Here is a 254,817-nt window from a genome sequence, read left to right as displayed (position 1 = left end):
TATTAGTGTGCACGCTTCACACACAATAACACTGTGTACACTTCACACACAGTATTACTGTGCACACTTCACACACACATTATTACTGTGCACACTTCACTCACATAGTATTACAGTGCAACTTCACACACAGTATTACTGTGCACACTTCACATACAATATTGCTGTGCACACTTCACACACGTTATTACTTTGCACACTTCATACACAGTTTTACTTTGCATACTTCACACACTTCACATACAATATTACAGTACACACTTCACACACAGTATTACTGTGCACACTTCACACACACAGTATTACTGTGCAGACTGCACATACACAGATTTACTGTGCACACATCACACACTCTATTAGTGTGCACCCTTCACACACAATATTACTGTGCAAACATAACATACATGTTATTACTGTGCACTTAACACACAGTATTGCTGTGCACACTTCACACACACAATGTTACTGAGCACACTTCAAACACACTGTATAACTGTGCACACTTCACACACACAGTATTACTGTGCACACTTCACACAAACAGTATTACTGTGCACACTTCACACACACTGTATAACTGTGCACACTTCACACACACAGTATTACTGTGCACTCTTCACACACAGGCCTAGAAATTCGGTTGTGGGTTCGCCAGGGCTTTAGCGTCGGAAATTTAGCGCCGGCGCTAAGTCCCCCCTGCGCGCGCCAAAAATTCAGTAGCGCCGCGCCCAAACGGCTGCCGGCGCTACTAGAGGGTGTCAGCGCCTCGAAATGGGCGCTGAGTGCCGCATTGCGGCGCAATTCGGCGCTGCGGCACCCGATGCGGTGCGGCAGGCTGGGGAAGTGCAGGCCTCCTCCTTCAGTTAAGGAGGAGCTGCCTGCATCCGCCCGCTGGCCGTTCAAATGTTCAGAATAATGAGCCCGGCACCTCGGACAAGTGCCGGGCTTGCAGGCCAGACGCATTTGTTCGCGGGGGGGGGCGGTGGAGGAGTCCGGGGAGGGAGGTGCGGGCAGGCGGCCGGCGGGACAGCGGCCGGCCGCCGCACGACCTTAATGCGCCGGCGCTAACTCCTGCAAGACTCGGTTGCCAAAGTCTTAGTTGCGGCTGCCACGGGCGAGGCGGCCGCAACTCAATTTCGGTGCTGGGGCCCGTCACAACGGCAACCGGGACGCTGCGCACACCGATGACGTCATCGGTGCCGGCGCAGCGCAACCGGTGTAACGCTGACGGAAGGGCCCACTGAATTTGCCAACTGGCCATAACTCCGGCGCTAGGCCCTCCAGCGCCCCAAATGGGGCGCTAAGCCTACTGAATTTCTAGGCCACAGTGTATTACTGTGTACACTTCACACATACAGTATTAATGTGCACACTTCACACACACTGTTACTGTGCACAATTCACACACAGTATTACTGTGCACACGTCACACACACAGTATTACTGTGCACACTTCACATGCAGTATTACTGTGCACACTTCACACACAGTATTACTGTGCACACTTCACACACAGTATTACAGGAAACTTTCTGGTATCCGGCACGGATGGGACCGAGCTGGTGCCGGTCTATCAACAATGCCGGAGAATCGAGCGCTATAGTTAAAAGATACGGAGCTCAGCGCTCCGTCTAAAGCAACAATCCCTGTAGCTTAGCAACAGCTTTAAAACAATCAGCACAGCTTGCAAGCGTCTCTGTAGCATAGCAAGAGCTTCAGTTAGACGCTTGCACAGCCAGAAATGAGTAAAAAAAAGTAACTAAAAGTAAAAAAAATTATCTGAACCGACTCCTGAATTTTGCCGGTTAACCGACATTTCCGGTTATTTAGTGGCCGGTTAATCGAAAGTTTCCTGTACTGTGCACACTTCACATACACAGTATTACTGTGCACACTTCACACACAGTATTACTGTGCACACTTCACACACAATGACACGATGTACACTTCACACACGGTATTGCTGTGCACACTTCACACACACATTACTGTGCACACTTCAAACACACTGTATAGCTTTGCACACTTCACACACACACACCCAGTATTACTGTGCACACTTCACACAAACAGTATTATTGTGCACACTTCACACACACTGTATAACTGTGCACACTTCACACACACTGTATTACTGTGCACCCTTTACACAGAGTATTACTGCGTACACTTCACACACAGAATTACTGTGCACACTTCACACATACAGTATTAATGTGCACACTTCACACACAGTGTTACTGTGCACACTTCACACACACAGTATTACTGTGTTCACTTCACACATGCAGTATTACTGTGCACAAGTCACACACACAGTATTACTGTGCACCATTCACACACACAATATTACTGTGCGCACTTTACACCAACAGTATTACTGTGCACACTTCACACACAGTATTACTGTGCACACTTCACACGCACAGTATTACTGTGCACACTTCACACACACATTACTGTGCACACTTCACACACAGTATTACTGTGCACATTTCACACACAGTATTACTGTGCACACTTCACACAGTATTACCGGGCACACTTCATATACAATATTACTGTGCACACTTCATGCACACAGTTTTGCTGTGCACACTTCACACACACAGTATTACTGTGCACACTTCACACACACATTATTACTGTGCACACTTCACTCACATAGTATTACTGTGCACACTTCACACAGTATTACTGTGCACACTTCACATACAATATTATTGTGCACACTTCACACATGCAGTATTACAGTGCACACTTCACACACACATTATTACTGTGCACACTTCACGCACACATTATTACTGTGCACACTTCACACAGTTTTACTTTGCATACTTCACACACACATTATTACTTTGCACACTTCGCATACAATATTACAGTGCACACTTCGCACACAATAATACTGTGCACACTTCACACACACATTATTGCTGGGCACTCTTCACCCACACAGTATTACTGTGCACACGTCACACATACACACAGCATTACTGTGCACACTTCCCACACACACTATTACTGTGCAAACATCACACACATAGTATTACTGTGCACACTTCATACACAGTATTACTGTGCACATTTCACACATGCAGTATTACTGTGCACACTTCACATGCAGTATTGCTGTGCACACTTCACACACACAATATCACTGTGCACCCTTCGCATACACAGTATTACTGTGCACACTTCACACAGTATTACTGTGCACACTTCACACACAATAACACTGTGTACAGTTCACACACAATATTACTGAGCACACTTCACACACACAGTATTACTATGCACCCTTTACACATGCAGTATTACTGTGCACACTTCACACACACATTATTATTGTGCACCCTTCACACACGGTTTTACTGTGCACACTTCACACACACAGTATTACTGTGCTCACTTCACACATGCCATATTACTGTACACAAGTCACACACACAGTATTACTGAGCACACTTCACCCACACAGTATTACTGTGCACACTTCACGCATGCCGTATTACTGTACACAAGTCACACACACAGTATTACTGTGCACACATCACACACATAGTATTACTGTGCACACTTCACGCATACACACAGTATTACTGTGCACACTTCCCACATACAGTATTACTGTGCACACATCACACACATAGTATTACTGTGCACACTTCATACACAGTATTACTGTGCACATTTCACACATGCAGTATTACTGTGCACCCTTCACATACACAGTATTACTGTGCACACTTCACACACAGTAACACTGTGTACACTTCACACACAGTATTACTGAGCACACTTCACACACACAGTATTACTGTGCTCACTTCACACATGCCGTATTACTGTGCACAAGTCACACACACAGCATTACTGAGCACACTGCACACACACAGTATTGCTGTGCACACTTCACACACAGTGTTACTATGCACACTTCACACACACAGTATTATTGTGCTCACTTCACACACGCAGTATTACTGTGCACAAGTCACACACTCAGCATTACTGTGCACTGTTCACACACACAATATTACTGTGCACACTTCACACACAGTATTACTGTGCACACTTCACATGCACAGTATTACTGTGCACACTTCACACACACAATATTACTGTGCACACTTCACATGCACAGTATTACTGTGCACACTTCACACACACAATATTACTGTGCACACTTCACACACAGTATTACTGTGCACACTTCACACACTATGGCTCAGAAATTCGGGTCGGGGGCTTCCCTGACCTACACTTACCTAGGGCGCCAGCAGTTGAGCTCTGGGCCTGCGTGGAATTCCTCTCCGGGGCCTGGCCCAGAGGTCGGCGCACTGTGCTTGCGTGTCCCAGGGGCATAGTTAGTGTGATGCATCCCCTGGGATCACGTGAGCCATGGGCAGCCAATCAGAGGAGGGAAAAGCCCATTCATAAGATTGACAGAAAGACCTGTCAAAACGTATGAATGCTGAGGGCCCAAAGCAGTAGTTAACCTTCAAATAATTTTTTTTTTTAAATCACACTTTTTAAATAAACTATAAATTACATTAAACAACTATTTTAAACAATAATTTAAATTTTTGAAAAAAATAATTGTATAAAAAAAGGGGCTAAAAATAAACTTACCTTGCTTTAAAGTATTTAAAAATAATACACCTGTGGAAAAAATGTTTTAATTTTAATTATTTGACCACTTACCTTTTGAAATGCCTGGTTTTTACATTTCTAAAATCTAAAGACTTACCCTCACAGAAAAACCTGTAAAAAAAACGTAAGTTCAAAGCGTACGCGCAGACTCCCGCGGGCACGCGTTCGACCTCTGAACCCCTTCGTTCAGAGGATCGGAAGTGCCGGTTTCCCGCGCATGCGTAGTACATGCAAGAAACCGGCACTTCCATCGGGTCCACACGTGAGTACCCCGTGCGTACTCACGCGTTGGGACCCGAATTTCTGGGCCATTATTTCTGTTCACACTTCCCACACACAGTATTACTGTACACACATCACACACATAGTATTACCATGCACACTTCATACACAGTATTACTGTGCACATTTCACACATGCAGTATTACTGTGCACACTTCACACACAGTATTACTGTGCACACTTCACACACAATAACACTGTGTACACTTCACACACAATATTACTGAGCACACTTCACACACACAGTATTACTATGCACCCTTCACACATGCAGTATTACTGTGCACACTTCACATACACAGTATTACTGTGCTCACTTCACACATGCCGTATTACTGTACACAAGTCACACACACAGTATTACTGAGCACACTTCACCCACACAGTATTACTGTGCACACTTCCCACACACAGTATTACTGTGCACACATCACACACATAGTATTACTGTGCACACTTCATACACAGTATTACTGTGCACATTTCACACATGCAGTATTACTGTGCACCCTTCACATACACAGTATTACTGTGCACACTTCACACACAATAACACTGTGTACACTTCACACACAGTATTACTGAGCACACTTCACACACACAGTATTACTGTGCTCACTTCACACACGCAGTATTACTGAGCACACTGCACACACACAGTATTGCTGTGCTCACTTCACACACGCAGTATTACTGTGCACAAGTCACACACTCAGTATTACTGTGCACTGTTCACACACGCAATATTACTGTGCACACCACACACACAGTATTACTGTGCACACTTCACACACAGTATTACTGTGCACACTTCACATGCACAGTATTACTGTGCACACTTCACACACACAATATTACTGTGCACACTTCACACACAGTATTACTGTGCACACTTCACACACACAATATTACTGTGCACACTTCACACACAGTATTACTGTGCACACTTCACACACACAATATTACTGTGCACACTTCACACACAGTATTACTGTGCACACTTCACACACTATGGCCCAGAAATTCGGGTCGGGGGCTTCCCGCGCGTGCAAGCCCCCGATCTGCACTCACCCTGCGCGCCAGCATCTGAAGTCCAGGCCTGCTTGCATTTCCTGTCACAGGCCCGGTTCAGCTGTCGGCGCGATGTGCTTACCTGATCCAGCGGCGTAGTTAGTGCGATGTGCCGGCTGGGATCAGGTGAGCACTGTGCAGCCAATCAGGGGAGGGGAAACTCATTCATGAGTTTGACAGTAAGAGCTGTCAAACTCATGAAAAGTATGGGCTGCCAAAACACTACTTTAACTTTAAATAAAATTTTAAAAAACATCCCACTGATTATAATAACTATAAATAAGTTTTAAAAAATGTTTTAAACAATTAATCCATTTTTTGAAAAAAATAAATTTAAAAAAAATAGGGTCTAAAACTAAACTTACCATCCTGTAAATTCTTTAAAAATAACAAACCTGTGGAAAAAAAATTTCTACATTGTACTAAAAGCCCACTTACCTGAAAAACTAAATACTTACATCTTGTTTTTCCACGTGTAAAGACTGGAGGCCTTTACACGCGCGCAACTCTGAAAAAAAAAAGGAATTTTACTACGCACGCGCTGCCTGTGCAGTCGCGCGCGTTCTGCCTCTGAACCCCTTCGTTCAGAGGACAGGAAATGCCAGTTTTCCCCGCATGCGCTGTGCATGCTGAAAACCGGCATTTCCTCCGGCCAGACGCGTGAGTACCCCGACCGTACTCACGCGTTTGCAACGGAATTACTGGGCCAGTATTACTGAGCACACTTCACACACACAGTATTACTGTGCACCCTTCACACATGCAGTATTACTGTGCACACTTCACACACACATTATTATTGTGCACCCTTCACACACACAGTATTACGGTGCAAACTTAACGTACACATTATTACTGTGAACATTTCACACACACAGCATTACTGTGCACACTTCACACACACAGTATTACTGTGTTCACTTCACACATGCCGTATTACTGTGCAAAAGTCACACACACAGTATTACTGAGCACACTGCACACACACAGTATTACTGTGCACCCTTCATACATGCAGTATTACTGTGCACACTTCACACACACAGTATTACTGTGCTCACTTCACACACGCAGTATTACTGTGCACACTTCACACACATTATTTCTGTTCACACTTCACACACAGTATTACTCTGCACACTTCCCACGCACAGTATTACCATGCACACTTCACACAAAGTATTACTCTGCACACTTCACACGCACAGTATTACTGTGCACATTTCACACACAGTATTACTGTGCACACTTCACACACATAGTATTACTGTGCACACTTCACATGCAGTATTACTGTGCACACTTCACACACAGTATTACTGTGCGCACTTCACACACAGTATTACTGTGCACACTTCACATACACAGTATAACTGTGTACACTTCACACACAATGACACGGTGTACACTTCATACACAGTATTGCTGTGCACACTTCACACACACAATATTACTGTGCACACTTCAAACACACTGGCCTAGAAATTCAGTATCGCCACGTTTGGGGCGCTACAGCCGGGCGATCGCTAAATTTAGCGCCCGGTGCAACTTCGTGCCACCTTCGCCGAAATTGAGTTGCATCGCCCCAAGAGGTTGCTGCTGCGCTAAAGCAGGCGGTGCACGACTATCATAAGGTGCTAAGCGGGCGAGCCGAGGCGCTAACACCGAGGGCGGGCGCAGCGCAGGTGCGGCGAGTTGCTGATTGAAGGCAGACACGCTGGCACCAGTCAGCTCTTAAAGGGGGAGAGTCGATTTCTTTGGCTGGCACGCCCTGCACACTGCAGCTCTGAAGCAAGGCCTGACCATTGCTGGTTCATCAGTTCTACGTCCAGGACCATGGAGAAGGCCGCTATTCTTCCAAATCCCATTGCACGCTCTTGCTGCTTGTCCAGTGTCATGGGGAAGGAGATGTACTGACGTCTCCTTCTGAAAAGGGCATTGGTTACCTGGTGGATGCAGCAATGTACCGCGAACTGGGAGATGTTGGCAATGTCCCCAGTAGCGGATTGGAAGGAGCCGGTGGCATAGAAGTTGAGAGCCCCGTCACCTTCACTGCCACCGACAGAGACGTCCTGCTATTCAGCTGTGGCTGCAGATTTCTGTGAAGCAGGTGGCAGATCTCAGTGACCACCACCCTTCTGAATCGCAGCCTCCGAACACACTGCTCCTCAGATATGTTCAGATATGAGAACTGCTGGCGGTATACGCTGGGTGGGTAAGGCCTCCTGTGCCGACGCCTGTTGGCCCTTCTCCGTCTGGCCATGACTGGCACTCTCTCATGGCATCTCTGAGCCCTTTGAATGCAATGGAGAAGCCCAACGTTTCCACCCATTGCAACCCCCATTATATGTTGCGACTCAAGGCTATGGCACTGAAAGTTAAATCCAAGTGCAAAGTTCTGGCCTGAAGCCAGAAGTACCTGTGCGAGCGCTGAGTCAAAGCAGAAAGCTCTCTCCCTTTGTCTCTCTCCAAATATCCATCTCTCACACAGAAGGATTGGCACAAAATGGCTGCCACTTATAATGCAGGAGGAGTCCCCTTTAAATAGCGCCCCCCGCGCCCCGCAGCTACTGGGATCCGTTCCCCTCTACCAGTCGCTGGGGGCGCCAGGCGCACAGAAGGGCGGCGCCACTGAAGTTCCGGTTCGGGGCGCACCTAGTGTGTTGCACCATGAAATGACGTCAGCATCTGCGCGCGCAGTTGAGCGGGCGCTACGGTTTTGCGCCGCCGCTAAATCTTGAGTGAAGTTCGCGAGAGGCGCAGATTGCGCCGCGCCCGGGCGCTAGCCACTTAGCGCCCCACTTCTCCTCCTCCTAAGGCGCTAGCGGCTGGCGCCTGTTCCTGGGACTAGGGACAGGGTCACTGGCAAGGCTTGGAAGCTAAGCAGAGCCAGGCCTGGTTAGTACCTGGAGGGGTGACCATCAGGGAAGACCAGGTGCAGAAGGTCACGGAAGGAGCCCCGAGGAGGGGCGGTTGGTGAGAAGGTCACGGAAGGAGCCACGGGAGGAGCGGCTGGTGAGCAGGCCCGGGCGGTGGGCTGAAGATTGTCAGACAGGAGGAATGGTGGAAATGGAATGGCGGCGCGCACCGACGCAGCGGCTTTGCTTCTCCCAGTCATGGGAGCTTGCAAGATCACATTTCGTTGTTCATGTATTTGTGCAATGACAATAAAGTTGAATTATTAATTATTTATTATAACAACTGAATTTCTAGGCCACTGTATAACTTTGCCCACTTCACACACACACACCCAGTATTACTGTGCACACTTCACACAAACAGTATTACTGTGCACACTTCACACACACTCTATAACTGTGCACACTTCACACACAGAGTATTACTGTGTACACTTCACACACAGAATTACTGTGCACACTTCACACATACAGTATTAATGTGCACACTTCACACACAGTTTTACTGTGCACACTTCACACACACGGTATTACTGTGCACCATTCACACACACAGCATTACTTGCACACTTCACACACACATTATAACTGTGCACACTTCACAGACACAGTATTACTGTGCACACTCCACACACAGTATTGCTGTGCAAACATGACACACACAATAACACTGTGCACACTTCACACACACATTATTGCTGTGCACACTTCACCCACACAGTATTACTGTGCACACTTCACGCATACACACAGTATTACTGTGCACACTTCCCACACACATTATTACTGTGCACACATCACACACAGTGTTACTGTGCACACTTCATACACAGTATTACTGTGCACACTTCACACACACTGTATAACTGTGCACACTTCACACACATAGTATTACTGTGCACCCTTCACACACATTATTACTGTGCACACTTCACTCACATAGTATTACTGTACACACTTCACACACAGTATTACTGTGCACACTTCACATACAATATTATTGTGCACACTTCACACATGCAGTATTACCATGCACACTTCACACACACACACAATATTACTGTGCACACTTCACACACACAGTATTACTGTGCACGCTTCACACAGTATTACTGTGCACACTTCACACAGTTTTACTTTGCATACTTCACACATGCATTACTTTGCACACTTCACATACAATATTACAGTGCACACTTCACACACACAGTATTACTGTGCACATTCCACACACAGTATTGCTGTGTACACCTCACACACAGTATTACTGTGCAAACATGACACACACAATAATACTGTGCATGCTTCACACACACATTATTGCTGTGCACACTTCACCCACACAGTATTACTGTGCACACTTCACGCATACACACAGTATTACTGTGCACACTTCCCACACACAGTATTACTGTGCACACATCACACACATAGTATTACTGTGCACACTTCATACACAGTATTACTGTGCACACTTCACACACACTGTATAACTGTGCACACTTCACACACACAGTATTACTGTGCACCCTTCACACACAGAGTATTACTGTGTACACTTCACACACAGAATTACTGTGACGCTTCACACATACAGTATTAATGTGCACACTTCACACACAGTTTTACAGTGCACACTTCACACACACAGTATTACTGTGCACTGTTCACACATACAATATTACTGTGCACACTTCACAAACAGTATTACTGTGCACACTTCACCCACATTATTTCTGTTCACACTTCACACACACAGTATGACTGTGCACCTTTCACATACAATATTACTGTGCACACTTCACACACAGTTTTACTGTGCACACTTCACTCACATAGCATTACTGTGCACACTTCACACAGTATTACTGTGCACACATAATATACAATATTACTGTGCACACTTCACACACAGTATTACTGTGCACACTTCACACACAGTATTACTGTGCACACATCACACACATATTATTACTGTGCACACTACACACAGTTTTACTTTGCATACTTCACACACACATTACTTTGCACACTTCACATACAATATTACAGTGCACACTTCACACACACGGTATTACTGTGCACACTCCACACACAGTATTGCTGTGTACACCTCACACACAGTATTACTGTGAAAACATGACACACACAATAATACTGTGCACACTTCACCCACACAGTATTACTGTGCACACTCCACACACAATATTGCTGTGTACACCTCACACACAGTATTACTGTGCAAACATGACACACAATAATACTGTGCACACTTCACACACACATTATTGCTGTGCACACTTCACACACACAGTATTACTGTGCACACTTCAAACACAGTGCTACTGTGCACACTTCACACACACAGTATTACTGTGTTCACTTCACACACGCAGTATTGCTGTGCACAATTCACACATACAGTATTAATGTGCACACTTCGCACATAGTGTTACTGTGCACATTTCACACACACAGTAATACTGTGCTCACTTCACACACGCAGTATTACTGTGCACAATTCACACACACATTACTGTGCACATTTCAAACACAGTATTACTGTGCACACTTCACACAGTTTTACTGTGCACACTTCACTCACATAGTATTACTGTGCACACTTCACACAGTATTATTGTGCACACTTCACACACAGTATTGCTGTGCACACCTCACACACAGTATTACTGTGCACACTTCACACACACATTATTACTGTGCGCACTTCACTCACATATTATTACTGTGCACACTTCACACACAGTATTACTGTGCACACTTCACATACAATATTATTGTGCACACTTCACACATGCAGTATTACCATGCACACTTCACACACAGGCCTAGAAATTCAGTTGGCTGCGCCAGGCGCTAATGCCAAAAAAGGGCTATATTTCCGTCGATAAAGCCTTAGCGCCGAAATGCAGACCGATCTGCGCCGACGCCCAAATTCATTTGAGATTTAGCGCCGGCGCAAAGTGTTAGCGCCCGCTCGGGTGCGCGCGCAGCTTATGACGTCATATCCTCGCGCAACGCTGTTTTAGCGCCCCAACCCGGAAATTGAGTGGCGCCCGCCCAATGTGGGCGTGGCGCTATTAGGAATTGTAAAATGGAACGTTGCAGAGGCCCTGTGGGCCTCGGGGAGCGCAAATTAAAGGGCACCTCCACTGACCTATAAAGCCCAGCCATTTTGCTGCAATGACTTCACTGCTTTGGATTTCTACACAGAGACCAAGGGACAGATATTCCAGATTTGGGACAAGATAGGAGAGGTCTTTCTGGCTTCTGGCCAGTGCTTTGACATTTGACTCTTGCTGATTTCACTGTTGCGACCTTGATTATGGGGGCTGCATGGGGGGCCAACATTGAGTTGCAGCATTATGTGCGGAGGGCTCGCAGACGCTGTGAGAGACGGCCAGCCATGCGTAGACACAGAAGGGCCATCAGGCGTCGCCAACGTAGGCCTTACGCACCCAGGCAATACCGGCAGCAGGTGTCCTATGTCACCATGTCTGCGGCACTTTGTGTAAAGAGGCTGCGCTTCAGAAGGGAGGTGGTTGGAGAGATCTGCCAGCTGCTTCACGCAGATTTGCAGCCACAGCTCATGTCCAGGACGTCTCTCTCGGTGGAAGTGAAGGTCACGGTGGCTCTCAGCTTTTATGCAAGCGGCTCGTTCCAAGCCGCTGCTGGGGACATCGCGAACATCTCCCAGTTCGCCGTACATCGCTGCATCCGGCAGGTCACCGATGCACTGTTCGCGAGGAGACACCAGTTCATCTCCTTCCCCATGACCCAACAGAGGCAGCAGCAGCGTGCAGTGGGATTTGGCAGGATCGCGGGCTTCCCCATGGTGCAGGGCGCCATTGACTGCACGCATGTGGCTATGCGGGCACCTATAGACAATCCCGAGGTTTACCGCAACCGCAAGGGCTACCATTCCCTCAATGTGCAGCTGGTGTGTGACCACAGGCAGCGCATCCTAGCTGTAAATGCCCGCTTCCCAGGAAGCAGCCACGATGCTTTTATCCTGCGCCAGACTACTGTGGCTGACATGTTCCAGGCACAGCCTCCACCAAGGGGATGGCTTATCGGGGACAAGGGCTACCCTTTGTGCACATGGCTCATGACCCCGCTCCGCACGCCCAGGACCCCAGCGGAGGACTCATACAACGAAAGCCATCAAGCAACAAGGAACGTCATAGAGCAAACCATAGGCGTCCTCAAGCAACGCTTCCGCTGCCTGGATCGCTCCGGCGGCTCTCTACAGTATTCGCCGGATAGAGTGTCCCAGTTCGTCGTCGTGTGCTGCATGCTGCACAACCTGGCTATCCGCCGGACGCAGGCACTGCCACCTGACATTGCACCACCACCTGAGGAGGACGAGCAGGAGGACCATCAGGAGGAGGAGGGGGAGGAGGAGGAGGAGCAGGCCAGGAGGGGGCCAGAAGGCCCAAGGGCCGTACGCCGGGGGCTTATTGCTCGACACTTCTAGGCCCGCTGTGAGGGAATGGCCTGTGGGAATGAGCGCACCTGAAGGCAGCCGCTCCGGAAGCCGTCAGCCGGTTAACGCAGCAAACACTTGAAACATGACACCTGGACAAGCTGAATAAATAAAAACCTTTATTTAACAAACTGAGGCCCCTTCCCACATGAAACTCAAAAACACAGAACACACCCAAAAAACAGTCACAAACATATGTCACTCCCCCAACCTGGGGAGGACTAACAAAAGTTGGCCATCCACATGGCCTTCAACATTGGCTGTAACAAAAAAAGGGCCCCCCTCGCCAACAGAAAGACCCCCATAAAAACACAAAATGCCTTCAATTTCGGCCATCCACAAAAGTCAGGCCCCAAAACACAATCCCCCCCATATATACAATGCCGCAGAGACCACACTCTAGCGGCTGTGCCGAGAGGGCGAGTCCTTAGAGAGCCTTCCCCGGCCCCTGCCCGGCCTACTGCTCCGCCTCAACGTGGGCCCTGTGGCGGCCTCAAGGCTGGGGGAAGGCTCATGAGGGCCCCCATGCGTTGCGACAGATGGCCTTGGGGGTCGGCCAACACGACGCACGTCCCAGGAGGGGCCGGCTGCTGACTGCTTCGGCTGTGGCTGGCCAGCATCAGTGGCAGCAGCAGCTCCTCGCACCCTGGCTGGGGGAGTGGCAGTGTCGGATGCTCCAAGGGGGGCAAGCTGGCTGCTGCCAGGCGCGCGAGGCTCAGCAGACACAGTGGCAGTCGTCCGGCCTGGCAGTTCAGCTGGCGCAGCTATGTGCTGGAGGCCAGGCCGCTGTGTTGCAGCAGGGCGGCGGGTGCGGGTGCGACGTCTCTGCGTCAAAGCGAGTGTGGCAGAAGTCAGTGACCGCACTGCCCGGGTATGTGCCTCCAGCTGCTGTGAGTGTTTCGAGGGAACCACCTCTCTGGCGACTCTCCTCCTGCAGTGCCGCGAGTAGTTCAACCCCCCTGGCGTGCGCTGCGGCCAGTTGCTCCACCCCCCTGGCCTGTGATTGGCCGAATGCTGCCACACTCTGAGCCAGGGACTCAATGGCGTGCGGCATCTGCTGCACAACCCCCATGAACTCATGGTGGCGCCGGTCAGACGCCACCGAGATCTCTTGCAGGAGGCGCACCTCCTGGCCGAGGCCACTCTCCGGACTGGAGAGAGGACTCTGCAGCTGGGGAGAAGCCGGCCGAGCTGGCCGACCCCTGCCGCCTGCCTGGACCCCACTGCAAGCAGGATCTGCCCTCCCCTGCAACACCTCCCCCTGGCTCTCCTGCATGCCAGACGTCCCCCCTTCATTGCCATCCCCTGGCACGGCTGAGGGCTCGCCCGATGGCCCGGCTTCCTCCTCGTCCTGGACGTCCTCCTCCTCCAAGGGCCTGGCACCCGGCGCCTCAGGGACCACCTCCTCCTCAGCAGCTGAAAGCAGGAAGGCACAAGAGTAGCTTTAAAGTGAGGACAGGGCGTCAGCGAGGGACGCCTGAGCGGTGGCATTATGCGCATTTGTCCGTCAGTGGGAAAGGATTTAGATCGGAAGCACTAGGGCAACGAGAGAGCTGCAAGTGGTCATCTCCTTACCAGTGGCTTCCAGCACAGGGTCGGCATCCCCGATGGCTACAGGGCCAGTCACCCGGGGACGCAGGAGTCCAGCGACGCTCTCCTCCAGAGCACTTAGAGCCTGGTAGTGGGGCCGTCCACCACCGGTCTCCAGCCGGCTGCGCGCATTTCTTGCCAGCTTGGCCTGCAAGAGAAAGGACGGACTCTAAGTACAGTGTGGTGCCCTGTTGCTGTGTGTACTGCCTCCCATGGTGGAATAGCCTGGCCAGTGTGGTCAGTGCAGAAAGTGCTGCTGATGATCATGCCAGTGGCATTGCTGCGTGAAGAGGGCTGCCCATTATGCCTTTGAGGTCCCTTTGCCCATAGTGTGAGGCTCACATGCAAGGATGAGGAGGACAGTGGAAAGGGTACTCACCTTCACCAGCCGACAGAGGTCATTGAACTTTTTGCGGCACTGGTCCGCAGTCCTGGGCACATCTGAGTTTGAGGAGACCCTGCGTCCGATGCTCCTCCAGGCTTTCCTGAACTCTCTCCTGGGAGCCTTTCTGCCATTGTCCGGGCACAAGATGGGTCTTCTCTCCTGGACAGCATCAATCAGCACCCTCAGTGCATGGTCTGAGAAGCGCTGGGCTCTTTCACGGGCCATCTCCATCTGTTCTGGCGCTATTTTGTCCCACCAGCACTGTTGAGGCCTAGCAGCAGGGCTCCAGTGTGCAGGGCGTGGCAGCAGTCAAAGTTGACCCTTCCCCCTTTACGAGCAGGCCGGCGTCAGGGAGTCTGCTGTCAAGCAACACATGACCGCACCTGCGCTGCGCCCGGCATCGGCGTTATCAGGCCGCAGCGCCGGTTTAGCGCCGGAACCGAGCATTGCAACGCCGGTTTCAGCGCTCGCCAAAACTCTTGGCCAAAACCACTGAATTTCGGCGCGGTTGCCTGCAGTTTCCGGCGGGCGCTAAATTTACCGAACGCCCGACTTTAGCGCCCCAAAACTGTACAAACTGAATTTCTAGGCCACACAGTATTACTGTGCACACTTCACATACACAGTATTACTGTGCACACTTCACACACACACAGTATTACTGTGCGCACTTCACACACACACAGTATTACTGTGCACACTTCACACACACAGTATTACTGTGCACACTTCACACACATAGGCCTAGAAATTCAGTATAGCCACGTTTGGGGTGCTACAGCATGGCGTTCGCTAACTTTTGCGCCCGGCGCAACTTAGCGCCACCTTCACCGATATTCAGTTGCATCACCCCAAGAGGTTGCTGCTGCGCTAAAGCAGGCGATGCACGACTATCATTAGGCGCTAAGCCGGCGGTCCGGGGCGCAAACACCAAAGGCGGGCGCAGCGCAGGTGCGGCGAGTTGCTCATTGAGGGCAGTCAGGCGCCGGTCAGCACTTAAAGGGGGAGGGTGGAATTGCTTGGCTGCCACGCTCTGCACACTGCAGCCCTAAGGCAAGGCCTGAACACTGCTTCTGGAACAGCTCCATGCCCAGGAGAATGGAGAAGGCCAGGGAGAGAGCGCAGCGCTTCGGCGAGGGTGACCTGAGGCTGCTGGTTGGTGCAGTGGACTGCAGGCGCCATATCCTCTTCCCTGAGGGTGGCAGGAGGCCACTGCCTGCCGAATATCAGAAAGCATGGAGGGATGTGGCAAACAGGGTCACGTCCAACAACGTGGTTGGCAGGACACCAACCCAGTGCTGGAAAAAATTCAATGACCTCACTCGGGTTGTCAGGGTGAGTACCCTTTCCAGTATCCTCCTCATCCCTGCATGTGCACCTCACTTTATGGCCAAACGGGTCTGAAAGCCCTAATGGCCAGCCCTCATCCAGCAGCTATGGGACTGTCATGAAAAGCACTTGCGCATTCAGGACTTTAAACACTGTCTGGGCTATTCGACCATGGGAGGCAGTGCGGGCAAGATCAGGGCTTGACACTGTCAGGGCTAATCGACCATGGGAGGCAGTGCGGGCAAGATCAGGGCTTGACACTGTACTTAGAGGCTGTCCTTTCTCTTGCAGGCCAAGCTGGCGCATAACAAGACAGCAGCGACAGACCGGGGGAGGCCGTCCTGACCTGAAACAGCTGAGCGACCTCGAGCAGCGAGTGGAGCGGATCATGGCAGGCCGGCTGAGTGGCCCCGTCGCCATTGGAGATGCCGACCCTGTTCTGGGCACCAATGGTAAGGTCATCACCTTTTTGACCTCTCCCTTTCCACTTGCGCCTCACACCAGCATCCTTTGCCACTATCGAACCAATGCAGTGCACAGCAGCACTCATGCCTCCCTCGCTGCCACCCTGTCCTCACTCTAAAGCAACTCTTGTGCCTCCCTGCTTTCAGATGGTGACTCGCCAGGTGAGGAGGCGGCCCCTCAAGCTGGCACTGTGTCCGAGTCAGACATAGAGGAGGAGGAAGAGGAAGCCAGCCCATCAGGGACACCCTCAGCCGAGGCAGCCCATGGCCATGATGGTGACACGTCCTCCCTGGAGGGGAGCAGGGGGGAAGGGTCGGAAGATAGTGAAGCTCCGGGGACCAGCGGGCTGCAGCAACGCGGGAGGGGTGGGGAAGCTCGGCGGCCTTCTCCCCGGAGGGTGAGTGCGGCCTCCAGTCCTGCTATGGTGAGCGCAGAGGAGGGGCGGCTCCTAGCGGAAATGGGCGCCCAGGCTGAGCGCAGGCACACTGAGCTCATGGCTGCAGTGGCAAGGATGCCTGACTCCATAGAGTCACTGGCAAGGAGTGTGCAGGAATTCGGGGCAGCACAGGCCAGGAGTCTGCAGGACGTCGCGGCAGCAAAGGCCAGGAGTCTGCAACAATTCAGTGCAGCACAGGCCAGGAGTCTGCAACAATTCAGTGCAGCACAGGCCAGGTGTCTGCAGGACGTCGCTGCATTACAGGCTAGGAGTCAGCAGGACTTCGCTGCTTCACAGGTGGCTTCCAGCCAAGTGCTCAGTCGTGCCGTGCATTCACTGGCTGCTGTCATGCAGACACAGACCAGGGCCACACGGGCACTAACTGCTGCCACACTTGCTGGATCGGCCAGGCATCGCCGGGGCACTCGCCGTGCCGCAGCAGCCCAGCAGTCTGTGCCTCAGGAGATTGCTGCGCATGCTGCAGTGCTGGCCCGTGCGCGTGCCAATGTATCAGCTGTCAAGGGAGTGCCTGTGATCTGTCAGGTTGGCAGCATTCCTGCAGCCAACACTGTCACTCCTCCATTGCAGCTGCCACCAGCTGTTGGACAGACTGCTGCCGCCCAAGCAGAGTTGGAGCAGTCAGCAGCCGGCCCCTCCAGGCCCAGAGCTGGTCCAGGCTGACCCCCAAGGGCATCTGCCGTCTCACCATCTGACCCTCAGCAGCCTTCCCCCAGCCTTGCTGCAGCCACTGGGGTCCCATTGAGGAGGAGCTGCAGGGCGGGTAGGGGCCAGTCACGGAAGCGAAACGGATCACCCTCGCAGGGGAAAAAGTAGAAGGTGTGGCCAAATGTTTTGTTTTATATATAAAGGCCGAGGCTGCTGTATTTGTTTCATATTTAAAGGCCGAGACTGGTATATTTGTTTTACTTGTAAAGGCCGAGACTGGTGTATTTGTGTTTTTTGGGGGGGTTTCTCTCCATTAGTTTGTCATGTGGGAAGGGCACAGAGGTATCACAGTAAAAAAATTCTTAAATCGCACTGTCCATGCTTTCTTTTGGAAGTCCTGGTTGCCCTGCTCGGCTGAGGGCTTGTGGAGCGGCTACATTCATCTTCTGCCATTGGCACAAGCCATTCCCTGAGAGGGGGCCTAGAACCGACTTGCAATAAGCCACTGATGGGAGGCCCTTGCACTTTCTGCCTCCCTCCTGTGCTGGTCCTCCTCCTCCTCCTCCTCCTCCTCCTCCTCTGGTGGTCCTCCAATGTCTGCTGGCAGTGGCTGAGTCCTGCGGATAGCCAGGTTGTGCAGCATGCAGCACACAACAACAAAATAGGAGACTCGCTCAGGCGAGTACTGTAGGGCTCCCCCGGAACGATCCAGACAGCGGAACCGTTGCTTCAGCACGCCGATTGTTTGCTCAATGATGTTCCTGGTTGCTTGATGGCTGTCATTGTATCCCTCTTCAGCAGGGGTGCTGGGCGCACGGAGCGGGGTCATCAGCCAGGTGCACAAAGGATAGCCTTTGTCCCCGAGAAGCCATCCTCATGGGTGAGGCTGGGCCTCGAACATGTCTGCCACAGAAGTCTGGCGCAGGATGAAGGCATCGTGGATGCTGCCTGGAAAGCGGGCATTGACAGCTAAGATGAGCTGTCTGTGGTCACACACCAACTGCACGTTGAGCGAATGGTAGCCTTTCCGGTTGCGGTAATCCTCGGCATTCTCTAGAGGTGCCCGCAAAGCCACATGCGTGCAGTCAATGGCGCCCTGCACCATGGGGAAGCCCGCTAATGCTGCAAAGCCCATTGCACACTCTTGCTGCTTGTCAACGGTCATGAGGAAGGAGATGAACTGAAGTCTCCTTCTGAAAAGGGCATTGGTCACCTGGCGGATGCAGCAATGTACCGCAAACTGGGAGATGTTGGAAATGTCCCCAGTAGCGGATTGGAAGGAGCCGGTGGCATAGAAGTTGAGAGCCACCGTCACCTTCACTGCCACCGACAGAGACGTCCTGCTCCTCAGCTGTGGCTGCAGATCTCCGCGAAGCAGGTGGCAGATCTCAGTGATCACCGCCCTTCTGAATCGCAGCCACCGAACACACTGCTCCTCAGACATGTTCACATATGAGAACTGCTGGCGGTATACCCTGGGTGGGTAAGGCCTCCTTTGCCGACGCATGTCGGCCCTTCTCCGTCTGACCATGACTGGCACTCTCTCACGGCGTCTCTGAGCCCTTTGAATGCAATGGAGAAGCCCAACGTTTCCACCCATTGCAGCCCCCATTATATGTGTCCAATCAATGCTATGACACTGAAGTTAAAGACAAGTGCAAAGCTCTGGCCTGAAGCCACAAGTACCTGTGCGAGTGTTGAGCCAAACCAGAAAGCTCTCTACCTTTGTCTCTCTCCAAAGATCCGTCTCTCACAAAGAAGGAGTGGTGCAAAATGGCTGCCATTTATACAGCAGGAGGATTCCCCTTTAATTAGCGCCCCCCGCGCCCCGCAGCGACTGGGAACCGTTCCCCTCTACCAGTCGCTAGGGGCGCCAGGCGCACAATAGGCCGGCACCACTGAATTTCCGGTTCGGGGCGCGCAAAGGGCGTTGCACCATGAAATGACGTCAGGATCTGTGCACGCAGCTGAACGCGCAAAGGTTTTGTGCCGCCGCTAAATCTTAACTGAAGTTCGCGAGAGGCGCAGATCGCGCCGCGCCCGGGCGCTACCCGCTTAGCGCCCCACTTCTCCTCCTCCTAAGGCGCTAGCGGCTGGTGCAAACAACTGAATTTCTAGGCCATAGTATTACTGTGCACACTTCACTCACATATTATTACTGTGCACACTTCACACATGCAGTATTACCGTGCACACTTCACACACACAGTATTACTGTGCGCACTTCACACACACAGTATTACCGTACACACTTCACACACATTATTACTGTGCACACTTCACACACACATTATTACTGTGCACACTTCACACACAGTTTTACTTTGCATACTTCACACACACATTATTACTTTGCACACTTCACATACAATATTACACTGCACACTTCACACACACAGTATTACTGTGCACACTCCACACACAGTATTGCTGTGTACACCTCACACACAATATTACTGTGCAAACATGACACACACAATAATACTGTGCACACTTCACACACACAGTATTACTGTGCACTCTTCACACATACACACAGTATTACTGTGCACACATCCCACACAGAGTATTACCGTGCACACATCAGACACATAGTATTACTGTGCACACTTCATACACAGTATTACTGTGCACACTTCACACATGCATTATTACTGTGCACATTTCACATGCAGTATTACTGTGCACACTTCATACACACAATATCACTGTGCACCCTTCACATACACAGTATTACTGTGCACACTTCACACACAGTATTACTGTGCACACTTCACACACACAGTATTGCTGTGCACACTTCACACACACAATATTACTGTGCACACTTCAAACACACTGAATAACTGTGCAAACTTCACACACACACATAATTCTGTGCACACTTCAGACAAACAGTATTACTGTGCACACTTCACACACACTGTATAACTGTGCACAATTCACAGTGACACAGTATTACAGTGCACCCTTCACACACACAGTATTACTGTGCACACTTCACACACATATTATTACTGTGCACACTTCACACACGGTATTACTGTGCACACTTCACATACAATATTACAGCGTGCACACTTCACACATGCAGTATTACTGTGCACATTTCACACAGTATTGCTGTGCACACCTCACACACAGTATTACTGTGCACACTTCACACACAGTATTGCTGTGCACACTTCACACACACAGTGTTACTGTGCACACTTCACTCACATAGTATTACTGTGCACACCTCACACAGTATTACTGTGCACACTTTACATACAATATTACTGTGCACACTTCATACATGCAGTATTACCATGCACACTTCACATGCAAATTATTACTGTGCACGCTTCACACACACAGTATTACTGTGCACACTTCACACACAGTAATGCTGTGCACACCTCACACACAGTATTACCGTGCACACTTCAGACACACATTATTACTGTGCACACTTCACTCACATAGTATTACTGTGAACACTTCACACACAGTATTACTGTGCACACTTCACATACAATATTACTGTGCACACTTCACACATGCATTATTACCGTGCACACTTCACACACAGAGTATCACTGTGCACACTTCACACAGTATTACTGTGCACACTTCAGACACACATTATTACTGTGCACACTTCACTCACATAGCATTACTGTGCACACTTCACACACAGTATTACTGTGCACACTTCACATACAATATTACTGTGCACACTTCAGACACACATTATTACTGTGCACACTTCACTCACATAGTATTACTGTGCACACTTCACACACAATATTACTGTGCACATTTTACATACAATATTATTGTGCACACTTCATACATGCAGTATTACCATGCACACTTCACATGCACAGTATTACTTTGCACACTTCACACACAATAACACTGTGTACACTTCACACACAGTATTACTGCGTGCACTTCACAAACAGTACTACTGTGCGCACTTCACACATACAGTATTACTGTTCACCCTTCACACACACAGTATTACTGTGCACACTTCACACACACATTACTATTGTGCACACTTCACACACACAGTATTACTGGGCACACTTCACACACGCAGTATTACTGGGCACACTTCACACACGCAGTATTACTGTGCATACTTCACATGCAGTATCACTGTGCACACTTCATTGATTGGTAGGATTGATTGGGGAATGTCACTCAAAGGGTTGACTGTGGATAGGCAATGGCAAACATTCAAAGACCGCATGGATGAACTACAGAATTTGTTCATCCCAGTTTGGCATAAAAATAAAACAAAAAAGGTGACTCAACCGTGGCTAACAAGGGAAATTAGGGATAGCATAAGATCCAAGGAGAGGACATATAAATTGGCCAGAAAAAGCAGTAAAGCTGAGGATTGGGAGCAGTTTAGGATTCAACAAAGGAGGACAAAGGGATTAATTAAGAAGGGGAAAATAGAATATGAGAGTAAGCTTGCAGGGAACATAAAAATTGACTGTAAAAGCTTTTATAGATATGTGAAGAGAAAAAGATTGGTGAAGTCAAGCGTAGGTCCCTTGCAGTCAGAATCAGAGGAATTATAAAAGATGTAATAGCAGAGCACTTGGAAAACAGTGACAGGATCAGAGAAAGTCAACATGGATTTACAAAAGGTAAATCGTGCTTGACTAATCTACTGGAATTTTTTGAGGATGTAACTGGTAAAATAGATAAGGGAGAACCAGTGGATGTGGTGTATTTGGACATTCAAAAGGCTTTCGATAAGGTCCCGCATAAGAGATTAGCGTGTAAAGTTAAGGCACATGGGATTGGGGGCAAGGTATTGACTTGGATAGAGGACTGGTTTGCAGACAGAAAGCAAAGAGTTGGAATAAACGGGTCTTTATCCGAGTGGCAGGCAGTGACTAGTGGGGTACCGCAGGGATCGGTCCTTGGACCCCAGCCATTCACAATATATATTAATGATCTAGACGAGGGAACTAGATGTAATATCTCCAAGTTTGCAGATGACACAAAGCTGGGTGGGTGTGTGTGCTGTGAGGAGGATGCCGAGAAACTCCAGTATGCTTTGGACAGGTATGCGTGATTGGGCAGAAGCATGGCAGATGCAATATAACATGGATAAATGCGAGGTTATCCACTTTGGTGTCAAAAACAGGAAGGCAGATTATTATCTGAATGGCAATAGATTGGGAGAAGGGGAAGTGCAACGAGACCTGGGTGTCCATGTGCACACTTCACACACATATTATTACTGTGCACACTTCACACACGGTATTACTGTGCACACTTCACATACAATATTACAGCGTGCACACTTCACACATGCAGTATTACTGTGCACATTTCACACAGTATTGCTGTGCACACCTCACACACAGTATTACTGTGCACACTTCACACACAGTATTGCTGTGCACACTTCACACACACAGTGTTACTGTGCACACTTCACTCACATAGTATTACTGTGCACACCTCACACAGTATTACTGTGCACACTTTACATACAATATTACTGTGCACACTTCATACATGCAGTATTACCATGCACACTTCACATGCAAATTATTACTGTGCACGCTTCACACACACAGTATTACTGTGCACACTTCACACACAGTAATGCTGTGCACACCTCACACACAGTATTACCGTGCACACTTCAGACACACATTATTACTGTGCACACTTCACTCACATAGTATTACTGTGAACACTTCACACACAGTATTACTGTGCACACTTCACATACAATATTACTGTGCACACTTCACACATGCATTATTACCGTGCACACTTCACACACAGAGTATCACTGTGCACACTTCACACAGTATTACTGTGCACACTTCAGACACACATTATTACTGTGCACACTTCACTCACATAGCATTACTGTGCACACTTCACACACAGTATTACTGTGCACACTTCACATACAATATTACTGTGCACACTTCAGACACACATTATTACTGTGCACACTTCACTCACATAGTATTACTGTGCACACTTCACACACAATATTACTGTGCACATTTTACATACAATATTATTGTGCACACTTCATACATGCAGTATTACCATGCACACTTCACATGCACAGTATTACTTTGCACACTTCACACACAATAACACTGTGTACACTTCACACACAGTATTACTGCGTGCACTTCACAAACAGTACTACTGTGCGCACTTCACACATACAGTATTACTGTTCACCCTTCACACACACAGTATTACTGTGCACACTTCACACACACATTACTATTGTGCACACTTCACACACACAGTATTACTGGGCACACTTCACACACGCAGTATTACTGGGCACACTTCACACACGCAGTATTACTGTGCATACTTCACATGCAGTATCACTGTGCACACTTCATTGATTGGTAGGATTGATTGGGGAATGTCACTCAAAGGGTTGACTGTGGATAGGCAATGGCAAACATTCAAAGACCGCATGGATGAACTACAGAATTTGTTCATCCCAGTTTGGCATAAAAATAAAACAAAAAAGGTGACTCAACCGTGGCTAACAAGGGAAATTAGGGATAGCATAAGATCCAAGGAGAGGACATATAAATTGGCCAGAAAAAGCAGTAAAGCTGAGGATTGGGAGCAGTTTAGGATTCAACAAAGGAGGACAAAGGGATTAATTAAGAAGGGGAAAATAGAATATGAGAGTAAGCTTGCAGGGAACATAAAAATTGACTGTAAAAGCTTTTATAGATATGTGAAGAGAAAAAGATTGGTGAAGTCAAGCGTAGGTCCCTTGCAGTCAGAATCAGAGGAATTATAAAAGATGTAATAGCAGAGCACTTGGAAAACAGTGACAGGATCAGAGAAAGTCAACATGGATTTACAAAAGGTAAATCGTGCTTGACTAATCTACTGGAATTTTTTGAGGATGTAACTGGTAAAATAGATAAGGGAGAACCAGTGGATGTGGTGTATTTGGACATTCAAAAGGCTTTCGATAAGGTCCCGCATAAGAGATTAGCGTGTAAAGTTAAGGCACATGGGATTGGGGGCAAGGTATTGACTTGGATAGAGGACTGGTTTGCAGACAGAAAGCAAAGAGTTGGAATAAACGGGTCTTTATCCGAGTGGCAGGCAGTGACTAGTGGGGTACCGCAGGGATCGGTCCTTGGACCCCAGCCATTCACAATATATATTAATGATCTAGACGAGGGAACTAGATGTAATATCTCCAAGTTTGCAGATGACACAAAGCTGGGTGGGTGTGTGTGCTGTGAGGAGGATGCCGAGAAACTCCAGTATGCTTTGGACAGGTATGCGTGATTGGGCAGAAGCATGGCAGATGCAATATAACATGGATAAATGCGAGGTTATCCACTTTGGTGTCAAAAACAGGAAGGCAGATTATTATCTGAATGGCAATAGATTGGGAGAAGGGGAAGTGCAACGAGACCTGGGTGTCCATGTGCACCAGTCGCTGAAGGTAAGCATGTAGGTGCAGCAGGCGGTTAAGAAGGCAAATGGTATGTTGGCCTTCGTAGCGAGAGGGTTTGATTACAGGAACAAGGATGTTTTGCTGCAGTTGTACAGGGCCTTGGTGAGACCACATCTTGAGTATTGTGTGCAGTTTTGGTCGCCTTATCTGAGGAAGGATGTTCTTGCCATGGAAGGGGTGCAGCGAAGATTCACCACTCTGATACCTGGGATGGCAGGAATGACGTATGAGGAGAGATTGGGTCGATTGGGCTTATACTCGTTGGAGTTTAGAAGAATGAGAGGGGATCAGTGGCAGCAGCAGGGCTATAAAAGTCCCAGAGACCAGGTAAGGCCTCACAGCGTCGGCGGAAATTCAGCGGCAGCAGCGGGGCTATAAAAGTCCCAGAGACCAGGTAAGGCCTCACAGCGTCGGCGGGAATTCAGCGGCAGCAGCGGGGCTATAAAAGTCCCAGAGACCAGGTAAGGCGTACCAGTCTCGGAACTTGGAGGGAAGGAGAGAGGTAAAAAGTAATCCAAGTGTGACGTCACCAGAAAGCGGGTAAGTGATTGGTTGGTAAGTATTTCTTTCTCTTTTAAGCTTAAACTCTTTGGTTCATAGTTTCTAAGGTGCGATATTCATCATCTAGAATTGGGGCAGAGGGTATTTAAAAATAATATCAATAAATTTAATTAATTACATAGAATGGGAGATCAGGTGATGTGTTGCTGCTGCAATATGTGGGAGCTGGTGGACACCATTGATGCTCACGGTGATCACATTTGCAGTAAGTGTTGGCTGCTCGAGGAATTCCGGCTCCGTGTTGAAGAGCTGGAGTCCGAGCTTCAAACACTGAGACACATCAGGGAGGGGGAGAGTTACCTGGACTGTATGTATCACGAGGTAGTCACACCAATTAGATTAATTAATTCAGATGTAGTCCGTGGCCAGGGTCAGGATGGTGTGACTAGAAGTGAGGCAGGTACGGGGATCCAGGAGGTAGTGTTGGAGGAGCCGCAGCCCTTGCTCTTCTCCAACAGGTTTGAGGCTCTTACTCCCTGTGAGGATGGGAACAGGGACTGCGGGGAGGATGAGCAACCTGGCCACAGCACCGTGGAGCGGGGGGCCATTCAAGTGGGGGGAGTTAAAAGAAATGTTGTAGTGGTAGGGGATAGTATCGTTAGGGGGATAGATAGAGTTCTTTGCAGCCAAGAGCAAGAGTCCCGAAGGCTGTGTTGCCTGCCCGGTGCCAGGGTTAAGGAGATCTCCTCTGGGCTGGAGAGAAACTTGGAGTGGGAGGGGGAGGATCCAGTTTTCGTGGTCCATGTTGGTACCAACGACATAGATAGGACAAGGAAGGAGGTTCTGCTGAGGGAGTTTGAGCAGCTAGGGGCCAAATTAAAAAGCAGAACCACAAGGGTAATAATCTCTGGATTACTACCTGAGCCACGTGCAAATTTGGTTAGGGTAAATAAAATTAGAGAGTTAAATGCGTGGCTCAAAGACTGGTGTGGGAGAAATGGGTTTTGTTTCCTGGGACACTGGCATCAGTACTGGGACAGGAGAGAGCTGTTCCGTTCGGACGGACTTCACTTGGCTAGTGCTGGGACTAGAATCCTGGCGAATCGAATAACTAGGGCTGTAGAGAGAGCATTAAACTAATTAGTGGGGGGGAGGTTTTAAGAGAGTGAAAAATAAAAATGACAGCGGAGAAGGCAATAGAGCAAGGTAGCAGTGGGGGAATCAAAAACCAGGGCGTGTCAAGAAGGGACAGAATGTATAATGATAAAGGTAAAGTAGTAAAAGGGGTAAAAGCAGGAATAAATTGTCAGAAAACATATTTGAAAGTTCTTTATCTGAATGCACGCAGCATTCGTAACAAAATTGACGAGTTGACAGTGCAAATAACTACACATGGGTATGATCTGGTGGCCATTACGGAAACATGGCTGCAAGATAATCATGACTGGGAACTAAACATACAAGGGTATTTGACAATTAGGAAGGACAGACAGGAAGGAAAGGGAGGTGGGGTTGCTATGTTAATCAAGGATGGAATCACTGCAATAGTCAGAAATGATATTGGGTCAAAGGATCAGGATAGTGAAACAGTTTGGGTTGAGATAAGGAATAATAAGGGGAAAAAGTCACTAGTGGGCGTAGTCTATAGGCCTCCTAACAGTTGTAACTCTGTTGGTCGGAGTATAAATCAGGAAATAGTTGGGGCTTGTAATAAGGGAACAGCTATAATCATGGGGGATTTTAACTTTCATATTGACTGGACTAATCAAATTGGGCATGGCAGCATTGAGGAAGAGTTCATAGAGTGTATTAGGGACGGGTTCCTTGAGCAGTATGTAACTGAACCAACCAGGGGGCAGGCAATCTTAGATCTGGTCCTGTGTAATGAGACAGGATTAATAAAAAATGTCCTAGTAAAGGATCCCCTTGGAATGAGTGACCATAATATGGTTGAATTCCAAATTCAGTTTGAGGGTGAGAGAGTTGGATCTCAAACCAGCGTACTAAGCTTAAATAAAGGAGACTATGAAGGTATGAGAGTAGAATTGACTAAAGTGGACTGGGAAAACAGATTAAAGTGTAAGACGGTAAAAGAGCAGTGGTCTACATTCAAGGAGGTATTTCACATCTTTCAAGATAAATATATTCCACTGAGGAAAAAGGGGAGTAAAAGAAAAGACAGCCATCCGTGACTTAGTAAAGTAATAAAGGATAGTATTCGACTGAAAACAAGAGTATATAAATTAGCCAAATCTAGTGGGAGGATAGAAGATTGGGAAGCATTTAAAAGCCAGCAAACAATAACTAAAAGATTAATTAAGAAAGGGAAGATAGATTATGAAAGTAAACTAGCAAAAAATATAAAAACAGATAGCAAGAGTTTCTACAGCTATATAAAAAGAAAAAGGGTGATAAAGTGAACGTTGGTCCCTTAGAGGATGGGACCGGGAAACTAGTGGTGGGGAACATGGAGATGGCAAAGACGCTGAACAAATATTTTGTATCAGTCTTTACAGTAGAGGACACTAAAAATATCCCAACACTGGACAAACAGGGGGCAATTGGGGGGGAGGAGCTAAACATGATTAAAATCACTAAAGAGATGGTACTCAGTAAAATAATGGGACTTAAGGCGGATAAATCCCCCGGACCTGATGGCCTACATCCTAGGGTCTTGAGAGAAGTGGTGGTAGGGATTGTGGATGCATTGGTGATCATTTTCCAGAACTCCCTGGACTCAGGAAAGGTCCCGGCAGATTGGAAAACTGCTAATGTAACACCCTTATTTAAGAAGGGAAGTAGACAAAAAGCTGGAAACTATAGACCAGTTAGCCTAACATCTGTGGTTGGCAAAATGTTGGAGTCCATTACTAAGGAAACAGTATCAGAGCATTTGGATAAACATAATTTAATAGGACAGAGTCAGCATGGTTTTATGAAGGGGAAGTCATGTTTGACAAATTTGCTCGAATTCTTTGAGGATGTAACATACAGGGTGGATAAAGGGGAACCAGTGGATGTGGTGTATTTGGACTTCCAAAAGGCATTTGACAAGGTTCCACACAAAAGATTACTGATCAAGATAAAAAATCACGGGATTGGGGGTAATATACAGGCATGGGTGGAAGATTGGCTATCTAACAGAAAACAAAGAGTTGGGATAAATGGTTCATTCTCGGGCTATCAATCAGTAACTAGTGGTGTCCCACAGGGATCAGTGCTGGGACCCCAACTCTTTACAATCTATATTAACGATTTGGAGGAAGGGACCGAGTGCAACCTTTCCAAGTTTGCCGACGATACAAAGATGGGAGGGAAAGCAGTGAGTGAGGAGGACATAAAAAACGTGCAAAAGGACTTGGGGCTAGATTTTCAGTTTAGGCAGTTTTGGGGCGCTAGCTTTAGCGCCCGCCCGAAGTTAGCGCCCGCCCCAAAGTAGCGCCCCGTTGCCGGGAATTCAGTGGCTTCGCCCTAAGAGGTTGGTGGAGCGCTAAAAGAGGCGTTCCACTACTCTCTTTAGGCGCTAAGCCGGCGGTCCAGAGGGATAGCGCCCAGGCGGGGCGCAGCACGGGTGCGGTCATTTTTGCACTGACAGCAGACCCCGTGGTGCCGACCAGCTCTTAAAGGGGGAAGGGACGAATTGGTCTGCTGCCACGCCCTGCACACTGCAGCCTTGCAAAGAGGCCTCAACACTACTGCTCAGCCCCAGGGAGTCATGGCAACGCCAGAGAAGGCCCGTCAGCGTGCCCTGCGCTTCTCAGAGGGTGATCTGGACATCATGCTCACAGCTCTGGAGGTGAGGCGCAAGATCTTGTTTCCAGACAGTGGGAGGAATCCAACCCACCACGACTACACCAAAGCCTGGAAGCAGATCGCCCAGAGGGTGACGTTCACCGGCGAGGCCCCCAGGACCCACACACAATGCCGTAAGAAGTACAACGATCTGACCAGGATTGTGAGGGTGAGTAGCCTTTCCAGTCTCCTCCTCATTCTTGCATGTACACCTGACATGATGGGCAAAGGGACCTGAAAGTCCTTTTGGCCAGCCCTCAGCCAGCAGCATTGGGACAGTCATGAGCATCAAATGGCCATTCGGCACTCTACACTTTGGCCAAGCTATTCCACCATGGGAGGCAGTGCACACTACATCAGGGCTTCACTCTGTCCAAGCTATTCCACCATGGGAGGCAGTGCACACTACATCAGGGCTTCACTCTGTCCAAGCTATTCCACCATGGGAGGCAGTGCTCACTACATCAGGGCTTCACTCTGTCCAAGCTATTCCACCATGGGAGGCAGTGCTCACTACATCAGGGCTTCACTCTGTCCAAGCTATTCCACCATGGGAGGCAGTGCACACTACATCAGGGCTTCACTGCGCACTTACAGCCCGTCCTTTCTCTTGCAGGCTAAAGTAGCGTTTAATCGCCAGGCCCGTGCCAGGGGTGGCCGCGCCAAGCTGCAGAAGCTCACTCGGCTGGAGGAGCGCGTGTGTGTGCTCATGGGAGCACGTGTGATTGTCCCCACAGCGTGCGGTGTATCCGACCCTCCACTGCCCGGCAATGGTAAGGACCTCGCCTTTTGGCCCTCTCGCGTCGCACTGGCCCATCCGAGCTACCTCCTTTGCCACTGTCCCACCAATGCGCTGAATCCCACCAGTCCTAACTCCCTCGCTGACGCCGTCTCCTCACTCTGAAGCTACTCTTGTGCATTCCTGCTTTCAGCTGGTGACGACCAGGACCCTGAGGCTGCCAGTGACAGCACCTCCAACCAGGAGGAGGAGGAGGAGCAAGCCGGACCTTCGGGGGAACAGTCACGTCCCGCAGGAGAGGAGGAAATGCTCGACACCTCCTCACTGGACGAGTGCCTGGAGGAACTGTCGCAGGGCAATGCAGCTTCTGGGACCAGTGGCGTCCAGCCACCCAGCAGCCGTGCGCGTGGCCCGCGGCCTTCCCCCCAAAGGGGGGAAGGATCAGAGGGGAGTGCTGCTGCTCGGCACACTCGCCGTCACCAACGCGGCAAGGGTCCCCTAGTTCGGCCCCCTCCTCCCCAGCGGGAGAGTCGCGACTCCAGTCCGGACACCTTCACTTCGGAGGAGGTGCGGAAGCTCGATCAGATGGCCGACGACTCGGACCGGCGCCACACGGAGCTCATGAGCGTGGTGGGGCGCATGCCTGAGGCCATCGAGTCGCTGGCGACCAGTGTGCGCGAGTTCGGGGCAGCAACTGCCGCGACTGGCCGCATGCTAACTGATGCCGTCAAGACCCTGGCGGATGTGATGCGCGCGCACACCAGGACCACAGGGCCACTCACTGCTGCCACACGCGCTGTCTCAGGCAGGCATCGCCAGGGCAGGCGCCGCGCTGGACCATCCCAGCAAGCCGGCCGTCGGCTGATTGCTGCGGATCCTGCAGTGCGGGCCCGGCCGAGTGCCACCGCGCCACAGCACCAGCCAGCGCATCCCAGACGCCAGCTGGCCCACATTGCACCATCCGTCGCCGCCATTCCCCCTCTGGGGCGTCAAGGGCAAGCGGCTGCAGCTGATGGTGGCCAGGCTCAGGCGCGCCACTCAGGAGACGGCCCCTCGAGGCCCAAATGCCGTGTAGGCCGCCCCCCAGCGGCATCTGGCGGAAGGGCATCTGAGCCTCAGGCGCCTTCCCCCAGCCTCGCAGCAGCCACTGGGCAGAGCTTGCGAAGGAGCAGCAGGCAGGGCAGGGGAGGCAAAATGCTGGCCAAGGTCTCGCCCTCGCAGGCCACTCAGTAGAGGGTGTGGCCAGCTTTCCTTTAATATGGCGGTGGCCATCTTTATTTTGCCCATGGTTGTGCTTTTGGAGGGCTTTTTTTTTGCGTTAGGCCGACGTTGAGGCCCGGTTTCAATAAAGGTGGAGTGGCTCCTCCCCAGTTTGTGGGAGTGAGTCGTTTGTTGGGCTTTTTGTGGGGCCCGTTTATTGTTTTTGGGGATTCATGTGGGAAGGGCTTTTCATTTTTGTTTAATAAAAAATTATCTTTATTCATGCAGTCTCCATGGTTGTTCTTCTTAGTGTTTGTTGGCTTCGCCGGCTGAGGGCTTGCGGAGCGGCTGCATTCATCTTCCCTCATGGCCCCTGGCCATTCCCTGACAGGGGGCTTAGAAGTACCGTGTAATAAGGTGGCGTCGTGCGGCCCTTGGCCCTGGTCGCTCCCTCCTGGGAACGTACTCCTGCTCCTCCTCCTCCTCCTCCTCCTCCTCCTCATGCTCCTCCTGCTCCTCCTCCTGAGGTGCTGGTCCAACGTCAGGTGGCAGTGCCTGAGTCCTGCGGATAGCCAGGTTGTGTAGCATGCAGCAAACCACCACAAATTGGGAGACCCGGTCCGGCGAATACTGGAGAGCTCCTCCGGAGCGATCAAGGCAGCGGAACCGCTGCTTGAGGACCCCAATAGTTAGCTCGATGATGTTGCGGGTGGTTTGATGGCTCTCGTTGTAGGCCTCTTCAGCAGCGGTCCTGGGCGCGCGGAGCGGGGTCATGAGCCAGGTGCACAAAGGATAGCCTTTGTCCCCGAGTAGCCATCCTCTTGGGGGAGGCTGTGCCTGGAACATGTCATGCACAGTACTCTGCCGCAGGATAAAGGCATCGTGGCTGCTGCCTGGGAAGCTGGCATTGACTGCCATGATGCGCTGCTTGTGGTCACAGACCAGCTGCACATTCAGAGAATGGTAGCCCTTCCTGTTGCGATACTGCTCGCCATGCTCCAGAGGGGCCCGCAAAGCCACATGCGTACAGTCAATGGCGCCCTGCACCAAGGGGAATTCCCCGAGTCTGGAAAATCCCAATGCGCGCTGATGCTGGCTCTCCAGGGCCATGGGGAAGGAGATGAATTGGCTTCTCCTTCTGAACAGTGCTTCGGTCACCTGGCGGATGCAGCGATGCGCGCCGTACTGGGAGATGTTTGCTATGTCCCCAGCAGCGTATTGGAAGGAGCCGGTGGCATAGAAGTTCAATGCCACTGTCACCTTCACTTCCACCGACAGAGACGTCCTGCACCTGAGCTTTGGCCGCAGATCTCGGCGAAGCAGGTGGCAGATCTCTGCAATCACCCCCTTCCGGAATCGGAGCCTTTTAACACATCGCGCGGCACTCATGTTTAGGTAGGAGCGCTGCTGGCGGTATAGCCTGACTGGGTAAGGCCTACGTGGCCGACGCCTGTAGCCCCCTCTGCCTCTAGCCAGGGCTGCCCCTCTCACAATACGTCTGCGAGCCCTACGGACATGGAGCTGCAGCTCCGCGTTGGCACCCCATGCAACCCCCATCAAATCCTGGCAAACACTCTAATTTCCAAATGGCCACTTGCAGCGCTGTTGCCTGAGTCCAAAAATACCTGGCTCTTGCTGCTTGAAACCAGTTAGCTATCCTCCTTGTTGTGTCTCCAGAAATGCGTTGCACAAGACTGTTTTCTGAAATAATGGATGGCCTTTATACTGGAGAGGACGTTCCCTTTAATTAGCGCCCCCCGGGGCCCGCGCTGGTTGTGTTGCGTTCCTTTTTCCAAACGCTCCGGCCGCCCGCCGCACAATGGGGCGGTCCGACTGAAGTTTGCAATCGGGGCGGCCAAAGGGCGTTGCACGAGGATGTGACGTCATTTTCTGCGCGCGCATCCGGGCGGGCGCTAAACTTTGCGCCGGCGCTAACGGGCAACTTAATTTGGGGCGGGGCGCAAACTGCGCTGCGCCCGGGCGCTACACGCATAGCGCCCGGAAATCACTTCTCTTAAGGCGCTAACTGCTGGCGCAAGCTACTGAAAATCTAGCCCATGGACAGGCTAAGTGAGTGGGCAGAGATTTGGCAGATGCAATATAATGTTGGAAAGTGTGAGGTTATGCACTTTGGCAGAAAAAATCAAAGAGCAAGTTATTATCTAAATGGAGAGAAACTGCAAAGTGCTACAGTTCAAAGGGATCTGGGGGTCCTGGTACACGAAACACAAAAAGTTAGTATGCAGGTGCAGCAGGTGATAGAAACATAGAAACATAGAAGATAGGAGCAGGAGTAGGCCATTCGGCCCTTCAAGTCTGCTCCGCCATTCAATGAGATCATGGCTGATCATCCAAATTCAGTACCCTGTCCCTGCCTTCTCCCCATATCCCTTGATCCCTTTAGCCTTAAGAAATATATCCAACTCTTTTTTGAATATATTTAATGAACTGGCCTCCACCGCCCTCTGTGGCAGAGAATTCCACAGGTTCACCACTCTCTGGGTGAAGAAATTCCTCCTCATTTCAGTCCTAAATGGCTTACCCCTTATCCTTAGACTATGACCCCTGGTTCTGGACTCCCCAGCCATCATAAACATCCTTCCTGCATCTAGTCTGTCCAGGCCTGACAGAATTTTATAGGTTTCGATGAGATCCCCTCTCAATCTTCTAAACTCCAGTGAATATAATCCCAATCGACACAATCTCTCCTCATACGTCATTCCTGCCATCCCAGGTATCAGCCTGGTGAATCTTCGCTGCACTCCTTCCATGGCAAGAACGTCCTTCCTCAGGTAAGGCGACCAAAACTGCACACAATACTCAAGGTGCGGTCTCACCAAGGCCCTGTACAACTGTAGCAAGACATCCTTGTTCCTGTACTCGAACCCTCTTGCTACGAAAGCCAACATACCATTTGCCTTCTTAACCGCCTGCTGTACCTGCATGCTTACCTTCAGCGACTGGTGCACAAGAACACCCAGGTCTCTTTGCACTTCCCCTTCTCCCAATCTATTGCCATTCAAATAATAATCTGCCTTCCTGTTTTTGCCACCAAAGTGGATAACCTCACATTTATCCACATTATAGTGCATTTGCCATGTTTCTGCCCAATCACCCAATCTGTCCAAATCGTACAAAGCTTACTGTGTGTGTGAACGGTGCCCAGTAATACTGTGTGTGTGAATTGTGCACAGTAATACTGTGTGTGAAGTGTGCTCAATAATACAGCGTGTGTGAAGTGTGCACAGTAATACTTTGTGTATGAAATGTGCACACTAGGTAGTTTCTCGATGATGAGATTTATGACATTCTTCCTGCCTAAAAGATTTGGAAATCCGACGACTTCCTCTTAACGGATTAGGCGGACCACGAATAGCCGCAGTCTTTTTGATTTTTGTTTATGGCCAGAAGGCACGTCTCCCCGGACCGTGTCTTGGTCGCTGGGATGCTTGATCCGTGCCGGTGGATCGACAGGGCCTGTGTTGCTCTGATCAACCCAAGGGAGGCTGGAGAGATTGTGACTACGAGTGCGGGCCCCCACAGGCACAGAACTGGCTTCGTCCCGTTGGTTAGCCGGAGATTGACCGGCGTCCTGGCCCGGGGTGGCCATCCCACGGGGAGCACTCGGCTCCCCGAGCAGATCCGGCGGGGCAGCTGGCAGATCCCTCGATGTCCCAGGTAGGGCGTCATCCTCGGGGGGGGCGCAGAGAGTCGGCCTCATCCCCGTGGGTCCCTCCATCAGTCAGGTCCGTGGAACCGGCCGGACAGGGAGCCAGGTCCCGGAGCGAGACGGTGGACTCCCGGCCATCCGGGTACCGCACGTGGGCGTACGTGGGGTTGATATCTGTAAGTTCTACCTCGTCGACTAGAGGATCGGTTTTTGATGATCGGACGAATCTTCGGTGCAGCACGGGGCCAGGAGCTGCCAACCATGACGGTAGAGACGTCCCATGGGTGGAGCGACGCTGGAAGCTGAAGAATCGCTCGTGAGGTGTGACATTGGTAGAAGTAGAAAGGAGAGACCTGATGGAATGCAACGCATCAGGGAGCATAGTTTCCCACTGCTGGTCTGGTAGATTGCGGAACTCAGCGCAAGACGAACAGCGTTCCAAATGATAGCGTTGTATCTCTCAACCTGTCCGTTACCGATGGGATGGTACGGTGTTGTTTTACTTGTGGCAATTCCCCGTTGGGAGAGATAACTTTTGAGTTCACTTGACATGAAGGCGGGACCCCGATCAGAGTGGATGAAATTGGCCGTACCGCAAAGGGAAAAGACTTGATTGTGGAAGTAAGCATATTGGGACAGGGGAAAGCAAAGGGAAAGCATGAATATTCGTCCACCATAGTCAGTAAGTAGGTGTTCCGCGTTGAGGAAGGCAATGGCCCTTTAAAGTTAATGCTGAGTCACTGCATAGGCTGCATAGCGTGTATGAGCGAGCCATCCAATGGATGGAAGAATTCCGATTTTAACTCCGCACAAATTTTATAGGAGGAGCACGTATTTTTCACATCTTCCGTAGAAAATGGGAGATTTTTAGATCGCACAAAGTGCAACATACGGGTAACGCCAGGATGGCATAAGTCAGTATGAAGATCCGCCAGAGTCGAAGCTGACATAGAAGAGCAGAATGCCCGCGTGTGGGTATCCGGGGCCACATTCTCTTTGCCGGATCGATAATGTATGGTGTATCCAAAGGCAGCCAATTCCATCCTCCAGAGTTGTATTTTGTTGTTCTTGATCTTAGTGCATTTCCAGTTATCCAGCATAAAGGCCACGGAGCGCTGATCGGTTATAAGTGTGAAATGGCGATGAGCGAGAAAATGACTCCATTTACGTACCACTTCGATGATGGCCGCAGCCTCCTTCTCGACAGGAGGATAATGGAGATCGCTACCCTGCAAAATTCTGGACAGAAATGCAACGGGTCGACCATCTTGATTCAAGGTAGCAGAGATCACCACATCCGATGCATCGCACTCAACCACGAAAGGAAGATTTTTATCAATGGAACAAAGCATGGCTTTTTCCAGTTGACGCTTAAGGAGATTGAAATCTGAAATAGCCGTTGCCTCCAATGGAAATGACTTTGCGTGAAGCAGGGGCTGGATCTTGTCGGAGAAGTGGGGTATCCATTTCGCATAATAGGCGAACATGCCGAGAGCCCGACGAAGAGAGCTGAGATTCGTAGTGGGAGGGAGCTCCTCAAGCAGATGAAATCGTTCCGGATCTGGTTTGATGACTGTGTGCTGTGTGTGAAGTGTGCTGTGAACACTTCATATACAATATTACTGTGCAAACTTCACACACACACTGTGTACACTTCACACACACAGACCAAATGTAGACCAAACGCAGATTGGGTGACCGCTTTGCGGAACACCTCCGTTCAGTCCATAAGGGTGACCTGAGCTTCCGGTCGCCTGTCATTTTAATTCACCGCTCCATTCCTACTTAGACCTCACCGTCCTTGGCCTCTTGCATTGTTCCACGGAAACTCAACGTAAACTCGAGGAACAGCACCTCATCTTCCGATTAGGCACTTTGCAGACTCCCGGACTCAATATCGAGTTCAACAATTTCAGATCATAACCTCGACCCCTATTACATTTTTACTTATATTTTTTTTCCACCCCTTTGTTTTGGGTTTTCCCTCCCCCCCGCCTTTCCTTTTTTTTCTCTCTCCCACATGGCAGCTGTCTCTCTTTCTGCCAGTACACTTCACACCTAATCTGAGCCATCTTTTGTCTCCACTTGTCCTATTACCATCTCGTCTGGTTTTGAATACCTCTTAATGTCTCTTTACTTCTTTTGTTCTATCGCAGCCCTGCCTTCGATCTATTTCATTTCCTTTCCAGTTTTGAAAAAGGGTTCACCCGAAACGTCGACTCTAATTTCACACACACACAGTATTACTGTGCAAACTTCACATACAATATTACTGTGCACACTTCACACATACAGTATTACCGTGCACACTTCACACACACAGTATTACTGTGCACACATGATACACACAGTATTACTGTGCACACTTCACATACACAGTAATACTGTGCACACTTCATATACATTATTACTGTGCACACTTCAGACCGTATTACTGTGACCACTTCACACACACATTACTGTGCACACTTCACACACACAGTATTATTGTGCACACTTCACACACATGACTACTGTGCACACATCACATACACAGTATTACTGTGCACACTTCATATACAATATTACTGTGCACACTTCATATACAATATTACTGTGCACACTTCACACACACAGTATTACTGTGCACACTTCACACACAGTATTACTGTGCACACTTCATATACACAGTATTACTGTGCACACTTCACCCACAGTGTTACTGTGCACACTTCACACACATTATCACTGTGCACACTTCACCCGCAGTATTACTGTGCACATTTCATACACACAGTATTACTGTGCACACTTCACCCACAGTATTACTGTACACACTTCACACACAGTATTACTGTGCACACTTCATATACATAGTATTACTGTGCACCCTTCACCCACAGTATTACTGTTCACACTTCACACACAGTATTACTGTGCACACTTCACTCACAGTATCGCAGTGCACACTTCACACACAATATTACTTTGCACACTTCACACACACATTACTGTGCACACTTCACACACACAATATTACTGTGCACACTTCACACACGCTATTACTGTGCATACATCACACACAATATTACTGTGCACACTTCACACACAGTATTACTGTGCACATTTCACACACACAGTATGTCTGTGCACACTTCACACACACAGTATTACTGTGCACACATCACACACAGTATTACTGTGCACACTTCACACACACACATTATTACTGTGCACATTTCACACTAGGGTTGCAAAATTCTGGGAATTTTTAAAAGAGGAAACTTTCTATGGGAATTTTTGGGAATTTATGGGAATTTTGAGTTTTTTTGCACTCTGATGGTTTTTGTCTCTGACCCTTATATTATCTTTGTCGTCAAAATAGACATACTGTTCCATACAAATAAAAACAGGCTTTCAAAACTTTATTTAGGTTATAATTTTGAACTTTATTGAACCCCCACAAAAAAGACCCATCTAAAATAAAATAAAAAGAGCGTCAGCCTATTTAGCCTGTAATTTGTCCTTATTTTGTCCCTTTGAGTCTTCTACTCATGAGTCTTCTGAGTCTTCTACTCCTCATTGCTCCTCCTGATTCTCTGACTCTGGCTCTGACGTGTCCATTTCCTCCTCTGTGTCAGTGTCTAGCTGTGTGGTGGATACTTCTGTATCTGGCTCAATAAGTTGTAGGTTCGCCCGGATAGCCACCAGTTTCTCCACTCTCTTGTTAGTCAGCCTGTTGCGCACCTTTGTATGCGTATTCCCAAAAAGTGACCAGTTTCGTTCAGAGGCCGCTGATGAAGGTGGGATTTGGAGTATCACCGATGCAATAGGTGACAGGGCCTCAGGTGCACAAAGTCCCTTCCACCAGGTATGTGCACTGATATGCTTGCATGATTCCCATATCCCATCCCCATTCCAAAGACCTTGCTTGGTAGAGAACTTTGCCAGACTTCCCAGAACTTTGCCCACATCCAGATTGAGATGGTGTGAGGGGGTAGAAATCACACTGTAAGCGCTGTTGATCTGTTCTCCAGAAAGTATTGGTCTCCCAACATGCTTTGGGTCCAGCATGTATGCTGCAGCATGAATCGGCTTGACACAAAGTTCTTGACGCGTCTGTATGAATTGAACAATTGCCTTCTCCTCTGCTTTGAGCAGCAGGGATGTGGGTAGGGCAATGCTGATTTGTTCTTTTAAATCAGTAAAAAGCCTGAGAACATCTGACAAGACAGCGTCATCTCCTTCAATCTGAGCAATTGCAGATGCTACTGGTGAGAGTAGTTTAAGGCTGCTAACCACTCTCTCCCAAAACACATCATCCAGCAGTATTTTCTTGATGGTGGTTTCCATATCCCCAGACTGGGATATTGCCATTTCTTGCAGCGACTCCTTACCCTCCAGAAGGCTGTTGTACATTATGACAACACCACCCCATCTAGTGTTGTTGGGCAGCTTCAGTGTGGTGTTCTTGTTCTTTGTCATTTGCTTGGAGTTGTAGGTTGCTGCAACTACCTGTTTTCCCCTGACATACTTAACAACTTGCTTGGCTCTCTTGTACAGTGCTTCCATGGTTCTCTAACCCATGATGTCCTTGAGGAGCAGGTTAAGCCCATGAGCTGCGCACCCAATAGACGTAATATGAGGGTCGGCCTCCTCCACTTGAGCCCAAGCAGCCTTCATATTCGCAGCATTGTCAGTAACTACTGCAAAGACCTTTTGTGATCCAAGATCGTTGATGACCGCTTTCAGCTCATCAGCAATGTATGTGCCTGTGTGTCTGTTGTCCTTCGTGTCTGTGCTCTTGAAGAACACTGGGAGAGGAGTGGAGACGATGTAGTTTATGATGCCCTCCCCTCGTACATTTGACCACCCATCTGAGATAACTGCAACACAGTCTGCCATCGCTATCGTTTCTTTGAGCTTTCCTTGGACTCTGTTATACTCAGCCTCCAGCAAATAAGTAGACAAAGCATGTCTGGTGGGAGGACAGTATGCAGGGCGAATAACATTGAAAAATCTCTTCCAGTGCACATTGGCTGTGAGCATGAGGGGTGAGCCTGTTGCATATACAGCTCGAGCAAGGCACTCATCCGCATTCTTCTGGCTATGGTTATCCATTGTATCAAAGAACCTTCCAAGTGGGCCAGGAGTTGCTGATGATAAGGAGCCTGATGCTGAATGAGAACCATCATCTTCTTGAATGGAAGCAGAGGAACTCTGGGCTGACTGCTGTGAGCTTTGAGTGAAGTTGTTGCATTTGGATAAATGCTGCTGCATCTTTGTGGCATTCTTTACATATGGCTTTCTACAGTGTTTGCACATGTACACAGTCTTTCCATCTTTAATGCCTGGGGTAAAATGCTTCCACAAATCCGACAGTAAACGTGCCATTGTTCTATGCAGAGAAATAAAGGGCATTCCTCTCTGTGTCGAACTGCGGTCGATCAGCACGATTGCAACAGGGTGAGTACATTTTTGCTGATGCTCCATGTGATGGAAGCATGACCTGTACACACACGATGCTACATCACCAATAGTGTATTATTTTGTATATTTTAAATTGAAGGACAACAGAGTTCAACAAGTAACTGGTTTATTTGGTATAAAGTCTGGTTTACTTACTGCATCATCACAACATCAGCAGGAAACAAAATGACTTCCCTCAGGACCCCTAACCTGGATCTTAAAAAAACTATAGCAGTCTTACAGATGCCTGCAGGCCAATCACAATTCGATATGCAAATATTACAAATAGAGGGAGCTAATCGCGCATCCACTCATCCAACCAATCAGGACACATTTGTTCACAGTCACACACAAAACTTGTAATTATTAAAACAAGCCAAGTAAGAAGATAAACATATATTGATTAAGAAATTCCTTAATAATTAAGATTCCATCTCTGTTAGTAATTTTAAGAGAGGACCTGTGGAAAAAAAAGAAAGAAATACAAAAAAAACAATATTATGCTAGCATGTGCTTTTTTGGGCAAAATTCCCAAAATACCGTCGGCAATACAAAAGCAGGAGAGAGGCGAGGCCCGACCAGATTGGACCAGGAGAGCACCGAGACGGCAGTATAAAAGCAGGAGAGAGGCGAGGCCCAACCAGATCGGACCAGGAGAGCACCGAGGCGGCAGTATAAAAGCAGGAGAGAGGCGAGGCCCGACCAGATCGGACCAGGAGAGCACCGAGGCGGCAGTATAAAAGGAGCAGAGAGGCGAGGCGAGGCCCGACCAGATCGGACGAGGAGAGCACCGAGGCGGCAGTATAAAAGCAGGAGAGAGGCGAGGCTTACCAACTCAGCAGCGGGGAGAGAGGTAAAAAGTAATCAGAGTGTGACGTCACCAGGGAGCAGGTAAGTGATTGGTTGGTGAGTATTTCTCTTTTTTAAACTTTAACTCTGTAGTTTATAGTTACTAGGGTCTTTTCTGGTGTAGCAGGGACTGTTGGTAGACTATACAAGTGCCTTAGAGATATCTTTAATTGGTGATAGTGAATTAATTTAAATTAATTAAAGGGTAAGTCATGCCAGGAGAGCCCAGCCCCGTGTTATGCTCCTCTTGCTCTATGTGGGAATTCAGGGACACTGCCGGTGCCCCTGATGACCACGTGTGCCGGAAATGCATCCAGCTGCAGCTACTAGCAGACCGCATTGAGGCGCTGGAGCTGCGGGTGGATGGGTTGTGGAGCATTCACGATGTTGAGAGGGACGTGGATAACACGTTTAGTGAGTTGGTCACACCGCAGGTAAGGGCTGCACAGGAAGAAAGGAAATGGGTGACCACCAGGCGGAGCAATAGAAGCAGGCAGGTAGTGCAGGAGACCCCTGTGACCATTCCCCTCAAACAGGTATACCGATTTGGATACTGTTGAGGGGGATGACTCACCAGGGGAAGGCAGCAGCAGCCAACTTCCTGGCACTGGGGGTGCTCCTGCTGCCCAGGAAGGGAGGAAAAAGAGTGGGAGAGCAATAGTGGTAGGGGATTATATAGTAAGGGGAACAGATAGGCGTTTCTGTGGCCGTAGACATGAATCCAGGATGGTTTGTTGCCTCCCTGGTGCCAGGGTCAAGGATGTCACTGAGCGGCTGCAGGGCATTCTGGAGGGGGAGGGTGAACAGCCAGAGGTCGTGGTCCACATTGCTACCAACGACATAGGTAAAAAGAGGGATGAGGTCCTGCAGCAAGAATTTAGGGAGCTAGGTGGAAGATTAAACAGCAGGACCTCAAAGGTTGTAATCTCTGGATTACTCCCGGTGCCACGTGCTAGTGAGTATAGGAATAGGAAGATAGAACAGATGAATGCGTGGCTAAAGGGATGGTGCAGGAGGGAGGGCTTTAGTTTCCTGGATCACTGGGTCTGCTTCTGGGAAAGGTGGGACTTGTACAAGTCGGACGGTTTACACCTGAACCAGAGGGGGACCAATATCCTTGCGGGGAGGTTTGCTAGCACTGCTGGGGGGGGTTTAAACTAACTTGGCAGGGGGATGGGATACAGAGTGGAGCTATAGTAGGGGGTGATTTACAGCCAAATACGGAGGAAAAAACAAGTCAGCTGGGAAGGCAGAGCAAATATGTGAAGGCAAAAGGGAATATGGCAAGGCTGGAAGGCATTTATTTTAATGCAAGGAGTCTTGCAAACAAGGTGGATGAACTGAAGTTGTTGTTGAACACATGGGAGTACGATATTGTTGCTATCACGGAGACATGGTTGAGGGAGGGTCAGGACTGGCAGCTCAATATTCCGGGGTATAGAATCTTCAGGCGAGACAGAGGGGGGTGTAAAAGGGGAGGGGGTGTTGCAATATTAATTAAGGAGTCAATTACTGCTGTAAGGAGGGATGATATATTACCGGGTTCCTCTAATGAGGCCATATGGGTAGAACTTAAAAACAAAAAGGGGGCAAGCACTTTGCTGGGAGTGTACTATAGGCCCCCAAACAGTCAGGGGGAGATAGAGGAACAGGTATGTAGGCAAATCTCTGTGAAGTGCGAAAATAATAGGGTAATAATAGTGGGGGATTTCCACTTCCCCAATATTAATTGGGATAGTCAGAGTGTGAAAGGCTTAGAGGGTGCAGAATTCTTAAAGTGCATCCAGGAGAGCTTTTTGAGCCAACATGTAGAAAGTCCTACAAGAGAGGGGGCGGTACTGGACCTAATTCTCGGGAATGTAGCCGGGCAAGTGGTGGAAGTGTCAGTAGGAGAGCATTTTGGCGACAGTGACCATAATTCGGTGAGATTTAAGGTGGTCATGGAAAAAGACAAAGACGGCCCGGAAATAAGGGTTCTAAATTGGGGGAAGGCCGATTTTAATATGATAAGGCAGGATCTGGCCAAAGTGGACTGGGAGCAGCTACTTATAGGAAAATCCACATCAAAACAGTGGGAGACTTTCAGAAGGGAAATAGAGAGAGTACAACGCCAACATGTTCCTGTAAAGGTCAAGGGTGGGACCAACAAGCAAAGGGAACCTTGGATGACAAGGGATATACAAAAATGCATTAGGGAAAAAAGGGGGGCTTTTGGCAGTTACAAAAGACTAAAGACGGAGGAAGCCCTAGAGGAGTATAAAAAGTGCAGGGACATACTTAAAAAAGAAATTAGGAGGGCAAGGAGGGGCCATGAAATAACACTGGCGAGCAAAATAAAGGAAAATCCTAAGATGTTTTATAAGTATATTAAGGGCAAGAGGATAACCAGGGAAAGGGTAGGGCCCATTAGGGACCAAAGTGGCAATCTGTGTGTAGAGCCAGATGATGTAGGCGGGGTTTTAAATGAATTTTTTGCATCTGTGTTCACTATGGAGAAAGACGATGTAGACATAGAAATCGGGCAAGGGGACTGTGACATACTTGAACATATTAGCATCGAGAGGGAGGAGGTACTAGCGGTTTTAGCAGGCCAAAAAGTGGATAAATCCCCAGGCCCGGACGAGATGTATCCCAGGCTGTTGTATGAGGCAAAGGAGGAGATTGCAGGGGCTCTGACACAAATTTTCAGAACCTCGCTGGCCACAGGGGATGTACCAGAGGACTGGAGAACAGCTAACGTAGTACCATTATACAAGAAGGGTAGCAGGGATAAACCAGGGAATTACAGGCCAGTGAGCCTAACATCTGTGGTAGGGAAATTATTGGAAAAAATTCTGAGGAACAAAATTAGTCTCCACTTGGAGAGGCAAGGATTAATCGGGGATAGTCAGCATGGCTTTGTCAAGGGTAAATCATGTCTGACAAATCTGATTGAATTTTTTGAGGGGGTGACTAGGTGTGTGGATGAGGGAAATGCTGTGGATGTGGTTTACATGGACTTCAGCAAAGCTTTTGACAAAGTCCCGCATAGGAGACTGGTCAAGAAGGTAAGAGCCCATGGGATCCAGGGTGCCTTGGCGCGTTGGATCCTAAACTGGCTGAGTGGCAGGAGGCAGAGGGTGATGGTCGAAGGTTGCTTTTGTGACTGGAAGCCTGTGTCCAGTGGGGTACCTCAGGGATCGGTGCTGGGTCCCTTGCTGTTTGTGATCTACATAAATGATTTGGATGAGAATGTAAAAGGTATGATCAGTAAGTTCGCGGATGACACGAAAATTGGTGGGGTGGTAAATTGCGAGGAGGAAAGCCTCAGGCTACAGGACGATATAAACGGGTTGGTCAGATGGGCGGAAAAGTGGCAAATGGAATTTAACCCTGAAAAGTGCGAGGTGATGCATTTTGGACGGACAAATAAGGCAAGGGAATACACAATGAGTGGTAGGACCCTAGGAAGTACAGAGGGTCAGAGGGACCTTGGTGTACATGTACATAGATCCCTGAAGGCAGCGGAACAGGTAGATAAGGTGGTTAAAAAGGCATATGGGATACTTGCCTTCATTAGCCGAGGCATAGAATATAAGAGCAGGGAGGTTATGATGGAGCTGTACAAAACGCTGGTGAGGCCACAGCTGGAGTACTGTGTGCAGTTCTGGTTGCCTCACTATAGGAAGGATGTGATTGCTTTGGAGAGGGTGCAGAGAAGATTCACCAGGATGTTACCTGGGATGGAGCGCCTCAGCTATGAAGAAAGACTAAACAGGCTGGGGTTGTTTTCCTTGGAGCAAAGAAGGCTGAGGGGGGACCTGATTGAGGTGTACAAAATGATGAGGGGCATAGATAGGGTAGATAAAGAGGAACTTTTCCCCTTAGTAGGGGGGTCAATAACAAGGGGACATAGATTCAGGGTAAGGGGCAGGAGATTTAGAGGGGATTTGAGGAGGAACTTTTTCACCCAGAGGGTGGTTGGAATCTGGAACTCACTGCCTGAAAGGGTGGTAGAGGCAGGAACCCTCACAACATTCAAGAAGCATTTGGATGAGCACTTGAAATGCCACTGCATACAAGGCTATGGACCAAATGCTGGAAAATGGGATTAGACTGGACAGGGATTGATGGACGGCGCAGACACGATGGGCCGAAGGGCCTCTTTCTGTGCTGTATAACTCTATGGGCTAGAAATTCACTTTGGGCCCGCCAGCTGGCTTGCGCCCAAAAGTTACCGCTGCGCGCGGAGCCACATGCGCCCGCCGGAAATTCAGTTTCAGCGCCCCAAGTCGAAGCCGGCCGCAATTCAAGGGTGTGGCCGCCCCCGCTTGGGGCGCTGAAACTGAATTTCGGCGCGCAAGGTGCTGCAGCGCCACCTGCTGCGGAGCGGCAGGCTGCGGTACTGCAGGCCTTCCTCCTTCTCTTAAGGGGGAGGTGCCTGCAACTCTGAGATCGCCGCTCGCTAGTGCCGGCAAATGAGCCCGGCACCACGAAGAAGTGCCGGGCTCCTGGAAAGCAGCCGGCAATGCCGCGGGGGGGGGGGGGGTGGAGGAGGCCGGGGAAGGAGGTGCGGGCAGGCAGCCGCCGAAAAAGCGGCCGGCCGCACCTCCGCCTTAACTCGCCCCAATAAGGCTGCAGGACGGCCCCGGTTGCTGAACGTTGTTTGCGGCCGCTGCGGAAGAGGTGGCCGCAACTAAATATGGGGGTCGGGCCGGTAGCGGGGCAGAACCGGGGCACTGCGCACACCGATGACGTCATCGGTGTCGGCGCAGCGCTACCGGCTACCGCCGCCATTAACGCAGCACTGAATATCAGCGCAAGCTCCTCTGGTGGCGCAAAAGCCCTCTTTGAGTGAAAACTGGGCGCAAAGCCTACTGAATTTCTGGCCCTATGACTCTAAACTTCCCGTGGAAAATTTCCGGAAATTTACCGGAAACTTTCCACCCCTTTGCAACCCTATTTCACACACAGTATTACTGTGCACACTTCACACACAGTATTACTGTACATGCTTCACACATTATTACTGTGCACACTTCACACACACTTTACTGCAGTGCACACTTCACACACACACAGTATTACTTTGTACATTTCACACACAGTATTACTGTGCACACTTCACACACACAGTATTCCTTGGCACACTTCTCACACAGTATTACTGAGCACATTTCACACACACAATATTGCTGCACACACGACACACACAATAGTACTGCGCACACTTCACACACTGTATTACAGTGCACACTTCACATGCAATATTACTATGCACACTTCACGCAGTTTTACTGTGCACACTTCACTCACCTAGTATTACTGTGCACACTTCACACACAGTATTACTGTGCACACTTCATACAATATTACTGTGCACACTTCACACATACAGTATTACCATGCACATTTCACACGCACAGTATTACTGTGCACACTTCACACACAGTATTGCTGTGCACACCTCACAAACAGTATTACTGTGCACACATGATACACACATTATTACTGTGCATACTTCACGTACACAGTATTACTGTCCACACTTCATATACAATATTACTCTGCACACTTCACACACTATTACGGTGCACACTTCACATACACAATAACACTGTGTACACTTCACACACAGTATTACTGTGCAAATTTAACAAACACATTGGCCCAGAAATTCGGGTTTCCACGGCTGAGTACGCATGGGGCACTCACCCGTAGGCCCAATGGAAGCGCCGGTTTCCTGCATGCACCGCGCATGCGTGGGAAACCGGCACTTCCGTTCCCCTGAAAGAAGGTGTTCAGAGTTCGAACGTGTGCGCAGGAGAGGCTGTGCGTGCGCATCAAACTTCGTTTTTTTCCCCAGGTTTTCCCGGGAGGGTAAGTCTCCAGAAGTTACACATTTAAAAAGCAGGCGTAAGGCCTGCTTTTTACAAGGTAAGTGGTGAATTAATTAAAATTAAAACATTTTTTCCACAGGTTTATTATTTTTAATAAATACTATAAAGCACTGTAAGTTTATTTTTAGCCCCGTTAGAAAATAAAATAATTTTTTTCAAAAATTTAAATTATTGTTTAAAATATTTATTTCATGTAATTTATAGTTTATTTAAAAAATGTGATTGTTTTTAAAAAATGTATTTGAAGATTTAGTGCTGTTTTGGGGCCGTAGTGTTTATAAGCTTTGACAGCTCTTCTTGTCAAACTTATGAATGGAGCATTCCCTGCTCCGATTGGCTCCCCATGGCCCACGTGACCCCAGGGGACGCATCGAACTAACTGCGCCCCTGGGATACGCAAGCAGTGCGCACCGGCAGCTGGACCAGGCCCCGGATCGGAATTCCACAAGGGCCCACAGCTCAACGGCCGGCGCGCAAGGTAAGTGCAGGTCGGGGGCTTACACCCGCGGGAAGCCCCCGACCCGAATTTCTCGGCCATTATTGCTGTGCACACTTCACACACTCAGTTAGCTGTGCACACTTCACACACACAGTATTACTGTGCACACTTCACTCAAACAGTATTACTGTGCACACTTCACACACATTGTATAACTGTGCACACTTCACACACAGTATTACTGTGCACCCTTCACACACACAATATTACTGTGTACACTTCACACACAGTATTAATGTGCACACTTCACATACAGTATTACTGTTCACCCTTCACACACGCAGTATTACTGTGCACACTTCACACACACAGTATTACTGTGCAAACTTCACACATGCAGTATTACTGTGCACACTTCACACACAGTATTACTGTGCACATTTCAAACACACATTATTACTGTGCACACTTCACACACTGTATAACTGCACACTTCACACACAGTATTACTGAGCACACTTCACACACACAGTATTACTGTGCACCCTTCACACAAACAGTATTACTGTGTACACTTCACACACAGTATTAATGTGCACACTTCACACATACAGTGTTACTGTTCACCCTTCACACACGCAGTATTACTGTGCACACTTCACACACACATTATTACTGTGCACACTTCATACACATAGTATTACAGTGCACACTTCACACACAGTATTACTGTGCAAACTTCACACACGCAGTATTACTGTGCACACTTCACACACACCGTATTACTGTGCACACTTCACACACTGTATAACTGCACACTTCACACACACACAGTATTACTGAGCACACTTCACACACACAGTATTACTGTGCACCCTTCACACACACAGTATTACTGTGTACACTTCACACAGTATTAATGTGCACACTTCACACATACAGTATTACTGTTCACCCTTCACACACGCAGAATTACTGTGCAGACTTCACACACACATTATTACTGTGCACACTTCATAGACAGTATTACAGTGCACACTTCACACACGCTGTATTACTGTGCATACTTCACACGCAGTATTACTGTGCACACTTCACACATTATTTCTGTTCACACTTTACGCACACTTCACGCACACATTTTTACTGTGCACACTTCACTTACATATTATTACTGTGCACACTTCACACACAGTATTGCTGTGCACACCTCACACACAGTATTACTGTGCACACATGACACACAGTATTACTGTGCACACTTCACGTACACAGTATAGCTGTACACACTTCATATACAATATTACTGTGCACCCTTCACACACAGTATTAGTGTGCACTTCACAAACAATATTACTGTGCACACTTCACACACACAGTATTATTGTGCACACTTCACACACAGTATTACTGTGCACACATCACACACAGTATTACTGTGCACACTTCACACACACAGTATTACTGTGCACACTTCATACACAGTATTACTGTACACATTTCACACAATATCACTGTACAATTGACACAGTATTACTGTGCACCCTTCACACACACATTATTACTGTGCACACTTCACACAGTGTTACTGTGCACACTTCACACACACTGTATTACTGTGCACACTTCACACACACATTATTACTGTGCACACTTCACACACACAATATGACTGTGCACACATCACACACAGTATTACTGTGCACACTTCACACACATTATTACTGTGCACATTTCACACACACAGTATTACTGTGCACACTTCACCCACAGTATTACTGTGCACACTTTGTATACACAGTATTACTGTGCACACCTCACACACACAGTATTGCAGTGCACACTTCACCCACAGTATTACTTTGCACACTTCACACGCACTGTATTACTGTGCACACTTCACACACACTACTCCTGTGCACACTTCACACACACTATTACTGTGCACACCTCACACACAATATTACTGTGCACACTTCACACACACAGTATTACTGTACACATTTCACACACACAGTGGGCTTGATTTTCAGTGTGCCGTGAGGCGGGCTTTTAGGCGTGCGGGGGCTAAAATCCTGGATTTGGGGGTCCCGACACCATCCCGCCCAAAACCCGCCTCCATGTAAGTTTCAAAGGAGGCGGGTTCCCGCCCCGCACTGGGACCCGCCGACCCGAGGCGGGAAGGGATTAGTGCCAATTAACTGCCTGTTAACAGGTAGTTAACAGGCAGTTTTTAGCCTAATCCCTATTTTGAAGGTTGTCGTGTGGGATTCCCGACGGCTCCAAACCACGCCGGATGGAGGAGTCGGGCCGTCGGGTTGAAGGACTTGGAGGGGTCGAGATGTCGGTGTTCAGGTGAGTGATGGGTGCATGAGTGCAAAGGTAAGTGTGTTTGGTGTGTCTAAAGTGTGTAAAGAAGTTTAAATTACCTGCACTTACCTTTACAGCCTTCCTTCCTCTAGGCTTCGGGAGTCCATCACTCAGCTGGCACTGAAAGCAAAATGGCTGTGAGCTGTCAAAAGTGACAGCCTGCAGCTTTCATTGCCGGTGAGAGTTCTAACTGAGTCTGCGTAGAATAACTCAGGTTAGAAGTCAGACTGTCAGTGTTTGGCAGCTTCAAACAGCTGTGAAACACTGATATTTCATCTGTCAAGACGTCTTGACAGATGTAACTTCAGTCTATGACGTCACCTGTTGCCGGGTGGCCCTTAATTGGCCTGCTGAGCCCGCTGGGCGGGCTCAACAAGGTCAATCAAGGGAAAATCGCATGGATTGGCCGGACGTCGATGTAGGCGGGACTAAAACCTGAAAGTTCTAGTCCCGCCTCCTTCCCGACTGCTGAATGAAAATGCAGCCCAGTATGTCTGTGCACACTTCACACACAGTATTACTGTGCACACTTCACACACACACATTGGCCCAGAAATTTGGGTCGGGGGCTTCCCGCGGGTGCAAGCCCCCGATCTGCACTTACCTTGCGCGCCAGCCATTGAGCTGTGGGACCCCGAGGAGTACCGATCCAGGGCCTGGTCCAGCTGCCGGCGCGCAGTGCTTGCGTATCCCAGAGGCGCAGTTAGTTCGATGTATCCCCTGGGATTACGTGGGCCATGGGGAGCCAATCGGAGCAGGGAATGCTCCATTCATAAGTCTGACAGGAAGTGCTGTCAAGACTTATAAATACTACGGCCCCAAAATAGCACTAAATCTTCAAATAATTTTTTTTTTAAATCACATTTTTTAAATAAACTATAAATTACATGAAATAACTATTTTAAACAATAATTTAAATTTTTGAAAAAATAATTTTATTTTCTAACGGGGGGCTAAAAATAAGCTTACCTTGCTTTAAAGTATTTAAAAATAATAAACCTGTGGAAAAAATGTTTTAATTTTAATTAATTCACCACTTACCTTGTAAAAAGGCCTTACGCCTGCTTTTTACATTTCTAAATTCTACAGGCTTACGTTCCCGGGAAAACCTGAAAAGAAAACTGAAGTTCAATGCGCACGCGCAGCCCCTCCTGCGCACGTGTTCGAACTCTGAACCCCTTCGTTCAGGGGAACGGATGTGCCGGTTTCCCGCGCATGCGCAGTGCATGCAGGAAACCGACACTTCCATTGGGCCTACGGGTGAGTACCCCATGCATACTCACCCGTGGAGACCCGAATTTCAATATTACTGTGCACATTTCACACACACAGTATTACTGTGCACACTTCACACACTGTATTGCAGTGCACACTTCACACACAGTATTACTTCGCACATTTCACATAGTATTACTGTGCACACTTCACACACACAGTATTATTGTGCACATTTCACACACACAGTATTATTGTGCACATTTCACACACGCAGTATTACTGTGCATACTTTACACACAGTATTACTGTGAACACTTCACACATACAGTATTGCTGTGCACACTTCACACAGGCAATATTACTGTGCACACTTCATACGCAGTATTACTGTGTACACTTCACACACAGTATTACTGTGCTCTCCGATCCAACCCTAACATTATAATTAAACCTGCTGATAAGGGTGGTGCTGTTGTTGTTTGGTGAACCAACCTCTACCGTGCAGAAGCTGAATGCCAACTCTCCAACACCTCCTCCTACCTCCACCTGGACCATGACCCCACTAGCAAACATCAAGCCATTGTTTCCAAGTGTGTCACTGAACTTATCTCCTCTGGAGATCTTCCCTCCATGGCCGCCAACCTCATAGTCCCCCAACCCCGCACAGCCCGCTTCTACCTCCTTCCCAAGATCCACAAACAGGACTGCCCTGGTAGACCCATCGTTTCAGCCTGTTCTTGCCCCACGGAACTTATCTCTTCCTATCTCAACTCTATTTTTTCTCCCCTTGTCCAGTCTCTTCCCACCTACATTTGCGACTCTTCCGACGCCCTCCGTCACTTTAACAGTTTCCAGTTTCCTGGCCCCAGCCGTCTCCTTTTCACTATGGACGTCCAATCCCTCTACACCTCTATCCCCCACCAGGACGGCCTTCGGGCGCTCTGTTTCTTTCTTGAACAGAGGCCCAACCAATCCCCATCCACCACCACCCTCCTCCGCCTGGCTGAACTTGTTCTCACATTGAACAACTTCTCCTTTGACTCCACTCACTTCCTCCAAATTAAAGGTGTTGCTATGGGAACCCACATGGGCCCTAGCTATGCCTGCCTGTTCATGGGATATGTGGAACATTCTTTGTTCCAGTCCTACTCAGGTCCCCTCCCTCACCTCTTTTTCCGGTACATCGATGACTGTATTGGTGCCGTTTCCTGCTCTCGCCCTGAACTAGATAAGTTCATTCACTTTACTTCCAATTTCCACCCTTCCCTCACCTTCACATGGTCCATCTCCGACTCTTCCCTTCCCTTCCTTGACTTCTCCGTCTCCATTTCTGGCGATCGGCTTTCAACAAACATCCACTACAAGCCCACCGACTCCCACAGCTACCTGGGCTACACTTCCTCCCACCCCGCTTCCTGTAAGGACTCTATTCCATTCTCCCAGTTTCTCTGTCTCCGCCACGTCTGTTCTGACGATGCCACCTTCCATACTAGTGCGTCCGACATGTCTTCCTTTTTCCTCAACCGAGGATCCCCTCTACCGTGGTTGACATTGTCCTTGACCGTGTCCGTTCTATTTCCCGCACTTCTGCTCTCACCCTTTCCCCTCCCTCCCAGGATAGGGTTCCCCTTGTCCTCACCTTTCACCCCACCAGCCTCCACATTCAACAGATCATCCTCCGCCATTTCCACCACCTCCAACGTGATCCCACCGCCAAACACATCTTCCCCTCACCTCCCCTTTCAGCATTCCGAAGGGACCACTCCCTCCGCGACACCCTGGTCCACTCCTCAATCACCCCCAACAGCCCTTCTTCTTCACCTGGCACCTTCCTGTGCAAGCGCAGGAGATGCAACACATGCCCTTTTACCTCCTCCCTTCCCACTGTCCAGGGCCCCAAACACACCTTCCAGGTGAAACAGCGATTTACTTGTACTTCTTGCAATTTAATATACTGTATTCGCTGCTCACGATGCGGTCTCCTCTACATTGGGGAGACCAAACGCAGATTGGGTGACCGCTTTGCGGAACACCTCCGTTCAGTCCGTAAGGGTGACCCTGAGCTTCCGGTCGCCTGTCACTTTAATTCACCGCTTCACTCCCACTCTGATCTCTCTGTCCTCGGGCTATTGCATTGTTGCAATGAAGCTCAACGTAAGCTCGAGGAACAGCACCTCATCTTTCGATTGGGCACTTTGCAGCCTGCCGGACTCAACATTGAGTTTAACAATTTCAGATAATTATCCCTGCCCCCATTTTTCATGCAGTATGATTTTTGCCATTCCCATTTGCAACATTTTATCTTTCCTGCCTCTTACAAAAGCACAGGGTGTTCTTTCTATTCCTTCCTCCCCTCCACCCCCCGGTCTCTGCACCTGCTTAATATCTGTTACATCTCCAGCTTTTTCCAGTTCTGATGAAGGGTCCCAGACCTGAAACGTTAACTCTGTTTCTCTCTCCACGGATGCTGCCTGGCCTGCTGAGTATTTCCAGCATTTTCTGTTGTTATTATACACACAGTATTACTGTGCACACTTCTCACACACAGTATTACTGTGCACACTTCACACACATAGTATTAGATGTTGTGTATTTTGAATGTTGCATTTGAATTGTCCCACATAGCTTACCGTAGTTGTGATGTGCAATGCACTATGGGAAATAGAGTGCATTCAGTTGAAGAGATTCTTCTGGAAGTAAAGATGGCTGTTAATGATCTGGACGAGGGAATTGGATGTAATATCTCCAAATTTGCAGATGACATAAAGCTGGGTGGGAGGGTAAGCGGTGAGGAGGATGTCGTGAAACTCCAGTACGATTTGGACAGGTTGGGTGATTGGGCAGAAACATGGCAAATGCACTATAATGTGGAAAAATGTGAGGTTATCCACTTTGGTGACAAAAACAGGAAGGCAGATTATTATTTGAATGGCAATAGATTGGGAGAAGGGGAAGTGCAAAGAGACCGGGGTGTTCTTGTGCACCAGTCGCTGAAGGTAAGCATGCAGGTGCAGCAGGTGGTTAAGAAGGCAAATGGTATGTTGGCCTTCGTAGCAAGAGGGCTCGAGTACAGGAACAAGGATGTCTTGCTACAGTTGTACAGGGCCTTGGTGAGACCGCACCTTGAGTATTTTGTGCAGTTTTGGTCGCCTTACCTGAGGAAGGACGTTCTTGCCATGGAAGGAGTGCAGCAAAGATTCACCAGGCTGATACCTGGGATGGCAGGAATGACGTATGAGGAGAGATTGTGTCGATTGGGCTTATACTCACTGGAGTTTAGAAGATTGAGAGGGGATCTCATCGAAACCTATAAAATTCTGTCAGGCCTGGACAGACGAGATGCAGGAAGGATGTTTATGATGGCCGGTGAGTCCAGAACCAGGGGTCATAGTCTGAGGATAAGGGGTAAGCCATTTAGGACTGAAATGAGGAGGAATTTCTTCACCCAGAGAGTGGTGAACCTGTGGAATTCTCTGCCACAGAGGGCGGTGGAGGCCAGTTCATTAAATATATTCAAGAAAGAGTTGGATATATTTCTTAAGGCTAGTGGGATCAAGGGATATGGGGAGAAGGCAGGGACAGGGTACTGAATTTGGATGATCAGCCATGATCTCATTGAATGGCGGAGCAGGCTCGAAGGGCCGAATGGCCTACTCCTGCTCCTATCTTCTATGTTTCTATGTAACTGAACTCTGTCTCCTGTGTACTCTTTTAATTGTTATACAAGCAAGGTTATACACTCTTGAGATATAACAAAAATGGCGACGAGGACGTCTGAACTTACATGGCTCTGCTGTGCGGAAGATAGTCGGGTTTTACGTGTTTAAAACTGTTAATTTTGTCGTGGACTAACGACTTGAGGAAGGGGAGGAAAAGCAGTGAGTAAATTGGGAAGGACATTTATTCAACTGTGAAACGATCTGTGAATTGAAGCACTAAATAACTGATAGTGATTTTAGTTGAGTTCAACATTGGAAGGATCCTTAGTGAATGACAATTAGGAGCCTGAGAGGAGGAAAATGGCTGGAATTATCGGTAACATTGGATCGTTTGATGAGAATGTCGAACAATGGAGCTCATACACAGAGTGATTTGAATACTTCACACAAGCAAATGACATTGGAGGGAACAAGGTAGTACCTACATTGTTAAGTGTGATGGGACCAAAGACTTTCAATCTTCTGCGTAATTTAGTGCATCCAGATAAACCAGGGACTAAACAATATAGCGAAATTGTGGAGATACTAAAAGGGCATTTTTCACCCAAACCCCTAGTCATAGCTGAGAGGTAGAGGTTTAGGTTCCACAGGCGTAACCAGGAAGAAGGAGAAACAGCGACCATGTTTGTAGCTGCACTAAAAAGACTATCAGAGCACTGTGAGTTTAATGACGTGCTAAATGATACTATAAGAGACAGGCTAGTGTGTGGTATGAGAACTGAAGCCATACAGCAGAGACTATTAACGGAGAGTAATCTGACTCTACAAAAGGCCATTGAAATCAGTATTTCCATGGAATTGGCAGCTAAGGAAGCTCAACAGTTGGGTGCAACAAAAAAAGTGCACAAAGAAAGAACAGAGAGCCAAGGGCCATGTTTCCGTTGTGGCAAAACGGGGCATCTTGCATCTGCATGCTGGTGTGTGGACATGGATTGCCACAGCTGTGGTAAAAAGGGACATATTCAGCGCGCATGCAGAAATAAAAAGGACACAGAGAAAACGTCAAAGACGGAAGGAAGGAAAAAAACATTCAGACAAAAGACAAAGAAGCATGTCCGCTCTGTAGAACAGGATAAAACAGAGGCAAGTGACACTTCAGAGGAGGAACTATCACTGAACGTGCTGACTGTAGCTGGGGATTTGCATGGCTACTGGGTCTCACCCTTGCTAGAGGGGCAGCCTGTGCGAATGCAGATCGATACCGGGGCAGCAGTATCTCTTATGTCATAGACAGTCTACAAAAAGACATTAAAGCACCTTCCGCTTCAGCCAGCTAAGCTAGCGTTAAAGACATATACCGGTGAAACAGTAACCGTGAGAGGTATCACTGAGGTCACAGTTCAGTTGAATGGACAAACTAGGAAGTTACCACTCTATGTAGTTAAAGGAGACTACCCCTCCCTACTGGGACGTTCGTGGATGGAGAAAATAAAATTAGACTGGTCATCAGTCTACATGATGTCACACAATGATCCAGGCTTACCCGCCATTTTAAAGAAACATGCAGAAGTCTTTAATGGAGAACTGGGTAGCATGAAAGATATTACTGTGAAGCTTCGTATTAAGCAGGATAGCAAACCCAAGTTCATGAAGGCACAACCCGTACCTTATGCCATCAGACCAAAAGTCGAGGCTGACTTAGAAGCCCTAGTTGAAAGCGGAGTACTAGAACCAGTCAGCGTGAGTGAATGGGCAACACCCATCATACCAGTGCTCAAGAAAGGGGGTGGAGTTAGGATATGTGGAGATTTTAAAGTAACTGTTAACCCTATATTGTCAGTGGAGCAATATCCGCTTCCCCATATTGATGATTTGTTTGCAGGACTTGCTGGGGGCCAGAAGTTTAGCACAATCGACCTCTGTCAAGCCTACCTGCAACTGCATGTGGATGAACAGTCACAAGAAATGCTGACTATTGTGATGCACAAGGGCCGATTTAGGTATCGTCGACTTCCTTTCGGAATTACATCAGCTCCAGCGCTTTTCCAACGTGCTATGGACCAGATCCTTAATGGATTGCCTGGAGTCCAGTGCTACTTAGATGATATCTTAGTTACTGGGTGTGATGACCAAGACCATCTGCGTAACTTGGACGCAACACTACAGAGACTGAGGGATTATGGACTCAGAGTTCGCAGGGATAAATACGATTTTTTTCAGGCATCAGTTGAGTACCTCGGTCATGTGATTGATGCCACAGGCCTTCACAAGGCACCGTCCAAGACCAAGGCAATCGTGGATGCCCCAGCACCTGACAATATCAGCTAGCTGCGTTCTTTTCTAGGGTTACTGAACTACTATGGACGGTTCATACCGAACCAAGCCTCGATGCTGAGGCCGCTGCATTGGTTGCTATGTAAAGACAAGAAGTGGGAATGGACTAACAAGTGCCAGGAGGCGTTCATGACAGCAAAGGACACGCTCCTGAAGTCAGAGGCTTTGACGCATTTTAACCCTTCATTACCAATACAGTTAGCTTGTGATGCATCGTCATATGGTGTGGGAGCGGTCGTTTCTCATATCATGCCAAATGGAGAAGAGAAGCCGATAGCATTCGCATCTAGGACTTTGAACAGAGCTGAAACTAACTACGCCCAAATAGAACGAGAAGCACTGAGCATCGTTTTTGGCGTTCGCAAGTTTCACCAATATTTGTACGGGAGACAGTTCACCCTACTAACAGATCACCGCCCTCTCACGACCATCTTCGGGCCACATACAGGGATTCCGTCACTTGCTGCGAGCAGAATGCAAAGGTGGGCGCTGCTGTTGTCTGCACACACCTTTGACATTAGATATCGCAAGTCTGACCTGCACGGCAATGCCGACGGTCTTTCCAGGTTGCCGCTGCCTGTCACCAAGCCTATGACGAGTAGCATGGACATCTGCTATTTTAGGCAGGTGGAGAATGCGCCTGTTACTTCGACACAGGTATGACGAAACACCAGAAATGACCCAGTGTTGTCTGCAGTGCTGGACATTATCGGCAGGGGCAAGCTTGACAGCGATGACCCAAACCTGAAACCATATCTCTTAAGGAGAAACGAACTGTCGGTGCAGTCTGGATGTTTGCTGTGGGGGAGGAGAGTGGTTATTCCACCATCGCTACGGAAACCAGTGTTACAGCAACTACACTCCGGACACTGCGGAATGGTTCGTATGAAAGAAATAGCGAGGAGCTACTTCTGGTGGCCGGGTATGGATGGACAGATTGAGGACAAAGCTAAAACCTGTTCCTCATGTCAGAGAGTTCGTAATGTGCCACAGCTTGCACCTCTTCGCCCCTGGGACTTTCCGGAGGAAGCATGGCACCGCATTCATGTAGACTTTGCAGGTCCATTCGAGGAGAGAATGTTCCTGGTGGCTGTTGACATGCACAGTAAGTGGCCAGAGGTTGTTATAGTGAGGTCCACCACCGCTGAGAAGACCATCGAGAAGTTAGGTGAAGTGTTCAGCCGATTTGGATCTCCGATGCAACTTGTCTCAGACAACGGCCCACAGTGGGTGTCACAAGAAATGGCTGCATTCCTGCAGGTGAATGGCGTACAACATATCAGGGCTGCACCATACCACCCTGCGACCAATGGTCTAGCTGAGAGGTTTGTTCAGACCATGAAACACTCTCTAAAGGCATCGCAAAGCCAGGGAACACTTCATCAGCGCCTGAATAGTTTCCTGTTGAGTTACAGGAACACACCACATGCGACCACAAAAGCATCACCTGCCACTCTACTGCTCAAAAGAGAGCTACGAACCAACTTCGACCTGCTGAAACCGCCAAAGGTGAAAGACGTGGTACAGTATCAGCAGGACAAGCAGATCAAGCGACGTGAACAACGCTCCAAAGACAGAGTCTTCAATCCAGGTGAACATTTGTTGGCACGGAACTACAGTGGTGGACCTAAGTGGGTTCCTGCTACTGTCATTGCACAGACTGGTCCAGTATCCTACACTGTATAGACACCCGAGGACATTGTCTGGAAGAGACACACCGATCAGCTTCTACGAAGTGCAGCAAGACCCACTGAACCACCAACAGCAGTTTATCTGCCATTGGGTGACGCTGTGGGTCATCCGCCTTCTACACCGAGAGGCTTACCTTCTGAGGAAGCAGCCGCTTCAGCTCCTATCTCATCAGCAAGGGAGACCTGTATGCAGGCACCCCAGCTGCCTACACCTGTGGTGACGTCACCTGTGAGAGACAATGAACTGGAGAGCCAGGTTGACCGCCGGTATCCTACCAGAGAGTGGCGGGCCCCTATACGTTTGAACTTATAGTTCAGAGGCTTACCCTTTATCTGGGGCAGAATAATCCCCATGGGTATAGCCATGGTTGGAGGAAGTCTACCCACACTTCCAGGTTATTGTGTTTTAAAAATGTTGTGGTTCTATTGGGACATCTAATGTGAGAGGGGAGGAGATGTTGTGTATTTTGAATGTTGTATTTGAATTGTCCCACATAGCTTACCGTAGTTGTGATGTGCAATGCACTATGGGAAATAGAGTGCATTCAGTTGAAGAGATTCTTCTGGAAGTAAAGATGGCTGTTAACTGAACTCTGTCTCCTGCGTACTCTTTTATAATTGTTATATACAAGCAAGGCTATACACTCTTGAGATTTAACATTACTGTGCACACTTCACACACAGTATTACCGTGCGCACTTCACACACACAGTATTACTGTGCACACTTCACACACAGTATTACTGTGCGCACTTCACACACACAGTATTACTGTGCACACTTCATACACACAGTATTACTGTGAACACTTCACATACAAATATTACTGTGCGCACGTTCCACACACAGTATTACTGTGCACACTGTTAAGTCTGTGTGTTCTAGTTGTAATTACTAACACAGACTACAAGATTAAAGTTCAACAGGTCTTTACTGGTTGGAGGTCAGGGCTATACTAAATACAATATCACTGCATAGTGCTTATATACCGGTGGTCACCACCGGTATTACGTATACAGCAGCCAGAGAAAGTAGTACATCTCTTAAGGTGGAACAGGCTTAAGTTCTCTTAAGGTGGAACAGGTTACATACACCACAATCCTCCCTTTTTAGCTTAACAGTCATATCCCCATTTAACATAACATAATAACATATATAACTTCAGGTATAAACAGTTCAAAGGTTCAGTCTCTCAGGAGGCCTTCTGATTCGGTTTGGATAACGCCTTTCAGTGGTCTCTGATTCCTGTTGCTGAGGTGACTCCTCTAGTTGGTCTCCCATGCATTGGGTGTTATCATCATCAGGTACATTCCCTGCCGAGGTAGATGCTTCAGGTTCATTAACGTCTTCCACAGTTGTCTCTGTCGCAACCATGGGTTCGACCCTTGCTCTCGATTCTACCAGTTGATCCGCATGACGCCTTATCACATTGTTACCAATATCTACTGTGTACATCAGAGGTCTTTGTCTGGCCCGAATTGTTCCGGACTGCCATTTTTTCGTTTCCATAGCCCCTTGCCAACACTGGTTGTCCTACGTCGAAACTTCGAGTGGTCTTGTTATTAATATGCCGGAACTGTTTGTTTTCCACTTCCCTCCGCACATTTGGTTTTAACAAGTCCAACCTGGACCGCAACCTCCTGTTATAAAACATCATGGCAGGACTTTGGTTAGTCACTGCATGAGCAGCGTTTCGATATGCCATTAGGAAATTGTCCACCTTGTGCTGTAGCAGAATCTGATCATCGTTCATGGCCTTTATTGCCTTTTTGAATGTTTGGACAAATCTCTCGGCCAACCCGTTTGTCGCCGGATGATATGGGGCAGAGGTATAATGTTTCACCCCATTCTTCTTTAAGAATTTTTGGAATTCTTCCGACACGAACTGTGGTCCGTTGTCCGAACAGATCTGTTCTGGCAATCCGTTCCTTGCGAATATTGTTCTTAACACCGCAATTGTCTTTTCTGAAGTAGTGGTATTCATCTTGATCACTTCTGGCCATTTGGAATGTGCGTCCACCGCAATTAGGAACATGGAGTCCATGAATGGACCAGCAAAGTCAATATGTACGCGTTGCCATGGGGCTGAAGGCCATTCCCATGGGTGTAGTGGTGCGATCGGAGGTGCATTTTGCACTTTTTGGCACCCAGCGCAGCTTTTCATCAACTCCTCTATCTGTTGGTCAATACCCGGCCACCATACATAAGCCCTAGCAAGACTTTTCATCTTAACTCCCCCCAGATGACCTTCATGCAGTTCTTTTAGAACTCTTTCCCTTAACTTGGGAGGAATAATCACTCTTGTCCCGTACATCAAACTACCATGGCAGACGGACAGCTGGTCTCGCCTTGCCGAGAATGCCGGTAACAGAGGATCACCACGTGTTGGCCATCCTTTCACTGTCACCTCGTAGACTCTGGACAGTGTCGGGTCGTTCCTGGTTTCTCTTTCAATACTTGCATTGGTGACTGGTAAACACTCGATGATGGTCGAATGAAATAACTCAACAGGGTCAACTTTCGTCGTTTCTTCTTCTTCAGGTAGTGGCAGGCGCGACAGCCCATCAGCATTGCCATGCTGCTTCGTACCTTTGAATTCTATTTGATATTGATGTGCCCCTAGGAAAAGGGACCATCTCTGGAGACGCTGTGCTGTCATCACTGAAACACCCTTCTTAGGGTTAAAAATGGATACCAACGGCTGATGGTCTGTCAGAAGTGTGAATTTTTGGCCCTGCAGGTAATGATTAAACTTCTTCACTCCCCATACAAGGCTGAGAGCCTCCCTATCGATCTGCGCATAGTTGCGCTCAGCGGAGGTCAATGATCTGGATGCAAATGCGACTGGCCTTTCCGTGCCATTTGGCAACTTGTGTGAGAGTACTGCCCCAATACCATATGGAGAAGCATCACAAGCCAACTGAATAGACAGTGTCAGGTTGAAGTGAGCCAACACTTCCTCTGAGGTGATCAATTCTTTGCTTTTGCGAAATGCCTTCTTACAGTTTTCGCTCCATTCCCATGGTACCCCCTTCTGTAAAAGAGCATTTAGCGGGTGCAGTACCGTGGATAGATTTGGTAGAAATTTATGGTAATAGTTAATCAATCCTAGAAACGGCCTCAACTGAGAGACATTATCCGGAGCAGGAGCCTTTACAACTGCCTCTATCTTGTCAGGAGACTTATGAAGCCCCTCCCGGTCAATGACATGACCACAGTACGAGATCCGCTTCTGGAAGAACTCACATTTCTGCCGATTAACTCTAAGTCTATACTCTTTCAGTCTGTTGAGCACCAGTTCCAAGTTTGCGAGGTGTTCTTCATCACCATCACCTGTAATCAGAATATCGTCCAGGTAACATTGTGTGCCTGGAATTCCCTGTAATACCTGCTCCATGGCCCTCTGCCAAATTGCTGGAGCCGATGCCACTCCAAAAACCAGCCTATTGTACCGGTACAAACCTCGATGCGTGTTGATCGTGAGGTATTGGCGTGACTCTTCTTCAACCTCCATCTGCAAGTACGCCTGCGCCAGGTCTATCTTGGTGAAGTGTTTCCCGCCAGACAACGAAGCAAAAATATCCTCAATCCGCAGAAGCGGATACTGCACCGAGTGAAGCACCGGATTAACGGTGATTTTGAAATCTCCACAGATGCGAACCTTCCCTGGTTCTCCTGGCTTGTTGCTCGAAGGACGTTTCATAATGGGAACAATGGGCGTAGCCCACTCACTCCAATCTACCTTAGACAGTACACCTCAACGTTCTAGCGCTTCCAGTTCCGCTTCTACAGTAGGTCGTATTGCATAGGGTACCGGTCTGGCTTTAAAAAATTTTGGGTGTGCATGTTCATCAATCTTGATGTTTGCCGTAATTCCTCTCAGTGTTCCCAGTCCCTGCTGGAACACCTCTTTAGCATCATCCAATATTTTGGACAATCGTTTAGGTTTGACATCTGTTTCCCCGGAATCTACCGTTAGTGCCTTCAAGGAGTGCCAGTCCATGTTCATTTTCCTAATCCACTCCCATCCCAGTAGTGGTGGACCTCCTTCAGGTAGCACATATAAGTCCATTACTTGGCTTTCTTCGCCCTTGTGGACCACTTTTACCTCTATCTTTCCGATGGGGTACACTCTTTGCCCCGTGTATGTTTTCAATATAATCTCCGTATCCCGTAGGGGAATATGTTGGAATAACCTTTTGTAATCTTTCTTATTCATGACCGTCAATGCCGATCCAGTGTCCAATTCCATCTTTACTTGGACTCCTGCTATCTGAAGGGTGACCCAAATTGTCTGGAGATCTGCATCCTTACCAACGTTGTGTACTCTTAAGCTACCCAGTTCATTACTGCTAGCGTCTGAATCTGACTTCTGTTCGGTCGAACTGTTCTTTGTCACCTTGTGTACCTTTATGTATTTTCCTTGCGGTGACTTTTTGTTGCTGGTCTTCTTTCCTGAACGGCATACTTTAGCTGTGTGGCCAAGCCTGCCACACGTTCTGCATTCTTGGTTTTTAAACCAACACTGGTTCTGATCGTGTGTTGTCTTTCCACAACGATAACATTTTACAGTACTCAAACCCAATTTATTTGTACTGAGTTCCGGTGACCGTAGCTGCATTACTGCCGTGCCTCTCGCTGCGGCTTCGGGTGCTGCTGCCATAGTGACCGCTTTCTCAAGCGTCAGCTCATTCTCCTCGAGCAGTCGCTTTTGTGTATCTTCTTTTAATAAACCACACACAAATTTATCTCGTAGCGCCTCTGTCAGTCTCGTTCCAAACTGACAGTACTTTGCTAGCTTACGCAATTTCATTAAATATTCAGCATTGCTTTCATCCTTCAGCTGCCTTCTGCTGTAAAATTTAAATCGTTCCGCTAGCATCAGCGGCGTGGGGTTTAGATGATTTTTCAGGACAGTAACAATCTCCTCGAATGTCTTATCCGTCGGTTCATCTGGTGATAAAAGGTGTTTCAATTGCCTGTATGTCTTCGCACCCATTAAGTTTAATAATGTTAGTGCTTTCTCTTCATCTGGGATTTTATTTGCTTTACAATAATTTTGTATGCGTTCTACATACATGGCCCAATCTTCGATGTCGCTATCAAAGGTATTAATGTTCCCATGTTTAGGCATCGTTGCAATTTAATTTATTTTAATTTTTATCCAAGATGGCGGCTTCCCGCTCGTCTTCGTCCTCCGCCTACAAAATGGCGGTTTTCCCACGCTTGGCGGTCTTCACCCGTCCCCCGACGCTGTCTCCGCTTCACCGCGGCTCTCGCGCCTTCAGTTGCCCCAGACGCTGCGCCTTTTTAGCCCGAATGCGGCCCGGCCCTTATCACCAGCCGTGATCGATGTCCCCGCGCTGCGCCTTTCGGCCCGAATGCGGCCCGGCCTTTATCTCCGGTCGCGATCGATCTCACCGCCCTTAGTCCTCCGTCTTCCCTCCCCGTCTGTACAGCCAACGCGGCCGACTTTCTGGTCGCGTCGCTGCCCGGCTTACCCACCACCGAGGTAGAAAGAAGATAGCTGACAGCCGCTGATGGAGGCTTCGAGTTCAGGATGTCTTCTGCACTCTGGTTTCTCGATGTCTGCCGCGCGACCTGTCTTCCAGCAGGGTGATGAGGGTGGAAGCCTCTCTTCGACGTCCGTTCTGTGGACGAAGCCGCCATGGATATAAACTGCCGCAGGGTAAGAATCGGACTCGTCGCCACTGTTAAGTCTGTGTGTTCTAGTTGTAATTACTAACACAGACTACAAGATTAAAGTTCAACAGGTCTTTACTGGTTGGAGGTCAGGACTATACTAAATACAATATTACTACACAGTGCTTATATACCGGTGGTCACCACCAGTATTACGTATACAGCAGCCAGAGAAAGTAGTACATCTCTTAAGGTGGAACAGGCTTAAGTTCTCTTAAGGTGGAACAGGTTACATACATCACACACACTTCACACACATAGTATTACTGTGCACACTTCACACGCAGTATTACTGTGCACACTTCATATACAATATTACTGTGCACACTTCAAACACACAGTATTACTGTGCACACTTCACATAGTGTTACTGTGCACACTTCACACACAGTATTGCTGTGCACACCTCACACAGTGTTACTGTGCAACCATGACACACACAGTATTACTGTGCACACTTCACACACATTATTGCTGTGCACACTTCACCCACACAGTATTACTGTGCACCCTTCACACACACAGTATTACCGTGCACCCTTCACACACACAGTATTACTGTGCACCCATCACACACATATTACTGTGCACCCTTCACACACACAGTATTAGTGTGCACACTTCACACACACAGTATTACTGTGCCCACTGTAATGTCCATGTGTAATTGAGACACGGACTGCAGAAGTTGGTTATAACAGGTGTTTACTGAATGGAGACAAAACTGGAACTACTATATAAAGTTACTACAGGGGTGGTCACTACTGGTACTGCAGTATACCGGGGCTGCAGAATATAGTTCCTTCTTCAACGTACATGCACTACAATTCCTCTAGCTAAACAGTACATAACATTCAATTAATAATTAAATAACATATTTACAATTACAGTTGCTATATACATTAGCTGAAGTTAATCAATTATAAATTCAGTCTTTGAGGAGGCTTCCTGATTCTGTCCGGATTACGCCTCTTTGGGGTATCAGGTTCTTCTGGCAAAGTTGATTCGGGATCAACGTCGTTGTTTGGTTCGTCTGCTTCCAATATCACCGATTCTGAGGTAGATGCAATTGGTACTTCGGTTTCATCACCAGGTGTATAGGATCGTGGTGTAGATTTGACGTTTTCCAGTGACTCTAGAATCTGGTCAGCATGGTGTCTTACAATGCTCTCTCCAACATCCACGGTATACATTAGAGGTCCTTGCCGTGTGCAGATCGTTCCTGGCTGCCATTTCTCTGTGCGGTAGTCCCGGGCCAAAACTGGTTGACCTATCTTGAAACTCCTGGTTGGCCTTTCATTCATATTCTGAAACTGCCTGTTCTCCACATCTCTTCTGATGTTTGGCTTAACCAAATCCAAGCGGCATCTTAGTCTTCAATTGAAGAACATCATGGCTGGAGTTTGGTTGGTAACCGCATGTGTCGCATTCCGGTAGGCAAACAAGAAGTTATCCACCTTGTGTTGTAGGGGTATGTCTTCATTACACATTGCCTTGATAGCCTTCTTGAATGTTTGAACGAACCTCTCAGCCAATCCACTGGTGGCTGGATGATATGGGGCGGATGTGTAATGCTTAACACCATTGTTCTTTAAGAACCTCCGGAACTCTTCAGACACAAACTGTGGTCCATTGTCGGAGCAAATCTGTTCAGGCAGCCCATTTCTGGTGAATATGGTTCGTAAGACTGTGATAGTTTTTTCTGTGGTGGTTGAGGACATTTTTATTACCTCTGGCCAATTTGAATGTGCATCCACCGCAATTAAAAACATCGAGTCCATAAATGGAGCAGCAAAATCAATGTGTACCCTTTGCCATGGAGATGAGGGCCACTCCCATGGATGTAGAGGGGCTTGTGGTGGGGTGTTTTGGACCTTCTGGCATCCTGTACAGCTCTTGGTCATCTCTTTGATTTCTCTATCGATTCCCGGCCACCACACAAACGCTCTGGCTAAGTTCTTCATTTTCACCCCTCCCAGATGACCCTCATGAAGCTCATTGAGCACTCTATCCTTCAATTTGGGTGGAATTACTACTCTGGATCCACACATCAAGGTTCCTCGGCACACTGACAGCTGTTCTCTTCTCGGCGAGAATGCTGGCAACAGTGGTTCGCCATGTGCTGGCCATCCCTTCACCGTTAAATCATAGACCCTGGAGAGTGTCGGGTCATTTCGTGTTTCCTTTTCTATGTTTGCATTCGTCACAGGTAGACATTCGACTATGGTCGAGTGGAATATCTCCACAGGATCCACTGCAGGTGCTTCTTCCACCGTCGGCAACGGTAGGCGCGACAATCCATCAGCATTCCCATGCTGTTTAGTTCCTTTGTACTCGATGTCATATTGGTGTGCCCCTAGGAAAAGGGATCACCTCTGTAGCCGTTGTGCTGTCATTATCGGGACGCCCTTCTTAGGGTTGAAAATGGAGACAAGACGTTGATGATCAGTAAGTAGAGTAAATTTCTGTCCGTGCAGGTAGTGATTGAACTTCTTCACCCCCCACACCAGGCTGAGGGCCTCTCTGTCAATCTGGGCGTAGTTACGCTCGGCTGCAGTTAACGAGCGTGACGCAAAAGCTATCGGCCTCTCTGAACCATCAAGGGATTTATGTGACAGTACCGTTCCAACGCCGTAGGGAGACGCATCACACGCCAGTCTTATCGGTAGTGATGGGTTGTAGTGAGCCAATACTTCTCTTGAAGTGATCAGGCCTTTACACTTCTGAAAGGCCCGCTTACATTCATCGCTCCATTTCCATGCTACTCCAGTTTGCAGCAGGGTGTTCAGTGGGTGCAGAATTGTGGACAAATTCGGCAAAAACTTATGGTAGTAATTCACCAATCCGAGGAATGACCTCAGTTGCGACACATTTTCAGGCGCTGGAGCCTTAACTACCGCTTCAATTTTGTCAGGGGACTTATGTAACCCCTCTTCATCAATCACGTGGCCACAATACGATATTTGTTTCTTAAAAAACTCGCACTTGGGGCGATTGGCTCGTAGCCCATGTTCTCTTAGTCTAGTGAGCACCTGCTCTAGGTTAGCAAGGTGTTCACTGTCATTTTCACCTGACACTAGGATGTCGTCCAAGTAACACTGAGTCCCCGGAATCCCTTGCAGAACTTGTTCCATCGCTCTTTGCCATATAGCCGGAGCTGATGCTACTCCGAATACCAGTCGATTATACTGGTAAAGACCTTTGTGAGTGTTTATCGTGAGATATTTCCTAGAGGATTCTTCAACCTCCATCTGCAAATATGCTTGCGCTAGGTCAATTTTTGTAAAACGTTTCCCTCCAGATAGTGAGGCGAAAATATCTTCTATCCTCGGAAGAGGATACTGTACTGTGTGAAGGACTGGGTTCACAGTCACCTTGAAGTCCCCACAGATGCGAACCTTCCTTGGCTCCTCAGACTTATTGTTTAACGTTTTCTTCATGACAGGAACGATGGGTGTCGCCCACTCGCTCCAGTCTACCTTAGATAACACGCCTGCATTCTCCAGATTCTCCAGCTCTGCCTCGACGGCTGGGCGAATTGCATATGGTACCGGTCTTGCTTTGAAAAACTTGGGAATTGCATTCTCTTCTATTTTTATCAAGGCGGTTATGCCTTTAAGAGTTCCCAGTCCTTGTTGAAATACCTCTTTAGCGTTAGCTAAGATTTTTGACAATCGGCCAGGTGTGACTTTGTCATCCTTTTTACCAGCCACAGTCAGTGCCTGAATGGAGTGCCAGTCTAAACTTATCTTTCTGTTATCAGCAGCGGTGTAGGATTTAGGTGTTCCTGTAGGATATCAACAATTTCGTTAAAACTCTTCGCCATCGGTTTGACTGGAGTGATCAGGTTCCGCAATAGGCCGTACGTTCTTGCGCCCATTAAGTTTAGTAGTACCGATGCCTTTTTCTCATCGGCTACTTCATTTGCCTTGCAATATACTTCGACTCTTTCCACATACGTGGTCCAGTCTTCTATTGCATTATCGAAGGCAGTGATATTGCCAGTCTTCGGCATCTTGGAGATCTAAGATGGCGCCTCCCGTGCTTTGCCTTCTTCCCCGATTGAACAAAATGGCGCCTCCCGCACTTTGCCTTCTTCCCCGCTAGATTAAGATGGTGCCTCCTGCGCTTTCTGCCTTTTCCGCTGCTTCCAGTGCTGTTGCTGGCGTTTTTATGCCTTGATGGCGACGCCCTATGGTCTTCGCAGGCTTTCCCCCGCGCTGCTGCCAACGCCGCTCTCCGCAGTCCCCGTGGCAAACTGTAGCTCCTCGCGGCTTTCTGCGCTTCTAATTTCTTTTTCTTTTCTTTTAATTACTGTTCCCGTCGTCAGAGCAGACCCTATGGGACACTTCCCTCCCTCTTCTCGGGTCTGTACGCTGCCCGGCTTCGTAGCACCGGCTGCGCCCTGTGTGCTCCACCCGCTCGCTCTCTCTCCTCTTCCCGACAACGCTGCTCGGCCCCGTTGAAAAGCCACCCGATCGAGCTTTAGCCCGCCGCAGCCCAGGAAGGATCAGTGTACTACCTGCCTCCAGCCCGATTAGTTGGAACACCATAGACTGGATAACCAAACCCAGCTCTCGACAGCCTCTCCTGCAAATCTTCGAATTCGATGAATCAGAGGGCAGTTGCCCACGGTCGACGCCCGTTTCTTCTGTTTGTTTTTGTTTTTTTTCCTTCTGGCTTCGACCTCTAATAACTTCGCTTCAGGGATGGATCCCCGTGAGGTGGTACAGAACTGTAGGTAAGTTCGGATCTGTTCGTCGCCAATGTAATGTCCATGTGTAATTGAGACACGGACTGCAGAAGTTGGTTATAACAGGTGTTTACTGAATGGAGACAAAACTGGAACTACGATACAAAGTTACTACACAGGCTTATATACAGGGGTGGTCACTACTGGTACTGCAGTATACAGGGGCTGCAGAATATAGTTCCTTCTTCAAAGTACATACACTACACCCACTTCACACACAGCATTGCTGCGCACACTTCACGCACACAGTATTAGCTTGCAGACTTCACATACACAGTATTACTGTGCACACTTCACACATATTACTGTGCAGACTTCGCACACAGTATTACTGTGTACACTTCAGATGCAATATTAATGTGCACACTTCACACACACAGTATTACTGTGCACCCTTCACACACACAGTATTACTGTGCACTCTTCACACACAATATTACTGTGCACACTTCACACACACACTATTACTGTGCACACTTCACACACAGTATTGCTGTGCACACTTCACGCACACAGTATTAGTTTGCAGACTTCACATACACAGTATTACTTTGCACACTTCACACAGTATTACTGTGCACACTTCACACACACAGTATTACTGTGCACACTTCACACATGCAGTATTACTGTGTACACATCACACACACAGTATTACTTTGCACACTTCACACACAGTATTACTGTGCACACTTCACACAGTATTACTGTGCACACTTCACACACAGTATTACTGTGCACACTTCACACATGCAGTATTACTGTGTACACATCACACACACAGTATTACTTTGCACACTTCACACACAGTATTACTGTGCACACTTCACACATTTTACTGTGCACACTTCACACACACAGTATTATATTGCACACTTAACATAAAATATTACTGTGCGCACTTCACACACACAGTATTACTGTGCACACTTCACACACACAGTATTACTGTGCACACTTCACACACAAAGTATTACCGTGCACACTTCACACGCAGTATTACTGTGCACATTTCATATACAATATTACTGTGCACACTTCAAACACACACAGTATTACCGTGCACACTTCACACACAGTATTACTGTGCACACTTCACACACACATTATTGCCATGCAGACTTCACCCACACAGTGTTACTGTGAACAATTCATGCACACAGTATTACTGTGCACACTTCACATGGAATATTACCGTGCACACTTCACACACAGTATTACTGTGCACACTTGAGACACACTGTATTAATGTACACTGTTCACACACACACAGTATTACTGTGCACCCTTCACACACACAATATTACTATGCACACTTCACACACACAGTATTACTGTGCACCCTTCACACACAATATTACTGTGCACATTTCACACACACAGTATTACTGTGCACACTTCACACACATTATTATTATGCACACTTCACACAATAACACTATGTACACTTCACACACAGTATTACTGTGCACACTTCAAACACACAGTATTACTGTGCACCCATCACATACACAGTATTACTGTGCACCCATCACACACACAGTGTTATGTATTGTGTGTTCTATTGTGTGTTCTCCTCCCACCTGTGGTGGCGCTGTCACAGGAGATAAATGGTTGGGTGTTCTCTGTTAAGTTTTAGCTCTCTTTGTTCGGAACTTGCCAGAACTTCCTTTCCTTCCAATAAAGCACTTCATGTTTGAATCTCTGAGTTCTGAGTCCTAAATTGTGTCTAGGTAGAAAGGTACCGACACAACAAGTGGCAACGAGGAGCGGATGAATCTGCGTACGTTACGGGTGCAGTGATTAAACAGAAAATTTAATTTGAAACGTGAGATGGCTACTATATTAGGAAACATCGGTGATTTTGATGAAAATGTGGAGCAATGGAGCGCATATACGGAACGTTTTGACTATTTTGTATTGGCGAATGCGGTGGCAAATGAAAAGGTCGTGCCTACCTTTTTGAGTGTAATCGGGCCGAAGACTTTCAATTTACTTCGCAGCCTCGTGCAGCCAGATAAGCCAGGAACTAAAACATATAAGCAACTAGTGGAAATTCTTGGAGCACATTTTTCACCAAAACCTCTGGTTATTGCTGAGAGATTTAGATTTCACAAACGGAATCAAGAGGAGGGGGAATCAGTGACGATGTTTATTGCTGCTTTAAAAAGGTTGTCGGAACACTGCCAGTTCAAGGAGGTGCTGAATGGCACCATTAGAGACAGGCTGGTGTGTGGTCTGCAAAATGCAGCCACACAGAAGCGCCTTCTTACTGAGGACAACCTTACTCTTGAAAAGGCCATTGAAGTTAGTGTCTCCATGGAGCTGGTGGAAAAGGAGGCTCACCAGTTAAGTTCAACAGGGAGAGTTCACAAGGTGTCGTCTGAGCCTAAAGGTGCGCGGAACGGCACATGTTACCGTTGTGGGAAAACGGGCCATCACGCTAATGACTGCTGGTGTACGGAGCTGGAATGCCAAAATTGTGGCAAAAAGGGTCACATTGAACGTGCCTGTAGAGGTAAAAAATGAACAGACAGAGCTGGGAAGCATGGAAGCAAAATGTCTGTATTTGGACAAGAGAGGAAAAAGAGTGTTCATTCAGTGCAGTATGAGGGAACAAGCAAAACAGAGGGGAGCGACACCTCTGAGGAGGAAGAGGTGCACATACTGACGGTTGCAGGTGGTTCAAATGGCTACTGGGTGTCACCACTGGTGGAGGGACAATCAGTGCGGATGGAGGTGGACACAGGCGCAGCTGTGTCCCTTGTTTCAGACACTGTCTACAACAAAATGCTAAAGCATCTTACCCTTCAGCCAACAAACATTGTGCTAAAGACGTATACCGGCGAACCTGTGGCCATGAGAGGTGTCATTGAGGTGACAGTTAAATTGAACGGACAGACTGCAAAACTGCCACTATATGTGGTAAAGGGAAATTACCCATCGCTACTGGGACGTGCGTGGCTAGAGAAAATCTCGCTGGACTGGCCTGCAGTCCGCATGATGTCAAAGGGGAGTCAGGTCTGACTGCAGTGTTAAACAAACATGCAGAACTCTTCAATGGGGAACGTGGGAGCATGAAAAAGATCAGCGTGAGGCTGGACATTAAACCTGACAGCAAGCCGAAGTTTCACAAAGCCCGACCTGTACCCTATGCAATTAGGCCAAAAGTTGAGGCTAACTTGGAGGCCTTAGTCGAGAATGGAGTCCTGGAGCCTGTGAGCGTGAGCAAATGGGCCACACCCATTGTTCCTGTCCTGAAAAAGGATGGATCTGTTCGAATCTGCGGGGATTTTAAAGTGACTATTAACCCGGTGCTGTCTGTGGAACAGTACCCTCTTCCCCTCATTGATGATCTTTTTACGGGCCTGGCCGGAGGGCAAAAGTTCAGCAAAATAGACTTATGCCAGGCTTATCTACAAATGCATGTCGATGACAAATCAAAGGAGCTGCTGACAATTGTGACACACAAGAGGCTATACAGGTACTGCCGCCTTCTGTTTGGAATTACGTCGGCCCCTGCTCTATTCCAAAGGGCAATGGATCAGATTTTGAGTGGACTGCCAGGAGTCCAGTGCTACCTGGACGACATCCTTGTCACTGGGACAAATGAGGAGGATCATCTTCTGAACTTGGATGCGACACTACAACGACTGAAAGAGTACGGACTCAGAGTTCGTAAAGACAAATGTGAATTCTTTCAGTCTTCAGTTGAGTACTTGGGGCATGTGATTGACGCTACTGGCCTGCATAAGGCGCCGCCAAAGGTCAAGGCAATCGTGGAGGCCCCAGCACCCCAGAATGTGAGCCAGTTACGTTCATTTCTGGGGCTACTTAACTACTATGGGAAGTTTATTCCAGACTTAGCAACATTGCTGAAGCTGTTACATCAGTTGCTATGTCAAGGCAAAACATGGAAATGGACTGAACTGTGCAACGAAGCTTTCGCCCAAGCAAAGAAAGCATTGCTGAATTCGGAGGTCCTGACACACTTCGACCCAAAGCTACCCGTGCAGCTAGCATGTGATGCATCACCATATGGTGTGGGAGCAGTCATATCCCACATCATGCCTTCAGGTGAAGAGAAACCTATCGCCTTCGCATCACGCACCTTGAACAAGGCCGAGAGTAACTATGCGCAGATCGAGCGCGAGGCCTTGGGAATCGTTTTTGGAATTCGAAAATTTCATCAGTACCTGTTTGGGAGAAGGTTCACACTCCTGACGGACCACCGTCCATTGACTTCAATCTTCGGGCCCCACACCGGAATTCCGTCTCTCGCTGCAAGCAGGATGCAAAGGTGGGCTTTACTGTTGTCAGGACACACATACGACATCAAATATCGCAAATCAGACTTGCACGGCAACGCAGACGGTCTGTCGAGGCTTCCCTTGCCTGTTACTCCCCCAGAGCCTCGTCAGATAGACATCTTCTACTTTAGACAAGTGGAGGGAGCACCTGTCACTGCAGTTCAGGTGCGAAGGTACACCCGCAACGATCCAGTCCTGTGTGAGGTAATGGACGATGTCATTCGAGGGAGAGCAATAGGAGATTCTCCTAGTTTGAAACCTTACGTTTCAAAAAGAAATGAGCTCTCCGTCCAGGCAGGTTGTCTTCTTTGGGGACGCCGTGTCATCATTCCGCCACCTCTGAGGGAACCTATACTGCAACAACTTCATACAGGCCACAGTGGGATGGTTCGGATGAAGGAAATGGCAAGAAGCTACTTCTGGTGGCCAGGTCTCGATGGGAATATTGAGGAGAAAGCCAAAACATGTTCCCCATGTCAAAGGGTCCGGAATGTTCCACAGCTGGCAACCCTACACCCCTGGGATTAGCCTGCAGAAGTGTGGCAGCGAGTACATGTGGACTTCGCCGGTCCTTTCGAAGGGAAGATGTTTATGGTGGTTGTGGACGCTCGTAGCAAGTGGCCGGAGGTCGCTGTGATGAGGTCTACCACGGCAGAGAAAACAATTGAGAAACTTGGTGAGATGTTCAGCCGTTATGGCTCACCAGAACAACTCGTAAGTGACAACGGTCCACAATTTGTATCACAGGAGTTTGCAACCTTCCTGCATGTGAATGGTGTCCAACACATCAGGTCTGCGCCCTATCATCCCTCTACTAACGGCCAGGCAGAAAGGTTTGTGCAAACTTTGAAGCACGCCTTGAAGGCATCGCAAGGTCAGGGCTCAATCCACCAACGTCTGAACAGCTTCCTGTTGTCCTACAGGAACGAGCCGCATGCCACAACCAAAACTTCCCCCGCTTCGCTCATGATGAAGAGGCAGTTGCGGACAAGTTTTGACTTACTCAAACCTCCAAGGGCAGAACAGGTTGTCCACTGTCAACAACAAGCTCAAGTTGAAAAGAGAGAGAAAAGAGCCAAGGAGAGACGGTTTCATCCGGGAGAGCACGTCCTAGCTCGAAACTACAACACTGGACCGAAATGGGTTCCTGCTACGGTGATCGCGCAGACGGGCCCTGTGTCTTACGCGGTTGAGACTGCTGAGGATGTCGTCTGGAGAAGACACACAGATCAACTGTTGCTAGGAGCAGAGGCAGCCACAGAGGCTCCAACGGCTGGTTGGCCTGAACTGTTTCCGGATGATACGGCAAACCAGCATCCTTTGCCACAGTGCTCTTCTCCAACACAGGAAGTCAAAGAGACGGTTCCACCTGTGCAAACTCCTGACTTTCAACTGACACAGGCACCTTCTCCATCCAGGCCTGTGTCAATGCCTACTGCTGTGGAAGCCAGCGATGACCGCCGGTATCCTGTCAGAGAGCAGCAGCCTCCAAGACGCTTGGATCTGTAGGCTTAGTGACTTACCCACAAGACTGGGGCAGAATAAACCCCAGGGTAAAGTCATGGTTTGAGGCAGTCTACCTCTACCCTAGGTTCGTTGAGTACATTGAAAGTAACTTACCTGTTGAGGAATAATGTGGCCCTTCCATTTAAGAGGGGAGGAAATGTTATGTATTGTGTGTTCTATTGTGTGTTCGCCTCCCACCTGTGGTGGCGCTGTCACAGGAGATAAATGGTTGGGTGTTCTCTGTTAAGTTTTAGCTCTCTTTGTTCGGAACTTGCCAGAACCTTCTTTCCTTCCAATAAAGCACTTCATGTTTGAATCTCTGAGTTCTGAGTCCTAAATTGTGTCTAGGTAGAAAGGTACCGACACAACACACTGGCCTAGAAATTCAGTTGGCTGCGCCAGGCGTTAGCGCCTTAGGAGGAGCAGATCTCGAGCGCTAGGCGCTTAGCGCCCGGGCGCAGCGCGATCTGCGCCTCGCCCCAACTTCAGTAGACATTTAGCGCCGGCGCAAAGTCTTTGCGCGCGCTCAGCTGCGCGCGCAGATCATGACATCATTTCGTCGTGCAACGCCCTTTGTGCGCCCGGAACCGGAACTTCACTCGCGCCGCCCCATTGTGCGCCGGGCGGCCCTAACGACTGTGAAGTGGAACGGTACACAGCCAAGGCGGGCCGCGGGGAGCGCAAATTAAAGGGCACTTACCCTGCACTATAAATGGCAGCCATTTTGCAGCATTCACTCTTGTGCAACGGATTTTTGGAAAGAGACCAAGGAAGAGAGCTTACTGCTTTGGCCCAACACTAGGACAGGTCTTTTTGGCTTCAGGCCAGAGCTGTGCAATTCTCTTTGCCTTCATTGAGATCTCAGTGTTTGCCAGCATATTATGGGGGCTGCATTGGGTGCCAACGCTGAGTTTCAGCCTTATGTCGGAAGGGCTTACAGACGCCATGAGAGAGTGGCAGCCCTGGCTAGACGCAGAGGGGGCAACAGGCGTCACCAAGTGAGGCCTTACCCACCCAGGGTATACCGCCAGCAGTTCTCCTATCTCAACATGTCTGCCGCGCAGTGTGTTAGGAGGCTGCGATTCAGAAGGGAGGTGGTCACAGACATCTGCCAGCTGCTTCACAGAGATCTGCGTCCACAGCTGATGCGCAGGACGTCTCTGTCGGTGGCAGTGAAGGTGACGGTGGCTCTCAACTTCTATGCCACCGGCTCCTTCCAATCCGCTACTGGGGACATCGCTAACATCTCCCAGTTCGCCGTGCATTGCTGCATCCGCCAGGTGACCAATGCCCTTTTCAGAAGGAGACTTCAATTCATCTCCTTCCCCATGACCCTGGACAAGCAGCAGCAGCGTGCAGTGGGATTTGCAAGAATAGCGGGCTTCCCCATGGTGTAGGGCGCCATTGACTGCACGCATGTGGCTTTGCGGGCACCTCTGGAGCATGCCGAGGATTACCGCAACCGGAAGGGCTACCATTCCCTCAACGTACAGCTGGTGTGTGACCACAGGCAGCGCATCCTAGCTGTCAATGCCCGCTTTCCAGGCAGCAGCCACGATGCCTTTATCCTGCGACAGACAACTGTGACTGACATGTTCCAGGCACAGCCTCACCCAAGAGGATGGCTTATCGGGGACAAAGGCTATCCTTTGTATACCTGGCTCATGACCCCGCTCCGCGCGCCCACGACCCCTGCTGAAGAGGCATACAACGAGAGCCATCAAGCGACCAGGAACCTCATCGAACAAACAATCGGCGTCCTGAAGCAACGGTTCCGCTGTCTGGATCGCTCCGGGGGAGCCCTCCAGTATTCGCAGGAGCGAGTCTCCCAATTCGTCGTCATTTGCTGCATGCTGCACAACCTGGCTATCCGCAGGACTCAGGCACTGCCACCTCACGTTGGACCACCACCTCAGGAGGAGGAGCAGGAGGAGCATGAGGAGGAGGAGGACGAGGAGTACCAGCCCAGGAGGGAGGCAGAAGGTCCAAGGGCCGCCCATCGGCGGCTTATTGAACGTCAATTCTAGGCCCCCTGTCAGGGAATGGCTTGTGCCAATGAAAGAACATGATTGCAGCCGCTGCGCAAGCCCTCAGCCGGTTAAGGCAACAAACACTTCAAAGATCAAACATGGACAATGTGAATAAATAAAATGGTTTATTGTACAAGCTCGGGGCCCTTCCCACATGAAAACCAAGAACACACGAAACCCCCAAAAAACACTCACACACATGAGTCACTCCCACAACCTGGGGAGGATTAACCAAAGCTGTAAATAAAATGGCCTCATCCTCGGCCTTCAAAAAACAACCATTCCACAAAACACAACATTTGGACGCACCCTCTACTTTGTGTCCCGCGAGGGCGATGCCCTCTGCAAACTTTGCCGGCCCCTGGACGCCCTGCTGCTCCTCCTCAAAGTGAGGCCAGTGGCTGCTGCAAGGCTGGGGGAAGGCTCCTGAGGGGCACATGTCGTGACGGCAGATGCCCTTGGGGGTCGGCCTAGACGAGGTCTGGCCCTCGAGGGGCGGCTGGTGAATGCTGCAGCTGTGGCTGGCCAGCATCAGTCGCTGCAGCAGCTTGTGGCAGCTCCACTGGGGGAGTGGCAGTGGCGGCTGGAGCAATGGGGGCAAGCTGGCGGATGGCAGGCGCTCGCTGGTCGCCTGAGACACTGGCACTCGGCCAGGCCAGCACTGCAGCATGCGCAGCAATCTGCCGAGGGACAGACCGCTGTGCTGCTGCAGCGCGCCGGGTGCCCTGGCGATGCCGACCCTTCCTGCGTTGCTGGACGCCGCTGGGCCCAGCAATTGGACTCCCCTCCAACCCTTCCCCCACGCTCCCCTCCAGGGAAGACGTCTCCCCTACAGTGGCATGGCTTGCCGCGGCTGAGGGTTCCCCTGATGGGCCGCCTTCCTCTTGCTCCTCCTCCTCCTCCTCTTCTGAGGGGCTGTACTGGCAACTTCAGGGACCTCCTCCTCATCATCTGAAAGCAGGAAGGCACAAGAGTAGCTTTAGAGTGAGGAGAGGGCGTCAGCGAGGGATGCATGAGTGGTGGCATTCAGCGCATTGGTCGGACAGTGGCAAAGGATGTAGATCTGATGCGCAAGTGGGACGAGAGAGGTCCAAAAAATGATGTCCTTACCATTGGTGCCCAGAACAGGGTCGGCATCTCCAGATGCAACGGGGCCAATCACCCGGGCACCCATGATGCGCTCCACGCGCTGTTGCAGCTCGGTGAGCGGCTGGATCTGGGGTCCGCCTCCCCCGGTCACAGTCCGGCTCCTCTTATTATTGGCCAGCTTGGCCTGCAAGAGAAAGGACGGCCTCTAAGTACAGTGTGTAGCCCTGATCTTGTGTGCACTGCCTCCCATGGTCGAATAGCCTGGCCAGTGTGTAGCCCTGATCTTGTGTGCACTGCCTCCCATGGTCGAATAGCCTGGCCAAGTGTACAATGTGCAATTGATGTTCATGACTGACCCATAGCTGCTGCATGAGGGCTGGCCATTAGGGCTTTCAGGTCCCTTTGCCCATAATGTGAGGTGCACATGCAAGGATGAGGAGGACATTGGAAAGGGTACTCACCCTGACAATCCTGGCGAGGTCATTTAGTTTCTTGCGGCATTGTACAGCGCTCCTGGGGACCTCACTGTTCGATGTCACCCTGGTGGCGACATGCCTCCAGGCTCTCCGGTAGACGCAGGTCGGCGGCTTCCTCCCATTGTCTGGGAACAAAATATGGCGTCTCTTCTCCACAGCGCTAACCAGCACCCTCAGATCAAGCTCTGAGAAGCGCTGCGCTCGTTCACGGGCCCTCTCCATACTTTGAGGCGCTATATGGGTCCAGCAGCAGTGTTCAGGCCTAGCTGGAGGGCTCCAGTGTGCAGGGCGTGGCAGCAGACCAAGTCGACCCTTCCCCCTTAAGAGCTGGCCGGCGCCAGGGTGTCTGCTGCCAATCAAGAAATGGCCGCACCTGCGCTGCGCCCGGCCTCGGCGGTATCGCTCAGCACCTCCGGCTTAGCGCCTAAAGAGAGCCGTGCATCGCCAGTTTTAGCGCTCGAGCAAACTCTTAAGGCGAAGCTAATGAATATCGGCGAAGTGGCCTCGAATTTGCGCCGGGCGCAAACTTTAGCGGCCGCCCGACTTTACCGCCCCAAAAGTGGCTATAATGAATTTCTAGGCCACATAGTATTAATGTGCACGCATCACACACACAGTTTTACTGTGCACACTTCACACAAACAATGTTACTGTGCACATTTCACACACACAGTGTTACTGTGCACTTCACACAAAGTGTTATTGTGCACACTTCACACACACAGTATTACCATGCACCCTTCACACAGATAGCATTACTGTGCACACTTCACGCACACTGTATAACTGTGAACACTTCACACACAGTATTACTGTGCACACTTCATACACAATATTACTGTGCACACATCACACACAGTATTACTGTGCACACTTCATACGCACAGTATTACTGTGCACACTTCACACACAGTATTACTGTGCACACTTCAAACACATAGTATGACTGTGCGCACTTCACACACAATATTAATGTGCACACTTCACAAGCACAGTATTACGGTGCACACTTCACACATGCAATATTACTGTGCACACTTCACACACACTGTATTGCTGTGCACACTTCACACACACAGTATTACTGTGCACACTTCACACACACAGTGTTACTGTGCACACTTCACACACAGCATTACTGTGCACACTTCACCAGGATGGTGTGTTGCCTCCCTGGTGCAAGGGTCAAGGATGTCTCCGAGCGGCTGCAGAACATCTTGGAAGGGGAGGGTGAACAGCCAGTTGTCGTGGTGCATATAGGCACCAATAATACAGGTAAAAAAAGGGATGAGGTCCTAAAAGCTGAATATAGGAAGTTAGGAGGTAAATTAAAAAACAGGACCTCAAAGGTAGTAATCTCAGGATTGCGACCAGTGCCACGTGCAAGTCAGAGTAGAAATAGAAGGATACTTCAGATGAATACGTGGGTAGAGGAATGGTGCCAGGGGGAGGGATTCAAGTTCCTGGGACATTGGAACCGGTTCTGGGGGAGGTGGGACCAGTTCAAACCGGACGGTCTGCACCTGGGCAGGGCTGGAACCGATGTCCTAGGGGGAGTGTTTGCTAGTGCTGTGGGGGAGGGTTTAAACTAAAATGGAAGGGGGTTGGGAACCTGAGCAGGGAGACAGAGGAAAGGGAAACAAGGATAAAAGCAAAAGATAGGAAGGAGAAAAACAAAAATGTCAGTCAGAGAAATCAACGGTTTAAATCAAACATGGCCACAGTAAATAATAATTCTAATAGGTCTAAGAGCGTTAAAAAAACCAGCCTGAAGGCTTTGTGTCTTAATGCGAAGAGCATTTGTAATAAGGTGGATGAATTGGCTGCGCAAATAGAGGTAAACGAATATGATTTGGTTGGGATTACGGAAACGTGGCTCAAGGATGGCCAAGACTAGGAACTCAACATCCAGGGGTATTCGATATTCAGGAAAGATAGGCAAAAAGGAAAGGGAGGAGGGGTAGCATTACTGGTTAAAGAAGGGATTAACACAATTGTAATGAAGGATATTAGCTCTGATGATGTGGAATCTGTATGGGTAGAATTGAGAAATACTAAGGGGAAAAAAACATTAGTGGGAGTGGTATATAGACCTCCAAACAGTAAGGCGGAGGTTGGGGATGGCATTAAAAGGGAAATTAAAGAAGCGTGCAATAAGGGCACAGCAGTCATCATGGGTGACTTTAATCTACATATAGATTGGGCTAACCAAATTACTAATAATACTGTGGAGGAGGAATTCCTGGAGTGTTTACGGGATGGTTTCCTGGACCAATATGTCAAGGAACCAACCAGAGATCAGGCCATCTTAGACTAGGTATTATGTAACGAGAAAGGATTAATTAGCAATCATGTTGTACGAGGCCCCTTGGGTCGGAGCGATCATAATATGATTGAATTCTTCATTAAGATGGAGAATGAAGTAGTTGACTCAGAAACTAGGGTCCTCAATTTAAATAAAGGAAACTACGATGGTCTGAGGAGCGAGTTGGGTAGGATTGATTGGGGAATGGCACTCAAAGGGTTGACGGTGGATAGGCAATGGCAAACATTCAAAGACCGAATGGATAAACTACAGAAGTTGTTCATCCCAGTTTGGTATAAAAATAAAACAAAAAAGGTGACTCAACCGTGGCTAACAAGGGAAATTAGGGATAGCATAAGAGCCAAGGAGAGGACATACAAATTGGCCAGAAAAAGCAATAATCCTGAGGATTGGGAGCAGTTTAGGATTCAACAAAGGAGGACAAAGGGATTAAGAAAGGGAAAATAGAATATGAGAGTAAGTTTGCAGGAAACATAACAACTGACTGTAAAAGCTTTTATACATATGTGAAGAGAAAAAGATTGGTGAAGTCAAGCGTAGGTCCCTTGCAGTCAGAATCGGGGGAATTTATAATGGGGAACAAAGAAATGGCAGACCAACTAAATACATATTTTGGTTCTGTCTTCACAAAGGAGGACACAAATAACCTCCCAGAAATACCGGGGAAGATAGGGTCTGATGAAAGGGTGGAACTGAAAGAAATCAGTATTTGTAGGGAAATGGTGTAAGGAAAATTGATGGGACTGAAGGCCGATAAATCCCCACAGCCTGATAATCTACATCCCAGGTTATTAAGGAAGTGGCCCTAGAAATAGTAGATGCATTGCTGGTCATCTTCCAGAACTCAATAGACTCTGAAACAGTACCCATGGATTGGAGGATAGCTAATGTTACCCCACTATTCAAAAAAGGTGGCAGAGAAAAAGCAGGGAATTATATACCGGTAAGCCTGACATCGGTAGTGGGGAAAATGCTAGAGTCCATTATAAAAGATGTAATAGCAGAGCACTTGGAAAGCAGTAACAGGATCGGACAAAGTCAACATGGATTTACAAAAGGTAAATCATGCTTGACTAATCTACTGGAATTTTTTGAGGATGTAACTGGTAAAATAGATAAGGGAGAACCAGTGGATGTGGTGTATTTGGACTTTCAGAAGGTTTCTATAAGGTCCCGCATAAGAGATTAGCATGCAAAATTAAGGCACATGGGATTGGGGGCAAGGTATTGACTTGGATAGAGAACTGGTTGGCGGACAGAAAGCAAAGAGTTGGAATAAACGGGTCGTTTTCCGAGTGGCAGGCAGTGACTAGTGGGGTACCGCAAGGATCGGTCCTAGGACCCCAGCTGTTCACAATATATATTAATGATCTGGACGAGGGAATTGGATGTAATATCTCCAAATTTGCAGATGACACAAAGCTGGGTGGGAGGGTATGCTGTGAGGAGGATGTCATGAAACTCCAGTACGATTTGGACAGGTTAGGTGATTGGGCAGAAACATGGCAAATGCACTATAATGTGGATAAACGTGAGGTTATCCACTTTGGTGGCAAAAACAGGAAGGCAGATTATTATTTGAATGGCACTAGATTGGGAGAAGGGGAAGTGCAAAGAGACCTGGGTGTTCTTGTACACCAGTCACTGAAGGTAAGCATGCAGGTGCAGCAGGCGGTTAAGAAGGCAAATGGTATGTTGGCCTTCGTAGCAAGAGGGTTCGAGTACAGGAACAAGGATGTCTTGCTACAGTTGTACAGGGCCTTGGTGAGACTGCACCTTGAGTATTGTGTGCAGTTTTGGTCACCTTATCTGAGGAAGGACGTTCTTGCCATGGAAGGAGTGCAGCAAAGATTCACCAGGCTGATACCTGGGATGGCAGGAATGACGTATGAGGAGAGATTGTGTCGATTGGGCTTATACTCACTGGAGTTTAGAAGATTGAGAGGGGATCTCATCGAAACCTATAAAATTCTGTCAGGCCTGGACAGACTAGATGCTGGAAGGATGTTCCCGATGGTCGGGGAGTCCAGAACCAGGGGTCATAGTCTAAGGATAAGGGGTAGGACATTTAGGACTGAAATGAGGAGGAATTTCTTCACCCAGAGAGTGGTGAACCTGTGGAATTCTCTGCCACAGAGGGCGGTGGAGGCCAGTTCATTAAATATATTCAAGAAAGAGTTGGATCTATTTCTTAAGGCTAAATGGATCAAGGGATATGGGGAGAAGGCAGGGACAGGGTACTGAATTTCGATGATCAGCCATGATCTCATTGAATGGCGGAGCAGGCTCAAAGGGCCGAATGGCCTACTCCTGCTCCTAACTTCTATGTTTCTATGTTTTACTGTGCACACTTCACACACACAGTATTACTTTTCACACTTCACATACAATATTACTGTGCACACTTCACACACACAGTATTACTGTGCACACTTCACACACATAGTATTAATGTGCACACTTCATATACAATATTACTGTGCACACATCACAGTATTACTGTGCAAACATGACACACAGTGTTACTGTGCACACTTCACACACAGTATTACTGTGCACACTTCACACACACAGTATTACTGTGCACACTTCACACACAATATTAATGTGCACACTTCACAAGCACAGTATTACGGTGCACACTTCACACATGCAGTGTTACTGTGCACACTTCACACACAGTATTACTGTGCACACTTCATACACACAGTATTACCGTGCACACTTCACACACACAGTATTGCCATGCACACTTCACACACACAGTATTACTTTGCACACTTCACAGTATTGCTGTGCACACTTCACACACACAGTATTACGGTGCGCACTTCACACACACAGTATTACGGTGCGCAGTTCACACACGTAGTATTACTGTGCACACTTCACACACAGTATTACTGTGCACACTTCACACGCAGTATTACTGTGCACACTTCATATACAATATTACTGTGCGCACTTCAAACACAGTATTACTGTGCACACTTCACACACATATTACTGTGCACACTTTACACGCAGTATTACTGTGCAGACGTCACATACAATATTACTGTGTACACTTCACACACGCGGTATTACTGTGCACACTTCACACACATAGTATTACTGTGCACACTTCACACACATAGTATTACTGTGCACACTACACACACAGTATTACCATGCAAACTTCACACACAAATTGTAACTGTGCACACTTCACACACAGTATTGCTGTGCACACCTCACACACAGTATTACTGTGCATACATGACACACACAGTATTACTGTGCACACTTCACACGCACATTATTGCGATGCACACTTCACCCACACAGTGTTACTGTGCAAAAATGAAACACACAGTATTACTGTGCACACTTCACACAGTATTATTGTGCACCCTTCACACACACAGTATTACTGTGCATACTTCACACACAGTATTACTGTGCACACTTCACACACAGTATTACTGTGCACACTTCACACATGCTGTATTACCGTGTACACTTCACACACACAGTATTACTGTGCACACTTCACATACAGTTCTACTGTGCACACTTCACACACACAGTATTACATTGCACACTTCACATACATATATTGGGCCAGAAATTCGTGACCAAATGCGTGAGTACGGTCTGGGTACTCACGCATCTGGCCGTTGGAAATGCCGGCGTTCAGCATGCACAGCGCATGCGGGGAACGCCGGCATTTCCAGACCTCAGAACGAAGGGGTTCATAGGCACAGCGCGTGCGACTGCACAGGCAGCGCTTGCGCAGTGAACTTTGTCGATTTCATTCATGGATTCAGTGAGGGTAAGTCCTTACAAGTTACACTTGAAAAAAGCATGTGTAAAGTTGTTCCAAGGCTGCGGAGGAAGATATATTTTATCGTGGAGCTTCTGAAAGGCAATATTTTTGTTTGGGAAAGGGAGGGAAGTTATTTTAAGAAATTTTAAGTAAGTTTTAAAGTTTAAATTTTTTTTTTTAAACGGGTTTTCAGAACGGTAGGTAGAAGGAGCAATTGTGGCTGTGTGAATTGAATGTGAAAATGAGTGTTCTAAAATGAGTAATGTAACATTTCCAGCACTTTTAAGAAAGAAACTTTTCATCAGTAATAAGTAATTATGTATGTATGTCCGCATATATTCCTTTACGTATATGTATGTATGTTTTATATTCCTTTACTTATGTGTGTGAATGTATGTTTTTAATTATGATTTTCCAATAAGTTACTTTCTCTGAAAGTCATAATTAAATAATACATTCATACACATAAGTAAAGGAATATATACATAACACGCAAAGGAATATATACAGACATACATACTTTCAGAAGCTCCACGATAAGAAATATCTTCCTCCGCAGCCTCTGGAGCAACTGTACCCATGCTTTTTTCATGTGTAAGTTGTAAGGACTTGACCTCACTGAAAGCATGAATGAAAGCGGCAAATTTTACTGCGCACGCGCTGCCTGTGCAGTCGCACGCGTTCTGCCTCTGAACCCCTTCGTTCAGAGGACAGGAAATGCCGGTTTTCCCCACATGCACTGTGCATGCTGAAAACCGGCATTTCCTCCGGCCAGACGCGTAAGTACCCCGACCGTACTCGCGCATTTGGAAGGGAATTACTGGGCCAACATTTTACATGTCAATAAAATGAAAAATTTAACAATTGCACGATTTGCCCCCTCGCATCTGCGACTGAGGGTCCAAGGAGGTGCATTGCGCAAGAGGTCATCGTCGTACGTATCCTCACACTGTTCCCTTTCGGGAACTGTATGAAGTGGTGGAAGGATTTATGGCCGTGATTAACGCTCATTCCGTGACCGTAACCATCTTTGAACCAGCCATTAGGGTGGTTAGTCCTATGGCGTGAGGGTTTTACGGGCTCCCACAACCCATCTGAGGGGAGGGGGCCACCCACACCCACGGACGCAAGTATCCCGCTGGATGTCCACCCAGAATTTATAGTTGGAGCTCCGACTCCACTTGCCGGGACTGTCTGGAGTGGGGTTCGAAACCCTACTCCTTCTGGCCCAGCGGCGGGGATGCTTACTGCTACGCAAAAGGCCCACTCCGCACAAAAGGTGACACCCATACATTTCCTGCGCCTTTTCCCTCCCCGTGACTGGAGCCCTATGCTGCCACTTGAAAGACCAAGCTATCATCTGCCCTTTTTGCGGCGCCTTTGACTTCTCATTACCAATGATGAGCAGGCGCTGCGCCTCCACCTCCTTGAGGAGATTGCTGAGGTCATCATCAGTTCAATTGTGAGTTCTTTTAATGTCGTGAATTGTGCTCATTCCAGCCATTTCACGTTGCTAATCGGATTGGGCCTTTGGCATAGCGGTAGGATCCCCGCCGCTGGGCCAGATCAGGGTAGGGTTTCGAACCCCGCTCCAGACAGTCCCGGCAAGTGGAGTCGGAGCTCCGGCTCTAAATTCTGGGTTGACATCCAGTGGGATATTTGCGTCCGTGGGTGTGGGTGGCCCCCCCTCCTTGTATAGCTTGTGGGAGCCCGTAAAACCCTCCCGCCATAGGACTAACCGCCCTAATGGCTGGTTCAAAGATGGTTACAGTCACGGAATGAGCGTTAATCATGGCCATAAATCCTTCCACCACTTCATACAGTTCCCCAAAGGGAACAGTGTGAAGACACGTATGACGACGACATTGCTAAATAAATAAATGGAATTTTAAAAAATCTTTTAGGGCTTTTAAAAGTCTTTAAATTGCTTTAATTCTGTTTAAAACTACTTCAGATTCTTCAAAATAATGTAAACGTTTTTAAAAGTTTATAAAAGTTACCAAAAGCTTCAAAAAACTTCCAAAAACCTATTTAAACTGCTGCTTTGCATGTAAAAATGCTTAGCAGCTTGGCAGAAACATTGGGGGCGTGTCCTGTTAAACTGAGACCTCAAGGGGCGTGTCTCAGTTGCACAGCGCGCTCCAGGCTTCGCGCTGGCTGCACTCCTGGGCGGCGTGACGTCAAACGCTGCCCGGGATTCTTCAGATTCAAAATGGAATTCCAGGCGTCCCTGGAGGTGATCGGCAGGCGCGTCGGGTAAGTGCAAATCAGGACCTTGCACGCGCGGCAAGCCCCGTTCACGAATTTCTGGCCCATTACTGTGCGCACTTTCCACACACATTATTACTGTGCACACTTCAAACACACACATTATTACCGTGCACACTTCACATACACAGTGTTACTGTGCACACTTCACACACAGTATTGCTGTGCACACCTCACGCACAGTGTTACTGTGCACACTTCACACACATTATTGCTGTGCACACTTCATCCACACAGTATTACTGTGCACCCTTCACACACAGTATTACTGTGCACCCTTCACACACACAGTATTACTGTGCACACTTCACACAGTGTTACTGTGCACACTTCACACACAGTATTGCTGTGCACACTTCACGCACACAGCATTAGTTTGCAGACTTCACACACAGTATTACTGTGCACATTTCACACAGTATTACTGTGCACACTTCACACACACAGTATTACTGTGCACACTTCACACACACAGTATTACTGTGCACTCTTCACACGCAGTATTACTGTGCACATTTCATATACTATGGCCCAGAAATTCAGGTCCCAATGCGTGAGTACGCACGGAGTACTCACGCGTGGACCCGATGGAAGTGCCGGTTTCTTGCATGCACTGCGCATGCGTGGGAAACCGGCACTTCCGATCCTCTGAATGAAGGGGTTCAGACATCGAACGCGTGCACGCGGGAGTCTGCGCGTGCGCGTTGAACTTCCTTTTTTTTTATACAGGTTTTTCCGTGCGGGTAATTCTCTACATTTTAGAAATGTAAAAACCAGGCATAATACATAAGAACATAAGAAATAGGAGCAGGAGTAATGACTTCATTTTAAATGGTAAGTGGTCAATTAATTAAAATTAAAACTTTCTTTCCACAGGTTTATTATTTTTAAATACTTTAAAGTAAGGTAAGTGTATTTTTAGCTCTTTTTTTATAAAATTATTTTTTTCAAAAATTTAGATTATTGTTTAAAATAGTTATTTAATATTATTTATAGTTTATTTAAAAAGTGTGATTTTAAAAAAAAATTATTTGAAGGTTAACTACTGTTTTGGGGGCCGGAGTATTCATATGTTTGACAGTTCTTTCTGTCAATCTTATGAATGGGCTTTTCCCTCCTCCGATTGGTTGACCATGGCTCACATGATCCCAGCGGACGCATCGCACTAACTACGCCGTTGGGTCACGGGAGCTGGACCGGGCCACAGAGAAGAAATCCACGCAGGCCCAGGCCTCAACTGCCGGCGCGCTAGGTAAGTGTAGGTCGGGGGCTTGCACCCGCGGGAAGCCCCCGACACAAATTTCTGGGCCAATATTACTGTGCACGCTTCAAACACACAGGCCTAGAAATTTGGTAGGCTTAGCGCCGCTTTTGAGGCGCTAGAGGGCCTAGCGCCGGAGTTATGGCCAGTTTGGAAATTGAGTGGGTCCCTAAATCGGCGTTAGGCCGTTAGCGCTGCGCCGGCACCGATGACGTCATCGGTGTGCGCAGCGTCCCGGTTGCCATGGTAACCCGCCCGAACTCCGAAATTGACTTGCGGCCGCCTCGCCCGTGGCAGCCGCAAGCAACGTTCTGGCAGAGGTGCCTTACTGGACTTTGCGCCGGCGCATTAAAGGCCCCGTGGCGGCCGGCCGCTTTCCCGCCGGCCGCCTGGCCGCAGCTCCCTCCCCGGACTTCTCCCCCCCCCCCCCGGGACAGATGCAAGCCCGGCACTTGTCCGAGGTGCCGGGCTCATTTTTACAATGATTTTCGCGGGCCGCGGCCGGGTGCAGGCAGCTCCTCCTTAAGGGAAGGAGGAGGCCTGCACTTCCCGAACCTGCCGCACCGCAGCGGGCGCCGCAGCGCCGGAATAGCGCCGCAATTCAGCGCGTAGCGCCAGTTTTCAGGCGCAAACAGCTTTCAGCAGCGCCGGCAGCCGTTTGGGCGCAGAACTAGTGAATTTTTGGCCCGCCCAGCGCGACTTAGCTCCGGCACTAACTTCCGGCGCTAAAGCCGTCGCTGCGCCAAAACCCAATTTCTAGGCCACAGTATTACCGTGCACACTTCACACACAGTATTACTGTGCACACTTCACACACAGTATTGCTGTGCACACCTCACGCACAGTATTACTGTGCAAACATGACACACACAGTATTACTGTGCACACTTCACACACACATTGCTGTGCAGACTTCACCCACACAGTGTTACTGTGCACACTTCACGCACACAGTTTTACTGTGCACACTTCACACGGAGTATTACTGTGCACACTTCACACACAGTATTACTGTGCACACATCACACACACAGTATTACTTTGCACACTTTACACACAGTATTACTGTTCACACTTCACACACAGTTTTACTGTGCACCCTTCACGCACACAGTATTGCTGTGCACACTTCATGCACAGTATTACTGTGCACACTTCACACACACAGTATTACTTTGCACACTTCACACACAGTATTACTGTGCACACTTCACATACACAGTATTACTGTGCACAATTCACACACACAGTATTACATTGCACACTTCACATACAAATATTACTGTGCGCACTTTCCACACACATTATTGTTGTGCACACTTCACACATATTATTACTGTGCACACTTCACACGCAGTATTACTGTGCACACTGCATATACAATATTACTGTGCACACTTCAAACACACATTATTACCATGCACACTTCACAGACAGTATTACTGTGCACACTTCAAACACATTATTGCTGTGCACACTTCACCCACACAGTATTACTGTGCACCCTTCACACACACAGTATTACTGTGCACCCTTCACACACACAGTATTACTGTGCACACTTCACACACAGTATTACTGTGCACACTTCACACACAGTATTGCAGTGCACACTTCACGCACACAGCATTAGTTTGCAGACTTCGGTTGGTAGCGCCAGCGATTAGCGCCTAAAGAGGCCCAGAAGTGGGGCGTTAGCCAATTTTCGGCCGGGCGCAGTGAACCCAGCGCCTCTTGCCATATTGAGTGGGTTTTAGCGCCGGCGCTAAATCTTAGCGCCCGCTCGCGGGCGCAGGCAGATCATGACGTCATTTCAGTGTGCAACTCCTTTTTGGTGCCCCGGACCGGAAATTCAGTGGTGTGCCCCTTCGTTCCGCCTGGCGCTAATAAGGACAGTTTACTGGAACGTTCCCCAGTCGCTATCGGGCTTAGGGGGGCGCTCTTTAAAGGGGACTGCACTGGTATAAAAGCGGCAGCCATTTTGGGAGCACAACTTCTTTGAGATTTTCACAGAGTTGCACTCTGAGAGCCATATCACTAGTGACCCAGCACTGCCAGAGGACCTTCAGCCTTCAGACCATCACCCTGCTGCTGGTGAGCCTTTACACCCTGTATAATTTCTTGTTACCTATTATTATGGGGGCTGCTTTGGAGGGGAACGTCCTGCTGCTCGACCATCTGGGAAGGGCACAGAGACGGAGGGAGGGCCAGGAATGGCCAGACGGAGGAGAGCCAACAGACGTCGCCACACCAGACCTTACGCTGCCAGGGTATTCAGGCAGCAGTTCTGTTACCTCAACATGTCGGAGGAGCAGTGTCTTAGGAGGCTGCGATTCAGAAAGGAGGTGGTGACTGAGCTGTGCCACCTGCTTCAGGCAGATCTTCAGCCGCAGATAAGGTGCAGGACCTCTCTGTCGGTGGCTGTCAAGATTACAGTAGCACTGAATTTCTGTGACCGGCTCCTTTCAGGCAGCAACTGGGGACATTGCCAACATCTCCCAGTTTGCGGTGCATAGCTGCATCCAGCAAGTAACAGATGCCCTGTTTAAAAGGCGGCGGCAGTACATCTCCTTCAATGTGACACCGGAGAAGCAGCAGGAGCGCGCAGAGGGCTTCGCGGCAATAGCGGACTTCCCCATGGTGCAGGGCGCCATTGACTGCACGCACGTGGCTTTGCGAGCGCCTGTTTTGAATCCTGAGGACTTCCGCAACCGCAAGGGGTTCCACTCCTTAAATGTGCAGCTGGTCTGTGACCACCGGCAGCTGATCCTCGCGGTCAATGTTCAGTTCCCAGGCAGCAGCCACGACGCATTCATCCTGCGCCAGACTTCAGTAGCAGACCTTTTCGAGGCCCCGGCTCACCCAGAAGGCTGGCTTCTCGGTGACAAGGGCTATCCTCTGTGCCCATGGCTGATGACCCCGCTCCGTTCGCCCAGCACTCCTGCAGAAGAACACTACAATGTCAGCCATCAGGCGACAAGGAACAGTGTGGAGCACACAATCGGTGTGCTAAAGCAGCGGTTCTGCTGTTTGGACCATTCGGGAGGCGCCTTGCAGTACTCACCAGAGCGAGTCTCCCACTTCGTCGTTGTCTGCTGCATGCTCCATAACCACGCCACCCTGCGCACCCAGCCAATGCCAGCAGACATTGAAGGACCAGGGGGAGGAGGAGGAGGAGGAGGAGGACCAAGACGGGAGGGTCCCAGAAACTGGAAGGGCCGTCCGTCAGAGGCTGATAAGGAGTCGGTTCTAGGCCCCGCTCACGGAATGCTTGGTGCCAATCGAAGACCAGGAATGGAACCATTCGGATAACCCAAAGCCTATGAAGGCCAGTATGAATGTAAATAGCAGACATGGCCAACGTCAATAAAATAATTTATTTTAAAAAATGTGCTTCCTTCCAACATGACAAAGCAATGGCAACAGAAAGCTTAACTAACAAACTAACACATAAGTGGCTTGCACACCCGGGAGACTATCTAAAACATTACTAACATTCAGACCAAGTACTCGCACACCCGGGAGACTATCCAAAACATTACTAACATTCAGACCAGCATCCACGGCCTTGATTTCTAGAAATAAGACGTCTCAGCAGCACCTTCTACTCTTTCCCCTTTGATGGTGATCTACTTCTCTTGCGAGAACGGCCCCTTCCCTCCCTGCAGCTCCTCCGTAATGGGACCCCAGTGGCTGCATGAAGGCTGGGGGACGCCTGCTGACTGTCCGAAAGCGCAGATGCCCCTGAGGGACGGCCTGGACAGACTCTGGGCTTGGAGGGCCCGGATGCTGACTGCTCCAACTGGGCATGGGTGGAAGCAGTCTGTCCTGCAGGTGATGGCAGCTGCAGTGGAGACGTGCCAGCGGTGGCATCAGGAATGCTGACATCCTGAGAGCGGACACCTGCTCCGTGGTCGGCCGACACACTGGCACTCTGACGGGGCAGCACCGCAGCATGCGAACCAATCGGCTGGTCCACAGATTGCTGGCCTGCTGTGGTGCTGCAAGGGCCCCGGGTAATCCTGCCTGATCCATCGAGGGTGGCAGCAGGCAGTGCTTGCGTGGCCTCAATCTGCCTCTGCATGAGGCCAGCGAGTGACTGCGTGGCAGCACTCAGCACTGGCATGGCAGGTGCCAGTGCTTCGGTGAAGCCCTGGACAGTCCTTTACAGTGCTTCGGTCAAGCCCTGGACAGTCCTTTCCAGTGATGTACCGAAGCCCTGGACAGTCCTTTCCAGTGATGTACCGAAGCCCTGGACAGTCCTTTCCAGTGATGTACCGAAGCCCTGGGCAGTCTTTTCCAGGGCTGCCCCAAAGCCCTGGGCACTCCTTTCCTGTGCTGCACCGAAGTCTTGTACACTCCTCGCCTGTGCTGCCCCGAAGTCTTGCACACTCCTTGCTAGTGTCTCGATGGATTCAGGCATCCTTGCCACTGCAGCCATCAGCTCAGTCTGCCTGAGCCGAGCCTGGGCGCTCATTTCTGCGAGGGAACGCACCTCTTCTGCGCTCTGTGCAGCAGTCATCGTGGCCTGACTCGCCCTCCGGGGAGACGGCTCCCGAGCTTCCCTACCCCCCTTGCGTTGCTGGAGCCCACTGGTTCCTGCAACTGGTTCCTCCTCAGAGCCATCCCCCCCGCTCCCCTCCAGGAAAGCACTATCCCCAGTCTGCAGATGGGCTGGCTCGCCTGAGGGTGGTACGGATGGTCCGGCTTCCTCCTGCTCGTCGCCTCCGGAGTCAGTGTCCCTGGCAGCTTGATGGCCTGGCTCCCGAGCTGGTGATGCAGCATCTGAAAGCAGGGAGGTTGAAGAGTGGCTTTAGCGAAAGGACAGGGTGGCAGCAAGGGATGCAAGATTGCTGCAATGCTCTGACATGGGTCCAGAGTGAAAAAGCATGCTGGTGGGGGGAACAAGTGGAAGGAGACAGTTCAAAAAGGTGATGACCTTACCATCGCTGTGCACAATGGGGTCGGCAGCTCCAGTGGTGACAGGACCACTCATCCGGCCTCCAACAATCTGGTGGACTCTTTCCTCCAGGTCCGTCAGTGTCTGCAGCTGAGGAGGGCCTCCTCCGGTACGAATCTGTTCCCTCCGGTTCCTGGCCAGCTTGGCCTGCAGGAGAAAGGACGGGAAGTGATGAAACATGCTGCCCTGAGTTGTCATCTCATGCCCCCCATGGTGGATCAGCCCTTACAGTATGCCCTGAGTTGTCATCTCATGCCCCCCATGGTGGATCAGCCCTTACAGAATGCCCTGAGTTGTCATCTCATGCCCCCCATGGTGGAACAGCCCTTACAATATGCCCTGAATTGTCATCTCATGCCCCCCATGGTGGAACAGCCCTTACAATATGCCCTGAATTGTCATCTCATGCCCCCCATGGTGGAACAGCCCTTACAGTATGCCCTGAGTTGTCATCTCATGCCCCCCATGGTGGAACAGCCCTTACAGTATGCCCTGAGTTGTCATCTCATGCCCCCCATGGTGGAACAGCCCTTACAGTATGCCGAGTTGTCATTTCATGCCCCCCATGGTGGAACAGCCCTTACAGTATGCTCTGAGTTGTCATCTCATGCCCCCCATGGTGGAACAGCCCTTACAGTATGCCCTGAGTTGTCATCTCATGCCCCCCATGGTGGAACAGCCCTTACAGTATGCCCTGAGTTGTCATCTCATGCCCCCCATGGTGGAACAGCCCTTACAGTATGCCCTGAGTTGTCATCTCATGCCCCCCATGGTGGAACAGCCCTTACAGTATGCTCTGAGTTGAATGTGCGTGTGCGTTCCCAGAAAGGGCCATGGTTGCTGGCTGACAGATGGCCACTGGGGCATCGTGCACCCTCTGGCCATAAAGTCAGGTGCAGATGGAGGGATGAAGAAGATTGCCAAAAAGCCACTCACCCTAACGACCCGAGTGAGATCGTTGAACTTCTTCCTGCATTGCACAGGAGTCCTGGGCGCCACGCTGCTGGTGTTGACTCTTTGAGAAACTTCCCTCCAAGCTCTGCGGTACTCGTTCGGATGAGGCCTCCTGCCATTGTCAGGGTACAGCACTGCTCGCCGGCGCTCCACTGCGCCAACCAAAGCATCCAATGCCCCATCGGTAAAGCGCTCCACTCTCTGCCTCACCCTCTCCATCTGGTCAAAGTTTGTAACGCCACAGAATGCACAGCGCCGATTTTGAGGCCTACAGGGTGATGAGTGTGGCTGCTGATCCTAAATGACCCGCCCCTTTAAGAGCTGGCCGGCGCCAGCATGTTTCGTGGTCATCGATTATTGACAGCACCTGCGCTGCGCCCGGCCACCCAGATATTGAGTAGCGCCGCCAGGTTAGTGCCTTAGGAGTCTCGTGCAGCGCCTGATTTTATGCCGCAATCACCTTTAGGGGCGATGCAACCCAATATCGCTCGAGGTGGCGATAAGTTGCGCCTGGCGATACAATTTGCGCACCACCAATGCTAGCGCCCCAAGCGGGGCTATACCCAATTTCTCCCCCAGTATTACTGTGCACACTTCACACATAGTATTACTGTGCACACTTCACCCATGCAGTATTACTTTGCACACTTCACACACAGTATTACTTTCCACACTTCACACACAGTATTACTATGCACACTTCACACACACAGTATTACTGTGCACACTTCACACATGCAGTATTACTGTGTACACATCACATACACAGTGTTACTTTGCACACTTTACATAAAATATTACTGTGCGCACTTCACACACAGTATTACTGTGCACACTTCACACACAATGTATTACCATGCACGCTTCACAAGCAGTATTACTGTGCACATCTCATATACAATATGACTGTGCACACTTCAAACACACACAGTATTACCGTGCACACTTCACACACACAGTATTACTGTGCACACTTCACACACAGTATTGCTGTGCACATCTCACGCACAGTATTACTGTGCAAACATGACACACACAGTATTACTGTGCACACTTCACACACACATTGCTGTGCAGACTTCACCCACACAGTATTACTGTGCACACTTCATGCACACAGTATTACCGTGCACACTTCACACGGAGTATTACTGTGCACACTTCTCACACACAGTATTACTGTGCACACATCACACACAGTATTATTGTGCACACTTGACACACACAGTAATACTGTGCACCCTTCACACACACAGTATTACTGTGCACCCTTCACACACTCAGTATTAATGTGCATACTTCACACACACAGTATTACTGTGCACACATCACACACTGTATTACTGTGCACACTTGACACACAGTTTTACTGTGCACACTTCACACACTGTATTGCTGTGCACACTTCACCCACAGTGTTACTGTGCACACTTCACCCACACAGTATTACTGTGCACACTTTACACGGAGTATTACTGTGCACCCTTCACACACACAGTATTACTGTGCACACATCACACACCGTATTACTGTGCACACTTGACACACACAGTTTTACAGTACACACTTCACACACAGTATTACTGTGCACACTTCTTATATACAGTATTACTATGCACACTTCACACACAGTATTGCTGTGCACACTTCACGCACACACAGTGTTACTGTGCACACTTCACACACTTTATTGCTGTGCACACCTCACACAAAGTATTACTGTGCAAACATGACACACACAGTATTACTGTGCACACTTCACACACACATTAGGCCAGAAATTCGGGTCCCCACGGGTGAGTACACGCTTGGTACTCACGCGTAGGCCCAACAAAAGTGCCAGTTTCGTGCATGCACTGCGCAAGCGCGGGAAACCGGAACTTCCGTTCCCTTAAAGGAAGGGGTTCACAGGTCGAACGCGTGCGCCAGAGAGGAAGCGCGTGCACCTGGAACTTCCGTTTTTTTTGCAGCTTTCTCCGGGAGGGTAAGTCTCCAGGAGCTATGCTTGTAAAAAGCAGTCGCAAGGCCTGCTTTTAACAAGGTAAGTGGTGAAATAAGTTAAATTAAAACAATTTTTCCACAGGTTTATTATTTTTAAATACTTTAAAGAAAGGTAAGTTTATTGTTAGCCCCGTTAGAAACTGTAATTAATTTTTTCAAAAATTTAAATTATTGTTTAAAAGTTATTTTATGTAATTTATAGTTATTTTAAAAATGTGATGTTTGTTTCTAAATTTATTTGAAGTTTTAGTTATGTTTTGGGGCTGAATTGTATTCATAGATTTGACAGCTCTTCCTGGCAAATCTATGAATACAGATTCCCTGCTACCATTGGCTCTCCATGGCCCATGTGATCCCAGGGGACGCTTCGAACTAACTGCGCCCCTGGGATACGCAAGCGCTGCGCGCCAGCAGTTGGAGCAGGCCCAGGATCAGAATCCCACGCAGGCCCACAGCACAACGGCCGGCGTGCTAGGTAAGTGCAGGTCGGAGGCTTGCACCCGCGGGAAGCCTCCGACCCAAATTTCTGGGCCATTATTGCTGTGCACACTTCACCCATACAGTGTTACTGTGCAAACATGACACACACAGTATTACTGTGCACACTTCACAAACAAAGAATTACTGTGCACACTTCACACACAGTATTGCTGTGCACACTTCACACACACAGTATTACTCTGCACACTTCACACACAGTATTACTCTGCACACTTCACACACACAGTATTATTGTGCACACTTCACACACAGTATTACTGTGCACACAGTATTACTGTGCACACTTCACACACACAGTATTACTCTGCACACTTCACACAGTATTATTGTGCACACTTCACACACACAGTATTGCTGTGCACACTTCACACACACAGTATTACTGTGCACACTTCACACACAGTATTATTGTGCACACTTCACACAGTATTACTGTGCACACATCACACACACAGTATTACTGTGCACACTTCACACACACAGTATTACGGTGCACACTTCACACACACAGTATTACTGTGCACACTTCACACACAATATTACTATGCACACTTCACACACACAGTATTACTGTGCACACATCACACACAGTATTACTGTGCACACTTCACACACAGTATTGCTGTCTGTTATAAATCTCATCATCATCAAGAACTACTCATGAAATAACGCTGGATGGCCAGCTGGTGGCGCCGTCCAAGGAGTATAAATACTCAGGCGTGGGCCCAGCTTGCCAGGGACATTTTGTAAGACAAGGAACTAGTGAAGTACAACCAGACCTCCACGTTCTGAAACAAGTTGATTAAAGCCTTGCTTTATGCTCAAACCAAGTGCGTAGTGAGTTTTCTTACGTCACTGTGCACACTTCATGCACACAGTATTAGTTTGCAGAATTCACATACAGTATTACTGTGCACACTTCACACATAGTATTACTGTGCACACTTCATACACACTGTATTACTGTGCACACTTCACACACAGTTTTACTGTGCACACTTCACACACAGTATTACTGTATACACTTCACACACACAGTATTACTGTGCACCCTTAACACACACAGTATTACTGTGCACACTTCACACACAGTATTACTGTGCACACTTCACACACACAGTGTTACTGTGCACACTTCACACACATTGTATTACTGTGCACACTTCACACGCAGTATTACTGTGCACACTTCATATACAATATTACTGTGCACACTTCAAACACACATTATTACCATGCACACTTCACACACACAGTAATCCTGTGCACCCTTCACACACACAGTATAACTGTGCACCCTTCACACACACAGTATTACTGTGCACGCTTCATCCACACAGTGTTACTGTGCATACATAGAAACATAGAAGATAGGAGCAGGAGTAGGCCATTCAGCCCCTCGAGCCTGCTCCACCATTCAATGAGATCATGGCTGATCATCCAAATTCAGTACCCTGTCCCTGCCTTCTCCCCATATCCCTTGATCCCTTTAGCCTTAAGAAATATATCCAACTCCTTCTTGAATATATTTAATGAATTGGCCTCCACTGCCTTCTGTGGTAGAGAATTCCACAGGTTCACCACTCGCTGGGTGAAGAAATTCCTCCTCATCTCAGTCCTAAATGGCTTACCCCTTATCCTTAGACTATGACCCCTAGTTCTGGACTCCCCGGCCATCGGGAACATCCTTCCTGCATCTAGTCTGTCCAGGCCTGACAGAATTTTATAAGTTTCGATGAGATCCCCTCTCAATCTTCTAAACTCCAGTGAGTACAAGCCCAATCTCTCCTCGTACGTCATTCCTGCCATCCCAGGTATTAGCCTGGTGAATCTTTGCTGCACTCCTTCCATGGCAAGAACGTCCTTCCTCAGATAAGGCGACCAAAACTGCACACAATACTCAAGGTGCGGTCTCACCAAGGCCCTGTACAACTGCAGCAAGACATCCTTGTTCCTGTACTCGAACCCTCTTGCTACGAAGGCCAACATACCATTTGCCTTCTTAACCGCCTGCTGCACCTGCATGCTTACCTTCAGCGACTGGTGCACAAGAACACCCAGTTCTCTTTGCACTTCCCCTTCTCCCAATCTATTGCCATTCAAATAATAATCTGCCTTCCAGTTTTTGCCACCAAAGTGGATAACCTCACATTTATCCACATTATAGTGCATTTGCCATGTTTCTGCCCAATCACCCAACCTGTCCAAATCGTACTGGAGTTTCACAACATCCGCCTCACAGCATACCCTCCCACCCAGCTTTGTGTCGTCTGCAAATTTGGAGATACTACATCCAATTCCCTCGTCCAGATCATTAATATATATTGTGAACAGCTGGGGTCCTAGGACCGATCCTTGCAGTACCCCACTAGTCACTGCCTGCCACTCGGGAAATGACCCATTTATTCCAACTCTTTGCTTTCTATCTGCCAACCAGTTCTCTATCCAAGTCAATACCTTGCCCCCAATCCCATGTGCCTTAATTTTACAAGATAATCTCTTATGCGGGACCTTATCGAAAGCCTTCTGAAAGTCCAAATACACCACATCCACTGGTTCTCCCTTATCTATTTTACAAGTTACATCCTCAAAAAATTCCAGTCGATTAGTCAAGCACGATTTACCTTTTGTAAATCCATGTTGACTTTGTCCGATCCTGTCACTGCTTTCCAAGTGCTCTGCTATTACATCTTTTATAATGGACTCTAGCATTTTCCCCACTACAGATATCATTCCCCGCTTTTTCTCTACCACCTTTTTTGAATAGTGGCTAACATTAGCTACCCTCCAATTCATGGGTACTGTTCCAGGGTCTATCGAGTTCTAGAAGATGACCAGCAATGCATCTACTATCTCCAGGGCCACTTCCTTAAGTACCCTAGGATGTAGATTATCAGGCCCTGGGGATTTATCGGCCTTCAATCCCGTCAACTTCCCCAACACCATTTCCCTACAAATACTGATTTCTTTCAGTTCCTCCCCCTCATTAGTCCCTATGTTCCCCGACATCTCTGGGAGGTTATTTGTGTCCTCCTTTGTGAAGACAGAACCAAAGTATGTATTTAATTGGTCAGCCATTTCTTTGTTCCCCATTATAAATTCCCCTGATTCTGACTGCAAGGCACCTACGCTTGACTTCACCAATCTTTTTCTCTTCACATATCTATAAAAGCTTTTACAGTCAGTTTTTATGTTCCCTGCAAGCTTACTTTCATATTCTATTTTCCCCTTCTTAATTAATCCCTTTGTCCTCCTTTGCTGAATCCTAAACTGCTCCCAGTCCTCAGGTTTGCTGCTTTTTTTGGCCAATTTATATGCCCTCTCTTTGGATCTTATGTTATCCCTAATTTCCCTTGTTAGCCACGGTTGAGTCACCTTTTTTGATTTATTTTTATGCCAAACTGGGATAAACAAATACTGTAGTTCATCCATGTGATCTTTGAATGGTTGCCATTGCCTATCCACCGTCAACCCTTTGAGTGACATTACCCAATCAATCCTACCCAACTCGCATCTCATACCATCATAGTTCCCTTTATTTAAATTCAGGACCTTAGTCTCTCCATCTTAATGAAGAATTCGATCATATTGTGATCGCTCTGACCTAAGGGGCCTCGCACAACAAGATTGCTAATTAATGCTTTCTCATTGCATAATATCCAGTCTAAGATGACCTGATCCCTAGTTGGTTCCTCGACATATTGGTCCAGGAAACCATCCCGTATACACTCCAGGATTTCCTCCTACACAGTATTGTTACTAATTTGGTTAGCCCAATCTATATGTAGATTAAAGTCACCCATGATGACCGCTGTGCCCTTATTGCATGCTTCTCTAATTTCCCTTTTAATGCCATCCCCAAACTCTGCATTACGGTTTTCTGCCCTTTGGTATTTCTCAGTTCTACCCATACAGATTCCACATCATCAGAGCTAATATCTTTCCTTAAAAGTGTGTTAATCCCCTCTTTAACCAGCAATGCTACCCCACCTCCTTTTCCTTTTTGCCTATCTTTCCTGAATATTGAATACCCCTGGATGTTGAGTTCCCAGCCTTGGTCCCCCTGGAGCCATGTTTCCGTAATTCCAATCATATCATATTCATTTACCTCTATTTGCACTGCTAATTCATCCACCTTATTACGAATACTGCGTGTGAAGTGTGCACACTTCACACACATAGTATTACTGTGCACACTTCACACACAGTATTACTGTGCACACTTCATATACAATATTACTGTGCACACTTCAAAAACACATTACCGTGCACACTTCACACACACAGTATTACTGTGCACCCTTCACACACAGCATTACTGTGCACACTTCACACACCCAGTATTACTGTGCACACTTCACACACACAGTATTACTGTGCACACTTCACACACAGTATTACTGTGTACACATCACACACACAGTATTACTTTGCACACTTCACACAGTATTACTGTGCACACTTCACACACAAAGTATTACTGTGCACACTTCACACACACAGTATTAATGTGCACACTTCACAGTTTTACTGTGCACACTTCACACACACCGTATTACTGTGCACACTTCACACGCAGTATCACTGTGCACATTTCATAAATAATATTACTGTGCACACTTCAAACACACACAGTATTACCATGCACACTTCACACACACAGTATTACTGTGCACACTTCACACACACAGTATTGCTGTGCACACCTCACGCACAGTATTACTGTACAAACATGACACACATGCTATTACTGTGCACACTTCACACATATATTGCCGTGCACACTTCACCCACACAGTGTTACTGTGCACGCTTCATGCACACAGTATTACTGTGCACACTTCACACGGAGTATTACTGTGCACACTTCACACACACACAGTATTACTGTGCACACATCACACACAGTATTACTGTGCACACTTGACACACACAGTATTACTGTGCACCCTTCACACACACAGTATTAATGTGCACCCTTCACACACACAGTATTACTGTGCACCCTTCACACACACAGTGTTATTGTGCACACTTCGCACACACAGTATTACTGTGCACACATCACACACCATATTACTGTGCACACTTGACACACAGTTTTACAGTACACACTTCACATGCAGTATTACTGTGCACACTTCATATACAATATTACTGTGCACACTTCAAACACACACATTATTACCATGCACACTTCACATACAATGTTACTGTGCACACTTCACACACAGTATTGGTGTGCACACCTCACTCACATTATTACTGTGCAAACATGACACACACAGTATTAACTGTGCACACTTCACGCATGCAGTATTAATGTGCACACTTCACATGCAGTATTACTGTGCACACTTCACACACACAGTATTACTGTGCACCCTTCACACACACAGTATTAGTATGCACCCTTCACACACACAATATTACTGTGCACACTTCACACACAGTTTTACCGTGCACACTTCACACACACAGTATTACTGTGCACACTTCACACACACAATGCCACTGTGCACACTTCACACACAGTATTGCTATGCACACTTCACAGTATTACTGTGCAAACATGACACACAGTATTACTGTGCACACTTTCTACACATTGCTGCTGTGCACGCTTCATCCACAGTGTTACTGTGCACACTTCACACACATAGTATTACTGTGCACACTTCACACACAGTATTACTGTGCACACTACATATACAATATTACTGTGCACACTTCAAACACACATTATTACCATGCACACTTCACACACACAGTATTACTGTGCACCCTTCACAAACACAGTATTACTGTGCACCCTTAACACACACAGTATTACTGTGCACACTTCACACACACAGTATTACTGTGCACACTTCACACACACAGTATTACTGTGCACACTTCACACACAATATTACTGTGCACACTTCACACACACAGTATTAGTGTGCACACTTCACACACACAGTATTACTGTGCACACTTCACACACACAGTATTACTGTGCACACTTCACACATGCAGTATTACTGTGCACACTTCACACACAATATTACTGTGCACACTTCACACACACAGTATTAGTGTGCACACTTCACACACACAGTATTACTGTGCACACTTCACACACACAGTATTACTGTGCACACTTCACACATGCAGTATTACTGTGCACACTTCACACACACAGTATTACTGTGCACCCGTCACACCCACAGTATTACTGTGCACCCTTCACAAACACATTATTACTGTGCACCCTTCACGCACACAGTATTACTGTGCACACTTCACACACACTGTATTACTGTGCACACTTCACACACAATATTACTGTGCACACTTCACACACAGTATTAGTGTGCACACTTCACACACAGTATTACTGTGCACACTTCACACACACAGTATTACTGTGCACACTTCACACATGCAGTATTACTGTGCACACTTCACACACAATATTACTGTGCACACTTCACACACACAGTATTAGTGTGCACACTTCACACACACAGTATTACTGTGCACACTTCACACACACAGTATTACTGTGCACACTTCACACATGCAGTATTACTGTGCACACTTCACACACACAGTATTAATGTGCACCCGTCACACCCACAGTATTACTGTGCACACTTCACACACACAGTATTTCTGTGCACCCTTCACACCCACATTATTACTGTGCACACTTCACACACACAGTATTACTGTGCCCCCTACACACACTATTACTGTGCACCGTTCACACACACAGTATTACTGTGCACCCTACACACACACAATATTACTGTGCACACTTCACACACACAGTATTACTATGCACCCTCACACACACAATATTACTGTGCACACTTCACACACAGTTTTACCGTGCACACTTCACACACACAGTATTACTGTGCACACTTCACACAGACAATGCCACTGTGCACACTTCACACACAGTATTGCTGTGCACACTTCACACACACAGTATTACTGTGCAAACATGACACACACAGTATTACTGTGCACACTCCATACACATTACTGCCATGCACGCTTCATCCACACAGTGTTACTGTGCACACTTAACACATAGTATTACTGTGCACACTTCACATGCAGTGTTACTGTGCACACTTCATATACAATATTACTGTGCACACTTCAAACACACATTATTACCATGCACACTTCACACACACAGTATTACTGTGCACCCTTCACACACACAGTATTACTTTGCACTCTTCACGCACAGTATTACTGTGCACACTTCACACGCCCAGTATTACTGTGCACACTTCACACATGCAGTATTGCTGTGTACACATCACACACGCAGTATTATATTGCACACTTCACACAGTATTACTGTGCACACTTCACACACACTGTATTAATGAGCACACTTCACACACAGTTTTACTGTGCACACTTCACACACACCGTATTACTGTGCACACTTCACACGCAGTATTACTGTGCACATTTCATATACAATATTACTGTGTACACTTCAAACACACACAGTATTATCGTACACACTTCACACACACAGTATTACTGTGCACACTTCACACACACACAGTACTGCTGTGCACACCTCAGGCACAGTATTACTGTACAAACATGACACACACGGTTTTACTGTGCACACTTCACACATACATTATTGCCGTGCACACTTCACCCACACAGTGTTACTGTGCACACATCACACACACAGTATTACTGTGCACACTTGACCCACACAGTTTTACAGAACACACTTCACACGCAGTATTACTGTGCACACTTCATATACAATATTACTGCGCACACTTCAAACACACACTTTATTACCGTGCACACTTCACATACAAAGTGTTACTGTGCACACTTCACACACAGTATTGCTGTGCACACCTCACTCACAGTATTACTGTGCAAACATGACATACACAGTATTGCTGTCCACACTTCACACACATTATTGCTGTGCACGCTTCATCCGCAGTGTTACTGTGCACACTTCACGCATGCAGTATTAATGTGCACACTTCACATGCAGTATTACTGTGCACACTTCACACACACAGTATTATTGTGCACACTTCTCACACAAATTATTAATGTTCACACTTCACACACACAGTATTACGGTGCACACTTCACACACAGTATTACTGTGCAAACTTCTCACACAGTATTTGCACATTTCACACACAGTATTACTGTGCACATTTGACACACAGTATTACTGTGCACACTTCACACACAGTATTACTGTGCACATTTGACACACAGTATTACTGTGCACACTTCTCACACAGTATTACAGTGCACACTTCACACACAGTATTACTGTGCACACTTCATATACAATATTACTGTGCACACTACAAACACACACATTATTACCGTGCACACATCACATACAAAGTGTTACTGTGCACACTTCACACACAGTATTGCTGTGCACACCTCACTCACAGTATTACTGTGCAAACATGACACACACAGTATTACTGTCCACACTTCACACACATTATTGCTGTGCATGCTTCATCTGCAGTGTTACTGTGCACACCTCATGCATGCAGTATTAATGTGCACACTGCACATGCAGTATTACTGTGCACACTTCACACACACAGTATTACTGTGCACCCTTCACACACACAGTATTACTGTGCATACTTCACACACACAGTATTACTGTGCACCCTTCACACACATAGTATTACTGTGCACACTTCACACACATAGTATTACTGTGCACAATTCACACACATAGTATTACTGTGCACAATTCACATAGTTTTACTGTGCACACTTCACACATACAGTATTACACTGCACACTTCACATAAAATATTACTGTGCGCACCTTCCACACAGTATTACTGTGCACACTTCACACACATACTATTACTGTGCACACTTCACATGCAGTATTACTGTGCACACTTCACACACACAGTATTACTGTGCACCCTTCACACCCACAGTATTATTGTGCACCCTTCACACTCACAGTATTACCGTGCACACTTCACACACAGTATTGCTATGTACACTTCACGCACACAGTATTAGTTTGCAGACTTCTCACACACAGTATTACTGTGCACACTTCGCACATAGTATTACTGTGCACACTTCACCCATGCAGTATTACTGTGTATACTTCACACACACAGTATTACTTTGCACACTTCACACAGTATTACTGTGCACACTTCACACACAGTATTACTGTGCACACGTCACACAGTGTTACAGTACACACTTCACACATGCAGTATTACTGTGTACACATCACACACACAGTATTACTTTGCACACTTCACACACAGTATTACTGTGCACACTTCACACACTGTATTGCTATGTACACTTCACGCACACAGTATTAGTTTGCAGACTTCACACACAGTATTACTGTGCACACTTCACACATAGTATTACTGTGCACACTTCACCCATGCAGTATTACTGTGTATACTTCACGCACACAGTATTACTTTGCACACTTCACACAGTATTACTGTGCACACTTCACACACAGTATTACTGTGCACACTTCACACACACCGTATTACTGTGCACACTTCACACACACAGTATTACTGTGCACACTTCCCACAAAATATAACTGTGCACATTTCATATACAATATTACTGTGCACACTTCAAACACACACAGTATTTCTGTGCACACTTCACACACGACTGTGCACACTTCACACACACAGTATTATTGTGCACACTTCACACACACAGTATTACTGTGCACCCTACACACACACAGTATTACTGTGCACACTTCTCACACAGTATTTGCACACTTCACACACAGTATTACTGTGCACATTTGACACTGTATTACAGTGCACACTTCACACACAGTATTACTGTGCACACATCACACATACAGTATTACTGTGCACACTTCACACATAGTATTACTGTGCACACATCACACGCACATTATTACTGTGCACACTTTACACACACATTATTAATGTTCACACTTCACACACACAGTATTATTGTGCACACTTCACACACACAGTATTACTGTGCACCCTACACACACACAGTATTACTGTGCACACTTCTCACACAGTATTTGCACACTTCACACACAGTATTACTGTGCACATTTGACACTGTATTACAGTGCACACTTCACACACAGTATTACTGTGCACACTTCACACACACAGTATTACTGTGCACCCTACACACACACAGTATTACTGTGCACACTTCTCACACAGTATTTGCACACTTCACACACAGTATTACTGTGCACATTTGACACTGTATTACAGTGCACACTTCACACACAGTATTACTGTGCACACATCACACATACAGTATTACTGTGCACACTTCACACATAGTATTACTGTGCACACATCACACGCACATTATTACTGTGCACACTTTACACACACATTATTAATGTTCACACTTCACACACACAGTATTACCGTGCACACTTCACACACAGTATTACTGTGCACACTTCTCACACAGTATTACTGGGCACACTTCTCACACAGTATTACTGGGCACCCTTCACACACACACACAGTATTATTATGCACACCGAAACCGATCCAGAAAAACAGACTTGAAGAGCAGAATCTCTGAAACAGCTGAATGCTTCACTCTCAGCCAGAAGATGCTGTCTTGGAGTCCCAAGGCAGTCTGGTATTGGCACTGGGTCGGGTGGGAGAGTTTCAGCAGTTCACAGCCAGTCTCCGAGTCAGGAAGCGCGGAAGGGAAGCGATACATCCCATCTTCGGGGAGGCGGGAGTGAGAATAACGGAGAAAACTGCATTTACCCCACTTGAAATGTGCTGAAAGGAATCGATCACAGCAGCAAGGGACTGTCCCCTCCACATCCTTTCAACTCAGGGTAATACTCACCACACCCTGTCTGAGGAGCAATTCCAAAAAATTTTTTTTAAAGCATTAAAATGTTACTGTAAAGTGATGGCAAACTATTTCACTTTCCCCAAAACGTGCCCCTATCCTTATTCAGGGACTTTTCACCCACATGGCCTAGTTTATTTATATGGGGCCAGACAGCTAATTACCTTCTCTGGGACTTCCAACCCCGGCAGAACTTTCAGTGCCAGCCAACAGGAGGTGCGCCACGGCAGGCTAAGGCTGTCTGTGTAATGTATACACAGACATGTCTGTGTCTTCCAGTACATGTCCTGGTCCCGCACAATACTGCTCAGTGTCGGTTTCTCTTCCACGAGGCATGTTCGGACATATGATGTGTTAAAAGTGCTACACAAACAGGAGGCGTTTTTAGGTAGATGTCTATTCTCAGTACTTGACTATAGAATTGCCAATGACTTGAATCCCACTTTGTCTCTCATGGAAGTTTTTCGACTTCTTCGCTCAACCTGTCAGTCGCTTCTTGTCACCAGACTTTCAAAATGTGCCCAACACATTTGTTAACACATTTCTCCCGATTTTCTTTCAGACCTTTCCAGCACTCTGCGGCATTATGTGACATCGCAGATGGCTATTAGAAGTTGGGACGTAACCTTGGACGGAAAAGTGCCACCTCGATCTTGATATCATAGCACTGTGTTGAAATAAATGTCCTCTCGCTCGTCCAAGGGCTCAATCGGCGAATGCATTTCCTGGTGTGGCACAGACCAGCAAAGTCCAGGCTCGATTCCTGGCCGAAAACTGAATTCATTGATGTCAGTCAAGGTAGCAGTAGGGAATGGTGCAATTGGTCTCAAGGTCCCTGTGCTAGGTAGGGGAATAATCAGCCAGGGTCTCCTGTTCCTATCACTCCGCAGTGACTATTGCTGGAAACTGTATTCGTGCACGTCAGATGAGGACAGGATCTAGCTTGTTGCTGATGCCCCGTGGATGATACACCTAACAACATTCACTGTCTAGGCTGAGATATGAAGAATAGGTACTTGGTTGAGGTACCATGATGTAATCAGTGCTTGCGAAACTGCACTTCAAAGTCAACACCTTCAGGAGGCAAGTAGTGGAGCAAATCTTTGTTTTATATTTTGGGCATTGTTGGCAAGGGTGGCATTTATTGCCCATCCCTAGTTGCCTTTGAGGAGGTGGTGGTGGGCCTTCTTCTTGAACCGCCGCAGACCATGTGGTGAAGGTACGCCCACAATGCTGTTAGGGGAAGGGAGTTCCAGGATTTTGACCCAGCGACTATGAAGGAACAGCAATATGGGGGAGAAATTCAGTATCGCCCTGTTTGGTGCGTAAGTATCGGCCGGGCGCAAAATTATCGCCACCTACTGGTAAATTGGCCTGCTTCGCCCCAGGAGGTCCTTGGAGCGCTAAAACAGGCGCTAAGCCGGAGAAGCGAGGCGCTACCACCAAGGGTGGGCGCAGCGCAGGTGCGGCCAGTTAGCGATTGCACGCAGACACGCTGGCGCCGGTCAGCTCTTAAAGGGGAGGTTCGATCTTGGATTGCAGCCACACCCTGCGCATCAGAGCCCTGATTCTCGGCCTGGACAGACCTGCTGCCACATTCTTAAGCCTAGGACCATGGAGAGGGCCAGGGAGCGAGCACAGCGGTTCAGTGAGGGGACCTTGGAGTTTCTGGTTGGCGCAGTGCAGCGCAGGCGATCTATCCTGTTTCCGGACAGTGGCAGGAGGCCGCTGCCCACCGACTACCGCAAAGCTTGGAGGGAGGTGGCTCACAGACTGACCTCCAGCAGCATGGTACCTAGGACCCCTGTTCAATGCAGGAAGAAGTTCAACAACCTCACTCGGGTCGTCAGGGTGAGTGCTCTTTTCAGAATCCTCTTCATCCCTGCATGTTGACCTCACTTTATGGCCAAAGGGTCCTGAAAGCCCCAATGCCCAGCCCTCATCCAACACCTATGGCCCTTTCAGGAAACTCACATGCACATTCAGCACTTTACACACTGTAAGGGCTAATCGACCATGGGAGGCAGTGCAGCCAAGATCAGGGCTTCACACTGTAAGGGAGTGCAGCCAAGATCAGGGCTTCACACTGTAAGGGCTATTCCACCATGGGAGGCAGTGCAGCCAAGATCAGGGCTTCACACTGTAAGGGCTATTCCACCATGGGAGGCAGTGCAGCCAAGATCAGGGCTTCACACTGTACTCAGAGCCCGTCCTTTCTCTTGCAGGGCAAGCTGGCGCATAACAGGAGACAGCAGCAACGGACCGGGGGAGGCCAGCCTCACCTTCAAGCCCTCACCGATCTGGAGCAGCGAGTCCAGCGGATTATGGCAGGCCGGATGATTGGCCCCATTGCCACGGGAGATGCCGACCCCGTCATGGACAGCAATGGTAAGGTCATCACCTTTTTGACCTCTCTCCTTCCACTTGTGCCTCACACCAGCATCCTTTGCCACTATCGAACCAATACAGTGCATTGCAGCACTCATGCCTCCCTCGCTGCCACCCTGTCCTCACGCTAAAGCCACTCTTATACCTCCCTGCTTTCAGATGCTGATTCGCCAGGTGAGGAGGCGGGCCCTCAAGCTGCCACTGTGAGTGACTCTGAAGACGACGACGAGGAGGAAGCCGGACCATCAGTGCCACCCTCAGCCGAGGCAGCCCATGGCCATAATGGGGACACGTCTTCCCTGGAGGGGAGCAGGGGGGAATGGTCTGAGGAGGGTGAAGTTCCGGGGCCCAACGGGCTGCAGCAACACGAGGGGGATAGGGAAGCTCAGCGGCCTTCTCCCTGGAGGGAGAGTCTGGCCTCGAGTCCTGCTACAGTGAGCGCAGAAGAGGTGTGGCTCCTCGCTGAAATGAGCGCCCAGGCGGAGCACAGGCACACTGAGCTCATGGCTGCAGTGGCAAGGATGCCAGATTCCATTGAGTCACTGGCAAAGAGTGTGCAGGACTTCGGCGCAGCACAGGCAACGATTGTCCAGGACTTCGGCGCAGCACAGGCAAGGAGTCTCCAGGACTTTGGCGCAGCACAGGCAACGATTGTCCAGGACGTCGGCGCAGCACAGGCAGCTGCCACGCAAGTGCTTAGTGCTGCAATGCAATCAGTGGCTGGTCTCATGCAGACGCAGATTGAGGCCACACGAGCACTAACTGCTGCCACCCTCGCTGGATCGGGCACGAATTGTCGGAGCCCTCGCCACACCGCAGCAGGCCAGCAGTCTGTGCTTATTGAAGGCCGAGGATCGTGGTCATTTTTTGGTTACTGTTTTGTTCATTGTCTCCAGGTTGCGAGAGCCAGTAATGTGACTGACTGCTTTTTTGGGGGTTTCTCTCTGTTACTTTGTCATGCGGGAAGGGCACACAGTTTGTTAAATAAAGAAGTGTCTTTATTCAGAATGTGCATGTTTGCTCTTTGAACTATTTGTTGCCTTGACCGGCTTAGGGGTTGCGGCACGGTTCCATTCATGTTCTTTGAATGGCAGAAGCCATTCCCTCAGAGGGGGCCTAGAACCGACTTGCAATAAGCCGCTGACGGACGGCCCTTGCACTTTGTGCCTCCCTCCCGTCTTGGTGCTGCTGCTCCTCCTCCTCCTCCTCCTCCTCCTCTGCTGGTGCTCCAATGTCTGGTGGCAGTGGCTGAGTCCTGAGGATTGCCAGGTTATGCAGCATGCAGCACACAACAACGAAATGGGAGACTCGCTCAGGTGAGTACTGAAGGGCTCCTCCGGAATGGTCCAGACAGCGGAACCGTTGCTTGAGCATGCCGATTGTGTGCTCAATGATGTTCCTGGTAGCTTGATGGCTCTCATTGTATCGTTCTTCAGCAGGGGTGCTGGGCGCACGGAGCGGGGTCATCAGCCAGGTGCACAGAGGATAGCCCTTGTCCCTGAGAAGCCAGCCTCCTGGGTGAGCCGGGGCCTCGAAAAGGTCTGCCACAGAAGTCTGGCGCAGGATGAAGGCGTCGTGACTGCTGCCTGGAAAGTGGGCATTGACAGCGACTATCAGCTGTCTGTGGTCACAGACTAACTGGACGTTCAACGAATGGAACCCCTTCCGGTTGCGGTAATCCTCGGCATTCTCTTGCGGCACCCGCAAAGCCACATGCATGCAGTCAATGGCGCCCTGGACCATGGGGAAGCCTGCTATTCTTGCAAAGCCCATTGCGCACTCTTGCTGCTTGTCCGGGGTCATGGGGAAGGAGATGTACTGACGTCTCCTTTTAAAGAGGGCATTCGTGACTTGACGGATGCAGCAATGCACCGCGAACTGGGAGATATTGGCGATGTCCCCAGTAGCGGATTGAAAGGAGCCGGTGGCATAGAAGTTGAGAGCCACTGTTACCTTCACTGTCACCGACAGAGACGTCCTGCTCCTCAGTTGAGGCTGCAGATCTGGCTGAAGCAGGTGGCAGAGCTCAGTGACCACCTCCTTGCTGAATCGCAGCCTCTGAAAACACTGCTCCTCAGACATATTGATGTATGAGAACTGTTGGTGGAAAACCCTGGGACGGTAAGGTCTCGTGTGCCGACGCCTGTTGGCCCTCCTCCGTCTGGCCATGATTGGCACTCTCTCTGCATCTCTGTGCCCTCTCAATGTAATGGAGAAGCCCAACGTTCCCACCCATTGCAGCCCCCATAGTATGTGGCCACTCAAGGTTATGCCGGTGAAAAAGCAAACCAACTACAAAGTTCTGGTCAGAAGCCAAAAGTACCTCAGCGAGCGCTGACTCAATGCAGAAAGCTCTCTCCCGCTGTCTCTCTGCAAATCTCTCTCTCTCTCTCTCTCTCTCAGAAGGAGTGGTCCAAAAATGGCTACCACAAAGAAGCCAGGAAGAGCCCCCTTTAAATAGCGCCCCCCCCCCAGCCCCACAGCGACTGGGAACCGTTCCAGTCAACCAGTCGCTGGGAGCGACAGGCGGAAAGGAGGGGGGCGCCACTGAATTTCCGGTTCGGGGCGCCCCAAGGGCGTTGCACTCCGAAATGACGTCAGGATCTGCATGCACAGCTGAGCGGGCATTGCGGTTTAGCGCCGCCGCTAAATGTCCGCTCAGTTTCGCAAGAAGTGCAGGTCTCGCCGCGCCCGGGCGCTAGCTGGCTCGCGCCCCACTTATCGCCCTCTTAAGGCACTAACGGGTGGCGCAACCAACTGAATTTCTCCCCCTATATGTCCAACATGTGTGACTTGGAGGTGATGGTGTTCCCATTCACCTGCTGCCCTTGTCCTTCTAGGTGGTGGAAGTCGTGGGCATGGGAGTTGCTGCGGAAGAAGTTGCTGCAGTGCAACCTGTAGATGGTAGACACTGCAGCCACGGTGCGCCGGTGGTGGAGGGGGTGGGTGTTTAAGCCAATGGATGGGGTGCCGATCAAGCAGACTGCTTTGTCCTGGATAGTGTTGCACTTCTTAAGTATTGTGTATTCCATCACACCCTTGATTTCTGTCTTATAGGTGGTAGAGTGGCTTTGGGGAGTCAGGAGGTGAGCCACCTGCCGCAGAATACCCAGCCTCTGACAAAGAAATACAATAATGTATTACCACTTTTCAGCTACCTGTTGCATACATGAGTTTTAAAATCTGGCAACCCAATTTTAACCATGTGGAAATCATTACTATAAAAAGTCATCAAGAACAATGATCTCCAAATAGTTGAAATGTCCAGAAATATGCCATCTGCACACCATGTGGAAATCAATGTTACTTTACTTAAAAACTTGCTGACATCTAAAACTTCTACTATGTGAAGATTATTACAGTTGTTTGTGAGTAAGTAATCAGGTTTCTGCCCCGCCAGAGTGCCAAAAGGGCTCTTATCAAAGTCACAAATGACATCCTATGCGACTGTGACCGTGGTAAACTATCCCTCCTCGTCCTTCGCGACCTGTCAACCTTTGACACGGTTGACCACACCATCCTCCTCCAACACCACTCCACTCTGGGTGGGACTGCGCTCGCCTGGTTCCATTCTTATCTATCTAATCGTAGTCAGAGAATCACCTGCAATGGCTTTCTTCCCACACTGTTACCTCTGGTGTCCCCTCAAGGATCTATCCTTGGCCCCCTCCTATTTCTCATCTACATGCTGCCCCTCAGCGACATCATCCAATAATACAGCATCAGTTTTCACATATACGCTGATGACTCCCAGTTCTACCTCACCACCACCTCTCTCTCTCTCTCTTGAGCCTTCCACAGTTTCTAAATTGTCAGTCTGCTTGTCCGACTTCCAGTTCTGGATGAGCAGAAATTTCCTCCAACTAAATATAGGGAAGACCAAAGCCATTGTCTTTGGACCCCGCCACAAACTCCATTCCCTAGCTACCAACTCTATTCCTCTTCCTGGCAACTGTCTGAGGCAGAACCAGACTGTCTGCAACCTGGGTGTCATATTTGACCCTGAAATGAGCTTCCAACCATCACTAAGACTGCCTATTTCCATGTCCAGAACATCGCCCATCTCTGCCCTTGCCTCAGCTCATCTGCTGCTGAAACCCTCATCCATGCCTTTGTTACCTCGAGAATTGACTATTTCAACGCCCTCCTGGCCAGCCTCCCACTTTCTAACCTCCTTAAAATTGAGGTCATCCAAAACTCTGTTGCCCGTGTCCTAACTCGCACCAAGTCCTGTTCACCCACCACCCCTGTGCTCACTGACCTACGTTAGCTCCCGGTTAAGAAACACCTCGAATTTAAAATTCTCGTCCTTGTTTTCAAATCCCTCCATGGCCTCGCCCCTCCCTATCCATGTAATTTCCTCCAGCCCTACAACCCTCCGAGATATCTGCGCTCCTCTAATTCTGGCCTCTTGAGTATTCCCGAATTTAATCGCTCCACCATTGGTGGTTGTGCCTTCAGCTGCCAAGGCCCTAAGCTCTGGAATTCCCTCCCTAAACCCCCTGGCCTCTTTACCTCTCTTTCCTCCTTTAAGGTGCTCCTTAAAACTTACTTCTTTGACCAAGCTTTTGGCCGTTTGCCCTAATATCTTATGTGGCTCGGTGTCAACTTTTGTTTTATATCGCTCCTGCGAAGCGTCTTGGGCGTTTTACTACGTTAAAGGCGCTATGTAACTACAAGTTGTTGTTGTTGTTGTTGCATAGTTAGAACAAGTGGAGCTGAATGAACTTGTTTAATACTACTTGAAGTTCTGAATTTGGAACAAGCTACTATGGTTAATATGTAATGTAGTTACCAATGGGAAAAAAATGGATTTTCCGCCCTTTCCTAGAGGGAGCAGTAACTGGTGAGGGTTGTCAGGTAGCTGGAGATGGTGGCGAATTTAATTTGTCTCTCTTGACAATTTCACTGGAAGTATCAAATTAAGTTTCTGCCAATTACTTAACATTCAATGGACAATCACTGGAAGCCTATAAACTGTCAATATATTTTTCTGTCTCCTGTAACATGATCACATTTCCATCAATGATTCCTCCTGCCTTTATTCTTACAATACAGCATTAGCCATTATCATTTAAATTGAAATAATAATGTGGACTTGTTCTTTAACTCAGTGCAATTAGCCTTGATTTTTCTTATTATATTTGGTCAGGTCAGCTCAGTTAATTTGTGATTAGAAATGTCTACTGAACACTTTTGTCTGAGGCTTTTCTTCCAAGATATATCCAGTTAAATGTCACAGTATAGCTCTTTCTTATTCACAGTCTGACAATAAATATATTGCTCTGATTATATTCAGCATTTAGAGTAGTAAGGATTACTATTATATACATATATATATATATATATATAATATACTGGTGACTTAAGAAGGTGCAAGAAAATTGACCCTGTTGGCTGCTGGAAATATGAAAAGACTTCAAGAAATTGTATTGGGGTCTAATAGGTAAATCATAGATTTGCCATACTGTAATGTATGTTTCAACAACCTTAGTTTAGCAAGTGATGATTAACGCTACGTTTGCAATTCTGTGGCTAGAGATCAAGGTGTTGAGAAAATGCTAAAGGCAGGATAAGAGGTGTGCGAAGTTTTACTACTGGTATTATTTGGAAATGTTAGATTGATATAAAATCTTGAGGTGTAGTAAAGCAACGCCTGTGTTCTTTGCATTAAAAAGATTAGAAATGTAGGTCTGGCTTAAGCACCAGCAACTTTTGCGATGCAGTTCGAGTAATAATCTCATGGAGGATGACAATCATCCCCCTTTGATGTTGTAGAGGCTTGAAGTGGGCAAACCTCAAACCCTTTGACCTGCGTGGGTTTGAATTGTGCAGCGTCTAAGAGCATTTTATGTTGCACTCTGCCAAACGAGGTTCAGTACTGCATCACTGGATGACACAAGCTTTGTAGGATACTCACATTTCCAATGGTCTGCGTAAGCTAAATAAATAAATTACTAATGGTGACAAGGAGGCCTTTCCTTACTGAGCATTTACTGATTTGCCAGCCAGCCTAGACCAAGATGTGCCAAGCTAAGAGGCAGTATGTGTACAACTGATAAGATTTTGCAACCTCTATAGATTAGAGATGTTGCTAATATCATGGCCAATCTTTCTCAGCAGCTTTACTGACCTGGTCTTCTTAGCGCTGAAGATAACATACTATTTTTGCAACATTATCTAACTCTGTCCATATCTGCTTTAGTGATTCAGAGGGAGTTAGCCACTCCATAGATGGTAATATCATTAATAAAAATGGTATATGCAGATGGTCTGTGAGAAGACCCTTCATAAATGCTGTGAGAAAAGCACGCATTTATCCCAATATGCATAGGCTCTGATTAAATTACATCCATTATACTTAACTATATTTAAAATTTATTTAATTGCTTCATTCATAGTGAAGTCCCTCTTTTAGAACACCTGTAACTATGCTTATTCGCAGCTCAATTCACAGCTTCAAAAACAATGTAGCATCTACTGTAATACAAATATATAATCAGCTTGATGTATAAAGGAAGTTTGCCTTCACTAGTTGAAAGTTAAATTGTCCGTCTTTACACAGGGTGGAGACATTGCGGGTAACTTGAATCTAACCCGCCTGGTGAGAAACTGACGGGATCAGATCAGCCGCCAGTTTTTACACCCCGCCCGATTTTACTCTCCGTTGATTTCAGTGGGCGGCCAATCGGATCTCGTCAGTTTCCCGCAGAGCGGGTTAGGTTAAAATGACCCTCATTGTATTTTGTCGCATTGAACTGAAGTTCCTTAATATCATGTACCTATTTAAATAAATGCAAAGTGGGACTTTCAAAGTATTTCTAGGCCAAAGCCATTATATCACTGTGGAGGAATATTCAGCTACCAGTACAGATAAGTGCAGGACTATTTCTCACAGTACCTTATATATTGCAATGTATCAGAATCTCTACAAATGGGGGGAGATGCCCACGAGGGGAAAATTTCCTTCTTAAAAGAATATCTGTTGGAGTAAATAAGAATGAGCTTGATGGTATAAGACATTTGACTATGTCAACAAAACAGTAATGACATTCATGCCATCAGAAATGATTACTGATGATTGCCAAAATAATAAAATGATTTGCTAGGTGCTAAAGGAATAGAGCTGCCAAAAATATATTTGGAGACCTGCCCCTTGCTAGACTGATGAGTGCTAAGTCTTAGTGCAGGTGTTACATTCATTCATGAAATTACTTTTTGATTGTAGCGGTGCAAAACTTCATTTGTCTCACAAACACAGTTTAATATCATCACAATAAATATAAAATCACATCCCGTTTCCTTCACACCTCACTTAAGAATTGTACAACTAACATTTGTGAAGAATAATTTGGTTATGATCAGTGCTCACAATCCTTGTTCAGTGAATATTCGCAGTTGGAAACATGGGGAACACATGTGATCGGAAAACAATCAAGCACAATCGACAAAAGTGAATGACAATTACAACTACGTTACGGCTATAGCTGTTTACCTTCAACTTCGATAATCAATGTGCATGTGACCTACCTCCAATTACAATCAATTGCATACTCATTACTTTGGGTAAGCCTGCTATTCCCACACAACAATCAAAATACTATATGCTCTTAGTACAGAATCAATACAGATAAGAGTTAAACACTTTCTTTTAACTCTTGTCAATGTTGACTTTCCTGGGGATAATGCTTTTTGCATGTTGTTCATTAAAAGATTTGTCATTTGTTTTTGCTGTATATCCATTAAGAAAAGTGTCCATTCGGAACAGGTTCTAAATTAAGCCCCATAAATGCTAAAGCAGCAAAATCACAGTTGCCTTTATATTTTGCTTATTCTTATGCTCTTATCGGAAATGGGGCAGAAGGTTACATCAACAACAACAACAACTTACACTTATATAGCGTCTTTAACATAGCAAAACGTCCCAAGGCGTTTTACAAGAGTGTTATCAATCAAAATTTGACACCGAGCCACAGAAGGAGATATCCGGACAGATGACAAAAAGCTTGGTCAAAGAGGTAGGTTTTAAGGAGCGTCGTAAAGGAGGAGAGAGAGGTAGAGAGGCAGAGAGGTTTCGGGAGGGAATTCCAGAACTTAGGGCCTTGGCAGCTGAAAGCACAGCCGCCAATGGTGGAGCGATTAAAATCAGGGACACGCAAGATGCCAGAATTGGAGGAGTGCAGAGATCTTGAAAGCTTGTAGGGCTGGAGGAGGTTAAAGAAAGACAGACTTGCATTTATTTAGTGCCTTTCACGACCACCGGACGTCTCAAAGCGCTTTAAGCCAATGAAGTACTTTTGAAGCGGAGTCACTGTTGTAATGTTACAAAGATAGGAAGGGGCGAGGCCATGGAAGGATTTGAAAACAAGGATGAGAATTTGAAAATTGAGGCATTGCCAGACCGGGAGCCAATGTAGGCCAGCAAGCACAGGGGTGCTGGGCAATGTTCCGTCGAATTATCTTTTTTGTGGGCGATCCCTTTAAATTTGCTGCACGGCTGCTGCTGCGGGATATCTCTGCCAGCTCGTGAACGGTCTGCGCAGGACCTCCCGATTGCTGCACGGCCGTGCACTCGCGCACCTTAGGGGGAACGTTGGTGATGGGTGAACGGAACTTGGTGCGAGTTAGGATATGGGCAGCTGAGTTTATGTAGGGTAGCAGATGGGGGACTGGCCGGAGAACATTGGAATAGTCAAGTCTAGAGGCATGGATGAGGGTTTCAGTGGTGGATGAGCTGAGGCAAAGGCAGGGGCAGAGTCAGGCGACGTTATGGAGGTGGAAGTAGGCAGTCTTGGAAATGGAGCAGATATGTGGTCGGAAGCTCATCTCGGGTTTAAACACAACACCGAGGTTGCCAACAGTCTGGTTCAGCTTCAGACAGTTGCCAGGGAGAGGGATGGAATCGTTCGTATCGGGTACCAAAGATATTAGTTTCAATTGGATAGATAAGAATGGAACAGGACGAGGGGAGTCCCACCCAGCTGGGTGACGGTGGAGAGGTATTGGAGGAGGATGTTGTGGTCAGCCGTGTCGAAGGCTGCAGATGGGTCAAGAAGGATGAGGAGGGATAGTTTACCACGGTCACAATCACATAGGCCGTGATTTTATTCCAGGGAGCAGCTTGGAGTCGGGTTGCCTGGTGGGCGGGGTCCAGACCACCTGCCAGCTGCATCTGATCCCCAGTTCAGATTTTAGTTTAATTGGCCCCTTAAGTTGAGTGGTGCGCGCTGGCCAGTCCAATGACTGGGATCAGGCCTGTTAGTTGCCTCTGATGACATCATTAGAGCGGATGTTTTTAAAGGCCCCATGCAGGCTCAGCCTTTAATTTACAGATTCTGCTGGAGTCTGCAATTGGGAAGGCCACAATGACTTCATCGAAAGCTAAGGCAGCACCACGCTAATGTGGTACCCTTGTTTAAAAAGGGAGAAAAGGATAGAGCGAGTAATTACAGGCCAGTCAGCCTAACCTCGGTGGTGGGAAAATTATTGGAAAGAATTCTGAAGGACAGGATAAATCTTCATTTAGAAAGACACGGATTAATCAAGGATAGTCAACACGGATTTGTTAAGGGAAGGTCGTGTCTGACAAACTTGATTGAATTTTTTGAGGAGGTAACAAGGAGGGTAGATGAGGGTAGTGCATTTGATGTAGTGTATATGGACTTTAGCAAGGCTTTTGATAAGGTTCCACATGGCAGACTGGTCATGAAGTTTAAAGCCCATGGGATCCAGGGCAAAGTGTCAAGTTGGATTCAAAACTGTCTTGGAGGCAGGAAGCAGAGGGTAATGGTTGATGGGTGTTTTTGTGACTGGAAGGCTGTTTCCTGTGGGGTTCCACAGGGCTCAGTACTAGGTCCCTTGCTTTTTGTGGTATATATCAATGATCTTGACTTGAATGTAGAGGGTATGATTAAGACGTTTGCAGATGATACTAAAATCGGCTGTGTGGTTGATACTGAAGAAGGAAGCTGTAGACTGCAGGAAGATATCAATAAATTGGTCAGGTGGGCAGAACAGTGGCAAATGGAATTCAATCCGGTGAAGTGTGAGGTAATGCATTTGGGGAGGGCTAATAAGGAAAGGGAATACACATTAAATGGTACGACACTGAGTAGTGTAGAGGAACAAAGAGACCTTGGAGTGCATGTCCACATATCTCTGGGGAGGCGGGTTTGGAGGCGGGTTTGGAGGCGGGACAGTTGGCAAAATGGCAGAATCTGGGGGCGGGTGCCCAACCTGCCCTCGTGTCATCTTGCCAGGAGGCGGGTAGCTGTCCCACACTGGGTCCCGTCTCCTTGGAGGTGGGAAGGGATTACAGCCACTTAACAGGTAGTTAACAGGCAGATAAGAGGATTATCCCCATTTTGCCCACACAAGTGCGGGCTTCCCGAAGGCTCCGAAACCCGCTAGGGTCACCGAGGCGAGTAGTGGGTCTGCGGGGGTCTGCGGGGTGCAAAAGTGCGTTGTGAAGGTAAGTGATGGGCGCAAGAGTGGAGAGGTGAGTATCTGAGGTAAGTGGAAAGTGTTAAATAAAATTGTTTCTTTCTGCAGGCTTCAATCGGTGGGTATGTGGAGAGTCTCGCACCTCCGCGGCAGAGATGACAGATGGCCGTTGCATTCTCCAATGCAACAACCATCTAATTTCTGTAAAAGAAAGAGGTTTGATGAGGTCTTGTATTCAAGAACTCATCAAACTACAGAGAATGTCAATGTTTGACAGCTTCACAGAGCTGTCAAACAATGACAATTCATCTGTCAGAAATATTTGACAGATGAAACGTCATACATTGACGTTCTCTGTAACCAGCTTTCCCTAAATTGGCCTGTAAGCCCACTGGAAGTTGATGGAGGCAGGACTGAAACCCGACAAGTGAGAGTCCCGCCTCCAAAAGCTCCCCATTGGCAAAATCCAGCCTGATGTGTCTGCTACATCAATATCAGATGTCTAACTCATGCCTTTACTCACCCACAGGACCATCAAGCACCCCCCTCCCCACTGTCCAGGAGGAACAGCCAGATGACTCCTCAGAGGAACCTGCAGCCTCTGAAAGAACAGCGTCACCAGGACTCAGCGCACCCAGCACCAGCGCAGAGACGCACACCTCGGCGGGGCCCTCACGAGATAGAGTAGCGTTGTCACCTGGTGTATCACAGCTCACAAGTGAGCATCAGCAGATGGTGGAGACAGCGTCCTCGTCGGAGGTCGCAGGAATCTCCTAGCTCTGCTCATCTGCATGCAGACACCATGCCTCTGGGACCATCCAGAAAGAGAGCGGTTCGGGAACTCCAGGAACAAGTGCAGGAGTCTCTGGAAGGGTTTGCCTCCAGGGTAAGTGCAAGTGTGCAGAGAATGGAGGAGTCCATCTCTAACATCAGCACTGCCTTGATGGAGGCAATGGCGCAAGAACGTACCTCCATGGCTAGGATGGCAACCTCCATGGATAGGTTGGCAACCGCCATGGAGGACATAAGTCGCCAGAGTAACAAAAACATGGTGGCTGTTCAAAATAGATTGTCATCTCTGGAGGAGAGATGGGCAGCTATTGAGCAGAGACACCAGAGATTCATGGACCTTCTTGTTTTGAAGACTGCCAGTATAGATACGGGTCCTCATGCATCTCCTGATGTGCAGCAAGGTGCTCTCCAGCCACTTACCAGCACTGAAGTGCAGCTGACCCATGAGAGGGATGTTGGTGGCAGCCAATAAGGAAGTGTGGGCTCCTCTCAAAGCGCTCGCACGACCATGCCACTGCAGAGCCCTTGCTCAGAGACCCACTTTGCAGACCTAGCTGAGATAGCCATTTCAGCACCTGCACAGCCACAGGAAGAGCAGACTGTTAAAGAGCCCTCCCAGGCTCCCAAACCCAGAGGACGACTGCCAAAGGCGTCTAAGCAGGTGCAGCATCCAAGTGAGCAAGGTGCCTCTACATCTGCTGAAGTCACAGGGGAAGCACCGCGTAGGAGCACGCATAAGAGGAAGATAAAGCACATATAGTCACAAGGGGACTCACTTGAGTGTTTTGTCATGATTTTTCTGCTTGTACTTGCATTGTGATCCTTTTGTCACTATAGTAAAGAAAAGTGATGGCCAACAGTTGAATGTGTGGCCCGTGTGTTTTGGGAAATGGCAAATGCGCATTGAGGGCTCAGGGTGACTTGCATTTGTAATGATGATGGTGAAAGTGATAGGAAAGAACCAGTTATAGCAGAGATGATGTATGACGTTAGAAGAAGGTCGCCTACAATTAGAGGGCCATATGGTAACCACCTATGGTTGAAGAGTAAGCTTATGCGAATGTGGCATGGCAGTGTGCATACCCTGCTTGACGGGCAGCAGTGAACTGGAGGGATGCTGCATTGGTCACAACACGGCCCGCAAGGCTCGTCTCCTCCTCCTCCTCCTCCTCTTCTTCCTCGTCCTTCTCCTCTTCCAAGGAAGATCTGCGCTGAGCCACGCGGCTGTTGCTCCTCTGATTATGATGACCAGGATGAGAGGAAATAAATGGAGCCCATACCACTGGTAGATATCTCAGTCAAGGAATGGAGGTTGTGAGCGCTCAGACAAAGTGGCCAGAGGGTGTTCCAAGGAGCTGACGCAGCAGATGGATGTCAGACTCTAACCTCACAAGATTAGTTGAGTACCAAAATGTCTCCCAAACCTTAAGCCACTAAGTTGTGACATGTGAAATAACGAGACATTGCAGGACCGCTTTAAAGCTGCTCGAGTAGCTGTCAACTATTGAGGTCCGAGGTGAACATGCCTCCATTTACCAGGCGTGTTTTGATGAAGGCAGGGCAGCATCTTGAAAAACCACAAAAATATGATCAACCCTTTAAAATAGGATTGACCGGGCAGTTAACGACCTGTTAACTGCCTTACCAACCTGTTAACTGCCTTACCAACCTGTCCCGCCGTTTGGTGTCGGGTCAGTTCCGGAGCGGGTTCGCAGCCCGCCCCCAATTTCTCCGATTTTTGCGACAGACCCGCCTCCAAACCCGCCCACTCAGAGGAATAAAATTTGCGGCCATAGATTTGTGACTTTGATGAGAGCCATTTCGGTACTGTGGCAAGGGGCGGAAACCTGACTGGAGGGAATCAAACATGGAATTGCGGGAAAGATGGGCACGGATTTGGGAGGCGACAACACGTTCAAGTAGTTTGCAAGTTCAGTGGGGTCAATCAAGGGTAGGTTTTTTGAAGAGAGGGGTGATGGCAGCAGATTTGGAGAATTTATTGAGCTTATTGTGGATGATCGCATCATTATCATGGCCTTGACAGAGACCTGGCTGAGGGGTGATGATACCTTCCCCCTTAATGAAGCTTCCCGCCTGGCTATACCTGCCACCACTTGCCCCGCTCAAACCACCGTGGTGGCAGTGTAGCCCTTATCACTAAATCACACCTTAGTCTGTCTCCCTACTCCTCTGGCAACTTCTCCTCCTTTGAGCATCTCACCTTCTTCCACCCCTCATGCCTCTCATTTAAAATCTTTGATCTCTACTGTCCACTCACATCTCACACCAAGTTTCTCACTGAGATATCTTCACTGCTTTCCTCCCTCAGCCTCTGCACTGAGCGACTTCTCGTCCTTAGTCATTTCAACCTCCATCTCAAATCAACATGCCATCTCTCCTCTGAGTTAACTGCCCTCCTTTCCTCCCTAATTTTCTCCCCTACGCATATTTACAGCCATCCCCCTCGACCTCACCATCTCGCGTGGCTTCTCTACTCCCATCGTGTCAATCACAGATAAAGCCATCTCTAATCACTTCCTTGTATCCCCCTCCAACCACATCCCCCTTCCCACTCCCTTCTGTGTCCGCCCATGGAAAAATCTCTCCCTCAAGTCACTTACAACTGCACTTTCAAATTCCCAACTGTCTAGCCTTAGGCCCTCCATTCATCATGACATTTCTGAAGCTACTGATCTGCTCAATCACACCCTCACCTCCACCTTTGATGCCCTTGTTCCCATTAAAACCATTACTCTCACCCTGGTCGTTCCCCATGGTATGGCCCTCACCTCTGCTCCAAGTCCAAGAGCTGCAGATTTGAATGTCTATGGCGGACAACTGGCTGAACCATTCAACGCCAGATCTGGTTGGACCACATAAAGCATGATTGGGTCCTACTCTCCTTTGCCAAAACTGCTCACTATTCAAAGATCATCCTGGAATGCAAAGATAACACCTGGCTACTATTCTCCACTACAAACAGTCTTCTTAAACCACCCTCCCCTGCCTCCTCCATTCCCACCTGCAATAAAAAGTGCGAGGAGCTCATGGACTTTTTTGTCACAAAGATTGAGACCATCCATTCAACTGCCTCTGCTGCTTCCCTCCCTTCGCCTAGCCCACCGTGCCAAACTTCCCGAGGTTCCCCCATGCCCTAGCCTTCATCTCGCATCTTTCTCTAGGTTCTCTCCTATCTCCCATCGTGCTCTCTCCGAGCTCATCTTGTCCATGAGACCCACCCCCTGCTCCCTCGACCCTATTCCCAACAAACTGCTGACCACCCAACTTCCCTTCCTAGTCCCATGTTAGCTGATGTTGTTAATGGTTCTCACTCCTAAGGTACTGTCACCCTCCTCTTCAATAAGGTTATGTGGTTAAGTGTGGACAGAGATAATCAAAAACTCCATGGAGCATGATTGTGTCTGTCCTACCTTTTAAAATATACATATATATATATTTTTTTTTTTTGCTGTGCTGCTGTGGCAACTAGCCAGGGTTTAATAGCAGTGATGTGGGAATGGATAGAAATTCTTGAGGTTTTTTCTTAATTCTCCTTGGGGATCAAGAAGAGATTTTCCAGAACTTCCCTGCAGGATATGAAATAACTGGGGTAGAGTCCATAATGGGGCCAATGCTTGTATAGGGCCAAAAGGCCATTTCTCAATCCATGCTTTCTCGTGTTCCGATGGCCCCATATAATTTGGAATTGGATTTACAGTCTATAATCAAAAATAACCAGTGCTGAGTTATTTACTGCATTCAGAGTTTGGGGTAAACCACTTGATCTCAAAGCTACAAAGCACAAGATTGACATCGGGCTCTTGTACCTCATGTGAATCTCTTGTCTTTGTTTGGCAAGACAGGAATACTCAGTTCATGCATCTGGTTGTTAATCTGATATCACTGGTGCCTGAAATGAATCTAGGTAGCCATCAATAAAAAACCTGGCAGATAATATGCAGTTTAGCTTATACTGATTCAAGTTGATGCCAACCACTCTATACGTGATGCATTAAATGAAAGAAATTCTCCTTCGAACAAAACATCACGATTCCATTTCTGTTAAAAGGCGTGAATAGGTTTATTGTTCACACTACAAGATTTAATAAAGCATAAAACTTCCAGTGAAAAATTTTCAGATCATTTCACCCCATTAAATGTAATGATTTTGATAGACAATTAGCCTCTTAGCACATCTGCTTGTCGTCTTCTCTTGTGTGTTTACTCTAATATTCTTTTCACTTCTCTCTTAGGCAGTCCCTCGGAACCGATGATGACTTGCTTCCACATTAAAAATGAGTTTGCAGGTGACTGATGAGTCCAATGCGGGACCTACAGTCTCTGTCACAGGTGGGGCAGATGGTGGTTGAAGGGGTGGGTGGGTGGGGTGCTTGGGTTGACATGCGCTCCTTGTGCTGCTTGTCCTTGGCTTCCGCTTGCTCCTGGCGAAGAGACTCGAGTTGTTCGGCGCCTTCCCGGATGCTTCTCCTCCACTTTGTGTGGTCTTGGGCCAGGGATTCCCAGGTGTCGGTGGGGATGTTACACTTTTTCAAGGAGGCATTGAGGGTGTCCTTGAAGCGTTTCCTCTGCTCACCTGGGGCTCTCTTGCCGTGTCGGAGCTCCGAGTATAACATTATATTTCTGCTCAGTACCTTTTCTCACATGGAATGTGCTTCTTTCTATTCTCACACTCTTACAATCTCTTGGCATGAAAAATCGAGCTAATAGTATGCACTGTATGGGGGGATAGTGATAAAGACTACTTTTTGCTGATTGAGAAAGAAAGCCAGACTGAGGGAGAGAAATTTCAAAGCTCGTCATACTTTTGATCAAAAGGAAAAGCTGATTAGGCATGCAGAGTTTATAAGAGTGGTATCATTAATTAGCATAAGACAACATTTCCCATTTGGATCATGAATTGAATCTATCAGCCTCTGCTGCACATATATTAAAGATTGAACTGGTGCAAAAGAAACACCAAGCAGCAATTTCAAAAGCAGTTTTGTCACTTAAATAGTAGCCGTGTTTCTGTCAGTCGATTTTGATTTTACTGATACAAGCAATGAATTTCTTGATGTTCTGACCTGAATAGAGTATACAATAATATGTTTAATGATTATTTCTATTGGGACGTTTAAACTTAAGCCCTTTTATTGACTTCTAGTCAATTTATAAAAAATGTGCCGTAACTTTACATTTTGGTGCATCATTTCTCATTGCCCGTATTTTTGAAGAAAACAAATAGGTTTAACCTCCTTTGTTCACTGAAGCACAAAGCACCACTATTTCAAATAAAAACTGAAAATGCAGGAAACGCTCAGTTGAGTGTTTGCAGTAAAATAAAAGATGAGCCTAGAAATTATTAGCGGTCGAATGCTTGATGCATTCTTCTGTCATAATTTTAGTCAAGATGTAATCCTATTTAAAATAAATGTATTAACACCTGCATTAAAATAGCTGAGGGATGTCAGGCAAACACATTAAGCATTCATCCGCTAATATCACCAACAATAATTTCTAAACTATAACGTCACACTTCACACTGAGTGCAAAAATACTTGATTGAATTCCCCAGCAATGATAACAGAGCATTAGTAACATATGTATAAAAGCAATCACTGTACTTACATTGCTCTTATAAATTACAGTGGTTAAATGGAGCCACAATATTTATTTATTCAACAGCAGAGCTGTAATACCAAGCTGTCTATCGTTTATTTAAGGCTTTAGGCTGTACGTTATATATCCATCTTAATTATAACTCTCCCATGCTCTTTCTCAGTCTCATTTTTATTTAGTTTTCCTATCCATATCCAGGTAATTTACTCTTATCATTCAGTCCCTGCTCATGCTTTTATGTTAAGTGTAGAACTGATTTTTCACATTACTTATGCACTTATCAACTGTGTACACTTAAAGAAGTATGTTCTATTACAAAAATGATCTGTTCAGATGTTTAGGGGGAGAAATTCAGTGGGTTAGCGCCTCCCGTTAGCGCCCCTGGGGGGGGGGCGATAACAGGTGCTAACGACTTACCGCCTGGTTTGCGAGATGAACGACTCCCGCAAACTTCGGTGAGAGGTTTGCAGCGGCGGTAAGACTTTGCGACACGATCTCCTTTGCCTGGAGAGCGTGACGTCATTACTGTACGCATCGGCCCGGACCCGAACTTCGGTTCCGTCCCCTGCAGCATTGTCGGGCGAAAACACGGACAGCTGCAGGAGACATTGTTCAGGAGGCCGGACGCTTCGGGGGCGAAAGTTAAAGGGGAGGTCCCTGAGGTCAGTACCTAAATTTGTAAAATGGTTTTGGTCAAATTTTTTTTTAATTCTCCTCGCCCGCCATCAGTCAGTCGGCACTCTGCTGGAGTGCATGGGGCTGATTGGGCCGGATCGCAGCCACCGTCGGGGACCAGCTAACTGATCCCAATGCAGAGCCTGCAGCGATGGCCCTTCCCTTTAAGGGAGGGAAGGCGCCTTGGATCGCAGCAGCGCTGCACGGCCCATTGTGCAGTGCTGCACCACTACCGCCCCTCCACTTCTTTCCTGGAGCACTAAACCCAATTTCATGAAAGCTGGGAATCATTAGCACCTGGTGCTAAGTTTCCCAGCTTTCAAAGGTTACCGCCCCCACACGGGGTGATAATGAAATTCTCCCCCCATGCTGTTTTATATTTATATAGTTATGTAAGACAGTACTGCTTAAAAAGCTGAATAGGATTGACTGATATATACTTGGAACAATTAACTCTTCCAGTACCACAGGAAAATGTACTCACAAATTCAGATGGGAAACTGGAGTCATTGGGATAGTAAGAGTTAATAGATTACTATCTGAAATAGTGAGAATAAGCAAATGAACTGCAAGATTATACTAAGAAAATGCACCTTATTATTACACGTTAAAACAGGCTCCCTTAAAAATGAATAGGAGGTTGGCTTCAAAAGACTATAGGGTAAACTTGCCAATTTTGGGGAGCTACACTCAAATGGGACAGCAGCTCAGAGAATCAGGAGTACAGTCTTGTAGCCCTATCTTTAACCCACGGTCTCTTCAACCAAGACTCCCTCATAGGGAACACAAAACCAGTGAATTTACTCTGATACTCATTGGCCTGTGCAAATATTAGCCTACCGGTGCTTAACATGTTTGGATGTAATTTCTTTGCCTGATATTTTAATAAATTAGTTAATACTTCCATTAAAATAATGGAAATAGAGCTATAAATGAACATGTTAAGCATTTGTAAGCTAATGGCCCAGAAATTCGGGTCTCCACGGGTGAGTACGCGCTGGGTACTCACCCGTGGGCCCGATGGAAGTGCCGTTTTCCTGCATGCACTGCGCATGCGCGGGAAACCGGCACTTCCGTTCCTCTGAACGAAGAGGTTCAGAGGTCGAACGCGTGCACAGGAGAGGCTGCGCGTGCGCATCAAACTTAGGTTTTTTTTACAGGTTTTCCCAGGAGGGTAGGCCTGCAGAATTTACACATTTAAAAAGCAGGCGTAAGACCTGCTTTTTACAAGGTAAGTGGTGAATTGATTCAAATTAAAACATTTTTTCCACAGGTTTATTATTTTTAAATACTTTAAAGCAAGGTAAGTTTATTTTTAGCCCCGTTAGAATATAAAATTATTTTTTTCAAAAATTTAAATTATTGTTTAAAATAGTTATTTAATGTAATTTATAGTTTATTTAAAAAATGTGATTTAAAAAAAAAATGTATTTGAAGGTTTAGTGCTATTTTGGGGCCGTAGCACTTCCTGTCAAGACTTATGAATGGAGCATTCCCTGCTCCGATTGGCTGCCCATGGCCCACGTGATCCCAGGGGACGCATCGAACTAACTGCGCCCCTGGGATACGCAAACACTGAGCTGTAGGGCCCCGGATCGGAATTCCATGGGGCCCTACAGCTCAACGGCCGGCACGCAAGGTAAGTGCAGGTCGGGGGCTTGCACCCACGGGAAGCCCCCGACCTGAATTTCTGAGCCAATATGTGCACAGTGAATTTCAAGACTTTAACAGGTGCACTCATTGGGGCATACTGCATCATCTTTCTCCCTTTCTAAAGTCGCACAGATTATTCTTACTTTTCTGCTTATTTCTCTTTCTCTTCAGTCTACATTGTTTTCCTTTCCTACCATCTCATAGCAATATAGTCCATCAAACTTAGAACTATAAGTGGGACTTAACCAGGCAGCAATGTGTGTAAGTACTGGAAAACTCACAAGATCCATATGAATTTGACTTATTTTGATTGCTAATGTTTAAATTTAGGTAACATCTGCCTAGCTTGATGTGATCAAAGGTCTTAATTTTATATTGTATTTTTGTTTTCAGACTTACCTGTGCCCCACTGGGCCTGTTAGGAATTCAAACTCAAATTTATGATATTGTATAGACAAGGCTGTAACTAGTAACCTATAGTCACTTGTCTTTGATTTGTCTATTTTATTCCTCCTTCTGTTCTTTCAGGCACTTTAGTTGAACTGAGAATAGATGAGACTGTTTGAAGTAATTTCTTTTGAGCCACTTAATGGAGCTAAGTATAAAACTTTCATAGTTCAGGGGTGGGGAGGTTAATGACTTATTTAGATATATATATATATATATTAACAGAGTGTTGCAAGAAGTAATACAGTCTAATGAATTAACTCATTTAAATTTCAGACATTACTAAACTGCAAGCACACATCTTGCTAAAGGTAAATCACATATATTGTGTGTCTTAGCAATGACCTTTAACCGAGCTAATATCTAAAGTGATTTTATAAAGTATGTGATGAAGTTACAAAATCATTCTGTTAGGTGCCTAATTAGACCAATCAATCAATACTAAGCCCAGAGATAAATAATCTTCTTAATATTTTAAAGAAAAATGTACCACATGAATTAATGGCTTCACGAAAGCACTAATTGTTTCTGTATTCATTCATAATGCATTATAAGAATTATCTTCTGAGAAAGTAACATGATCACCAACAGGTTTTTACAAAGATGAATGATACTGCTATGAAATGGCAGAAGAGGAGCAAAAATAGTAAACTGGAGGGAAAGAGAAAAAAGCAGAAAAACAAGAATAAGTTTGACTATACTAGACCATAAATCTGTGTTTGAATTCCTAACAGGCCCAGTGGGACTCGGATAAGTCTAAAAACGAACAGCAATATAAACTGAAGAACTTTCATCACATCAGGCCAGACCAATGCTACTTATATTTAAAGTATAACTAGCAAAATAAATCAAATTCATACGGATCTTGTGAACTGAGTGAGTTTTCCAGCATTTACACACGTTGCTGCCTGGTTAAGTCCCACTGATAGTTCTAAATTTGATGGACGGTATATGGTAGACTGGAAAGAATGAGAAAAAAGCAGAAAAGGAAGAATAAGTTGTGTGTCTTTAGCAAGGGCGAAAGATGATACAATATACTTCACTTGAGTGTACCTGCTAAAGTCTTGAAATTCACTGTGCATATATTAGCTTACAAATGCTTAACGTGATCATTTATAGCTCCTTTTCCCATGATTTGAACTCAAACAGAACTATATTTGAAATTTAACCAGGCAGCAATGTGTGTAAAAGCTGGAAAACCTCTCACTGTTCACAAGATCCACATGAATTTGACTTCTTTTGATGGCTGAAGTTTAAATTTAAGTAGCATCAGTTTGGCCTAATGTAATTGAAGTTGTTCATTTTATATTCCAGGACTACAAAGTTTAAACCAGATAGAAACAAACGGGCAACAGGTTCGGTATTCCAACTTAAAACGTGAACTAAAGTTTAAGGTAAAACTGCATGGTAGTATAATCTCTTTTAAAGTTCCAGTGCGCACATCTGTTAAAATAGAAGTGAGATCCATGGAACTGGTTCATTTGTTTAGTTGAGTGAATCATCTCAAACACAGGCCTTCATCTTGGATTAGAATAAAATCTAAAGTGAAAGATCACCTGAAAGATTACCATACCCTGACAAGTGTTCTGCCAAGTGTCAGGGATGCGGATACGAGCAATGCAACCATTTGCAAAAACAAGCAAAGCCTTGCTAAGACTAAGATTAAGATCAGAATATAATATGGTATGTCAAGTTGGCAGATCAGGCATACAAAGCTGAATCACTGGCCCCGATTTTAACTCTGGGTGGGTGGGTAGCGAGGACCCGCTGCTCTAGGAATGAAGCTCGGACTATTTTAACTCCCGGTCCTCATTTAGATTCTGCCGGCATTCTGGGCACAGAGGATGGCTGAATGGGATGTTAATTACGGTGAAATTACCATGCAAGAGTTGAGATCTGCTACAACTAATTTAAAGAACAACTACTCATCTGGAGAGGATCAAACTGGTGCGTAATTACTCAAAGAAAGTAGAGGTGAAAACTTGACTACCATTCTACGGCTCTTTAATTTAATGTTGGAAAAAGAAGTAACACCAATAGTTTGGACAAAAGGAATCATTTTCAAGTTTCCCAAGAAAGGAAACAGAAGTGATGGTAACAACTGGCATGGTAATAGAGTACTCTGTGTGACTGGCAAACACTTTGGTACCGTTATCCGCAACATAATTAGGGCGGCGCTGATGGGAAACTCTGAGAAGAACACACTGGCTTTCACCAGAACAAATCTTGCATTGCCTAGAACTTTACTCTTCGTAATATCATTGAGCAGACCAAAGATTGGCAGTTACCAGAGGTGGTAAATTCTGTTGACTTTCAGAGGTCATTTGATAGTGTGGACAGAAATTCATAATGACAAATACTTGATGTGTCATTAACATCACCAAGATTCTGTATAAAGAATCACAGTGTACGATGGAAATAGACAATGAGCTATCTGACTGGTTCGCTATTGCAACTGGTGTCGGACAAGACTGCATCTGGTCCCCTATGCTTTTTGACATTGTGATTAATTTTGTGATCAGACATTCACCTAGCAAATCTGGCATTGCATGGACCAGTGGAGAACTTATGGAACTAGACTTTGCAGACAGCATCTGCCACATCCACCTCTGGAACATCGCCCGTCTCCACCCCTGCCGCAGCTCATCTGCTGCTGAAACCCTCATCCATGCCTTTATTACCTCTAAACTTGACTATTCCAATGCTCTGCTGGCCGGCCTCCTACTTTCTACCCTCCGTAAACTTGTGGTCATCCAAAACTCTGCTGTTGGTGTCCTAACTCGCACCAAATCCCGTTCACCCATCACCCCTGTGCTCGTTGGCCTACATTGGCTCCCAGTTAAGCAACGCCTCAATTTTAAAATTCTCATCCTTGTTTTCAAGTCCCTCCATGGCCTCGCCCCTCCCTATCTCTGTAATCTCCTCCAGCCCCACAAACCTCTGAGATAGCTGCACTCCTCTAATTCTGGCCTCTTGAACATCCCCAATTACTCAACGATTGGTGGCCGTGCCTTTAGCTGCCAAGTCCTTAAGCTCTGGAATTCCCTGCCTAAACCTCTCCACCTCTCTCTCCTCCATTAAGACGCTCCTTAAAACTTACCTCTTTGACCAAGCTTTTGGCCATCTGCCCTAATATCTCCTTATGTAGCTCGGTGTTAAATGTTGTTTTATATAACGCTCCTGTGAAGCGCCTTGGGACGTTTTACTACGTTAAAGGCACTATATAAATACAAGTTGTTGTTGTTGTTATAATAATGAAAATATAGAAGACATCTAAAGAAAGCCAAGCAATCTCTCAACCAGACATGTTGGGTTATACATCAACAGTTCAAAAACCCAGGTCATGAAAGTTAATGTTGAGTCTGATGAAGAAATACACCTGGAAGATGAATGACAGCAAACCGTGCATCCTTTCACCTGTTTAGGCAGTGTGATGCAAGACGATGGAGGCTGCAAGTCAGCTGTCAAAACTCACATCGGCAAAAGCTATTGAGCTTTTCAAACACTTCACTCAATTTGGACATCAAATGTGATTGGAGAAAAAAACCAAAATTGAGACTTTTTAAAGAGTAATGTGCTGGCCGGGCTCCTGCTTGGAGCAGAAATGTAACAGTCCAACAAAGCCATGCAAAAGAACTTAAACAGCTTCCAGTGTATGCCAGCATCTATCTGCATTAACATCAGATGGTTAACAAAGGGAAGAATGAAAGTGTACTTCAGAGAGCACAGATATGCCCACTGACTACAACTGTCTGGAAAGAAGATGGACCTACATTAGTCATATTCTGAGAATGCCTGACAGAAGGATCCCTAAGGAAGTATGGAAATGGAAGTCATGAGGGAAAAGAGATAGAGGTCAATCAAGAAGAACTCTATGCAACACAATAACAACGGATGTAGCTGAAGTGCACTTGCAATGACGCGATCTGTAGACAGAAGCCCAAGACAGAATTGGATAACGTTGATTGGTTACTGTCATATGCACCTCAATGGCATATTAAGAAGGATGATGATGACTAATTCCCCCCACGCCCCTCCCCCCCAACCCAGTAACACGCTCTCTCCAATTTAGAAACAGTTTGAAGATTGCTTCAAGGTCTCTGGTGCCCTGTAGGCAATGAATGACCAGGGTAACTGCTCTCCTGATCTTTATTCCCTCTCTTGTAGGGGTGCTGTGATCTCACAACCTACCTTTTCATGCACAGTTTGTTGGAATTTGAACACACTGCACCACCATGTCACCCACTCATTATCATTTGCAATCTTACTTCTTGTTAATTTTATTGGCCCAGAAATTGGTGTTGGGGGCTTCCCGCGGGTGCAAGCCCCCGACCTACACTTACCTAGCGCACCGACATTTGAAGCCTGGGCCTGCATGCATTTCCTCTCTGTGGCCGGATCAGCTCCCGGCGCACTGTGCTTGCGTGATCCAGCAGCGTAGTTAGTGCGATGAGCCGGCTGGGATCACGTGAGCACTGGGCAACCAATCGGAGGTTGCAAAAGTTCATTCATGAGTTTGATAGTAAGAACTGTCAAACTCATGAAAACTCCGGGCGCCCAAAACAGTACTTAAACTTCAAATAAAAGTTTAAAAAGCATCCCACTAATTAAATGAACTATTAATAACTGTAAAAAAAACTATTTTAAACAGTTATTCAAATTTCTGAAATTTTTTTTTTTTAAAGAAATCGGGTCTAAAAATAAAGGCCTAGAAATTCAGTGGGCTGCGCCACCAGTTAGCGCCCAAAGAGGGCATTCAGTGGCTTTAGCGCCACTGGCCACACCTCCCGCGATATTTAGCGGGGCGCTAATGGCGGCGTTAGCCTGTAGCGCTGCGCTGCCACCGATGACGTCATCGGTGTGCGCAGCGCCCCGCTCCCGCCCCGATCACCATATTTGGTCGCGCCCGCCTCTTTAACGCCGGTCGCAAATCGCGACCGGTTCACAGGGCCTACCTGTGGCGGTAGTGGCGCAAATTAAGGTGGAGGTGCGGGCGGCCGCTTTTTCGGCGGCCGCCTGCCAGCACCTCCGTCCCCGGCCTCCTAAACCCCCCCTCCGTGGCATTGCCGGCTGTTTCCCGAGAGCCCGGCACTTCTCCTTGGTGCCGGGCTCATTTGCCGGCACTCGCGAGTGGGGCTCACGCTGTTGCAGGCACCTCCCCCTTAACAGTGGGAGGAAGGCCTGCAGTACCGCAGCGTGCCGTGCCGCAGCGTGTGGCGCTGCGGCACGTTGCGCTGCGATAATCAGTTTCAGCGCCCCAAGCAGGACGCGGGGAGCCTTGAGTAGCGGCCCGCTTCCGTTTGGGGCGCTGAAACTGAATATCGGGATGGCGCTAGTGGCTCCGCTCGCAGCGGTAATTCCGGCGCCCAGGCGAGCTTGGCGCCCCAAACGGGGCCCAACTGAATTTCTAGGCCAAAGTCTTTAAAAATAATAAACCTGTGGAAAAAATGTTCTAACTTTAATTATTAGACCACTTACCTTTGAAAACTAAGTCCTTACGTCTGCTTTTTTCATTCGTAAAAAGTTGAGGCCTTCACGCACGGGCAAACCTTTAAAAATAAAGGAATTTCAGCACGCACGCGCAGACTCCTGCGCGCACGCATTCGACCTCTGAACCCCTTGGTTCAGAGGAAAGGAAATGCCGGTTTTCCGTGCATGCGCTGCGCATGCTGAAAACCGGCAATTCCATCGGGCCCACGCGTGAGTACCCCGTCCGTACTCACGCGTTGGGACCCGAATTACTGGGCCATTTCTCATCTATCTTTCTGTCTATTGTATGTTCGTATTTTGTACTTTTGCAGTTATTTCTTTTTCATTTCCTCTTCCTTCATTTGTTTTCTCTTGTGTGTCTGTTTTTTTTTTAACATTGTTTTTTTCAAAGTACTTCTTGTTTCAGTTTCTGATTTTCCTCCTATTACTCTCTGTCATGGTCCATATTTCAGAGGACGAGAGACGAGCAAAATCTCAGATGTGGGAAAGACTGCGGGTGGCTTGAAAATCAAAGCAGAGTGGCCAAATTGAACAATAAGTGGCAGCTTGTTGAGAGCTGGTGAACACTGTCCGAGGCTACACTAACAGCATAACCACAGCCTGGGAAACAAAAAACTGGGCTTGGCAGCTGCAGCACACAATAATAACAAAAGTCCAGTTTGGATGTCTAGCTGTAGCTGTTTTCATCTTGGCTTATTATTTGTTATTTCTAAATTTGCAACTGAAACCTAGCCAGACAATTGATTTGAACCCAGCTACAGCTTTTTCTTGGACCACCCAGATGTGTATTGTCTTCTGGCAACTTCTTTCTAGTTGTCAATAAAGATGGGGTGAACACCCAGGAGGTAACATTTACTTCAGCAAGGGCGCAAAACGGGCGGTAGCGAATCGGCCGCCCGTTATACCCCGCCACCTGATTTTCCTTTTCGCTGGCTTAATTTCAGCAGCGTCTGCTCTGAGATACATGAAGTAAAAGTCGTCATAAACAGGTATGACTACAAGACTAGTGTAGTATTGGGCTGTGTCGTCTAGGAGGACTCTTAAGTTCAACCTCTTGCCCCATTGAGTGAGCTGATTTGAACTGGAGCAGGAGTTAGGGTAAAAGTTGTCCTTGGGGCTCCTTGGCTAGGGTGGAGAAGGGAGGGGCAATCGGTCATGACCACTGCTGTCACGTATGTAAAAGAAAGAAAGGCGTGCATTTATATAGAGCCTTTCACAACCTCAAAAGCACTTCACAGCCAATGAAGTACTTTTAAAGTGTAGTCACTATTATAGAGTAGGAAACGCAGCAGCCAATTTGTGCACACCAAGCTCCCACAAATAGCAGTGAAATAGATCACCAGGTCAACTGTTTTTGGTGGTGGTTGAGGGCTAGATATTATACAGGAGACCATGGAGAACTCTCGTGCTCCTCTTCAAATAATGCCATGGGATCTACTACGCCCAGCTGAGAGGGCAGATGGGGCCTCGGTTTAACACCTCATCTAAAAGACGGCACCTCCAACAATGCAGCACTCCCTCAGTACTGCACTGAAGTGCTAGCCTAGATTATATGCTCAAGTCTCTGGAGTGAGACTAGAATCCACAACCTTCTGACTCAAAAGCAAGAGTGCTACCTACTGAGCCATGGTTGACACCATAGCAGTATTGATGTAATGCTGCATTGCTGAAAATGCTATCTTTCGGATTAAATACTAAACTTAGGTTCTGACTGCCTCTTTGAGTGGCTGTTAAAGATCCTGGTCTAGATTTTTCAATCATAGCACCAATGGTAAACCACTTAAAATGATTGGGATACCGTTGGCATTACAATTGGTAGTGTTACCACTGAGCCAAGGCTAACTGGATAGGGTTTGGCTGCTTGCCTTCCTTGGTTGAATAGCTTGTCAACACTCACTAAGCTCACACATGAAGAATAGCCTTTTAGGCTCGGTATTTAAGGACTGCCATGAAACTGTATTCCAGCATTCAGGAAAGACAGGGAGAGACAATTGATAAAAAATAGAAATAGTGCTCCAGCTTGTCACAGGAATGGGTCCATTGGAAGATCAGTAAAACTCTAAACCAGAGGTGCAAACTCTACAGTATTGTTCAGCTTTGTAATAGGTATTTTACTCTATTCTGAATAAAAAGGGAAAGATAAATTCTGATACTGATTTTAAGAGTAGAGATTGGAAACGCTATCATAGTAACATAGTAACAGTTTCAGGCGGGAGGAGGCCTTCGGTCAATCCAGCCCATCTATGCACAGCATTCCCATGGTGTATTTCGAATTTTTTAATTTTTTTTTATTCATTGATGGGATGTGGGCGTCGCTGGCTAGGCCTGCATTTAGTGCCCATCCCTAATTGCCCTTGAGAAGATGGTGGTGAGCCACCATCTTGAACCGCTGCAGTCCATATGGTATAGGTACACCCACAATGCTGTTAGGAAGGGAGTTCCAGGATTTTGGCCCAGCGACAGTGAAGGAACGGCGATACAGGTCCAAGTCAGGATGGTGTGTGGCTTGGAGGGGAACTTATAGGTGGTGATGTTCCCATGTGTCTGCTGCCCTTGTCCTTCTAAGTGGTAGAGGTCGCGGGTTTGGAAGGTGCTGTTGAAGGAGCTTTGGCAAGTTGCTGCAGTGCATCTTGTAGATGGTACACACTGCAGCCACAGTGCGCCGGTGGTGGAGGGAGTGAATGTTGAAGGTGGTGGATGGAGTGCCAATCAAGCGGGCTGCTTTATCTTGAATGGTGTCGAGCTTCTTGAGTGTTGTTGGAGCTGCACTCATCCAGGCAAGTGGAGAGTATTCCATCACACTCCTGACTTGTGCCTTGTAGATGGTGGAAAGGCTTTGGGGAGTCAGGAGGTGAGACACTCGCCGCAGAATTCCCAGCCTCTGGCCTGCTCTTGTAGCCACAGTATTTATATGGCTGGTCCAGTTCAGTTTCTGATCAATGGTAACCCCCAGGATGTTGATAGTGGGGGATTCAGCGATGGTAATGCCATTGAATGTCAAGTGGAGATGGTTAGAGTCTCGCTTGTTGTAGATGGTCATTGCCAGGCACTTGTGTGGTGCAAATGTTACTTGCCACTTGTCAGCCCAAGTCTGAATGTTGTCCAGGTCTTGCTGCATATGGACACGGACTGCGTCAGTATCTGACGAGTCTTGAATGGTGCTGAACAGTGTGCAATCATCAGCGAACATCCCCACTTCTGACCTTATGATGGAGGGAAGGTCATTGATGAAACAGCTGAAGATGGTTGGGCCTAGGACACTGCCCTGAGGAACTCCTGCAGTGATGTCATGTGATTGAGATGAATGACCTCCAACAACCACAGCCAACTTCCTTTGTGCTAGGTATGATTCCAACCAATGGAGAATTTTCTCCTTGATTCCCATTGACTTCAGTTTTGCTAGGGCTCCTTGATGCCACACTCGATCAAATGCTGCCTTGATGTCAAGGGCAGTCACTCTCACCTCACCTCTTGAGTTCAGCTCTTTTGTCCATGTTTGGACCAAGGCTGTAATGGGGTCAGGAGCTGAGTGGCCCTGGCAGAACTCAAACTGGGCGTCAGTTAGCAGGTTATTGCTGAGTAAGTGCCACTTGATAGCACTGTCAACGACACCTTCCATCACTTTGCTGATGATTGAGAGTAGACTGATGGGACGGTAATTGGCCGGGTCAGATTTGTCCTGCTTTTTGTAGACAGGACATACTTGGGCAATTTTCCACATTGCCGGGTAGATGCCAGTGTTGTAGCTGTACTGGAACAGCTTGGCTAGGGGCTCAGCTAGTTCTGGAGCACAAGTCTTCAGTACTATTGCTGGAATGTTGTCAGGGCCCATAGCCTTTGCAGTATCCAGTGTCTTCAGCCGTTTCTTGACATCACGTGGAGTGAATTGAATGGGCTGAAGATTGGCATCTGTGATGCTGGGGACCTCAGGAGGAGGCCGAGATGGATCATCCACTCGGCACTTCTGGCTGAAGATAGTTGCAAATGCTTCAGCCTTGTCTTTTGCACTCACGTGCTGGGCTCCACCATCATTGAGGATGGGGATATTTTTGGAGCCTCCTCCTCCTGTTAACTGTTTAATTGTCCACCACCACTCACGACTGGATGTGGCAGGACTGCAGAGCTTTGATTTGATCCGATGATTGTGAGATCGCTTAGCTCTGTCTATCACATGTTGCTTCCGTTGTTTGGCATGCAAGTAGTCCTGTGTTGTAGCCTCACCAGGTTGACACCTCATTTTTCGGTATGCCTGGTGCTGTTCCCGGCATGCTCTCCTGCACTCTTCATTAAACCAGGGTTGATCTCCCGGCTTGATGGTAATGGTAGAGTGAGGGATATGCCGGGCCATGAGGTTACAGATTGTGGCTGAATACAATTCTGCTGCTGCTGATGGCCCACAGCGCCTCATGGATGCCCAGTTTTGAGTTGCCAGATCTGTTCAAAATCTGTCCCATTTAGCACGGTGGTAATGCCACACAACACGGTGGAGGGTATCCTCAACATGAAGATGGGACTTCGTCTCCACAAGGACTGTGCGGTGGTCACTTCCACCAATGCTGTCATGGACAGATGCATCTGCAACAGGTAGATTGGTGAGGACGAGATCAAGTAGGTTTTTCCCTCTCGTTGGTTCCCTCACCACCTGTCGCAGACCCAGTCTGGCAGTTATGTCCTTTAGGTCTCGGCCAGCTCGGTCAGTTGTGGTGCTACCGAGCCACTCTTGGTGATGGACATTGAAGTCCCCCACCCAGAGGACATTTTGTGCCCTTGCTACTCTCAGTGCTTCTTCCAATTGGTGTTCAACATGAAGGAGTACTGATTCATCAGCTGAGGGAGGGCGGTAGGTGGTAATCAGCAGGAGGTTTCCTTGCCCATGTTTGACTTGATGCCATGAGACCTCATGGGGTGCTGAGTCAATGTTGAGGACTCCCAGGGCTACTCTCTCCCGACTGTATACCACGGTGCCACCACCTCTGGTGGGTCTGTCCTGTCGGTGGGACAGGACATACCCAGGGATGGTGATGGTGGTGTCTGGGACATTGGTTGTAAGGTATGATTCGGTAATTATGATTATGTCAGGCTGTTGCTTGACTAGTCTGTGGGACAGCTCTCCAAATTTTGGCACAAGCCCCCAGATGTTGGTAAGGAGGACTTTGCAGGGTCAACAGGGCTGGGTTTGCCGTTGTCGTTTCCAGTGCCGAGGTCGATGCCGGGTGGTCCGTCCGGTTTTATTCTTATTGTTTTTCGTAGCGGTTGTTTACAACTGAGTGGCTTGCTAGGCCATTTCAGAGGGCATTAAGAGTCAACCACATTGCTGTGGGTCTGGAGTCACATGTAGGTCAGACCAGGTAAGGACGGCAGATTTCCTTCCCTAAAGGACATTAGTGAACCAGATGGGTTTTTGCAACAATCGACAATGGTATCATGGTCGCCATTATTAAGACTAACATTTAATTCCAGAATTAAATTGAATTGAATTTAAATTCCACCAGCTGCCGTCTTGGAGCTGGATTGTGTTGGTAAGTTTGAAAGCTTGGTGGATATTTGGCAAGTGAAGTGATTGGCTGATAAGGTAAGATGGACTGCAATAGTCTTTTTCAGTCCTGTACACACTGGAGTACTGTGAACAGTTCTGGTCTTCATATTATAAAAAGAATATAGAGGCACTGGAGAAGGTGCAAAAATGATTTACTAGGATGATACCAGAACTGAGAGGTTATACCCATCAGGAAAGATTGAACAGGCTGGGGCTCTTTTCTCAAGAAAAGAGAAGGCTGAGCAGTTACCTGATACAGGTCTTTAAGATTATGAAAGGGTTTGATAGGGTAGACGTAGAGAGGATATTTCCACTTGCAGTGAGACCAGAACTAGGGGCCATAAATAGGAACAGGAGTAGGCCATTTAGCCCCTCAAGCCTGTTCTGTCATTCAATGAGATCATAGCTGATCTGTGACCTATATAAGATAGTCACTAATAAACACAATAGGGAATTCAGGAGAAACATCTTTACCCAGAGAGTGACTAGAATGTAGAACTCGCTACCACAAGGAGTAGTTGAGGCGACTAGCATAGATGCATTTAAGGGGAATCTAGATAAACACATGAGGAGAAAGATATGTTGATGGGGTTAGATGAAAAAGGGTGGGAGGAGGCTCGTGTGAGCACAAACACAGGCGTGGACCTGTTGGGTCTAATGGCCTGTTTCTGTGCTGTAAATACTGTGTACAAATGTAAGAAGTCACACAACACCAGGTTATAGTCCAACAGTTTTATTTGAAATCACAAGCTTTCGGAGCGCTGCTCCTTCATCAGGTGAAGTGGAGAGATGCATAAAGACACAGCTTATATAGTCAGAGAATAATGCCAGATGATTACAGGTAATCTTTCTAACTGCCATTTATCACACCTCGGCAGAGAGATAATCACAGCAATCAAAGGTGTGAATGGTGTCCAAACAGGTCAGTCAGGAAAACATTACATCAAAGAACAATGAGGTGGGGTCACAAGGGGTCAAATGTTGCAGATGCTGGGGTCTGTATGAAAAACAAAAAACAGACAAGCAAACATTTTTTTTGCTGGAAATCACAGCAGGTCCGGTCTCATCTGTGCAGAGAGAAGAAGCCAACGATGACTCGAGTCTGGATGACCCTACGTCAGGTGGGGTTACATGTAGCGTGACATGAACCCAAGATCCCGGTTGAGGCCGTCCTCATGAGTGCGGAACTTGGCTATCAGTTTCTGCTCTACGATTTTGCGTTGTCGTGTGTCTCGAAGGCCGCCTTGGAGAATGCTTACCCGAAGATCGGAGGCTGAATGTCCTTGACTGCTGAAGTGTTCCCCGACTGGGAGGGAACACTCCTGCCTGGCGATTGTTGCGTGGTGTCTGTTCATCCGTTGTCGCAGTGTCTGCATGGTCTCGCCGATGTACCATGCTCCGGGGGCATCCTTTCCTGCAACATATGAGGTAGACAACGTTGGCCGAGTCACATGAGTATGTACCATGTACCTGGTGGGTGGTGTCCTCACGTGTGATGATGGTATCTGTGTTGATGATCTGGCATGTCTTGCAGAGGTTGCTGTGGCAGGGTTGTGTGGTGTCGTGGTCGCTGTTCTCCTAAAAGCTGGATGATTTGCTGCGAACGATGGTCTGTTAGAGGTTAGGCGGCTGTTTGAAGGCGAGTAGTGGAGGCGTGGGGATGGCCTTAGCGAGGTGTTCGTCATCATCGATGACATGTTGAAGGCTGCGAAGAACATGGCGTACTTTCTCCGCTCCGGGGAAGTACTGGACGACGAAGGGTACTCTGTTGGTTGTGTCCCGTGTTTGTCTTCTGAGGAGGTCTATGCGATTTTTTGCTGTGGCCCGTCAGAACTGTCGATCGACGAGTCAAGCATCATATCCCATTCTTATGAGGGCGTCTTTCAGCGTCTGTAGGTGTCCATCGCGTTCCTCCTCGTCTGAGCAGATCCTGTGTATTTGCAGGGCTTGTCCATAGGGGATGGCTTCTTTAACGTGGTTAGGGTGGAAGCTGGAGAAGTGGAGCATCCTGAGGTTGTCCGTGGGCTTGCGGTAGAGTGAAGTGCTGAGGTGTCCGTCTTTGATGGAGATTCGTGTGTCCAAGACTGAAACCGATTCTGAGGAGTAGTCCATGGTGAGTTTGATGGTGGGATGGAACTTGTTGATGTTATCGTGTAGTCTTTTCAGTGATTCTTCGCCGTGGGTCCATAGGAAGAAAATGTCGTCGATGTATCTGGTGTATAGCGTTGGTTGGAGGTCCTGTGCAGTGAAGAAGTCTTGCTCGAACTTGTGCATGAAGATGTTGGCGTATTGGGGTGCGAATTTGGTCCCCATGGCTGTTCCGTGTGTTTGGGTAAAGAACTGGTTGTCGAAGGTGAAGACATTGTGGTCAAGGATGAAGTGGATGAGTTGTAGGATGGCGTCTGGAGATTGGCTGTTGTTGGTGTTGAGTACTGAGGCTGTCGCAGCGATGCCATCATCGTGGGGGATACTGGTGTAGAGTGCCGAGACGTCCATCGTGGCGAGGAGTGTTCCGGTTCAACTGGTCCGTGGGTGCTGAGTTTGTGTAAGAAGTCTGTAGTGTCGCGACAGAAGCTGGGGGTTCCCTGTACGATGGGTTTCAGGATGCCCTCGACGTATCCAGAGAGGTTCTCACACAGGGTTCCGTTGCCTGATATGATAGGACGTCCGGGTGTGTTGGCTTTGTGTATCTTTGGGAGGCAGTAGAAGTCTCCCATGCGGGGAGTACGTGAGATGAGAGCGCGTAGGATGCTTTGAAGGTCTGGATCGAAGGTCTTGATCAGTCTGTTGAGTTGGCGGGTGTGTTCTTTGGTCGGATCTGCGGGTAACTGTCTGTAGTGTTCTGGTTGTCCAGTTGTTGGTATGCTTCTTTGCAATAGTCCATTCTGTTCTGTACGACGATGGCTCCTCCTTTGTCTACTGGTTTGATGACGATGTTGCGGTTGGTCTTGAGAGCATGGATGGCGTTGCGTTTTGCTCGGGTGACATTCTGGACTGTCTTGTGAGTGCGGCTGATGAATCTGGTGTTGATGCATCTCCTGACAGCTTGAGCATACATGTCAAGCTTAGGGCAGCGACCCTCCGGAGGGGTCCAATTTGACTCTTTCTTCTTCGGTTGCTGCACTGCGGCTCCCTCTGTCTGCTGTTCCGGATCGTTGGTTGTTCATTGGGTTCACTGCTGACATCTTGGGATTTGTGGAAGAATTCCCGGAGCCTCATTCTCCTGATGAATTCCTCTGTGTCTGCCACGAGACCGATGGGGTCCATTTTGGTGGTGGGGCAGAAATTGAGCCCTCGGCTGAGAACTTCAATTTCGTCTGGTTGAAGGGTGTGGTCGGACAAGCTGACAATGGACTTCCCTGTGGTTTCAACCGTGGTACCGGGGGAGGCTTGGTTGCTGCTGGTGGTGATGCCGAGTTTCTCAAGCTTCCTGTTCTTGGTGTGCATGTAGGCTGTTCTTGGTGTGCATGTAGGCAGTGTAGTTCCGTTGCCTCGTCTGTTTGGCGGTCTCTCGTAGCTGGTCTGCTGTGTCCTGAGCACAGGATGGGAACATGGACTCCATCTCGGTTTCGAGGTTGCGGCGTCTGCTGTAGAGCTAGTGTACGAGATGGTTGAGGAGTGTGCGGGAGGTACGATGGCAGAGTCTCTCAGCGTAGTCTGTGTTGTAGGTCGACTTGAGTGGGTTCGTGATCGTGACCAGTTGAACCAGGAACACTCCTCGCCACGATGGACGTCTCGGCACTCTACACCAGTATCCCCCATGATGATGGCATCGCTGCGACAGCCTCAGTACTCAACACCAACAACAGCCAATCTCCAGACGCCATCCTACAACTCATCCGCTTCATCCTTGACCACAATGTCTTCACCTTCGACAACCAGTTCTTTACCCAAACACACGGAACAGCCATGGGGACCAAATTCGCACCCCAATACGCCAACATCTTCATGCACAAGTTCGAGCAAGACTTCTTCACTGCACAGGACCTCCAACCAACGCTATACACCAGATACATCGACGACATTTTCTTCCTATGGACCCACAGCGAAGAATCACTGAAAAGACTACACGATAACATCAACAAGTTCCATCCCACCATCAAACTCACCATGGACTACTCCTCAGAATCGTTTTCATTCTTGGACACACGAATCTCCATCAAAGACGGACACCTCAGCATTTCACTCTACCGCAAGCCCATGGACAACCTCAGGATGCTCCACTTCTCCAGCTTCCACCCTAACCACGTTAAAGAAGCCATCCCCTATGGACAAGCCCTGCGAATACACAGGATCTGCTCAGACGAGGAGGAACGCGATGGACACCTACAGACGCTGAAAGATGCCCTCGTAAGAACGGGATATGACGCTCGACTCGCCGATCGACAGTTCTGACGGGCCACAGCAAAAAGTCGCATAGACCTCCTCAGAAGACAAACACGGGACACAACCAACAGAGTACCCTTTGTCGTCCAGTACTTCCCCGGAGCGGAGAAACTACGCCATGTTCTTCGCAGCCTTCAACATGTCATCGATGACGACGAACACCTCGCTAAGGCCATCCCCACGCCTCCACTACTCGCCTTCAAACAGCCGCCTAACCTCAAACAGACCATCGTTCGCAGCAAATTACCCAGCTTTCAGGAGAACAGCGACCACGACACCACGCAACCCTGCCACGGCAACCTCTGCAAGACATGCCAGATCATCAACACAGATACCATCATCACACGTGAGGACACCACCCACCAGGTACATGGTACATACTCATGTGACTCGGCCAACATTGTCTACCTCATACGTTGCAGGAAAGGATGCCCCGGAGCATGGTACATCAGCAAGACCATGCAGACACTGCAACAACGGATGAACGGACACCGCGCAACAATCGCCAGGCAGGAGTGTTCCCTCCCAGTCGGTGAACACTTCAGCAGTCAAGGACATTCATCCTCCGATCTTCGGGTAAGCATTCTCCAAGGCGGCCTTCAAGACACACGAGAACGCAAAATCGTAGAGCAGAAACTGATAGCCAAGTTCCGCACTCATGAGGATGGCCTCAACCGGGATCTTGGGTTCATGTCACGCTACATGCAACCCCACCTGACGTAGGGTCATCCAGACTCGAGTCATCGTTGGCTTGTTCTCTCTACACAGATGCGACCGGACCTGCTGTGATTTCCAGCAAAAAAAATGTTTGCTTGTCTGTCTTTTGTTTTTCATACAGACCCCAGCATCTGCAACATTTGACCCCTTGTGACCCCACCTCATTGTTCTTTGATGTAATGTTTTCCTGACTGACCTGTTTGGTCACCATTCACACCTTTGATTGCTGTGATTATCTCTCTGCCGAGGTGTGATAAATGGCAGTTAGAAAGATTACCTGTAATCATCTGGCATTATTCTCTGACTATATAAGCTGTGTCTTTATGCATCTCTCCACTTCACCTGACGAAGGAGCAGCACTCCGAAAGCTTGTGATTTCAAATAAAACTGTTGGACTATAACCTGGTGTTGTGTGACTTCTTACATTTGTCCACCCCAGTCCAACACCGGCATCTCCACACCATAAATACTGTGTAACCGGGTATGTGGGACTGAGCACGACTGCTCTTTCAAAGAGCCAGCACAGGCACGACGGGCCGATTGGCCTCCTTCTGTGGTGCAAGTTTCCATGAATGCTGAATCTCATTTGTCGGCAAGAGCCTGTCTAATCCCTTCTTGAAACCCATTAAGGTTTCTTGATATTGTAGCATTTGTTATTAAGTTCAGTCGGTTACAAACTAGATAAAATTTCAGAGTTTCAAAATGTATGCTGTGTCGTGCTCAGTCATTTCAACTAACTACATGTCGCTGTCAATCATACAAACACCTCCAGGTCAGAGGCAACGGTCAAGGAACTTCTGGAGGTCCCGCGCAACTGGCTTGGGGCCACGCACCCAAAAAAAATGAGGGAACATTACATATGTCGTGTCTCAAATTACTCATAAACTGTATCCTAAAATATTATTTTTCTGTAGGAAAACTATAATTTGCATTTGACTACTACCAGTATTGTTACACTTGTAAATGGCTAATATTCTGAAATGGTAAATGTAATGGCATAGGTAGCTGATACTGCAGCCAAACTGGACCATCCTGAATCATTACCAGGAGCAGATTGGCTTCCACAAAAGGGCACAGTATTCTCCTGGAAAAAGTGGGGCGCTGATAATACAACACTATGGAACCATTCACGGGCACTCAGGAAATGCCTGTCTGTCCCAGATCATTACTGAGTTACCATCCATCCGCTACCGCTTCTGCAGTTACCTTTGAGCATCAAATAAATGATTAAGCAGTAAGAACTGTGATAGCAAAAGAATCTTAAGATATATAAGCCAGCTGTTCCGGAAATGTATTAGTGGAAATATCCTACTGAAATATGTGCCTTTAAATGTTTTTGATAGAAGTAGAAGAATATGAAATGCTGAACATAGGCAGATGTCATCTTGACCTGTGAAAACACAGACAGAGCTAATAATCGAGCCTTGCTATTTGAACTGCTGTGGAAAAGCCGCCGGGCCTCTGAATGAAAGGATCAGCTACAGGGGAAGCAGAGGATTCCTGATTAACTAGTTGATGCTGGACCCACAGGGTTGGTGATAAGACTAGAATTTTTGATTTGTACTGCATCAATCCTTATTCCTAAGTTGCTCAATAAACACCAGTGCGTCTGCAATATGAAAACGGATTGTGGGTGAACTTAAAGCTGATTTACAATATTTTTTTAATTAAGTTTTACATGACTCCTAAATTTGACACGTTGGAGCATGAAATTCTTTGTAATATGATCATTTGATTCTCTATTCACAGATGCATAGTTAGTCAGACTTCATAACTTAATGGAAGCATGGAGTAACTGTACAGTCTTGTTTCAAAAACATCTTTGGGGGGCTGCTCTGCTTGACATTATAAATATGAAAAATGCATAACACTTGAGGACAGAGATTCTTTTATCAATTACTAATTACCTTGGCAATCTGAACCAACAATATTACTGGATTCTAGTAGACGAGCATACACTGATATCAAGGAGTTCGTATGTGCGGGAATGTGGTATCACAGGGGTGGTCTAGCAATATCGTTACACTGGATAGATCTGGGAAGGAGGAAATTGTGTACAACACCTCCCCTGTGCTCCATGCCTGGGTCAGGGCATGAAGAATCGAGCTGACATGGCTCAGCTGTGGGTTATTTAGGCTTTTATAAAAGGACTGTGCCAAGCGTTTGAATTGTTTTTCTGACCACATTTTTCCTTTGGGAAGTATAACAGTGATTCAGATTCTACAGGCAGAGACCCTGCTCCTGCTGCCAGTATATTTATCAAGTTATGAAATGGAAGAAAAACACGTTTGTCATTATTCCATTAAATACTAAGCAGGAGGAACAGACCCGATAAACTCTTTCAGCGATTAGACCAATGTGATAAAACCCAATGCTAAACAATAAAGGGGTTGCTTTAGTGAGGATTCGCTTTCAGCGTGGGGCATTGCTAGATGAGAGTGCAGGTTGTACCTTAGGCTCTATAGTGTTATACCTCTATCTCCAAAACCACGCTCCCATCTAGCAAGGCTCCACACCAAGAGCGGACCTTCACAAAATCACCTCAGGTATGTACTCGGGACCAGTGTTCATCCAAAATTACCAAGCCAGCCTGAACAGAGTTCATGGAATTACAAGATAGATATGGATGAAGTGGGTCACTCAGCCAATCCTCGCATCCAAATGATTTCACAGGTTTTGCCTCCACTAACCTTACCCAGAAGTCCATTCCACATGTTAATCATTTTTTGTGATGAAGGACATCCTTACATCAGTGTTATACTTCAGTGGCAAAAACAGGAAGACAGATTATTATCTGAACGGCAATAGATTGGGAAAAGGGGAAGTGCAACAAGACCTGGGTGTCCTTGTGCACCAGTTGCTGAAGGTAAACATGCAGGTGCAGCAGGCGGTTAAGAAGGCAAATGGTATGTTGGCCTTCATAGCGAGAGGATTCGAGTACAGGAGCAAGGATGTCTTGCTGCAGTTGTACAGGGCCTTGGTGAGAACACACCTTGAGTATTGTGTGCAGTTTTGGTCACCTTATCTGAGGAAGGATGTTCTTGCCATGGAGAGAGTGCAGCGAAGATTCACCAGACTGATACCTGGGATGGCAAGAATGACATATGAGGAGAGATTGGGTCGATTAGGCTTATATTCGCTGGAGTTTAGAAGAATGAGAGGGAATCTCATTGAAACATAAAATTCGAACAGGACTAGACAGATTAGTTGCAGGAAGGATGTTCCTGATGGCGGGGGAGTCCAGCACCAGGGGTCACAGTCTAAGGATAAGGGGTAAGCCATTTAGGACTGAGATGAGGAGGAATTTCTTCACCTAGAGAGTGGTGAACCTGTGGAATTCTCTGCCACACAAGGCAGTTGAGGCTAATTCATTAAATATATTCAAGATGGAGTTAGATATATTTCTTAAGGCTAAAGGGATCAAGGGATATGGGGAGAAAGCAGGGACAGGGTACTGAAATTGGATGATCAGCCATGATCTCATTGAATGGCGGAGCAGGCTCGAGTGGCCGAATGGCCTACTCCTGCTCCTATCTTCTATGTTTCTATCAGTCCAAAATTTGCCTTTCGCCAGATTAGATTTTTACATATATTCTACACTGTTTGCCATCTTACATACCTCCAGCTGGTTTAATGGAACCAGAGCAGACGACATGGGTTTTGTCATTTTCGTACAATGTATTAAAATATTATGTCATTTTGCCTGTATTGATATATTTGGATAGGTATTTAAAAAATTGCGCTCCGAGTGTGAAGCTTTGCATTGGGAGCACTAGATCATAAAATTTACATTGAAGTGTTCGTCAGGGAAAGGATTCGTTTTGACTAGGCCATGTTAGGATAAATATTCTGGTTGCTATGGTGAGAAGTGCAGGAGTGGAACAGGTGCTTGAGGACCGGGAAATCCACAGATCCACATAACTCGATCTGTGCCACTTTAATGCTGGGTGCAATTTTCTAGCAGGGCTTTTGACTGGCTCAAAGTGGTTGTGTCAAAAATAAGTCATAGCTTCAACTAAACACAACAATGCACTTAAATTGAAGCTCAGCACGATTTCTTTGTCTGCTTATGATGAAATTGTATGGGGTGCTTTCTTCACCCATCTAGAGTATGTCTAAGGGAAGCCCTATGCATGGTCAACATCTTAAAAGATCAGGGGCAGGATAGCCATTTAATTTTTTTCCCCAGTTTAACTGTTTGCTTAAGTGTTGTTTTGATTATTTATTTTGATTGGCATTTAATGGAAGAAATGTCATCTCTTTTTAAAATATATTGTGTGAGTTTCTTTCCACGAGTAGTAACAAATGTTTACATGGAACCTAATGGCCCAGAAATTCGGGTCTCCACGGGTGAGTACACACGGGGTACTCACCCGTAGGCCGAATGGAAGTGCCGGTTTTCTGCATGCACTGCACATGCGCGGGAAACCGGCACTTCCGATCCTCTGAACGAAGAGGTTCAGAGGTCGAACGTGTGCGCAGGAGGGGCTGCGCGTGCGCTTTGAACTTAGGTTTTTTTTGCAGGTTTTCCCGGGATCGTAAGCCTGCAGGATTTAGAAATGTAAAAAGCAGGCGTAAGGCCTGCTTTTTACAAGGTAAGTGGTCAGTTAATTAAAATTAAAACATTTTTTCCACTGGTTTATTATTTTTAAATACTTTAAAGCAAGGTAAGTTTATTTTTAGCCCCGTTAGAATATAAAATTATATTTTTCAAAAATTTTAAATATTGTTTAGAATAGTTATTTAATGTAATTTATAGTTTATTTAAAAAGTGTGATTTAAAAAAAAAATTATTTGAAGGTTTACTGCTATTTTGGGGCCGTAGTATTTATAAGTTTTGACAGGCCTTCCTGTCAATCTTATGAATGGGCTTTTCCCTCCTCCGATTGGCTGCCCGTGGCTCACGTGATCCCAGGGGACGCATCGCACTAACTGCGCCCCTGGGACACGCAAGCACAGCGTGCCGGCAGCTGGGCCAGACCCCGGAGCGGAATTCCACGGGGCCCTACAGCTCAACTGCCGGCGCGCAAGGTAAGTGCAGGTCGGAAGCCTCCGACCCGAATTTCTGGGCCAATATAACTGAAGTATTTGCTAATTCACCATAAAGCTGATTGTAATTGAAGGCTTTACAAGATTTCAGCAGAACAGGGAGAGTTGAAAAATAGGGAATTTGAATAAGGAACTCGTACAATACAAACATTTCATGGTAAATCAAGAAACCAGGACAAGGATCAGTTTTAAACCAAGCACAGAAAGTCTTCCAGTAAAAGAATCAAGTTTGATCATGGCATATCGTGTCTGTTGGGGCAGGCCCAGTTTTGGTATAGATTGTGTCATAGAACAGAATTAGCTCTGCTACCTCACCCAAGTGGCCATTCTTCATGTGCGAGCTTAGACAGTAAAGAGTTAGCAGGCTATTTGCCCTCAAGTGCATCTCAATTAAGTCTGAAGAAAAAGCAAAATAGTTCAGATGCTTGAAATCTGAAACAAAAACAGAAAATGCTGGAAACACTCAGCAGGTCAGGAAGCCTCTGTGGAGAGAGGAAGGTAGGGTTAATGTTTCAGGTCTTATGACCCTTTGTCGGTAAAGCTTGATCCTACCCTCACCTTTCCTCTATCAACATTGACGTTCCTATAGGAGTACCGAGACAGCAATTAATAGTGGCAACATTGGCTGATGTTTCTCCTCTCCAGAACAGAGGTGTGGAGCCCAATGGTAGCATGCAGCTGCTGCCCGAAGCAGGTCGACATTTGCTTAATTTTAATTATTTGATAACATTCCTCAAATGCTAACAGCTAATTTTACTTAGCCATTGTATGACAAATACCCAGATATAACATAGGCGTGCTATATACTGTAGTTGGGTTCACTCACTCACGCCCCTCCCTATCTCTGTAATCTCCTCCAGCCCTACAACTCTTCGAGTTATCTGCGCTCCTCCAATTGTGGTCTCTGGAGCATCACCGATTTTAATCGCTCCACCGTTGGTGGCCGTGTCTTCAGCTGCCAAGGCCCTAAGCTCTGGAATTCCCTCCCTAAACTTCTCCGCCTCTCTTTCCTCCTTTAAGACGTTCCTTAAAACCTACCTCTTTGATCTGCCCTAATATCTCCTTATGTGGCTCTGTGTCAAATTTTATTTGATAATGCTCCTGTGAAACGCCTTGGGACGTTTTGCTACATTAAAGGCGCTATATAAATACAAGTCGTTGTTACCACCCCAGGTCTAATCTAATATCCTCTATTCCAGTTCATGTCAGATATTCTTTGTGACAGGCTAAACTAGTTAACGGGTTTATTCATGAGTAGACTTATTTACAGATACAAGCATTATCGAGTAGCGCGATGGAGCACTAAGTCTGGGAACAGGTTAACAAGGAGTTAATCAAACAAAAAAGTTAGACAAGACTCTTTGAATACTTCTTACAGACTTTGAGAGGAAGTACATCTCAGAAAGAAATAACCAATCTTGTGCTTGATTGAAAACAGAATATAATCTTTGTATGAATTACATAAACGTACACTACGGCGCTTAATTCATTCCATGCATCATGGCAAGACAAACAGAACTGAGTTAGAATTGGCAGCTCAATAACATTTATCTTCAGAATTCCACTTTGATCTAAAGCAGTTTCCTTTCAGGTAATTCTGAACAGCCCATCTTGATGAGATTACAGGGTGAATATAACATTTACAGAACAATCAAACAAGGTACAATCTGGCAAATTCAAATCATGGCTCATATAAATAGTTAACAGGAAGCATTCTTATAGAATTAAAGAACCATAGATTTAAAGGGCACAGGAGGTGGCTCCTCGGTGGCTCTCTGAAAGAGCTATCTACTTAGGCTCATTTCTCCAGCCTTTCTCCATCCCCTTTCAAGTTTTCTTTTCCAAATATTTATCCACTTCCCTTTTAAAAGCTGTTAAGGATTCTGTTTCTTTCACTATTTTTAGTAGGTCATTCCATGCCCTAATAACCCTCTGTATAAAAACATTTATCTTAATATCTCCCTTCATTCTTTTGGCGATGATCTTAAATTTGTGCCCACTAGTTACTGACTCACTTACTGGTGAGAAGATTATTTCCTACTTAACAGATCAAAACCCCTTATCATTTTGAACGCAATTATCATATCTGCTCTTCACCTTCTCTATTCTTATGGTACTATGGGGAAGAGATTCCCTGTCTTAGCACCACCCAATAGCGCGGCGTTAAGTCAAGAAATCAGCGGCGGCCACTCTTCCGCCAGCTGGTGGCAGGTCCCACAGCATCCGCTATTTTCGAAGTGAAGGTAGCGCTGGCGTTCTGAAGTAGCGCCCTGCCAAGAAAATGGCTGAGTGGTGACGTCGCCACAGCGAACTTCGACCCTAGCGCTGAGTTCAATGCTGGGTCCTAAGCACGCCAGGTAAACCCAGCTTGCAAGCATCTCAGCTGTCAGCACCTCTTAAAGGGACACACACATCCTTCAGGTAAGTTTGCATTTAAACCTTTGGACTGGGCTTTTTTGATTTTATTGAAGTAATGGTTTGCTACAATAGGTGTTAAAAGTTTTTTTAATTGTGTAGGGAGTGCTGCTGGACACTTGCAAGGCCTCGGATGATAAAGGAAGGCCTCTGAGAAGACAGAAAGTGCTGCAAATACTCAGCAGGTCATGCAACATCTGTGGAGAGAGAAACAGAGTTCACATCTCAGGTTGAGATGCTGCCTGACCAGCTGAGTATTTCCAGCATTTTATGCTGTAATTTCAGATTTACATCATCCGCTCGCAAAGGGAAGAGGAAGACACAGAAGAGGAAGAAACAGAAGAGGAAGAAGCCGAAGGAAGGATGCAGAAGTAAGGATGCAACCCAGACAGCCCCTTTCTGGCTGGGATATCCAGGATGGAATCATCTGCCTGCAGTCCCAGTGACCGCAACCCCAATTCCCCTTTCAATATTAGTCCCACACCTTACTTTCCTCTGTTATGGACCATCACAGTGTCCTCTTGGCCATGATGCTGAAATAAAAGCCACCACAAAATAAACTTTCCAAACCAAACATCTATCCATCCAATATGACATCAAGAAATCAACTCATTACCCTTATGCATTCCCTTAGTGACCGTCTTGTGTGTGCCTTTGCCTATCCTAGTGATGTCACAGTGCTACCCCAGTGGCTGCAGCATGGCTGGTGGAAGGCTGCTGACTTTCAGTGGGGGAGACTCTAGATGGCCTTGCAGGATGACCTTGAGGAGCTAATGGCTGGGAGTGTCAAATCAATCTTCTTCTTCACTCTCCTCTCCCTCTTCTTGGCCAACCATTGGCTGGGCAGGCTGTATTGCTTGGGTGTGTGAAATGAGGAAGGCACGGGGTGGAGTTATGGTGAAGGGAAAGCGGGAAAGCAAGAGATGCATGCCAGAAGGAGGATAACATATGAGGATACCAGCATCTTGTATCCTTTCAGCCCCGCCACTGGCCAAGGGCTCAGCCATGCCCCAGCCAGGAATGGTCTGCACCCTCTACTCCGAGGGGGTGAGGTGAGGCTAGGAATAGGAGATGTGCCTCGTGATTGGTACAGATTGTTGGTAGGTGAGTGATTGCGGGGGGAGTCGTGCATTGAGCAGTGTGTGAGGCTAGTGGTGCAGTTGGTAAGAGTCGTCTTTTGAAGATGCATTCACTGACCTTGACCAGAGGTCTGAGGTCATGAAGCTTCTTTGGGCACTGGAGCCAAGTGGTGGGCGCGACACTCCTGGCCTTTGTGGGTAGAGGATCTCTCTTGCAATGTTGCCACCATGCCAAAAGCTGGAGTGCTGCTGGGTGCCTTTTCCCTGGTTTGCTGAGTCATTTGTGTTAGTGCTAAAGCACTTTTCCCATTTTTTGAGGTTCGGAAGGGATTTCAGCTTTAAGTGCTGAAGGCTCCTATTTGGGACATATTTTTAATCAAAATTTTTTTTTGCAAGGCAGTAAGGGCTGAAAAATGCATTTTTTCACTTGATTTTAATGTTTATTAGTTCGGAACGCATTGCCCCTTTAATTCATAGCCCTTTTGATTGCCCACAATTCATTGCGAACTCCACAGCCTCACTCTCAGAGGCTGTAAGAAGCTGCAATGCCGCTCCTGGACGGGAACTTCAGGTCGAATGCCTCCACTAACGCCACCAGCAGGGCATTACACGGTAAGTTAGCGCTGCACTACAAATCCCCAGCCCCCAGCGCAAATGTTTGCCCGGTAGCGCTGCAGCCATTTTGGGCAGCCGTAAACCCGAGGCCACGGTGACATCGGCAAGTTTCTGTCGAGGTCCAATTTTTGGCAATCAAAAAATTAGCCTGTAAGTATTTTGTCTCCTTCAAAGAGGTGCTGTGTAGTAAACCACACTTTGGCCTAGAACTTTGGCCGCACCACTCAATTTCCGGTGCGGGGGCGCAAATGTTTCCGGGGCGCTACTTTTAGCGCCCTGGCGAGGCTGGCGCCCCAAACGGGCTATACTCAATTTCTCCCCCCTTGTTCCTTAATACCCTTGGCTAGCAAAAATCTATCAATCTCCGAATTAAAATTATGAATTCAGCGCGCATCTACTGCTTTTTGTGGGAGAGAGTTCCGCACTTCTACCACTCTTTACGCGAAGAAGTGCTTCCTAACTTCTCTCCTGAATGACCTGGCTCTGATTTCAAGGTTATGTTACCCTGTCCTAGATTCCCTCACCAGCGGAAACAGTTTCTCTCTATCTCCCCTATCAATTCCTTTCAAAACCCTAAAAACCTCAATCAAATCACCCCTTACTCTTCTATATTCCAGGGAATATATTCAGCTAAGTATATTTCAAAATCTTACCTTGATCTTACTTTGTTGATTGAGACCTAACAGGCGGTGCCTTTAATAAAGAGGAGTGAGCTTATAAGTGTGAATTTTAAATATCAGGTGGCCTGGCTGGTGCAGCAGGGAGGCCTCAGTCTGAAGGCCTGGTCCCATTTCGAGGGCCGAGCCTCATTAACCTGAATGGGCGTCGCACTGCAGCTCACCTGCCCTGACCCAGCCCGCAGGATGGTAGGTCCAGGGGCTGGGTACCATCAAGGAGGGCTGTGGGGGCAGAGCTGGGGATGGGGGCAGTTGGCCACATTATTCCTGCTCCTCCTGGCCCCACAAAAATAATTTTAACACTTTCCTTTACGGGCCTCTTCTGCTGTACCACCAGGCTTTACTGAGCGGAGTGTCCGCAGCGCACAGTCCTCCCAGTGGGCCGTTAAAGTTGCATTGGGGTCCTATGGATGTCATAGGTCCCCGATTTGCATGGCACATTGCGGCCCTCTGCCTGATCCAGGCGAGGCCGTCGACTGCCCAGCAGAAGGCCCCAGAAAAAGTGGCGGGGAAGTGGGAACGCAGCCACCACCTCCATTTCAACTCCACTTCCACTGCCTTTCTGTCAGTAGTGGGAAGTTTGAATGTCCCCTTTAATCGCCTACAAATTTGCTGGATCTAGCAAATCCAAGCATTTTGAATGGTAAGCATTAAATTCTACAAAAAAAAAATCAGTTTGTTAACCCTTTTTCTGAAAGAACTGCTTTGGCAGAGGTCTGGGAGAAGGGTCTTGTCTGGTCTCCTGGTTGGGAATGTGTGCAGTGAAGGGATCCCAAAGAGAGCAATTGGAAGAAAATAATAATGAGAATGCACTTGCAATTATTGTACTGCATTATGGAGATCTGTCTTCTTCAGAGCAGCAACAGCATTTCTGAGGACTGTTCCACAGTGAACTGAGGTTTTCTGTGGCACGTGCAATGTAAATGAGCTTGTCCCATTAGAGCAACAGTCAGAATTTATGGATACACACATAAGTGTCTTTGATTTAGCGATGCCTCGGGCACAGTCTCGTCCAAGCGAAGTCATTCCAGCTTTTTTCTTATCCTGTTCCCTGTCTGAAAAATAAAGGAGCCTGTTTGTTGAAGTGCATATTCTTTCACCCACTGACCCACTTCTGAGCTGAGAAATGTTGAGTGTCAAGACTCTAATGATATATCTTTAGATTGTGAAATGCCAATGCCTACAGATTGCTGGGAGGTTCCATGTCCATCAGAATGAATTACCTTTTCAAAGGGAAAGTCCTTAAGAATATCAAAAATCAGCTGCAGAGTTTAAGCATTTACCACTTCTATACCACCACTAAAGCAAGCAAATTCAGTTTTGTTTTCATTTTCAGAAATATTTGCATTTATATAGCACCTCATCACATCTCTCGGAAACATCGCAAAGCCCATCACTTACAAGAAATGAATTTGCAGTGCAGTCATGCTTATGAAGGCAATTACAGCAGCCATTTTGGCACAGCAAGATCCCACAAACAATAACGACATGAATTGACCAAACCAATCTGCTTTTGGTGCTGCTGATTGAGAGTAGAATGTTGGCCAGGAAAATGGGAGACAGGCTCTTCTCTGAAGCATGCTGTGGGATCTTTAACATCAGTCTGAACCACCAGAACAGGTAAAAGTTTTATTTTTCTCCCACTTTGTTGGCCTGGATATTAACAGAGACGTGTTACATCAGTGGGGGGTGCGGAGTTTCGGACGGCAAACCTAGAAGTCCGGGTTTCCCCGCTTGCTGTGGAGTTGGCTCCACAGTGTGTGTCTTTTTTCCGACAGTTTCCCCGCCCGGACGTTAGCCTGATTGACAAACTTGGCTTCCAGTTGGGCGGGGAGGACTCCGGAGCAGACTGCAGCAGGGCTAGGTCTGATGTCTGATCCCTGACCCGGGGGGAGGGGGGGGCGTCCAACCACCCTGGGGCGTCCGATCACCGACCCCGGGGGTCTTTGTATGGGGTGGGGGGAGGGGTTCTGATGGGGGGGTTGGGAGGGGAACTTGGGGGGCCAGGAGGAAGCACTCCTAGCTCCACCTGGCCCATAAGCAGGGCTGTAAAAGCACTTAACTTCTCCCCGAAGCTGTCCTCGCCTCCCTCCAGCTGCCGGGAAACACGGCCAGCCACTGTTAAACTTGCAAAGCAGGTTAAATCAGCCTCATTAAAATAGTTAAATTGCCAGCCCACCTCCTGGGAGCAGGTTGGCTGTCCGTCCCTTGTCCCGCCTCCGTTAAACCCGTAAGTGGGCGGATTGGAGGCGGGTTTCAGATTTTTTTAATTTTAACATCTGACCCAACCCCAATCCACCCATTTTTGGATGTCAAAATTCACCCCATTGTGTCTATGCCACTAAATTCAGTGGGCCAGTCCACGTTGAATTTAATGGCCTATGCTGTTTGGTAATAAGCCAAACGGAAGCATGACTCAGACAAAGTAAAGCCAGTTCTTCCTCCTCCTCATAGTGCGCCATGTAGCTGCCTGGCTTCAAATTGATAAATTGCACTTAACCAAGACAATGCAACTTGAGTGACAGGCAATCAAAGGGCTTGAACCCATGACATTTTAGGTCAGAGCTAAGTGCTCAATTATACTGAGGTACTAAGTATGCTGCTTTGTTTTGTTAAAAACCTTGGATTATTTATCAATAAGGTCTAAATACAGAATGTACAATGACCAACCTTCCTGCAAAGCTGAAACTTTCACTCTGATGGCACAAGACTGCACTTTCCTTGCTAGTTGATATTTCTGACTGAGCCAGATCAGTTGAAAAGAAAGAACTGTGTCGGTTGGTTGTATCTATCTTAGAGTATTTTTTCAAAACTCATGTATTAAGGAGTCTAATTTATGATAAAGGGCAGTTATTACTTTAGAGAACTATTAATAATGACAACCTTATTGACATCATATTATATTTCAACCAGATATAAATATTATTGATAAATACTGGGTTGAGGAAATCCAGACATCAGAATGAAGAATAAAGCCACAAAGTTGTATTGCTCTGTTATGACTGGTCGGGAGCCAATTCAAAGCAAGTTAAATGTTTTGGAAAATTCTAAGTAAATAGCTCAATTACAAAGGCCGCGATTTTACGAGCCGTGGTGGGCCCCGACCCCGCTGCTGGCTCCATCCCAGTCTCCAAAATTACTTTCTGATGATTGGGCTTGTTAAGTCCACCCAGCGCATTTCGAAGCCAATTGAAGGAAGCGGGTCTGGTTTCCTTAAAGGGACCATGCCATTTTACACTATCAATTACTCCCAGAACCTTTTGCTTATAAATTTATTAGAGGCAATGATACTCACAGTCAACACACACAAAGGGATTAGAGTATGTGAGTAAAGAGGTCTTACTGCATTTATACAGGGCATTGGTGAGGCCACACCTGGAGTACTGTGTACATTTCTGGTCTCCTTACCTAAGGAAAGACATACTTGCCTTAGAGGGAGTGCAGCGAAGGTTCACTAGACTGGTTGCTGGGATGAGGGGATTGCCCTATGAGGAGAGATCGAGTAGACTAGGCCTATATTCCTTAGAGTTTAGAAGAATGAGAGGTGATCTCATTGAAACATATAAAATTCTTAAGGGGCTTGACAGGGTTAATGTTGGGAAAATATTTCTCTTGGCTGGGGAAATCTAGAACACAGGGTCACCGTCACAGATAAGGGATCGGCCATTTAGGACTGAGATGAGGAGAAATTTCTTCACTCAAAGGTTGTGAATCTTTGGAATTTTCTTTGGAATTCTCTACCCCAGAGAGCTGTGGATGCTCAGTCGTTGAGTATATTCAAGATAGCTTTTTGGGAACAAAGGGAATTAAGGGATATGGGGATAGGTGGAGTTGAGGTAGAAGATCAGCCATGATCTTGTTGAATGGCGGAGCAGGCTCGAAGTGCCAAATGGCCTACTCCTGCTCCTATTTCGTACGCCCAAATTTAGTTTGACATTTGTGCTGTCAGTGTTCTGCAGCATTGAGGTGCTGCAAACACTGACAAGCACTGCACAGAGGTGCAGGGCTGCACCCAGGCTCTCCCATGACTCCTTCCAGCTTATGGAGGGAGTCACAGCACACTGGGAAGTCCTTTTCCCTTCCCATGGGTGGAAGAGACCTCCCCAGGAGACCAACGCAGCCTGGTTGCACATTGCACAGGAGGGCACAAGCAGTGATGTGGTCAGGAGGACCAGGCTGCAGTGGTGCAAACCTTTCAATGATCACAGTAGATCACGAAACGTTACTGCAAAGCCACACTTAACCTCATCCTGCTGTGCCACTCATCACATCCCCATCACTTTACCTTCCCTACCCGACTCCCGCACATCCTTACTCACACCAACTTACCTTGCACCTCCACCCATCCCTCTCTATCTACATCATCACATCCCCATGTCACGAGCCATCCCCCACACTCACCCTCATCCTAGTCCAATCATACCAACTAACAACACACAAGGGTAGGCACGTGGGTGTTTTGGCCAATTTCTTCTGACTCAGAGGTGTGAGTGCGACGAACTGAGCCACAGCTGACACCGGGTTAATTTAGTAGCTCAATGATTACTGCAGTTAATAAAAAAACACCATCAACTCTATATTACTGAAGGCAGAATCGATCTAAAAATCTACTTCCAGCGTGTCACATGATCTTACTTGCCAATAGTTGTGAACTGTAGTGTGTTATAATGTGTTGGGGAGCTGCTGACTAGACTACTCAGTGTTGGGCACCTACGGTGCTACCTGCTGCCATAAATTCAGTCATTTCCAAATGTAACTTATGGTGTTCACACATCAAAGGGTTACAGCTGTGAAACTGCACTGTTCAAAGACTTAAGTATTGAATAGTTCCATTTCTCTAAATGACAAGAAAAGAAGGACTGTTTAGAAGAAGCCTTAGACAGCATGGATCAGGTTTGCATGGATAAGGTAGAAGGATTTGGCTGTTTTTTTGTAATCTGTGTTTGATTGTTGCTGAACATGTCAGTTAAATACCTAGCGAACATGCAAACTGTTTGCACTGTCACCAATAGGCGAGCATTATCCTTCCTATGAACAAGCTCCTCATTTTTTTTTTTAATAAGGAGTGCTTTACTACAAGCAGCAAAAAAAAAAGGCAAAGTGGAAAATTGTAAGGAGTTTGAGATTTTCATTTATGACTGAACCTCTTGTGTAACCACCACTTCTGCACTCTCACACATGAAACCATATACCTTTGGAATTCTGTGGAGTAAAATTGTATCTGGAATTTACTGAACCAAAAGCTAAGCTGATATTTGGCCGCTGACTCTACATTAATGCTGGATGGTTAAATCAGGAAGCAATGTGCTGCCTGCTGAGAAATACATTATTAATGTTCGATAGATTTTATTCCATGCCATTTCAGAGCACATATTCAACACAGTGGCTTTGGGTTTTTTTTAATTTTTTTTCTTGCAGTTTAAATGATCATCAATTTGCAAGGCTGTGAAATGCCATTGTTAGATTTTTCATCTTCAGTGCAAATATTCTTTTATTATGAATTTCATACACATTATCTTTGAACAAATAAAATAATTTAAAATTAGCCTACTGGTGAGGAATGATGCATTATCATTGCGGCCTGGGATACAAGATGATGTGAGATTTTTATATCTTTCTGTAAAGCATTATTATTATATATAGGGCCTGAAAGGAAATTGCTTCTAACTGGGAAATTCTTATGAATTCTTCATTTTCTGCTGCTTCACACAAACTTCAGATTATATTTTCCTCCATTTGTTAATTTTAACAAAGTAACGTAGAGTATAAAAGGAGGTAAAGCACTTTATATCATGGTCTGGTTTTTTCTCATAAATGAGCAAACAATGCGAAATATAGCCTTCAGTGATTGCTCCTACTTTATTAAAATCACATCTCCTCATTGCAGAAAGTACATTTCACTGACAGACTTAACACCCATCGCAATAATCACATCACAAGGTAGATATGGATGAAGAAGGGTCACATCAGAGAGTACCAACCCTACCATCCTCCCATTACAGCATCGCGCTGTTACTTACATAAGTCTAATGTTCTGACCTCGGTTTTCCTTCCTGGCAGCCCGTTCCAGCTGTTGATCATCCTTTGTGTAACGAGTCACACTCTGTGTAAAGAGGGTAATAATTTACAGCTGTTAAGTCTGTATGCATGCTCCACCGTGACAACTTTATTTGCTCCCCAGTGGTCTGCTTCGCTAGAACTGATTCACTGTACACATGCAAAACACAGAGCTGTTTCCATCAAAGTGATTTGGGCCTTCAGTTAAGAACGTAACACCATAGGAGTGAGACAAAAGCATTCAGGTCGCCCAGCTTGCTCTGTCATCCAAGTCTTACATCAGGTCACAATTGGCTAAGAGCTCCTTTCAGTGAAAACCAAGTGTAATGCCCATTTTTCATCGCAATTAATAACTTGTGGATAAAATCACTGAGAAACACAATTCATGCATTTACTGAGAATGCGACCCATTAGGAACGACGAAAAAATAACAATCGATCTTGATGCACCTAAAATAGTCATCGTTAACAATGCTCAAGCAGCCGACCAGCCACTTAACTGACATAAATGCCAAAAAGTGAATTAATCCACTTGTGCAGATGTCAAGAAACAATTAAGAAAATCCCAATTTATCAACAAGGTCCTGCATGTCCTTAGGGAATTTGTAATCCACTGCAGTTGAAGCCAAAATCTTTGACACTGGGTTTTGTGAAATACCTAGACCTGACTGCCTTGTTATGAGTTACAATGTGGCATGTTCGTTCTTTCTTTCTTCGATGGAGGTTGCGAAGAAAAAGGAAACTCTTATATCAGTGACCTGCAACCTTTTTACATAACTTCTCAATATGGAACAGTATAAAATTAGAACTAAGCTAGGCCTCAAAACAATCCTGCCATAACCCAAAGACAGCTTATATAAAATACCATAATAATTCTCCAAGTCCATTAATTTTAATGAAAAGTAAATCATCACCTTCTTTGGCTCAGCAACCATTGTTGTCTGATTACGCTGCTGTGGGATGCCTTGCGCCATTTTTTCTGCATTATGTAAATGCAAGTTGTTGTTGCTGTTTGTGTTATGCTATGCACTAATTGGCTGCCGATATACTTCTGTGTTTCGTTGAAGATTTCAACTTGTTAATTCATATACTTTATAGAGCAATAGACCTTAATGAAACCAGGGAGCAATAACAGCTAATTATTGAATAGGTCAAAGGTCATTAATTGAAACTTGGAATCATTTTCCACTGAATCCGACAACAGTTAATGCAATGTTCTGGGTGACATGGAAACCCAAAAGGAAGTCAACAGAAACATGGTGCGGTGGAGTTTTTAAATTAACTAACATGACGTAAAACTGATCAAGCCTAATTCAAACTCAAATGAAATATCAATAAGAATGGTACATTGAAACCTCTTGTATTACTGAGGGTTGCAGAACTCATATTAATTCTACATGTATGCTGCCTGAGGCTTTGTGCCTGAGAAATTCACTCACTGTCTATAACCTTTAATAAATGACAATTTTTTATAATATGTACTTTTCAAAAGAAGAGAGGTCAATGAATATCTTTAGGCCAGTTAGATCTGGAGCACCTGACAGGCTCTTTTATATCATTTAAATTACAAACAGTAATGTGAATTTAACCTGTTAAGCACCCAACAAGTCTGCATCTTTTGGTTTCTCTGATGTAACAGGTCTGTATTGACTATTTTCTTTGAAGACTGATGAACCCCCCCCCCCCCCCCCAGCGAAGGAGGTGGTTGGTCAAAGAGCTCAGCGGTACTCCCGCGAGCCCCTCAGACTGCTGCTAACTATTACATAGAATTCCTCTGTCGCCGAATTACAGTATGCTGATGACGCTTGCGTCTGTGCACACTCTGAGGCCGAACTCCAAACCATCGTCAACACCTTCACCGAAGTGTACGAGAGCATGGGCCTTACACTAAACATCCGTAAGACAAAGGTCCTCTACCAACCTGCCCCCGCCACACAGTACTGCCCCCCGATTATCAAAATCCATGACGAGGCCTTGGACAACGTGGACCATTTTCCATACCTCGGGAGCCTACTGTCAACAAGGGCGTCGATGACATAGTCCAACACCGCCTTCAGTGGACTCATCAGTCACCTGAGAACTCATTTTTAATGTGGAAGCAAGTCATCTTCGGTTTCGAGGGACAGCCGAAGAAGAAGAAGAAGAGGAATTACACAAGAGTTTTACAGCACAGAAACAGGCCATTCGACCAAACAGGTCCACGCCGGTGTTTATGCTCCACACGAGCTACCTCCCACCCTACTTATCTAACCCCATCAACATATCCATCTATTCTTTTCTCCTTCATGCACTTATCTAGCTTCCCCTTAAATACATCTACACTATTCGCCTCAACTACTCTCTGTGGTAGCGAATTCCACATTCAAGGCAGCCTTGAGGAAGAGTTCATTGAGTGTATTAGGGATGGGTTTCTTGAGCAGTATGTAACTGAACCGACCAGGGGGCAGGCAATCTTAGATCTGGTCCTGCGTAATGAGACAGGATTAATAAAAAATGTCCGAGTAAAGGATCCCCTTGGAATGAGTGACCATAACATGGTTGAATTCCATATTCAATTAGAGGGTGAGAAGGTTGGATCTCAAACAAACGTACTGAGCTTGAATAAAGGAGACTATGAAGGTATGAGAGTGGAATTGATTAGAGTGGACTGGGAAAATAGATTAAAGGGTAAGACGGTACATGATCAGTGGTGTACATTCAAGGAGTTATTTTACAACTTTCAAAAAATATATATTCCACTGAGGAAAAAAGGGTGTAAAAGAAAAGACAGCAATCCGTGGCTAAGTAAAGTAATAAAGGATAGTATCCGACTAAAAACAAGGGCATATAAGGTAGCCAAATCTAGTGGGAGGATAGAAGATTGGGAAGTCTTTAAAAGACAGCAAAAAATAACTAAAAAATTGATTAAGAAAGGGAAAATAGATTATGAAAGTAAATTAGCTAAAAATATAAAAACAGATAGCAAGAGTTTCTATAGTTATATAAAAAGAAAAAGGGTGGCTAAAGTAAATGTTGGTCCCTTAGAGGATGAGACTGGGAAATTAATGGTGGGAAACATGGAGATGGCAAAAACGCTGAACAAATATTTTGTATCAGTCTTTACAGTAGAGGACACTAAGAATATCCCAACACTGGGCAAACAGGGGGCTCTAGGGGGGGAGGAGCTAAATACGATGAAAATCACTAAGGAAGTGGTACTCGGTAAAATAATGGGACTTAAGGCGGATAAATCCCCTGGACCTGATGGCTTACATCCTAGGGTCTTGAGGGAAGTGGCGGTAGGGATTGTGGATGCATTGGTAATAATTTTCCAAAACTCCCTGGACTCAGCAAAAGTCCCGGCAGATTGGAAAACTGTTAATGTAACACCCTTATTTAAAAAGGGTAATAGACAGAAGGCTGGCAACTATAGACCAGTTCGCCTAACATCTGTGGTTGGTAAAATTTTAGAGTCGATTATTAAGGAGACAGTAACGGGACATTTGGATAAACATAATTTAATAGGGCAAAGTCAGCATGGTTTTACGAAGGGGTAGTCATGTTTGACAAATTTGCTCGAGTTCTTTGAGGACGTAACATACAGGGTGGATAAAGGGGAACCAGTGGACGTAGTGTATTTAGACTTCCAAAAGGCATTTGACAAGGTGCCACACAAAAGATTATTGCTCAAGATAAAAAATCACGGGATTGGGGGTAATATTCTGGCATGGGTGGAGGATTGGCTATCTAATAGAAAGCAGAGAGTTGGGATAAATGGTTCATTCTCAGACTGGCAATCAGTAACTAGTGGTGTTCCGCAGGGGTCAGTGCTGGGATCCCAACTCTTTACAATCTATATTAATGATTTGGAGGAAGGGACCGAGTGTAACATATCAAAGTTTGCAGATGATACAAAGATGGGAGGGAAAGTAGTGAGTGAGGAGGACATAAAAAACCTGCAAAGGAACATAGATAGGCTAAGTAAGTGGGCAGAGATTTGGCAGATGGAATATAATACTGGAAAAGTGTGAGGTTATGCACTTTGGCAGGAAAAATCACAGAGCAAGTTATTATCTTAATGGCAAGAAACTGGAAAGTACTGAAGTACAAAGGGATCTGGGTGTCCTGGTGCACGAAACACAAAAAGTTAGTATGCAGGTGCAGCAGGTGATCAAGAAGGCCAATGGAATGTTGGCTTTTATTGCTAGGGGGATGGAATATAAAAACAGGGAGGCATTGCTGCAGTTGTACAAGGTATTGGTGAGACCACACCTGGAATACTGTATACAGTTTTGGTGTCCATACTTAAGAAAAGACATACTTGCTCTCGAGGCAGTACAAAGAAGGTTCACTCGGTTAATCCCGGGGATGAGGAGGTTGACATATGAGGAGAGGTTGAGTAGATTGGGACTCTACTCATTGGAGTTCAGAAGAATGAGAGGCGATCTTATTGAAACATAAGATTGTGAAGGGGCTTGATCGGGTGGATGCGGTGAGGATGTTCCCAATGATGGGTGAAACTAGAACTAGGGGGCATAATCTTAGAATAAGGGGCTGCTCTTTCAAAACTGAGATGAGGAGAAACTTCTTCACTCAGAGGGTGGTAGGTCTGTGGAATTTGCTGCCCCAGAGAGCTGTGGAAGCTACATCATTAAATACGTTTAAAACAGAAATAGACAGTTTCCTAGAAGTAAGGGGAATTAGGGGTTACGGGGAGCGGGCAGGAAATCGGACATGAAGCTAGGTTCGGATCAGTCATGGCCCTGTGGGTGGCGGAGCGGGCCCAGGGGCCGTGTAGCCTGGTCCTGCTCCTACTTCTTGTGTTCTAATTCTGTGTTAGATTTCAGGAGATGGTTCTATTCACGGGGATTAGTGGAGACCTCGGGAACAGGCTGCCAGCTAGGAGTCCTTCAAGAGTAAATTGGGCCTGTTCCTGGCTGGGGTGGAGATCACCTCTTACAGAAGGTAAGTACTGTAGAAAATACAGGGAGAGAGTGATCTCCTGGACGAGTTTCGATTGCCTAGATGGGTCGGAGAGGAATTTCCCAGATTTTTTTGTCCCAAATTGGCACATTGGGTTTTTTATCTGGTTTTTCGCCTCTCCCGGGAGATCACATGGGTTCGGGTGGGATGGAGAGTGAAAGTAGATTTGAGGTTAGGATCAGATCAGCCATGATCTTATTGAATGGCGGAGCAGGCTCGAGTGGCCGATTGGCCTACTCCTGCTCCTATTTCTTATGTTCTTATGCTCTTATTCTAACCACTCTCTGAGTAAAGAACTTTCTCCTGAATTACTTATTGGATTTATTAGTGACTATCTTATATTTATGTTTTGGACTCCCCCACAAGTGAAAATATCTATGTCTACCCTATCAAACACCATCATAATTTTAAAGACTTCTATCAGGTCACCTCTAAGTCTTCTCTTTTCTAGAGAAAAAAGACCCAACCTGTTCAGCCTTTTGCAGTGCCTGGATCTCCACCTTCTCATTTCTTTTTCATTAGCCGGATGTCTAACATACACAGAAATCCATTGCCTAGTCTAAGAGCCTCCAAATCAAACTGTTGAGAAATCCACAATGATTGAGGGGGAAAAATTGGGCATCGACAGAAACCTGCCGATGTCACCGCGGCCTCGGGTTTACGGCCGCTGAAAATGGCTGCAGCGCTACCGGGCAAACATTTGCGCTGGTGAAACCTCTGGGCTAAAATCCAGGCCAAGGAGACAGAGAGGTGACTTTAGAAAGATAAATAAGAGACTAAATCGTACAGAGAAAAATAAAGCCGCACGTGGAACATAGGAACAGAAAGCAGGCCATTCAGCCCCTCGAGCCTGCTCCGCCATGCAATTGCATCATGGCTGATCTGTAACTTAACTCCATTTACCCACCTTAGCTCCATATTCCTTGATACCCTTACCTAACAAAAATCGATCAATCTCAGTCTTGAAAGCTCCAATTGTCCCAGCACCAACAGCCGTTTGGGGCAAAGAATTCCAGATTTCTACTCCCCCTTGTATGATAAAGTGCTTCCTGATTTACCCCCTAAATGGCCTCGCTCTAATTTTAAGATTATCTCCCTTCGTTCGTGCTTTCCCCGCAAGAGGAAATAAATTCTCTGTATCTACCCAATCGAATCCTTTTGACATTTTAAACACCTCGATCAGATCACCCTCAATCTTCTATACTCAAGGGAACACAAACCTGTCCTTATAATTCAACCCTCTAAGCGCCGGTATCATTCTAAATATCACTTTAAACTAAATTGTGGGAGTAGAACAAGGGGACACAAGCTCAACTGGTAACAAGCAACTTCATGACTGGTTCCAGCAAATTATTTTTCACGTAATGAGTAATCAATACATGGAATAGATTTTTGGATAAAGAAGCGGAAGCAAAATCCCTGGAATCATTTAAGAAAAAGATAAATGCTGCAATAGGAGAACGTGGAGTCTTTCTGGGTGGATAACTTAAGATGGGCTGAATAGCCTTCCTCATCCACGTTTATCTTGTGCACGAGAGACCTTGCTGGTATAGCTGTCTAATACAGAGCCAAGAATCAGGGCCACTCATCACCAACTGCTTAATCCATGCCTCTCATGCGAGGTGCCTACCATAAGGCTGACTCCCCCTCCGGGGTATTGGTCGAGAGGTTGATGTAGTCCAGAACCCTCCCTCTGTGAAACCGTTTTCCCTTTTACTCCACAAATGCATCTCACAGCTTGGTCCTGGGCCTCACATATCAGCTGAAGACAAATCTTCTGTTTTCTGATGAGATATTGCCACTGAGAGATTCTCCTGAACTGAGGTTCCATTTGCAACCTTTCGGTCACATTTCACCTTCTCTGGGGTTCCTACGGCTAGGTTGATTCTTTCCTTTTATTCTTAAAGTATCTGAATTTCTCTTTCTTTCTACAAACACGACTTTGGAGAAAATTTCTCCCCAAATCACCTGTACGTTACCAGCCCCGCTGTGTATCTTGTACTTATTTATTTTTACAGGATTTATCTGCTTCCTTTAATTTTCAGGGGGACCGGGAAGGACGGTGAGTACGGTGTGCATGAGCCCCGAAGCCGGCAGCACACCCGGGGAGTCTGGGGAGGTGGAGGCCTGGCCGATCTTAACAGATATTTACATATTCTCGGTGACCCGCCCGAATCCGGCCAGATCCACTACCTGCCGGCGGGTGGGAGCAGGAATCAGGTGGCAGGAAGCTGCAGCCGGGGACCCATGGGATCAGTCCCCAGCACTCTGTTAATTGGTGGAGTGGTGGCGGGGGTGGGGTGGAGGCTCTGGACGCGCTCGCGGGAAGGCGAGGTGACCCAAGGGCAAGGGAAACATAAGAAACAAAAGCAGCAGTAGGCCATATGGCCCCTCGAGCCTGCACCGCCATTCAATAAGATCATGGCTGATCATCGACCGCAACTCCACTTTCCTGCCCGATCTCCAAGGCCTCCATTACATCACCGGATCCCAATCTGCATGTTTTAAAGAAGGACACCCCAAGCAGGCTAACATCGGGACATGGCGGGAAGGGCAGAGGGATCAGAGTGGCAAGTCTCTGCCGTCATTATAACTCCACCCCCCACCAGCCTAGTTTCCGCTCAGCAGGGGTGGGGGTTGGGGGGGTGGTTGTGGAGTTAAAATTGGGTTTCACCAGGCCAAACACCAATTCCAAGACTCCAGCATTGGCACTCTTAGCCAAAAACAAAAGTATACGACAGAACAGCTTGGGGACAAATCACTTTCTGATTTTACTTTCCCTTTGCACAGAGATGTCCGGACTCCTTTCCAGCAATATGTTTGAAACCGCAAATTCAGGGGAATATGAGATTGATTCTGTCACCCTCCGCTCCATGTTGCTTTGTGACAGTTCGCCACACCAAGCAACCACCTTTGTATCCCGTGTTTTTCACAAATTCCCACGGTCTGATCAGATTTATTATATACAAAAATTATAAATATACTATTTTAAATTAAATTTCCACTAGCTTTCTATTCTTAACACACTTGAACAACTTTTAAAACATTATTGTCAAAATTTACTGCATTAACATTTTGTTTATGAGGTACTTTTCCAAGCATTACTCACTTTTCTACATTTATTGTGGCGTACATATGTTACTGTAGTCCTTCAAGGCTTTATCCTACATTAAAAAAATTAGCATATCCCACATTCCTCGGGTGGCATTAATAAACATTTATATGCTCGAAGTTGTATGTAAGTGAATTAAAAAAGCTTCACACATAGCAAGATTCATTAATACAGCCCTTAGCTTCCAATTAGGAAGGAATTCCTTGGTTAGATCCGATATATGCCTCGAGCTTCCTTCTGGAAAACAGTACCATATTTGTATATCAGAAAAGCGGTCTTAGGTCTAAATCATAACAATTTTTTTTTGGCGTTTAATCCAAACAGCATTTAGGCATGGAATAAATTATCCCACAGTCCCCTGGATATTCAATTTGTCCTAGTTTTTATTAAGAAGTTCTCCTTTTTAAAATCTTTACAAGTGGCAGATTTGTACAGGCTTGTTTCCTGGGAAATTTGTAATAAAGTTTTTCAAATCTTATATGTGATTCCGATCACACCTGCGCAAGCCCTAAACTGCAGCTATAGGAGAGGTGGGCAGCTGTATTGCACAGTTAAAGGATAAGGAGTAGGATGATACAGAGTGAGAAGAGAAAGAGAAAGCAGTGTGAGCACAATCCAAATCAGTAGTTAATACAAAAACCGTCTTCCCCTCAAGACATTCCACAGACCTTTAAAACTCAGCTGGGAGAACCTAAAGGTTCTGCTTGTTATCAGTACCAGGCATTTGTGTCTGGGGTAGTGCAAGGAATAAAATCTGGAGGATAATAGAATAGGGAAAAATAATTGCCTAGTCACATATTAATAAGCAAAGAAAAACATACAAAGAATGAAAGAAGACACTGAACATTAAAGGGGTCATTTTCTGACGTAGCACTTCTGTCAGGGAGTGTCAACCACCAGAAGTGCATAGTGGAAATTTAGGCGCGCTGTTACACATGATTTTCCAACTATATTAAATTGGTGATTGTAAAATCACATACAGTGCACCCAACTGCCGGATCAGCATTTCTGGTGGGCAAAGTACCCAACAGCAGTATAAGGTTAGAGAATTCCCCCTTAACTCAAATCTTTCCATGGCCTTACTTTTCCCTAGTTCTGTAACCTCTTCCAACCCTACAATCCGCTAAGAACTCGGCATTCCTCCAATTCTGGACTCCTCCATTGGCGGCCGTGCCTAGGCCCGAAGCTCTGGAATTCCCACCCTAAACCTCTCTGCCTCTTTACCTCTCCCTCCTTTAAAATGCTCCTGAAAACCTCTCTCATCTGTCCTAATAGCATTATAAAATGTATTCAGCAGAGATATTATCAACTGATTAATAATCAAAGATTACGATATAAGACTGTGTCTGAGTGATTTTTTAAATTAATTCATGGGCTGTGGGCATCGTTGGCAAGGCCAGCATTTATTGCCCATCCCTAATTGCCCTTGAGGCTTGCTAGGCCATTTCATGAGGGCACTTAAGAGTCAACCACATTGCTGTCACGTGTAGGCCAGACCGGGTAAGGACAGCAGATTTCTTTCCCTAATGGACATTAGTGAACCAGATGGGTTTTTACGACAATCCAGTAGTTTCATGGTACTAGCTTTTTATTCCAGATTTATTTAATTAACTGAATTTAAATTCCCCAGCTGCCATGGTGGGATTTGAATTCATGGGTGCGATTTTGCCAGTCCTGGAGAGGCGGGTATGGAGGCGGGACTGCCGGGAAAATGGCAGAATCTGGGGGCGGGTGCCCAACCCGCCTCCGTGCCATCTTGCCAGGAGGTGGGTAGCCGACCCGCACCAGGTCCCGTCTCCTTGGAGACAGGAAGGGGATTAGTGCCACTTAACTGCCTGTTAACAAGTAGTTAACAGGCAGATAAGAGGATTAGCCCCATTTTACCCACACAAGTGTGGGCTTCCCAAAGGCTCTGAACCCTGCCAGGGTCACCGAGGTGAGTAGTGGGTCTGCGGGGGTCGGAGGGGTGCAAAAGTGCGCTGTGAAGGTAAGTGATGGGTGCAAGCGTGGAAAGGTGAGTATGTGAGGTAAGTGGAAAGTGATAGAAAAAGTTTACTTACCTTTGTTTCTTCCTGCAGGCTTCAAGAGTTGGGGATGTGGAGAGTCTCACATCTCCGCGGCAGAGATTACAGATGGCTGCTGCATTCTCCAATGCAACAACCATCTAATTTCTGCAAAAGAAAGAGGTTTGATGAGTCTTGAATTGAGAACTCATCAAACTACAGAGAATGTCACTGTTTAACAGCTTCACAGAGCTGTCAAACGATGGCAATTTGACAGATGAAACATCATATGTTGACGTTCTTTGTAACCGGCCTTCCCTTAATTGGCCTGCTAAGCCTGCTGGGTGGGCTTAACAAGGTCAATCAAGGGAAAATAGCGTGGGTTGGCCAGAAGTTGATGGAGGCGGGACATCGACCTGACAAGTGGAAGTCCCGCCTCCAAAAGCTCCCCATTGGCAAAATCCAGCCCCATGTCTTCAGGTTATTAGTCCAAGCCCCTGGATTACTAGTCCAGTAACATAACCACTATGCTACTGTACCCCTATGAGAAGGGAAGAGGACCATATCATCACGTCTAGTAACATGCATGGTCCAATGGGATTTGAAAGTATCAGGGGATTAATGTGAAGCTCATGACTAATACATTTCTCATTAACATTGGACTGTTCATCACATTTGCTAAATATCTGACAGTCACGGGGCAATTTTAACCCTTCCGTCCAGCGGAAACCTCAGTTAAAACTGCCCGAGGGGCTTGCCTGCCATAGTCTTTGATTTTAACCTGCTCTTCTTAGCAGGCGGGAAGGATGCCCATGGGAGTCCTTCTTGAAAACCCTTCCCCGCAAGTTATCCGCGTGCTGGGGACTGTTCCTTCAGTTCCGGCGGTAGCCTCCTGCCGCCTGACATTAAAATCGGGGCTTCAGTTTCCTGTGCATACAGCTCAGCGATGGAGTTCACTCTCCACAGTTGATAGAGCAGATTGGAACATTTACCAGTGAGGGCCGCTGTTCTTGCAGACACAAAATTTCCCGTATCATTCATTACAACAGGTGAGGTGGGTGCTGGAGCCTTGATTACACACACACACAATCTTGTTTTAACAGGTTTGTGGATACGGGAAAGAAAAAGGGTCATCTAAACTTTGCCTTTATTTGGTTTGGTCATGTTTATTTGCATCTGACCGTGGGCAGAAAAGACCCATGTAACTGAAAGTGAGGTTAGGATCTGAAAAATTACAACAAAGGATATTTCAAAATTGAAAAGGAGTCAGCAGTGGAACCAAAGCAAAATACACCCCATCTATTCATAAGTACGTACACCCATCCAATCCTAAGTATCATTTAACTCCTACCTAGTTATCTTTATTGCTCCAAATTTTCATTAAACAATATTGAGATAAGAATTGCTTGGGTTATTCTGATAGAATTAGTTTATGATTTCGTTAAAAATACCAGTGAGTTGAAATCTTCACTGATACATGTGCAGCAATGACTTGGAGCATCTGCCACAGATGGTTGGGGGCTGGGGGTGGGGGGATTTCCGCAGAGCATCCTTAATGCTCTGAGGATCCTAATCCAGCTCCCAAATATTGCATGTTCCTCAGCAATATGCAGTCCAAATACTAGAAAAAAAGACCTTGCATTTATCCAGTGCCTTATTGTGTCTTCAGAATATCTCGAGGTGCTTCACACAATGATTTTTTTTTTTTTAAGTGTAGTGACGTAGTTATGTAAGCAAATAGGGCAGTCATACTGGGCCAGCAAGATCCCATAGACAGTAATGAGACAAAGGACTAACTAACCTGCTTGTTGGTGGTATTGGGCAGTCGTATAGCAGATACAATTTAATGTGAATAAGTAAGCACTTTGGGAGGAACAATATGGAAAGGCTGTATAATCTAAATGGTACTATTTTGAGGGGGTTACATGAGCAGAGGGACCTAGGAGTGCAAATACACAAATCTTTGAAGGTGGCAGGGCAAGTTGATAAGGCAGTTAAAAAACATATGGGATACTTGGCTTTGTACATAGGGGCATTGAATACAAAAACAAAGAAGTCATGCTAAACCGTTACAAATCACTGGTCAGGCCTCAGGTGGAGTACTGTGTACAATTCTGGGCACAACACTTTAGGAAGGATGTCAAGGCCTTGGAGAGGGCACAAAGGAGGTTTACCAAGATGATACCAGGGATGGGGGGCTTTAGTTATGAGGAGAGATTGGAGAAACTGGGATTGTGCTCCTTAGAGCAGAGAGGTTAAGGGGAGGCCTAATAGAGGTATTCAAAATTATGAGGGGTTTTGATAAAGCAAGCAGGGAGAAACTGTTTCCTCTGGCAAGTGGGTCAGTAACCAGAGGTCACAGATTTAATATAATTGGCAAAAGAACTAGAGGGAGAATGAGAAGAATTTTTTTCCACACAGAGGGTTGTTAAGATCTGGAACGCGCTACCTGAAAGGGTGGTGGAATCAGATTGGACATGTACTTGAAGAGGACTAAATTTGCAGGGTTATGGGGTGTGGGACTAAATTGGACAGCTTTTTCACAGGCCCAGCTCAGGCACGACAGGTCGAATGGCCTCTTTTTTGTGCTGTAAGATTCTATGATTGCTCGAGGGACAAGTTTTGGCCAAGGCAGCAGGACGACTCCATGCTCTTCTTTAAATAGTGACACAGGAGACCAGATTTTACAATCGTAATGCCATCGGTATTTTTAACTGGGTTACCGTTAGCGTTCTGATTGGAAAATCTAAGCCAGGATCTTTAACAGCCACTCAAAGAGGCAGCCAGGGCTGACGCTTAAAGTATTTCATCTGAAGGATAGCATTTTCAACAATGTAGCATTACATCAATACAACTGAGATTAGGCACTCAAGTTCTGCTGAATCAAACCCACAACTTTTTGACCCAGGTGCAAGAGTGCTACCAACTGAGGCAAGATGCTGCATAAGGTGATTTCCGGAGGGGGTCTAAGAACTGGTGAAATCCATTCACTCATCCCATTTGTGGATGGTAGACAAGAGAGCCAATCAATCTCAGGATTTCAGCTCCTAAATATAGGGATGCGAGGGAAGCATTCTAATTTCCTTATGCTGCTGCTAGTGATTTCTTCGTCTGATGGAATTATTATTGCAGACTGACAGGGCACAGATGATCTTTACAGATTTCTACTGCAGGCATTGCCAGCTGTTGAAATGACTGTAAGATGCAAAAATAGCAATGAGCATCAACAGCTGAATAATAGCGTTATTATCTCGATGGAAATGACAGCCTTAAATTGTTAAATGCAGGCAAAACACTGGAACACCAATAACTGGAAACAGCTGGGGATTCCATAATATATTCAATATTTTTTGAGGGGATTTGTTTCTGTAAATTTGACACAAAATGACAGGTGTGGCTATTTTCCTGAATTTAGTTAATGGAAGTTTTATTGTACTTGGAGTGAATATAACAAATCGATTGTTTGTTTTCAATGAGCGTTGATGACTGATAAACGGACAAGGTGACTCAGTTGAACTCTGTAGACTCTGGCACACAGCCACTAAGAAAAATCCATCAAGCCTATGGGTTTTACACCAGATTTTACATCACTGCAGAAAGGGGGACTATTGATATCGTGATCAGCGAGCCTGTTCTCATGGCCAATTGTTGGCATGGCATACGAGTAGAGGTCCAATTTCCCGGAGCTTTGTAGTACTTTGAAGAGACCCGAGCGATAATCATTCTCATATCAAGGAAATTTGCTGATCTGTAGGTGCAGTAGCAGAGAGATAAAGGGTTGTAGTCATATGATTAAAACATTGCCTTATCTAGGTGAAAACAAGTTTAGAAATGTATGGCACAGAATAGAAATAAAACCATAAATATGAAACAAGAATTAAAGCACGATACAGCACAGAAACAGACCATTTCTCCCATTAAATCTGTACTGGTGCTTTTCTCCACATGAGCCACTTAATCACACTCTCCTTGCTTGCTCTTCATACACTTTCAAATTCCACTTTGGCAAGTAATTATCTAAACATGTATAGACTCAACATAACTGTGGTAGAAATTTCAAAACTAACCACCATCTGTGTAAAGAATTGCTAACTAATTCTTTTTGTGATTATTTTAAATTTGTGCCTCATCGACCTACATTGGCCCCGATCCCCCGACACCTCAGGTTTAAAATGATCATCCTCATATTTAAATCCCTTCATGGCCTAACCCCTCCCTCTCTCTGTAACCTCCTCAATCCCTACCACACCTACCCGCAAATCTCCATTCCTAGCCTGGGTCCAATTTTGCCACATGAGCAGCGCACGCCCAAACGGAGAGGCCCGAGGCCAAAACTGGGCCTCAGGCCTCGTCTACATCTTCGGGTTGAGCTGACTGTTTTTTCTCATGGGGCGAGCTGCCCATGGAGGCCTGATGTGCCTGGCGATCGCTCGGACTCTGGAGTCAGAGGTAGCACTCCCCGTAATGCATGCCAATTTCTACCCCTGGCTGTGAATATTAGCTAGGGGGAAATTAAAGCTGTACACTTCTGATTAGGAGTACTATTGCCGTAGCCGACAAACACCTCACTTAATACAGATGTAGCTCAATAAAGGAGTTAACAAAACTACTTCATCCTTTTCCAGAAGAAATGTCAGGAATCTCCATTGTTCTCAATTGTAATTCATGATTAGCCACTTTTCGGGAGGGAAGGGTTACAAATTCAATTAAATGATAATATAAAGAAACTTCAAATATAACTGAGCACTAGAGTGAACTTAGAGTTGTATTCAGAACACACAATATGCTGCTAAAGCAGTCAGTGTGTCTTTGGCAGGCAGGAATATTCACATCCAGACCAAATGCTATCAGTCATTGTGTCAATCAGTTTAGTTTCCATAGGGATCTACAATAAGATTAGCTTGATATTGTTTGCAATCATTTGATTGATCGTGCCTGTCAAAATACTGGTCGACTGTTGGCCAATATCTAATTGATCATATTGTTCTGAGGGAAACCGTGTTACTGTACATATAAGGTAACAGGATTTCGCCCATTAGTCCCATGCAATGTATAATAACTTGTAACGTACAACATTTATATTAGAACACAGAAGTACATTTTTCATCTTGCATTGCAAGTTCCAATAGTGATACCTATGAATAATCACTGGATTATGGATGTTTAGAAGAATGATTGGCAAGCAAGCATAAAAGGTTTACATTGATTGGACTATTAACTGATGATGGGACAATGAGGAAAGAGATGCATCATTGTGATTGGGGAATGGATGTATCTACTATCATGACTAACTATCACACTACAGTGGATCATATGGTGATCATACATGTTAAGAAATGCAGTTGCTAATCATAGTACCCAATCATAGTATCTTTCTCCAGAAGAAACAGGTCAAAAAGGGAGACAGATCTGGGCACTGTTTATTGTTAATATGGATATTGCCAGATCAAACCTGTTTTACCTTTTTGCTGCATTTGAATACAAAATGGAGGTGTACAAGACAGCTAGCAGAACCTACCCAAACTGAACAGGAAGAGATTAAATTTCATACAGGATGGCTGCAGTACCAAAGACTTAATTCATTAATTCATGCCATTTACTTATTATTATTAGTGTAATGTAGCCAAGTTTGCGGATGATACAAAGATGGGTGGGAAAACAAGTTGTGCAGAGGACTCAAACAATCTGCAAAGGGATATAGACAGGCTGAGTGAGTGGGCAAACATTTGTCAGATGGAGTATAATGTGGGAAAGTGCAAGGTTACACACTTTGGCAGGAAAAATAAAAAAGCAAATTATTATTTAAATGGAGAGAGATTACAAAATGCTACAGTTCAGAGGGACCTGGGGGTCCTTGTGCATGAAACACAAAAAGCATGCAGGTACAGCAAGTAAAAATAGAAACATAGAAGATAGGAGCAGGAGAAGGCCATTCGGCCACTCGAGCCTGTTCCACCATTTAATGAGATCATGGCTGATCATCCAAATTCAGTACCCTGTCCCTGCTTTCTCCCCATATCCCTTGATCCCTTTAGCCTTAAGAAATATATCTAACTCCTTCTTGAATATATTTAATGAATTGGCCTCAACTGCTTTGTGTGGTAAAGAATTCCACAGGTTCACCACTCTCTGGGTGAAGAAATTCCTCCTCATCTCAGTCCTAAGTGGCTTACCCCTTATCCTTAGACTGTGACCCCTGGTTCTGGACTCCCCCGCCATCGGGAACATCCTTCCTGCATCTAGTCTGTCTAATCCTGTTAGAATTTTATACGTTTCAATCAGATCCCCTCTCATTCTTCTAAACTCTAGCGAATATAAGCCTAATCGACCCAATCTCTCCTCATACGTCATTCCTGCCATCCCAGGTATCAGTCTGGTGAATCTTCGCTGCACTCTCTCCATGGCAAGAACATTCTTCCTCTGATAAGGTGACCAAAACTGCACACAATACTCAAGGTGTGGTCTCACCAAGGCCCTGTACAACTGGAGCAAGACATTCTTGCTCCTGTACTTGAATCCTCTCGCTATGAAGGCCAACATGCCATTTGCTTTCTTCACTGCCTGCTGCACCTGCATGCTTACCTTCAGCGACTGGTGCACAAGGACACCCAGGTCTCGTTGCACTTCCCCTTTTCCCAATCTATTGCCATTCAGATAATAATCTGTCTTCCTGTTTTTGCCACCAAAGTGGATAACCTCACATTTATCCACATTATATTGCATCTACCATGCATCTGCCCAATCACCCAACCTGTCCAAATCATACTGGAGTTTCTCTGCATCCTCCTCACAGCACACACGCCCACCCAGCTTTGTGTCGTCTGCAAACTTGGAGATATTACATCTAGTTCCCTTGTCTAGATCATTTATATATATTGTGAATAGCTGGGGTCCAAGGGCCAATCCCTGCGGTACCCCACTAGTCACTGCCTGCCACTCAGAAAAAGACCCGTTTATTCCAACTCTTTGCTTCCTGTCTGCCAGCCAGTTCTCTATCCAAGACAGTATCTTACCCCCAATCACATGTACTTTAACTTTGCACGCTAATCTCTTATGCGGGACCTTATTGAAAGCCTTCTGAAAGTCCAAATACACCACATCCACTGGTTCTCCCTTATCTATTCTACCAGTTACATCCTCAAAAAATTCCAGTAGATTAGTCAAGCATGATTTACCTTTTGTAAATCCATGTTGACTTTGTCCGATCCTGTCATTGTTTTCCAAGGGCTCTGTTATTACATCTTTTATAATGGACTCAAGCATTTTCCCCACTACCGATGTCAGGCTTACCGGTCTCTTCCCGTTTTCTCTCTACCACCTTTTTTAAATAGTGTGGTTACATTAGCTATCCTCCAATCCATGGGAACTGTTCCAGAGTCTATAGAATTTTGGAAGATGACCAGCAATGCATCTACTATTTCTAGGGCCACTTCCTTAAGTACCCTGGGATGTAGATTATCAGGCCCTGGGGATTTATCGGCCTTCAATCCCATCAATTTCCCTAACACCTTTTCCCTACAAATACTGATTTCATTCAATTCCTCCCTCTCATTAGACCCTATGTTCCCCGACATCTCTGGGAGATTATTTGTGTCCTCCTTTGTGAAGACAAAACCAATGTATGTATTTAATTGGTCTGCCATTTCTTTGTTCCCCATTATAAATTTCCCTGAATCTGACTGCAAGGGACCTACGCTTGACTTCACCAATCTTTTTTTCTTCACATATCTATAGAAGCTTTTACAGTCAGTTTTTATGTTCCCTGAAAACTTACTCTCATAATCTATTTCCCCCCTCTTAATTAATCCCTTTGTCCTCCTTTGCTGAATCCTAAACTGCTCCCAATCCTCAGGTTTTCTGCTTTTTCTGGCCAAGTTATATGTCCTCTCCTTGGATCTTATGCTATCCCTAATTTCCCTTATTAGCCACGGTTGAGTCACCTTTTTTGTTTTATTTTTATGCCAAACAGGGATGAACAAATTCTGTAGTTCATCCATGCGGTCTTTGAATGTTTGCCATCAAATGTAATCAAAAAGGCAAATGGAATGTTGGCCTTTATTTCAAAGGGGTTGGAGTATAAAAACAGGGAAGTCCTGCTACAACTGTACAAGGTATTGGTGAGACCACACCTTGAGTACTGCGTACAGTTTTGGTCTCCTTATTTAAGGAAGGATATACTTGCATTGGAGGCAGTTCAGAGACGATTCACTAGGTTAATCCCAGAGATGAGGGGGTTGACTTATGAGGAAAGGTTGAGCAGGCTGGGCCTATACTGATTGGAATTTAGAAGAATGAGAGGTGATCTTATTGAAACATACTGGGGGGACTCGACAAGGTAGATGCAGAGAGGATGTTGCCCCTCGTGGGGGAATCTAGAACTCAGGGGCACAGTTTTAGAATAAAGGGTCGCCCTTTTAGAACTGAGATGAGGAGGAATTTCTTTTCTCAGAGGGTCGTAAATCTGTGGAATTCTCTGCCCCAGAGAGCTGTGGAGGCTGGGTCATTAAATACATTTAAGGTGGAGATAGACAGATTTTTGCAAAATAAAGGAGTGAAGGGTTATGGGGAGCAGGCGGGGAAGTGGCTTTGAGCCCAAGATCAGCCATGATCTTATTGAATGGCGGAGCAGGCTCGAGGGGCCAAGTGGCCTATTCCTGCTCCTATTTCTTATGATCTTATGTTCTTATTATTATGTTGTTATTAAATAAACTTAAGATGCTCTTCAGGTGTTTTCATTGTCTACCTCGAAATATTTGGAAAGCCTTTATAGCTTTTCAACAGCTGCTGTACTTGTTGAGAAACTCTCAGAGCTCTGCAGAACAACATGGATATCAAGAATCACATGGGGTGTGTCAAAGTGTGAATGAGCTCATTGAGACTGAGTAAGGACTAGGTTGTTCTCAGTAGAGGTGTACTACAGCTCTTTACTCCTTGGCATGAAGATATAAACATAAGCAACCATATGTGGCATTAGGAAAAGCATATAATTAGAAGCCACAGTTCAAATTGCTGCTGCTTTGAATCTTCACAACTGCAGTGAATGTATACAGGGCATCAAAGTACATGCAGTTGGGTGAAATTATGTGTATTTCATTATTAGCTGGCTTTACTTGTGAGCTCTATGCTGAATGTTTAGTATCTATAGCAACACCACCATCATCATTATAATAATAGTGTTACTATGGATACTGAGATATTATTTTAAGTTGCTGATGAAGTGAAAACTGCCATCACAGTGGAAGAGGAGCAAATGCCTTGCACCAATCCCTAGGTAAGCAATTTGTTTGCTTCTTCTCCCTCCTTCATTTTTTGTTCACTAGTTTATATGTTTCCTAGGAAGTGGACCCATAGAATGAGAGGGACAACCTTTCCTGTTCCTGAGCTTGGGTATATTGGATCACCTGGAAACAGCGAATACAGGAAAATCAACAACAACAACTTGTACTTATATAGCACCTTTAATGTAGTAAAATGTCCCAACGCCCTTCACAGGAGCGTTATCAAACAAAATTTGACACCGAGCCACATAAGGAGATATTAGGGAAGATGACCAAAAGCTTGGTCAAAGAGGTAGGTTTTAAGGAGCGGCTTAAAGGAGGAGGGAGAGGTAGAGAGGTGGAGAGGTTTAGAGAGGGAATTCCAGAGCCTGGGGCCTTGGCAGCTGAAGGCACGGCCACCAATGGAGGAGCGATTAAAATCGGGGCTGCTCAAGATGCCAGAATTGGAGGAGCACAGATATCTCGGTGGGTTGTGGGGCTGGAGGAGATTACAGAGATAGGGAGGAGCGAGGCCATGGAGGGATTTGAAAACAAGTATGAGAATTTTAAAATCAATGCGTTGCTCAACCAGGAGCCAATGTAGGTCAGCGAGCACAGGAGTGTTGGGTGAAAGGGACTTGGAGCGAGTTAGGACACGGGCAGGAGTGTGTTGGAATAGTCAAGCCTAGAGGTAACAAAATCGGGCAGGAGAAGAAGCCCACACATTTATCTGTCCATTTAATTGAATGAATGGAAATTGGGCAGGTTCCCTAATGGATTGTGCAATCCTCCACAACCAATGTTTTTCTATAAACTGCACCCAGGCAGTCCAATACACCCAGGCAGGAAAATCTGCTCCGTAGAAGGAGGCCAGTTGTCCATTGTGATTGTGCCAGCTTTCTGAAGGAACTATCCACTTAGTTCCATCGTCCTGCCCTTTCCCCTAGAAACTGCTCTTCGATGATGTGAAGCAGGATGCTTTAGTCTCATATGTTAGGCAAACATGAACTGATTCAGTTTCAGTAATTTTATCAGGTAATGAGGCAGACGTTGAAGCATTGTATAATTCTTTTTATCTTCTTGCTAATATAATGGTATGCCTATCAGCTTATGGATGTCAGGATAAAACAACATACTGTAGGAGTGCTTGAACTCCTAACGAAAGTACTGAGACTGAAACTAACAGTTAACCAAACGTGGTTTAATGCACTAGTAAAAGTTACAAACAAAAACGCAGGAGAAACTCTATACAGGTCTGTACACCAACTGGTTCCACGAGGACTGAGGGGGAACGCCTCTCCCCTCTGATGTCATGACGTCATCACATTTCCCGCCGTTGGGAACGTCACGTGACCTGCGTGATGACGTCATCGCGCTGGATCGCCATTTTACCGAACCCGCGCTGTTTATGCAGAGCAAACACTTAAAGGTAACAAGCCCCTGTTAAAGGCAATTATATACATTACTGCAAGAGTCTCTTGGTGGCTTTGCCACAATACTATACATGAGAAATGACAAATAAAGTCATCTGCTGCATCTGTGCCTCTTACTGGAATCTGAAATAAAGCAGAATGCTGAGACTGTCCCAGCTTTTTATCTTATTGGTAGCAGTGGCCTGGTGCATTCCCGCTCCAATGAGGTGTGTCACACAGCAGTAGGATGTAGATTGGTGTCTGGTTCCTCATCTGACAAATTCCTGATCTCAGGCCTATTGTCAGGAAGGAGACACCGAGCAGAGGTTAGATTACAGCAAATACAAAAGCAAAATACTGCGGATGATGGAAATCTGAAATAGAAACAGAAAATGCTGGAAATACTCAGCAGGTCAGGCAGCATCTGAGATGAGATTACAGCAAAGGAGGATAAGTAAGGGGGGAGAAAAAGTAAACGCAGACCTCTCTCATCTACTTCCTAGGAGCCTGTTAGAAAGTAGCATTGGCAGAAGCCTGTGAGTAGACCCCACCCCGTCACTCCCCGACCCATCCACTCAGCCAGGAATGTATGCCGCAAAGCTACCGAAAAAGACATCACAAAGTAGATAATTTATTGGTATTTATCCGAGGTCCTCTTGCATTATTCTAAACTGGCATCGCAGTATGGCTGTAGTCACATTGCAGTTACTGGTCTGAGACTAGTGTCCGTGAACTGTGATACGTGGCTGGCAGACTGGAGTTATATTGGTGGCAGCTCATCCACTCGGGTCACAGTAAGGGCAGCCGCAAAAGAGCTCTCTATCTGTTGCACACACAAGGCTCCATTACCCGGGCCACTGAATTTTAATGTTAGGAGAGCATGGGTGGGAGTGTCCATTCTATATAAACTTTTAGAATGCAGCTTCACACTGGCCTGGAGTTAAACTGCAATTGATGGAGATTTAAACAGATTTGAGATCAGAAGCAGAAAGAAATGTAGAGACAGCAAATCTTTTGTAGTGAAGCAATGGTGCAATGGCTATTCACTGATGCAGCGATAGACCCATTGCTTCATGAAGTGGGCAGCAGGATAGTTGGCCTGTTTCTAACTGTGGGGCACCATCTCCATGGAGACCGATCCAGACTTTGTGTGAGGAGGTGGCAGAAAGGGTAAATATGGCATCAAATATTCAGAGGACCTGGGAGCAGATGAAGGAGAAGTTTGCAACCTCACAATATCTGCCATGGTGAGGTTATTTTCTGCTATGCCAACTTTTTACGATACCTGTATACCTTGCCCGTCTATTTGGTAACAAATTTTTTGCTTTCAACCTGCTACATCTTGACAGAAACCACATGCAAAACACTCAGACAACCTTACAGTTCTTGTATAGCTTCGTGTGCATGTCCATACACTGCGATTTAGAACTGAAACTATTGTCATGCTCACACCTGCAAAGGTATTTCCAGAAAGCATATTTATTTACTCACACACAAGTGTAGTTGCTCGTCTGTCACCGTCCGTGGTCTTCAAACTCCCAACTTCTCTACTTGCAGGACAAGGCTGCAAATAACATGAAGGAGCAAACCCGCAAAGGAGGAAGGCCCCAAAGCATTAAGCCCTTAAATCCTTTTGAAGAGGTCGCTCTCCAAATCCTGGGTATTGGGGATTGTGAAACTGGTGGCCTGCCTCTCCCAAGCTCAGGAATGGTATTATCCTGATGCTGTTTTACTTTCTTCCCCTTACTCACTCACTCTCTTACATAGGCATACACTCAAGCACAACACTATGACACACAGTATAGTGCCATGTAAATATTATTTGAAAGGGTGTTTTGTATCCAATATACTAACCTGCGTTCCTCTCTGTTTTTTATCGGAGTCCCCAGCCTGTGGCGCATAAGAATTCAGCGCCTCACGACACCCAGCAAGATTTACACCAGCTGTCACAAGTGCCAGTAAAGCTACACCCACCCTGGGGAATTTAGATCATTCTTGGAGGGAGCACCAATTGAAACACAGAGTACAAGAGAGCAGGAGCATGTGCTGGTAGCAGTGGAAAAACGGGAGCTTGCTGGCCAGAGGGTCAGCCTGCGTCAGAACAGGCATTCAGACTTCCTGGGGTCTGCACATCAAAGAAGCCTGCTGGCTGAGCGTAATCATTATCTACAGTCATTTGGGGTCATCCAAAGCCCCCCTGCAGAGTCTGCCTGCGACTATGGAAGTTCACTATTCACCGTTGGCTCTGCTTATTGATGCTGCAGCCTATCACGGAGCACGTGGCCACTTAAGGGGCATCTGCTGCTGAACCCCCTGCAACAAAGTGGGAGTATGTCGCATGCAAATCTCATGCTGCTGCTACAGAGGCCTTGGGGCTCCTGTGTGCAGCAAGCTTTCTTGCCCAGCTTCAGCCTGCTGTGAGATCAGATTGAAAGCTTCACAACCCTCACTGCTGCCCAGAGGTTTGATCAGTGGACAAGGTGAGAGAGTGCCCAATAGCAGGTGCATGGCTGGAATGAGTTCATCCGGCCCTCCCTGCTCAGCTCTTCTTCTGCCTCTTAAAAAGAACTCAGACAGGGAATAACACTCAATCCCTTGCCCATTTTAAAAATGAAGCAGTTCGGCTTTAAGTACTCGTTTCCTGTAAAGCCAGAACGCCACTGGCCTTTATCAAACATTTTTTTATGGGCAAGCTGAGTGCACAGCACATTTCCCATGAGAAAACCACAAAATAATTCAAAAAGGTAATTTAAATCAATTATAATATCTTTGCAGAGAATGTGCAAGAACATTTTATGCCGGCCTAAAAGGCAGGTTGGAAGATCTTGCACAGTGCAGATTGAGCGGGAATCTGGCGAAATGGAGCCCAACCCGATTTTTACGATCTTCATAAATCCCATTCTGTGTCAGTGGGACTGATCCCGCTGGCCGCAAAATCCACTCCTGTAACTGGAGCCTATAGTTACTTTAGATGTAAAAAGGAAAACATACATTTCTGTTAGTTTTCACATCACTCAAGTCATTTACATTAGATTTTGAATCCATGTTTATAATTTCAGTTCGGTTTTAGTGTTGACTTTCCTTCTACAGTCAAATCTCATTAGAATATATTTCAATGGACTTCTGTGTCTTGTGTTGTCTGGCAAATATTCTGTGTTGGTACATTGAGTGGGACAAAAATATAATTACTGTGCTTTTCAAACTCATAGATTAGCAGATATCTAGGAAACAATTGCAGGGCTGTGACACAATAGAAAAGTTGGGATCATATCCATGACACAGATGTTTGAGTGGGCTGTATGTGGAACTGCCAGTACGACTGTGCTGTAGCAATTAATGTCTTTCAGAATATGTACAACTTTATATAATATATAAATTCACTAATTCATTTCAAACTCCCTTTGGTGTATTAATGTATACAGTAATATGTTTTATTTATATATATATAAAATGGAATTATTTCCAGAAGTTAAATCGAATCTCACGTTTTCCACATTAGCAGGGCGACCAAGAATCGATTTTCAATTCTTGTACATGAAAGGAGGCATCAGTGTAAAAGCTGTCAAGAAGTTGAACTGCAATCAAAGCTTATTTTCTGCAACCCTCAGCTTCCAGTTATACCTGTGATGGGTGTGGGGGAGGTGGCCGCCTCCCACTGTGCATCAAACCATCCCAGTCATTACCTGGATGTTCCCAGTCATCATTAAAACCACTTAGCTGCCTAGGCTGTGCATGAAGGACTACAGAGATCCATACTTTTCATGTGTCCTTGTTTCGATTTGATTTTAAAAATAAACACTTGTCGCCCAGTTTTAAAAATCCTATTGGATTTCTAATACGCTCTTATTTATGCCTTATCTTCTTAATCCTTTGAGGATGCAGCAGCAATTCTGACCAGAACCATCAGCAACGCTCATAAAAATTCCCCCTCCTGAAAGGTGCTGACAGAGAAGGTTGTATAAATCATTGAAAAAGCACTCAAAACGTCACGAGAAGGAAGTACACACAGACATGAAAATGGTAGAGAAAAGCAAAAAAAAAGCCTTCGCTTTCATAACCTTACTGATCACTATATTTGCAGCAGCAAACATGCGTGTCTTTTCCATGCTTTTATGTAAGATTTCTCTTCATTTTGCAGCTTCGCATTATGACTGAATCATTTAAAAGACACATGAAAGTAAATCAATGTGAGCAGAAACACATTTTATTAAAGTTTTTAGAACTGTTGAATTTTGTAACTTTTTTTATTGAGGTGATTCATTCTTGCTGATAGGCGAACATAAGGATCAGAGAATGACCATTTTTATTTTTAAACGGGAGCCTGCTGTCTAATGGTAAGAGGATGTTTATGAAAATTTGTTGAAGTTTACAGAAACTTAAAAAGAAACTCCTCCTGTGGCGGAGCCACCAGGAGGACTCTGATCTAATGTACATAATTATCTTTAACAAATTATTAGCTACAGAATGAATCTGTATCTTTGTTCATATCATTGCATGTACATAACGTAGCCCCTTTAAGAATGAGACCAAATGCGATGACGTCATCACGTTGATCACGTGATCTTCCAGTGGCGGGAAAACGTGATGACGTCATGATGTCAGGCTGGGGAGCCGCCCTAGCCAGTCCTCGTGGAGCCAGCAAAGAGTACAGACCTGTAATGTAGTACTCCTGTGTTTTCGTTTTAAACTCTGTTGATTAGTATTAAACATCGTTTGTTTGATAGACTGACGTCAGAGTACAGGAGAGAAGCCTGAGTATAGTAACAGACACATACAGTAAGGTAAGTTAAAGGGAATTATGTATTTCAATGTAAGGGACAACCGGTGGTACCGCCACAATTTGTTTGATAGACTGACTCGACCTCAGTCCTTTAGTTAGCAATCTAGCCATTCCTACAGTGGTGACCCCGAATTTTCGTGAACAATTTTCGCGGAAGAAGCGAAGTGCGACGAAACATGGAAGCGAACTCCGTGGCTTTGAAGCTCCCACAGTTTTGGGAACAACAGGTGGCATCCTGGTTCGTCCAAGCAGAAGCACAATTCGATCTCTGAAACATCGTTGCGGATCAGACCCGTTACCTTTACGTGGTCTCCGCACTCGACAGCTCCACGGCCTCATGGATCATCAGCCTGCTCGAAAACCCCCCCGGTTGACAGCAAGTATAATACTCTTAAAGCGCGGTTAATACAGGTCTTCAGGCTCATGAAGGCGGAGCGTGCCCGCCGGCTACTCGCTTTGCCCGGGCTTGGCGATTCCAAGCCATCTGTGTTAATGAGCCAGATGCTCACGCTCCTTAGCTCAGAACCACAATGTTTCCTCTTTCGGGAGTTATTCCTGAGTCAACTACCTGAGCAGGTTCAGGCTGCCCTCGCCAGATCGGAAGCTACAGATTGCGCAGCACTTGCTGCAGAAGCAGATACGATTTATGCGGTCACGCAGCAATCCTGCGCTGCCATAAGGCACCCCTCCCCCGTGAACGCCGCCTCCATCCCCTGGCTTGTGCTTTTACCACGCCCGTTTCGGCGCGAAAGCCAGAGACTGCCGCCCTCCCTGCAGTTTCGCGCCTAAAAAAAACCCGACATCAACACCAGCAGCAACTCCAGAAAAGGAGGACCGAGTCTGAGGGACGTTCCGCGGCCGCGATGGCGATTGGAAATTCCGGGAAGCTCCTCTACATTACAGATTCCCTCTCAGGCCGGCGCTTTTTATGCGACACCGGGGCGCAGTGTAGCACCCTTCCTGCCTCAGCACTCGATATTCAGTCTGGGATGCACGGCCTCTCTCTCTCGAGGCAGCTAACGGCGGGGCCATTTGTACCTTTGGCAAACGGCGGGTCCAGGTATGCTTCGGCGGGCAACGGTTTCAGTGGGAATTTATTACAGCCAAGGTTTCACAAGCCATCCTCAGCGCGGATTTCTTATGTGCCAACAGCTTCTTGGTGGATGTAAGAAATCGTCGATTGGTCAACGCGGCCACTTTCCACTCCATCCCTTGCTTCCGCAGTTCCGCAACGTCGCACACTGTCTCCTGCACGTTGTCCTCGCCGGACGAGTTCACTCGCCTATTAGGTGAATTCTTGGATCTTACCAAGCCCACTTTCTCCTCCTCGGCCACCAAGCATGGTGTCGAACACCACATTACTACGACTGGCTCTCCGGTTTACGCGTGAGCTCGGCGCCTGGAACCCGGCAAGCTCACAGCTGCGAATGCAGAGTTTGCCACGATGGAACGGCTGGGGATTATTCGCCGGTCGAATAGTCCCTGATCCTCGCCTCTCCACATCGTCCCAAAGCCCGGCGGTGGATGGCGGCCATGTGGGGACTACCGACGCCTTAATGACGCCACTACTCCCGATCGGTACCCGATCCCGCATATACAGGATTTCTCCGCCCATTTGGCAGGAAACTCAATCTTCCCCAAGGTCGACCTCATCCGTGGCTACCACCAAGTTCCCGTACACCCGCAGGACATCCAGAAAATGGCTGTCATCACTCCCTTTGGACTGTTCGAGTTTCTACGGATGCCATTTGGGCTCAAGAACGCCGCACAGGCTTTTCAATGACTAATGGACTCGGTCCTGTGGAATCTTCCCTTTTTATTTGTCTACCTTGACGACATCCTGATAGCCAGCTCTACCAAAGAGGAACACGTCTGCCATCTCCGCACCCTCTTTCGGCGCCTCAGCCAACATGGCCTCATAATCAACCCAGCCAAGTGTCAGTTCGGCCGACAACAGATTGACTTCTTGGGCCACCGCATTACTTCGGAGGGCGCAATTCCGCTGCAGTCAAAGGTCGAAGCAGTTACGGCATTCCCAAGGCCGCAGTCCACCGAGGCTCTTCAAGAATTCCTGGGCATGGTGAATTTCTACCACCGCTTTGTGCCCAAGGCAGCACGACTCATGCAGCCCCTCTACGAGGCCCTCAAAGGCAAGGCCGGAAAGGATACAATAGCCTGGACGGTCGAAATGGACAACGCTTTCGACAACACAAAAACCGCTCTAGCCAATGCAACTATGTTGGCGAACCCTCTGCCAGGTGCCACCATCGCCCTTACCACCGACGTTTCCGACTATGCCATAGGCGCTGTGCAGGAACAGTGGGTCAACGGGACGTGGCAACCACTGGCATTTTTCAGCCGCCAACTCCGGCGCAACAAACGCAAATACAGCACTTTCGACCGGGAGTTGCTGGCACTGTTCCTGGCTATCCGCCATTTCCGTTTTTTGTTAGAAGGACGTCCCTTCACTACATTTGTAGATCACAAACCACTGACCTTCGCCATGGCCAAGACTGCCGAACCGTGGTCGGCTCGACAGCAGCGACAGCTAACATTCATTTCAGAATTCACGACAGACGTCCAACATGTAGCTGGCAAGGACAACTTGGTAGCTGATTGCCTTTCTCGCGCGACCGTACGGGCGGTCCAGCTGGGCATCGATTATGCCCTCATGGCTACCGATCAGGCATCCGACCCTGAAACACAGGCGTATCACACCGACACCTCTAGCCTCCAACCGACCGATGTGCAATTCCACGCTGCAGGCACCTCGTTACTCTGCGATGTCTCCATGGAAGATCCCCGCCCGATCATTCCAGTCGCCTGGCGCCGCAAAGTTTTCGACGCCATACATGGGCTTTCGCATCCTGGCATGAAGGCATCTCAAAAATTAATGTCGGCTAAGTTCGTCTGGAGAGGAATGCGTAAGGATATCCGTGACTGGGCTAACACCTGCGTCGTCTGTCAAACGTCTAAGGTGCAACATCACGTTAAGGCCCCATTGGCCACGTTCGCAGTACCAGAACGTCGATTCGACCATGTCAACGTGGACCTCGGCGGGCCACTTCCACCGTCGCAGGGGTTCACACACATCCTCGCCATGGTCGATCGTACTACTAGATGGCCAGAGGCAGTTCCTCTGGCGTCTACTATGTCCGCTGATGTCGCCAGAGCATTCCTCTCCTCGTGGGTCGCACGTTTCGGCGTTCCGGCGGACTTTTCTTCAGACCGCGGTCCACAGTTCTCTTCTGAGCTCTGGAACGCTGTGGCCCAGGGTCTCAGCACTAAGCTTCACCGCACCACGGCCTATCACCCGCAAGCAAACGGTTTGTGCGAACGTTTCCACAGATCGTTAAAGGCATCGCTGAGGGCCAGCCTCCAAGGCGCCGGATGGGTGGATAAGCTTCCATGGGTCATGTTGGGTCGCCGCACGGCACCCAAATCGTCCGCCGCAGAGCTCGTGTACGGCCAGCCACTCCACGTACCGGGAGATTTCCTGCCGCTTCCAACTGAGCCGTGGTCCGCAGCCGACCAACTCAGCAGCCACCGGGAAACAGCCAGGGCTTTTGCGCCTATCCCAACTTTGCATCACGGCCTTCCATCTTCACACGTACCAGCGGAGCTAAAGAGTGCTGAATTTGTATTCATTCGTCATGATACCCATAGGGATCCGCTCAAGGTCCCTTACACAGGCCCTTTTCGCGTACTGGAGACAGGCGACAAGAGTTTCTCTGTAGACATCGGTGGTAAACCCGACCACATATCCATTGACCGTCTCAAACCGGCACACCTGGACATCAACCGGCCAGTAGAGACCGCACAGCCACCACGACGTGGTCGACCTCCCGCTGCATCCACACCAGACCGAAGGCTTCCATCCGCCAGCCCGCCCACTGTTGAACAACGTCCACTCCAAGAATACAGGAGTCGCTCTGACAGGCTTGTCAGACCCCCTAGTCGATTGACTTTTACTGTTAAAGACAATTCTGGGGGGCGCATGTGGTGGAGCCACCAGGGGGACTCTGATCTAATGTACATAATTATCTTTAACAAATTATTAGCTACAGAATGAATCTGTATCTTTGTTCATATCATTGCATGTACATAGCGCGATCCCTTTAAGAATGAGACCAAACGCGATGACGTCATCACGTTGATCACGTGATCCTCCAGCGGCGGGAAAACGTGATGACGTCTTGACGTCAGGCTGGGGAGCCACCCTAGCCAGTCCTCGTGGAGCCAGCAAAGAGTACAGACCTGTAATGTAGTACTCCTGTGTTTTCGTTTTAAACTCTGTTGATTAGTATTAAACATCGTTTGTTTGATAGACTGACTCGACCTCAGTCCTTTAGTTAGGAATCTAGCCATTCCTACACTCCCACCTTTTATGTCATTATGCGTAATGCTTTCGCTTAACTATTCTCTGTCGGCTATTTAACACAGTTTACTTTAAATAGGTTAACCCCTCTGCTACAGAGGAAGATCAGGCAACTGCATTGAGAGTCCAGCTGTTAATCTCGCCTACAGGAATTTCTATCATTAACTTTCTGCCTCTGTCAATCTGTAACCATCTGCTACAAGTGCATAATCAGTTCTTGTTGATTCATTTCAAACTTTCCTCTGTGGAGTTCAAGCCTCCATTTGGTATCTTTCTTGACTGGCTGGCCAAGACCCGTCAAAAGTATGAATGGGGATCACTGAAAAAAGACACTAAAACATTAAATACATTTTTTAAAAACCATCACGTTTTTAAAATGAGTTAAAATTACATTAAGTTAAATATTTTAAACAAAAATTTAATTTTTTGAAAAAGATTAAAGTTTTTTACGGGGCTAAAAATAAACTTACCTTTTTTAAAAGTATTTTAAAATTATAAATGAGTGAGAAAAAAAAATATTTGACTTTTTTAAACTCTTTTATGCTGGTAAAAGCAGGCCTTATGCCTGCTTTTACCAGGCGTAAGATTTTTAAGTGATTTCAGTGGGTGGAGGTTCTGCAGAAAGCGGAACACTCCACCCGCAGAGGCCCTTCTCCAGGGCAGGCGTCCGATCTGTTAAGAGGATTCTTGACAGATCGGAAATGCCAGTTTTCAGCTTGGCATGCCTGAAACCGGCACTTCCAATGTCCCTACGGGTGTGTACACACCTCATACACACCCGTAGGCATCAGAAAACACGGGCCAATAAATTCAGTAAATAGAGATATCAGGGCAGTGAACCCCATGCCCCATCAATAAACAGCACAGTACTGCGAATAAGCCAGATGGAGAGATCCAAGCAGGCCTATTTTAAGTGACTGGTGTTAAGCTTGGTTAAAATGTTAGTAAGTTATTCAGATCAAACGATCACAATAGGTTTGAATGAAAAAGATCCTTCAGCCCATTTGATTTCATCCTTATAGAATACTAACCCTACTATCTTTCCATTACAACATGTAGCTGCTTGTTTGATGAGTGCAATGTCCTGGCCTCAACCACCATTCCTGGTAACCCATTCTATCCATTGATCACCCTGTGTGTAAAGATTATCAGATTAAGAGGTATCTATTTCCTCTTAAAAGCATATGAACAGAATATATAGATGGTCCCAAGCACATCTATTTTCAACTTGCAACCTGGTAATCTCTTTCTCCAAGCTTTTTATTTACTTCAGCACTGGCCATCTCCTGTAACAAGAGGATATATCTATGGTGGAGTTCAGTTTGAGGAAGTATTCCATCTCCTTTCAAAGGAAGGAGATTAAATAGGGTGCAGTGTGAATAAAGCACCATCTTTGGTGCAACTCTGACTCAATTTCAGATACAGAGTAAATGGAGTATGTTCTATTATCACAGTTTAGTTCATCTGGTTTATCAGTAACTTTTTTTGTTGGGGATTTAGCGATCAGTTACTACTTCATATGGCTGCAGGATTGAAAGTGAGTGGAAGACGACTTTTTGAATTGGATCAAACTTATAAAATCATAGATTTATAGAATCTGACAGCACAGAAGGAGACTATTCGGCCCATCACGCCTGTGCTGGCTCGTTGAAAGAGCTCTCCAATTAGTCCCACTCGGCTGCTCTTTCCCTATAGCCCAGAATTTTTAAAATTTTCAAGTATATATCCAATTTCCTTTTGAAAGTTACCATTGAATTTGCTTCCACCACCCTTTCAGGCAGTGCATTCCAGATCACAACAACTCGTAAAAAAAAAATTCTCATCACTAATGTTCCCCATAATTTTTTTTTCAGTGCGCTGTGCAGCCCATTCACAGATTTGCACACACGCAAACTTTAACATCGCAAAAGCCGGCCCCAGGCAGCGCGGGACTGACAGAGAGCTGCGCATCTCCCCTCTGTTTCTGTTGCCAATTGTCTTAAATCTGTGTTCCCTGGTTACTCAGTCACCCACGAGTCCAACTCTGGGCACCACACTTTAGGCAGGATCCCAAGGCCTTGGAGAGGATGCAGAGGAGATTTACTTGAACAGTACCAGGGATGAGTGAATTCAGTTATCTGGAGAGACGAGAGAAGCTGGGATTGTTCTCCTTAGAGCAAAGAAAATTAAGGGCAGATTTAATTAACATTCAAAATTATGAGGGGTTTTGAGAGAATAGATAGGGAGAAACTGTTTTCACTGGCAGGTGGGTCGGTAGCCAGAGAACACAGATTTAAGATAATTAGCAAAAAAGCCAGGGGAGAGATGAGGACAAATGTTTTTTTCTCAGCAAGTTGTTATGATCTGTAAAGCACTGTCTGAAAAGTTGATGGAAGCAGATTCAATAGTGACTTTCAAAAGGGAATTGGAGATATACTTAAAAAGGAAAAATTTGCAGGGCTTTGGGGAAACAAGCAGGGGAGTGGGACTAATTGGTAACTCTTTGAAACAGCTGGCACAGCCACGTTGGGCTTAATGGCCTCCTCTTGTACTGCATGATTCTATCTATGATTATCAGATGCAGATCCCAGCCTGTAACCCGTGAAGTTTCAAGTTACTGGCAGAAAAGTGAGTTTATGAGGAATGGGACTGAGTGCTGATCTGGTGATCCTGCATTTATCAGGCTATGATTAATCTTGACAGTGGCACATGTAATTCTGCCCACTGAGTCAATGTGTGAGGAGGTGATGTTAATTGACAGAGATTCCCTGAATAACAGTATCACAACTCTGCTCGGAGTTGTAAGCAAGATCCTATTGCTGTACATAATCATCCTTAATTTCAGCTTCTGAGCCTCTTCAGCTGTGGCTCAGTGGGTAGCACACTCACGTCTGAGTCAGAAGGTTGTGGGTTCAAGTCCCACTCCAGGGACTTGAGCACATAAATAAAGCTAGGCTGACACTCCAGTACAGTGCGGAGGGAGTGCTGCACTGTCGGAGGTGCCGTCTTTCGGATGAGATGTTAAACCGAGGCCCCGTCTGCTCTCTCGGGTGGACGTAAAAGAATCCCATGGCACTATTTCGAAGAAGAGCAGGGGGGTTATCCCCGGTGTCCTGGCTAATATTTATCCCTCAACCAACATAACAAAAACAGATTATCTGGTCATTATCACATTGCTGTTTGTGGGAGCTTGCTGTGCGCAAATTGGCTGCTGCGTTTTCCACATTACAACAGTGACTCCACTTCAAAAAGTACTTCATTAGCTGTAAAGTGCTTTGAGGTGGCCGGTGCTCGTGAAAGGCGCTATATAAATGCAAGTCTTTCTTTCTTCAAAAATAAAGCTAATGTTCCTGTCTAAAAGCAGCATCGTGGAGCTGCCTGTTACACCTTGGAGCTTTTTATAGGGCTTCGGGATACTCTTGACATTTTGTGGATGTTGCCTGTCAGTTACCAAGACATTAGTATAGTGAAGAAGCAATTGCGAGCTGTCCAGCAGCACAGCACAATGATTTATTAACACACGAAGGCACGGAGCACTGTACCAGATCACTGTTCTGTGCCCACAATTCTCCACATGATGAGCTCTTGTCTTCTATGAGGCCAACAGGGAGAGATGATGATCAGAGGTCAGGTGCCTTCTTAAATGAAGGGGAAGAGGAAAAATTGAAGGGTTAGTGAATAGAATTATAGAACATAAAACGCAGAAGGAGGCTCTAAGCCCTTTCTCTGTATCCTTTCATATTCCTCCTTTTCAAACATCTATCCAATTCCTCCCTGCCTCAATGACCACCTGTGATAAAGAATTACGGCCTATAAATTCAGGAGCTAACTAGTCGACTGAACCCCCAATTTGTTGGGCAGGAAGCGCACGCACATGTCCCCCAGTATTGGAAAGGAAAAGAAATAGGCGTTTTTTTTAACCCACACCTGAAGCAGGGGTTAGAGCATTTGTATATGCAAATATGGGGCCTAACATCTGTTTGAGACTCCCCACTTCAAGACTGGTTTGCCCCGAGGCAGCGCGGGCTTTGTTCAGGAAAACCAGACCTTGAGATCGTCCAGGGTCTACAAGGCAAAATTTTTCACCTTTACTTGCCTGAATTTGGAGCAGGAGTAATCCTCCCGACCCCACATTTAATGAAAGCTTGCCACTGCTTCCGACCCCAGGCTTTGCCCCCCACCCCACCCCGGTCCATCCTGTGGTCCCAATCCGACCCCCGGCTCTGATCCCGGACCCACGTACCTGAAGGCCATGGCGCCCCTACGCCCCAGCATGTCCCCAAATGGGCGGGCCTGAATTCATGGCCTAGATGTTTTAATAACCCTCTGTGAATTTTTCATTATAATGCGGAGTTGTTTCCTTTGAGCACTTCACGGTAACCAGTTTTGAAGTTTGGTTAAAATGTAGTGAAGAAATTGAAATGTATTAATCTTTATTTATTATTCAGGGGCTGGAAGAGAGTTGGATTGTACTTTTGGCTATGAGTTAAAATATGATAGGATTTTAAAATTTAATTCACCGGCTGCAAATTAGGAAATATGCGAATTCTTAAAACAATACTAATTTACTGATAATTTCTGCAATGTTACATGATTGAAATATATACACACTGTGCAAATTACAATGAGAGCTCAGGACTGAAAGGGATCCTCACACATGAAACTAGGCTTTGCTCAGTTTTCCACGGATGGTTGAAATACAAGAAAGTATCTAATTTAACATAATTTATTGTACAACATATGTCTCCTCAGGAAACAGTAGGGTTACTTTCCAAGTGTCAGTAATTTTCATGGTGACTTAGAGCCATCCAGAAAATAGCAGACTGAGTGTTAAAATGTGTTTATGTATGGTTCACACCAAGTCATATTTTCTGATGAAGGTTTGACCTCAGTTTTAGATCATTTCCATCGGTCTAATCACCTGAAGTTATATGCTATGGGGCCAGAGTTGAAATATCGTCACAGTGGATGGACAATGCAGCTTCTGGCACACAACTGTATCTGTCAGAGGAGGAGAGGGTGATACACCAGAGGAGAGAATAGGGTTTGTAGACCCTGACTCAATTAGCTGCATCAAGCCTCCCCTTAAATGAATCAATGTTACCAACCATTCCATGTGGCAGTGAGTTCCACATTCTCACTACTCTCCATGTACAGAAATTCCTCCTAAATTCTTTATTTGATTTGTTAGTGGCTATTTGGCTATACTCGTGGGACGGGTCCCATTAAGAGAGTGTCTATTTCGAGTCTTTACGTGGCTCATCCACGGGGGTCTCGTCCAGCGAATATACATAGGCCATGGGAGGGCCGAGTACTCTGGTGTTGGGGAGGACTGGGTTTAACTATGATTGATAGGACAGATACAGACGGCTTCCTGTTTTACCAAGCATGGAGTTCACCACCGAAAGGGAGATGTAGCTGAGTTACCGTGTCGTTTGGTTAGTTCTCATAGAGCCATACGCTCGTAGAGTTATACTCATAATCATCATAGATGTTTGTGCTTTATTATGAATAATATTTACATTCAGTACAATGATTAAAAAACAGTTACTACAATTAGTCTTTAACGATGATAATACGAACACATGCAAGAACTATTTACATAGGCATGTTAAATTTAATTTACTTTTACACACAGACAGTACACCAGCGATTACCGAATGTTGAAGATCTGTAATATTTCCAGTGTTAAAGTTATTGTTAATCTGGATGGTTGTTTAGAGAAGGCATTGTACCTCTCAATGTTAAGATATTTCATAAGCGTGTTATTAAGTTCCAGCCATTTACCTCTGGCGCCCATTACGAATCCGAAGAATTGGATTGCTGAGCCCTTGGTCATCTCTGCGATCAGCGATTCCAGGTGTTTGTATTTTCCAGTCTTTTCCACCCATGCCTTCTCCAGCGCCTTGTTGTCCTTGAACCGCACCATCACATCGACCACTGCCACCTCCTGCCCTTTGGCGAATATGATGTCGGGCTTCCACAGTCTCCCATCCTGGGTTGTGAAGCTGGGCTCGATGTGTGACGTCCACCTGTATTTGGACACCTGGGCCTAGAAATTCAGTATAGGCACGTTTGAGGCGCTACAGCCGGGCGTTCGCTAAATTTTGCGCCCGGCAAACTTAGCACCACCTTTGCCAATATTCAGTTGCAACGCCCCAAGAGGTTGCTGCTGCGTTAAAGCAGGCGATGCATGACTCTCAATAGGCGCTAAGCCGGCGATCCGGGGCGCAAACACTGAGGGCGGGCGCAGCGCATGTGCGACGAGTTGCTCATTGAGGGCAGACAGTCAGGCGCCAGTCAGCTCTTAAAGGGGGAGGGTGGAATTGTTTGGCTGCCACGCCCTGCACACTGCAGCCCTAAAGCAAGGCCTGAACACTGCTGCTGGAACTGCTCCACGCCCAGGAGAATGGAGAAGGCCAGGGAGAGAGCACAGCGCTTCGACGAGGGTGACCCGAGGGTGCTGGTTGGTGCAGTGGAGCGCAGGCGCCATGTCCTCTTCCCGGAGGGTGGCAGGAGGCCGCTGCCCGCTGAATATCGGAAAGCCTGGAGGGAGGTGGCAAACAGGGTCACGTCCAACAGCGTGGTTGGCAGGGCTCCAACCCAATGCCGAAAAAAATTCAACGACCTCACTCGGGTTGTCAGGGTGAGTACTGTTTCCAGTATCCCCCTCATCCCTGCATGTGTACCTCACTTTATGGCCAAAGGGACCTGTAAGCCCTAATGCCCAGCCCTCATCCAGCAGCTATGGGACTGTCATGAAAAGCACTTGCACATTCAGGACTTTAAACACTGTCAGGGCTATTCGACCATGGGAGGCAGTGCAGGCAAGATGAGGACTTCACACTGTCAGGGCTATTCGACCACGGGAGGCAGTGCAGGCAAGATGAGGGCTTCACACTGTCAGGGCTATTCGACCATGGGAGGCAGTGCAGGCAAGATGAGGGCTTCACACTGTCAGGGCTATTCGGCCATGGGAGGCAGTGCAGGCAAGATCAGGGCTTCACACTGTCAGGGCTATTCGACCATGGGAGGCAGTGCAGGCAAGATCAGGGCTTCACACTGTACTTAGAGGCCATCCTTTCTCTTGCAGGGCAAGCTGGCGCATAACAGAAGACAGCAGCGACAGGCCGTCCTGACCTGAAACAGCTCAGCGACCTAGAGCAGCGAGTGGAGCGGATCATGGCAGGCCGGCTGATTGGCCCCGTCGCCACTGGAAATGCCGACCCTGTTCTGGGCACCAATGGTAAGGTCATCACCTTTTTGACCTCTCTCTTTCCACTTGCGCCTCACACTAGCATCCTTTGCCACTCTCGAACCAATGCAGTGCATAGCAGCACTCATGCCTCCCTCGCTGCCGCCCTGTCCTCACTCTAAAGCAACCCTTGTGCCTCCCTGCTTTCAGACGGTGAATCACCAGGTGAGGAGGCGGCCCCTCAAGCTGGCACTGTGTCGGAGTCCGACATAGAGGAGGAGGAAGAAGAAGCCGGCCCATCAGGGACACCCTCAGCCAAGGCAGCCCATGGCCATGATGTTGACATGTCTTCCCTGGAGGGGAGCAGGGGGGAAGGGTCGGAGGAGAGTGAAGCTCCGGGGCCCTGCGGGCTGCAGCAACGTGGGAGGGGTGGGGAAGCTCGGCGGCCTTCTCCCCGGAGGGTGAGTGCGGTCTCCAGTCCTGCTACGGTGAGCGCAGAGGAGGTGCGGCTCCTAGCGGAAATGGGCGCCCAGGCTGAGCGCAGGTACACTGAGCTCATGGCTGCAGTGGCAAGGATGCCTGACTCCATAGAGTCACTGGCAAGGAGTGTGCAAGAATTCGGGGCAGCACAGGCCAGGAGTCTGCAACAATTCAGTGCAGCACAGGCCAGGAGTCTGCAGGACTTCGCGGCAGCACAGGCTAGGGGTCAGCAGGACTTCGCTGCATCACAGGCGGCTTCTAGCCAAGTGCTCAGTCGTGCCGCGCATTCACTGGCTGGTGTCATGCAGACACAGTCCAGGACCACACGGGCACTAACTGCTGCCACACTCGCAGGATCAGCCAAGCATCGCCGGGGCACTAGCCGCGCCGCAGCAGCCCAACAGTCTATGCTTCAGAAGATTGCTGCACATGCTGCAGTGCTGGCCCATGCGAGTGCCACTGTATCAGCCGACCAGGGAGTGCCTGTGCTCTGTCAGGTTGGCAGCATTCCTGCAGCCAACACTGCCACTCCTCCACTGCAGCTGCCACCAGCCGTAGGACAGACTGCTGCCGCCCAAGCAGAGTTGGAGCAGTCAGCAGCCGGCCCCTCCAGGCCCAGAGCTGGTCCAGGCCGACCCCCAAGGGCATCTGCCGTCTCACCATCTGACCCTCAGCAGCCTTCCCCCAGCCTTGCTGCAGCCACTGGGGTCCCATTGAGGAGGAGCTGCAGGGAGGGAAGGGGCCAGTCACGGAAGCGAGACGGATCACCCTCGCAGGGGAAAAAGTAGAAGGTGTAAAGTCTGTGGGTTGTACAGTTAATAACGACACAGACTTCAGGAATAACAAACAAACAGGTCTTTACTATTCGAAGGTCAGGGCGAATCTGCCCAAGGAATCATGCCACAACACTTATATACCGGTGTGGTCACCGTCGGTATTACAGTATACAGAAGCCAAACAAGTAGTGCCACACCTAAAGTAGTTCTCTTAAAGGTGAACGGTTACATACAATAGTTCTCTTAAAGGTAGACGGGTACATACACTACAGAAGGTGTGGCCAAATGTGCTGTTTTATATATAGAGGCTGAGACTTGTGTATTTGTTTTATATATAAAGGCCGAGACTGGTGTATTTGTTTTATATATAAAGGCCAAGACTGGTGTATTTGTTTTATATATAAAGGCCGAGACTGGTGTATTTGTTTTATATATAAAGGCCGAGACTGGTGTATTTTTTTATATATAGAGGCCGAGACTGGTGTATTTGTTTTATATATAAAGGCCGAGACTGGTGTATTTGTTTTATATATAAAGGCCGAGACTGGTGTATTTGTTTTGTTTTTTTTTAAATTATTCATTGATGGGATGTGGGCGTCGCTGGCTGGCTAGGCCTGCATTTAGTGCCCATCCCTAATTGCCCTTGAGAAGATGGTGGTGAACCGCCTGCTTGAACCGCTGCAGTCCATATGGTGTAGGTACACCCACAATGCTGTTAGGAAGGGAGTTCCAGGATTTTGGCCCAGCGACAGTGAAGGAACAGCGATACAGGTCCAAGTCAGGATGGTGTGTGGCTTGGAGGGGAACTTGTAGGTGGTGATGTTCCTATATATAAAGGCCGAGACTGGTGTATTTGTGTTTTTTGGGGGGGTTTCTCTCCATTAGTTTGTCATGTGGGAAGGGCACAGAGGTCTCACAGTAAAAAATGTTTTTAAATCGCACTGTCCATGTTTGCTTTTGGAAGTCTTGGTTGCCTTGATCGGCTGAAGGCTTGCGGAGCGGCTACATTCATCTTCTGTCATTGGCACAAGCCATTCCCTGAGAGGGGGCCTAGAACCGACTTGCAATAAGCCGCCGATGGGCGGCCCTTGCACTTTCTGCCTCCCTCCCGTGCTGGTGCTCCTCCTCCTCCTCCTCCTCTGGTGGTCCTCCAATGTCTGCTGGCAGTGGCTGAGTCCTGCGAATAGCCACGTTGTGCAGCATGCAGCACACGACAACGAAATGGGAGACTCGCTCAGGCGAGTACTGTAGGGCTCCCCCGGAACGATCCAGACAGTGGAACCGTTGCTTCAGCACGCCGATTGTTTGCTCAATGATGTTCCTGGTTGCTTGATGGCTGTCATTGTATCGCTCTTCAGCAGGGGTGCTGGGCACATGGAGCGGGGTCATCAGCCAGGTGCACAAAGGATAGCCTTTGTCCCTGAGAAGCCATCCTTGTGGGTGAGGCTGGGCCTCGATCATGTCTGCCACAGAAGTCTGGCGCAGGATGAAGGCATCGTGGCTGCTGCCTGGAAAGCGGGCATTGACAGTTAGGATGAGCTGCCTGTGGTCACACACCAACTGCACGTTGAGCAAATGGTAGCCCTTCCAGTTGCGGTAATCCTCGGCATTCTCTAGAGGTGCCCGCAAAGCCACATGCGTGCAGTCAATGGCGCCCTGCACCATGGGGAAGCCCGCTAATGCTGCAAAGCCCATTGCACGCTCTTGCTGCTTGTCCACGGTCATGGGGAAGGAGATGAACTGACGTCTCCTTCTGAAAAGGGCATTGGTCACCTGGCGGATGCAGCAATGCACTGCGAACTGGGAGATGTTGGAAATGTCCCCAGTAGCAGATTGGAAGGAGCCAGTGGCATAGAAGTTGAGAGCCACCATCACCTTCACTGCCACCGACAGAGACGTCCTGCTCCTCAGCTGTGGCTGCAGATCTCTGCGAAGCAGGTGGCAGATCTCAGTGACCACCTCCCTTCTGAATCGCAGCCTCCGAACATACTGCTCCTCAGACATGTTCAGATATGAGAACTGCTGGCGGTATAGCCTGGGTGGGTAAGGCCTCCTTTGCCAACGCCTGTTGGCCCTTCTCCGTCTGGCCATGACTGGCACTCTCTCACGGCGTCTCTGAGCCCTTTGAATGCAATGCAGTAAGCCAACGTTACCACCCATTGCAGCCCCCATTATATGTTTCCAATCAATGCTATGACACTGAAGTTAAAGACAAGTGCAAAGCTCTGGCCTGAAGCCACAAGTACCTGTGCGAGTGTTGAACCAAACCAGAAAGCTCTCTACCTTTGTCTCTCTCCAAATATCCGTCTCTCACAAAGAAGGAGTGGAGCAAAATGGCTGCCATTTATAGTGCAGGAGGAGTCCCCTTTAATTAGCGCCCCCCGCGCCGACTGGGAACCGTTCCCCTATACCAGTCGCGGGGGGCGCCAGGCGCACAATAGGCCGGCGCCACTGAATTTCCGGTTCGGGGCGCACAAAGGGCGTTGCACCATGAAATGACATCAGGATCTGCGCGCGCAGCTGAGCGCGCGCAAAGGTTTTGCGCCGCCGCTAAATCTTAATTGAATTTCGTGAGAGGCGCACATCGTGCCACGCCCGGGCACCAGCCGCTTAGCGCCCCACTTCTCCTCCTCCTAAGGCGATAGCGGCTGGCGCAAACAACTGAATTTCTAGGAACTTGTCCTGGATCATAAATAAAAACAGAAAATGCTGGAGAAACTCAGCAGGTCAGGCAGCATCTGTGAAGAGAGAAACAGAGTTAACGTTTCAGGTCGATGACCTTTCGTCAGAACTGGAAAAAAGCAGGAAATGGAACAGATGTTTAAGCAAGTGTAGAGGCTGGGAAAGGGGGGAGGGGATGAAGGAACAAAAGGGAAGGTCTCTGATAGGATAGAAGGTGGAAGAGGTTAAGAGACATTAAGAGATAATCAAGGCAAAAGGAGATGGTAATGGGACAGGTTAAGAAACAAAGGATGGCTCTAGATGAAGTGTAAATTGCACTGGCAGAATGAAAGACAGCTGCCATGTGGGGGAGAAGAAAAAAAGAGTGTGGATAAAATATATATATATATATATATATATAATATGATAGGGGCTGAGGTTATGATCTGAACTTGTTGAACTCTATTTTGAGTCCAGAAGGCTGTAAAGTGCCTAATCGAAAAATGAGGTACTGTTCCTCGAGCTTACGCTGAGCTTCCGTAGAACAATGCAAGAGGCCGAGGACGGTGAGGTCTGAGTGGGAGTGGAGCGGAGAATTAAAGTGACAGGCGACCGGAAGCTCGGGGTCCCCCTTACAGACTGAACGGAGGTGTTCCGCAAAGCGGTCACCCAATCTGCGTTTGGTCTCCCCGATGTAGAGGAGACCAATCGTGAGCAGCGAATACAGTATACTAAATTGCAAGAAGTACAAGTAAATCGCTGTTTCACCTGGAAGGGGTGTTTGGGGCCCTGGACAGTGGGAAGGGGGGAGGTATAAGGGCATGTGTTGCATCTCCTGCGCTTGCATGGGAAGGTGCTGGGCGAAGGGGAAGGGGTGTTGGGGGGTGATAGAGGAGTGGACTAGGGTGTCGCGGAGGGAGCAGTCCCTACGGAATGCTGAAAGGGGAGGTGAGGGGAAGATGCGTTTGGTGGTGCGATCACGCTGGAGGTGGCGGAAATGGCGGAGGATGATACATTGAATGTGGAGGCTGGTGGGGTGAAAGGTGAGGACAAGGGGAACTCTGTCGTGGTTCCAGGAGGGAGGGGCAGGGGTGCGGGCAGAAATGCGGGAGATAGAACGGACACGGTCAAGGGCTGTGTCAACCACTGTAGAGGGGAATCCTCGGTTGAGGAAAAAGGAAGACATGTCAGAAGCACTGGTATGGAAGGTCCTGGATCTTGTTGTGGCGTTTAGTTCTCACATTTTTGACTGCGGGACATCATCCAGATATGTGTGCTAAAGATTCACTCGCCGCCGAGCATCTTCTACAAGTTTTCACCGCATTGTTGCAGCCTCAACAGTAGTCCCATTATATATTGCGATTGTTTGCGGATGTAGACTGTATTTATCCATGAGTTGGATGATCTGTCATCTGTAGTAATGGATTCCGGAGCCTTGGCACCGGAGCTTTGCCCATCTGGCGAATACCCATTTTCTCCAGTCCACGTATCTGTTAACTGGTTTGTTGCTCTTTTCAATTCCAAATATTGCTCTCACCCTCTCTTCTAGTGTTGTATCCAGCAGTCTGGGTGTCTCTCTGTCTTTGTTGGCCATCTCTTTGTTCATTTCCTCCAGTATGCTTGGCAGTCTGGGCATTTCACTGCCTTGGATGGCTTGGGGTTGAGTGGGTTCAAGGAACTTCTCAATCTCAGAGTTTTCAGTCTCCTGAGCCTCATGATGTTCTCCTGGTTGTTTTTACCGTGGTACTGGAACGATGCACTGATGATCGCATCGTTAGATGTTTCAAGGGATTCGAGTTTCCTTATGATTGCGGATGGTATTTGTATTTCCAGCTTGGGCCTCCGTCTTTGGTTTTTGTGTACAGTATACCGTCCGTGGTTTCGACTGAGAGATGGAGTATCTCCTTTGCTGCTCTTTTATCAGTTGGTCCAGATTGGTAAGTGTGTTCTGGGATGCTTCAGTTAGGGTGAGGTGGTAGTAAATCCGTGGGATCATATGTGTTTTAAGTATTTCAAGTTTCCGGGTTGGCTTGAGTTCGACCTTCCTCAGGCTCTCTACCCATGTGTTGAGTTTTGTGGACCATTTGTCCTCCGTGACTCCTGCCCATGGGTCGATTCAAGCCCCCAGATACTTCTCTAGGTCTCCTGGGGGGTGGGGGGGGGGTGGCGATGCAGCTCACCGGGCTTCCATTGATCTTCCAGTTATCTTTGCAGTTGTTATAGGAACGTCTTCCTAGAGCAACTGAAGTGGAAGCCAGCTGTCTTCTTTATGTTTATATTGAGACCCGTGTTCTTACAGAATGACTGTGGGATTTTCAGGTTTGTAGCCATTCCTGAGTGGGAGTCGCCGAGGATGGCGATGTCATCCACAAATGCAAGTGAGGAGCAGTTGATTGATCTGTTATTGAGTTTCATCTCTACCCCCAGATTTGCTCTTTCTAGGGAACAGACAACGGGGTCCATCGTAATATTAAACAGCAGGGGTGATAGCGGGTCGCCTTGTTTGACTCCCCTTTTGATGAGGATAGAGTCTGTGTTGGTTCTATCACCCTCTATCACCATCGTGTTGCCGGTATAGAGACGGTGGCATAGTGGTTAGCACGGTGGCATAGTGGTTAGCACTGTTGCCTCACAGCGCCAGGGACCCGGGTTCGAATCCGGCCTCGGGTGACTGTCTGTGTGGAGTTTGCACATTCTCCCCGTGTTTGCGTGGGTTTCCTCCGGGTGCTCCGGTTTCCTTCCACAGTCCAAAGATGTGCGGGTTAGGTTGATTGGCTATGATAAATTGACCCTTAGTGTTAGGGGGATTAAATACGTGGGGTTACGGGGATAGGGTGGGATATGTGTCGGTGCAGGCTCGATGGGCCGAATGGCCTCTATCTGCACTGTGGGGTTTCTGTGATTCTGTGATTCTCCGCCAGGTGAATGAACCTTCTCGGTACTCCCATCCTTTTTAGACCAGTTGAAAGCATTTTGTGACTGACCGAGTCAAAGGCCTTTGCTCAGTCTATGAAGACTATAGCCAGATCTTTTTTGTTGCTCTTGGCCCCCTTGATTATATTTTGGAGGATGACGATGTTCTCGTTACATCCCGGGGTCGCTGCTATGAAACCCTTCTGACGTGGGTTGAGTTCCACAGCCTCTGAGAGCCTCTTTGCGATTATCTTCGTGAAGAGTCGGAGCAACATTGGCCTGATCGTAATAGGCCTCCAGTTGTTGATATCCTTAAGGAGCTCTGCCTCCTTGGTCTTTGGAATTAGTACTGTTCGGCTTTTCTTTAAAGCCTCCGGAATTGTAGATGATTTTAGCCATAAAGTGAAGAGGCGGGGGAGTATGTTCTCATCTTCTCCCGTGATATTCTGAAGGTCCCCAACCTTCATGCCATCCAGCCCGGCTGCACTCTTTTCTTTGATCCCTTTGAGTGCCTCTTTGACCTCTTCAACCTTGATGGCTTCCATCAGTATATTTTGGTCGGTATGTCCCTGATATGTTCCCGAACTGCTGATGTTCGCTTTGTTGTTTGGGTAGGATAGTTTTGCTACTGATGGGCCTTCAATAACCACAAAACTAGAAGTTATAGACTTAAACAAGTTGGCTTTTAATCACTAAGATCAGAGCTAACATCTCAACACGCCGACTGGTTCACAGGAATGAGTCATACAGATCCTGGGATCTTTATGTAAGAGAAGTCAGGGGCGGAGCCAAGAGCCAAGACCTGGAACCTCCCAGGTTAGTCGGGAAAGAGGAAGTGAAACTATACACAGTGGGGGAGGGTAATGTACATGAGTGCAAAACGAATACAGGACCAAGACAAACAGATTTCATTACATTCACCCCTTCTATAGATTTAGTCCATCGGGGTGATGTTTCTTAAAAGTTGGTGTAAGTGAGTCTGTCAGGAGGTTTTGCAGTTCTCCGTGATCGGCGCAAAGCCGGTTGGGGTGCCTCTAGGGGAGTGGATTCTGGTTCCTCCGCTGTCCGGGCCTCCGCAGTGTCTTCCAGGTTATCTGCAGTGTCCTCCAGGTTAAAGTTGGGTATTGATACCTCTGGGCGTCCTGTCTCTTTGTAGTGTAGGTCTTCATCGGGTAGTCTCCCATCGTTCTCTCCGCTCCCCGAGGGAGCGAGGTCTTTTATGGAAACAGTGTCCTCTCGCCCGTCAGAGTATTCGATATAGGCGTACTCAGGGTTTGCATGGAGGAGCTGTACCTTTTCCACAAGGGGGTCCGTTTTATGGCCTCTCACGTGCTTCCGCAATAGTACTGTCCCCGGAGACGTCAGCCACGCAGGTAGAGATATGCCCGAGGTGGATTTCCGGGGGGAAACGAACATCTTTTCGTGAGGGGTAGCGTTAGTGGCAGTACATAACAGAGACCTTATGGAGTGGAGCACGTCTGGGAGGACTTCCTGCCAGCGGGAGGTCGGAAGGCCTTTTGACTTTAAGGCTAACGTGACAGCCTTCCAAACAGTAGCATTCTCCCTTTCCACTTGCCCATTACCCCGGGGGTTGTAGCTAGTGGTTCTGCTAGTGGCTATCCCCTTCGAGAGCAAGAACTGGCGCAGCTCATCACTCATGAATGACATCCCCCTATCGCTGTGTATGTAGTTCGGCATGCCAAACATGCAGAATAGATTACAGAGACACTTGATGACCGTGGCACTGGTCATGTCTGGGCAGGGAATGGCGAAGGGGAAGTGGGAATATTCATCAATGATATTGAGGAAGTATACGTTACGGTCGGCAGAGGGAAGGGGTCCCTAGAAGTCCAGACTTAGGCGCTCGAATGGCCGTGTGGCTTTGATAAGGTGTGCACGGTCAGGCCTGTAGAAACGAGGCTTGCATTCCGCACAGATGCGGCAGGCTCTGGTCATTGCCCTGACCTCCTCGATGGAGTGGGGCAGATTGCGGGACTTTATAAAATGGTATAGTCGGGTGACCCCGGGTGACAGAGGTCGTTGTGGAGACCCTGTAATTTGTCCGTATGAATGCGGGCACACATTCCCCGCGATAGGGCGTCTGGGGGTTCATTAAGGGCTCCCGGCCTGTACATAATATCATAGTCGAACGTGGATAGTTCGATCCTCCACCTGAGTATTTTGTCATTCTTGATTTTCCCCCTTTGGTATTAAACATGAAAGCCACCGACCGCTGGTCGGTGAGCAGGGTGAAACGTTTGCCGGCTAGGTAGTGTCTCCAGTGCCGCACTGCCTCCACTATAGCCTGTGCCTCCTTCTCGACAGAAGAGTGCCTGATTTCAGGTCCCTGAAGGGTTCGGGAGAAGAAGGCCACAGGTCTCCCAGCCTGATTGAGGGTCGCAGCTAAGGCAAAGTCTGACGCATCGCTTTCGACTTGAAAGGGAATGCATTCGTCCACTGCACACACTGCAGCCCTTTCAATGTCCTGTTTAATACTGGTGAAAGCCTCCCGAGCTTCAGCTGATAGTGGGAAGGACGTCGATTTAATGAGGGGTCGGGCCTTATCAGAGTAATTGGGCACCCATTGGGCATAATACGAAAAAAATCCCAGGCACCTTTTTAAAGCTTTGGGATTGTGTGGCAGGGGCCGTTCCTTTAGGGGGCGTAATCGGTCAGGGTCCGGTCCAATTACCCCATCTTCCACCACACAGCTGAGGATACAGAGACGGGTTGTGTTGAAGACACATTTGTCTTCGTTGTAGGTTAGATTCAGCTTTAGGGCAGTTTTTAAAAATCTCACAAGATTTAGATCGTGGTCTTGCTGGTTGTGCCCGCAGATAGTGACATTGTCCAGATAGGGGTAGGTAGCTTGTAGTTTATTCTCGTCAACCATGCGGTCCATCTCACGTTGGAAGACCGAGACCCCATTTGTTACCCCGAAGGGCACTCTGAGAAAATGGTAGAGGCGCCCGTTCACCTCGAAGGCGGTGTATGGGCGGTCCTCCATTCTAATGGGGAGCTGGTGATACGCGGATTTGAGGTCGATAGTCGAGAAGACTCGGTATTGCGCAATCTGGTTGACCATTTCTGATATGCGGGGTAAAGGGTAGGCGTCCAGCTGGGTATAAATATTAACAGTCTGGCTGTAGTCAATTACCATCCGTTTCTTTTCGCTATTTTTAACTATGACTACTTGGGCACGCCACGGGCTGGTACTGCATTCAATAATGCCTTCCCGCAGGAGTCTGTCCACTTCCGCCTTGATAAAGTGTCTGTCTTCCAGACTGTACCGTCTACTTTTGGTCACTATGGGCCTACAGTTTGGAGCGAGATTAGCGAATAAAGAGGACGGGCTGATTTTTAAGGTTGATAGGCCACAGACTGTGAGTGGCGGCTGGGACCCGCCATATGCTAGCGTGACACTTTCGTGGTGGCACTGGAAGTCCAGGCCCAAGATTACATTAACACAGAGTTCTGGCATCACGAGGAGTTTAAAATCCTTGTAGTCCGTGCCTTTTACAGTCAGTGTTACCACACAGTAGCCCAAAATGTCCGAAGTGTGGGGCTTAGCAGCCATAGCAATTCTGCTCCGTGTAGGGGTTACCGTTAATGAGTGCTGCCGTACCAGGCTAGGGTGGATAAAACTCTCGGTACTCCCACAGTCAATTAAACATTTAATTAAATTCCCGTTTACCTGTATGTCCATCATGGATTTTGTCAACGGGTGTGGCCTGGATTGATCCACCGTGATCGAAGCCACTGTTGGGCCCTGGGCGGCCGTTGAGTCGGGAAAAGATGGCGGATCCCAAGATGGCGGCCCGCACGGCACGCACGAGGCGGTGACGGAGTTGGAAATCGGATTCCCCCTGCAGACTTTGCTAAAATGCCCCTTTTTCTTACATTTGAAGCATGTAGCATCCTTCGCTGGGCATCGTTGTCTGGGGTGCTTGGCCTGGCCGCAGAAGTAGCATTTCGGGCCTCGAGACATTGCCGCTGTAGTAGGACTCCTGGGTGAACTTCTGTGTGGGGACTCCGGCGGCGTAGAGCTGGTCTGAGACCTGGATGGGGAAGATGGCTGATTCCAAGATGGCGGCCCCCTCGGCGCGCACGAGGCGGTGAGGGCCGCATGGCCAGAAGAATAAGAGTCAGAGTTTCTCTGGGCCACGTCCAGCGATCGCGCAGTGGCCACTGCCTTTTTTAAGTCCAGGACCTCCTTCTCCAGCAGTCTGCCAGATATAATTCGATTTGAGGCCCGTGAAGGAATCGCGGACCAATTCATCAGAGTACGCGTTGGCCATCACGGCCTTGCAGTTACAGTCCCGGACCAGGTCCTTTAGGCCCTGTAAGAAACCGTCCATTCATTCCTCTGGTCGCTGCCTGCGTGTAGCCAGCAGCTGTCTGGCATACACTTCGTTTACCGGCCTCTGGTATTGGGCCTTCAGGATAGTGATGGCCTCCGTGTAAGAGGTGGCGTCCCGGATGAACGAATAAATCCGATGACTTACGCGAGTAGTCAGTAGACTCAGTTTATCTACCTCGCTAGCGGATGAGGCCCCCGCGAAGAGTTCGAAGCATTTGAGCCAGTGTCCAAATTGATTTGATGCTTCAGCAGAATGTCGATCCAAGTCCAGACGCTCTGGTTTTAGGAGTCGATCCCTCCTAGTATTCTTTAGTGATTAAAATTGATGGGCCTTCAATAACCACAAAACTAGAAGTTATAGACTTAAACAAGTTGGCTTTTAATCACTAAGATCAGAGCTAACATCTCAACACGCCGACTGGTTCACAGGAATGAGTCATACAGATCCTGGGATCTTTATGTAAGAGAAGTCAGGGGCGGAGCCAAGAGCCAAGACCTGGAACCTCCCAGGTTAGTCAGGAAAGAGGAAGTGAAACTATACACACAGTGGGGGAGGGTAATATACATGAGTGCAAAATGAATACAGGGCCAAGACAAACAGATTTCATTACAGCTACGAAGCAATTTTCAAGTTCCTCCTTGCTCAGAGGGCAGTTTGCTGTGGCTGGAGCACCCATGATTTGGCTTGCCAACCTTTTCCTGTCCTTTTTGTACAGTGTCTGAATTAATTTGAATTTGGCCTTTTTAGAGGCCCACCTTTTGTTCGCACCAGAGTTTTGAGCATTCGCGGCTCTGTGCTTGTTCTTTCTGTTATCGCCCGCCTTTTTCCTCTTTGTAACGCGAGGATTTGGTGTGTACTTATCGAGCACCGTCTCCGTGATACTTTCTATTCGACCTATGCACAGGCCTCTGACCTCCGGGTTCTCCATATCACGAAGAAACTCTTCCGCTATGGAGAGCTGATGGTCTAAATCGCGGTGCTTTGGGAGACCCTTTGTTGGGTTCCTAGGTCGGGCTTCGGCTATGTTTGTCGCTTGGTCGGCGGTGGTGGTTTCCTCGGTTTCAGTAGGTTCCGAATCGTCGTCCAACTCCCCGTCATTGTTCGCGTTCAGAGCCTCTGTCGCCGCTCTTTCTGCCTCTTTACATAAGGCGCATCGCTTATCTGAAATCTGCCCGTTTGATTTTGATTTCAGTTCATTGCCGATTAATTTGTTGATGCCTCGGCTACCGTGGAACTGTTGTTCCAGCTTTATTAGTAGGTCGATTTCTTCCGCCGACCAAATGGTCTGTCTACCGGGTTTTTTCTTTGGAATAAGCGCTGCAATTCGTTTCTTATTCCTCGGAGCTGCGTGGTTGTGCCTCTCATGCAGGCTGAGACCCCTTTGAGTTGTGAATTTCAATTCGCAAGCTTCGCAGGAGAAGACGCCTTCTGTGTTAGGTGACCCTTTACCTTTGGCGTAATGGCATGCTATCGAATGGTATTCGCCGGTTTTATTGCATTTCCCGCACTTTGTTTGGAAATTATTGATTTGATGTTTTTTGTTCAGGTGTGATCTGAACAATCCAACGGTATGATATACTTCATTGCATTGAAGGCAAAAACAGGCCATTGATTGGGTAGTGTATAATTGTTGCTGTCTTTTGGTTTCTGTCTTGTTTTGGTTCGATTCGAACGCCTTCGAAATAAGTGGCATTCTCTGCGGTTATTTGGCTTGCTGGTGTACTGTCTGTGGCCGTCTCGGTTTCCGTTCCCAATGTTTTCTTTAGGCTGGTATTATAAATTGTTTGGGTTAGGATGGTAACATTTGCAGCTAGGCCATCCGAGGAGTTAGGGCCCTCATCACTAACCTCTGTTTCGTCATCTCCTACTGGCCTCCCAGTTCTCTTGGCTCTGACTACCTGAACTGGGTGCCAATCGCGCAGGTATTCTGGTCTTTTCGGTCTCAGGTCCCCCTCGCTGGTCTGGGTGGAGGAGGACATTCGCTCGGGTTCCACAGACGAGGACCCGACGCTTGTGCAGCATTTGCACTTTGCGTAGTGTGCCGCTGTGATTGACACCTCTACAGGGAGACCAGACCAATGACAACCTCATCCTCCTATTTAACCCCAAACTGAGGTTCTGACCCCAGTTCCTTGCCAGCACAAAGACCGTCTGCTTCCACCCCCGTAATAGCCCTCGTCTCTGCCCCTGCCTCAGCCAACCTGCTGCTGAAACCCTCCTCCATGCTTTTGTCACCTCCAGATTTAACTATTCCTCTCTTGGCCGGCCACCCATCCTCCGCCCTTCATAAGCTTCAGCTCATCTAAAACTTTGCTGCCTATATCCTATTCCACTTAACTATCACCCCAAGCTCGCTGACCTACATTGACTTCCAGTCCCTGATTGCCTCAAATTTACAATTGTCATCCTTGTGTTTAAATCACTTCACGGCCTCGGCCCTCCCTATCTCTGTAACCTCCTCCAACCCTACAACCCTCCGAGATTGCCTCTTGTGCGTTATTGATTCTCTTCGCCCCAGCATTGGTGGCTGTGCCTTCAGCCACCTAGGCTATACACAATGTAATTTCCTCCCTAAAACTCTCTGCCTCTCCACCTCCCTCTCGTCCTTAAAGACCCTGCTTAAAACTCACCCCTTTGACCAAGCTTTTAGTCACCCAGCCTAGTATCTCTTACCTTGTCTGATTACACTTCTGTGAAGTTCTTTGGGACATTTTTCTATGTTGTAGGCACTTACATACATGCAAGCTGTTGTTGGGTACCTGCAGTATTTCAGCACCTTGATCAACTGGGAAGCTGGTCTTTGAGGGATCATGGCTATCTGCCGATGTATTCTATTAAGTGCAGCTGCACCTCATTCATCTGCCATGTGACCTCATTACATTGCTCCCTCCCGATTCGAAGGTGGGATCATTAAGTTCACTACCATATGTTTTGGGTACACCTGGCCATCTTCTGGTCAGCCTTATGCTCTTAAAAGGGTGACTTGCTTGTAGTTTTAGCCAAATTTGACTCTTTCTGATCAGCACGCACTGCTGGTATTTACTATGTGCTTACTAAGGGCTTCATTTAAGAACGTGTGAACACCCAGAGCTAAAGAAGGCCATTCTGCCCGTTAAGCTACTCAAAAGATTGGTGAAGTCAAGCGTAGGTCCCTTGCAGTCAGAATCAGGGGAATTTATAATGGGGAATAAAGAAATGGCTGACCAATTAAATACATACTTTGGTTCTGTCTTCACAAAGGAGGACACAAATAACCTCCCAGAGATGTCGGGGAACATAGGGTCTAATGAAAGGGAGGAACTGACAGAAATCAGTATTTGTAGGGAAATAGTGTTAGGGAAATTGATGGGATTGAAGGCCGATAAATCCCCAGGGCCTGATAATCTACATCCTAGGGCACTTAAGGAAGTGGCCCTAGAAATAGTAGATGCATTGCTGGTCATCTTCCAAAATTCGATAGACTCTGGAACAGTACCCATGGATTGGAGGGTAGCTAATGTTGCCCCACTGTTCAAAAAGGGTGGTAGAGAGAAAACGGGGAATTACAGACCGGTAAGCCTGACATCGGCAGTGGGGAAAATGCTAGAGTCCATTATAAAGGATGTAATAGCAGAGCACTTGGAAAAAAGTGACCGGATCGGACAAAGTCAACATGGCTTTACAAAAGGTAAATCATGCTTGACTAATCTCCTGGAATTTTTTGAGGATGTAACTGGTAAAATAGATAAGGGAGAACCAGTGGATGTGGTGTATTTGGATTTTCAAAAGGCTTTCGATAAGGTCCCACGTAAGAGATTAGCGTGTAAAGTTAAGGCATATGGGATTGGGGGCAAGGTATTGACTTGGATAGAGAACTGGTTGGCAGACAGAACGCAAAGAGTTGGAATAAACGGCTCTTTTTCCAAGTGGCAGGCAGCGACTAGTGGGGTACCGCAGGGATCGGTCCTTGGACCCCAGCTATTCACAATTTATATTAATGATCTGGACGAGGTAACTAGATGTAATATCTCCAAGTTTGCAGACAACACAAAGCTGGTTGGGTGTGTGTGCTGTGAGGAGGATGCCGAGAAACTCCAGTATGATTTGGACAGGTTGGGTGATTGGGCAGAAGCATGGCAGATGCAATATAACATGGGTAAATGTGAGGTTATCCACTTTGGTGGCAAAAACAGGAAGGCAGATTATTATCTGAATGGCAATAGATTGGGAGAAGGGGAAGTGCAACAAGACCTGGGCGTCCTTGTGCACCAGTCACTGAAGGTAAGCATGCAGGTGCAGCAGGCGGTTAAGAAGGCAAATGGTATGTTGGCCTTCATAGCGAGAGGGTTTGAGTACAGGAACAAGGATGTCTTGCTGCAGTTATACAGGGCCTTGGTGAGGCCACATCTTGAGTATTGTGTGCTGTTTCGGTCGCCTTATCTGAGGAAGGATGTTCTTGCCATGGAAGGAGTGCAGCGAAGATTCACCAGGCTGATACCTGGGATGGCAGGAATGATGTATGAAGAGAGATTGGGTCGATTGGGCTTGTACTCGCTGGAGTTTAGAAGAACGAGAGGGGATCTCATTGAAACTTATAAAATTCTAACAGGGCTAGACAGACTAGATGCTGGAAGGATGTTCCCGATGGTCAAGGAGTCCAGAATCAGGGGTCACAGTTTAAGGATAAGGGGTAAGCCATTTAGGACAGAGATGAGGAGGAATTTCTTCACCCAGAGAGTGGTGAACCTGTGGAATTCTCTGACAAAGAAGGCAGTAGAGGCCAATTCATTAAATATATTTAAGAAGGAGTTGGATATATTTCTTAAGGCTAAAGGGATCAAGGGATATGGAGAGAAGGCAGGAACAGAGTACTGAATTTGGACGATCAGCCATGATCTCATTGAATGGCGGAGCAGGCTTGAGGGGCCGAATGGCCTACTCCTGCCCCTATCTTCTATGTTTCTATCTAGAGCAATGTTGTCGAATGCGTTAGCCACTAGACTCATTGGAAATTCAGATGTGGATAAGCACAATTTTTGTATGGTGTTGTTATAAGGTGATTTTTTTAAACTAAAATTAGTGTATGTGACGAACACAAGTTTGCCGTAGCCACACAAGTGCTATGAGGAATGATTGGATCGGCTGGGGTTGTTTTCTTTGGAACGGAGGAGGCTGAGGGGAGACCTAATTGAGGTGTATAAAATTATGAGGGGCCTAGATAGAGTGGATAAGAAGGACGTATTTCCCTCAGCAGAGAGGCCAACAACCAGGAGCCATAGATCTAAAGTAAATGGTAGAAGGATTAGAGGGGAGTTGAGGAGAACTTTTTCACCCAGCGGGTGGTGGGAGTCTGGAACTTACTGCCTGAAAGGGTGGTAGAGAAGAAACCCTCATCACATGTGAAAAATGTACCTGATGTGCCGTAATCTCCAAGGCTACAGACCAAGTGCTGGAAAGTGGTTTCGGCTGGATCGCTCTTTTTCAGCCGGCACAGACACGATGGGCCGAATGGCCTCCTTCCGTGCCGTAAATTTCTATGATTCTAAGTGATGAGTCAGCAATTTCTATTGGACAACAGTGATCTAGTGGCACACCAGAATCAATTTCTCCAAACCCGCTGTGGTTGTGACAATGTTTATACAATAACATGAATTTAATGATGATCTTTCTACCTGTAACTCCGTTTTGCTGGCAATGTATATTTGGCTGGAATAAGCCCGTTATTAAAACTGGTGTATTTGTTGTCCTTATACAGTAATTGTTACTTATTATGGAAAAACTATATTATTTTTACAAATATAATGGACAGTGAGTGTCACACAAATTTTCTCATGGGTGGGGACCATATTTATGATTCAAAGTCATGCTAAGCTTTCCAACTAGCATCAGTTTACTTTTTTTTACACTGACTACAAAAGTGGCTTTGAAACTTCTCTGTGACCCTGCCATTGCAGAAAACACTTACTAGTGTACAGAACGGGATGTCAGCTTCCAGCAAATGACGAAATACAGAAAAAAACAGAAATTTGCTCATAGCTAGACAGTATTATGATGGCATTGGGGAATCTCCTTGCAGGCTCCCTAGCTAATATTGAAAACCTGTGAAATATTTTTAAAAATCATCGTAGATTCATAGGGCTAAAAATTGAGTAGAACTTCGCCAGGACGCTACTTTTAGCGCCCTGGAAAAATTAGCGAAAAAACTTGAGTGGTTGCCCCCCAAGAGGGAAGCGGGGCGCTACTAGAAGCACCCCGCATCCCTCTTGGGGCGCTGCGAGTCAATATCGCAGTGCTACGTGCCGCAGCGCCATGCACGTCGCGCCGCGGTATCGCAGGACTTCTCCCCCTTCTTAAAGGGGAGAGGCCTTGCGCAGCATGACCCAAGGCCCAGCTGGGCACCCGGGGATCGGGAGTGCCGGCAAAAGAGCCCGGCACTCAAGAGAAGTGCTGGAAGTGCTGGGTTCTTGGAGCGCAGCCGGCAGTCCACGGGGCGGGGCTGTTCAGGAGGCCGGGGACGGGAGCGCAGGCAGGTGCTGGCAGGCGGCCAGCAAACAAAAATGGCCGCCTCGCACCTCACCTTTAAATTGCGCTGACCCAGCCGCAGGTAGGCCCCCCTGACCCCGTTGGACATAGCGCCCGGCGGTAAGTCAGGGGGCGCTCCCGAAGATCGCGGGAGGCATGGGCGGCGCAGCGCCTGGGCGCTAGTTGCATTGCGTCCCTCTTGGTGCGCTAACGGGAGGCGCAAAGCAACCCAATTTTCCCCCCTTAGATTATAATTGTGTGTTTTATGTGAAACTAAAGGTTGTAAACCTGCTGCTGGTTTAAAATATTCCAGACACAGGGCACCTCACAGCACTTTACAGTATTTAAGTAAGAGCCTGGAGCATGCCTAGCTACTAAAAAGGGACACTGTTATTAATCCAGAACTTGGTGTTGTCATGTGAGAACCAAATACTAAACTTATGTTAGAGTGCAGAACTTCCAGCAGTGTAGCTCGCAGCACCAAAGCCATTCAGGTTCTAATGCCTCCTGGTCGGGTGATGGCAAGAGAAAAGTGTTTTCCAGTGTCAAATGCACAATATTCTCACAGAAAAGATTTTAATTCACCCCCTGAATATGTTTAAGGACTGTATCAAAGCTGATGTAGGTAAGGTATGGTTTATTGAAAAATATATATATATATATATATATGTAACTGGAAATTAGATACCGGTTTGCATGGTTTTCTTTAGTTCTGTAATTAATATGTCTTTCTGTTATTATAGAGCAATGGTAGTCTCAGTTTTACAGTCTGAAGGATGCTCCCATAAAAGTTGTCATGGAATGTCAGTGCACAAAAGAAAGTAAAGATATGGGCCTAGAAATTCAGTATCGCCACGTTTGGGGCGTTATAGTCGAGCGGGCGCGAAATTTAGCGCCCGGCGCAAATTATCGCCACCGTCAGCTAAATTGACCTGCTTCGCCCCAAGAGGTGTTTGGAGCGCTAAAGCAGGCGCTGCACGACTGTCCTAAGGCGCCAAGCCAGAGAAGCGAGGTGCTACCGCCGAGGGCGGGCGCAGGTACGGCCAGTTAGCCAGTTAGTAAAGGGGAGGGTCGATCTTGGATTGCAGCCACACCCTGCACATCGGAGCCCTGATTCTCGGCCTGGACAGACCTGCTGCCACATTCTAATGCCTAGGACCATGGAGAGGGCCAGGGAGCGAGCGCAGCGGTTCAGTGAGGGGGCCTTGCAGGTTCTGGTTGGCGCGGTGGAGCGCAGGCGATCTATCCTGTTTCCGGACAGTGGCAGGAGGCCATTGCCCACCGACTACTGCAAAGCTTGGAGGGAGGTGGCTCACAGAGTGACCTCCAGCAGCATGGTGCCTAGGACCCCTGTGCAATGCAGGAAGAAGTTCAACGACCTCACTTGGGTCGTCAGGGTGAGTACCCTTTTCAGTATCCTCTTCATCCCTGCATGTGCACCTCACTTTATGACCAAAGGGTCCTGAAAGCCCCAATGCCCAGCCCTCATCCAACACCTATGGGCCTTTCATGAAACTCACATGCACATTCACCACTTTACACACTGTAAGGGCTATTCAACCATGGGAGGCAGTGCAGCCAAGATCAGGGCTTCACACTGTACTCAGAGCCCGTCCTTTCTCTTGCAGGGCAAGCTGGCCCATAACAGGTCGCAGCAGCAACGGACCGGGGGAGGCCGGCCTCACGTTAAAGACCTCAGCGATCTGGAGCAGCGAGTCCAGCATATTATGGCAGGCCGGATGATTGGCCCCGTCGCCACTGGAGATGCTGACCCCGTTCTGGACAGCAATGGTAAGGTCATCACCTTTTGACCTCTCTCCTTTCACTTGTGCCTCACACCAGCATCCTTTGCCACTATCGAACCAATACAGTGCATTGCAGCACTCATGCCTCCCTCGCTGCCGCCCTGTCCTCACGCTAAAGCAACTCTTGTACCTCCCTGCTTTCAGATGGTGAATCGCCAGGTGAGGAGGCGGGCCCTCAAGCTGCCACTGGTGAGTGATTCTGAAGGCGAGGAGGAAGAGGAAGCCGGACCATCAGTGCCACCCTCAGCCGAGGCAGCCCATGGCCATAATGGGGACACGTCTTCCCTGGAGGGGAGCAGGGGGGAAGGGTCTGAGGAGGGTGAAGCTCCGGGGCTGGCCAGCGGGCTGCAGCAACGCGGGGGGGGGGTTAGGGAAGCTTGGCGGCCTTCTCCCCGGAGGGAGAGTCTGGCATCCAGTCCTGCTACAGTGAGCGCAGAAGAGGTGCGGCTCCTCGCTGAAATGGGCGCCCAGGCAGAGCAGAGGCACACTGAGCTCATGGCTGCAGTGGCAAGGATGCCCGAATTCATTGAGTCACTGGCAAGGAGTGTGCAGGACTTCAGTGCAGCACAGGCAAGGAGTCTGCAGGACTTCGGTGCAGCACTGGCAAGGAGTCTGCAGGACTTCAGTGCAGCACAGGCGGCTTCCACGCAAGTGCTTAGTGGTGCAATGCAGTCAGTGGCTGGTCTGATGCAGACACAGATTGAGGCCACACGAGCACTGACTGCTGCCACCCTCGCTGCATCGGGCACAAATCGCCGGGGCCCTCGCCGCGCCGCAGAAGGCCAGCAGTCTGTGTTTCAGCAGATTGCTCCGCATGCTGCAGTGCTGCCAGTGTGTCGTCCGACCAGGGAGTGCCTGTCCTCTGTCAGGATGGCAGCATTCCTGCTGCCAACACCGTCACTTCTCCACTGCAGCTGCCACCACCCAGAGGACAGACTGCTGCCACCCATGCAGAGTTGGAGCAGTCAGCAGCCAGGCCCTCCAGGCCCAGAGCTGGTCCAGGCCGTCCCCCAAGGGCATCTGCCGACTCAGTTTCTGACACTCAGCAGCCTTCCCCCAAGCCTTGCTGCAGCCACTGGGGTCCCATTGCGGAGGAGCTGCAGGGTGGGAAGGGGCCAATCTCGCAAGCGAAGCAGATCACCCTCGAAGGGCAAAAAGTAGGAGGTGTGGCAAAAGGCTGTAAATTTTTTTAGTGAAGGCCGAGGATCGTGGTCATTTTTTGTTAACTCTTTTGTTCATTGTCTCCAGGTTGTGAGAGCCAGTAATGTGACTGACTGCTTTTTTGGGGGTTTCTCTCTATTACTTTGTCATGCGGGAAGGGCACACAGTTTGTTAAATAAAGAAGTGTCTTTATTCAGATTGTGCGTGTTTGCTCTTTGAACTATTTGTTGCCTTGGCCGGCTCAGGGTTTGCGGCACGGTTCCATTCATGTTCTTTCAATGGCATAAGCCATTCCCTCAGAGGGGGCCTAGAACCGACTTGCAATAAGCCGCTGACGGACGGCCCTTGCACTTTGTGCCTCCCTCCCGTCTTGGTGCTGCTGCTCCTCCTCCTCCTCCTCCTCTGCTGGTGCTCCAATGTCTGGTGGCAGTGGCTGAGTCCTGAGGATAGCCAGGTTATGCAGCATGCAGCACACAACAACGAAATGGGAGACTCACTCAGGCGAGTACTGAAGGGCTCCTCCGGAATGGTCCAGACAGCGGAACCGTTGCTTCAGCATGCCGATTGTGTGCTCAATTATGTTCCTGGTCGCTTGATGGCTCTCATTGTATCGTTCTTCAGCAGGGGTGCTGGGCGCACGGAGCGGGATCATCAGCCAGGTGCACAGAGGATAGCCCTTGTCCCTGAGAAGCCAGCCTCCTGGGTGAGCCGGGGCCTCGAAAAGGTCTGCCACAGAAGTCTGGCGCAGGATGAAGGCGTCGTGGCTGCTGCCTGGAAAGCGGGCATTGACAGCTAGTATCAGCTGTCTGTGGTCATACACCAACTGCACGTTCAACGAATGGAACCCCTTCCGGTTGCGGTAATCCTCGGCATTTTCTTGCAGCGCCCGCAAAGCCAGATGCGTGCAGTCAATGGCGCCCTGGACCATGGGGAAGCCTGCTATTCTTGCAACTCCCATTGCGCACTCTTGCTGCTTGTCCAGGGTCATGGGGAAGGAAATGTACTGACGTCTCCTTTTAAAGAGGGCATTCGTGACTTGGCGGATGCATCAATGCACCGCGAACTGGGAGACATTGGCAATGTCCCCAGTAGCGGATTGGAAGGAGCCGGTGGCATAGAATTTGAGAGCCATTGTGACCTTCACTGTCACCGACAGAGACGTCCTGCTCCTCAGTTGAGGCTGCAAATCTGGCTGAAGCAGGTGGCAGAGCTCAGTGACCACCTCCCTGCTGAATCGAAGCCTCCGAATACACTGCTCCTCAGACATGTTGAGGTAGGAGAACTGTTGGCGGAATACCCTGGGAGGGTAAGGCCTCCTGTGCCGACGTCTGTTGGCCCTCCTCTGTCTCGCCATGATTGGCACTCTCTCTCGGCGTCTCTGAGCGCTCTCAATGCAATGGAGAAACCCAACGTTTCCACCCATTGCAGCCCCCATAGTATGTGGCCACTCAAGGTTATGGCACTGAAAAATCAATCCAACTGCAAAGTTCTGGGCCGAAGCCAGAAGTACCTCTGCGAGCGCTGACTCAATGCAGAAAGCTCTCTCCCTTTGTCTCTCTGCAAATCTCTCTCTCTCTCTCAGAAGGAGTGGTCCAAAAATGGCTACCACTAAGAAGCCAGGAAGAGCCCCCTTTAAATAGCGCCCCCCCAGCCCCACAGCGACTAGGAACCATTCCAGTCAACCAGTTGCTGGGAGCGCCAGGCGGAAAGGCGGGGGGCGCCACTGAATTTCCGGTTCGGGGCGCCCCAAGGGCGTTGCACCATGAAATGACATCAGGATCTGCGCGCGCAGCTGAGCGGGCGTTGCGGTTTTGCGCCGCCGCTAAATGTCCACTCAATGTCGCGAGAGGCGCAGGTCTCGCCGCGCCCGGGTGCTAGCCGCTTCGCGCCCCACTTATCGCCCTGCGCTAATGGGTGGCGCAAACAACTGAATTTCTCCCCCATGGACTGTAGTTCATTTAAAGCCCAGATTTGCTTGAGAGCAGACAATCCTTTAACACTGTGCAATAGTCTGAGCAAAGCAAAACAGAACAAATATAATCATTCCATATTACTTCTGCTAACAAATTTAGTCCTAATGTTCTTCATTTTTGAATAATTGGACAGTGGAAAAACCTTATGTTGTGTTGTATTTAGACTTACAGAAAGCCTTCAACAAAGTTTGTGTGGAGTGGCAATCAGAGAAGCAAATAGAATGCTGAGCTACGCAGCCACATCAGTCGAGTGAAAGTCAGAGCTCTCGCCAAACTGTAGCTTAAATACTGTGTTCAGTTTTAATTAGCAAGATACAGGAGAAATATCCAAGCCCTGGAGATGATGCAAAGAACCTTGAGGTTAGTGGCACAGAACCGAAGTATGAGGAAAGACTAAGACTTGGGTCCTTCAGCCTTGAAATGTGGAAAATGGGAGGGCAATATATCGAGGTACAATAGATAATTAAATGATATAGAATAGGTAAATTCAGGGAGAATTGCATGAAGTAAAACCAGGGGATACAGTTTCAAAAAGGTTTAAGGCAATAATGTCAGGACATTCTTCTTCACACGAATGAATAATACTCGGAATGGACTATCGGCTGGGGTAGTGGAAGCATAAACCTCAGACATTTTAGAAGCGGCTTTAAAATTTAAAATTCACCAGACTTAAGTAAGGTTAGAGCCTTCTATTCACACAGGATGACAAATTGAGGTTTATCTAACAACACTTGCTAGATTTGTTTTGGGGGATATTGGGAAAGAAGGTTCTTGTTCCCTAAAGTGGGTGGTGTGGGAAGGAGTAGCATAGTGGTTATGTTACTGGATTAGTAATCCAGAGGCCTGGATGAATGATCCGGTACTAGCATCTGGGGACTTGTGCCAAAATTGGGAGATGTCCCACAGACGAGTCAAGCAACAGCCTGACATAGTCACACTCACAAAATCATACTTTTCAGCCCATGTCCCAGACTCCTCCACCACCATCCTTGGGTATGTTCCATCCCACCGGCAGGACAGATCCACCAGGGGTGGCGGCACAGTGGTATAGAGTCGGGAAGGAGTGGCCCTGGGAGTCCTCAACATTGACTCCGGACCCCATGGCATCAGGTCAAACATGGGCAAGGAAAGCTCCTGCTGATTACCACCTACTGCCCTCCCTCAGCTGATGAATCAGTACTCCTCCATGTTGAATATCACTTTAAAGAAGCACTGAGGATAGCAAGGGCACAGAACGTACTCTGGGTGGGGAAACGTCAATGTCTATCACCAAGAGTAGCTCGGTAGCACCACTACTGACCAAGCTGGCTGAATCCTGAAGGACAGATTGGGCCTGCGGCAAGTGGTGAGAGAACCAACACGAGGGAAAAACCGTCTTGACCTCATTCTCACCAATCTACCTGTCGCAGATGCATCAGTCCGTAACAGTATTGGTAGGAGTGACCACCATACAGTCCTTGTGGAGACAAAGTGAATGGTGGTGTACAATTAAACAACTAACAGGAGGAGGAGGCTCCATGAACATTCCCATCCTCAATGATGGTGGAACCCAGTACGTGACAAGGCTGAAGCATTCACAATCATCGTCAGCCAGAAGTGCCGAGTGGATGATTTATATCGGCCTCCTCCTGAGGTCCCCAACACCACAGAAGCCAGTCTTCAGCCAATTCAATTCACTCCACGTGTTATCAAGAAATGGCTGAGCGCACTGGATACAGCAAAGGATATGGGCCCCGAAAACCTCCCGGCTATCGTGCTGAAGACTTGTGCTCCAGAACTAGCCGCGTCTCTAGCCAGGCTGTTCCAGTACAGCTACAACACTGGCATCTATCTGACAATGTGGCCCAGGTATGTCCTGTCCACAAAAAGCAGGACAAATCCCATCCAGCCATTTACCGCCCCCTCAGTCTACTCTCGATTATCAGCAAAGTGATGGAAGGTGTCGTTGACAGTGCTATCAAATGGCACTTGCTCACCAATAACCTGCTCAGTTTGGGTTCCGCCAGGACCTCTCGGCTGCAGACCTCATTACAGCCTTGGTCCAAACATGGACAAAAGAGCTGAATTCCAGAGATGATGCGAGAGTGACTGCCCTAGAGATCAAGGCAGCATTTGACCGAGTCTGGCATCAAGGAACCCTAGTAAAAGTCAATGGAAATCAGGGGGAACACTCTTCACTGGCTGGAATCATACCTAGCACAGGTTGTTGTTGTTGGAGGTCAATCATCTCAGCCCCAGGACATTGTTGCAGGAGTTCCTCAGGGCATTGTCCTAGGCCCAACCATCTTCAGCTGCTTCATCAATGACCTTCCCTCCAACATAAGGTCAGAAATGGAAATGTTCACTGAAGATTGTATAGTGTTCAGTTCCATTCGCAACTCCTCAGATAATGAAGCATTCCATGCCTGCATGCAACAAGACCTGGACGACTTTCAGGCTTGGGCTGATAAGTGGCAAGTAACATTCGTGCCACATAAGTGCCAGGCAATTACCATCAACAAGAGAGAGTCTAGCCACCGCCCCTTGACATTCAACGGCATTACCATTGCCGAATCCTCCACCATCAACATTCTGGGGTAACCATTGACCAGAAACTCAACTGGTCCAGCCACATAAATACTGTGGCTACAAGAACAGGTCAGAGGCTGGGTATTCTGTGGTGAGTGTCTCACCGTCTGACTCCCCAAAGCCTTTCCACCATCTACAAGGCACAAGTCAGGAGTGTGATGGAATACTTTGCACTTGCCTGGATGAGTGCAGCTCCAACAACACTCAAGAAGCTCAACACCATCAAGGACAAAGCAGCCCACTTGATTAGCAACCCATCCACCACCTTAAACATTCACTCCCTCCATCATTGGTGTACCGTGGCTTTAGTGTGTACCATCTACAAGATGCACTGCAGCAACTCGCCAAGACTTCTTTGACAGTACCTAACAAACCCTTGACCTCTACCACCTAAAAGGACAAGGGCAGCAGGCACATGGGAACACCACCACCTAAAAGTTCCCCTCCCAGTCACATACCAATCTGACTTGGAAATATATCGCCGCTCCTTCATAGTCGCTGGGTCAAAATCCTGGAAGCCCCTCCCGAACAGCACTGTGGGAGTACCTTCACCACATGGACAGCAGCAGTTCAAGGTGGCAGCTCACCTCCACAAGGGCAATTAGGGATGGGCAATAAATACTGGTCTTGCCAGCGACGACCACATCCTGTGAACGAATAAAAGAAAAGAAGGTCCACAATGGAGTAGTTTTGCATGATGCAGTAGTTTGACAGGCTGAATGGCCTTTTCTCATTCTGGATTTTCTTATGTTTTACTGGGATTGTAGTGTATGTGCCTTTAAGTCAGAACTACTTTTTACAGCTCCTGTATACTGTAGTACCGGCAGTGACCACACTGGTATATAAGCTTTGCGCATGCCTCTGTACCCCAGTCTAGAGATTACCCTCCTCCAGTAAAGACCTGTTATTTGTTAATGTACAGCATCCGTGTGATTATTTATCCACTGAACCACGGATCCAACAGTGGCGACGAGTGTCGATTCGAATCTACCTGCAACATATAAAAAAAAATAGTCAAGGCCAGGAACACTGGCGTCGACCACAAGCAATCGCCCAGCAGTCAGGCAGAGATCCAACTTCGCTGGGGAGGCTGTGGAGAGCCGGGCTTGGTTCCCCAGCCACGACGAACAGTAAGAGACCGACGACAGGTCCAGAGCAGACCCTTCCCGAACAGCGGCGGCTGGAGCCGACCGACGGCAGAGAGAGAGCCGAGCAGCGTCGACGGGGTAAGAAAGAGGGTGAAGAGCGCAGAGCACAGCCAGGGATCACGGGCTGATCAGGGTCCGCGGGGCGAAGCAAGGGGAGACGCCATTGAGCCGCGGAGAAGCAGGGAGAGCGCGGGAGATGCCATTGAGCTGCGGAGAAGCAGGGAGAGCGCGGGAGATGCCATTGAGCCGCGGAGAAGAAGGAAGAGCGCGGGAGACGCCATTTTGCGAAGCCGCAGCGGAGAAGAAGGGCGAGCGCAGGAAGGAAGGAAAGCGCGGGAGACACCATTTTGTGCCAGCGGAGAAGAAGGGGAAGCACGGGAGGCGCCATTGGTGATAGTTAACGCACAACCAAGGATGCCGAAGAGTGGCAGTATCTCTACGTTCGACAATGAAGCCGAAGATTGGCCGACATATGTGGAACGTATTGAGGTGTAATGCAGGGCGAATGAAGTGCCAGATGCTAATAAAGCACTGGTTCTGTTAAATTCCATGGGTGCAAAAACTTATGGGTTACTGCGAAATCTAATAACCCCAGAGAAGCCGGTAAACAAGAATTTTGAAAGCATAGTAGAAATCCTACAGGACCACTTAAACCCCACACTGCTGCTGATAGCAGAATGATTGAAGTTCCATAAAAGGAACCAACACAAAGACGAAAGCAATGCTGAGTACCTAACGGAACTGCACAAGCTATCGAAATACTGCCAGTTTGGAGCGGGACTAGCAGACCCGTTAAGGGACAAGTTTGTGTGTGGGCTACAAAGTGAAGGAACCCAGAAACGGCTTCTATCAGAAAAGGACCTTACGCTGGACAAAGCTTTCAGTATGGCAGTATCACACGAAGCAGCCGCAAGGGGCGCTGCAGTGATACAACGAAGACCGCAAGAATATGGCACCAACGAAATGACCTATGGAACAGGGAAGTGCTATCGCTGCGGCAGAACAACACATGACCAGAAGGATTGTTGGTTCAAGGACCAAGTGTGCAGACAGTGTGGGAAAGCAGGACACATAGCAAGAGTCTGCAGGTCTGGGAAGAAAACCAACAGTAAGAAATCTCCACAGGAGAAGTACAAAAAGGTACACCAGGTGATGGACAGTGGTTCAGACGAACAGAAAAGTGACACAGACTCCGGAAGCAAGGAGCTGGGTTGTCTGAAACTACATAATGTAACCAAAATGGAGGATCACCAGACTATCTGGGTTACACTCAAGATAGACGGAGTCCAAGTGGAAATGGAATTGGACACAGGGTCAGCTCTAACAGTCATAAATCAAAGAGACTACAAGCGGCTATTTTCACACATACCCTTGAAAGCTACAGAGATTGTCTTGAAGACGTATACGGGGCAAAAAGTCTACCCCAAAGGAAAAATAAGGGTGAAAGTGACATATAAAGGTCAGGAAATACCTAAAATGGATATATATGTATTGCCAAATGGAGGACCACCACTGCTAGGATGTGAATGGATCCAGAAGATACAATTAGATTGGCATTCCATACAGGCACTGAAGGTTGAGGCCAAAAAGGATGACGACGTCACACCTGGACGACTGTCAAAAATGCTAACTGACACAAAAGAAGTGTTCCAGGAGGGACTAGGAACACTAAAAGGAATAACAGCAACAATTAAAATAGAGGAAAATGCAAGCCCAAAGTTTCTGAAGGCCAGACCAGTGCCTTATGCGATCAGACCAGCGGTTGAAGCAGAGCTGGAAGGGTTGGAACGTTCAGGAGTACTGTCCAAAGTGGACTGGAGCGAGTGGGCTACACCCATCGTTCCTGTAATGAAGAGGTCGTTGAGTAATACGCCTGGGGAACCAAAGAAGGTCCGCATCTGTGGGGATTTTAAGGTGACAGTGAACCCAGTCCTTCACACAGTGCAATATCCGCTTCCACAAATTGAGGATATTTTCGCCTCGCTATCTGGTGGTAAACGCGTCACCAAAATTGATCTAGCCCAGGCGTACTTGCAAATGGAGGTAGAAGAAGCTTCGAAACATTACCTTACGATCAACACTCATAAAGGTCTCTATCAATACAACCGGCTGGTGTTTAGAGTAGCCTCGGCTCCGGCTATCTGGCAAAGGGCGATGGATCAGGTCCTGCAAGGGATTCCAGGGACCCAGTGTTATTTGGACGACATCTTGGTCACGGGCGAAAATGACGGTGATCACCTCGCTAACTTGGAGAAGGTGCTCGCCAGATTAAAGGAGTATGGGCTATGAGCTAATCGCCACAAGTGCGAGTTTTTCCAGAAACAGATCTCGTATTGCGGCCATGTCATCGACGAAGAGGGGTTACATAAGTCCCCTGACAAGATTGGGGCAGTAGTCAAGGCTCCAGCACCGGAAAATGTATCACAACTGAGGTCGTTCCTCGGGCTGGTAAACTATTACCACAAGTTCTTACCAAATTTGTCTATGGTATTACACCCGCTGAACACCCTTCTGCAAACAGGGGTACCATGGAAGTGGGATGACGAATGTAGACGAGCTTTCCAGAAGTGTAAAGAATTGATCACATCAAAAGAGGTGTTGGCCCATTTCAACCCAGCACTACCAATTCGTTTGGCATGTGATGCATCACCCTACGGCATTGGAGCGGTGCTGTCGCACAAATTCCCAGACGGGTTGGAGAGGCTCGGTCACTAACCTCAGCCGAGCGCAACTACGCCCAGATTGACAGGGAGGCCCTCAGCCTAGTATGGGGAGTAAAAAAATTCAACCACTATCTGCATGGGCAGAAGTTCACCTTGCTGACTGACCACCAACCACTTGTCTGCATCTTTAATCCTAAGAAGGGCGTGCCAGTAATGACTGCACAGCGGTTACAAAGATGGTCCCTGTTTCTAGGGGCGAATCAATATGAAATAGAATATAAAGGCACGAAACAGCATGGGAACGCTGATGGGCTATCGTGCCTGCCACTGCCTACTGTGGAGGAAGCACCAGCAGTGGGCCCTATCGAGATATTTTATTCGTCGATAATTGAACGATTGCCAGTAACAAACTCGGATATAGAGAAGGAGACCCGCAATGATCCGACGCTGTCACGGGTATATGAATTGACGGTGAGGGGATGGCCAACACATGGCGACTCACTGTTGCCAGTATTCTCATCCAGAAGAGAACAGCTGTCAGTATGCCAGGGGACAGTGATGTGTGGATCCAGAGTGGTGATTCCACCCAAGTTAAGGGAGAGAGTGCTAAAAGAGCTACATGAAGGTCATCTGGGGGGAGTGAAAATGAAAAGCCTTGCTAGGGCTTATGTGTGGTGGCCGGGAATCGATCAACAAATCGAAGACCTAACTAAGAGCTGCTTAGGATGCCAGAAGGTCCAAAATGCACCACCACATGCCCCTCTACACCCATGGGAGTGGCCCTCCTCTCCATGGCAACGGGTACACATTGATTTTGCTGGTCCATTCATGGACTCAATGTTCTTAATAGCAGTGGATGCTCATTCAAAGTGGCCTGAGGTGATAAAGATGTCTTCAACCACTACAGAGAAAACGATTGCAGTCCTACGGACCATATTTGCCAGAAACGGTTTGCCAGAGCAGATCTGCTCTGATAATAGACCACAGTTTGTGTCCGACGAGTTCCAAAAATTCATGAAAAGGAATGGGGTAAGGCATTACACATCCGCCCCGTATCATCCAGCCACCAATGGATTGGCTGAGAGGTTCGTACAAACCTTTAAGAAGGCGATAAAGGCCATGTGCGACGAGGAAATTCCACTACAGCATAAGATGGACAATTTCTTATTAGCCTACCGAAACGCGACACATGCAGTTACCAACCAGGCCCCGGCCATGATGTTCTTTAACCGAAGGTTGAGATCTCGTCTGGACTTGCTCAGACCAAATGTGCGAAGAAATGTTGAGGACAAACAATTCCAGCACATCAACGAGAAGCCGACAAGGAGCTTCGACGTAGGGCAACCAGTCTTGGCCCGTGACTATCGAACAGAGAAGTGGCAACCCCGAACGATATGTACAAGGCAGGGGCCATTAATGTACACAGTGGATGTCGGGGAGAACATTGTGAGACGCCACGTCGATCAGATCTTAGCGTCACAGGAATGCGTCAACCCCATGTCTCGAGTACCTGGGGATGAACCCGACATACCGGTAGCATCTACTTCAGACCCAGTAGCAGTGGAATCCGATGAACTACCCGATGAAAAGGGGTCAGAATCGCCTCTGCACCAAGAACAAGAACCTCTGGAAAGGCGCTATCCCGAAAGGGTCAGGAAGCCGCCCCAAAGACTGAATCTATAAATGGACTTTTGTTATTGAATGTACATGTAAAAATGTAATTGTTATTTGAATATTAAGGGGGTATTATTAATCTAAAAAGGGAGGAATTGTAATGTATGTGCCTTTAAGTCAGAACTACTTTTTACAGCTCCTGTATACTGTAGTACCGGCAGTGACCACACTGGTATATAAGCTTTGCGCATGCCTCAGTACCCCAGTCTAGAGATTACCCTCCTCCAGTAAAGACCTGTTATTTGTTAATGTACAGCATCCGTGTGATTATTTATCCACTGAACCACGGATCTAACAGGGATGAGCGAGGTGATGAGGCCCAGGGCACAGAACTGCCAATAGCTGACACTAATTTGGCAATCTTACTCAGAGAGGTCACAGGACAGTTGGTGTGGGCAATGGGAAAGTCACAGTAGTGCCACATGGGACTGGGACAGAGTGGAAGAAATATTATTCTGCACTTAAATACGTTGTACTTGATCTTGATTTTTTGATGCTGACACTCAGGCTGTGATTTTGCCGGCGCTCAGAGGGCAGGTTTGGAGGCGGGTCCAGAGTTAAATCCAAGATGCTCGACGGCGGGTTGCGAACCCACCTCCACACGACTTTCCAAGGTGTCAGGTCTGCGACTCCTGATCAGACCCGACACCAAGCGGCGGGAGAGGCAGTTAAGGTAGTTAACACCTGTTTAATCCTATTTTGAGAGGGCTTTTCAATTTTGCAACATTTTCACGGCGTTCCAGGAACACGCCAGCTGATTGTATCGGGTATTCCAACAAGCTGAATAGCTCACAGCTGCAAGTGCAGCATTAAAGCTAACCTGTCACATTAGTTGAATTTCAAAAGCCAGAACTTTCTGATTGCAGGATTTGGAAGACATTTTTCAGGTATTTTGAAGTTGTAAGTGTGTGTTGTGAGATCTATATACACTGTGACCTCCTTGGAATAACCTCTCTCCACTTTGACTGAGCACTTTGATGTGCCTCAATAAATCCGAGACTCGATGTTAGCGAAACAAAACAAGGCTTTTATTGACTTAGAAGGTAACACACAGAGGAGAATGCATCTTCCATCCAGAGGTCTGCCGTACTGGATGTGCTGCAGGCTGGGCCAGCTTACATAGGAGCCAGGTATGGGCAGAGCCCTACACACAGTACAATACAATGGAAATGAAACTGAAACCAACCACAGTCACAGGCAGAGAAATACTGATGAGTGATGAATGGAATATTTCATCACACACTTATAACATTTCATCCTCAAGTGACATTTTCACCAGCATAATGGGAACCATTTATACTCTCATCCTGGTCCTCAGATTTGGAGGATGAGCAGCCGTGGCAGCAGCAGAACCAGGCACACCAGCAGCACCGACAACAAGAGCGCCATCCTTCTCCTGAGCCACCTGATGCTGCACAGGGAAGAGGGCGTCAGCGCAGGGCTGCACCGCACCGCAGGAGGTACCCCCAACACAGGGTTTACAGGCACAGGATGAGCTTCCTCACATGGATGAGCAGCTCAGAGGAGCGGGTGGACACTCCTTACCAGTGACTGTCAAAGTCACCACCGCCCTCAACTTCTTTGCGTTAGGGTCCTTCCAGGGATCATCTGCAGACATCAGCCAGTCGGCTGCACGCAGATGCATAATGCAGGTTACCGATGCCCTGTTTCCACAATTACATCCACTTCTCAACGGGTGAAGCCAGTGTAACCGCGCAGGTGGTTGGGTTCGCCAATATGGCAGGCTTCCCAAGGGTGCAGGGCATCATCAACTGCACACATGTGGCCATTAGGGCACCTCATCACAACCCAGCTGTATTTGTGAACCGCAAGGGCTTCCACTCCCTTAACGTTCAGCTGGTGTGTAACCACAGGAAGAATATTATGCATGTGTGCGCAAAGTTCCCTGGCAGCTGCCATGACTCGTACATCCTGCGGCAGTCCACTGTGCCTCAGCTCTTCAATCCACCAACCCAACTTTCCGGAAGTCTACTTGGCGACAAGGGCTATCCCCTGAAGACGTGGCTAATGACACCGAGGAGGAGGCCACCAAACAAAGCTGCGGAGCGGTACAATGAAAACCACATTTCCACCAGAAGCATCATAGAGCAAACCATCGGCTTGCTCAAAGTGCACTTCAGATGCCTTGACAGATCTGGTGGAGCCCTACAGTACACACCGGCCAGGGTGTCCAGAATCATCGTGGTCTGCTGTGTCCTGCACAACATTGCACAGCAGCGTGGCTTACCGCTGCCTAAGGAACAAGTGGCTCAGCGCACAGCCGCCTCAGAGGAGGAGGAGGAAAAGCCGAATCAGGCTGCAGATGAGGAACACCTGGCAGAGGCGGCTGTCCCAGTGCTACCAGCACGCGACCTCATTGCTGGCCGCCAGGCAAAGGATGGACTAATCCATGCCAGATTCGCGTAACTTTACGCTGCACATACATGTGGCTGGCATATGCACATGAGGGTTGGCAGGACTGCCATTCCACACAATACAGCATTTGAACAATGAACTATGCATTCCTATCACTCTCCCCACCATCACTGCAGATGAAAGGCACCCTTAACCCTCACTGTGACATTTCCAATTCTGAGCACACATAGGGCAACGCATTGAATCATTCACATCACATAACTTTAATACACTAGAAATAAACATCACAGACATAAATTGGTATACTATGAAATCACCCAAGTGACTACCCTTGTGACTATTTGTGCTTTAGCTTTCTCTTACCCATGCTTCTACATGGTGCTTCCCCTGTGGCTTCAGCAGATGTAGAGGCAGCGTGCTCACTTCCCTGCTGCGCCTGCTTAGACACCTTTAGCGGTCATCCTCTGGGTTTAGAAGCCTTGGAGGGCTCTGCAACAGTCTGCTCCTCCTGTGTACGTGCAGAGGCAGAGACGGCCATCTCAGTTGGGTGAGGCATCTGGGGCTTTGACCGAGGGCTCCGCAGTGGCATGGGGGTGTGAGCACTTGGAGAGGAGCCCCCACTTCCTTGTTGTCGACCACCACCATCCCTCTCATGGGTTACCCACACTTCACTGCTAGCAAGTAGCTGGAGAGCAGCTTGCTGCACATCAGCGGGTCCATGAGGATCCATTTCTGTGCTGACATTCCTCATAACAAGGATGTCCATGAACCTCTGGTTTCGCTGCTCAATAGATGCCCATCTATCCTCCATAGATGACCATCTATTTAGAAGTGTTACCATGCTCTCCTGAGTCTGGCGATTTATGTCCTCCATGGAGGTTGTCACCCTTTCCATGGTGGTACCTACATTGCATGCACCATGGCATTGCTCATGTTTGACATGGACTCCTCCATTCTCTGCACACTTGCAGTTACCGTGGTTGCAAACCCAGTCAGAGCCTCCTGCACTTGTTCCTGAAGTTCCAGCTCCGCTCTCTTTCTGGATGGCCCCAGAGGCACAGGGTCCACATGCTGCTGAGCAGAGTTTGGAGTGTCCAGCGCCCACCGACGAGGACTCTCCACTGCTGTCCCCGTCTCCACCATCTGCTCCTGCTCACTTGTGAGCTGTGATACACCAGGTGACAACACTACTCTATCTCGCAAACTACCCTCCGAGGTGTGTCTCTCTGCGCTGGTGCTGGGTGCGCTCATTTCTTCTGACGCTGCTCCCTCAGAGGCTGCAGATTACTCTGAGGAATCCTCCAGCTCCTCCTCATGGACAGTGGGGAGGGGGGCTCTCGATGGTCCTGTGGGGGAGTAAAGGCATGAGTTAGACATGTTATATTTAGGTAGCAGACACCTCCCATTGTGCAGATGATCATAACTATATTTCTATGAGCATCAGATGCCATATCAGTCACTCCTGAAAACAAAATTATAGGGTTGCAAATCAATTCTGTCACCAGCTTGCTCTACTGTGCCTGTCTCCCCGTCCCCCACTTCCAGCTCCCCTGTACCTCCTATGATCTCCAGAGCTGCCTCCTCAGCGTTCGTTAGATGCACCAGGGATGGTGGGCCTCCTCCTGTCCTCCCTCTCTCCCTCTTATTGTGGGCTCTCTTTTCCTGCAATGAGGGAGGGCCACAAGTGGAGTTTCAGCAAAATAACAACAGAAAATGCTGGAAACACTCAGCAGGCCAGGCAGCATCCGTGGAGAGAGAAACAGAGTCAACGTTTCAGGTCTGGGAGTTTCAGCGAGATTGATGGAGTCAATGTTAAGATTGGATAACATAGATGTTTAGAGGAAGACAAAGATGGAGTGAGGTGCCAATACCAAGGTCCCTCCCTGTGCGTTGTTAGTTATTGCCATTGCATAACAGTGAGATCGAGTGTGAGGGGTGCATAGTAGGATGGTGAAGTGATTCTGTACATAGAGAGAGAAGGATGGGTGAGGGTGCAAGAGATGTTTGGGTAAGTTGGGATATGCAGGAGTAGGTTGCCAATGCAGTGATGGGGATGAGAAGAGATGGGAAGCAGACTGAAGACAAGTCTGATGTTATATTCACTTTTGCTGAGCGCATCAGATCATTGAACCTTTTTCTGCACTGCACCCAGATGCATGTACACACAGACCGTGCACTTACCTCCTTAGCAATTTGCTGCCAGGCTGCCTTTGTGGGCTGAGGAAGCTTCCTTCGTCCATCAGAAGAGAAGACGACCTCCTTCATCATCTTACTCCCTCCACAAGAGCGTTGAGGGAGTCATCAACGAAACAGGGAGCAGTCTTGGACCGTTGAGCTGCCATTCCTGCAGCAACCAGCATTCGGAACTGGAAGAAAGCAATTATCCAGGCTCCTAGCGTGTCATCAAGCGTAGGCAGCCGACCCGCACCACCGATTGGGCCGGCTAGCGCACATGTCGGCCTTAATGAGGCCAATCTAGGCAGAATCTTTAATGGAGGGCGGCTGCAACAGAGAGCAGGACCGGAACCCGCTGAAGACCGAACATGCCACCATCCCGCCTCCGGGCGGAAAATCCAGCCTTCAGTGCCTGAATTGGGACTTTGTTCCATTTGCCAACAGTAACATCCCTCACTTTGACGAGCACAAAATTAGTCCAAAACTTTCTATAAACTTTAAAGCTGAATAAACTTCAAAGGATAAATGTGTTAGGTTAGTGGCTATCGCTAGTTATGTAGACAATACTTGTTGCAGTCTTAGAATCACATTAAAGGAGGCTATAAACAGTAACTCATTGCTTTGACTGCAATATTTCCTACGGGTATTACTTCAGGTTATAGACTGGTCATTCTGGACAGGTAACACATCACAATTCATTAATACCTTATACTAAGCTATATATCATATTTATCTTTCACTGACACGAAGCTGGATTTAAGTCTGGGTGAATTCCTTATGGACAGCATAAACTTAGATTTCATCCTGTACTACTTATATTTTGTGCAATCAATAATATTTGACATTAATGTTGATCCATTTTGTGAATCTAGTGGACACACAACAGACAGTCGCAATCAAATAAATAATTTAATACAGCTTTAATATGAATAATTTAATACAATTTCTGAACTCAATGAAATATGAAGTAAAAATGAACTTGTCAATAATCACAAGCCGCTAGCATAGGAAAAGCATTCAGTAAGCCTGATGGACTGCACTAAAGTAAACAGGACAAGAGATCACCTTAATAAAGATCATACAGGCTGGCAAGACAGGGTTTGCTGCCCACTGTCAGAGTCAGAGCCATTAAGTGCAGAGCACTTTTCAGGGAGGAGGTCCTGCTCCTCCCCCAACTCCTTAGTCCATCAGTGGTGAGCAAGTGTACAGGGAAAGTAAACAGAATATTTAATGAAAATTAGGAACAGGAGGAGGCCATTCAGTCCTCGAGCCTGCGCCGCCATTCCATTAGATCATGGCTGATCGGTACCTCAATTCCATCTATCTGCCTTTGCTCCACATCCCTTGAAACCCTTACCTAACAAACATAAGCCAATCTCAGCCTTGAACACTTTAATTGCCCTAGCATTCACAGCCTTTTAGGGTAGAGAAATCCACATTTCTACTACCCTTTGTGTGGAGAAAGTGCTTCCTGGCTTCACTCCTGAATGGCCTAGCTCTAATTTTAAGATTATGGTCCCTCCTTCTTGATAAAGAGGAAATAGTTTCTCTGTCTCTACCCTATCGAATCCTTTTTACATTTTAAATACCTCAATCAGACCATCCCACATTCTTTTATACTCAAGGGAATACAAGCTACATTCACATATGTAGGAAGTCACACAACACCAGGTTATAGTCCAACAGCTTTATTTGAAATCACAAGCTTTCGGAGCGCTGCTCCTTCATCAGGTGAAGTGAAGAGAAGCATATAGGCACAGCATATATAGTCAGAGAAAACTGCCAGATGATTACAGGTAATCTTTCTAACTGCCCTTTATCACACCTCGGCAAAGAGATAATCACAGCAATCAAAGGTGTGAATGGTGTCCAAACAGGTCAGTCAGGAAAACATTACATCAAAGAACAATGAGGTGGGGTCACAAAGGGTCAAATGTTGCAGATGCTTGGGGTCTGTATGAAAAACAAAAAACTTTGCTGGAAATCACAGCAAAGTGATTTCCAGCAAAGTTTTTTGGTTTTTTTCTGTTTTTCAAGGGGTCAAATGTTGCAGATGCTGGGATCTGTATGAAAAACAGAAAAAAACCAAAAAACTTTGCTGGACATACCCCAAGCATCTGCAACATTTGACCTGTTTGGACACCATTCACACCTTTGATTGCTGTGATTATCTCTCTGCCGAGGTGTGATAAAGGGCAGTTAGAAAGATTACCTGTAATCGTCTGGCAGTTTTCTCTGACTATATATGCTGTGCCTATATGCTTCTCTTCACTTCACCTGATGAAGGAGCAGCGCTCCGAAAGCTTGTGATTTCAAATAAAGCTGTTGGACTATAACCTGGTGTTGTGTGACTTCCTACATTTGTCCACCCCAGTTCAACACCGGCATCTCCACATCATAAATTCACAGACAATATCATGGTACATGGGGGGTGCGGGGGAAGAATTTTCACCTTCACTGCCTGGGCAATAATTAGGGTTACCAACACTCCAGGATTGTTCTGTAGCCTCCACAAATTAAAGATTAATCTCCTGGATGCAGCTGCAAGCAACCCAGGCGAAAAATCATATGGGTCCGGAATTGTTTTTTTTGTGATTTCTCATTTTCATTGAACAATTGTGATTCTTGGTTATAATAATGTTGGAGATGGGGTGAGGGGAAAGGCTGTTTCCACTGGGCAGGGCAGGGCGGTTGGAGTAGAGAGGTCATGTGAGGAATCCTCCAGGAATACATCCGACCAGCGTTGGCAACCCTAACGGTAATCTGGTGGAGTGGACCGCCTGCCTATTGTAGAACCTGCCCAATTTTCAGCCCATTGATTTCAGTCCAGCCTACACTTGACTTTGGCACCACACCACAAGGTTGTCTCTTAATGCCCTCTGAAGTTGGCCACTCAGTAGAAACAGTTGCTCAGCTAACCATCACCTTCTCAGGGCAAATAGAGATGAGCAACACGTGTCAGTGTAACCCACATCCGGAGAACAAATGAAAAAAGCCAATGATGCATTCCAAAAATGACCTGTCAGACGCAGTAAATTAAGTGGAAAAAAAGTACCAATGTGCTGATCTTACACTTCTCCAAATCTCCTCATTATAGGTAAATTCACTTCATTTCTTTTAAGTCTCAGCTGTAGACAGACAAGAAACATGAGAATTGCAGTGCTGAATTTCTCTCTGATATCATTAGATGTAACATCTACTGTTAAGAATGTGTGTGACAGGGATTGATGACAGCCACAGAGCAGCTCCTGATCACTGGGATGAGGCTGGGCCTGTTCTGTTGAAGATTACTCAGGCTGTATCACGTCTGCACACAATTGTGTTGTAGTCCGCCCGAGGCAGGGGCAGAGTTAAGATGTATTCCAGCTGACTGTGTATGGTAATGGGGATGGCAATAAAAGATTTTTAATTGCTCTCGTTTAACAGTACTCCCATTAATAGGAAGACAATTCCCAGTGGCGAAGTCACTGCTTCCATTATGTTATTCACTTTTCCCTCCATTTAATTACTGCGATTATCACTCTGTTCTTTTGTTCCTGTGATCAGTGCAGGTTGTGTTCACTTACTCAAGTCCTCCTGGTGGTCATAAGATCTGCTTTTTGCATTACATATCCAGTACAGTGCTGAGGGAGTGCTGCACTGTCGGAGGTGTCGTCTTTTGGATGAGACGTTAAACCGAGTCCCCGTCTGCTCTCTCAGGTGGACGTAAAAGATCCTATGGCACTATTTCGAAGAAGAGCAGGGGAGTTATCCCCGGTGTCCTGGCCAATATTTATCCCTCAACCAACATAACAAAAACAGATTATCTGGTCATTATCACATTGCTGTTTGTGGGAGCTTGCTGTGTGCAAATTGGCTGCCGCGTTTCCCACATTACAACAGTGACTCCACTTCAAAAAGTACTTCATTGGCTGTAAAGCGCTTTGAGACATCCGGTGGTCATGAAAGGTGCTATATAAATGCAAGTCCTTTTTTCTTTTTACTTAATTTACTGAATCTAACGGGCCATTTTTGGAATGTATCATTTGCTTTTTTCATTTGTTCTCAGGATGTGGTTTATGCCACAGCAAGGCTACATGTCGTGCACATCATTAAGGAAATCTAGTTTCTGTGAAAACACATTTTGTAACATCATTCATTTTCAGTTCCTCAGTTTTTACGTGGAGTTCCTCCTTTTCTTTAACCCGCCTGCTATACCACACACCAGGCACCGCTTCCCAATTAAGATGACGTACTCCCAGGCCTCTGTGGAGGTGAAGCACTCAGCTACCCCATAAGATCAGTTTTATGACTTAAAGGAAAATGATGTCCTGGGGATGTGCTTGATGCAGGATCCATGAGTTTTGTATGGTATTATTTATCCGTAATTCTTAGCCGGAAGCAGATGTCCTGGAAGCCCAAAAGGCGCAAATGAACAGAAAAACTTCTGTTGCCAAAAATAAAATAAGAAATAGCAGCCAAACAAGCAGAGTGAAATAAAGTAATGAGAGTGCTGAAAGAGATGACTTCATCAGTTGGGTTTTCATTCTCGTTAAAATAGCTGTCAGCAGGCATTTGTGGAACCATAAACCTTTAACTCATTCACTACTAAAGATGGCATCTGGGGTCTGTGAGCCATGTTTAGTACACTGGCTGACATGTTTGCTTTGAACTCCTATCAGCACTTTTATTTAAGAAGGTCTATACAGGAATTTGATGCCAAAAATAGCACACAGAGGAATCTCCACCCCTTGCTGTTTTGTCTGCTGCAGTCCTGGTTTAAGAAACTAGTTGTTACTGTTGGTGTGTGCAGTGAATGCATACTGCACAAACAACAGGAAGCGAATGTTTTAAAGTGCCAAATCACAGGTTTTGTTAATGCAGTTGTTTTATGCTCCCACCCCATTGAACATGGAAGGGGCTAATGGTACAAGGTTCACATTCCAAACAGCGAGATTTACTTCTGCTGTATCTTCTGGAGTGTGCAGAGCTCGGAGAGTATAGGACGGAAGAGCTGGCTGAGATCCCAGGCAGATCCATGACAGCTCGTAGCTCCTAGACAGTGATAGCTATTGTCTAGATGAGCTCACGTGAATTTGGATTTGTGGAATCCATAACGTTAAAATCCATTTCCTTATCTTCCACAGGCTATTAATGGCCAATAAATACAAGTCATAATTCTTCACAATATGGTTTATCTGATTTTGTTTAGCTGAGTGTGGGAATACATCTGCTCGTTTCAGTGAGTGGAACGGGATAAACACATGTGGTCACTAAATAACCACAGATCTGACTGATCTGCTATTAAGTAATTTATCTTGAATACAATATAATTGTGGGGCAGGTGCCTAGCACTTCAGATGGATCATCTAAAGAACCCAATCATTAGTACTCCTGAATATCTGACTGATAATAATGAAATCTGTCATTCTTACCAATTCGCAGTCATATTTTTTTCTATTTTTTTTCCAGTTGCCACTGCTCCTTTGCTGAAAAGGCGAACTCACACTGCTCCAAGACACCGGCTGCCCTGTGTCACTTTGGCTAAGTGCCCATTTCTCATGGTGCACTTTGCAAGAAAGAAAGACTTGTATTTATATAGGGCCTTTCACGATCTCAGGATGTCCCAAAGCGTTTTGCAGCCAATGAAGTACTTTTGAAGTGTAGGGGGCTTTTTTCCCTCTGTAGGCGGGTTTCAAACTCGCCTCCACTGATAGGTCTCAAAATGTTGTGATTTTCCCCTGATTGTCCACTTGATTTCAGGGGTGTGGGATGCCCTTGCTCAGTTAGTGTTTTGGGACTGAAACTCGCCTCTGTTGACAGCACTTTTCCAGCCTGATTTTATGGCTTCTTGCTCCCTTGGCTCACTCCACAGCATTTCTGCTTCTCCTGCACCATCTCCAACATCTTTTGAGATACCTATGTCCAATTCTAAGGCAGGGGCCTACCCGAGGCGCTCAGATGAGGCGCTGCAAATATTGTTTAGGGCGTGAGAGCTAGCATAGAGGTGCTCTTCCACTCATCTCTGAGGAAGAGGCTTGCCAAAGAAACCAAGGCTGTGAGGGTACAGCTGGCAAGGGATATAACCACCAGATCTGTGTGCAGATTGGGAGACTATTTCTGTGTATTGATGAAATGCCATCCCTGTTGGAAAGCATTAAAATGATTTGAAGCCAAAATGTTGGCGTTATGCCATCTGTTCTTTCGCCTTAGGAAGCTCCACATTGTGGGCACCGCCACACTTGCGTTGTCTGGTTGGTGGCCTGAGTGAAAGGAGGCCAGAGAGTCATGTCCATTGTCAATGAAGTCCTAGGATGGAGCCAAGGACATGTGCCAACTTGGGCAACCTATGCAAATCAAACATGATAAGCTCATCCCTTGCATCCCTGGCAGCCATGTGCTCGCATGCTGCCACTGCCGCTGGTCAATACACCGGCGCTATGACCTATTCCTGCTCCGCCTCCAGAGCCTCCTCCTCAGCCTCCTCCCCCTCCTCTTCCTCCTCCTCATCTTCATCTGAGGAGGGCTGGAACTGAGCTGTTTGCTCATCAGGAAGCTGCAAGCCACGACGCTGTGCGATGTTGTGCAGTGTACAGCAGACCACGACCATTCTGGAGACCCTGTATGGTGTATACTGCAGGGCTCCACCTGATCGGTCAAGGCAACAGAAGCACATCTTCAACAACCCAATGGTCTGCTCTATGATGGACCTGGTTGTAGTGTGGCTGGTGTTGTAGCGCTCTTGAGCCTCGTTTGTTGGCCTCCTGATTGGCATCATTAGCCACTTCTTCAGGGCATAGCCTTTGTCACCAATGAGTCATCCATTAAGTTGGTTTGGTGGATTGAAAAGCGGAGGAACATTAGAGTGCCGCAGGATGAAAGAGTCATGGCAACTTCTACAGAACTTGGCGCAAACATGCAAGAACTCCTTCTTGTGGTTACACACTAGCTGAACGTTGAGGGAGTGGAAGCCCTTTCGGTTGACAAAGATAGCTGGGTTGTGATGGGGCCCCCTAAGGGCCACGTGTGCAGTCTATGATGCCCTGCACCATTGGCATGCCTGCCATATTTGCGAATCCAACTGAACGGGCAGTTATACTTGCTTGATCCCCGGTGAACTGGATGTAATTGTGGGCCTTAGCAAAAAGGGCATCGGCAACCTGGGTGATGCAACTGTGGGCGGCTGACTGGGAGATGCCGCTGATGTCTACTGATGATCCCTGGAAGGAGCCTGAGGCAAGGAAGTTGAGTGTGGTGGTGACTTTGACAGCCACTGGTAAAGGGTGTCCACCCGTTCCTCTGGGCACCAGGTCTTGCTGCAGCAGGCCGCAGATCTCTCGGACAACCGCTTGCGAAAGTCTCAACCTCCTTTGGCACTGCTGCTCACTCATGTTGAGGTAGCTCATCCTCTGTCGGGGGTATCGAGGTGCCTCGATGCGCTGGTGCCTTCTGCCCTGTGCAGCATCAGGTGGCTGAGCAGGAGGTTGGGGCTCCTGCTTATGTTGCTGCTGAGCTGCCTGGTTCTGCTGCTGCCCTGAATGGTCCTCATCCTCATCTGAGGTCCATGGTGAAAGAAAATGAATGGTTCCCATGCTGCTTGTAGATGCCTCCTTTGGAGAAGCGCTCATTGCAAGCAGGGAGAGGGTCTTCCAAGGAGGTCCCACAGTTGATGGAGTCAAGCTGCAGCACCTCCGACTTCAGAAGGCCTTCTAAAAGTGCTCAGAGACCTTTTAAAGCCAAGGTCTGGCACCTGCAAGTAATCCTTGCTGCAGTAAATGATGTCTTGTTAGACCTGCAGCAGTGAGGAGGCCGCCCACAAGTCAACCCACCAGGTTTACCTGGCGTGGTTTAGGAGGTGCGTGGAGCACGCCGAAATGCTGGGAAATTCACGAGGGCCTCTCAAAATAGGCTTAGAGAGGCCCTTAACAAGCATTTAAGGAAGTTAATTAGCGCAATGGCCAGCTGGAGGCGGGAGCGTTTCCCGACCTCCAAAACCGGCACCGGCAAAATCCCACGGAGGCAGGTTGGAGGAGGGTTCTGAACCCGACCACTTTGAATCTAATTTTCCCGCCTTTCCCGGCTCCAAACCTGCCTCCTCCGACGTCAGAAAATCGCCCCCGTAGTCACTGTTGTAATGTAGGAAACGGAATAGGATACTCATTGGCAATGAGTATCGGCAGGCAATTCAACTATAGGGGCATCAGAATTGAGCCTGACCCTGTCCTCACGCAACGTCCATACATGTGCACTTTCCAACAGGAATTGTAGGTGATTTTTGCACCCCTCCCTAACCTAGGGCACTGAGGCCAATTATAACAACTCTACCCATGCAACTAATTCAGCACAGACCTGTAAGTAAATCAGGGAACTTCCTGGTGTGCATAACTCAGTCCCACACTGAGTATAATTATCAACTGAGCTGTCAGGGAAGCTTTTATTTTCTATTAATAGAAATTTTAAACAGTAAAAAAAAATCAAAATGTTTGCAATCTGCTGTTTGAATCACTGAATTATATACACCCTAAGACTGCAAAAGGATTACAACAGAAAAGCAGAAAATGTGACTCCCTCGTCGCACAAACAAACTCCTTTCGAGAACAGAATATAAAGTCTGTCATGAGGTAAAAAGCATTCAACCTCATGTTAAAGGACCTCGTTTAAAAACTGTGCTCCAGTCTGTCACATCGTCAAGCTACTCTGTGAAGCAGTTTGAGAGCAGCAATCCTGCAATGAGGTTAGAAAATAAGGTTTTTCCTCGAATTGTCTGCTCATGTAAACATGGCCTGAAAGGAAACGGAACAGAGAGACATGTTTTGCGAAACTCCTCTTTAGATTCTCAAACGAAAGGAGTCTTTTTAACCTCCCTGAGGTAATATTCCCAATATAGCAAGAATAAACAGTGTGGTCAACCAAATATCACTGCCAACATCAAACAAGTCCTTTTAATGAGAAGTAGAAAGGTCGTACAGTACAGTGCAGATGAGTATGCGTGGCTAAATCCAAAAATCCAGTCAAGAATGAACTGTGTTTTTAGCAAATATCAGATTCAGATTACTTCGATTTCCATCATTTTCCATCACGACAAATTCAGATTTTCTTTTGTTGTGTGGAGCTCCTCGGATGTGATTTCAGAACCACGCAGTTAACTGCTCTCACGTGGAATGGGAGTGGGAACAATAACACTGGGGCTTCAACACCTGAGACTAGAGAATGGAAATCAGCCAGGGTTCCCCATTCCTAATCACTACCCAGTAACCCCCACCACTTGCTAGAAAGTGTGTGTGTGTGTGGCGGGGGGGGGGGGGGGGGAAGTGAGGAGGACATCAGGTGAGGAAAATTTGTTACAGTTCAAGTTAAGCAGAGATTTGGTTACAAGGGGAGTCATTTTAACTTTCGACAATGGCATAAAGTAGGTGATATCGGATCTGTTAGATCCATGTATCTTAATGTTGTGTCCTTCAATAATCAGACAACAGACTGCAGGAAAAGATTAAACAGGTGTTTACTGAATGAGGGTTACTCTAGAACTAACTTACAGATCACTACTCAGGGTTTATATACAGGTGTGGTCACTGCCGGTACTACAGTATACAGGAGCTGTAAAAAGTAGTTCTCCCCTTAAAGGTACATACATTACAATTCCTCCCCTTTTAGATTAACAGGACCATAACACTCATTTAACAATTAAATATCAAACTAATTACAATTAACACTTTTAACATGCAACATTAGCTGAAAATAGTCTATTTATAAATTCAGTCTTTGGGGAGGCTTCCTGATCCTTTCTGGATAGCGCCTTTCCCGAGTGTCTTGCTCTTGGTGCAGAGGCGATTCTGGCCCCCTGTCGTCGGTTGGTTCATCCACTTCCGATGCTACTGTTTCTGGGGTAGATGCTACCTGTACGTCGGGTTCATCACCAGGTACGTATGGGCGAGGCATGGGGTTGACTTGTTCCTGTGACTCTAGGATCTGGTCAGCATGGCGTCTCACGATGCTCTCCCCAACGTCCACTGTGTACATTAGTGGGCCCTGCCGTGTGCATATCGTTCCTGGCTGCCATTTTTCTGTTCGGTAGTCGTGGGCCAAGACTGGTTGCCCTACATTGAAGCTCCTTGTTGACTTCTCATGGATGTGCTGGAATTGCTTACTCTCAACATCTCTTCGTACGTTTGGTCTGAGCAAATCCAGGCGAGATCTCAACCTTCGGTTAAAGAACATCATGGCTGGGGCCTGGTTGGTGACTGCATGTGTCGCATTCCGGTAGGCGAACAGGAAATTGTCCACCTTGTGCTGCAGCGGAATGTTGTCATTGTACATAGCCTTTATTGCCTTCTTAAAGGTTTGTACGAACCTCTCAGCCAATCCATTTGTGGCTGGATGATACGGGACGGATGTGTAATGCCTTACCCCATTCCTTTTCATAAATCTTCAAAACTCTTCGGACACAAACTGTGGTCCGTTATCAGAGCAAATCTGCTCTGGCAAGCCGTTCCTGGCAAAAATGGTCCGTAGGACTGCAATAGTTTTCTCCGTGGTGGTGGAGGACATTTTGATCACCTCAGGCCATTTCGAGTGCGCATCCACGGCTATTAAAAACATTGAGTCCATGAATGGACCAGCAAAATCAATATGCACCCATTGCCATGGAGATGAGGGCCACTCCCATGGGTGTAGAGGGGCATGTGGTGGTGCATTTTGGACCTTCTGGCATCCTGAGCAGCTCTTTGTCAGGTCCTCGATTTGCTGATCGATCCCCGGCCACCACACATAAGCCCTAGCAAGGCTTTTCATTTTCACCCCTCCCAGATGACCTTCGTGAAGCTCATTGAGCACTCTCTCCCTTAACTTGGGTGGAATTACCACTCGGGATCCACACATCAAGGTCCCCTGGCATACTGACAGCTGTTCTCTTCTGGATGAGAATGCTGGCAACAGTGAGTCGCCATGTGCTGGCCATCCCTTCACCGTCAAATCATATACCCGAGACAGTGTCGGGTCATTTCGGGTCCCCTTCTCTATACCAGCGTTAGTTACTGGCAAGCATTCAATTATAGTTGAATGAAATATTTCGACAGGATCCACTGCTGGTGCTTCCTCCGCAGTAGGCAGTGGCAGGCGTGATAGCCCATCAGCGTTTCCATGCTGTTTCATGCCCTTATACTCGATTTCATATTGGTGCGCTCCTTGAAAAAGGGACCATCTTTGTAGCCGTTGCGCAGTCATCACCGGAACGCCCTTCTTTGGATTAAAGATGGAGACAAGTGGTTGGTGGTCAGTCAGCAAGGTGAACTTCTGCCCGTGCAGATAGTGATTGAACTTTTTCACTCCCCACACTAGGCTGAGGGCCTCCCTGTCAATCTGGGCGTAGTTACGCTCGGCTGAGGTTAGTGATCGTGACGCAAAGGCTATTGGCCTCTCTGAGCCATCTGAGAATTTGTGCGACAGCACCACTCCAATGCCGTAGGGTGACGCATCACATGCCAACCGAATTGGTAATGCCGGGTTGTAATGGGCCAATACCTCTTTCGATGTGATTAGTGTTTTGCTCTTCTGGAAAGCTCATCTACATTCGTCACTCCACTTCCATGGCACCCCAGTTTGCAGTAGGGTGTTCAGTGGGTGTAGTATTGTAGACAAATTTGGCAAGAACTTATGGTAGTAGTTTACCAGCCCGAGGAACGACCTCAGTTGTGACACATTTTCCGGTGCTGGAGCCTTGACTACTGCCTCAATCTTTTCTGGGGACTTATGTAACCCCTCTTTATCGATAACGTGGCCACAATACGAGATCTGTTTTCTAAAAAACTCGCATTTGGGGCGGTTAGCTCAGAGCCCATATTCCTGCAATCTAGTGAGCACCTGCTCCAGGTTGGCAAGGTGATCACTGTCATTTTCGCCCGTGACCAGGATGTCGTCCAAATAACACTGGGTCCCTGGGATCCCTTGCAGGACTTGTTCCATTGCCCTCTGCCAAATAGCTGGAGCTGATGCTACCCCGAATACCAGCCGGTTGTATTGGTAGAGACCTTTATGGGTGTTGATTGTGAGGTATTTTTTTGATGCTTCTTCTACCTCCATTTGCAGATACGCCTGGGCCAGATCAATCTTAGTGAAGCGTTTCCCTCCAGATAGCGAGGCGAAAATATCTTCAATCCGCGGAAGTGGATATTGTACGGTGTGAAGGACCGGGTTCACTGTTACTTTAAAGTCCCCACAGATGCGAACCTTCCTTGGTTCCCCAGGCGTGCTGCTCAACTACTTTTTCATCATGGGGACGATGGGTGTAGCCCACTCGCTCCAGTCTACCTTGGACAGTACACCTGAACGTTCCAGACTCTCCAGCTCTGCTTCGACGGCTGCGCGGATCGCGTAAGGTATCGGTCTGGCCTTAAAAAATTTTGGGCTTGCGTTTTCTTCAATTTTAATCATCGCTGTCATGCCTTTTAGTGTTCCGAGTCCTTGCTGGAACACTTCTTTCGCGTCAGTTAGGATCTTTGACAGTCGCCCAGGTGTGATGTCGTCATCCTTTTTGTCAGCCACAGTCAGTGCCTGTATGGAATGCCAATCTAGCTGTATCTTCCAGATCCATTCACGTCCTAGTCGTGGTGGTCCTCCATCTGGCAATACATATAGGTCCATTTTTGGTGTTTCCTTGCCGTTATATATAACGTTCACCCTTATTTTTCCTTTGGGGTAGACTTTTTGCCCCGTGTACGTCTTCAAGACAATCTTTGTATCTCTCAAGGGTATATGTGAGAATAGCCGCTTGTAGTCCCTTCGGTTTATGACTGTTAGGGCTGATCCTGTGTCCAATTCCATTTTCACTTGGACTCCTGCTATCTTGAGCGTGACCCAGATAGTTTGGTGATCCTCCGTTTTGATCACATTATGTAGTTTCAGACAACCCAGCTCCTTGCTTCCGGAGTTTGTATCACTCTTCTGTTCGTCTGAACTACTCTCCGTCACCTTATGTACCTTCTTGTACTTCTCCTGTGGAGATTTCTTGCTGCTGGTTTTCTTTCCTGACCTGCAGACTCTTGCTATGTGTCCTACTTTTCCACACTGTCTGCACACTTTGCCCTTGAACCAGCAATCATTATGGTCGTGTGTTGTTCTGCCGCAGCGATAGCACTTCACTGTTCCGTATGACATTTCATTTGTGCCATATTCTTGCGGTCTCCGTTGTATCTCTGCAGCGCCCCGTGCTGCTGCTTCGTGTGATACTGCAATGCTGAAAGCCTTGTCCAGCGTAAGATTCTTTTCTGATAGAAGCCATTTCTGGGTTCCTTCACTTTGAAGCCCACACACAAACTTGTCCCTTAAAGTATCTGCTAGTCCCGTTCCAAACTGGCAGTGTTTCGATAGCTTGCGCAGTTCCATTAAATACTCAGCACTACTTTCATCTTTATGCTGGTTCCTTTTGTGAAACTTAAATCTTTCTGCTATCAGCAGCGGTGTGGGGTTTAAGTGGCCCTGTAGGATTGACACTATGTTTTCAAAATCCTTTTCTACTGGCTTCTCTGGGGTTACTAGGTTTCGTAGTAAGCCATACGTTTTGGCACCCATTGAATTCAACAATACCAGCGCTTTCTTGTCATCTGGTACTTCATTCGCCTTGCAGTATATTTCTATGCGTTCGACATATGTCGTCCAATCTTCGACTTCATTGTCGAACGCTGTGATACTGCCACTCTTCGGCATTTTTGGGTGTGGTTAGACTGGCTTAAAATGACGTCTCCCACGCTTTCCTTTCTTCCCTGCTGCGGCTTAAAATGGCGTCTCCTGCGCTTTCCTTTCTTCCCCGCTGCGGCTTAAAATGGCGACTCCCGCGCTGCTGCCAACGCCGCTCTCGGCGGTCCTCGTGGCAAATGGCGACGCCCTGTGAGTTTCGTGCGCTGCTCCTGCGCTGCTGCCTACGCCGCTCTCTGCGGTCCTCGTGGCAATGGCAGCGCCTCGCGTTTTCCTGCACGCCTCTCTCCCCCATTGACGCTGCTCGGCCCTTGAACACCGGCTGCGCTCTGCGCGTTTTCCTGCGCGCCTCTCTCCCCTGTTGACGCTGCTCGGCCCTTGGACACCGGCTGCGCTCTGCTCTCTCTCGCCTCTCTCCTCCGTTGACGCCGCTCGGTCCTGAACACCGGCTGCACCCTGTGCGCTCTGCCTTCTCTCTCTCCCCCGTCGACGCTGCTCGGCCTTTTTCTGTGCCGCTCGGTCGGGCTCTAGCCCGTCGCTGTCCAGGAAGGGTCTGCGCAGTACCTGTTGCCAGCCCGTTTCGCTGGACCACCGTGACTGGAAAGCCAAGCCTGGCTCTCGACAGCCTCCCCTGCGATGCTCAAATCTCCGCTGGATGACTGGGCGGTTGCCCGTGGTCGACGCCCGTGCTTCTGGACTCGACCTTCTTCCACTGTTCTCCAGGAGCGAATCCCTGGGAGGTGATGCAGAGTTGCAGGTAGGTTCGAATCTGCTCGTCGCCAATGTTAGATCTGTGTATCTTAATGTTGTGTCCTTCAATAATCAGACAACAGACTGCAGGGAAAGATTAAACAGGTGTTTACTGAATGAGGGTTACTCTAGAACTAATTGTACAGATCACTACTCAGGGTTTATATACAGGTGTGGTCACTGCCGGTACTACAGTATAATGGAGCTGTAAAAAGTAGTTCTCCCCTTAAAGGTACATACATTAGAGGATCGACCACCCATTATATATCCCACTCGCTTTTCAAATCAAGTGGGGTCTATAATGGGTGGCTGATCTATTATCGCACACTTAGGCCATTGTCTAAATTTAAAATTACCCCCAGGAAGTATTGATTTCATTGTATTAATACACTGAGTTAGAACATTTCACCACATGCTCAAAATAAAACTTTTTTTTCCCTTTTGTTGTTTGTTGAGGGCATTTATCCTTTAATAGCGTTGCATGATTCTCAGTTTTGTCCTATTGTGTTTTAGCTCTTACACCAGCAAAGCTTTACCAATTCCCTCTGGCCAGCTGCTGGGTGAGTCCAGAAGTAACTTGACAAAGGGTTTGACTCAAAAGGTTGATTCTATTTTCTCTCCACAGATGTTGCCTGGTCTGCTGAGTTTTTCCAGCATTTTCTGTTGTTATTCCAGAAGTAACTTGGCAGGAATATCTTTCACTCTTTCCACCCCCTCCATTTCCCAGGAGTGAATCCACATTCTCTGTCTAGCACCTTTCAGACTGGGAATCGAGCAGAGTGGAAGAAGTATTCATGCTCCCTGCTTCAATATTCCCTCTGACCCACTGGCTCCACCACACCCTCAAAATAATACTTTGCAGAGGAGAACTTCTGCTTTAAGATCTCAATTGCTGCCATACATCAGCCATTAATTCCCCTTAGAAAATCATCAATTAAATAATCTTCCATGTATGCAACTGTGCAATTCCTTAAATAATGCTTTAAAAATATATAGTGTCATATTTTTACTCCTTTTAGCTCTCAATGCGCACATGACATTGCAGCAAAAAAGGCAGGGATCTAATCCCAGGCCTACAGAAGCAAACTATTGCCTGCTATACTAGACAGGGATGATTCCACAATCCGGTACTTGCAGGGAGCACGTTTCAGAAAATTGCATGTGTGCAGTCAGTAGATTTCCATCCATTAATCGTTAATGGGTACAAAACCATGGACTACACACCTGCAATTTCCAGAGATGCACTTCCTGTGAGCGCTGATCCCCACCGAAAGTGCCAGAGCACGGAGTCACCTCTTGCCCTTGCTGTTGGTGCGAGCTACCTCATGCAATGTGTCAACCTCAAAAGTTTGTCAGTAACTGGTTGTTAGGCCTTAGTAGTGAGATCAACTGAAGAGCTGGTGTCACATTGCCAGTGTTGTAGCCAGGAGAGCCTTGGAATAATTGAGTCTGGAGGTAAAAAAAATAGCGTGGAAGAGGGTTTCAGCAGCAGAGATATTATGGAGGTGGAAGTAGGTGGCCTTGGTGATGGAGCGGTTACGGGGTCAGAAGCTCAGCTCAGGTCAAATAGGATGCTGAGGTTGTGAACAGCCTGCTTCAGCCTGAGACAGTAGCCAGGGAAGGAATGGAATTAGCTACGGAATGGAGTTCGTGGCCCCAGCATAACCATCTCTCCTGTCCTTGAAAAGATGATAAAACTCAACGACCAAACATGGGATGACTTCTCCAGTCCTTGGTGAATATCAATTGACTCTGACAGTCATTGATAAAATAGATAGCATTGTAGGAATGTCTAGCTCCTATCCAAAAGACTGAGGTCCACTCAGGCAATCAAATAAACGAGGTTTAATGAAAACTAACAGAGTTTAACGGATAATTACAGGAAAACATCGAATATAGGTCGTCAGTTCGGAGGCTCCACGAGGACTGCTTGGGTGGTCCCATGGCTAACGTCATGACATCATCACGTTTTTCCCGCCGGTGGGTGATCACGTGATGAACGGCGTGACATCATCGCGTTTACCCGCGCTATTAAAGTGATCGCACTCTGTACATGTAAACAGTGAAAACAAAGATACAGACTCAGGCTGTAGCTAACATATTATTAAAGTGAATTATATACAATTGATCGGAGTCCCTTAGTGGCTCCACCACAGCATGTTCATTTCTGAAAACACTAAAGTTCGAAGTGAACTCTAGCTATAAACAACAAACCAACTTTAACTCTAGCACATGCTGTCTTGCAAGCCATGTCGGATTTCACAGCATGCTCAGCTTTCTTGTTAATTACATTTACTTTTGTCTTCATAATTTTGGTAGCTACCATATGCAAAGATGTGCAATCTCACAAGGTTTAAGGGATGACAATTCTGAAAGCAACTCACCATTATCCATTTGTAATTGGTTCTCTTACAATCCATGGTATGATGTGTGTCTCTTTCATATTGCATTTCTCTCGACCCCTCCACGCTCTCTAAATTGTCAGAATGCTTGTCCGACATCCAGTTCTGGATAAGTATAAATTTTTCTCCAATTAAATATTGGGAAGACTGAAGCCATTGTTTTCGGTCCCTGCCACGAATTCCATTCCCTAGCCACTGACTGCATCCCTCTCCCTAACATCTGTCTGAGGCTGAACCACACTGCTCACAACCTTGGGGCGCAATTTTCCCATTGGAGGCGGGTTTCGGTTTGGGTGGGTTCCAAACCCGCCTCCACTGTCAGGTGGGAAAAATTTGCGATTTTCCCCTAATTGGCCAGTTGATTTCAGAGGTGTGGGTTGCCCTGGGCCAATTAGTCTTTTGGGACTGAAACTCACCTCTGCTGACGTCACTTATCCAGCTTCATTTAAGGGCTGCTTGCTGCCTTGGCTCATGCCACTGGTTTTTGGTCGATGGTGTACCACCTCCAAACTTTTATCTCCTTGAAGAATGACCAGCTCCAAGGCAAGGGCCTCCCCGAGGTTCTCGGATGAGGCGCTGGGTATGCTGGTTGAGGGGGCGAGAGCTAACAGGGAGGTGCTCTTCCCCTCATCTGGGAGGAAGAGGTCTCCCAAAGAAACCAAGACTGTGTGGGCCCAGCTGGCAAGGGATATAACCTCCAGATCTGTGTGCAGATTGGGTGATTGTTTCTGTTTATTGATGAAATGCCATCCCTGTGTGAATGCATTAAAATGAGGTGATGGCAAACTGTTGGCATGATGGCATCTGTTATTTCGGCTTAGGCAGCTCCACATTGCGGGCTCCGCGACACTTGCGTGGTCAGGTTGGTGGTCAGAGTGAAAGGAGGCCAGAGTCATGTCCATTGTCTATCATGTGCCACAATGGGCAACCTATGCAAATCTGGCCAGGATAAGTGCATCCCTTGCATCACGGGCAGCCATGTGCTCGCGTGCTGCCGCTGCTGCTGGCAGATACCTCCGTTGGGGAAGTGCTCAGTCCAAGCGGGGAGAGAGTCTTCCAAGGAGGTCCCACGGTTGAGAGATAGAAGCTGCAGCACCTCCGGCTTCGGTAGGCCTGCTAAAAGTGCTGAAGGACCTGTGGAACAAAAGTTCTGCCTCATGCAACTGCTCCCTGATGAAAGCTCCTTTTTAATGGTGGAGCTGCAGCTGTTAGGAGGCCCCGACTTGTCAACCCGCCAGGATTAGCTGGCGTGGTTTAGGAGGGTCGTGCAACACGCTGAAAATGTGGTAAAATAACAAAGGCCTGTCAAAATAGGATTGTAGAGGCCCTTAACGACTACTTAAGGGTCTTAACTACCTCTCCCGACTGATGGAGGCGGGTCCGAATCACACCCATCAAACTCACCTCCGGCAAAATTACACAGAGGCAGGTAGGAGGCGGGTTATGAACCCGCCCTCACTTTTTGCGATTTTGACAATTGTCCCGCCTCCAAACCAGCCTCCTCGGGGCTGGGAAAATCGCACCCTTTGTGTCATAGTTGACCCTGAAATGAGCATCCGACCACATATTCACAGCATAACTAAGACCGCCTATTTCCACCTCCATAACATCACCCGTCTTTGCCCTTGCCTCAGCTCATCCGCTGCTGAAACCCTCATCCATGCCTTTGTTACTTCTAGACTTGACTATTCCAATGTGCTCCTGGCTGGCCTCCCACATTCTACCCTACGTAAACTTGAGGTGATCCAAAACTCAGCTACCCGTGTCCTAACTCACACAAAGTCCCATTCACCCATCACCCCTGTGCTTGCTGGCTTACATTGGTTCCCGATTAAGCCATGCCTCGATTTCAAAATTTGCATCCTTGTTTTCAAATCCCTCCACGGCCTCACCCCTCCCTATCTCTGTAATCTCCTTCAGCCCCACAACCCCCTGAGATATCTGCGCTCCTCTAATTCTGCCCTCTTGAGCATTCCTGATTTTAACCGCTCAACCATTGGTGGCCGTGACTTCTGTTGCCTCGGCCCTAAGCTCTGGAATTCCCTGCCTAAACCTCTCCGCCTCGCTACCTCTCCTTCCTCCTTTAAGACGCTCCTTAAAACCTACCTCTTTGACCAAGCTTTTGGTCACCTGCCCTAATTTCTCCTTATGTGGCTCGGTGTCAATTTTTTTTGTCTTATAATGCTCCTGTGAAGCGCCTTGGGATGTTTTACTATGTTAAAGGCGCTATATAAATACAAGTTGTTGTTGTTGAACCATTTAACCCTACAGTGATATTGGGCTGGATTTTGTCAGCCCGGGGGGAGGCAGGACTGCCAGTAAAGTTGCATAATGTGGGGGCGGCTGGCAAACCCGCCCCCATCCCGCCTCCGTGCCCTTTTGCCAGGAGGCGGGAAGCCCTCCTGCCCCGGGTCCCATCTCCTCGAGGCGGGAAAGGGATTAAATCCTATTAACTGTCTGTTAACAGGTAGTTAACAGGCAGAAAAAAGGATTAGTCCCATTTTACCTTTTCAAGTGCAGGCTTCCCGACCTCGGAGAACTCCGCCAGGGTGGAGGAGACGAGAAGGAGGCCTGCGGGGGTCGGAGGGGTCTGAAAGTGAGATGTAGATGTGAGTGATGGGCGCAAGTGTGGAGCGGTAAGTATGTAAGGTGAGTGTTAAGTGTTATAAAATGTTCACTTACCTTTGTTTCTGCCTACAGCCTTCAGCCGATGTGGATCCAGAGTCCCAACATCTTCATTGTAGATTTCACAGACTGGCTGTTAGATCCTCCGAACCAACAGCCAGGTGATTTCTGCAAATTTGAAAGGTTTGATGAGTCCTGAACACAAGGGCTCATCAAACTACACAGAATGTCAGTGTTTGACAGCTTCACAGAGCTGTCAAACACTGACATTTCTTCTTTCAAGAAATCTTGACAGATGGCATGTCAGACATTGACGTGCTCTGTCAGTGACTTCCCCCTAATTGGCCTGCTGAGCCCGCTGGGCGGGCTTAACAAGGTCAATCAGGGGAAAATCCCACTATTTGGCCAGAGGCTGATGGAGGCAGGACTGAGACCCGGCAAGCAACAGTCCCGCCTCCAACACGTCTCCATTGAGAAAATCCAGCACATTGTATCACAGCTTGTAACAGTATCTTTGATTCTTGTCTGATTTCATCAACTGCGAGATCTTTGCAATCACATAATGTA

At 47.3% G+C, this 254,817-nt stretch overlaps 1 protein-coding gene and 2 long non-coding RNA genes across 4 annotated transcripts; all 3 read right to left on the bottom strand.

The window, feature by feature from the left end:
* Positions 1-11,314: 11,314 nt before the first annotated feature.
* Positions 11,315-122,261, bottom strand: LOC147117048 (uncharacterized). Its single transcript, XM_085987197.1, has 4 exons — positions 122,256-122,261; positions 15,013-15,196; positions 14,350-14,853; positions 11,315-11,331 (listed from the first exon to the last, which is right to left on the bottom strand). Exons 1-4 carry the CDS (start codon positions 122,259-122,261, stop codon positions 11,315-11,317), a joined length of 711 nt encoding a protein of 236 aa, XP_085843323.1.
* Positions 122,262-126,134: 3,873 nt separating this feature from the next.
* LOC147117047 (uncharacterized) lies at positions 126,135-129,425 on the bottom strand. The gene is made up of 2 exons (XR_015078351.1): positions 128,857-129,425; positions 126,135-127,162 (listed from the first exon to the last, which is right to left on the bottom strand). It is a non-coding gene; the product is annotated as an uncharacterized LOC147117047 (long non-coding RNA).
* A 23,649-nt stretch (positions 129,426-153,074) lies between these two features.
* Positions 153,075-185,212, bottom strand: LOC147117046 (uncharacterized). 2 transcript variants are annotated; one of them, XR_015078349.1, is made up of 4 exons: positions 185,093-185,212; positions 163,407-163,600; positions 162,457-162,539; positions 153,075-157,491 (listed from the first exon to the last, which is right to left on the bottom strand). It is a non-coding gene; the product is annotated as an uncharacterized LOC147117046 (long non-coding RNA). The 2 variants fall into 2 exon arrangements; XR_015078350.1 differs by lacking the exon at positions 163,407-163,600.
* Between the last annotated feature and the right edge of the window lie 69,605 nt (positions 185,213-254,817).

The sequence above is a fragment of the Somniosus microcephalus genome, chromosome 5 (genome assembly GCF_052327205.1).
Source record: "Somniosus microcephalus isolate GS21.2 chromosome 5, FLI_Smic_1.0, whole genome shotgun sequence".
NCBI classification, from domain to species: domain Eukaryota; kingdom Metazoa; phylum Chordata; class Chondrichthyes; order Squaliformes; family Somniosidae; genus Somniosus; species Somniosus microcephalus.
This window is presented reverse-complemented; position numbering and strand designations above follow the sequence as displayed.

Bases quoted from the DNA above. Each gene is read 5' to 3' on its own strand.
- LOC147117048 (XM_085987197.1), bottom strand. The intron at 14,854-15,012 runs GTAAGGAGATGA...TCCTGCTTTCAG, and splicing joins CCCTGTGCTGGAAGCCACTG to CTGCTGAGGAGGAGGTGGTC.